General features: G+C 47.2%; 3 protein-coding genes, 2 long non-coding RNA genes and 1 pseudogene across 7 annotated transcripts; 2 read left to right on the top strand and 4 right to left on the bottom strand.

Moving 5' to 3' along the window:
- Positions 1-19,211: 19,211 nt before the first annotated feature.
- Positions 19,212-21,730, top strand: HAND1 (heart and neural crest derivatives expressed 1). Of its 2 annotated transcripts, none has more exons than XM_032851255.1 (2): positions 19,212-19,941; positions 21,551-21,730. In XM_032851255.1, exons 1-2 carry the CDS (start codon positions 19,399-19,401, stop codon positions 21,653-21,655), a joined length of 648 nt encoding a protein of 215 aa, XP_032707146.1. In that variant the 5' UTR covers positions 19,212-19,398; the 3' UTR covers positions 21,656-21,730. The 2 variants fall into 2 exon arrangements, with proteins under 2 accessions (XP_032707146.1, XP_032707145.1); XM_032851254.1 differs by having other exon boundaries at positions 19,294-19,941; positions 21,554-21,730.
- An 18,724-nt stretch (positions 21,731-40,454) lies between these two features.
- Positions 40,455-50,416, bottom strand: SAP30L (SAP30 like). Its single transcript, XM_032851628.1, has 4 exons — positions 49,623-50,416; positions 44,719-44,841; positions 42,455-42,553; positions 40,455-40,704 (listed from the first exon to the last, which is right to left on the bottom strand). Exons 1-4 carry the CDS (start codon positions 49,818-49,820, stop codon positions 40,576-40,578), a joined length of 549 nt encoding a protein of 182 aa, XP_032707519.1. The 5' UTR covers positions 49,821-50,416; the 3' UTR covers positions 40,455-40,575.
- LOC116864228 lies at positions 45,619-49,711 on the bottom strand (annotated as a pseudogene).
- A 2,011-nt stretch (positions 50,417-52,427) lies between the features above and the next one.
- On the top strand, positions 52,428-59,025 carry LOC116864229. Of its 2 annotated transcripts, none has more exons than XR_004381971.1 (3): positions 52,428-52,572; positions 55,045-55,135; positions 58,546-59,025. It is a non-coding gene; the product is annotated as an uncharacterized LOC116864229 (long non-coding RNA). The 2 variants fall into 2 exon arrangements; XR_004381970.1 differs by lacking the exon at positions 52,428-52,572 and adding an exon at positions 53,140-53,249.
- Positions 59,026-64,509: 5,484 nt separating this feature from the next.
- GALNT10 (polypeptide N-acetylgalactosaminyltransferase 10) lies at positions 64,510-273,471 on the bottom strand. The gene is made up of 12 exons (XM_032851627.1): positions 273,313-273,471; positions 179,973-180,075; positions 177,062-177,200; positions 150,545-150,711; positions 104,130-104,315; positions 99,953-100,136; positions 94,873-94,990; positions 80,531-80,638; positions 76,557-76,778; positions 73,588-73,704; positions 65,703-65,852; positions 64,510-65,192 (listed from the first exon to the last, which is right to left on the bottom strand). The coding sequence occupies exons 1-12, from the start codon at positions 273,469-273,471 to the stop codon at positions 65,034-65,036; spliced, it is 1,812 nt and encodes a 603-aa protein (XP_032707518.1). The 3' UTR covers positions 64,510-65,033.
- A 7,026-nt stretch (positions 273,472-280,497) lies between these two features.
- On the bottom strand, positions 280,498-284,219 carry LOC116864049. Its single transcript, XR_004381926.1, has 3 exons — positions 284,154-284,219; positions 283,509-283,702; positions 280,498-280,591 (listed from the first exon to the last, which is right to left on the bottom strand). It is a non-coding gene; the product is annotated as an uncharacterized LOC116864049 (long non-coding RNA).
- Between the last annotated feature and the right edge of the window lie 4,139 nt (positions 284,220-288,358).

The raw sequence follows: 288,358 nt of genomic DNA, 5'->3' as shown, positions 1-288,358 counted from the left end.
AAGTGTGTACACAGGACAGGTTGTGGTCCAGACCCTCCCTGCCCCTACCCCTGAGGTAACCAATATTAACAGCCCATTGGGGATCCTTCTACACTGTTCCTCTCACTGACACAGAGACGGACATCCTCATGTATGGTCCATTAGGGATTTGTTGTTGCCTTTACTGAAATCAGATCATCTTGTATTTCCCCCTGCTATTTATTTTTCTCTCTTGAAATATATCACAGACATCCCTGGAAGAGAAAACTAGCTCTATTTCATTTCGTTTTAGATTTGCTCAATAAATATTTAATTTTCTTTTTGCCTCTACAAACAGAAATAAATGAAAATAAAAGCTACATCTAAAACTTCAGGGTTCCAATTTTGAGCATAGAGCTGGACCATGCCATACCCATCCCCCTTCAACACACAGAGCTGCCCATGTATGCACACGCAGGTGTGTGCACATACACGGATACACACGTGGGTGCGTACACACACACACACACACACACACACACACACACACCTTCTTTCCTCTCCTGGTATGTTGGCGAACATGAAATCTCACCCTTTTGAGAGCCGGGAATGAGTCTTGGGCTGGACTCACCCTGGGAAGCCAGACCCCCTTCTAAATTAGCATTAAAAACTAGTAACAGCCAAAGCCAGAAGGAGCCCCAGACCCAGCTGGATCCTCAGGCTCTGGAAATGGAATCTGCTGGTTTACGAGGAGAGCAGCTCTTACTTTCACAAAACCATCCACCCAAACCTGTAACCCGGAGTTGCAAACTGAGGCCACATCTAGCTATAGATGGGGTTTAGTTTGGCCCAATCAGCATTAAAAACGTGTTTTAAGGGCGCCTGCGTGGCTCAGTCGGTGAGGCATCTGCCTTGGGCTCAGGTCATGATCTGCAGGTCCCACATCGAGCACCGTGTCGGGCTCCCTGCTCAGCGGGGAGCCTGCTTCTCCCTTTGCCCCTCTCCCCATACGGGCTCTCTCTCTCTCTCTTTCTCTAATACAAAATCTTAAAAAAAAAAGATGTGTTTTAAGTCAAAATATTTAAAAGATGGGAAATTTCATGTAATAGCCTCGATCCCTGCTTTTCTCGAAAATTCCAGGATTTGGTCGCGCTGGGCCCAAGCGGCCAAATGGCCACAGCCGCTGGCACTGAGCCCTGCGGCCCCTGAGGATGGGGCACCGCCCCCCAGCACCGGTCCACTTGGTCTGCGCACCTCAGGGGTGTTTTCTGCCTGGTCTCTGCCAGCCTGGAACACAGTGCAGGCCCGTGGAGGGAGCCCTCACAGGAGCGTCCGGGGTAAGAACACAACACCCACAAGGACACTGGGATCCCGAGAAACAGTTCTTGCCAGGGGCCTCCTTCGGCCCTGCATTGGCTGAAATACGTCCGGTCACCCCGTATGCTGGAAGCCACAGCACCATGACAGTAACAGTGACTATTTATTGAGCGCTCACTATGCTGAGAACCGAGCTCTAGGGACCTCCTTTGACACAACAAGCTCATCTAGGCATTATCATCTCTGCCAGCGACCTGATGAAGAAACCGAGGCTCAGGTAATTTGCCCAATTAATGCCATTAGCAAGCGGCGGAGTTTGGATGGCGACCTAGCTGCAGAGCAGGAATAAAGGACAGCCCTGCCAAGGACCCGCCACGGGGACGGAAAGCTTCCTACCTGGGCTACGTCAGGCTCTCTGGAAGGACAGCTCAGGACGAGGACTCCTGTGTGATTTGTTTGCTGAGAGGGTTTCGGGCGGAAGAGCCGGTAGGCAGCAGGCCTGGGGAGGGAAGAAGCCGGTCGGAGATGCGGCTTCAGGAGCCATCTGGTCCCGGTCAGATCCCGAGGGCAGGCTGGAGAACGGTTTGTACCACAGTCCGTCCGCACCTGAGGCCCAGGGGCTAGATTTATCCCCCATGCGTCAGTCACTGACCACGGGCCACCCGCAGCGGGAGAAGCACACCCTCTCAGGTAGCTCCAGGTGATTCACCTGCGGGTGATTGTCCAGAGAAGGGGCAGCTGAGAGCCGTTAGCATCCAGCATGTGCCTCCCGGAAGGGAGTCTGGGCAGGGCACCCAGAGCATTACTGAACGTCCCAACAGCCCACACAAAGTGAGGGAGAGGCCATTACCTGAAAAGAAATCGGGGCGCTGTGTGTGGAAGAAGGAGAACAGGATACACAAAACTGGGGGGGGGGATGGGAAGCAGATATTCACTACAAATGGTCAACCCTGAGCCTGCCTTTAGAAAGCATCAGATTAACGGTGGCTATAAGTGTAATGTGACATTAAAATGGAAGTGGCAGCAAGAGGCCAGCGTGTAACAGATGCCACGTTCCAGAGGAAGGTACAAGATCATGGTAGACAAGAGCTGGCTGTTCTCCACCCCTCACCGAGGGCAGTGTTAAAGGACTGGAAGAAGTTGAGGATGGGAAGGGGGTTTTGTAGAGATGTTGGTGATCCATGAGTCCCTTCTGCCCCCAAAAAAGTGATGGGGGGTTTCTCGCTCTTCATTTCCCATTAGGAGGATGGTACTCCTAGAGCTCAAAATATGTCTCCTCCATTTCAGGGGACACAACACCTGCGACCGGACCACTCTGCCCGTCCCACTGCCTGAGCCACCTCTGAGGGGGACAGTGGCTTCGACAAGGGATCAGAGGGGCCCAGGCTGCACCGCGTAGCTTTCCCTCAGAGCTGACAGGAGCAAGGGCTGTGTAGTTTGGTGTGCTCACATGGGACAGCTAGAGAGAGAGCCAGGAAGCTTATCTCAGGGTCTGTCCGAAGGGGGTTTCTGGAGGGCACGCCGAGAGGAGCTGGAGGGCCTGCTGGATGCTGAGGGGCTGAGGAAGGAGAAAGCCACCTCCAGGTACAGAGCTACCTATACCTGGCGAAGGACCTGCAGGTGAAGAGTGTCAGAGAGGGCAGAGTGAGACGGCCAACGGCCCCCTGCGGGAGACTACAGATGCCCGCCGGTCCAGAGCGCCCCCACAGGGCTACCACCCCAGGTATCCGCTCTCTCCCTCCACGGTTCCAGCCCTGGCAATCAAGCTCACCAAACTGTGCAGGAACGGGAGATGCACTCAGCAGGAGATAAAGTGAGAAGCCAAATATGCTTCCTTCTTGATTACAAGCTTCACTAGACCTTCCACACAGCCAAGCTGGGCATGGGGGCTGCAGGGAGAAGGCCCTGCTTCCAGCCCAGTATGGAGATGTGGTGCTCTGGGAGCACTGATCTGAGATGATACTTAGTGACTGGAAGTGGCTGTAGGACTTTCCTTTTCTTTCTTTTTTTTTTTCTTTTTAAATATTTTATTTATTTATTTGACAGACAGAGATCACAAGCAGGCAGCTCCCTGCTGAGCAGAGAGCCTGATCCCAGAATCCTGGGATCAAGACCTGAGCTGAAGGCGGAGGTTTTAACCCATTGAATCACCCAGGCGCCCCAACTGTAGGACTTTTCACTACCTAAAGGGACTAGAAAACGCATGGCTCTGTTCCAGTTTTCATACAGGGGCAGGAGAACTAGCCCCACAGAATAAACAAAAAGAGACGGAGGGAGCAAAACTCAAAGTTCCTTCTGCATCAAAGCCTGTGTGTTCCGAATGTTGTAATAAAGGCCACTTGAGGAAAGGCATTGGAAATGACATTTCAAACATGTGGCCTTCCCAGACCAGGGCCTGAATGTTAGGCCAGGTCTCGTTCTGGAACCAGTGAGATTTCCAGAGCTGAAAGGGCCTTAGGGACCATTCAGTACCCACAACACATTTTATAGACTGGGAAACTAAGGACCATGTATGAGCAGAGATTTCCAGGGGCTCATTCTGGCCCCGGGAATAAGTAGATTTGAGCCCTGGACCTTCTGCTGGAGGGCTTCTAGAAGGAGATGCATCAGGATGAAGGGAAAAACTCCAGCCGAGACCTAATGGTGGTGGTTGGGGGTGGAAATAGGACTTGTTCCATTTGGCTTTAACAACAGGGTTTGTGAGGGGACATGGGCAGAAAGGCTGCAAGGAAGGTTGTGGACAGGTGCTAGAGAAGGTTGGCTTTCCATGCAAAGGAGTCCTTACAAACACCCTGTGGGCCACGGAAAGTCCTCAGAGGGGGTTGGGTAAGCAAGAGATGTAATAAGAATAGCAAGTATTTGATGAGTGTTTCCTATATGCTAGGCTGTTCTAAGCATGTTAACGTGTATTAGCCCAATCAATCTTCACTAGACCATGTCAGGTAGGTACTGAAATTAAATACCCAGAGACTGTGGCATAGGGGTTAAGCCATTTACCCAAAGTTGCACCCTCGTTAGAGTCAGGATTCCAACCCTAAAAGTCTGACTCCGGAGCCCACTGAACCAGACCTTGTAGGCTATAGAGATTTTAGGAAAAGCACCCTGAGGGTCAGAGATGGACTGGGGTAGTGAGAACAGTTAGATGCATCTAGAGTCCACTCTTCGAGAAAAGGCAGAAGTACAGGGTCTGTGAAGACCACACAGAGTTTGCCAGAATTTCTAGGATTAAAAGAATCACAGAACAGAGTGGCAGATGTGGGGGGAGGGGGTGGTCAGCTAGTGTAACCTTGTGTTTGCAGATGGGAACGTAGCCTCAGAGAGGTGGGGCGAATTGGCATGGAGCTTGCCGCCTAGGCTGGAACCCAGACATCTTGACTCTAATGATGGAGATGGATTTTAAAAGATGTGAACTATCACATAAATAAATAGATTTAAAAGACATCAGCTATACTTTCTGGACCAATGTGATATCCTGTAAGAAAAGCTTTTTTAATGGGCATTTCCTTTGATACTTGTAGGACTTAGTTATAAGGAATATACATGCAAAGACATAGGTCACAGAATGTTTCATTAAAAATAATTCTAGTTACTATAAAAATTCCCAATAATAGGGGAATTTGTGAAGTGAATGATGATGGATATACCAGAATTCCCACCCAATCTTAAAGAACAATCCATGTTGTAATTCAGGAGTTCCCAATCAGGGATACATGATTGGGTTTTAGGGGACTGTGAACCTTCTAAAATTGTGGGTATGATATGGGAATATGGATTTTTCTGGGAACTGGGTCCATATGGGAATATGGATTTTTCTGGGAAGTGGGTCCATAACACAGATCCATATAAAGGGATCTGTGACCAAAATAGGCAAAAAACTGGTATTATGGAAAAACATTGATAAAACCTCTTATTTAAAATGGAGATAAGAGAGTGTCAACAATTACCAACTTATGGCCAGCCTTATTTTATTTCCACTGCCTCCCAAGCCCCACCCCTATATTATTCTGAAGGGAACCTCAGAGATCATTTGACTCAGAAACTGCTCAGAATGTCTCTCTAAAAGGACTGTTTAAAAAAAGAATGGGCACAAAGCACTGTCACACTTAAAAATCTAGAGACAATTGTTTATTATCATCAAATATCCAGGTCATATAAACAAAGAAATGATAATCACTGACCAGGAAATAAAAAATAAAAAGAAAATAAAACTCACAACCCATCGCTAAGAGAGAACAGCACAATAGGGTAGACTATGACCCCATTTTGAAAACCTTTCGTATCATAATGGCGACACTCATCCGGGGGAGGTAGGGTGGTGGGTGTTTTCCTCTCGTTCCCAAATTCTCTGTATTACTTTTTGAGTTAAAAAAAAAAAATACAAAAAGAAGAATAAGAAGGTAGATTTCCTTTAAAATTCTAAATCCTCTGATTCGTTCAGAATCTCAGTTTCAAGAGTCGATCCTGTTCCCTCTTGAGATGGAGAGGACCTAGGCCCTCAAGGAAGGTCAGGGTCTCAGCCACGGTCACCAGGGAAGGGAGCTATGAAGGGAAACGGGAGGGTCTGACTGACTTTCCCAGCCTCTTGAGAGGAAATGTAGAAGCAGAGGTTCTGGAACATCTCTCAAGCTCTAGTCCCTGATGTCCTGCCACGTCCACCCTCTTACCTCCCCACCTTTATCAAACCTCACACGTTTGGGGCACTTTGCTGCTGGAGTTGACAGACCAAACGAAACAGGGACGGGCAGCAGATAACCAGAGCCCTTTCTGGCCACACATAGGCCTGTTAGCTTGTCAGGCTTGGAAGAGAAGTCGTCTTGTTTCCCCAACACATTCCAGAGTCATGTCCCCTAGCCTGCTTGGCCTCCTGGCCAGATCCCCGTCCAGCCACTCAGGTCTTCCATGGTTGGGACAAAAAGTGAATGAAAGGCCTGACACCGTGAGCACCCCTTTATGCAAAGGCACAAGTCTCAGTTTTGCTGTGTGACCTTGGGCAAGTCCCTCCCCTCTCTGGGCCCACATTTCTGCAGCTGGACAGGAAGATAGTTCATTTCTGAGACATTTACCCCCGCTCCAGCCACCCAACCCTTTCGGCCAGAGTTCCTACATGTATCAGAAATGGGAAGTGGATCCACCACACCTCTGAATGTCAGCCTGGAATTTCATGGCCGCCTCCGACCACAACGTGAGGGCTGGTTGCTAAAACTTTTTTTGGCAAAGAATTCATAAGATAGTCACTGTAGCTCAGACCCGGTACACATGCATATACTTGATGTAAAAGTTCCAGGCAGGAACTCATACCCTTCCTTCACGAGACGCACTCTGGTATTTTCCATTCTATTTTGCCTTTTTTTTTTTTTTAAGTCTCTGATTGCAATCTATTCAGGTGTTTTCCCAATCAAGGAAACAGGCATCATTTTCATGTTGAAAAACCCTGATTCAGACAGCTATGCCCCTATTTCTGATAAGGCGGTATCAGCCCACACAAACTCTGTTTTTTTGTTTTTTTTGTTTTTTCCAAAGGGATTCATTATTAACTGTGCTTCCCAGATTTCACTGTGCCTATGAATCCCTTAAAATGTTTTTTAAGAAGTAGATTCTGACTCAGTGGGTCTAAGGTGCAGCAAAGAGTCTGCATTTCTTTTTTTTTTTTTTTTAGGACTTTAAAAAATTATTTATTTATTTATTTATTTGAGAGAGAGAGAGGAGAAGCAGTTTAAGGAGCAGAGGGAGAAACAGGCTCTCCACTGAGTATGGAACCTGCCATGGGACTCTATCCAGGGACCCCAGGGGTTGTGGGATCATGACCTGAACCCACAGAGCCCCCCAGGTGATTCCACGTGTGGAATAGCAGATGGGTGTCTCTTACATCGGTTCACTGGTTCTATTTCATTCTTGCCAATGGACCTTTTTTTCTCTCCTGGGAATAATTTTCCTTCCTCTCTCCTTCTTCTTTCTATCCTTTCATGAATGTGTTTGGAGAGGTCATGGGTTCAAATCACATCTCTGCCTCTTGCTAGCGGGGGAAGCTTGGACAAGTTACTTAAATTTTCTGTGCCTCAGTTTCTTTACCCGCAAAATGGGGATAATTACTGCACTTTTCTGATGAAGCACTCTGGAGATGAAAGAGATAATCCATGTAACGTTCTTAATACACTGCCCACCACATTATGAGTGCCAAATAAACGTCATGGCTGTGGTCTTTATTATTATTATTATTATTTAAAGATTTTATTTATTTATTTGACAGAGATAACAAGTAGGCAGAGAGGCAAACAGAAAGAGAGGAGGAAGCAGGCTCCCTGCTGAGCAGAGAGCCCGAAGCGGGGCTCAATCCCAGGACCTTGAGATCATGACCTAGGCTGAAGGCAGAGGCTTAACCCACTGAGCCACCCAGGCACCCTGTCATTTTTATTTTTATTGTCTAAGTTATCTTAGTATTTTGCTTATTGACTATCTCCTCTCACAGGAATTATGTTTCATGTTATATATTTAGTTTGGAGTATGAATTTTTTATGAATTTATTTTTTAATCGTAGAATTATAATTATACAACATTACAATAAGTTTGAAAAGTAAAGGAAAGGCAAAAAATATTATCCATAATTCCATAATTCTAAAGTTCCATCAACCGTGACTGTTTTTGGGAAATCTTCCTGCACATGCTTGTTTGATGATCCTGGTTTCTAGCTGATGCGTGAGTGCAACTTTCTCTTTTCTAAAACCCAGTGAAATCTCTCGCTTACATTTGGACGCGGATTCATGTCATTTGTTTTGTCTTAAAAATAAAGCCTTTCTTGTTTTTACTTTGAAGGGGGGGAGAAGCCTAGTACATTTAATTTTGTATCCTGCTTTTTTTAACTCAACATTAGATTATTTTCACTTTCTCCCTAGAAATTCATTCTAAAAGCATACATGGGAGTAGTGCGAAGTCTGACAAGTCTGACTTCTAGAATCAGATCATCCCAGCAAACTTGGTTGAGGTTTGACTCCAGGACAGGCTCCGGTGGTGGACACATGACTTAGGACCTTACGGACACCCAGACCTTTGGGACTTCATGGGCCCCAGGGAGGATCTGGGGCCTGGGGTCACAAAATGAGGGGGGCACAGAGCTGAGATCAGAAAACATGGCCTTTCTGACAAATGGTAGTAAGGGACTTAATTATGGTGCAGAATCTATTTTACTTCCATTTACTGATTTAAGTGAGACTTTATTTTAAAAATTTCCTGTCAGCTCTCCTCCTAAAGGATGATTCCTTCAGCCAATCTTGCTAAGTGTCCACTGAGTAATGAGCTGTAGTATATGATTAATTTCTAGATGATCATAGTGCCAGAGGCATTTCCTTAGCATTGTCTGTATTAAGCAAGTTACCATTCATTCGGTGTCCAATATTTAGTTAGTGATTTCTATGTCTAGGTGCTAAGTGTTGGGGATGCCTCGGTGAATACAACAGATCCGACTCCTCTCTTCACGGGTTTATAACCTTATTATCATGAGCAGCACGTGCCCCTATGAAAACTGATGAACATGACCTCTGTATCAGGAAAGATTCTTAGTATATGGTATTTAGGGGTGAGGGAGTGAAACAGCTTAGCTCAGGTGGCAAATTCATATTCTCTAATGAGAGGACATTACTGTTGTTAAAACATTGTTGGAGAAATAAAAATACTTCCAGGATATGAACGATCCTTTTTCCACCCCCAGCATACACATCACTACTGTGGTTAAAAGCAAGGACTTTGGGGTCCGTGGAGACTTGGACTTGAATCCTGCCTCTCCAAAGTCCTAGCAGAGCGGCCTTGGGCATATCTCCATATCTATAGAATGGCATTCTCGGCCTTGCTGCAAGGATGAAATGAGGGATGTGTGTAAAGCACGTGACCTACGGTAAGGGCTTCGTGCAGCTAGCCATGTTGGTCGGATGTGACAGAAGGGGAGGGGTCTGCCTCATGGTTTCAGGAAAGAACTGCACATTCGTGGACGGCAAACAGCCCACTATCCTGTTTCTTGGGCTGTCTGTGCAATTCTGCTGGAGTCTTCAAAAAGCTACTCTGATCTTTCTGTTTGGTACAAGGTGGGGACCGCCCAACTCCCTTGCAATCCACAGCGGTGGCGGGTTGCCTCAGGCAGGGACAGCCCTAAACTAATATCTGACAGAGCAAGCAGAAAGCTGTCAGATCAAGTGACAAGACATGGAGGAAAAGCATATACATGTTTAGATGTCAAGAATCCCCGTGACAAATACATCTGAGTTTATGCAATTACATTTCCCCCCTAGAGCAGAAAATGAAAAATAAAATGTTAGGGTTGGAAGTGACTTTAGAGACCCTCTCAGCCACAGCTTCATTTAACCGATTATTTCTTTCAGGGAATATTTTTTTTGGAGGTCACATGTGTGCTGGGTGCCGAGGGTAGGACAGGTGAAGACAAGAGCCTTGTCTCTTTTTGGAGTCTGTAGGATTCAGCAGAGAAAGCCACAACCCAGGGAATTGAAATCGCTTGCTAGGATCAAGGATTTTTCGTTTCTTCCCATATATTTTTCTATTTTCTAAATTTCTACAATAGACGTGTGTCACATTTAACTGTGCATATATACTGGCTTTGCTAGAGTCACACAGCTAACGGGAAAATATGTTTGTTGGAAATAGGTTACTCTGGAGCCCCTACCAGCTTCATACAGGTTGTCTTCTCAGAGCACGGTTCCTGCATCAGGATGAGCTTTACTGGAAATGGACATCCCACACCCGCCCCAATCCTACAAGGTTCCCTGCCTTGGAAACATGTTCAACAAGGGGACTGTGATATCCAGTCAACTTGGGGAACCAATGCCAATGGAAACCAATCACAGGGTGATCCCCAGGGAGCAAAGAATGCAGCAATGATTTTTTAAAAATTGGTCCCAGAAATTAAAATTAATGAACGAAATTCATGAAAACAAACCCATTTATCCTTTAGTGGAATAAAGTCAACTCCCTTTCTTTCTGCAGTGCCACAACTAATTGCATCCATTATGTGTATTTAACAGGTGCTATAAATCAGTGTGCCCCTGAGAGGGGGACACGGGGCAGTGGGGAGGAGGTGAAAAGGAGGGGGCAGCCTCCATCTGACAACAGGGAACACTAAACAAGTGGCACGGAAGGGCCTTAGAGTGAGCAGCCCAAGCTCTCATGGCCAAGGGCTTCCCTTCTGCACCCTCGCCCTGCTAGCCTCTGGTTGCATTATAGCTTTTTCTGGGCCCTACAAATCACAGTGCTGTCCCGGTTCTCCGGCAGGCGCCCTTTACACTGCCCAGCCCCACAGCCCTCGGCATTTGTAACCTCTTTCTTTTCCAGGTTATCATCATCTGTCAGATCTGAAGTTAAACAACAAGAAACATGTCAGGTGAGTGGCTGGGAGAGACACTTGGCTGTTTATGAGAAATATTCCATTACAATCTGACGCAAAATGTTAGGATGCTTCTGCCAGCCAGGCACCCAGGGTGAGAGAGTTCCCTTTCCCCGCAAGCAGGCTGATGAGTGTGGGCTTCCAACCCCTGTTTATGCTCCCCCGCTCTGTGGCAAAGGCCCTTGGAAAAACCTGGCTCGGCTGACTCCTGGTTGCCTGGTACAGTCAGATTATTCAATTAGGATAGCCAGTTCGAGACGTAATGGGTTTTGGCGAGCTTGAAAGACTGATTGGTTTTTATACACATGCACAGAAAGATTTGATTTCCTCTGTGGAATTTATGGCAGGGGAGAGGAGGTAATTAAATTAATTTCTCCTCTGGTTTCAAGGCTTTCCTTTCTGTTCTCTCTTCTCTTGCCACTTTTGTTGTTCTTTTTAGACTTTCTGAGGGCCTTGCTCGCATGGGTGAAAATGAGTACAGTAACTACCAGCAGTGGTTTTGAGTTTGGGGGTGGGTTCCTCTGTGACTTCTTGTGCTTTGCTCCATGCTCTAAGTGGTGTTGGGAAGATAACGGGGACCATCGTGTGCCAGGTGGCGTGTGCAGCTAAGGTGATGGGGTGTTCCTGTGGCTAAGGAGTGATGTTCACACCAGGAAGAGGGCTTTCTGAAAGGAGTCAGCTTTCAGTCTTCACAGTGAGAACCCAAAGTGTGCTCCCCCTTCCTCCAGTCACCAGGTGTGACTTTCAGATTTCTGCTGTTCCCACCAACAACTTGTCTTCTCAGCTACCATCTTGGAGCCCCATTCTGCTGCAGCAAGCGGAGCTGTGGGGCAGAAAGACCAGACTCAGGGAGAGGGGCTCCGCAGGCTGCGCCAGCCCACAGAGTTCTCGCCCCCCACCAGCTTCCTCCCGAAACAAGCCCTTTTATCCAACCCTGACTTTTTAAGTAAGGACTTCTCTGGTTAAACCAAAGAGACAAAGAAGACCCCTGAGAGACTTAAAATTTCAATGGAAAAAGCAAAAAAACACGAAGCACTTAACTTCTCTCCCAAAGGACAGGAGAGCCTGCCAATTCCCCAGCAATGCCAGAGCTAAGCATTTTCCCAGTGTCAACATTAAATCCCTTTTTTGTGTTTCTCTCTTAAAGTGTGTTTACAATTGACCATTATGTGAAAGATGACAGATGTAGCCTGGCCCCGTTTAAAATAATAAGACTAATAAGGATGCAGTTTCTTGCCCGCAGACTCAGTTTCCGAATGCCTCTCTGGAGAAGGAAAGAGTTGAGGAGGCCAGAAAAAATCACCAGTAAGTGTAGCCGACCAAGGACCCATCCCCCCCAACCCAGTTACAGATGTTTGGGCTCCTGTGGACTTCCTCAGACACAGAGTTCTCAAGATTAATACCTCAGCAAGCAATTTTAAAAGTCCGTCTCTTACTCCAGTCCTATCGGCAGCTGGAGAAAGTGTGGGTCCCCGTGGCCAGTTCCATTTTAGATTGGGAGAACTGAGACCTGAGGAAGGAGGAGACACCCCTCTACTACTCCCAGCCCCAAGTTTTAAGGCTGGATAATAGAAGAGCACCCCATTGCTGCCTTGAGGCTCCTGACCCCTTCTACCTACCACCAGTTCCTGATCTTCCAGAACGGATAGGTTTGAACCGACTGGGTTTTCTCCGCTGCAGTTTATTGCATTTCTTTGAACCAACGCTACTGTGTATGGATCTTTCCTGCCAGGTTGTGGCTGAGGGCTCAGGCTGGCGGTGGAACCCATTCGTCAGGCTGAGTTACCAATAACCTGAGATTCCTGCACTACCTTGCCACCATTCTTGAGCAGAGCTGCGTTGCTCCAGTGCGCACAGTTTGGAGTAAATCCCCCAACCCTTTCCCTGAGATAGCTGTGCTTAGACGAATAAGCCTAGAGCTGAGAGCTTGTCCCCCACTCTGGCCCATGTGGGGATGCTGTGGGACGCAGATGGAGAAATGGGTGATCCCTAGTAAAAAAGACGGAGAGATAAGGCTCAGCCTTGCCTTTCTGGGGGAAAAAAGCAGACTCCATGATTGCTCACGAAGGCCCTGTGCTTCCAGTTCTGTTTGGACTACAGGACTCCCCAGCCTATGGGGCTGGTGGCATCTGTTCTTGGGGACATGGTCCCAGCTCCAGCCTTTTCCTTCTGCCAGGGTAGGCTAGCAACAGGATCCAAAAGGTAGGGGGAGTGGATTGATTCCATCCTCCCAGGGCATTCACATTGGACCCATAAAGGAAAAAATTTCTCTGACCTGGGAAGCAGGTCAGGGGGTGAAACTGACCTTGAGGACACTGACCAGAGACAAACCTCTGGGCATAAAACAGCTTGGCCCACAACGGATCCGATCCAGGATCCGTTGTTTGCGGGGCAGCAACAAGCAACCTGCAACCTAGCAATATGAAACTAACCAGGGTGCACTTAAGGAAAAACCCAGTGTGTCTGAAACAGAGGGTGTACAACAGAGCCTGGTTAGCTGACCTCCCGAAACTGATCGCTGTGAGGCTCAAACAAATGAAATCGCCCTGAAAGCAACCGAACTGGGTGGGAAGGGAGCCAGAATGAAATCCACCTGCCTGCTAAGTTGCAACTGACCTCGCAGGGGACTGGAGCAGGGAGGGGCGCAGAGGGCCGCAGAATGGAACTGGGAGGGGGGGTCCCTGCCAGCGGACTGGAGTGGCTGCCCAGGCGCGGCAGGGGGAGGAGGGGGGTGTCGGTGCTTTTAAATTTACGACCGGACCGCCGCACCCCAAACGATCCCATAAATTTGGGGGCCGTTTTCACCAAAACTGTGAGTTACGATTTTTCAAATAAATACATTTTCCAATCAGACGGGGCTCTGTTTAGGTTGAACGCGTCCTGAAGCAGACATCTCTCTGCGCGGAAAATACACAGGAGGAAACGGAGCCGGGACGAAGCTCAGACGACATAAAAACTTGTGTAAACACGTTGTCATTTACGGACTCGGAAGGGAAAGGGAATGGGGGAGGAAGATGTTTAGTTCTCTCCAACTGCTCAGGTCCCAGCCCTGAGGGAAGACACAGAAAATTTAATATTCTTTTTCCATAAGCTTGATTTATGTTACTCATTAGACAATGGCCGCATCAGGTTTACCTTAAATAGATTTTGTATTTTTAAGGCTGCTACAAACTTAAGAATAGACAGGGTTGCCTCCCGCTACCCCCGCCCCCAACTTATGCTCTCTCCTAGTTTTTCTTTAGGAAGATAAACGGAAATGGATTAGCGGAGGATCTTCTATGTCTAGCAGTGCGCCCCATTCTCTGGGCCTGTTTTGCCACCTGTAAAGTAAGGGGACCACATTAGAAAGCAGAGTTCCCGTTGCACACAAGAACATTCACACATAACACTGTGCACAGTTGCAGGAAGCTCAACGATCCCCGAAACTAGAAGGTAGAGAATGGAATGTCAGCTTGCGACTTGGACCCTCACTGGCTGGACCACTCCTCATCTCAGGAAAGGGGGGCATAAGGGAAGAAAGAGGCTGCCATCCATCCCCGCCTCCCCTAGAAGTCTGGTCTCTAGCTGCGTCTCTCCCACTCACTGGCTGTTTGCCCTTAGGTAAGCTGCTCCCCCTTTCTGGGCCGGCTTCCCCGTGTGTCCTAACGCGATCAGATCTCTGGGCAGACTTGCTGCTTTCTCGTACCCACATAATCCAAGGAGGCTTCTCACGCCACGAACTTCAGGAGAAATCGACCCGCTTTCTCTCTCTCTCTCCCCTGCCCTGACTGTTCCCGGCCCGAGGAGCGGGTGGGGCCAGGTTGGAAATCCTAGGCACTCTTTAGATGCCGCAGAGAAATGTTTAAGGGATTTGCGCGCTCAAGCTGCGGGGTAAATGGCCCGCGGGCTGATTTATGGCGCGTTACCGCGCGACGCGATTCCCCAAGACAGCGAGAATATTTTACACCGCGCTAATATAAACAGGCGGCCGGCCGGGTCCTTTTTATGGAGTTCCTGTAATTACCCGGGCCCTGACAGGTCCTTGATTTACGGCCCTATTTAGATAAGGGGTTCGGTGCGGGGATTGCCGGTGGCGTCAAGGTCACGGGACACGGCGGGAGAAGGTTTTGCGGTAGGCGCCGCGGCGCGGGCTCTCAGGCCTTCCAGTCCCGGGGTGTGGGGTCCGGGTGGGAGTGAGGGGAGGAGTGGGGCAATGGCAGGAGAAGGACCCCAGAGCCCAGGCCGAAGTCACTCCAGAGCGTCTGAGTACAGCCAGTCAGTCCACTGCACAGATCGGGGAACTGAGTCTTAGAGGGGCCGGAACTATCCCAGATCAGATCAGCCAATGAAATGCGGGTGGGTGGGATAGGTGAGGAAGTCAGGTCTCTGGCAACATGACCCCCACACCTGGCAGTGCTTGGTCTCTCTCACCTCAAGCCTTAAGGCAGTGGGGTTCCGTAGGGGAGGTAGTTGGGGAAAGAGGAAAATTCCAATGTGGTCAGAAACAGGCTAGGTCAGATCCAGACACAGCACTTCAAGCAGAGACCAGTGGCCTGGACCCCCTGCCTATTCAGGGCTATGCAGTCCTGTGGACCCCGAAACTCCATTTCTTTCCCTGACAAATTAATCCCCAAGCCAGAGACATCGTTTATCCAGCTTTACCGTTATTTTGCTAAGAGTTTCACCTGTATCATTTCAATTAATCTTGAACTAGCACTCTGGGCGGGTGTTACTAGGCCCCAGTTTACAGAGGAGGAAACTGAGGATCCTAAGGTTTACAAAAGGAGGGGTGACAGGGCCGGATTTCAACCCAGGTGCACCAGCCTCTCTTAAACATTCCTGCACTACATTTTTTAAACCTCTCTGTGCTTAAGCTCCGAACCCTGTAAGATGGGAGAAAGTTCTTGCCCGACCTCACTAGCACAATCGGAGGAAAAGGCACGCCATTTGAAAACGCAGCGAGCGAGCGTCAGACCCTCAGCAGGCGCTGTCTGGGTGAGCACTGCGGGGTACTGGAAGGCAGGCGGGGCCGGGGGAGTGTGGACTGGCGCGTCAGCCCCTGGGAGTCCCCGGCTTCTGACTCTTGGTCTGTAGACGGTCCCACGGTCCCAGAGCGGAGAACTAGGTCCTCGGAGAGAGCAACCAGAGTGGGGTCACTATCAGAACCCAGGGCTGGGAATTAAAATTCCAGACGATCAGCCCTGTCCCTTTCTTCTGAAATTGGAGGAACTGAGGCTCAGAGAGGGAAAGGAACCCACCTCTTATATCTCACGGGACAGCAGTTTTGGCCAAACTGAGGGGTTGGACACCAGACAGCGTGGGGCGGAGAGAGACCTTCCTCACTGGGTCCCCAAGGTTGAGTTTCACCGTACTCCCAACGCACCTGAGCCAGGCTGGAGTTAAAAGTACTTTGGGGTCTCCCAGAAGGCCTTAGCTGGAGCGTAGGCGCCTTGCGGTCTACACAGGCGATCTCCGTGGCGTCCATTCCGCCGGAGGCCGCCAAACCCAAAGCTCCAGCTGGTCCCCTAGGGCTGCGTTCCCCCTGCGGGCGCCGCTGGGCTGACAACTCGAATCCTTCACCAGCAGGGGGTGGGGGTGGGGGTTGCGGGAGGAGAGTAGTCTTTTCTGCAGCCCAGATGACTAGCGGCACCCCGCTCTTTACCCACGAGAGGCTGCCGGGCATTCTCAGGGCCCTCGAGGGGCTCAAAACCCAGTACCGACAATGCATTTCCTACCACACTAAGCAAGCCAGATATTGGGAAGTTGGGGGGGTGTGTGGCTCTGAGGGATCTCAGAGGTGGAGAGGTGGAGGAATTGATTTGGGTGTGTGTGGATGGGTGCTGGGACTCTGCACTTGTACGGGTAATTGCCAGGATCCCTAAGAGTGCTCGCGCTTCTGCGGGTGCCGTGATAGCGGGTGTCCCTCGCTCAGCTTCACCGTCAGGGCTTCTGAATGCGGCTGCACCCGCAAGGCAGAATATACGTCGGAGTGTCTAAGGGTTTGCCGTTTGTGTGACTGCTTGTAGGGTGCAGACATGCGAAAATGTCTACGTCTGAGCACCCGTGTGTACACAGTCGTAGCTGTGGCTGTGTGCCTGGGTGTGTTTGTGGGACTGAAGACTTATGTTTCCACACTGAGAATACATGAAAAGTATGACAGGGTTTCCCGCAGTTTGTGCCACGGAGACGATTGTGGGGAATTTTAGGAAAATACGAACGGGTGTACCTGTGCACAGCTGTGGGCAGAAGTCCATGTGTAAAAGCCAGCAGCTGTGGGATACGTTTGTAGAATTCATGAGCCTCTGCTGCACGATGGTATCTCTGTGCATGCCTGCTCAGAGGGCGGGGAGTGGCTCATAGCTGTAACACATCTGAGTCGGGATGTGTGCCCTGTGGGCGACCGAGAGACAATGTGTACAATTCTAGGAATGCATGAATACCAAAACGCTGTGTGTCTCGTGGGTGTACATGTGTTGCTGTGAGAACACACATGCTTTGGGGCATCTGTATGAGTAGATGGACTTTTGGGTACGCCAGGGGTTTTGGGGAGCCCTTGTGCACCTATATGTGCACGTGTCTTGGTGAGCCCCCGAGCGCCGGCTGGGAGATGCTGCGGGTGGAGATTGCCTGGATTAGGGCAAACGCTGGGTGTGTGTTGAGGACTGAGGTCCCTCTCTACAGGTAATTACAGCTTTCTACCCGCACTCCCTCACTCGAGAGAGCCTCCAGGCCAGGGAGGCTCAGGACCCCATGGAGCCAGTGCGGAGCTGGGCGCCGGGAGCTCCCTCCCGGCGAGCCTCCGGCTCCGCGTTCGGCCCAGCCCCAGCGCTGCTGGCGCCAGGCGCCTGGGAGAGCGGCGGGTTTCCAGCCCGCCTCAGGCACCTCCCTTCCCCCCACCCGCACGCACCTCTAGGGCCCACAGCCCAGCCGAGCTCCCATAAGCGGAAGCTGCTCAGGACTGTTTGTCTGCTTCTGTCCCATAGCGTCCCCTCCCCTATCCATTGATTCCTTGGTACAGGAGAGGAAGACCACATCTCCACTTGCTACCAACCCCAGGGAACATGGCTCCTCTTCTGGGGCCTCAACTTTCCTATCCCTACGAGGAGAGCGTTGACCTTTTTCCCTCTGCCTCTATACTCCTAACTGTGCCTGGCACATTGTGGGCAATCAGTAAACAATGTTGAATGATCGCTTAAAGGGATGAATTTGCCCTCTAAAAAGAGCAATAACATATTTATCTTTTCCTCCCCCCACCCCCGGCTGGGCGTCACTTTGGAGAGAAGGGTACACTCCGCCTGCCCCACCTAGGGAAGGGAGGTGACTCGGAGGGGTTGGTGAGATGGAGGGACTCAGGTCGGAGGGCGTCAGCTGCGAAGCTACCTCACTGGGAGAAGCAGCAGCAGCCCGGGTTTCCAGGTCCCAGTGAGAGCCCTGGGAAAGGGACCTGAGGAGAGAAGCGCCCAGAGCTGGAGAGGCCCTAGCTGAGCGTGGGGGGTGGGGGGAGAGCGGAGGTCAGCCCAGCCAGGACTTCCCTCTGCTGCACTGGGTGGGAGACGCCAGCACGGCAGTTCTCTGGCTATGCCAGCCTTGGGAATACTGTGGAGGTTCTCGTCCCTTCTGTATGTGTTTACTGCCAAACACCGATTTCTCTTGCTGTGAGCCTTGGCGCTAGTGTCCTTAGACAAGTGAACATTCTCGAGCAGTGATGACCTGGGTGGAGTGGTTCGATGTAGCCCTGCTTCGGGCCCTCCATCTGGCCTTCGGGCTGGATCAGGCGCCCGGGAGGCAAGAACACTGACTCCGGGGCCCTGGAGCCCGGAACAAATCAGTAAATGCCTGTGGGCTTAGAGCTTGAGTTCCTCCCCCAACTTCCCCACCCAGTCTTCTTCCCTAGCCGGTGGCAGGCTGTGGGACCGTGTGGATGCCTTGGGCAGAGCTGGCCGGTGCACTGCTGGGTTGCACAGTACCATTCACAGGCCCTGCTGGATGGGCTTGATGACTAGGGGCTGGGGAGACCTTAGGAGTCTGTGCTGCCTCTGGCAGGACCCTCTCCTCTTCTGGCTCTGAGACTGAGGGGTGTAGATGGAACTCAGGACTGACAAGGGCTAGAATTCCTATTCTGAATTCTGTAGAGTCTAGAAACAAGAAACTTTCTCCCGGTCTCAGTTTCCCTATCTGGAAAATCAAGGGGTGGGCTTTAGGTGAAGGCCTTGTGTTCACTGGATGATTCTGGATTCCTTTCCTTGGGTCCACAGGGAGGAGGTGGCAGCCACCGTCTAGGGTGTTGACAGGCCTGTGCCTCAAATACGGAGCCCCCGCCTCCCCCCAGTCTCCCCCCAGCCGGGAACTGGGGGTGGGGAGGCAGAGGCGGATCCGCCTCCCTGTCCCCGCAGGCGGCCTGGAGTGGAGTGGTGCTGGCTAGCTGAACTTAAAACCAGGGACAGCCACCCCCTTCCTCCTCCCCGCCCCCCTGCCATTGGCTCCAGGGAGAGGTTGACATCAAAGCCGAGGCCTTATATAAGCCAGACCCTGAAGGGGAGGCCGCAGAAGGGTTAAATAGGTCTCCCGGCGTCGCCGTCCTAGCCCGCGGGAGGCCAGCGGGCTGTGTGCCTCTCTCTCTCTCATCAGCCTTGCCCCAGACTCTCCCAAAGCCGGCGTCCGGCAGAGCGCCGCCCCAGAGCCCACGGGTGGCCCCGGCAGTCTCTGGGGCGCATGGGGCGGCGCTAATCGGGCTGGCGGCGCAGGCCAGAGGCCGCTCCAACATGAACCTCGTGGGCAGCTACGCACACCATCACCACCATCACCACCCACACCCGACGCACCCCATGCTCCACGAACCCTTCCTCTTCGGCCCGGCCTCGCGCTGTCACCAGGAGCGGCCCTACTTCCAAAGCTGGCTGCTGAGCCCCGCTGACGCTGCCCCAGACTTCCCCGCCGGCGGGCCACCGCCCACAGCCGCGGCGGCCCCCGCAGCCTATGGTCCCGACGCCAGGCCGGGCCAGAGTCCCGGGCGGCTGGAGGCGCTCGGAGGCCGCCTGGGCCGGCGGAAAGGCTCAGGACCCAAGAAGGAGCGGAGGCGCACGGAGAGCATTAACAGCGCGTTCGCAGAGCTGCGAGAGTGCATCCCCAACGTGCCCGCGGACACCAAGCTCTCCAAGATCAAGACTCTGCGCCTGGCCACCAGCTACATCGCCTATCTGATGGACGTGCTGGCCAAGGACGCACAGGCCGGCGACCCCGAAGCCTTCAAGGCCGAACTCAAGAAGGCGGATGGCGGCCGCGAGAGCAAGAGGAAAAGGGAGCTGGTAAGTCGGGCGCCTGCGCTCCAGCCAAGGGTGCGGGCTTGGTGAGCACCCGCTGGTCCGGTACACAGTGCACGGAGTCTGCGTTGTCGTATGTGCGATTTTGAGAGGCTGCGGGGAATTCTGAGGCTATAGTGTGGGATCGTGTGCGTGGTGGGAGTCGGATTCATATTCGAGTTCATTCGTAATGTGGGACAATTTTTGTAATTGTGAATGAAAACCATCCTAAAAGGATCCCCTTTAAGGATCCTTTGGAAGATTCAGACCCAAGAAAATGCACACATCTTACATTTTGGTTCCCATTTCAAGGGGGTTCTGATCCATTCCTGGACTTTCCTGGAATCTACATTAAGAATGCTGTAGAAGTGTGTTACTTTAATTTGCTTTAGTGCATAAACTTGTGCATGTGGATTCAGTTACTTTTTTCAAAGGGTTTTTGCTGAAGAGGTTAGGCTACTTTCATTGTTGTAAGGATAGGGAAACTGAGGCTCAGAGTGGGACCAGGAGGTAAAGGCCACCTACCGGAGGAGTCAGAGGTGGAACTGGGGTCAGACAAGTCAGGTCTTTACACCCAGTCCAGAGCGGGTCCCACTGCTCTGCTGCCCACAAACTAGTTCTGAGGACGACCTTGATCATTTTGTGTGTAAACTCTGACAAGCAAGAGGCACAGATCTCACCCACTGCTTTTGGTTTTGGATGGAGATCGCAATCCCTACTCTACCTTTCTCGATCCTCTCCAGGGGGAGTCACACTTTCTGGAGGGCAGTGCTGCTAGCCCAGGGCTCTGGGACCTCTGAGGGCAGTGATTTCCAGGCTAGCAAACTCGTTTCTCTGAATTGGTGTGTTCAGGCCCCCAGCAGCAAGTTTGGAACCGGCCGGAATGCCCCACCAGGTTTACTTTGACCCGCAGGGGCTGTGGTAAACTAGTGAAAGCTCGTCTGGGGAGACTGGGAGAGATCGATAGGCATTGGGTCTGTAAACTGCCACCAGGGCAGAGGAGAGGCAGGCCAGGGCGACACCTGGTTGCAAGGAGTTTGGGGGCATTGATCACCATCCACTGTTCATCACCGCCTCTTTCAAATAGCACTGCTTGGTTCTTGCTAAGAGCCAGGAAGGAGGATAGTGGGCCCGACCGACTCGTTCCTCCTTCGCTTAGCTGTCTGAGGCTCCCAGAGCACTAGTGAGGACCCAACCCCCCGCAACCAAGCCTGGATGCTAAACCAGCTTGGAAAGCGGGTGGGACTTGTGGGGGGAGCAGGTTTGTGAGCTGGAAAACTGTTGGTTCCCACCCTTCCCATTCCAACCCCAGCGGTCATCCTTTGGCACCATAAAGCCCAAACTACTGGCACTAATTTCGCCAGGCACAGAAAATTCTCATTACCAAACTTCCAGAAGCTGCCCAGCCCATCCCGATCCCCAGAAACTCTGGTGCATGAAGGCAAATTTATAAGCCTGTTGGCCTATTTCGCAAACAGAAATCTATTACTTATTTAAAAGTGCCCGCTTACTGCTCCCAAAACCTTTTCCCCACCCCGACTCTATACCTGGGCGATAGGAGCAGAACAATTTAAACCTGTCTCTCGCCTCTTTTCTTGTGTGTATCCCCTGGCAGCAGCAACACGAAGGCTTTCCTCCTGCCCTGGGCCCAGGCGAGAAGAGGATTAAAGGGCGCACAGGCTGGCCACAGCAAGTCTGGGCGCTGGAGTTAAACCAGTGAGCCGAGGCCGCGCCGAGGACCCTGCCACGGCTGCCCGACCCCGGAGCCCCGGGAGGAGAGGAAGGCGGCGGCGGTGAGGGCCAGGCTCTGAGTGCCGGGGGCTTCTAGGGGCGCATCCCAAGGAGGCTCTGCTGTGTGCTGGCAGGTCGCCGGCTGCAACAACACTCTTGGATCGCACGTGCAATGTCATTTGAAATTGTTTTTAATACATTGAGAGAAAGAGAAATATATATATATATCCACCCCCCCCCAAGCCAGAGGGCGGCTCTTGGCTGCACAATGTGGGAGAGAGGGACTGCGGGACTCAAGCGCGCTAAAACGCACCCTTCCAACCCTTCTGGGGCGAATTTAGAACCCCCGATGCTTTCTCCTCTTGGCCTACTGGCTCTTTTTCTCGTCCTCCTGTCTGCTTTGCGGCAAATCCCCCAGGCACTCTTTTCTCAAATTAAAATGCAATAAGAGGAATCAATAGTTTTCTGCCAGGGAAAGAATCAAACCAGGAAGATGAAGGGCTGCCTTTTGTCATTCTCCCTCAAACAGTGGTGTTTTACTTTACTTTATTGTTGCTGTACTTCCTATTTAGTTCCAAGGGAAACGCTTTCTCTCCTTCCCTCCTTCTTTTCTTCCTTCCTCTCTTTCTCTTCCTTCTTCCTTCTTTCCTTCTCTCCTCCTGTCCTTCCTTCCTTCCTTCCTTCCTCTCTCTCTCTCCTTCCTTCCCTCCCCCTTTCCTTCTTCCTTCCTTCTTTCCTTCCTCAGTAAATAAAAACTTTTCTCTATGTTGAGAAGTTTTTATGTATTTAAACTACCTACCATGCCTGTAGCGCTCAGGTATTTGTTTATCTACCCCCCCACCCTTTTTCTACCTCAAATCTGTAAGACCACTCACTGTCCCCTTCCTCTGCCAAAGCGGTATCTATGCTCTTGACGAATAAAAGATTTTCTGAAATCAGAGGCAGCCTGTGTGATGTCTTGGTGGGTATATCCACTGGCCCCATCCTGTCTGCTAGGTGGAGAACCCTCAGTTCTGACTTCTTTTTGATGAATGTTCATAGCAAATGGCAAATCACGTCCAGAGAAGAGGGTAGATAAAGGATTTATTTGTGGGACAAAGAACAAAGTTCTTTGAGTATAATGCCTGGACAGGATAACTTTAGTGAACCCACAGACAGGAAAGCTGGAAAGGAATTAGACCCAGCGAGGACAGGCTAGGATTTATGCAGGTCTGCATTTGAGTTTGTGTGGGTTGGCATACCCCCCTCCCCCAGTCTGCAGGCGGTGTGTTGGGGTTATTGGGAAGCGGGCTTGTCACACAAACAAAGGGCATCCCAGGGCACTGCAACTCAGAAGAGGGGTTTGCGCTGGGGAATATGTTCTTGTACCTGAGACTCTGATCTTAGAGATGTGTATAGGAACTCACACGGAGCCCTGCAAACACAGGGTCTGCTTAGCACAGCCCCCTGCATGCAGTAAGAGCTGGACAGATCATAGCGGCTATTACTTTATCCTTGAGTAAAATAAGCTCCTGAGTGCTTACGGTTACACGGAGACAGTTAAGGTTTCTTTCCAGCAACAAAGCATTAAACAAATATTTGTGGGAGAGCATGTGGATTTGTGCAAAGCGGTGGAGTGTGTGTGCTTGCTAATTCGGGAACTCGTTGCAGGACAGCTGGTTTCTGTGCCCCACGGGTACACCCACGACTGCGTGTGCGAGTGAATAAAAACGGGTGCATTTGCCAAGGCATAGATGCGTGGAAGGCTGCAGTGGAGCAGGCAAACGCTGGCGCTTACGAATCCCGAAATAACAGTGTACAGACAACTAGCTTTGTGCGCGTGCAACTGTGTGCCAGGCTCGAGGCTAAGCGCTTTTACGTGTCCCGACAGCTCCTGCGGGTGCGCGAGGGAACGCACGGTCTGCGGTGCCTGCACTGGTCTCCGCGCTCATTGCGAGGGAGGCGAAAACGCACGCGCGGGTCTCGGGGCGCTTCCTTGCTCCGGAGCTGAGGCCCTCGGGTTGGGGCGTGCGCCAGAAAGGAGACCGCGGGCAGCTCCAGGATCAGGCGTGTCCAAGGCGCCTCGTCCCGGCATCGGGGTGAATATGGGGCCCCATTAGACTTGGCTGTAAACACCGTGGCAGGAGCTGAACGGCTACGCCAGCCCTTCCGGACGCGAAGGAGTTAATAAAAGGTGTTTTATGGGTGCGAGGAAACGGTGGGGGAGGTGTGAGCGTCTCTCTGCTCTGACCCCCCTACTTTTTCCTTTTTTCCTTCTCGCCACCCTCCGCCAGATCAAACAGACCCGCGACTTAACTAGGGCAACACCTCGCGGTAATGAGCCGCCCGGCACACACCTCCCCCGGCCTCAGTCCCCGCCCGAGGCCCCAAGGCCCTCAGGAAGGAGCAGAAAAGAAAAATCGAGGGTTTTTCTTTTCCTTTTTTTCCTTTTCTTTCCAAGAGCTGCGAAGCCCCTTAGAGATCGTGGCACGCATGGAGAAACTGAGGCTCAGGGAGCAAGCCCATCCGGGTTCCGCCGCACGGAGGGGGCCTTATCTGGATTCGAACCCGGGACTCCAGTGTATTTAATAGATGGTCCTCTCGCTTTACACAGAGCTCGGCTCCCTCGACTATTTTTAGCGCCGTGAAGTATCCTAGGCACGGGAGGAATGCACACCCGGGTCCTGCTTCCTCGGAGCCCTGGCCAGTGGGTGGAGAGAGGGTACCGCGCGGTACCGCCCGAGGCGGCCAGAGCCAAGCTTTCCATAACTGTGCCTCCCGGGGAAGCCCCAACCGGCCCGGCCCTAGCGGTGTTTGCGAAGACAGTGGTGGAGCCTCAAATTCAGACCCAACCATGTGTGGTCCCAATCTCAGGCCTCGGAAGGGTGGGGGTTCTGCCTATTGCGGGGGTCACGGGGATGTCCTCCCACTCTCCCCTGGAACGCCCGAGCCACACTTGCAGCCCTCCGTCGCGGGCTGGAAAAGCCCAGCACCACCCTCCACCCCCAGAGCAGCGGGGTCGCTCCGGGTTTCACCCGAGGGTCTCGGGACTCGAGCTCCCGCGCTTGTCTCCGCGGTGGGTTCTCCAGCCTCTCACCTTTTTTTAGCGCTCCCTGCTTGGAATGGCTTTAGAGGCCGACGGGTGCTTCCTCCTTCTCTCCCAGGGTTCCACGCGGTTGGTCGGAAACCTACCTGGACCCAGAAGAGGCAGAATCGCTGTCATTCGTATTTTTGAATTAAGAATATCACTTTTTTTTTTTTAAATCCAGGTGGGAAATGGAATGGTAGCTAACTTAAAAGTAAATTCCATGAATTTATTGTAAGTCAGTAGTCCCTGATGTTACAAAGCTTTAACGACAGGACTATTCTACTGAAGACTGAAAAATACAGAAGGGCCCGAGATGTTATAATTACGGAACTGGTTAAATGAATCCATCAGTACACTGGGTTACTACGCAGTCACTGGAAAGACTGACTTGGAGATTGTTCCTGATCTATTAAGTGGAGGGGGAAAAAAAACCCTCCCAGGTTGCTAAGACTGTTTATCGTCCTGCTTTATGTAAAACTAGGAGGAAAAACGGAAGAATATACATCAAAACATTTACACTTCTGCCTCTGACTTTGGGGAATAGGGAATTTTGACTTATCCTTCTGCTGAGCTCTATTTTTCTACATTTTAAAACAATGAAAAAGTATTGCTTTTGCAACCAAAACAATTACGCTGCAGTTTCCTCCTAATTTCTCCAGTGGCCAGCATACTTTTCGCATACTTTATTCAACATACGTGAACTGAGCGCCCGCCTGGTGCTAGGCACTGTGGATATTAATGTAACGAATAAGGAAGAATCCCAATAGTCACTACCCATTAACATACAATAATAAGTATTTGTTGGGGAGAGTTTTATTATTCCTTCTGCGCAGTAAATAGAATCTTTTCTTACATTTATTTTTTCCTTTTTTACATTTACAACCTATTATTGCATGAAATCATCCTAACAAAAACACCTAAAATTTGAAGAGGAAATGATTTAAACCCTTAGCATGCATTATTTCATATGAGCCTTACAGAGATTGCTGGGGGTTAATATTGAGGCAGGGAGAGGTGACAGACTTCGTTCAAGGTCACATAGATGGTAAAAGGTGGGTTGGGTCAGATTAAAGGGCAGTTCTGCCTGCCTCCCTAGACATGGCTTTTCCTCACATCTCAGCACCTCCGAGGTGTGTGTGTGTGTGTGTGTGTGTGTTCACACACACACAGCCACTTCAATCGGATCTTTCTTGGCCCCCAAAGTAAGGTGGAGAAAAGAAAGAAGGGGGTTTGGGAAGGAATCTGGATTCTAACCACAGCCTTCACCAGTCCCAGCTCAGAGCAGATCCCATCTATAACGTGAAGAAGGTGGTAGGTAGGCTTCTCGACCTTTGGGTTCTCTCCTGACTAACACTCTGACTCCAGGAATCTACTTTCTGCTGGTGTAAACAGCACGTTATTCTTTGTCCCGGCCTCTGAAATTTGTATAGTGCATTCATCTTTCTTGGAACTTCCACTTTTCTAAGCATGTTTTTCTCCCGGTATATTAGAAGGGTTCAGTGCAGGAGTACTGCTCGTCACTGCCAGGAGAGGGGAAGGTGAAATGACCAGCTCAGGGTCACACATCCAGTCGAAAATTGAGCTAGGATTAGGAAGAAGTCTGCAGACTTCAGGCCCGAGGCTCCTTTGGAAAAGACTCCCGATCCATTCTCTTCATGCAGCCAACAGTTAAGCTTATGGTCTTGCTAAATCCCCATAAAAGAAGCGAAACTAAGAAATCAGCCAGTCTCATTTTTAAATGAAAAGTGACTAGGAAGAAAAAATGTGCAGGGTCTGAAGTGTCTGAAACCAGCCTCCTGATTTAAACCTAATTTGTTTGAAAAAAAATTTTTTTTTTCAGCCAAGAGAGTTTTTACAGCTGAGCTCTCCCAAACCCATAAAAAACAAGGTTTATATGGGAAATAGTGAAAGACTCTTAACTATAATACACAGCGTCTAATGTAAGCAGACATAGACACTATATAAAGCTCCTACAAATGTTATTAAAACAAACAGAAATGCACATTTATCCCCACAGAATAGACAATAGAAGTCATCGGACTTTCGAAGAGTTCCAGAAGTCCTCTTTTCACTGAAATGTTCACAGCACCCCATAACACTGAGACCTCAAAGATCCTTACCCACCATTTCAACGTTTCCCTCATTTTACAGGAAGGGGAAACTGAGGCCCATGGAACAGAGGGATTTGCCCAAGGCGTGGAAGTGTATTCTTTCCCCCCTGTGTTTACTTTCACCTTCTAGTGCAGGATATAGAATGATACAGTGGTGGAGAGACTCTGGACAAGTTACTGAACATTTCTGAGCCTTGCATCCTCACCTACAAACTAGAAGAGATCATGGCTCTGATTTCCTGGGCTGTGTGAGGACTGAAGGAGATAAGGCACGTTAAGTAGCACATTGTCTGCGGTAGATCTATTTTTATGATTTTTTCCAACGCTCCCCCCAACAATAGCCTGTGAGGCGTTGAGGATTTATTTTGGTTGTGTTCTTGTTTTTGGAAAGGTGAGGGTATACAGGTGTCCCTGCCTTTCTGAAGTTCGACCTCTGCCACTTGACTTTATCAAAGACTTATGTGAGTACCTGTTTTCTGCTAACCCGAAGAAATTAGAAGAGGATTTTCACTTTTATAAAAAAAGGCAAAAAGCAAAAATAGCATTCAGTGTTTGTTGTTTAGTGAGGTGTTACGGAGGCCGCTCAGGCCTCCAGCAGCCAGAGTGGCCCCAGCAAACTCCTTCCCCGAGAACTACGCTCAGCGTCTCAGCATCAGACTACCAGAGCTTTGAGCTGTGCCTCTGAGCATCTGGGCTCCATCTCGATTTATTTTGTACATCCATTAGCTAGATGTGTCCTAAGGTATCAGAAAAGCCTAGGAAGTTCTTTTTTTGGCTTGGGAATACTCAGTTTTTTCCCCATATAGATTAATGGTAATTACTCCTTTGCTTTATGCCATTTTGGCTTACAAAAGGTGTTGTATGACGGCTCTGCTTTCTGATGGGGGGGTAGGGGAAGGACCTGTATTTCCAATTGGCACAGAAAGTTACAGTGACTTTCCCAGGGGCACCCGGCCAGTGAGTGGATTCCTGGGTCAAATCCCTTACATTCCACATCACTAAGGTAAACCAAGGCAGGCGGGCTGCGGTAGCAGAATTTCTGAAAGTAAGGCAACAGTATATAGGAAAAATACTATGCAAGTCACAAATGTGAGCTGTGTATGTAATTACAATTTTTCTAGGAGTCCCATTAAAACAGTAAAGAGAAACAGGTGAAATTAAGTGTAACAATATAGTTTATTATATTACTTATATGTTATGTATATATTAATTTAATTAATATAAATATAAATATATAATATATACTATAAATATAAATTAATTCAATATGTCTAAACTATAATTGCGACATGTAGTCAATAAAAATATTAATGAGGTATTTTACGTTCTTTTTTTCATATTAAGTCTTCAAGTTCAGGGGTATGTTTTATACTTAGAGCTCATCTCAGTTTGGATCACATTTCGAGTATTCAACAACCATACTTGTCTAATGGCCACCCTATGGAACAATGTACATCTTAGGGCTCGTGTAGCAGGAATATTAAGCCCAGAGCTTTAGTTAATCATATCAATAAGTAGCCACCATTGACTGAGCACTTGCTGTGTACCAGGCACCAGCGTGCAACATTTACATGGGCTCATTTATTCTTCCTGACAGCCATGGAGGGTAGGTAACTATTCACAGTCACATGACTAAGTGGCAGGGCTGGCATGCACACTCAAACTCTATTGTCTCCCAAACCTGCAATTTTAGCCACGAGGTCCATGAGTCTGGGAGAAATCGTCAGGGCTGTAGTTGGCAGTGAGGTGTGGAGGGTCTTTTGGAGTATTTCACACAGCGGGTAGAGCCTCCAGATCCAAGCCTACCAGGAGTCAGGTGACCTTGGGCCACCCATCTTCTTGGGTTCTAGTTTTCTAATCTTTAAGGTGGGTTAATGATGTTTTTTCTCAATTCACAGAACTCTTGTCAGGCTGAAATGGGAAAAGGTTTTCTGAAGTGTTTTGAAACAGAGAATATAGCCCAAGTAACAGGGCCAAGGTCAACAGGGAGGTCGGGACTGACACCCAGGCCCATATTCAACAACCACATGAGCTGGTTGGATAAGCTGTGTGGCACTGGGCACATGTCTTAAGCAGCCCCAGAGCCCTCTTCTGTAAAACGGGAAGCAGAATGACTCACGGAGATGTGATGGTCCAGTAATGATTAGATTGGAAAGCTCTTGGGCTGGCCCAGAGTAGGCAGTGGTAAACATGAGCTATCATGACTGCCTCTGTTGTAGCTGGGGTTGGGTTGCCGGGCTTGATCTGGAAGCAACAGGGAATGGCAGGGAGGAGGGAAGGAGCATGGCTTCTGAGATACAGCTCTTGGCCCAAGGTAGCTCCAGCAGTCCGTTGGTGGGGAGTGGGAGGTATTTGTAGGAGGTGTTTGTGAGAGTGTGAGAACACTTAGTGTGTAGGAAAAGCACCAGACCCCATGGTCTAACAAAAGGGGTTTTAGCCTGCTGTGTGACCCTGGTCATTTCCTTGCCCCCACTGGACCTCAGTGTCATCTGTAAAACGAGGGGGTCGGACCAGAGATCTAAGTCCCTTTCTGCCTTGACTGTTTCAATTTTTACAGTGGTGTGAAATCAAAGCAGTCACCAAACACAGCACCGGTGAGGGGACAGAAAATACCCCTGAACCTTCCCCTGTGGCCTGGGGCTGCCACTAGGGGGAGGGCGCCACCTGGTGGCTGTACTCCCTCCTCTGTGTTCAGTGAGGACAAACAAGTTAAAGACTCCAGAATCCCGTGAGCAGTGAACCCAGAGCCCCAGGCACACTTTTTATAACTTCTTTTGTTCAGCTCAGGGGAGCTGAGAAGGGACCCAGGCAGTTCCCAGAGCTAGGAGTCCTGGGCATGAGGCTAACTCCCGCGGGATGCTGGGGTTTTGCAATCCAAGATCTCCAAAACCTTCTTCCCTAAAGTCACCTTGGGACAGAAGTCTCTGTTTCCCTACTGTGTAGAGTCTAAGACACAACATACATTTTGTTCTCTTTCTTTGGACAGGAGCCACAGAACAAAACAATCTTCTCTTGGTAACTCAAGCTCCTTCTGTCACTATGGCGCTGGGCTCAGGGAATGCCGAGGGCTTTTCCCCTGCATGAAAACCCCCGACTGCTGGGATCCTGAGTTCTTCCGAGAGCTTTCCTGCCCCTCCACGTGCGCCACACTGTCAGTAGCCAACTTCTCTCTGGAGTAGGGGTTGCACAGTGCACAGAAGGGTCAGACTGACATGGGTTCAAACTCCAGCTCACCAGAAGACTCTTGGAAAGCTGTGGAACATCTCTGAGCTCAGTTTCCCCACTGGAAAAATAGGGATGATGACAGCCTTTGCAGGCTGGTCTGAGGATTACGACCCTAGCACCATGTCTAGCACTGAGTAGGTGTTTAACAAATAATAGCTCTTGTTTCTGCCAATATGGCGTCCTGACCACCTTTTCATATTCCAGGAAATATTTCTTGCTAGAAACATGAATAGGGCACCTTTGAGAATGATATGAGCAACCAGAAGTAAACATGCTTACTGTTAAAGGTGGTAGAGCCTCTTCAGAGCTATTTAAGTTGGCTCAGTGAAGTGCAGCTTGGTCTAGTCCCCATAAGCCCCAGTAGGCAGGCTGGGGTTTGGTCAGTAGTTGCTTTCCTCTGTCCTCGGGCTTTGGACTTCCGTAAGCTTCATTGGTTCGAGTTTCACCTTCTGGCTGTTGCTTACTGACATGACTGAGTCTGCCCCTGCCACAGCTAAGGGCACTGCTCGCCCTGAAGCCAGGTCCACTCCTGCGTTTCCCTCCCTACTCCATCCCCCCACCTTTCCCTAAGCAGGAGCCTCAGAGGGGTCTGGGCCCCGGGTCCTCCTGCGTCTCCCTTAGCACGGTTCCATCTTCCTGGTAGCCACGAGCCCTCAGAAAGTCTCATTAGCTGCCTTAGCTTAATTAAGCTCATTCCACTCCTCACTGGCTTCCCTAAGACAGCACGAGCCCGTTACGCGCAGCTCCTTCCTCCGAAGGCAGGCGGGTGCAGGGCTCCGAGGCTGCCCCACAGACCCTCGGGTGTCAACAGGGGAAGGACTACTTGCCATCCCTGTCGGACAGTGAACCCCTCTGAAATTCCCAGCTCCTGGAGGACAGAGTTGCTTTCCAGATTCCCTCAGACACCTGGCACACAGCTGGCACTCAAACATTTCCTGGGCCATATTGCATTGCTTGGTTTGGTGTTTTATTAATAGTAGGTTTGGTGACTCCGAAGTCCATGCTCCTCACTCTGGCCTCTGAGGTTCGTTGCTCCCAACAGGACTTCCCCTCACCGTAGCCTCCTGTGAAACCTTCCATTTTCTTCAAGGGTCTGTTAAGGAGCCTCTTCTTCCAGGAAGCTCCCTTGATTTTCAGAAAGCACTTTCCTTCCTATTTTGCCTTTACTCTGAATCATATAGATACAGATATAGTATGGCTACATAGAGAGCTGGTATATAGTTATTTTGATATGCCTACAGATACGGCCTTAGTCACAGATACAGATGTGTGTGTGTGCGCGTATGTGTGTATGCATAAGTGTGCATGTGTATATATTCATGTCCATGTAACATGCATACATATATACTTGTGTAGTATACCTATCTAGTATCTCTAAACTGATAAGAACACGCTTCCATGTCATTAGATATCATTTTACATGTAGATGTATTTATAATACTTTTTAAAAAAGATTTTATTAATTTACTTGTCAGAGAGAGACAACCCAAGCAGGGGGAGCAGCAGGTGGAGGGAGAAGCAGGCTCCCCACTGAGCAGGGAGTCCGACTGGGGGCTGCATCCCAAGACCCCAAGATCAGGACCTGAGCTGAAGGCAGGCATCCAATTGACTGAGCCACCCAGGCGCCCCCTATTTATATAATACTTCTAAATCTGGTTCCCTTTTATTTGACACACAGATTGTTTCCACTCCTTCACTGTTGAGAACAATGCTCCCACGAGATAACAGCTTATCTGGTGAGTGAGGAGAAGGGCACACTGGATTTTGGGGCCAGATAGGCCTGTGGTCACTCTTGTCCCCACCACTTCTTGGGGGCCTTGGACAAGCCATTTCACCTCTCTAAACCTACCTATAAAACGGAATAATAGTTCTCATCTCCTAGGATCCTAGGACATGTAATGTGCTTACTGCTGGGCCTGCCCCGGAGGAAGAGCTCAGTGAAGACACTGTGCCAAGCGGGGAGGCAGAAGAGAAGGTTTGCTTGGGCTCCCCCACTGCCCAGTGTGACTTGCATATGCCTATTTCATGGGGTGTGGCAAAACCCACCGAGACGATGGGGGGACAGCCTTTTGCAAGTAGAGTGCTGCCCAATTGAAGATTGTATTATTCTTGTTGTTTTTACCTGTTTTCTACAGGTTTGAGGAATATGTCACCTAAACACTACGTGTGTGGAGAAGGAGTGCTTTGAGGGCACTTTAAAAAATTGCTTTGCAATGTTATAGGTTTGGTGAAAATGATTCTTGCCTGTTATCAACGATTTAGATGACCCCAAAAAGGCACAAAGGAGAAAGTAAGACTCCAAATCCCAACCAGGAATAACCACAGCTGACATGTGGGTTGTGGCCTTCTTTGACTTGCTCCCCCTGTGGTGGCCAGGGCAGGACAGGGCAAGCTTCAGCTGTTTAATAAACGTCTCTTGACGTCAACCAGCTTGAGTCGGTAACAGCGGCGGCGCGCTCCGGCTCTGTCCCTCTCGGCCAACCTCTGACAGTTTCATTAACCCCATTAAATCATGCAGGTGCCTTCACACCTCCCGGGCTTGTTAATCTCCGCTCAGCTCTGGTAAGTTAAAACCTGGCTGCAAAGTTGGATGTACCTTGTTAACCTCCATTAAACCCTATTAAATTTCCTAACTAGAGTCTTAGTGACTTCTAGGAATCCCTCATTAAAGTTTAGTAAGTCCACTTACTCAATCCACTCTTGGACAAGGCTGCCTGTGGCTCTCCTGCTTCAAAGAGTGGCATTCCTGAGTTCCCTGACGTGTTCCCAGGATCAGATGACCCTTGGACCCCATCCGAAGAGTGCCTCCAGCTTTTTGACTCGGCAAAGTTCCTCCTCTCCACGCCTGCATTTACTCCTCTATAAACTGCAGTCAACAACGGTCCCAATTCTGTGTAATTGTAGTGAGTGTCAAGGAATCAGCGGGTGTAAAACCAGCAGCGTGTTGTCCAGCGTGCACGCCACACTCAGCAGCTATCCTTATTTCTAGATGGGGAATATCCTTATAAACTAGGAAACAGTTAAGTTAATGGAAGATTCCATTGCGGACATTTATAATGTTGCCTTCCATGCTGGGCAGAGTGCTCGCGACTGTGGATTTTCTTTCTGGTTTTATCCAGACGGGAGATGATCCCTTGCAAGCGTTCCTCTACATAGTGTCTTAGTGTCTCTGTGGCTGGGCATGTCACCGTATTTGTTCAGGCTCTGACACATCTGAGCTGTCAGGTCGAACACAGCTACTTTCTCTCCCTGCGCCTGGGTGGTGTCTGTTGAATTCGCTAGTTCCTAAACCTTGGTGTGCAGACAAGTGCTCCAGGAGATCTTGTAAAAATGGTTTCCCGGGCCCCAGGAGGACTGAGGAGCTACTCATTTACTAGGTCTCACTGGGAACTCTGAGCTAGTACTTCCGACGAGCCTGAAGCTGCTGGATGGGGAAACCTCTGGACCACATTCTTCTGAACTTTACTGAGCTTAAGTCTTATGTGGGGAAATGACAAAATGCACATTTCTTGGAATTCGGCCCCTGAGCTTTCTGTTCTGAGACTCCGGGATACAGCCTGGGAATTGGCATCATACACAGCATTCTTAGGGGATTCTGATCAGGGTGGGAGGTGGCGAGTGCCACACTTTCAGAAACGCTGGACTTCAGATGATCTGGAATTCAGCACTGTAAAGGTCTTTTTTTTTTTTTTTTTTAAGATTTTACTTATTTATTTGACAGAGATCACAAGTAGGCAGAGGGGCAGGTGAGGGTTAGGGGGGAGCAGGCTCCCTGGGGAGCAGAGTCCAATGTGGCGCTCCATCCCAGGACCCTGGGATCATGACCTGAGCCGAAGGCAGAGGCTTTAACCCACTGAGCCACCCAGGCGCCCCTGTAAAGGTCTATTTTGAAAAAGGGGTGTCAGGTTCCTAGGACAACTTTTGCACGTGAAGATGTGGATACATCCTTTCATCATAACCCGTCTATAGATCCTCACGGGAGGTCGACCCCAGCAGAGGTCAGCCTGCTTGGGGCCAAAGCACCTCCCTGAGGTTCAGTTCTTGTGGGGTTAGAGGAGGACAGCGGGGCAACCGGATGCTTCTCTGTGAAAGAAATGGAGGGCTGCAGGCAGAGGGGAGGGAAGGAACGGAGGGAGGGGACTATGTTACACTCACATGGGGAGACAACATGATGCGAACTAGAACTTCTTTGCTTTCTGAAGGAAATCAACTCAGGGATTATCTAAATGATGGCATCCCTCAGTGGTAAGCCATCAGGAATCCTGTGGGCTCCCAGGGACAGTCCCAGCTGCCCCCAAAACGGCCTCCTGAAGAGCAGCTTCCACACAAGAAGTGGACTGGGGGTGGGGGTGGGGTGGTGAGGGGGAGAAGCTGCACCATCCGTTGAGATGCCTTCAACATTTTAGAGCTGGCGTGTATTCCTTCTAGTTAACGAAGAAGATGAAGACAAAGATTTATTGCATTTCTTCCTTCCATTCTGCTGACAGAAGTGCACTAAAGGGGCACTAGTGACAGACGTGAAATGAAAGCCTGGAGTCTGAGGCGCAGCTGGGCAAGGGGGGCCCACCCCTGGGGCATCAGGGACCCCCACCCGTGAAGTGCAGTCAGGTGGCCCCAACTGTTGAGCACATGACTTGCCTGCGGACTTCGTTACAACACAGACCTGACTCAGTAGGCAGCTGGCAGGCGAGGGGGGGGAGAGGGTCTGCATTTCTAACAACCACTTAGATGACGCACCAAGTCTAACTAGCAAGCCTCTACCGTAGGTGAAGAAACGCTAGTCCACAACCTGTGAAAGAGGTTTTGGAGACATTTGAACATCAGGATGTTCATATAAAGATCTAGATGACCAGGTTCTCTTGGGAAATTTTGAGAAGTGGCCATGCAGGGCTGGAAGCCCCACAAGGCAACGACAGGCTGGAACCGCAGGAGTGGGTGCCCTCATGAGGGACCCGTGCTTCCCTGCTGCCCCCTGCAGGCGTTTCAGCCTGCAGTCCTCCAGCCAGGCTCCTGAGGTCCCCGCTTTATGGGTGGATAACTGCAGACCCAGAGCGAAGCTTTTTGCCCCGGGTCTCCGGGATGCTCCGCAGCCTTCAGACTCCAGCCTCTGGTTGTCGGACCTTTGGTCTCTTTCATTTGAGTGAGTGGGAGAGCAGGGAATCAACTTTTGAGACCTAAGCTCACTCGCTGTGCACTGGGGTTGGATGGGGGAACGCGGGAACCAGTACTCAGAGCTGGGAGGAAAGACCTCCGTCACCCATCGCCGCAGGACACAGTCAGAGGCCGCATACGGAAGTGAAGGCATCTGAGGCCCATGTGGATGGTCAAGGAGAACAACAGAATGTGTCTCTCGTTACTCATTCAGATCATTTATTAAGAGTGAAAGTCGGGCCATCCCATCTGTGTGATATTGCAACATGAAAAGTCACATACATACTAAGGAGACCCCACAGAATTGAGAGCCTTTCAACAGTACAGAGCCATAGATTACAAAATTAAAATACAAATGATCCCCCGAATTTGGCAGGAAACAAGTACAATATGAGGAGGCCTGGAATGGAAGGGCACTTGCTTTTTGATAAGGCAGTTACAAAATGGAACATGAACCCACACTGCGAAAACATTCCGATGGGCATCACGGACAGCAGATGCATACAACAGGGGTCCTGGAAGCCCTCCGTCCCTGGCGACGATGTGCTCGTGGAGTGAGAGCAACCGAAGGCTTCGTGGCTTAGTAGGACGCAAGCTAGATGAAATAACGGAGTGTAGACATTTCTACCTTAACAAGAGGTCCCACCTGGCCCCAGACTAGACTCCGCCTCAGAGTGTCAGATCCACCTCACCCTTCCTAACCTTGAACTTGGAAAACAGTCCATAATAAAATGAAGGGAACAGAAAGGCACCCCAAAGCACCCTGCTTCCTAGGCTGAGACCTTGAGTTCACTTGTCCTTTGGTTCAACCGTCTAACCCAGTAACCAGGACTGGGAAGCCGCGAGTCACCGGGCCTCAGAGTTACGTCTGTCTGAATCAGGGCCAACTGAATGACACAAACCCCAAGGACCACCTGACAGGCAGAGGACTGACCAACAGATCAGAGAGCAAGCCCATTTTGTGAGGATTCCGATTCCAGGACAACACTATAGCTCCCACCAGGACTTCCGAACTCGGGTCTTAAATCATCAGCTAGTTCTGTTCTCCCCAGACAGTCATTTGGCGAAACTCAGCTGACTGCTTTCCCGATCATGTCACACGGCCTCTGGGAGCCAGGCTGGCCTTGGGAACCTCTCTGCTCAGTGGCAAGGCCTCAAACATCTGAAAGCAGCTTACTTTCAACAGGACTTGAGTTATGTGCAAGTCAGAGAGTGAGAAGAGCTCTGCACGGGTCAGGAGGACAGAAGGTTAGTCCAGACCGCCCTATGACTCAGACAGGTCATTCTCAATGTCCGTCTCCTGTCTTTAAAATGAATGATGGGGCAAGAACAACCTTACAAGGCTTTTAAGCTTGAAAATATGGCACTTCTCAGACATGGAGACATGTGGTGTGCCCCTCCCCCAAGGTCCTAAGCTTTGTTTTTGCCATAAAAATAATGTGTGAAGTACTTGCAGAAATCTTAAAGTACAAGCTCTCAGCAGCCATGGAGCCCTTAAACTCCACACAGAGCAGTATTTTACAATCTCCTAGCTAAAAGTTTTCCCAAGTGACGTGAGCATCAGCTTTTGTGGGGCGAGCACAGAACTTGGGCCCCACCCCTTCTTAGGTTACTTTATCAGGCTGAGAGCATCCCCTCGTCCCTGACCCCCTCCATCCGTTTCCGCAAGAACACGGGAGAACCAGGCTGATGGGGTTTCTGCAACATCCTTCAACAAGGAACTAAATGGACCCATGCTGAAGGGGCAAGACAGCCAGGACACCAAAGTTATCTATCTGCTAGTTGCTCCTTCCCAAAAGACAACTGCTGTGCCCTGGGACAGTGCCAGCAATTAGGTGCTTGGCCAAGATGAGTAACTTGTTCCACATGCCCCCCCCCCCCGCCCACTGGGCAGAGACTGAGATAGAAATGACAGAGAACATAGAAAAGCCAGAGATTTATAGAGATTGAGCAGGCTTCCCCAGGAGGTAGTGAGTTCCCTGTCCTCAGAGGTGTTTAAGCCCAGACTGCCCAAACCCTTGGTGGGACAGTTGCAGGCAGAATGTCAGCACCTGTGGGGAGACTGGACTGATGACTTAAAGACCCTTTCCCAATTTTTGGATCTCAATATTATAATGACTGAGAGCCTTCAGGTGACTTCCATGAAGCAAGTTCTCTGGGACCCGTGGTCTGGACAGGCTGTTTCAGTAGACAAGGCCCCCCGAGTAAGTACCTGCTCCTACTTTCTCCCTTCCACCAGGGAGCTGTCCTGCAGAATAGTAACCAAAAACTTCCCAGAAAATAAGCAGTTGAAATGCCAAGGTTAGATGTAATATTCCAGCCACAAACAATTACTAGTATCTGTTCCCTGGAAGGCTAGTGGTATCAGCCACGACAGGAACTTCTACAACTTGGCTGCTCTAACGCATAGGTGCAATTCCTCGTCATTTTCCAATGCCAATCCTGAAGCGTTTGCTTTCAATCTCTCATGGGATTCAGCTATGAACTTCTTCACGTGATGTTGCCAACCCAAGAGTCTGTGAAAATAAAAAGTTTGTCCATTTGTCTTTTTAAAACCCTAAGTCGATGCAACACGAGTGGCAGGCTACAGGCACTTCCACGTGGACAACCTTCAGGGCATATGAAAGAACCAGACCAGGCTGGGCCGAGGCAAGAACTGTACTCTTTAAGCAGAGAAATGTCGGCTCTGGATTTCACATTCCAGTTTTGCCCAGGAGCACCAAGAGGAGAGAAGGCAATGTTGCAACATTACAGGTGGAGAGAAGCGCAAGAGTCCTTGGCAGGTGTAGAAAAATGTAGGCGGCCATGATGAACACTGCTTTCCCCAAACTCCACTGCTTCGGGGCCAATTCTAACAGGTAGGAGTTGCCTGCCCACAGATGAAGCCTTGGGAAACTGCAGAAGGGCTAAGGCAAGTGGCTTAGTGGTTGGATGAAAGAACAGATTTCTGCACACAAGAAAATTGTAAGTTCACGTAGTTTTGTCTTTCCTCTCATCTGACATGTTTTCAGAGGCTGAAAAGATACCCACAGCCTCCATTTTCCAAAACCACCTCTCTTTTGAGGGAAGGTGGCGGGTTGGGGGTGGGGGGACTCCAGTGTGCAGAGCATCTGGCTGAAGGTGAGCGTTTCCCCAGGCTTCACACCGGAACAAAAGCATCTCACAGAGACACGGGAACAGATGGATCCTAACACCACAGCTTCTTGTATACAAATGGACTGCTGTCTCTCTCAACTGGGAAACCGATTGCTGTTCAAGAAATAGTGACATGCCCTACACATCGGCAATTTTCGCTTCAACATCAGAAAGATGCATTTTCTCAGGAAGAGATGGACATTTCCAGAGAGCAGGTGACCAAGGCCTTCACCTGTAGGCGCTACCTGCCCTAAAACTGTGGCCTGATGAGAAAACATTCCCCTTAACAAAGGAGGGCCTGGTGTTTGATGCCTTCAAGACTTTCTAACTCAGTCTCTCAGGAGAAAGATCTATATAAGCATCAGAACTTTGGGCCTTCTTGATGTCTGCCCATCAACATCCTTCAGCTCTAAGCAGCAAGACAGTCTCTACATACTGAATCTGAATGACGAAAAACACTCAGAGAGCACCTTGATGTGCCATCCACAGCTGGGTGTATGAAAGCAAGATCCCCTCATAGCCTAGAGTATGTTCTATGTACATTCATTTATACATATGTAAAAAGGCTGCAATCTGCTAGACATGCATTTGGAACACTGGTGAATGCTTTGCTGCAATGGAACACACTGCATTTTAGCGAGGGGGTGGCCTGTCCCCGGTCCACAGACAGCATGGTCCTCTGCCCCACGAACCGAGCCTACAGACAGCAAACCACCCTGCTTGGCTGGAGGTCGTGTTCGGACTTCTCTGTGCTGATGCTCAGAGGAAGCCGTTTATGAGACATGAAAACTCTCTGCCGGGCTAGGCCATCCACGGCTTCTTTTATAATTTAAGGCTTAAGAAAGCACTCACGATTAAAACGGAGAAGGAAAATGATACTTTTGACCACAATATGCGTCAAGATGTTCAGAAATTCGAATCCAAGTCCTATTCTCCTCTTTTCTCCCACACCCATTCACATCCTTTGTCCCCCGACACACTGATTAGAAACTTTTGTAAAAGCATACTTTTGGATATAAAGCTTTGTTTTCAAAGGAGACTTTGGTTCTGATATAATAAGATATAGGAATCTGGGTTTCTGAACTTGAAAAAAAAGCCAGGTAATTATTCATACTTTAAAAAGTTGTTTTAGCCATCTTTCTACCCCCAAGAGGGAGGCAAACTGCTCACAATGAGTATCAGATGGCACTGACCTCTGTTGCTCAAATCTATGCTTTGCTGGTGACCCCGAGCCTAGGGAGTCAAGGCGTCAGACTTTTTATTCCCAGAAATGGACTTCTGAGGAGGAATCACATGATCCTTGGCAGCTTTCTTGGTGGTTGTGAAGTAAGGATTAGTATTTCTGAAAACACGAGCCCCAAATCACTAAACAGCTCCATTAAAGTCAAAGCATTTATGGCCTGGGAGGATGACTGAAGTCCTACTTCCTAACTTCACCCCAAAGAGTAAAGCACAGACTGCTGTGCAAAGAGCTGCGTCTCCTGTGAGGGCCCCTGCATCAGTGTTTCTGGAACCTCCACAAATATAGCTTGGTACCTGCGACTGCCCTCAAATCCTCTTCTGATGAGAAACCTCCTTTTGGTGCTTCCGATTTCCTCCACACTCTAGAAGTCAAGTGGTGAGCCACAGGAGTGGCAGCTGTCTCGGTAACTGCAGGTATGAAGCAGATGCTAAAAGGCAGAGTTAGGTGCCCCCCGACCCCCCCCCAGCACTGAGTGTGGGCCTACTGTGCGCCAGGCAGGGGCCAGTGCAGGGGGACCACTGTCACACTGACCCAATCAACGACAAAGCCAGCAACAAAGAGGGGCACGCCTGTCCCCAGGAGACGCAGGTCTGCTCACGCTCCTCTGGCTGGCTGTACCCCACTGCTCCTCTAGGCCTACACCTCCCACAAGGCAGAGTGGTCGTACAAGGTGAGTACCAACATATCTTTTGTCCCACATTTCCAGGAGAATTGACTTAATGCGCTGTTGAATGCTGCCGTACGTCATTTTTAAATCTCTTAGTGCTTTTGATTTTTCAGTCTGGTAGTTGCCTTAAAAGAAAGTCTTTGTATACACATGCTGAACATGAGAATATAATTCTCCTGACCAAAAAGATTTACAGTATTCATCATTCAACTTTTTTATTTACAATAAAATGTGACAGTCTTTACGGGCTTCCACGCAGATTTCACCTGTGCGCTCAGCATCGCACTCCATCCCGCGGCGCAGCCGGTCGTCACTCGAGCTGCTTGCCGCCCTCCGCCTTCTGGTCCAGTCGGCTCTTGTTGCTCTTCACCATGTAGATGAAGTAGGCGAGCGTCTCTTTCTCATTCACGGGTATGTTCCTGAAGTGTCGGCTGACGGTCTATGCGGGGGGAAACACCAGAGTCTGTTAAAGCATCGCCTACATCAGGGCCACAAATCCTGCACCATGCAACAAGAGGAAGCAGGGGTTGGCGTCTAGAACTAGGAAGGGGTTTGGATCGCTGCAGGACTCAGACGCCCTTCTCCCCCAGGGAGCAGGGTGATTCGGTTTCCAGGCCTCTTAAAGCAGTACTTGAACCCACAACATTGCCAATGTGCAGTTCTGTTTCAGTGGCGACCAACTATCCATCACGGGACAATCTCAAGAGCATCCATAAGGAGGATGAGGCAGGGATGGCTCTGCTTGGCCAGCTGCTGCCATCACCAGCTCTCAGGCCCTGGTACCACCAGGCAGAAAAGTGTTTTGTTTTTAAAGCGTTATTTATTTGAGAGAGAGAGAGAGAGAGAGAGAGAACGAGCAAGCATGAGAGGAGAGAAGGTCAGACGGAGAAGCAGACTCCCCACAGAGCTGGGAGCCCGATGTGGGACTCAATCCATGGGCTCTAGAACCATGACCCGAGCTGAATGAAGGCAGATGCTTAACCCAGTGAGACACCCAGGTGCCCCAAAAAGTGTCTTTTTAAAACTGTGTCAAATGAATTGCCAATTGGATAGATATAAGTATTTGACCCAAGAATTCATCTAAGTAGTACACAGCTGCCTCTTGAAAGACGTATCACATTTGAAAAATAATTCATTTACCGCGCACTCCTGACACCTGGCTTTGTTTTACAAGTCCTGAGAATGCAGGTCTGCGCCTGCCCCGCCTCACCCACCATTTTCAGCAGGGCGAATGCTGGCAAACGGGTAACGTGACCTTACGGTAGGGAGGAGTTGTGCACTTCTATCTATCTTTTGTCTAGACGCTGTGGAAGGAAATTTAAGAGAGAATGATGTATCGGCAAGAAATCCCTAAAGGAAAGACCAAAAACCAAAGGGGCTGTCACCCTTTAAGGAAATTTCTGAATGGACTGAGGGGGCTGGGACAGATCAAGAGTCCGAGAACTAGCGCTACAGAGTGGTGACCTCTGGATGGAAGCACTATATTTCTCTTTTTTCCACTTTCCCCATTTTCAACAGTAGGCAGAAAAGCACATTTTAAAAAGAGGGTAAGAGTAACCTGCACAAATGCCACCAGGACAGCAGTATCAAGCCAGGCTGTCAGTATGTTCCAACAAGGGCCAAGAGAGCATTTCTCCCCTTGCCTAACTGTCTTAAGAGCTCAGGGTAGGAGAAAAATTTCTTGGGTTCTATTCATTATAATAAATCTTCCATTACCAACATCAGAGAAGAAGAAATCAAAGGAAAAACTGAAGAAGAAGAAGAACAGTTCCTACAGAACTGGAGCAATTGTTTTGGGGTGATTAGTCTGACACACCTGATGGGCAGGAAGGACCGTATTTATGCAGAATCTTACAAAACGAGATTCAAACAAATGCACCAACAAAAGCATGCTCAGGACTTATAATCAGGAGCCTCAAGAGTCCAGGCTCAATTCTGCTACTAATTTGCCATCTGATTTTAAGCAAGTCTTTTCCTCTCTTGGTGCCATGGTTTCTTTCATAGAAAGAGGACCTTTCCAGGGCCTAGATTCTAGGGGATTCTAGACTGTAGGAGAGAGGGAACAGGGCATTACTTGCAGAGCTACAGAGGGCATTAGGATCAACATGCACAGCAGCAGGCAGAACCAAGATCACCATCAGAAGCATAGTGGTGGCTCTCTCTTTTTGCAGTGCAATTTGTCTACCTACTTCTGCTAACTGGGCCTTATTGAAGCCTGGTCTGGTCTGTAATTTGTAGTGTCGTTTATAACGCCGTAGAGTGTTCACCTGCAGCTGGAACAGATCAACCTGGAGAGAAGAGGAGAAACATGTTATCCATCACCTGACTAGCCACGGCTCACCGAGAGCACACTATGTGCCCAGCACTACACTAGGATGGACGGGGTGGGGAAGAGGACTACAGAGACGTCTTAGAAATGGTCCACTGAGGACTATTAACTGGCTGGGAGGACAAAAAAAAAAAAAAAAAAAAATCAAAACCCAAACAAAACAGTGGAAAAGAGTTCTAGCTGGGGAGGGGTGGTCCCAGGAGGCTCACGGAAGCCACAAAGCTTAAGCTAAGGAGAACAGGGCTAGACTATGGAATGAGAGAAGACCATGAGCGCAGGAAGCCAGGAGATGAAGAGACAGAATCAGGTGTCATTGGCAATCACGATGGGTTTAAAAGGTGAGACTGAAGGGCAGCATGTCTTGAAAAAGCAGAAGGAGCGACACAGGTGGTGGGGGGGACGTTCAGGAAGATGGATCTAGTGGTGGTTTGTAGGGAAGACTGATGGGCGGGCAGGCGACGCTGCTGTAGCGGCGATCAGAAATGAGATGCTTAAGTTGAGCTTTGGAGGCTGCTAATACCGGAGGGGCACACCAAGCACTGGGAACAAAGGTAAACCCAGACAGGCATCCTGGAGGAAGATAGGCCTGAGCTTGGTAGCGGACCGTATGGTGGGGCGTGAGGAAGGACTGCAGGAGGTACTGCTGTTCCCGGAGTTCTTCCCTAGGCTCAGCCTTCAGGTGCTGGAACCCTGAACAACTCTCCAGAGAAAACTCGAAAGCTACTGTGGCCAATGTACAAATCAGCAGGTTAGGTTGGGGATCTCTGCAGATGACTGGATAACAGAGGGAAAGGACCCCCCCTTCTTTTTCTAACACAGGAAGAGAGGAAAGCTGCACAGTCATGAAGTATTGAAGGCCCAGACATTGGGCTGCTTTTACCTGCCTCTAAAAGAGATGTTCTTGCTTCAGGCAGGTGGAGGGCACTTAAAAACAAAATGAATGATCAATATGAGGGACCAAAGTCCTTCATTCTTTTCAAAACATTCCTCAAACCCCCTTTTTTTTTTTTTGTAAAAAGCAATGAAATTGAATACATCCATTTCTTTATGAAATAATACTACTAATGCTGAAGGCAATAGAAAAAGGCTGTAAACCAATACTAAGAAAGGAACACAGGGAGGGGTGGAGGGAAAGGACCCTATTTTCAGGTTTTCTCCACATCCGCAGACAAAGGCCCGCCTACTCTTTCTATTCCTACGCAGTCATTTCCACTCTGAGCGCTAACAGGCGGTTGCCTTGTGAAATATTCACGTGTCAAATATTCAATGTACATTACAAACGGGTTTTCTTCTGCTGAGTCTTAAGTGAAAACAACTTAGACAGAAAGAAAATCCAATACTCCTTCCTGTAGCCTTGCTCAAGAGGCACCAGCACCTTGAAAGTTCGAGAAGCCTAGGTCTCATCGTCCAGTGCAACGGTTCTTAGCAAAGAAGGGTTTTGCCCCCAGAGCACATCTCTAATGTCTGGAGGCGTTTTCTGGAAGGTCACTACTGTGGTGACTGGCATCTAATGGGTAGAATCCAGGAATGCTGCTAACGATGCACAGGACAGCCCCCACCTCAAAGACTCTGGCCCCAAATATCAACAGTGCCAGGGTTCAGAAACCCTGGGCCCTTATAACTAACTGACTTTGGAGTGGCTCCTGGGGAACCAGCCTGGACCAGGGACCAGAGCTGGTATGAACTGACAATGTACACCTTTCTTTTGCAGATCAGAAAACAGAGGGCCAGGAACTCCTCCCAATCCTTACAAAGCTCAGTCTCCAACTCTAAAGGCAAAAAAAAAAAAAGTTTTAAGAAACTTGACATTGTGGTTATATTCCAGAATGTATCAGGGGCTTCTTGCCCTGGTGCACAGGGCAGTGGCTGGAAGACCCCGAACTCTATGTGTGACCTCGGGTCTCCATGCCTGTCTGTAAGATGGGGCAGTGAGACTGACTGATTTCTAAGTTTTCAGCTCTCAGATTCAGTATTACCATGATTCTATGATTTGCTTTTCAAATAAACCACAGCAAACAAAGGGGACTAAAATTATTTACTCCAAAAAGCAGACCAGGCCAGAGATAAGGATCACATTAGAACCCACTTTTCCAGCTTTCTCAAGCAGATTTCTTTGACTTTTACCTCAGGAATGTCAGTGTCATGCTCAGGAGAATCTCCGCCATCGTCGCTTGTCTTCCTCTTCCTTTTATTTCGTACACTCTGGATGAAATTTTTGTGGAAGTCGCAGATATACAGGTGCCGTACCTGATGGGAAGCAAATTAAAGTGAGACTTGCCAGTTCCACGGGAACAGCAACAGGCAGCTCTCGGGCCACGGGGCTTCTCTCCTTTGCAAGGCATTGAAGAGACAGAAGGAAGAGCAACGTGAAGACCCTAATTTCCAGGAGTTTACTGTTGAGTTGTAGAACGAGAAGCCCACAAAGGGACACAAATACTACCATCATACGGGGCAATAGCTCATAGAAGTCCCCCCTGAAGGCCAGAGACAGTAGGTGGCCGGGGTTCACCAAAGGGAGAGACGCTTGTGGCTGGGATAGTCAGTGTTTTGGTCCCTGACTAAAGAGGATTTATGGGTAGACAGGAAAGATTCTGAACTGGAAGAGGAGTCAAGACTTAAGAAGAGTTTCAAATACAGACTGCAAGGAGATTCGGCGGTAGGGGACACGAGAACAGCTTAGACTTTCCTTCAGACAAGAGAGAGTCCCCCAAAGTTTTAGAAGTGGGGAGTGATGTGACCTATAGGAGATGCGAATTTACAGCAGGCTGGAAGGCAATGTCCCAGGAAGGAGGAAAGAAGGGACAGTGGTAACGGGGAGACCGGACTTCCCACTCTGACACTGACAATAGCTACTACTGTAGGAGGACCTCTCTCTGAAAAATGTTATTCCTGTGTATCCCAGTTATACTTCTCGCACCACCACACATATGTTCCACAAAGAGAAGTGGAAAGAGATGCAGAAACTCTCCTTCTCCCAGAAACCACATGAAAGAAGCTGGATGTTCCTACCTACCTTTTTTCCCCTCACTTTAAAGCATTCATAATTTGAGGATTTTTATTTTATGTACAATGAGATGGCATTAAGGTAGGTATCTTGGATGACCCATTCAAGGAAGTTCACTTAATCCAACTTAATGAAGCCTATATCCTCCGCATACTGACGGAAACACTGGCGGCACATACTGAGGCCGTATTTCCGGATCAGAACACGCCGGTCTGAGCAGACGTGGCAAGAACGAGAACCCTGGCCAGAGTTTCCTTGGATGGCTCCAGTAGAGCTGCTGGTGACCCATCTTGCTCTCTTGGACGCAATGAGGTGAAAGGAAAGAGCGAGCGCACGCATGCCTCCTGCCAACTTTCTAATGCAGGCTGGAGGCAAACAGTCAAGTGAAGGCGGCAACTGCAGCTGAGAGGTGAACGTGTTTTTATTTAAGAATGTAAGCACCAGGGGAGCCTGGGGGAGTCACTCTAAACCCTACCAGAAACGAAATGCCTGTGTAAATGCCTTGGGGTTGTTGACACTGGAACAGATGCTAAACAAATGTTCTTGAGAGACTTCTGAATTTGTATTTATTCCCTAAATTCTTTTTTTTTTTTTTTTTTTTTTTTGACAGAGATCACAAGTAGGCAGAGAGGCAGGCAGAGAGAGAGGAGGAAGCAGGCTCCCTGCGGGGCAGAGAGCCCGACGCGGGGCTCGATCCCAGGACCCTAGGATCATGACCTGAGCTGAAGGCAGAGGCTTTAACCCACTGAGCCACCCAGGCGCCCCTATTCCCTAAATTCTTAAGACAAAAGTAAGCTGATTGGAAGCCAGCATTGATTCAGACCTCTGCATGGAGAAAATAATGAAAACTGCGTTTTAGTCGGATGAATCAGCACCTTCATTGGGTTGGATTGGTGGGTCCAGGGCATTTTCTGGTTTACTCTGTGGCCTTGACCTGCAGACAGCAGGCACTCTCTAAGTGCACCAGCGCCAGCACGCGCCGTCCCTCCTGTCTGAGAGCAGCGTGGGCCAGCAAAAGCCACCATTTACATATGGTCACAAATTTGAGTAGTTTGGCTGGAGTCCACTCTGTCAAAGGACTTTTGGACACAGCCTGTGTCACTGTCCCAATGAACCTCTCCTAGTCAATGCACAGACCACTGGCCATGCTGTCACCAGGGAAGAAAGCATACTACTCCTCCCTGATGGGAAGCTGGCCCTCATACTGGCTAGTTCCATATGGAAACTCTGAGATAAAGTAGCTGCTCAACTTTGTAGAGGGACACACGTGGTAGGAGAACAGGTGATTTCCTGAAGCTGTGGCTGGGAGGTTTTAGGTCAGGACACTAGAATAATGGAATTCTGGATGGAAGAGAACTTAGCAATCACCACTATAACCCCACTGGCCCCAATCTCATTTTCTACAGAGATAAACGGAAGCCACACAGATGCTGTTATGATTTGGCCAAGGTCACCCAGGCCTTCTGACCCCTCGTGCATGTCCTTTCCTGCTCCAGCATTTTCTTTTCTTTCTTTTTTAAGAATTTATTTATTTATTTGACAGACAGAGATCACAAGTAGGCAGAGAAGCAGGTGGGGGTGGGGAGAGCAGGCTCCCCACTGAGTAGAAAGCCCATGTGGGGCTCGATCTCAGCACTCTGGGATCATGACCTGAGCCAAAGGCAGAGGCTTTCACCCACTGAGCCACCCAGGTGCCCCATACCCCAGCATTTTCTTTATACTCTTCTCAACTTCTACTTTTCTCCAGAATAAAGCAGAAAATGTCAATTGGAGGAATGTTTGAAAGCATGTTATGTATCAATAGCTCATAGAGCACAGCCAATGTCTACATGAACTGAGTGTAAGCTGCCTGAGTCGGATTTCCGGTGCTATTATTTTAAAAGGTTCTCTGCTAGGCCCTTTTACAAGATAAACAGTCATTATTTCTCCTTCACCCTTTTCAAATATGTACTGGTTTTCAGAAATTTCAGAGCTCAGTGGCCTTTGGGGGCTGGAGGTAGAGGAAGGAGGGTGGCAGCAAAGACTCCAGTGTTTTTCTTTTCTCTTTCACTTTCTGCAACAGCTAAAAATTCTCATAACATGGCAGTTTCTTAGATTGAATTCCTGCCCAAGCCTGTGAGAATGAAGTAGAATCACCTTCAGAAATAATGATTCTGCACCACCACCTAGAAACAAATTGTGAGTAATTCCACCTTGAAACACTACTCCTCCAGAGCGTCACTTTTGGGGAACTCCAGTGCCAGGCTCATGCTGCTTCTGTCGTAGGCAGTGTGTGTGAAACCACCAACATAGCTCAACACAGGTTTCCCGGCGGGGTCACTGGGTAAATGGAGCCCCAGTGGCAGCAGCACAATTGCTCAGATGTCATGGCATCCAAGGATTTAAAAGAGCTGGAAATTAATTTCTTTCTTTTTCTTTCTTTCTTTCTTTCCTTCCTTCCTTCCTTTCTTTCTTTCTTTCTTTCTTTCTTTCTTTCTTTCTTTCTTTTTCTTTTTTTTTTGAGGACTGGAAAACATTATAAGCTGCTCAGGCAAAGGCTCCCAACCACCTACACAATAGGTAGGCAGCGTTTCCAAGAGGATGAACTCACTGCTGTCTTAGAATTAGGCACTTCATTTCAATATGTGTCCTAATCTGGACCTCCTTAGTGTCTAGCCAGTTGTTTGCTCTCCCGTGAATTCCTTTCATTCATTCATTGACAGAGATTTGTAGTAAGAAAGCCATTAACTCACCCCCAGCCATTTTAAAAAACAGCATCTTCCAAGAGTGGCAAATGTACTGCAATTGTTAACATAATACAAATAAATTGCGGGTAGGAGGGAAGAGCCTGGAAGAAGAGGCGAAGATTTTTTATTTATTAAGACTTCATCAATCAAGGCTTATGGCATGGGGCTTGGAAGTAAGTCAGATAATGGATTTAAGAAATTAACCAGCCTCTTAGTCACTGTGTGAGGTTGGCACTGTCACTTCTTATCTCTGGGCCTCAGTTTCAACTGTAAGATCCGAAGCAGAAAAGTGCATGTCTTTTCAGTTTAACAAGCAATCTCTAATTTCCCCCAACAGTGGAATTTTGGTCCTAAAAGAGAATGGATGTTAACCACCTGAGCTTTTAGCTGGGCTACCTGAATATTAAATATCCCCTTAACTCATTTCCAATTCCTAATCACAAGGCAGCCACTTAAAGCTTGCAGCAACAGATGTCAAACTAAAAAGTTCTTAATTGGTTGACAATAGGCACATCTTTAGAATTGTTAACTAGAAGTGGTGAAATCACACAGGGAAAGTTTTCCTATAATTAGGTACCAAACACAGGGCGATTCTATTCAAATTCAAAGCCCTCTCCCCAATGCCTGTCTAAAGAAGCTACCCCTAAGAAAACGGATTTTCTTCCTCCCTGTCACTCGGACTGCAAAAAGCTTCCTCCCAAGACTTGGTCTTGGCCTTATTTCTGCCACATCCTTGAAAATTCCACCTCCCCACAGCTGCATTCGAAGCAGCGAGCTCGGTGACCCTCTGCAGAAGCCGAGGCCGAGGCAGCGGGGTGGGGCGGGGGGAGTGGGAAGTAACTGCCACCTTTCCTCTTCTGAAGGAATAACAGGGTTCCGAGGAGAGAGAAGTTGAAGAAGAGCCGGGTCCCTTCATCACCCCCACCCCAACACTTGCTCCTTCGTGGGCCAACAGAATTAACCCAAGTCTCTCGGCCCCGATATCTAAACCACTACAATAAGCCCTAAACTGCTGTTAAGTCTTCCCAGGCAGGAAAGGTCCTCGGAAGCCCCCCTTCCTCCGCCCCCCCAACTCCCCGGATTTGGGCAGAATCCCAGTCCGATCCCGTCTGCGCTGAAGCGGCCTTTGAAATCCCGAGTGCAACTCCCCAGTTTGCAGATAAAGGGCGGCGAGGCCCAGGGCGGAGAGGGCCAGGGCGGAGAGGGCCCTGGGGTCCGGCCCGCAGCCAGGAACAGGGGCCGGAGGGTGGCGGCGCGCGGGGACCCAGCCGGGGGGCCAGGGGCGGGGGCGGACTCACGCTCTTGTCGATGTCCAGCTTGAGTTTCTTCTGCGAGATGCTCTTCTGGACCCTCTTGCTAAAGGAGGCGTTGCCCGCGGGCCGGACGCAGCGCTCGCCGTCCTCGATGAGGCAGCAGCTCTGGCCGTAGCCCGGGGCGGCGGCGGGGGCGGCGGGGGGCCCTTCGCGGCTGTCCTCCTCGGTGCTAAAGCCGTTCATCTCCCCGCCCCGGGCCGGCCCCTCTGCGGGAGGATCCCCTGTAGGCCACTCTGCGGCCGCGCACCCCGCGGGGCAGGTCGCCGAGGCCCCCGCACCCAAGGGTCCCGGAGTCCGTCTCCAGACCAGGCGCTGCTCTGCCCCGCGCCCGGGAGGCCCGGCTCTGCTCCGCCGCGCTCCGGCTCCTTCGGCCCCCGGCCCCGCGCCTCCGGAAAGCCCCTTGCTCCCCGCTCGAGGCCCCGGGGTCGGATCCCGCGGCTCGCAGGGCCCCGCCGGGGGTCACCCGGAGGCGCCTTCTGCCGGGGGCCCAGAACCGTTACCCTTCGGCGGGGGCGTCCGGGAGGGCGTCCCAGGAAGCAGCCGGTCCCCGGGGACTCTGGACCCGGCTTGCCAGGGGGTTTCGAGGGCCCCCGCCGGCTCCCGCCTTCTTTCGGCTGCGGGGCAAACTCGCCGCCGGGCAGCTCCCCCGGGGTGGCGCGGCCTCCCCGCGCGGGGCCCGGCCTCGAACCCGCGGCGCCCGGGCCCCGGGGCGCGTCTGGCTCGCCCCAGCCCTGCAGCCGCTCGGCTGCGCCCCGAGTCCCGCGGCAGCCCCTGGGCCGCCCGGCCGCCGCCCGCCCAACGCTCGGCACCACAACAGTTCGCTCCCCCGCCCTCCGCGGGACAGCGGAAGTCCCGCCTCAGCGCGACCATTGGCTGCGTTTGCTCTCTGGGCGGGGCCTCGGCCGCCGCTGGCATGCTCCATTGGGCACCTCCGCCGCCAGTCCTCGGCGCCTGGCTACTTCCTGGACTCTGCTGGGATGGGTTCAAAGTAGAGAAAGTGGAAGAGGGAAGAGTTACCCGGTGCGGGCGGGGAATGGGTCCGCACACTGTTCAGGCCGGGGGAGGGATGAGGAGCGGGGGTCTGGGTGGACAGAGGGCCAAACTCCGGGAACAGAGGAGCACATTCGGGGGCGTACAGAAGTGCAGACGTGGGCGGGGGTGCCGAGGGACAAACATAGGGAGGGGTATTTGAGGGGGGACCTTACGGGGATAGAGGTTCTGCCATGAGAAGGACAGACAGGGTAAAACCGAAGAACCAGGCTTCAGAGGACCCGCAGACCGGTGGGACGTAGGGTGGATGAAATAAGACAGAAAGCCAGACATGGCGGGAAAGACAGGGACAACCCGGTACAGATACGTGGAAAGACATGCAAAGGAGATGATGAGGGACTGATGGCGGGTATTGCAAGGTAGTCGGATGCTTGAGGGCGGCGGAGACTTCAGACTGTAGAGACTGGTACTGGCTTCGTGCGCGCGGAAAGAGGAGGAGAGGGAGGAAGAAAACCCCTAGGGGCCTTGGTTAACCCCTCGGCTGGGAAGAATCGGAAATCATTATAAGGGCTAGAGGGCGGACTCGGTGAACCGCGGGGAAGAGGAGGGGTTGCGGAGCACGCGGAGAAAAGGTTGGGGGTGGGGAGGATCAAGGGCCAATCTCCGCATAGGGAAGGGCTTGCGGTGTGCTGAGTCCCTCCCTGGAGCTCTGTAAGCCGTAGCTTCTATTTCAGCCTCCTGGTCTGCCTGCAAGGTGACCGTGCCCTACCAACACTCTGAGCTTGGGGTTCGGCGCCAGGGCATCACACACACTTAAAAAGGCCTTGGGGAAATCTAGTCTAGCACCCCATTAGGCCATCGCTGAGTGACAAATGAGGGCCTGTGGCCGGTCGTAGGGACTAGACCAGGGTCATGCTGTCATGCAATCATTTAGGGATGGGTAGCATTGACGGGGGTGGGGGGGGGGGGGGAGGGGGGAAGGGGGGAGAGGGGGTACGGAGGGGCGAATGTTAGGTGTGTTGGTGTACCTATTTTGGTAGTACTAGCTGGCTTGGCGTTGAAGAGGCTTCTGGTTTGCGTCCTGATGAAAGAGGGAAGCCACCAGTTTCCATGTTCAGAAGCAGATGCCCTGTGATCTTAAATTTTCTTCAATGACTTTAACCGTATTTGTATGCTCTAGCCTAGTAATTTCACATGTGGGATAGCCATTTTAGGAAATTGGCCTACCAGAGAAAAAATAAAACGATGATGTCCGTTGTAGGATTATAACAGGAAAATTGAAAAAGAACCTCAAGTTCCACAAGAGAAGTGGTTAAGTAAACTAACATCTTCAGAATGAGATATTTTGTGATGTTTTCCACATTTAAGGTAGTTTCAACATCAATGTAAATTTTTTCTATATATAATAATTCATCATTAACTCTTCAACAAAGAATTGATGAGTTGGAGAAGTGCTCTATTCATGTTAAGTTAAAAATGCAGGATATAAAATTGCATATGGGATATGATGTGTGTACATCTAAGTTAAAAAAAAAAAGGGAAAAAGCAAAGCAACTATTTGTGCATCAAATGTACACCAAAGTACTAATAGTAATTACTTGTGGGTAGCGGAAATATGGCTGATATTTTTCTCCTTTTGGTCTACTTTGCATTTTCCCCAACAAGCATTTATTGCTTTTGTAGTAGGAAGAATAGAGTGAAAAGTAATGTAAAAAAAGGCACGGTTTAATAAAATCCCTCACTCAGAGTTCATACATTCGGAAGTAAATTATCCAGCATATTATGTACACTCATTTCAGGGTTGGCCACAGGAGAAGGATAGAACATAATCGCTACCCTAAAAGAGAGTATCTTCTAGTAGGGGAGCTCAGATACATATACAAAAAACAGCTGGGTATCCGTACGAGTCAGCATGTGATGTTGGTTCCAAAGTTGACCCGTATGGGTGAGTGCTCTACAATTCCCACATATATTTCACCCTTACATTTTTTTTTTCAATACCCCACTTGCATCCAGCGCCAGGCTGCTACAATACACACAGCTTCCTCAGCACTAGCTTCCCCTGGCATTGCCCCTAGAGCAGGGGAGGACGACAGACAGGTGACTTTTCCTTGGGTGCTCTTTTCAGCCCTAGGGGTATTGGCTGCTCCTTATCTGTTATTTCTGTATTCTGTAGAGTTCTCTTTACTCTCTTTTACTACAGTACCCTGTTATAATTAATAACCACATTAATTTTCCTCCTTTCAAATTGCAGTGTGGTTTCTCTCTCCTAATTGGACCCAGGCTGATAACCCCAACCTCTGTGTAATTTTTTGAGCAGGGGGTGGGCATATGCTTTTAACTACCCCTATATACAATCCTAGAGGCTTCCTTCCAGGAATATTTTATCGTAAGTTCTCCCCCATGTTATTATGTAGTTTAGTTCCAAATAGCAATATTTGGAAAAAATTCTGATTCCTTTGCTAGGGGAGTAAATCCGTAACTCCAGAAAGGAAATATAAATATTCAGATAATGAAGAAATGAATAGAGAGAAGCTTCTGTGATTCTTGGTCTGCTTTGTCTAGGATTTGAGATTGTTGAAACGGCCAAGAGAATCTGCTTTGCTACATTTATAAATTTAGGTAATTAATTTACGACAGTTGCTTAAGTGCTTAGAAAGATCTTGCTTTTTAGATTTTCAAGTTGGCCCTGTTGGGCATTTAGAGTGTTTGAGAAAATTAGGCATATTAAATTTGTAATTGTAGTCTGAAATGTCTAAGGAAATTTGATTAATTAAAGCTGTAAGTCTTTGAAATGTTTAAGGAGGACTGAATGTACTAAAACTTCAGAATTAATTCAACAGTAATCAAAGAACAAGTAAAAGTGATCTTATCTTTATACAAAAATCACTAGATTTATAATGGAATAACAAGATTTGTCAATTGAACATAAGGCCTTTGACAAAAGCTAGGTTTTATAATGGGCAACTTGAGTCTGTAGCTGTAAGATTCTTTTCCATGCCCAAATCTACCTCCAGATATTTAAAATCACAGCTGTATAAACCCAACCTTATAGTTCTAGCTGAGGCCTCTCTTCTGAGCTGCAGAAAGCAACATCCAGTTCTTTGCTAAGACGCTCCAGAGGCATTGCAGACCCAGATGTTCAAGTTAGAAACTTTTCTGTTCCCTGAATCTTCTTAACTATGCAGCCTGTACCCCTTGATTCTCCCTTCCTTTCACCCCACTCAAAGCCCACCCATCATCGAAGCACATTCTTCTCCTTCCAAAAGGTATTTAGAAACTGTCCCCTTTGCTTCATACCCTATGGCCAGCAGCACTAGTGGAGGCCACCATCATCTTGTGCCTACAATGCATCACTGGCCTCTGAGCTGGTCCCTAAACCACTCTCTTCTGACAGAGCCTCCATACAAACCAGCCTTGCTGCACACTTCTTAAGGCCCTGTGCCAGCTTTCCAGTGCACTCTGACAGTTCCAGCTGCTATCTCTTGGCTCTGTTGCCCTGCCCCAGCTCTGTTATTCTGCCCCAAGTTCCTCAAATAAGCTGAACCCCACCCTACCCCAAGGTCTTTGCATTTGCATTTAGCTCTACCTGGAATGTGGTTCTGCTTGCTCCACCTGACCCACAGCTGGCTCCAGCTTTCAAGTCTTAGTGTATTTTTTTTTTTTTTTTTTTTTTTTAGAGAGAGGGAGAGAGATGGTGGAGGGGCAGAGGTGGAGAGGGAGAGAGAGAGAGAGAGAGAGAGGAGAGGGAATCTTAAGGAGGCTTAGTGCAGAGCCTGATGTGGGGCTCGATCTCACAACCCTGAGATCCTGACTGGAGCTAAAATCAAGAGTCAGATGCTTCACTGATGTACCCATTAAAGTGCCCCCTTCAAGTCTTAATTTAAATGTCACCTCTGCAGAGAGCCTTCCCTGATTAAAAGGAATTCCCTCCCCCATTGCCCATTGCTATTCTCCTTTCAGTGTCTTTTCTTATTAGCACTCACCACAATGTGCAATTGTCCCCATTTCGAATATTAAAACTCCATGAAGGCAAGGACCGGGTTTGTCCTGTTTGTTGTAGCTCCAGGGCACATGACACTAATTCTCCAGTTCTGGTGGCTAATAAGAATGGGACTCAGCAAGCATTTTTCAATGAATCACTTTATTTTTTCAAAAAAGATTTGTTTATTTATTTGACAGAGAGCGAGCACAAGCAGGGTGAGCGGCAGAGGGAGAGGGAGAAACAGACTCCCTGCAGAGCAGGGAGGGAGCCCAATGACCTGAGCCGAATGCAGACGCTCAACCCACTGAGCCACGCAGGCGCCCCTCAACAAATTACTTTAAATATATCCAACTATACCAAAAAATTTATTAAGTAACAAAAAAGATACAAAGCAGTATGCAGAGTATAAATTCCATTTGTTTTTCTGAAAAGGTTTATACACAAATACATATTTTATGGAAACACAAGAAACTAGTCATTGTGGCTGCCTCCACAGTGGGAACTGTAGGACAAGGGAAGAAAGGTAAGAAGAACTTAATTTTTATAACCTCTTTTCCTATTGCATATTTTACAATGTGCCTATATTTCTTTTGCAATAATAAAAAACCATCCTTTGGTATTATTTAGTAAGAAATATGGAATACCAAAGAAATTGGAAGAATCTCAGATAAAGGATAGTCATTTAATTTTAATTTTAATTAATTTATTTTTATTTATTTTTTTAAAAAGATTTTATTTATTTATTTGACAGAGAGAGACACAGCTAGAGAGGCAACACAAGCAGGGAGAGTGGAAGAGGGAGAAGCAGGCTTCCCGCCCGAGCAGGAAGCCAGATGCGAGGCTCCATCCCAGGACTCTGGAATCATGACCTGAGCCTAAGGCAGACCCTTAATGACTGAGCCACCCAGGTGCCCCTGTTTTTATTTTATTTTTTTAAAGATTTTTATTTATTTATTTATTTATTTATTTATTTTTAGATTTTATTTATTTGTCAGAGAGAGAGGGAGAGAGAGCGAGCACAGGCAGACAGATTTTTATTTATTTGACGGAGGTCACAAGTAGGCAGAGAGGCAGGCAGAGAGAGAGGAGGAAGCAGGCTCCCCGCAGAGCGGAGAGCCCAATGCTGGGCTGGATCCCACGACCCTGGGATCATGACCTGAGCCGAAGGCAGAGGCTTTAACCCACTGAGCCACCCAGGCGCCTCCCCCCTTTTTATTTTTTTAAAAAGATTTTATTTATTTACTTGAGAGAATGAGAGAGAGAGAGAGAGAAAGAGAGAGAGAGCATGAGCGGGGTGAAAGGGGACAGAGGGAGAAGCAGACTCCTCACTGAGCAGGGAACCTGACTCGGGGCTGGATCCCAGGACCTGAGCCATAGGCAGCCACGTAACCTACTGAGCCACCCAGGGGCCCCAAGTGCAGTCCTTTAAATGGAATAGATTTAGCTTTATGAAAAACCCACAATATTGTCCTTATTTCCTCATCTTGCTGAGGACCTGTGAAAGCTTCCCCTGACTCTGGCACTTGACAGGCATCGGCCATGGGCCAATGGTAGCCACTGACGTTGTGGGCAAGAGTAAAGACCCTGGTTTGAACTCTGGCTCTGCCACTTCACTAGCTGTAGGACCGCTGACAGCTCACATGAAGCCTATGAGTCTCCATTTTCTTCATCTGTAAAATGGTGTGATAATAGTACTTCTCTGATGGGGCGATTGTGAGCATCTAATGTGTTATTGTAAAGCACTTGGCACAGTGTTGTCTCGTACCCAGTAAATGTTCATCCATTACACGCTGATGCCCCTAAACTTCCCCTTATACCCAAGCTGAGATTTCTGCAGGTTAGGGAAGGAGACATCATCTTGCCGGATGGCAAGGCTGTGCTCAGTTTTCACTCAGGCAGTCACCATATCCATCAGCGCAGCAACAATTGGGAGACTACTTGATTATTTTATTGTATCTTAACCTCATCTTAAAAAATTTTGTAAGAGGAGGGACGCCTGGGTGGCTCAGTGGTTAAAGCCTCTGCCTTCAGCTCAGATCATGATCTCAGGGTCCTGGGATCGAGTCCCACATCGGGCTCTCTGCTCAGCAGGGAGCCTGCCTCCTCCTCCTCTCTCTCTCTGCCTGTCTCTCTGCCTACTGATCTCTCTCTATCAAAATAAAAAAATAAATAAAATTAAAAAAACAATTTTTATAAGAGGAAAAATCAAGTACCAATAGTAGTGATAAGAAGTGTGTGTATATCAAGAGAGTGAACAGGGGCGCCTGGGTGGCTCAGTCAATTAAATGTCTGCCTTCAGCTCAGGTCATGATCCCAGGATCCTGGGATGGAGCCCCGTGTCAGGCTCTCCGTTGAACCTGCTTCTTCTTCCCCTGCTCTCCCTGCTTGTGCTTTCTGTGTCAAATAAATAAATAAAAAATCTTTTAAAAAAAAGTGAAGAGACAACCAACAGAATGGGAGAAACTATTTGCAAGTCATACATACAATAAGGTACTTATATGAATATATAATGAACTCCTATAATTCAACAATAAAAAAGACAAGGCAATTAAAAAGTGGGTAAAGGTTTTTTTTTTTTTTTAAAGATTTTATTTATTTATTTGACAGACATAGAGAGACACAACTGAGACCACTCCGGCACCCGTTTATTTATTTTTAAGCACCAGCGTCCATTAAAGCATTTTATTTGCATGCATATATTACATTTGGGGCTCTATCTCACAACCCTGAGATGACGACCTGAACGAAGAAAATCAAGAGACGCTCAACCAACTGAGCCATCCAGATGCCCCAAGCATCTTTTTTTTTTTTTTTAAAGTAAGCTCTAGGCCCATTGTGGGACTTGAACTCATGATCCTGAGATCAGGAGTCACGTGCTCCACTGGCTGAGTCAGCCAGGCAACCCCTTATGCATGTTTTTTGATTAGTGAAGAAAAATAATCAAATTGGGGATATAGTAGGAAAAGCAGGAAATATATCATCAAAGATTGTATTAAAAAATACAGGTGTAATTGCAACTGATATATTCTTTTTATTCCGTAGGAATAAATGTGAACTGTTGACAAAATAAAGCCATTGTTTGACTCTTTACTTTGGACATTAGTCCCATTTTCAGAAACCAATTATGTATGGAAGTGGGGGTGTATGTGCCTTCAGGGGAAAGCAGAAGATCCCTTTCTGATTCTCCTTCCTTTAACGCTAGATCACCAAACAAACTTCTCCTAACAAAATTACTCCTAAGGAGTAATTCAGCTGATTCTAGGAGGTTGCACATAAATATTGATAAATTAATGACCTACATTAAATAATTTGTCTTTAAACCGAAATACACATAAAACAAGGTTATGCGGTTCTTGTTGTGGGCCGAGGCTCACGGGAGCCCACCTCTGTACTTGCCTTAGGGGTGTGGTTCAATATTTGCGAATTCAGTGTTTGCAGTGATGAGATAGAACACTGTTCTATCTTTGTTCACAGTGAACAAAGGGAATGAGTTGTGTATCAGGAGAAGTGCCATGAAGGAGGCTACACAGTTGCTCAGCATGACGAGAATGATGTGTGAGGAGGTATATTCTTGACAGGGTGGGCTGGAAGTTTCTTGGGAGAGGGGAAAGCTAAGATAGGACTCAAAGTATGGAAAGAAGCTGCCAGGTGGATAAGTATATCCTAAGTGGTGGGACCAGCAGGGGTCTGGAGGTGACAAAAGACTTGGCCTGCGGGGTCTGGAGTCCTGCTGAAGAGGTGGTGGAGAAGCAGACAAGGGCTGCTCTGGAAGGACTGTTAGGACCTAGCTAAAAAGTTTTCATTTTCTCCTAGAGGCCTAGGGTAAAGTTACAAGCAGTGCAGCAGTAATCAGGTGTCGCTGGGCCCTTGTTTGTTTCCACCACTAGGCTGAGGAGGTCACTGATTGTCCCTTATTCACCTCTGTATTTCCAGGGCTGAGGACAGAGCTGGGGCCAACTACTGTGGCACAGAGCGTGGACCACTGCGGGCCCACAGTGTGTATTTCAGTTTGCTTTTGTCGTCTGAAGGACCAAGCCTGGGGATTCTGCAGCTGTAGCTGTCAAGAAACTGTCCCAGGGACTTTCCTCACAATGTGGACAACCCCAGGATTCAGGCCTCGGCTTCCCAGGCTGAGAGGCCAATGGTGGGTGAGCTTAGCGCTCAGCTCCAGCAAAGGCAGACCCGTCATCCCCTTCCTCCCATCCTTAGGCAGGAGCTGGCAGGAGATCAGATGCTACTTCAGTTCCAAGGGGCTCATGAACAAAAGCTACCAAGTTGCTTAGAAACCTGCTTTTCTGAGGGTTCACCAGGTTTTCCTTTGTTTCTATGGCATTGTGTGTGTGAGTGTGCATGACCACGCTGAGGGCCATCACCCCGCCAGGTCTGCAGCAAGTGGGACCGGAACGTGAGAACGGTGGGATGCCCTGGGACACTGTCGCAGTCCCCAGGTATCGCCAAGCCAGGCAGCCCAGGCGTTTGAGGGGCAACAAAGGGGAGCCAGCTGCCTGCGGCCAGAGGTGTACGGAGCTGTGAGCAGCTGCAGGAAGGAAGCTTTGGATACTGAATCCTGCGCTCGCTCGCTTCAGCAACAGCCCAGAAGCCCTAGCATGGGAGATACCAACAACAGAACCGAGAGGGGACACCACTCTCATCCCGTCGTTGAGCTTGGAAAATAAATTCTTGAGATCAGGGTCACTGCAAAACACCAGATGTAAGATTTGTAGGACTACAGCAGTCCTAGCTGACCATGATCAGCTACTGATCTTCTTCCCACTGTCATGTGGGAAATCTGAGGCCTGGGGAGGGGAAGGGACTTTCTCAAGAACACATAGCGTATCACAGAGGTAGGAGCACTCTTTCTCAGAAGGTCTGTGGGCTGTGAGTGGAGGGAAAATAGCCCAAAGTATAAGCTGGCACTATATTATTCACCCATTTGTCCCTTCTTCAATTACTTATTGAGCCCTTACTCAGTGCCGGGAGCCCCAATAAGGAGCTAAAATGGATGAGAAATTTAATTTCCCCGTCTTCCCACCTGCTCCAGTGAGGAAGGGCCTTTCCTCCCAGTAATCAGTAATTTTGAGATTCCGGCTGCCCTGGATTTTCATGCCTACTATGCAGCCAGCACCTTGAGTCATTCCTGGCTATACATGGTCAGCCAACGGCACATCTGATGCTCTCACCCTGCCCGGTTAAAACCCTCTAAGAGTTCCCACTGCTTTAAAAATAAAGCTCAGAGACTCCTTAACATGGTCCACAAGGCCCTGCAGGGTGTGACTTCTGCCCTCCCCGCCTCCTTCTTTTCTCTTCTCTCCTACCCTGCTCCTGCCTCACTGACATGCTCCTCCCCCCCCTCAGGGTCTTTGCACATGCTGCCCGTACACATGGAATGTTCTTTCCTCTCTCTCTTCTTCTTGTAAAGGAATTTAATCTTTTTTTTTTAAATTTTTTTAAGATTTTATTTATTTACTTGACAGAGATCACAAGTAGGCAGAGAGGCAGGCAGAGAGAGGAGGAAGCAGACTCCCTGCCGAGCAAAGAGCCTGATGAGGGACTCGATTCCAGGACTCTGAGATCATGACCTGAGCCGAAGGCGGAGGCTTAACCCACTGAGCCACCCAGGCGCCCCAAGGAATTTAATCTTTATAAAAAGAAGCCATTACAATTTTAGAAGAAAATTAACTTAATATGGACCTTCTGGTTCCAGTGCTCAAAACCTGCCCCTCAAAACCTTCCCCGCTCCTGTTCATCAGCCTTCTCCAGGCCGTGGGTGGGTCCACAGCGCCCTCTGGTGGGCTCTGAGTGACAGCACCAGCAGGCAACTTCCGCCCTTGGTCATAGCAGTCCCACACCAAGTTTCAACCACAGAACCACAGTTGGAGCTGGAAGCATCATCCAAAACCTTCCCAGTTTATGGCAGAACACTGAGGCCTAGATAGGGGGCAGGATTTGCCCAAGACCTTAGAGTCCGTTGCAGAGCCAGGCCAGCCAGTGCTCTTTCTACCACGTGGCATTACATATATCTAATATGCAAAGTGTCACCATGTTTTGGTAGGTAAAAATTTGTGGCTGATAGGTGAGCATCAGAAATGAACTATTTCATGTTGTTCTGTCCATCCGAAATCTTCAAGTCCTGGCTGTCGTCTGTAGAACCCTGTGTGGGCTACCCACCTAACCTGGGAAGCTCACCTCCTTCTGTGCCTTCAACATGGGAACTCCTTTCTGCCTCAGGGCCTTTGTACTAGCTGTTCCCTTTGCCTGGAGCCCTCTCCCCCGAGCTGCATCTTGGATCCCACTCCCTCCTGTGTTCCAGCTCTCACAGAGAGGGACTCTCTCACCAGCCAACCTAATGTTGATCCCCGCTCCAGTCTCTCAAACATCTTGTCTCTTATCCTTCAACACCCTGTTCACATTTAGAATCATCTTCGTTAGTTGTCAGGGGGTCTGCCTTCTTCTCTAGAACGATGGCTGTTGGGAACTTGTTCATTATCCTGGGTACTGAGCAGACATTCACTGAACATGTGGGAAACGATGGGGTAGAAGATGGTGTGTGACAAGAACAAGGCAGATAGCATGTTACAGAAAGTCTGGAGGTTTATTCAACAACAGTCACAATCACAATTGTACGCGGTAAGTCAGTTCTTCACAAAGGCTCACTTTTCCGGCAGAAGAGGGGTTGGTGGCCTTGAGCTTTCTGTATGGAATACCCAGTCGGCCATCTCAATATTCCCTGTCTGTAGTCCCTTTGGGATCCCAGTCTTCAAGCCCAAAACAGAGCAGGAGCCCAACCCTGTTATCTGACAAGGCAGAATCAAAACCATGTGACCAGCAGGTGTTAGGGGGGCCTTGCCCCTGGGGATGTAGGTAAAACTCCCACCCCAGAGGTGGCAGTGGGCCTTGGCTCAAGATCAAATTTGGACTGAAATAGGACTTGGATTTTCACAAAGAGAAAGTAGAAAACAATTCCAGAGTAGGACTGCACGCTTTGCCCCTCTTCCACACTTAAAAATCTCCAGAAAACATTAAAAGTTCACAGCTTCCCAGGAATTAGAAAAGATCCCCCAACCTGTACAAGCTAAGATCACTGAAGCAAGAAATCCAGGTTTCTCAGTCACTACCATAAAGTGCTTTGCCACGCTTTTGAGACTCCAGAGACAGAAAAATGAAGATGCACGGAAAGAAACATGGAGTCATTTTGAAAGATATTATCTCTTTCTTCAGGAGAAAAAGAAATTCACCAGGTAGGTTTGCAAAGTGAAGACAATGGGGACTTTGGGGACCTGTCTGCCGCACCTACAGCAAGAAGTGCTCCTTCTCCCCTAGGCCTGTGGGAGGACCCCCCTCCGGCCTCCGAACTAGTTCTTCCTCAGGGGGTGGATGCCTAGTTCCTAGATGGCTTTCGAAGTCGAAACCTTCAGGCGGAGGCACGTCCTGTGCCTGCACACTTGGCCCCCTCCCAAGGCCTTGTATCTCCAGCAAAGATGCTCTCTGCATTGCAAAATGCTTCTGGAGGCCTCCTGTGGAAAGGCTGCTGGTGGGCCCCCTGGTCAAGATACTCTCCAGCCACACTGTTTTGTGACCTCCTGCTCAGAATAGAGAGAGGAAAAGGGGCCCCCATCCTCACCCATTACCCAGATGACAGCACCTCCGCGGACTCCTGGCTGCTTTCCGGAGCGACAGCTGGCAGTGCGAGCAGGAACCGGAATCTTTGAGGTTTTCAAAATTGAGGCCAAAATGAGGGGTCAGTATTTAGTATTCTGTCCATTGGTTGGCTAAGCCATGAATGTCTCTCTTTCCCTCCCCTATTACTCTGTCAAGTCCCAGGACCTCCGCATAAGACCCGTTCCCCTGACCTGTTCCCCTCAACAAGGGAGGGGGCCAAACCAGACTTGAAAGAGAACCAAAGGATGGCAAAGAGGAAGGCTGTGGCCTGCTGGCTGCTGCTCCTGCTGTCCAAGCAGTCCTGGTCTTGCCAGGGACAGTCACCCCCTTGGAATGGGACCACCTGGGAATCTAGCGAGTGCTCGGCACTCTGTCTGGGGGCTGGGATGGGGACTTCAGGCATGGCCTCTGAACAGGGGTCTCTCTCCGGGGCTGCTGAGGCCCTTCCAGGCTACAGACTAAAGGAGTTGTTCTACTGCCCTTTTAATTTGTAGTGTTCCTGGCACAAACAGGAACAACTCTGGCGTCTGGCCCTTGAGGGCTTCTTCGTCTCAGATCCTGCCTGCTCTGGGCCCAACGTCTCCTACTTGAAATTAGAAGTTCTGAAACACACACTCATCCAACAGAAAATACACACGCCACCACCAGTATTTCCCCTCCCCCCAACCCTGCCCCTGCAGGTTTGTCTAGCAAGGCACTAGGGAATTTTTCAAGTTTAGGGATTTGCTGTACATTTGCATTTTGTCTTCTTTTTAAAAGGCACAGTTTTTATTTTAATGATGCTGCATTGCTTTCTGAGGATGACCCTTAATTCAGCTCTCCGAACTGCAACACTCCTGTTCTCCTAGGTCCTGGAAGGGGCCTCCTTTTCGGACTCCTTCCTATGGAGGGCCACTTCGAAAGATAGAGGACTCATCTGGAAAAGACACGAGGGATCAACAAGGAAGCTTCTGCAAGCACAGGGGCCACCTCTCCTGTCGGCAGGTGGCCAGCGCAGGGCTTGTGTGGGGGGCAGAAGTGGAGGAAGTGGTGCTCTGCCAGCTCTTTGCATAATCGGGCGTGGTGGTGTTTGGGAGTTTATCCCTCCCCCCATCCCCCAGACAAAAATGGCCTTGAGATCAGCCAGCATCTCAAAGGCAGATTTGTGGCTCCGTTCCCAGATATATGTCTCATTTCATTGGTAAATGCCACATTCGAGAGATCCAACTCTAATTGGAATACGGACTTCAAGTATTTCCCGGACTAGCTGGTGGAAGCCATAGGTTGTGGAATGTGATTTCCATTTCTGAATCAGTGGGGGGCAGGCTGGTTGCAGAAATGATTCCTGTTAGTTTGGGAGCCCTCTGGGAGTCTGACACATAATTAACAAAGCAAAAGGTAAACACGAGGGACTGGCATGGACATAGGTGTCCATTTGCTCATGGGACACCAGGCGCTTTACGCCACCGCAGCTGGGAGGGTGGTGGAGGGTCACAGGGCTTCGGGACCGCGCTGAGGACCGTGTCATACCAAGGTCTCTGGTATGAGCTGACAGACACAGGTCACCCACCCCCCCCAACACCACCAACCTCAGATTTCAGAGATTGTCTGTAGGCAGGGGGGGCTGCCTTGACTGTACTACACTTGGCTGGCTCTTTCCAGTCACAGCATTCCTGAAGTGCATGCTGGATGCTAGGATACCAGAATCCTGGGTAGCATTCTAGGTTGGGATCTAATAATAGAGTTCTTGAAAAATTCTAGAGCTCTATATGAGAACTAGAGCCGCGATGAGGTCAGAGGCTGGGCACCTTGCCCATGGTCTGCCCTGGAGCCTCCAGATGTTGTGAGGGGAGCACCTCACATGTCTGCTCCTCTCTTGAGGCACATGACTGCCCAAGACAGAAAGAGGAAGACGGAAGCACTGATCAGGGAAATTCTGCCAGCCTATCTAGTTTGGAGGTCTTCTCACTAGGCCCTTTCCACCGGCCCACGGCCATGTGACACAGCTCTGAAAAGCTGGTGGCTGAGCTGTCCTGTGCCTGCCGGGCACTCATGTGGACATTTCAAGCGCCCAGAGAGCAAGGAGAGAGAGCCCATGTGTCCGCGGTGGCAAAGGAATGTCTGGGGGTCCCACTTCTGCCCCCAGGCCTGGCAGTCGGCCAGTGCTCAGTACTGAACACCGTGACAGTCCAGGTGAGGCCTTCGGATTGCATCACTTGGGGCTGTGATGAAGCCCTTAACTGCAGTGCCCGTGACAGGCAAGATACTGAATGTCTGGCACCGGCGGCCCCCAGAAAAACCTCCTCCCTCCCTTCCTGGGGCAGATGAGGGCACTGGTGCTACAAGCTGCCCAGACAGGCAGAAGCTGCCCCTTTTCTGGAGGACCATCCCGGATAAGCCATGCGAAGGCCAGGCAACCTTGTGGGACCCACTGTGGGGTGGCCTAGGGCTGCCCTGGCATTCCTCCCACATAAAGCTCAAGGGCCAGAGGTAACAAAGCCAAAAAGGCCCTCCGGGATTTCCATGATGCCATCCGGGGTTAAAGCAGGCACTGCTCTCTGTGGGGGCTCCTGTGGGGTCTGTTTTCCACCCCACCTCCACCCCTGGGCTTTAGGGACCAGGCGGACACCTTGCACCAGCTTTCAGAGCCCTCTGTGCCCTGGACCGGCTGGCCAGCACCTCTCACATCACGGTGCCCACGGAAGCCCTGCCTCCCTTGGGAGGGGAAGGCTGCGGCGGGGCCAGGGACGACTCCACCAGGCCTGCTGAGGAGACGTGAGGGCTCAGTTCCTGTTGAATTTTTCCAAGACTGTCGAGTTGGTGTGTTCAAACAGCCACTGCTGGGTGAGAGAAGAGGGGTTACAGGTGTTCATGAAGATCCGGCGGTCACTTTCACTGCAGTCCATGCAACTGCCGCTGGCAGGGTGGTACAGGGTCTTGTCCTAGCAAAGAGGGAGGCAATCAGCCAGGCAGCGCTGGGGACACCGAGCGGCCACAGCAGCCGTACCACAACGCAGACTCGAGCCCTGGCGCTGGCCTACAAATCGCCCACCTGGCAGGCTCGCCTGCCCCGCCCTCCCGTGCCTGGCCTGGGCCTGCTGCCTGAGCCCCGCCGGGAGGGATGCAGGTGGAAGTGAAGTGGCCCACTTTTGGCCTGGCCCTAAGTCTGCTTGTCTCTGGCCCAATTTCACTGGTTTTCATGGTGTCTTTGGTTTGTGTGTGTTTTTAAGTGGACTCGGTTGCCAACATTTAAGATCCTAAAGATTCCACATAAAAATCTGGATTTCTGGCTTCTCTCGAATGACTGAGAAGTCGGGCCTGGAGGGTTTGTGGCACAAATATGTGAGGGAGTGGGCTCTGTGGGGGGAAGGATGGAGGCATGGAGTGTTTATCTGCTCGTCTTTTTTTAAATCAAGCCGGTTGCCCTGTTCCGCCCCCACAGACTGCCTTACTTTGCGGTACTTCCACAGCTGGTTGCCCTTCATGCTGTGGCAGTCATAGAGGGTGACTGGGCTGGTGTTGGAGATGGCATCAAAGCAGAACTTCTTGGTGTGCTGAGGGTCTCCGGGCCGGATATCCTCTCTCCAGGTAAAGGTGAACACCTGTATATACAGGGCCATCATCACAGGGACAGCAAAACCAGGGGACTTTCTCTTTTTTGGAGTGATGGAAAACGTTAAACACAGAGATCCAGAAAACAGTATTGACCATGCCTGTTCCAATCACCCAGCTTCAACAGTTACCACTCAGGGCGGATCTTGCTACAGCTTTACCCGCTCTATGACCCCCCGCCCCCACACTGTTCTGAAGCAAATAACAGACCTCACATCATGTCCGGTGTAAAGATTTTACCAAAGTGCCATTATGGAAATAAAAAGTTACCAGAGTCCTCAATGTCATCAAGTAGCTAGAGGTCAAGTGCTCTTGCCTTGTAAGTTTCTTTTCACAGTTTGAATCAGGATCCAAACCAGGTTCACATATTGCATTTGGCTGAGAAGCACTTTCCGCCCCCAGCAGCTTTACTGAGGACTAGCAGGCATACTATAGATTGCACACACGGGAAGTGCACAATTTGATAAATCTGACTTGTTTACAGCTGTGAAACCACCACCATCATCAAGGTCATGAATTATCCATCACTCCTGAAGTATCCTCACTTCCTCTGTGGTCTCTTTCTCCTGTCCCTCCTCATTCCCCATACCTCTGGGCAACCACTCCTCTGTTTTCCATCAATAAAGATAAGTTTACAAGTTCTAGAATTTTAAATAAAAGGAATCCTAGGGTATATATATATTTTTAGATTAATATATAAGGTATTATTTGTTTCGGGGTACAGGTCTGTGATACATCAGTCTTACACAATTCATAGCATTCACCATAGCACATACCCTCCCCGGTGTCCACCACACAGCCACCCCGTCCCTCCTACCCCCCCTCCATTACAGCAACCCTCAGTTTGCTTCCTGAGATTAAAAGTCTCTTATGGTTTGTCTCCCTCTCTGGTTTTGTCTTGTTGGATTTTTCCTTCCCTTACCCTATGATCCTCTGTCTTGTTTCTCAAATTCCTCACGTCAGTGAGATCATATTATAAGTGTCTTTCTCTGATTGACTTCTTTCGCTTAGCATAATACCCTCCAGTTCCATCCACATTGCTGCAAAAGGCAAGATTTCAATTTTTGATGGCTGTATAATATTCAATTGTATATATATATACCACATTGTCTTTATCCATTCATCTGTTGATGGACATCTAGGCTCCTTCCATAGTTTGGCTATTGTGGACATTGCTGCTATAAACATTTGGGTGCATGTGTCCCTTCGGATCACTACATGTGCATCTTCAGGGTACATACCCAGTAGTGTGATTGCTGGGTTGTAGGGTAACTCCATTTTCAGCTTTTTGAGGAACCTCCATACTGTTTTCCAGAGAGGCTGCATCAGCTTGCATTCTCACCAACAGTATAGGAGTGTTCCCCTTTCTTCACACCCTCACCAACATCTGTTGTTTCCTGACTTGTTAATTTTAGCTGTTCTGACTGGTGTGAAGTGATATCTCATTGTGGTTTTGATTTGTATTTCCCTGATGCTGAGTGATGTGGAGCACTTTTTCGTGTGTCTGTTGGCCATCTGGATGTCTTCTTTGCAGAAATGTCTGTTCATCTCCTCTGCCCATTTCTTGATTGGATTATTATTTGTTCTTTGGGTGTTGAGTTTGATAAATTCTTCATAGATTTTGGATACTAGCCCTTTATCTGATATGTCATTTGCAAATATCTTCTCCCATTCTGTCAGTTGTATTTTGGTTTTGTTGACTGTTTCTTTTGCTGTACAAAAGCTTTTGATCTTGATGAAGTCCCAATAGTTCATTTTTGCCCTTGCTTTCCCTTGACTTTGGCAATGTTTCTAGGAAGAAGTTGCTGCAGCCGAGGTCGAAGAGGTTGCTGCCTGTGTTCTTCTCAAGGATTTTGATGGATTCCTTTCTCACATTTAGGTCTTTCATCTATTTTGAGTCTATTTTTGTGTGTGGTGTAAGGAAATGGTCCAGTTTTGTTCTTCTGCAAGTGGCTGTCCAATTTTCCCAACAAAACATTTGTTGAAGAGACTGTTTTTTCCATTGGACATTCTTTCCTGCTTTGTTGAAGAGGAGTTGACCATAGAGTTGAGGGTCCATTTCTGGGCTCTCTATTCTGTTCCACTGATCTATGTGTCTGTTTTTGTGCCAATACCATACTGTCTTGACTACAGCTTTATAATATAGAGCTTGGAGTCCAGAATTGTGATGCCACCATCTTTGGTTTTCAACATTCCTCTGGCTATTCAGGTTCTTTTCTGGTTCCGTACAAATTTTAGGATTATTTGTTCCATTTCTTTGAAAAAGGTTAATGGTATTTTGATAGGGATTGCATTAAATGTGTACATTGCTCTAGGTAGCATAGACATTTTCACAATATTTGTTCTTCCAATCCATAAGCATTGAATGCTTTTCCATTTCTTTGTGTCTTCCTCAATTTCTTTCATGAGTACTTTATAGTTTTCTGAGTACAGATTCTTGGCCTCTTTGGTTACATTTATTCCTAGGTATCTTACGGTTTTGGGTGCAATTATAAATGGGATAGACTCCTTAATTCTCTGTCTTCTGTCTTGTTGTAGGTATATAGAAAATGCAACTGATTTCTGTGCATTGACTTTATATCCCGACACTTTACTGAATTCCTATATGAGTTCTAGCAGTTTTGGGTGGATTCTTTTGGGTTTTCCACATAAAGTATATCATCTGCAAAGGGTGAGAGTTTGACTTATTCTTTGCCGATTTGGATGCCTTTCTTTTTGTTGTCTGATCCCCAAGACTAGGACTTCTATTATTATGTTGAATAGCAGTGGTGATAGTGGACATCCTTGCTGTGTTCCTGACCTTAGGGGAAAAGCTCTGTTTTTATCCATTGAGAATGATATTTGCTGTGGGTTTTTCATAGATGGCTTTGATGATATTGAGGTATCCCTACACTGGGAAGAGTTTTGATCAAGAAAGGATGCTGTACTTTGTCAAATGCTTTTTCAGCATCTACTGAGAGTATCTTATGGATCCTGTTCTTTCTTTTATTAATGTATTGTATCACATTAGTTGATTTGTGGATGTTAAACTGACCTTGCAGCCCAGGACTACAGTATCTATTTTTTGGTCTGATTTCTTCCACTCAACATCATTTTGTTATGACAGCATTTATGAATGGTCTGTTCCTTGCCATTGCTAAGTAGTATTTCACTGCAACACACACCTTTTACCTGTTAGACATCTAGGTGGCTCTCAGTTTTTGGTTATTACAAATAAAGCGGCTATGAACATTTGTATACAAGTCACTGTATAGACATATACCTTCTTTTCCCTTGGACAAATACCTCAGAGCAGTGTGGCTGGATCTTAAAATAGATGAATGTTTAACTAAGAAACTGCCAAATTGTTTTCCAAAGTGTTTGTACCATTTACATTCCAAGCAGTAGTGTATTCTTCCGGTTCCCCTACATTCTTGCCAACCCTTGGTATGGTCAGTCTTCTGAATTTTAATTTCCATTTTTCCAATGGAGTTAAGCATTTTTAATGTGTTTATTTGCCACTAATATACATTCTTTGCTAAAGTGTCTGTACAAATCTTTTACCTATTTTTCAATTGGATTGTTTTCTTATTGAGTTTTGAGAATTTTATGTATTTTGGGTCCCAGTCTTTTATCAGACACATGTTTTGTAAACATCTCCACCCAGTCTGTGCCTTGCCTATTTTCTCAACAGTGTCTTTTAAAGAACAGAAGTTCTTTGTTTTTATTTTATTTTATTTTTTTAAAGATTTTATTTATTTGACAGAGGGAAAGAGAGATCACAAGTAGGCAGAGAGGCAGGCAGAGAGAAAGTGGGAAGCAGGCTCCTTGCTGAGCAGAGAGCCCGATGTGGGGCTCGATCCCAGGACCCTGGGATCATGACCTGAGCCAAAGGCAGAGGCTTAACCACTGAGCCACCCAGGCACCCCTTGTTTTGTTTTTAAAGAAGTCCAATTTATCAGTGTTTCTCTTTTATGGATTGTGCTTTGGTGTTTTATCTAAGACAAAACTTTTTTATCCAAGGTCAAAACTTGTGAGTGCTTTAGCCAAGGTCACAAACACTTTTGTCTACATTTTCTTCTAAAAGGTTTTAAGTCAATGCACCATTGTGAGTTAATTTTTCTCATATAAGGTATGTGTTGAAGAATTTTGGGGGGCCTATGAATATCTACTTGTTCCAGCCCCATTTGTTGAAAAGACTATCTTTTCTCCACCGAACTGCCTTTAAACACTGGCAAAAATTGATTGTCCACGTACATGTGGGTCTATTTTTGGTCTCTTGATTCTGTTCTATTGATTTTTCTTTATGCCAATACTGCACTTTCTTGATTACTGACAGTTATATATCTTGAAATTAGGCAGTGTGCGTCTTTAACTTTGGGCTTTTTTTTTGCAAGTTGTTTTGGCTATGTAGGTCCTGTCCATTTCCATGGGAATTTTACAATTAGCTTTTCACTTCCCGTGAGAAAAGCCTGCTAAGATGTTAGGATTGTGATGAATTTACATAATGGTCTGGAAAGAACTCATGTCCAACCTCTGGACATGGCACGGATCTCCACTTACTTAGGACTTCTCTCATTTCTACCAAAAATGTTTTGTAGTTTTCAGTGTACAGGTCTTTTGTCAGTGACAGACCTGAGGATTTCATATATTTTTTTGTTCTAATAAGTGCTTGTTTTTAATTTTAATTTCTGATTCTTCATTATTCATATATACAGTAAGTTGACTTTTGTATCTTACAACTTTGATAAGTTCATTTACTAGTTCTGGTAGTTTCTCTGTAGATTCAATTGAATTTTCCACAAAGATGATCAGAGTCTGCAAATAATCATTGTTTTCCTTCTTTGCCCACCTGTAGGACTTTCCTTTTTCTAGCCACAGGGTAGAACCTTTAGTACAGTTCAAACAGAAATGGTAAGGTTGGAATCCCTTTCTTGTTCCTGATCTTAGGGGTAAAAAGCATTCAGATTTTCACCATTAAGTATGGTGTTAGCTGCAGGCTTTTTATAGACAATCTTGATTAAGTTGAGGGAGTTTCCTTTATTTCTGGTTTGCTGAGAGTTTTTATCTGGAATGAATGTTGGATTTTGTCAAATGTTTTTTCTGGGTAAAGGCGTAAAGGTGATTATATAGTTTTTCTTTTTTTTTTTCTTTAAGGATTTTATTTATTTACAGAGATCAAAAGTAGGCAGAGAGGCAGGAAGAGAGAGAGGAGAAAGCAGGCTCCCCGCTGAGCAGAAAGCCTGATGCGGGGCTCGATCCCAGGACCCCAAGATCATGACCTGAGCTGAAGCTAGAGGCTTAACCCACTGAGTCACCCAGGTGTCCCTGGTTTTTCTTTTTTACTTAACACGGTGAATCTATTGATTACTTACCTTTTTCTTTTCTTTTTTAAGATTTTACTCATTTACTTGTCATAGAGAGGGATCAAAAGCAGGGAGGGTGGCAAAGGGAGAAGCAGGCTCCCTCCAGAGCAAGGAGTCCAATGTAGGACTCGATCCGAGGGTCCTGGGATCATGACCTGAGCCCAACTGAGCCACCAAGGCGTCCCGATTTTCTAAAATCGGGATTTTTTTCTAATTTTCTAATTAAGCCCACCATGCATTCCAGGGATAAGTTACACTTAGTCATAGTGGATTATCCTTTCTATATACTGCTGGATAGGATTTTCAAAAATTTTGCTTAGAATTTTTGCATCTATGTGCACGAGGGATACTGATCTGCAATTTTCTTAACATGTCTTAGTCTGGTTATTGCTATTTAGGTAACGCTGGCCTCACCAAATAAGTTGGGAAGTATTCCTTCCTTTTCTGGAAAAATTTCTGTGGAATTGGTAACATATCTTCTTTAAGTGTTTTGTAGAAATCACCAGTGAATCCATGTGGGCCTGGATTTTTCTTTGAGGGACGGTTTTCTTTGAGGGACGGTTTTCAATTGCAATGTCAGTCTCTCGAATAGAATCCTGTTGTTTTCCAGCGGGGCTGGGGAGAGCGCTCATCATCTCTGGCCCTGTGTGAGCACTGGGCATGGCGCCCTCAGTACTCCAGCAAATGTCCAAGGGGAACTTGGTAAATCCCACAAGTTCCCTCTGTGTCTGGTGCTCTCCTCACCCAGGAAGGACTGGGACAGCCGTAGGGCTTATCTGCTTGCTATCCCTTGAGGATAACTGTCCTCCACTGGCTGATGTCTGCTCTCTTGAAAACAGTTTTCCACATATTCTGTCTGTTTTTCAGTCGTTTCTGGTAGGAGGGTAAGTCCAGTCCCTATTGCTCCACTCCACCCTGGCCAGCAGCGGACACAATGGTGGCAAAAGAGTGGTACTGGCAGCTCCTGACTCCTGATGTTTTGTCTCCCGGACCCCCTGTAACTTAGGGGCTGCATTTTAGATTCACGATTCTCCCTTCACAGGCTCACTACAGCTCTTCACTCAGGGTGGTTGAGAGCCCTGGGGGATACAGATCCCACTGGGGCAACCGGGCCACCATGCTTCGCATTTCAGAGTGGGTAGGCGGGCACAGCCACACCCCCAGGCGCCATTTTGTTGCTCTTTGCGGGAACCCCTCAGGCGTTTATGTGGACTCTGCCACACAGTGAGGCTCTTCTAGGCTGAGCAACTTGGGCACATTCTATCTAGGCTCTGGCTGTTCCTGGTCTCTTTTAGGGTCCTAGGGTGGGGTGGGTGTGGGGAGCAGTCACATGCTGCCTTGGCGAACTCAGGAGAATCCGTGAAGGGGAGACACTTCTAATAAGAATTGTTGTCAAGAAAGGAGGAGGGAGAGCAACAAGGACTTCCGAGGGAGGAGCAGACACTGTCAGGCTGGGCACTGTGCCCATCTGAGAGGCAGTGCTGTTTCTTCTCAGCACGCACGCCATGCACTCCACCTGAGCTCTGTTTTAGCAGAGGACCCACAATATAGGCTTCTATCCATGCGCTCTTCCAAAATGCCAGAAAACATAGGAAGGAGACTATAAGAATGTACCTTTGAACCAAGATTCAGTGGATGTGGTGTGATGTGGGGTTAGTTGCTTGGAGGAGGGAACCACGGAAAGCTAAATGCAGTTTCTTGAAAGTGGTGTCTTTTCCTGCACTGCTGGCTTGCCCTCTTCATTCTTCTGATAACACCCCCTGGGCATGATCGCCTGGGGAAGCCACCCTCTTCACTGTCCTCCCACCCTTCCGGTGAGGCTGACCGCACCCCGGGCTCCAGGAGCGGTTATGTGACCTGGGCCTAATCAATAAAAGGACTCATCACATCCCTATTGTAACTGGCTCAGGAAAGCCAATACGTGAGTGCCCCAGGGCTTTTCCAGGACTCTGGAAAGGGACATGCCTTTTCATGGAGGGACTGGAAGCCTTTGCTGCTGGCGGTCCCATCTGTCACCACCTGGGAAGAGCCAGGTGAAGGATAAAGCCCAGGGAGAGGAGGCAGAGTTGAGACCCTGGAAGGGTCTCCCTGAACATCATTTAAGCTTTTCAGTGATATGAGCCAGTATGTTCTCCTTTCTGTTGAAGGCGATGTGGGCTGAGAGTCTATGTGCAACTAACCAGATTGGCGATTTTATTGCACTGGGAAGGATTCTTCTTTCCAAGGTGTTCAGGAAGCTCTTATAACTCATCCCCTGGGCTGACTTTTGTCTGTCATCATTGAGCCGTCGGCTCTCCCCTGAGGCCCTGATCACATGAGCATTCCAGGCCACATACAGCACAGGGGAGCTGGCTGCTGGGCCCCGAGGAGTGGCCGTTACCTGCATGTTGTTCCAGGCAGCCTCCCCGCGGCCCCGGACACAGCTCTCCAGCCTCAGTGGGGAACCCAGGGCCCCGTGCTTCGTGTCAGCACACAGTCCTGTGCCCACATTGTGGATCTGATAGAGACAGAAAGAGGGGACCAGTGAGCACCTTGAGATAAACTTCTGGGACCATGCTGGGGTGGGACGAGGGAACCCAACAGACACACCAGATGGGGAAAGCTCTGCACAGTTTTAAAAAAGCCTGGCCTGGGCAGGGGAAGTGCCCTGTGCCTCTCAGTAACAGAATACTCAGCCCACAGAGAGGAACTCCTCTAGGCCTTTGTCCTAGAGCATGCAGTCGCAGGGTGGTGGGCTGGGGTGGGGGCCTAAAGGTGTGGGGGTGGTATTCAAAGGACTTCCTGGCTCCGCTCCCAGAGAATTTGATCCACTAAGTCCAGGAACTGAATTTGATTCCTGTTCCGGGAGATCCAGGGACCATGCCTTGAAAACCACTCTAGAAAAGGACATGACACCTTTGCTGTGGGGTCTCAGACTCTCTGTCTTTTAGAGCAGGTAAATGACAAAAGGTTCTCCTTCCCGAGAACACCAGAAGATGCAGTGAGCCACGTGTGGTGTGTGCCCAGAGGAGCCCCAGGCTAGGAGTAGAAGGCTGAGCAGCTCCCAGTTAGGAGCCAGGAGTGGCCTTGCTAGCGGACGGCCACTGTGCAGGTGCTGCATCCTGGAGTTCATGGCCCACAGAAGCACTCCGTTTTGACGGAGGGTTTGGAGGTGTGGTGGCCGTGAAAATGTGCCACTCAGTTATCCTGTTGCAGGGAGTCTGACTGCCCAGCGGCCGTGGTCGGAATCCATGTGTCTGAGTGGAGCCATGCTCCCCGTGGGCTGCTTCCAACCAGCATCGGAGGGGACAGGGGTATCTCAGCAGGCGTGTTTCTGGCGGACACCAGACTCCTCTGATCCGGCTCAGTTACTTGGCTCAAGCTTCTTCAGAGCATCCTTGCAAAGTGCGACTCCTCCTACCCCAGCCCTTCTTCCTCCCCGCTACCCCTCCCAGAGGGCGGACCAGCCCCACAGTCAATCTCCCAGCCTCTCCTGGCTCCCTTCTCATTTCTTCTCTCAGGTGTTGCCCCAACAAGTCTTTTGGTGTCTGTTTCTCAGAGGACTGACCTAATACAAGGGAGAAAGCCCAGAAACTGGCAAAGAAATGAAGAGCTTCATGAGGGAAGTCCCCATGACACGTCCCCTAGAATACCTGTGCAGGGGTTGGGTAGGGCTGGCCAGACGGCTTAGTCAGGAAAGGTCATGAACAAGTCATTTCTGCTGGCCCAAATGCATCTGCCCTGTCAGAGTATCTGTCCTATCCCTGGTTGTCCCCTTCCTCCAGTGGCCACAGGGATCACTGCAGACCAAAGTAAGAACTTAGCTGGCTTCACTGGGAAGGAGCCATATACTTTTTGCTGAATGGCCGAGGCTTGTCAGCTTTGAGCTTCTGGAAACCATCTTGCTACCCTCAGTGTGAAGCTGACACAAAAGGAAACAGAGGTAAATAGGAGAAAAAGAAACTGACATCATTTGAGCCCCTGGATCCAGGTGTGTCTGAAGCCATAGCTACCCAAAGTTTCTAAAAGAATTAATAAATTTCTCTTTTCACTTTAAATTGGACTTCCATCACCTACAATTGAAGGAGACCAAACTCTTATTATGCTCCTTGTCCCCAAGCCTTAATATATCCATCTATCAGGGAGCGGATCCTCTCAGTTCAGAGACCCAAGAGCCAGAATCTGGTGATGGAGTGCTTCTCCCCGTAGAAGACAGCATACCTTCCCCAGCAGGACTGGCTTCATCAGTGTGTGACATGGGCAACAGCCCAGGGCCCCTCAGTCAGAACGGCCTGCCCTTGGTTTAAAATTTGGCTATCATTGTCTTAATTTTTTTTTAAGATTTATTTATTTGTTTTAGAGGTGGGGAGGGGCAGAGAGAGAGAGAGAGAGAGCGCGAGTGAGTGCCTCAAGCAGACTCTGCAGTGAGCACAAAGCCCAACTCAGGGCTCCATCTCACAACCCCAAGATCACCACCTGAGCCGAAACCAAGAGTCAGGCACTCAACTGACTGAGCCACCCAGGCATCCCACTGTTGTCTTAAGATTTTTAGTACTTGATCTTTGAATCTGTGAGTGAGATCTGAGAGTATAATGGAGCCTGCATGTGAGCAGAGGTGCTGACACGTTACACGAGCATCCGATGTGCCTTCCTTCTGTGTTTGCATACAGCATCTGTGATGTCCCCCCAAGCACAGAATCTCAGAAGTCCCGCTCGCACAGCAGTTCGGCAAGACTCAAGTTACGGCTATGACTAAGTGGGGTGCTGGCAGGTCTGAAGGTCACACTTCCTTTCCAACCAGAAGTAGACTGCACAAAGGAGGGCCACAGCATTCTGGGCTGAGGAGCTCTATTGTATCCTCTTACTTGTGTGATTGCCCTGGAACCAGCCACCACTTCCCTCACCAGCAGCAGATAACGGCACAGAAGGGAGAAAAGGACAGCCCACAGTTTGCTTTCCTTCCACCCTTCCTCACTCATCAGCAAGCTGCGGGGAGAGCATCTTGGTAGAAAGCACGCATTATCAAGAAGTGAAATAAGATCGGCTGAGTCCGTTTTGTGCAGGGTTTGCACTGTTCTGGCAAGAAATACATATGCACGTACAAAGGCTGAAATACAGATAGTGAAATTTCACCCATCTGGCCTGTGAGTTAAATGCTCTTCTATTTGCATTTAAAACTGGCTCTGCAGAGTGGGAAGATGAGTGGTAAAATTTCTGCTAATAATTTAAGATTTTAATTTTTCCCTACTTAGAGCATTAAGTAGCAAATGAACCCCCCCCCCCACCACAAGGCTAGAGAGAATCGGGAGAGCTCTACCTTCTTGCACTGGGCCCCACTAATGCACCCGGCCCGGGCCCCTCCGGACTCACCTCCCCCCAAGCCGCGGCCGGGGGCTCCACGGGTGGGTAGAATTTGGGCAGGTCCCAGGCGATCTTGGTCATAAACCACTTGAAACTCTTGCAGTTAAGGGAGCTGCGCAGCTTCTTCTGGGCAGCGACATCCCCTGCCGAGAGGTGGCGGTACTCGGGCCGGCGCTGGTAAATGTGCTCCGCGTACTCATCCATCCACACTTCCGCCACTCGCTTCAGGTTCTGGAGGGCGACAGGCGGGCGGAAGGGTCAGGCCCTCTGAGGGGCTGAGGCTGGGGGGGGGCTGGGAGGCCTTGTGGACCACATGGTCTCAACTCTGAGGTGGCTATAAAGGAGCCGGGCATAGTACATAAATGAAGGGGGGTGGCTGTATGCCAATTAAACTTTATGGACATTGACATTTGATTTTCACATATCCCGAAATATTCTTCTTTCATATTTTCACCTTATTTGAAAGTGTAAAAATCATTCTTAGCTCATGGGCCACACAAAAACAGTTTGCTGACTCCTGAGCAACGAGGAAGGAAGCCAGCAAGAGGGGGGCCCCATGGCAAAGGCAAAATTTCACCAACTCCTCCGTTTTGCTGACTCTCGAGTTTGGGACTAGGAAGCCATGAAATCACCTCGCCAATGCCGCATTCTTTCTTAGTGCTGAAGAGACTGACAGTGGGTTAGAAACCCTTAACGAACAGTTATACCTGCTAGGCCCCCACATGGCCAAGGCTGGGTTTAATTTAAAACTGAGCACGATGCCTGGGTGGCTCAGTGGGTTAAGCCTCTGCCTTTGGCTCTAGTCATGATGCCAGGGTCCTGGGATTGAGCCCCACATCGGGCTCTCTGCTCGGAGGGGAGCCTGCTTCCCCCCGCCCCCTCTGCCTGCCTCTCTGCCTACTTGTGATCGCTGTCAAATAAATAAATAAACAAATCTTTAAAACAAAACAAAGCAAACAAACAACTGAGGCCTGAGGAAGCTGAAAAAGCTGGCACACCTGAAGACTCTCCTTTTCCAGTCTGCCTGCCCAGCTCCTTGGGCACACTCATCTGCTCATGCCACAGGGAGGATGAGGAACTGCTACAGATTTCTCTCCAACCACAGGCTGAAGTGGCTAATCTGACCAAGGAGAGGTGCCCAGATACACCACTGCAATTATAAAAGGATCAAATCTCATATTTTCATTTTAATTGCTCTTTAGATTACTATTTTAATGAATACTGTACTTTCTAGACCTGCCTCTCCCAGATCTTGAACTTTTATCCAGTTGACTGGACCAAAGTAAAGGACTCGGCACTGACTTCTGTTACTTCTCCCCTTGCTGAGTCACACGGAGGACTCTGGGATTTTAGGAGGCCGCGTGCTCCTCTCATCCTTCCCCCTGACACCTCCCTGGTTCTGGGTCCCAGTCCTGTTTGAAGCCCCTCTGCTCTTCTTGTGTTTGCATTACAGATTGCCCAGTCCTTGGAATAAGAAGCTTTTCTTTTTTTTTTTTTTTTTTGCAAGTTTGAGTGGGTTTCTGTTACAGCCTTCCCTAAGATCCCTTTCCCAGGGGCAGAGACAAGAAGGATTTTTGGTAAATTTAGTAAACAAACTAAGGCTGGCTACTTGTTCTTGAGGCAGGTGAGCTGCTGGTTAGCTCATCCTTCTTAAATTGCCACTTCACTGCTCTCTAGCTGTTTGTCCTTCTGGAATCTGACAACTTTAGGCAGGAAGAGATGCCTCTTCCTTTAGGCGGTTTCTCTCTTTATGGGGCTCTTTTAGGACTTTTAGATGACCTCCCCTCAAATCTATCAAAATGATCTAGGAGATAATGCTCTAGACAGATTTGGCTGTTAAAACAAGAAACAAACGTTTACAATACGATCTGCAACTCAATGAGGGTAGTTAGACGCAGTGATAAAAATTCAGGGGAGTTTGATTCAGGCATTTTGTGGTCCTGTAAACCGAGGTGGGGTGCCCCCTCTGATTGTTAACCGGTTTAAAGTCACCAGGAGACTGATGTGATCCAGTCGAAAAAGAAGTTAAAATGTTTAAACACAGAATTCAGAGAAGACATTGAAATAAACTTCCCAGTCTCGTTAACAGATGGAGACATTAACACTAACAACAGCAGCCACTGTTTAAGGGACGATTGCTCTGTGCCAGGCACCGGTCAGGCCTAAGTGGGTTTGAATTCTAGTTAGTTAAAGTCTCCACATTTCACTCTCCTCATCTCTCAAACAGGGATTAAAAGCACATGAGAATTAAGTTCTATAAATATGTAAGAAGCTTTGCATGATGTCTAGCTCACAGGAAGTTTTTATGCGCTACTATAGTTAGCTATTACCCACTGAATTCATCTATGGTTCAATAAACAGGAGATCGTGGTGCCTTTTAACCAGGTGGATCTTATAAATGACCAGGTAAGAAGAAAAAGCTGCTTCGGAAATGAGCCTGCTCAGGCTCAGAGATGTCCCGGCTGTCCCACTATTCCCAGTAGCTGCGAGTCGCGCACGCGCGCTCTTGGGCTTACTGAGTGACTTTGCACTGGTTTCCTGTCTGGCATCTTTCTCTGGGCTTGCCAGGGATCTCAGAGGAAACGTGATTCCTACCTTCTCGCTGAATCTAGAACCGGCCCGCCCCCGTGGGCTGTGCCCGATGGGCTCTGCAAAGTGCCGAGGCCCGGTGCGGCTCTCGTCGGAATCTTCTACCACTAGAGGGCACTGCTGGCTCTCTTTTTCTTCAACGCGGGTGCCAAACCAGACCCTGCCGCCTCCGCAGCTCAGCTCCCACCGGCGGATGGAGTCTGGGGGGTCCCGCTGCCGGATGGAGCCGCCCAGTCTTCCGCGTAACTCGCAGAACCGGGGCTCTTCCTGACCTGGCCTACAGTTTTGCATCGCATCGACTGTCAGGTGACACGGGACGGGGAGGTGGCAGCTGGGCCCAAGGAGGCTGTTGGGACTGATGCCAAACAGGCTCCCGCGGCAGGGGGGGCTCTCTGTCGGGAGGGGTCTCCACCAGGCACAGCTGTGCCGGTTACCTGGTTACCTTTCCAGCTTCCCACAAGCCTCTCTGCGGCCCTCTTTACCTTCTGGGGCCCTCCCCCACCCCATTTTTCTTTTGTGGTCACCTCCCCCCACCAAGACACTTAATATTTTAAAATGTTAAGGTATAGGGGAAGATCATTAATACAAAACAAAACAAAACAAAAAAAAACAAAAAACAAAACCACCCCCCCCAAACAAGCCTCTGGCTAACACAGTTCTATGTGTAGCCAGTGGCCTATTGAATTCTAGCAATGATTAATACAAACCATTTTAAGGTAATGAAATAGTTTGACACACAAGTTTTGGCAGCGAAAGTGGGGGAGGGGGCGGGGAGAAGAGAGAGACACTGACATTTATTCGTCACCCTCCTGCCGTGAACTTTTTTTAAGTGCCTTGCCTCAGGCTTTCCCCAACACACCAACACACCACCCCACCTGTATTAATATTTATCTAACAGGTTTCTTTAAATCACTCCTGGCCTAACTTTGCACCTACTTCAGCTTTATCCTAAGTAATCATATCTGAAAAAAATCACAAGTTTGCTACATGAATATATATTAATGTCTAATGCACATTAATTTAAACAACTGTAAATAAAAATGTTCCTATGTCTGGCACCTAAAATCATCTTGTCTGTCACAGTTGGGGAAACTGTGCCATCTCCTTAATTCTCTGGCAACGCTGAGAGTTGTGAAAAATTAGCTTCCTTTGAACAAAAGAGGAAACAGGCTCGGAGGAGTTAAGCAACCCTCTCAAGGTCACAGCAAAGGAGTGGTTAAGCAGGGCTTTAATAAATTATTTTAAATTGGGTTTCACCTACAGAGTTGGGGGCGGGGGAAGCATGCACAACCTCACACCCGAGTCACTTGGCTTGGAGTCCCAGGTGTCTCAGGAGGTTTCTTCTGTGCTGATGCACCCATCCCCCACCCCCTCGAAGGAAGTCACCTCCTTACCCGGGCCAGGCTGACTCCAGCCGGAACCTTGTAGGGGACGTACTTCCTGTAGATATGGCCCACCCTGGAGCAGGGGATATCTTCCATGCGACCCCCACACATCCACACCTGCAGGATGGGAAGGGACAGAGAAGACGTTATTTCTGCCTCTCATTCACCATTGCCCCCAAAGGCCACTGTCCCCTCCTCCCATGCATTCATTGAAAGGCTTGGACGGTCTACTAAGCCCCCATTCACAGACTGAGGAAAACACAGTAGTAACAACAGCAGTTTTAAATAGCTGACCGCGCTGACCGCTTACTCTTTGCCAAACGCTATGGTTCAAGCTCTCCATGCCCAACCGCATCAAAGCCTCATCAGAGACCCTACAAGGTGGGTAGTAATGACGCTCCACTTTACCGAGGCTCAGAGAAGCTAAGAGGCTTGTCTGAGGTCACAGGGTGAGTGAGTGGCGGAGCCAGAATTTAAACCCAGCTTCAGCTGACTCCAGAGCGTGAGCTCCGAGCAGGTGCAAGTGCGTGGAGAGCTGTGCTGAGAATTCTAAGGCAGCAATGGGGGCTCAGTGGGAAAGATTTTGGGGATCGCTTTGTGATGTCTGTCACAGGTATGAGAGGGAAGGGATGGCACACAGGTTCTGTATAATCACTGCCTGTGGCATCAGGTTCTGGGGTCTCCTCTGAGACCTGTAAGCCTCCTGCTGGGTCACCGTGAGCAGAGGCCGCAGGCTCCCTGGACGGACTTCTCTGCAGCCTGGGTTCCTAAGCCCCGCAGCTGGGAGCACGGCAGAGAGCAATCCTGAGTTTCTCCTTGGGGTTCCCTACCAGGCTGGCCTCATCCAGAGCTTCCTGCTGGTCTGAGGGCAATTTGGGAATTCATCAGTATCTTGACTCACACCCCCTGCGGGGCCTGGGCTAAATGGACCCTCCTCAGCAGTCCTCGGTTGAAATCCTAGCCCAGCCACTTACCGGGTTTGTGACTTTGATCAAGGTACTTAATTTCTCTGAGACTCAGTTTCCTCATGTGTAGAGGATGAAATGAAGCCGGCCTTGGGGATGAGATCTCGCACATGAAGGGCTTACTGAGCACAACGCTTGGCACACAATCCCGGCAGGGACATGCACCACAGTGATTCATCCAGACATCTGACTAGTATGTACGGAGTATCCACTACGTGCCAAGCATTGTGCTCGGCGCCTACAGGGGTGAATCCGCTCAGGGTGAGTATGGTGCCCAGCTCCAGGATGCCCCCAGTGAGCCTCACCTTCTGGTATTTGTACCTTTAGGGGGTTCCCTCCCAAATGTGTCCCATAAGGACAGACCCGTGTAGCCAACAGAAAAGTCTAGAAACAATGGTCATAGAAGACACCGTGGCTTCTGCCTTCCTCCCTGGGACCACTTGCTTGGGGGCCTCCAGCAGCCATGCTTTGAGGACACTCAGGCGGCTCTGTGAAGTCCTGGTGGTGAGCAGCTGAGGCCTCCTGCTCATTGTGCCAACATGCCAGCCACGTGGGCGAGCCTCTTAGAAAGGGAGTCTCCAGTCCCTGTCCAGCCTTCAGATGCCCGTGATCCTGGCTGACACCTTGACTACAGCCTTGTGACAGAACCTGAGCAGAGCTGTCCTGCTAAGCCACTGCCAACTCCCTGAGCCACACAAAGCTCACGGTACCGCTTACTGCTGCTCTGGGGGTTATTTTGGGGGTATTCTTTTCCTGCAGCAGTAGACAACTAATACAGGAAGGCAGTTTCAGACGGTGATGTGTGCTGTGAGGGAGCCAAAGCGAGGCCAGACTCACTGAGATCTATGAGAGGTTCTGTGACACAGATCAGGGAAATCTTTACTTCGAAAGGAATGTTAGATATGAGACTTAAATAATGAGAAGATAAAAGTAACAAAGATCTGAGGGGTGAGAGAACAGGTGGAGCAAGTGAAAAGGCCCAGGCTTGACTTCATCACTGAACAGAGAAAGCCAGAGGCCTGGATCAGGAGCAGAGACGGGAGCAGAGGTCAGAGAGGTGAGCAGGGACCATCATAAGGGTCTCACAGGGCAAAATGAGGAGTCTTCACCAAAAGCGTTCAGTGAGGGTGACAATATGATCCAATTTCTATTTTACTAAGATGACTCTGCCCGGCTGGAGAATGGGCTAGGATGCAGGGAGGGCCTGGGAGGCTCTTCCAGATAGAGGCAGTCATGCTTCGGTTTTGTGGATGCTGTAGTGATGGTAGGGCTCAGCTGTACTTGGGAATGAATATATATATTCATTCCCAATATATATATACTATATATATATATATATATAGTATATATATATATAGTATATATATATATATAAAATTTAAAATAGGCTCCATGCCCAGTGCAGAGCCCAATTTGGGGCTTGAACTCATGACCCTGAGTCAAGACCTGAGCCGAGATCAAGAGTTGGTTGCTCAACCGGCTGAGCCACCCAGGTGCCCACTCAGTATGTCATTATTAATGTTATTACCATGTTCCCTTGTTTATGAATGAAGAGCAGGAGTGGGAACATTTGCAACCCTGATTCTGTGCAAGAGTATTTTCCATGGGATATTGGGGATCTGGCTTCATGTCTTAATTAATTCACAGGCTCTAGAAGGGCTGCTTTTCCACCTCAGGTACCTGGGTGTCCTTAGTCCCTCATTGGCCTCCGCCAGCCACTGTCTCCAACGACCCCGGAGGTACTGTGGCCCAGGCTGCCTGCAAGGGGATCTGTATGTGTGGGGCTACAATTAGTGGAAGTGCTGCCTGGAGAAATGCAATTATAGTCTGATCTTGGGGGAGAAAAAAAAAAATTGAGCAAGTCAATAGAACAGAACATTGGTCTTGAGATAATGGGCTCCTGATGGTAGATTAATGTCAAGGCCAAGCCAAGAAGTTTATTTTCAAAGCAGGAGATATTGATCAGGCGCCAGCATCCCATAACAATAACTCTTCCTTTATACAAAATGACTGATGTAGAAGTGATGCTTTTGTCTGGCGGATATTGCCCAGCTCGTGGCTGGGCTAGCCCTGCCTTTTGGGAGGCAGAGTGGTGCGGAGCAGGTGGGGGACACCTTATCCCACTCTATTTTTGACTGTCTCCTGGAGAGTTGACTAGGCCGGCATCCAGCTCCCCGAACTCCGTATTAAACTCGCATTAGCTAGCCAGGATGCGTCTCCAGCTCTGCCTGGCAGGAAACCTTCCTTTGTGTAGAGAATGATCAATCTTCAAATCCTTCTCTTTGCTGTGACCTCTGGTTTCTTTGGCCCTGACCACGGTGGTCAACAGCCTGAAGGTTCCTGAAGGACCAGGATGCCCTTGATCTGCTGAGCGGTGTGAGTTGTCCCAAACACCCTCAGAATTCTGAGACGTCCGGAGCCCAGAAGGAGTCCTGGTTTGGGAGGAAGGGTTTACGCCTCAGCTTCCGTGCCTTGACCATGACGCACCGACAGCCGAAAGAGAATGGGAACTGCCTTTAGACACAGGTATCTGTTTGGCTGAAGCTGCTGTCAACCCCCAAGTCCTCTGGGAGCACCCCAACAGCCTGAAAGGGCCCAGTGTAGGGCACGCCCAACTCTTCACAAGTCCCTCTAGCATCTTCCACACTGATCAGCACCTCTGTGGTGTTTGCTGGTTATTTGGCAGGATCCCAAGACTGGAGGGGACTCTTCCTCCAGGAGCATGACAAAAGCTGCAGGCCCAGAACAGGGTTATGTCTCGCCCTGGGTGGGATGTGGTCACAGATGGTCTTGATCCCAGGTCCTGTGGTTCTGCTCATGGCCCTGGACCCCCACTGGTGTACCGTTAGGGCCCTCTCCTGCTTTCCTTCACAGCTGAGACAGCTGCCACCCAGACCCAGGACAGCCATGGCCCGGGGCTCTGAGCACACACCCCTCCCCATTCCCAAAGCTGCCTTGTGCCGCTGTGTGGTTGGTACCAGGCCTTCACCTGTGGCACTGCAGCTTCCCGGGAGCTGCAGTCTCCTGTGATCTGGGCATGACAGCTCACTACTACCTCACCAGGGTGCTCACGTGTAATGGGACAGTGATGAAAAGCACTTAGCTTGATGCCTGGCCGTGGCAGGCTTGACCATGTACATCATTTCTGTTTGCAAAAGAACGAGTAGTACCACCACCTTGAAATGATACAGCATTTGCCCCTTTGCCCAACACCATCATGGTTTCTAACCCGTGGCCTGATTTCCGAAATGGAGAAAATTGAGGCTCAGAGACATGAAGTGGTTTTTCTAACTTAGCGGCAGATCCTGTAGCTGATGAGCATGACGGGGCTGGCGGGGAGGGTGGCTGGTACAGCCATGGGGCACCTCTGGGGGCCTGGCTGCCCCAGGGTGCTTGTCTCTCCCCAAGGTAACACAATAGCAGAAGAAGACTTCAGCTGGTGGCAAAGGGGGTGGGGCACAGCCTGCAGCAGCCAGACCACATGTGGCTGGGACCCCACATATTTGGGTGCAGACACACATAGACCAACAAGATGACATATTTGCAGCCCCTTTCTTTTGTCGGCTTCCTTCCCTCCCTCCCTGTCCAGCCCCTCGCTGGCCTCCTCACCCACAGGGAACTGGCTGCCTGTTACGGGCGCCGGGCTCCTCGGCACAAGGAGTATGCAAACACCCCCCCACACACACCATCAGCCCGTTTCTTGGTGCCTTTCTCCCCTGCAGAACAAGTACAAACCTAATTGTAAAAGCTTGCTCCCCATTCATTTTCATTGCTGCTTTGATTTATTTTATTAGCAAACTTCTTTTGTGTGATGACAGGCTTCATTACAGTGTCTGTAAAAGACAATTACTTGCTCTTCTAAACTGAGGAGCAAAGAAACAAGTGGTGATATGCATCAGAAAGACTCTCTCCCAGAAAGCACAAGGCAGAAGGGCCCGTCCTGTCAGGGGGGACCTCCCTCTGTTGAGGACACGGCTGCCTGGATGCCACCAGGCCTGGGCGGCCGTCCTATCTGCTGATGGCTGGGAGAAGATGACAGCCAGCAACAGCTTCTACTCTTGGCATTTCAGCTGGGGACCTCTAGGGAGTCCAAACCCTATTTAGTTGTACATGGGGAAAATAATAATTACCCCCAGTTATTCTGCCATCTGTGTGCTCAGAAGGTGCTCAGAAGGTGCCCAGGGTTGCTGTTAGGAGCTTGGTTTTAGAGTAAGGACTGAAGTCTAATCCAGGCTCTTAAGTAAGCTTTGGGAGTCGGAAAGCCTCAGTTTCCCTGTCTGTGAAATGGGATGTAGTTTTGTGTTTGCCCCCTGGGGTTGTGATGAGGCTGAAATGAGGTAATCCCAAAGCAGAGGGCTATGAGCAATGTGTACGTGGGCGCACGGGAGCTGGCGGGCACTTCCCTCAGGAAGGAAGAAATGGTGTTACATCCGTCTTTTCTGAGGCTCTCGTTATTTTGAATATATTAGGGGATGCTGTTTCAGGGACTCTTGCCAGCATGAAAGGACCTCACTCATGGTAGTTTTAGATGGTTACTGGGCACAGCTGGTACAGAGTGGGAAAAAACCGGTTTTACTTGATTTTTAAAAACCATCTGAATTTACTTTTAAGTTAACATTTTATATAATATAGTTTTAAGCATATGTGTATCTAAATTAATAAATTATTTGACTAATTGAACCATATCCTTAGGTGTTTACAGACAAGTTGGCAAAAAAATGGGTGATAGTTGCCTTATATTAGGGTTTTGTTTCTTAAACTAATAAAGAAATTCAGTTAAGATGCAGGGTCCCTGAGGTTTGACTCGTACTTTGAATAGAGCGCTCACATAACCAGCCAGTGAGGAAGGTGCTGTTATACCTTCTACATGTGAGGAACCCAAGGCCTGGGGAGATGAAGCGCCTTCCCCAAGGTCCCTCCGCTCAAAAATGGCAGAGCCCAGAGTGGAATCCGGGGTTGGCTCCCCCAGAACCAGGCAGCTCTGAGACCTCCAGGGAGTCTGCACCTCTCCGGTTTAATCTTTCTAAAGCCTGGTCCTGACCCTGTTATGGTCTTCTGCCAAGCCTCCTATCAGCACCGGTCTTGTCTGTAGAACAAACCGTACCCTCCCTCGCCCCGGCTTGCAAACAAGGCTCTCTGCCACCTGTTCCTCTGTTCTCGGCCACCTCCGACCCTCTCCACGTGCCCTGTACTCAGGCTGTGGAAGCCACTGAGAACATGCCGTTCATTCACTTTTCTGCTCCGTGGGGCACCTTGCCTTTCTTTCCATCAGTAATACAGCCCATACTAACTAACTTCCTGCCTCCCTCCCTTCCTTTCCTTCTTTCATTCATTCATTTACACATGGCCTAGTCACTGGTCAGCCTTGCTCTAAAACCCTGTTGGAAAACCTGGAACAGAAACTCGCTGCCAAGTGTGGACGCAATGACCCAAGTCTATAGCTGGGAGAAGGTGCTGGGATGTGCTGGCCAACCCGCCAGCCTCCCTGTCTGCTCTGTCCTTCCACATCCAAGCCTGAGCGCTCTCTGTTCAAGACCCCATGTATTCATCACAGCCACAGTTTTCACCCTTGGGAACATCAGAATCACCTGGAAAGCTGGCTAAAATACAGACTGCCGGCCCCCACCCTTAGGGTGTCTAATGCAGCAGGTCTGGGGTGGAGCCCGAGAATTTGCATTTCTAACAAGTTCCCAGATGCTGCGGATACTGCTGGTCTGGGGCCCACACTCTGAGCAACAGTACATACTGGAATAGTGACAGCCTCCCTGAAGATAACGGTACTAGTGAGTTCACACAGACAGCCCTGTGAGCTTGCGGTTACTAGTGCCCTTACAGATGTGAATATACAGCTTCAGCAGAAAGGGCAACGGAGACGTCCAAGGGCTCACTGAGAGTTTGCTCCAGAGCTGGGCCTGGAGCCGAGGCTTTGGCCTGTGTCTCGTCAGCCTCCATGCTCTTTCCGCTCCTGTCTTTCCTGCCTTCCTGCACCTGTAGCCCCATCATATCATCTGCAACAATGCCAACATTAATAGCCACTGTTTATTGAGCATTTATTATGTGCCAAGCCCTGAGCTAAGTTTAACACCATTTGACTAACATGATGTTAACACCTACACTATGAAGTAAGGATTATTCTATCCCCATCTGATAGCTACGAAGCTACGTCCAGAGAGGTTAGGTCACTTCCCCAAGGCCACACAGTGACTAGCTGATCGCACCTGCACCAGAACCCAGAAGGCATGACTCTGCGGGCCAGGTACTTAATCCCGCGGTGGGGTAACACGAGGGTTCTGATGGGAACAGCTATCACTTACTGAATGCCTCCTTTCCGCCTGGCTCTAGGCCAGATAAATATTCCATGCCATTTAGTTCTTAAAGTAAAGCTCTGAAGAAGCTGCTCTTGCCATTTTTAGTGATGAAAGATGGAGGCGTGGAGAGACAGGTGTGTGCTGGTCGCTTAGCAGTGTACGACAGACGGCCTCGGGTCTCTGAGTCACCTCTCTGGAGGAATGGGGGAATTTGCAGGCCCCCACAGACAGAGATGTTCATGGAATTTCAAAGGGCTTGCTCAGAGTCATGAGCAGAATGCTCTCCCTGCTTCCAGGAGGTGGCTCTTAGGCTGGGCACCTGTGGCTGGCAGGGGGAATGTGTAGCCAGAATGCTCCTGGCATCCCTGGGTAACCCACTGAAGGAAAGAACTAGTGCCAGGGGCCCGGCAGCGACACCGCAGCTGGTCTGAGTCAGAGGGGCTGGAAGGGGGAGGGGAGAGAGATAGGGAAAGGTGTTGGCATGCAGGTGCTTGGATGGCGGTCCTGGCTTGCCTTCTGCCTCTTGGACTGGTCTCTGGAACTCATTTCTCCCTCCTGGGTGGCACCTTAACTCCCCTGGGGCCTGGACCTGACTTCCGGGCCATGCCTGTAACAGTGGCCTCTCTCTAGGCGGGCCGGCCTTTCCTCCACCTCTCCCACCACGGGGACTGACATGAGCCCGGGGCTCTTCAGGATCAGGACACCTAGGATCTAGCTGAGGGACCCTGGCCCAGTCACTGGACCACTAAAGATATTGGGTCACAACATCGACTGTAACCAGTTTCTGGGGGTGCTCCTACTTTCTTTCCACACTCTTCCATTTAATCCTCCTGATGCTGCTACGAGTTTTACAGAAGGAAAACCTGAGCATTTTCTTTTTGAAAATCTGCCCCAAATCTGCAGCCTGGGACTGGGTTGGGCTTTGACAGCGATATCTAACAAAGCAAAGCCAGGCCCCCTGACACTCCTGCCTCTACTCAAACGTGATACGTTTCCCTCTCCAACAAGGCTGTCCCCCGTCTCCTCCTGTGGCATTCCGCTACTCCCTTGCTAAGGTGAGCCTGCCCCAGGGGAGCCTCAAGATGTCCCTATCTCTCCCTCCTATGGGGTAGTGGCTGCTGCCTCTGCCTTCTTGAGCGCCCCCTCCTGAGCTCAGGGCGCTCAGTCCTTCCCTGGGGTCTCCTCTCTGTCACTGCCTTCCCTGGAATCCTGCCTCGGTGGGAACCCTCATCCCTGAACTTGCAAATGGCCCAGACACAGCAGTGGGATATATATGGTGAGAGGGTGCTGGGAGGGCTGAAAAACTAACATTTTTTTCCTTCTTAGTTAAAAAACAAAAACAAACAAACAAAAAAAACTTAATTTTTTCCTGATTATAGAAGTGATAAGTACTTATGATGAACATGTTCATTGTTACAGAATCACATCAGTAGAAGGGGATGGCCACATCTGGAGCTATCCTACCCCTGATGCCGCGAGAGACAGGAACCCTTCATGGTTCTGTGGGTCAGAGCCAGGCTCCATCTGAGTGCAACAAGCAGGGCTGGCATCCCCGTTCCAGCTGTGTGATTCTGTGGAAGTGATTTAACCCGAGCCTCGGTATCCTTGTCTACAAAAAGAAGAAAATCAGAGCAGCACCTTGGGTGTATCATGGAGGCTGAACGACAGTGTGTGAACAGTGCCGTACACAGAGCCCCACAGATTTCTGATGTGCGTGCCCAGGAAATATTACTTGGCATGAGGAGAGTCTCTGGGTTTTTGTTTGCTGGTTTGCCTTCCTCATATTTTTAAACACTAAACATGAGATCATATTACATATATACTATCTTTCACTTCTGTTTAAACTTAGTTTTGGAGGCATCTAACTTTTTCTAATATTCCATTGTTTAGGTGTATTCTAACTTACTTAAACCTGTAGGATGTACATTTGGGTCATTTTCCATCGTACCCTATTGTAAGTAAGGTCTCAATAAATAGCTTCTACCTAAATCTTTGCTCATCCTTGTAGCTGTCTCTCTTGTACAAACTCCTGGGTGTGGAATTTTAGGTCAAAGAATGTGCTTGCTTTGGCATGGAACAGATTTTGCCAAATTGCTATTCCCACGGGCTATCCACTTACCATGTTGCAAAGCCCTCCTCTCTCCTGCAGGCTCGTACATATTGTCCTGCGGATACTTCCTCTCTTCTGAATCTCAGAGTTGAAGACAGCCTAACCATGGCCTCCCAGAGATACTGGGCAGTCCTCCTTCTGGCTCATCCTACTGCTACTACCTCTACCAAGCCATCCTTGTACCTGTGTAAGTTCAAGGGCTTTCCCCACGGCATCTTATTTGATTCTATCTCGTGGGATAGGAAGCAAAGTTATAACAGCACTGTCTGGGATGTGAGGGCCAGAGAGGTCAAGCGATTGGTCTAGGGCCCCCAGATGGATGGATGGAGAGCCAAGATGAGAAGCCAGTGCCCTCCCTTCTTGCTGAGTACTCTTCCCACCACATCACTGTTACCCAAAGATGGTGATATAAGTCTGGGTGAAGGAAGTTTTGTCAGATATGAACTGATGCCACTAAGTTATTTAAAATACCTACTATGGGCCAGACACTGGGTCTAGAGATAGCCGCCAGGGAGCTCACAGTCCAGTGGGGAAGACAGGCCACCCCTTGGGTCATGTCAGAGTGAGGAATCCAGAGCCAAGCCAGGACTGACGTTGGGGTGGACCCTAGCCAGCACAGGGAGCTCAGGTAAGGCTGCATGTGGGCTGGCCAGACTAAGGAAAGGCGTTTCAAGAAGTGTGAAGAGTGTGTTTCCAAAGATGACTTGACATATGAGCATAGAGCTTGTGAGTAGTTCCATATGGCTGGGCACACACATCTGTGTGGACATCTGTGGTTTGCTCTGCCCCACATCCATTCTCCTTCTAGATAGAGTCCCTGGACTCTCCTCTGGGGAATCGGCCCAACCCCACTTTCCTGTCTCCAGGATGGGCAAGAAACCAGCAGGCCAGTGAGACTCAACTTGGGGACTTCTGCAGGAATGATGGGAAAGACAAACTCTCTTTCCAGTGGGATGCTGGGTATTTCCACAAGAGAAAGCCTGCCCGGATGAAAGCAGAGTCAAGGGACTGAGAGAGATGGAGACCAGAGGAGATGGATTAGTCCCCTGGATCCAGCCAAGCCTGAAAGGTCCATCCTGGAATTTCCACCGTGTGAGCCAACTGATTCCAGTTTTTCACTGAAATCAGATTGACTAGGATTTGGGTCATCTGTAACCAAGAGTGCAGACTAAGGCAATGGGGCAAGCGGACAGGGGGAGGGTGGACGGACAAGCAGGGGTCAGCTCACAGAGGCAGGTACAGGCAGGCTATGAAGTTAAACATTTAACCAGCCACTAGAACAGGGAAGATTCTAACTGCAAACCTGGAGAACTTTGATAGTCTGACTGTGCCTTTTGGAAACAAAATCTCTCCTGGCTGAGAGAGAGAGAGAAAGAGTGAGAAAAAAAGTCAATGACTCTTCCAGAAATTTCAGAGCCTTCAGAATACCTCTTCTAGGGTTTTCCCATCAGGATAGATGGCCTACTCTGGAATAGGAGCCAAAGTATTAATTCATCAGTCCCGATGGCGCATATCAATTTATCTTAATTTCTGAAAATACACTTGAGCCTTTCAGACCATTCTCTTTTCTTTGCACCAAGAAGAAAACGGGTCTCAGCAGAGATGAAGCAGAGGGAATACCGCCCTTTCAAAATGTTCCGCTCTGGCTGAAATGGAACACCTGGCATCACAGGGAGGTGTCTCTGGCACATGAATGGGCTTCCCTGTCCCCTCAGCACGGCGGGCAGGCCTTCGGCGGGGTCTTGGGAGACAATGTGCTGGAGAGGAGCCATCACAGGCTCTGGGAACCCACACTCTCCAAGCCAGGAGAGAGAAAACTGAGGGAGGCCAGTCTCCCTTCCAGACCTGGGCGCCTCCTCATTACACAGAACACTTTCCCCTCGAGAAGAGGGACATTAATTGGATCAAATGAAACAGGAGCCAGCCTCCTTCCCCCTCCCGGGTGAGAGACTTCCAATATGGCTTCATTACCAAGTCTTTTGTAAATAAACTGTGCGGAGAAAAATGCCATTTGTTCTGCTGTAATTGCCTGATGAGCATCATTAGACGGGTCTTTGAAACCCACAGAATGAAGTCTTTTTGGGTTTAGGAACTCCTTTGTGCAAAGCCTTCTCTGTTCACTCTTCTCCAGGGAGGGCGTTTCTGAACCGGGACTTCTTGACCATGGGGGTTGGTTTCTGGCCAGTGACACAATGGCTCTGTTTGACACACCGACACAAAGTTATTCAGTGCCTCGTCCGTGTCAGGCAATCCTTTAGGGACCTGGGATACAGCAGTGAGTAAAACACACACACACACGCCTATCCTATTGCCATTTCCTTTCTGGTGAGCACTCAGAACACAGGTGTGCCCATTTCTGGGCACACACTTGGTAGGAAACTTCGTAAGTCAAGATTGTTTGCCGGATTGAGGAACTGTGAGGTTACAACTCTTTGGATTCCCTGTGTGTGGTTTCACTGTACCCATAAAGATGTGACATTTGGAAAACGAGACTGCATGGCCTTGGGATATGAAATGAATGATATCTGTGCCATCACTTGCTAGGCCTGCACCCATGGCAGACATCACTAATCAATCACTGCCTTTCCTGATTAGCTCAGCTGCAGCTTTGGAATACACAGTGACACAGTGCTGGGTAGCCCCTATCCCTGAGCAGATCGGAGTTGGCTGTGAGAGGAAACCTCTTTGCTATTTCTTACTTAGACTGTCATTAATTCACTTCACTGAGAGGCTGTAGAATATCCCAGTAAATTAAGAATAACCCCAGGAGCGGGGCAAAAACAGATGAAAGGGGGAAAGACTGTGGTCAACTTCACAGGCTCGTTTTCCTCTCAAGTGTCCTTCTCTCCCTCTCCTGTCCCCACAGAGGCCTAGGAAACGTGGCAGGTCAGAGTGCAGGCTCTGCAGTCAGGCACACCTGGGGCCAAGTCCTGGTTCCATTACTCCACCTATGTGGGGCCTTGGTCTGAGCCCCACTTCCCTGCCTGTGAAATGGGCATAATGACGACATCACTCTGCTAGGGATGCTGGGAGGATGAAATAAGCCAACACGTGTGAAGGCCTTGGCACAGTGTCTTGTCAGCTCTGAGCAGGGCTGAAATCCAGCTGTTGCACATCAGAGGGGACACAGACCTGTTTGCAGCTGGCGTCCACTCTGACTGGTTGGTGCCTGGACCCTCATCACTGCTAAATACTTCGACTATCAGCCCTGGACATGAGTGTTAGTTTAGGGGCCGGGCCCCTTACGGGAGACAGCTCAGAACTCCGGAGGTAGAACAGACACAGATCGCCCTTCAAACCAAGATAATGTTGTGGCAGAATTCCAGGTTGTTTTCTTGCTAAGGAAGGGTTTATGTTCCCCGGTTCCGAACGGCTCAAGCAGCAGTGCGCGCAGTGACAGTAATGATGTCGAGAATGAAAACAGACTTTGGGATGTTGTTAAGGAGCACCCAACCAGCATGGTCACATTTAGTTCTCTGCTCGGCCCCGCGAGGATTCAAATATCATTAAGCTCATTTTGTGGAAGCAGAAACTGAAGCTCGGAGAGGTGAGCCTTCCTTATCCAAGATCACACAGCTGGTCAGAAGAGGCAGAGCTGGGATGTGACCCATCACCAAAGTCTTAGTCACTGAGACAATGGTCTCTTGCATAAAAAGTTGGTGCCCAAGCTGGGGGTGGGGGGCGAACTGGGGTTGCATTTTCCCAGCAATGCTGCTACTGGCCATCCCTTGTGGGCAGGGATATGCCTTCCCAGGGCTCCTGGGGATGTTAGCAGTAGGCCCTTGCAGGCCCCAAGGGCACAGAATAAGCTAACCCTTTCCTCAGAGGGGCCAAGCCTCTCTTCTTCACCTGACTCAATGTGGAATCCCACAAGTGAAGGAGAGAAAGTGGCCCTAGAAGTGTAGGTAGCTAACTAGTAACCACCATTTCCCTACTACCATTGTCCAAGCTTCTATAGCACATGGGCTGGTGTAGGGTAAATGTTTATTCGCTGGATCCTTTTTTTTTTTTTTTAACATTTTTTGTTGTTGTTTAATTATTTTAGACAGAATATGCGCGTGCACCCACCCATGTAAGGGACCAGGGGGAGGAGCAGAAGGGGAGGGGGGAAAGAATCTCGAGCAGATTCCCTGCTGAGTGCAGAGCCAGGTGTGGGGCTTGATTGCTTGGCCCAGGGATCATGACCTGAGCCCAAACCAAGGGTCGGACACTTAACCGACTGAGCCACCCAGGTGCCCCTCACTGGTTCTTTAAAAAATTCTACCAATTCTTGCTGGTTGTGTCCCCAGGTTGTATGTTAAGCACTTCTAAGATATTACCTCATTCAATCTTCACAACAGGTCTGTACGGTAGGTAGTATCATTACTCTCTTATTTCAGATGAGGAAAGAAAGCTAATGGAACTTGGCCCAAATCACCAAGCTCCTGAGAAGTGGAGTTGGGATTTGAAACCACACTTTTCTAAGTCCACAACTTGGGCTCTTGACCACGACTGGTCTCTACGACCCACTCCAGCAGTGGTGGATACAAAAAGGAAAACCTGAGAGGGGTGGCCAGGAAGCACTCAGGCCAACTCAGGATCTGGGAGGCCAGGGGACATCCTCGGAGCACAGTACTCCCTTAAACTGTGTATCCTGCTTGTCCTGGTTTCTGTTCCCTGCTGCTGGTTTGCTGCATGTCTCACTGGGAGACATGACACCATCCTCACCGGAAGTGAGACCTGTCTTATTTTAACGCTGCTGTCCTAAGAAGTGGCCAGTGTAAGAGCCGTGGTTAAGGCCGGTCTATGGCAACCTGAGAGGGCACCCCATGTCCACTATCACACACAACAAGGAGTGGCCCATGGCCCCTGACTTCTTCACTTGAGCAACAGGAGCTGCAGAACCCTGAGGGTCCAGGCTTTCCAGGCTCAGGACAGATGCCGAGCGGGTACGGCAGGGAGAAGGGGGCATCCAAGAAGGCCGCTTACCTTGAATGAGATTTCATACTGCTCCCCTCCCCAGATCTCCAGGCCTGGGTCATACCCGCCCAGTTCCCAGAACCATTTTCGATCCACAGCGAACAGTCCACCGGCCATCACGGGAGACCTGTCAGGGAAGAAGAATGTGGTGTGAAAACAAACGCCCCAGCTGCGTGCTCTGAGTGTGAGCGGACACTGCTGCTCCCCCAGGATGGTGTTGCACGCTGCCCTGTGAGCACAGCCCATATGTCTAGCGGGGAATCCAAGGCCCTTCCAAGGGAGGGCTCAGGCTGTCTTCTATCTTGGCCGTAACATCCCTTCTTAAATGCTACCTTTTAACTGAACCGATCCAAAGCTCCTTTCAGCCGTTACTTTCGAGAGGAAATCATAGGAACGTGGGCCTTGCAGCTTCATTGGCCACGCCTCTCTGGTCCTCCCATGCATTCAATTGTCTCAATCAGGTCCCTCCAAGCCTGTCTGGGTGTGGAATCTCTTAGAGAGAAGACAAAACACAGCTTGCTGGGCCCTTCCCCAGACCTATGAAGCAGTCCCTGGGGGATGAAGCCTAGGATTGTGTGTTTTCAGACAGGTTCCTTGGGTGATTCTCAGTCAGCCCAGCACTGGACATCTATTCTGCTGAGAGTCTGCAGAAGAAGACACAGTCTCTGTTCTCTCTGTTAAATTGGGATACAGTGAACTGCACACATTCACTGCCTCATTGCTCTAATCACTGAGTGCCAGCTGAGCTGTAGATGCTGGGGCAATTTGGAGGTAAATCAGAGTTGACCTGGGACTTCAGGGGATGCTAGTGTGGGTGGGCAGCCTCGTCAGGATAGTAGGATCCAGAAGACCGGTGTGGGGTAACAAGGGCCTCTGGCAGGTGCAGAGAGCACTATGGGAACACCAAAGGAGGGACTGTCTGCTTCCAGATCTCGGGAGGTGAGGAGGGAGGCTGGGGCAAGAGTCAAGGAAGGGTGCTTGCAGGGTGGCATTTGAGGTGGGTTTGGACAAGTGGGAAGTGAAGGGAGAAGAAGGAACCCTGGAGAGGAAAACCCCAGGAGCAGGAGCACAGGGATGATAAATTGGGGCACCATGGGCAATAAGACGTCAGCATGGCATCATGCCAAGCCCAAGGGGGATGCCACACTGTAGTCCGCCTACATTCCCCCCACAGTGTCTCACAGGCCTGGTCCTTGAGAGGGCTACCAGTATTTGCTGAGGGAAGATCTCTTAAGAGTTGCCATGTCCTTGTCAGGCTCCACCGAAAAACTCCAAACCCTCAGACCAGATAACATTCCAGCAGCAACTTCCCACCACCTCCTGGCCTTGGGAACTGCAAGCTCATGGAAATTGGGCTGATTGAAAAAGAAGGTAGCTAACCCACATGCCTCCCAAGCTTCCCTTAGCAGGAGAGCCTTGACAGCAGAGGAGGGACTCCTTTCAAAGAAGAGCCCCTTGAATATTCACTGAGGGCTCAAATGTGGCAGGTGCTTGCCTGAACTAATTTTTTAATAAGATGGCTACTCCTCACGTTGACCTCCTGAGATGGGCCTTGTCCTTCTCACCCTGCTGATGCATATAGAAACCAGAGCACAGACAGGTAACTTGCTCAAGGCTTCACAGCTACCAAGAAGGTTTTGAATCTCAAATCTTTGCCAGAGCTCACACCCCTCAGGGCCTCAAAACAATTCTTTCTGTCAGGCAGGAGCCATCAAGAGGCAGGTGATGCGTGACCAGGACAGGGGATCGGGGTGGGGAAGCCAGTCCTCCAGCTTCTTCTCTCCTTTACCTATGGCGGGATCTGAGACGAAGCGGTTAGCCACTTAACCCTGTGTCGCCTGGTACAGGCCACAGGCCACATGCAGCTGCCAAACACCTGGAATGTGGCTACTCTGAACTGAGATGTGTTGGAAGCGTAAGAAACACCCCGGATTTCCAAGACTTAGTGTGAAAAAAAGAATAGGGAAGGCCTCATTAATAAGTTCAGGGGTGCCCGGCTGGCTCAGTCAGTGGGACTTGCAACTCTTGACCTTGGGCTTGAGAGTTTGAGCTCCGTGCCAGGTGTGAGATGACTTAAAAAGAAAATCTTAAAAAAAAAAAAAAAAAAAAAAACACAATTTTGAAGTGTGGGTCACATGTTAAAATGAGACTATTCTAGGTATACTGGGTTACACAAGAGTATATTACAAAAATGAATCTTAGCTGCTTCTCTTTACCTTTTTTATGTGGTCACTAGGAAATCTGAAAGTACTTATGCGGCTCGCATTATATACGGGCGGTGCTGACTGCACACCTCTGGGCCGGTCTGCCCATCTACACAATGAATGTATAGCTGTGTTTCCAAGCTCGCATTGCCATTATATTTCTGAAAGTACCCAGTATTATGAAAAATAAGGTGTCTAGTATCAACTCTCCTTTGTCTCCCGCAGGTTGTGCGGTTTGGGGTTTTTTTGGCAGGAGCTGCAAATACTCCGCTTGGAGGGGCAGGGAATGTTTTGGAGTCTTGTGGTCCATGGGAAATCAAACCCAAGACTCTGTACAGGGAAATCAGCCTGGGTGGAAACCAGGGTCAGAGGCCAAGGAGCTGCTGTGTAACCGGGAGGATATTAGCCTTAAGGCATTTAGATACTGGAGGCTCACCTCCAGAGGGAGGCCTCCCCTCTGGCCCCGTCTGTTTTCTGCTGTGTTCAGCAATAATGACAACAATTCTCAGTGTCTAGTGCCTACCGCTCGCTTTCCCATCATCTCCGACTCTCACAAAGCTCTATTCCTAGCCTCCCTTTCAGATGGAGAAATCTGAAATTCAGAAATGCTACCTTCTCTGCTCAAGGGCAGGCACTAAGTGGACAAGGCTCGGTTCCAGCGGGGGCTGCCACCAAAGCCCGGGTCCTTTAAACATCACCCTACTGTCCTGTGCCTGCAGACTGCCCGCTGGCTGGCCCCGTGGAGGGGTATGCAGAAAATGACCGGGATTTTTCCAGTGGCCTCTCCCTGGGTTTTGTCCAAGTACAGTTACAGAAAAGACACTTCTGGAAAGAATCAGGATACAATAGGTGGAGAGTCACTCAGGAAGCATCTAGGCCAGTGGCTCTCAACTGTGGCTGCACACCAGCATCCCCTGGGGCTTTAAGGAGCATGGATACTGAATCCCAGCCCCAGAATCCAGTGTAACTGGGCTTGGGTGTGGCTGGTGGGTTTTGTTTGTTTGTTTTGACAAACTCTTCAGGTGACACCAGTATGCAACCAGGGTTGAGTGCCACTGACCTAGAGCAGGCCTGATGCCTACTGGGAGACACGGGGGAGAGGCCCCGGAGGAAACCAGAGGTGGCCTCTGCCACTAAGCAGCTGTGGGGACTGGACTTACCCTTTCCTCATTCTGCACTGAGAAGATGAACATGCGAGACCCATCTTTATGCACATTTCAAATGTAGGGCCTATAAGTCAGATTACAGTACCAGTTCAAGCCAAAAGGGGTTCTGGTTACCCCAAAAAATCTGTTTTCTGGAGTAGCCCATGTCACCTTGGGCATGTCTCATGTCCTCTGTGAGCAGCAGGGTCTGCATCAGGCAAAGGTGGAGAACCATACCCACCCCCTGCCAAGGGCACCTTGGTGAGGACTGTGTGTGGACAAGTAATGAACCCCTTCTCAGATGGGGAGCGTGAGGTGCAGGGAAGCTGGGGTTCACTGGGGTTAAACTGTGCTTAGGCAGGTGTGGTACACAGGAAAATGGTCCCCTACCTCCTGGAACCTGGGAATAGGTCATCTTTGCAAAGGGACTTCGCAAATATAATCAGGTGAAGGATCTGAGATGGGGAGATTGTCCTGGTGGTCCCAGTGCAATCACAGGGGTCCTCGGACGTGAAAGGAGGGCCAGAGTGAGAGAAGGGGACGTGATGATGAAAGATGGATAGAGGAGGGAGATGGAGTGGGAGGGGAGAGGGACTGAGAGGGACCGGTGGGGGGAAGGGGGAGAGAGGGAGACTTGGAGGTGTTATGCTGCTGACTTTGAAGATGGAGAAAGGAGCCAAGAGCCAAAGCCTCTAGAAACTAGAAAGTACAAGCAAATGGATTCCTCCTTAGAGCGTCCAAAGGGGACACACCCCTGCCAACACGGTGACTTTAGCTCAGGAAGACTCCTTTTCAGACATCTGAGCTCCAGAACTTTAAGAGAATAAATATGCGTTGTTTTAATAAGCCAGTAAATCTGTGATCATTTATAATTAGTAAACTAATACAGCCAGGAAACTGGGTATTGGCTTTCCACAGGTTTTTCCACACCTCCAGCAGGGGAGCCAGAGTGGCCCACAGGACAGCACAGGATGGGCGCCTGAGAGGCCCTGACTCTAATTCTGGTCTGGCCACTAACTTACTGTGTAAGTCAGCTGCACCCTCCCTTCCTGGGGCCTCAGTCTCCCCATCTGCAAGGGGCTGGAGTCCATTACCTAGAGGTCCCCCTGGCTTTCACATTCTAGGACATTACAGGTCCACTCCACACAGTCTCAAACTTCTACCATGGGACAAGCTGCGATTTCCCGAACACTTCCCTAATCTTTCCGAGACAGTGTAACTAAAGGATGGGACAATCGGCTCCAGAGGCAGACAGAACTGCGTGTGTATCTGGCCTTGACCCACTTGAGCTGGGAAAGCTGCCTCACCCCCTGGAGCCTTTGTGCCCCGGCTTGGACAAGATGGAGAATAACTCTGACTACCTATGGTTGTGGGGGGTTAAAGAGGACCTGCATGCAATGTGCTCAGCACTCAGCTGGCACTTAGCAAGGGTTCAGCCCGTGCTGCTGGTGCTGCTGATAGTGACTACGACTGCTCACTAGACTTAAGGGACAGAGCCACTGGGCTCACCCCCATGGGCCGTCTGGCCAACCACAGATGTGGACAAGGAAGAGGTGGCCAGCTGGGAGGTCCCTGAGCTGAGCTGTGTGACAGGCTGGGAGGGGCTGTGCTTCCGGTTGGGGATGTCGGCCCTGTCCCCATGCTCCACACTCTTGGGGGAGGGGGTGATCCTGAGTTGGGTGTGTTGGGTAGGGGTCACCGGGTCAGCCACTGGGACCAGCCTGGGTCACTTGTACTTACTCAAATGGGTCGCTGGGGTCAGCTTTCTGCAGTTCTGGAGGAATTGGGATCCGCTTATAGTACATCTCCCAGTCAAAAGCGCCCCGCATGGCATCCCCCGCCTGTGTTTCGTACCGGAAGTCATCGTGGTCAATCACGTCAATCATCGGGCAAACGATGGTCTTGCGGTTCCGAGCGATACGGTCTGAAGAAGCCAAGAGATCCCCGTTAGGGAGGCGGGACGGGGGAGCAGCTAAGAGCACGACCCCGCTCTGCAGCTTAATCTCATTTTTAATGTGCCCTGAGTGAATTCTCTGAACACTGGAATTTGAGAATCCCAAGAAGAAGGGAGAGTGCAGGCTTTAAGAAAGATGGGCCAGGCCTCCCATCCCAGCCCTGCTGCCTGTGAGCTACATAAATAATGTCTGTGAGCCCCAGTGTTCTTTGTGAAACAGGGAGAAGAGGCTCCGAGTCTCAGGTGGCTGAGTACCAAACACCGTGACAGCTAGAGGCGCTCAGCATGGTTGCCTGTAATGGTCAGCACTATGGTGGAGAGAGGCTCATTTTCTTCTGGGAGACCTCCTGTCCTGGCCTGTCAGGCTCTACCTTGCAGGTCCTAACCTTGACTTGTGGCCCAAAGTAGCCAGGCATCCCAGCACGTGCTCCTGACAGTTTCTCAGAACTTCCGAACTATGGTCGGTGGCTGAGTGGCCCTTCCTGTTAGAGTTCAGCTCAATTCTTCCAATGGTGGCAACTACTGAAGAGGGAATGGGCTATGTCATGAGTCCCTCATGACCTGACATGTGCAAGCAAGGCCTGGCAGATCTCTGCTCTGCAGGAATTCTCTGGGCTAGGTGATTCAAGATGGCGGGTGGGCTCCCTAACTGGATGGCCTTTCATGGTCCCCTTTCAGTCAGGAAGAAGCTGATTCTATAAAATTCACTCTGCTCAACCTACCAACCAGAATTTTAAGCTTTGGTTGGCTTTGTTCTTCAATGTTCCTTCTGCGAAGAAGCTGGGGTGTGCCAGCGATCAGGGAAGATGATCTGCCATAAGGGGCAAATGGGCTGTGCTTAGGGGTCCATCTGCTGGGGCCAGCAGTCAAGTTCAAGGCTTGGAGAGTGGAGCCTGGTAGGGCCAGTGGAAGCTGGCAGCGGCCTAGGGTTCAGGCTTCATCAAACAGAGTTTTCTTCCAGGAGAGAAAGCAGCATTTTTGCCTTTTTCTAAGCTACAAGACACGATCCACAGGTGGGTCATGAAACTGACTCAGTGTGTGTGTAAAATCAACCAAAAAAGAATACTGACTGTCAGGGTGCATTCCAAGTGATAAATACTTCTTTAGGAAGTGTTTTAGTCCTGTTGTATGGGTGTGTGTTTGAGTACCGGATTGAGATGTCCAGTGTATTTCTAACTGTGGCACATGATCAAAACAGATCGAGAAATGCTGCTTTCGGCAGTGTGTCCTCTGGCTGCCAGTGCCAGTGCACTCACGCTGTGTTTACAAGCCAACCAGGGCTGCCCCTGCCCCAGCTGCATTGAATCAGAATCTCTGGGGGTGGAGCCTGCGTCTGCCTGGTGAATGGGCTCGCTTAGTGAAGTCAAAGAAACTTCTCCAAGGAAAGATCTAAAGAAGTGCTTCCCTTCCCAGTTATTCAGGGCTGCGCAGGGGATTTCACCTCTACAGAGGCTCTGGGCCCAGGACACAGGGCTCTGCTGGAGGTTGGTTGATTGTGGGAGGTGGTAGGTCAAGGGTGGCATTGGACAGACAGCATTCCGGGGTGCTGCACTCGCTGGGGGACAGAATGCCCAGGTCCAGACCCTGGTGTCATCACCTACGCGCAGCAGTACCTTGATAAAGGTTATCTGATGCTTCTGAACCTTGGTTTCCATGCCGACAAAATGGAGAAAGACAACACCAGTCTCCTGGGGTCCCTGTGAAGACCGAGTGGGACAGTGGGGCCAACATGCTCAAGCCAGCCTCTCCCACATGCGCACATCCCATCAGCATGCCACAGACATGGTCTGTGACCAGGCTTGAGGAAAGAAGCTCAGAAGCTGGGCATCTCCCTCGTTCTCCTGGCGCTTTAGTTTTCTCATTTGTTGTATGTGGATAATAACGCCTGGCCTGTCTGCTTTACCCCATACCCATCAAATTCAAATGTGGCTGTGTCATAAAAAGCTAAGGGACTAGCAGAGCCATGTGGATGATGATGACAGACGACGACGACGACGAGAGTAGTGGTGGTGGAAATGAGGATCAACAGTGGTTTTCCTTTGGGGGGACTGAACCCTTCTCAGGCTCAGGAATGCCTCATCGACACAGAAGGCGGAGTGAGCTATGCAAGGAGGTGTTTGTTCCCGGTTTCGAGACAAAAGCCCTGATGCGCACTGTGGGCTGCCTGTCTGAACAGGGACAGACTTTTACATCTATACCACCCGTTCATGTATCTATCGGAAAAATAAAAAATAAAAAGACGGAGCATGTTTCTTCCATGTATTCTGCAGATTATGACAATTACCCTCATGTATTTCCATAGAAACAGAGTTAAGGGTTATTTAGGTTCCCAGCTCAGCTTCGCGCCCCACCACTTTCTTCTCTTTATGAGTCACTGGATAACCCAACAAATGGGTTGTTCTTCAGCACCGTCAATTAGGTGATTGATGGTGAGGCTTTTTTTCTTCCTCTTTCCCTTTTTCCCTTTCACTAACGAGAGGCAGATGCAGACACCTCTTGGCTTAATTAAATAAACAGTGTACCAGAAAATTTGTGTTATATCCTTTTCCTAACCCGGTGGGATCCTGGACCGTTGGGGTCGGGAGCATGAGGTTCCAAACTGATCAGTGTCAGAGAACAGATTTGCTGGATTATCCCATTGAACTGTGTGGGTTTTGCTTCCACTTCTCACCTCTGCTTGGTGGCCTAACCAGGGCTTCTCCAAGTGTGGTCCCTGGAGCAACAGTGTGGGCACTACCTGGGAGTTGGTTAGAAATGCAGCTTCTCAGGCCGTACCCTAGATCTCCTCAGTCAGAAACTCTGGGGTGGGTTCAGCACTCTGGGTTTTTTTTAAAGATTTTTATTAATTTATTTGACAGAGAGAGATCACAAGTAGGCAGAGAGGCAGGCAGAGAGAGAAGAGGAAGCAGGCTCCCTGCTGAGCAGGGAGCCTGAGTCGGGGATCATGACCTGAGCTGAAGGCAGAGGCTTTAACCCCTGAGCCACCCAGGTGCCCCTAGCACTCTGTTTTAATAAGTCTTTCAGGTGATTCTGATGCAGGCTCACGTTGACCCTAAACTTTAGTCCCCTTTGGTCCCCAGCTCTCTGTTGTGGACAGCATACCCACCCGTGTGTTAGGAGTTCAGCTTCTCTCTGACAACTCTTCTCTGACTTGCCTCTGTCCCCGTCCCTCACCTGATTCCCGGTCTCAATGGGTCATTTCCTTGATGCCCCCCTGTTAGCTCCAGCTCACTGCCGTCAGTGAATCTGAGCTCTGCAGAACTCAGACCTCTTCCTCAGCCAGCTATGAGGCACCTCACCGCCCAGAATCCAAACCTCATGCCTCCCTTCTGTCTGCAAGGCTGTAGTGGATGGCTGCTAGATCGTGCTACTCTGTCCACAGCCCTTCTCTGATAGCTGTCAGAAACTCTCCAGAGAGGAAAGGAGTTTAGGGAAGGCAGCGTGGTGTTGTGAGAGTGGACAGACTTTGGGGCCAGACAGATGGTGACTTTGACACTTACGACCCAAGGGAACAATACTGAGTAACCCAGTATCTCTGAAACTCAATTTCTTCTACAATTCTGACCTGGCATGGTTTTCTGAGGACTGGGGATAATGCTTACAAGTTTCCTGGCTCGGTAGCAGTGCAGTGAAGGTTAACTATTTTAAGTTGCTAGGATAATGTCCCCCACAGTTTGGCTCCTACCAATAGACAGCCTTAGCTTGCTTTCCAATAAAGCTTGAAGTGATCTGGGGGAAGTAATCATGTAAGTAGATGTTAGTGTGCTGTAGTCACTTCCCCTCTCAGCTTTCTTCTCTATAAAATGAAGGGACAGGGCCTGAGTGGATTTTTAAGGTTTCTTTGGGCATTCCTGCGTCCTCGGGGCACTTGAGCTGGCTGGCTGCATCTCAAGCAGCCAAGGGAAGCCACGTGGAGGATCCCTGCAGAAAGCTGGGGCTACCTAGCCTTGGGAAGCCACTTACCGAGCAAGGGGGGGAGCCAGTTGACATTGGCTTCACAGTGCGAGTCCAAGAATGTGATCACATTTCCCGTTGCTGCCGAGGCCCCCAGCATTCGGGTCCTTATCAGCCCTTCCCGTTTCTTGGTTCGAAGAATCCTCACACTGGGGAAAAGGGCCATGTAGTCTTCAAGTGGCTTCTTCAGGTGCTCTGTGAGAGGGACAGAAGGGGACAGACGGGTAAAAACAGCTGCTTAGTGGCCATTCTTGTCACCCCTCCCTTACGTGTGCGCTGTACTTTATAGTTTAGACGCAGCTTTCCCGCAGGGTGCCTCGTTGGCCCTTACAGGCGGGATCAACACCTGTAGGCCCTACACGGGAAAACTGAAGCTAAAAGTGGTCCAGGGACAGTGCTGGGCCTGGAACACACAGAGCTCGTCTGTAAGAGAGGGTGCGCAGCGCGGTTTAGGCATGACTGGGACCTAGTCCCTCTCTTTCCGGAAACAATACTCCGATGTTGCTTTGTGAAACTGCCACCCCGCCTTCTTAGTAGACGCTCACTCCAACCCCTGGAGCCAGGGGCAGGAGCACGTGGCACGGGCCCAACCAATCAGGGCCTTTCATTTCCTTGCCTACAGTGTGATTGGTTCAGGGATAGCCACGTGACTCCAGTAGCTTCAAATAATGAACACTTGAGAATTTTTTTTTTTTTTTGAACTATGGAAAAATGAGGCCCTTGAGTTTTACTAGAGTTGTTAAGTTGGTTGGCCATAAATCTGGAGGTGCTGGTGACAGCTTTGGCAAATGAGGTGATAAGAGGTGGGAAGCGGGGTTCCTGCTGGGACTGAAGTAAGTGTAAAAAGAGTAGAGATGGAAATGATCCTGATGGCGTTTTGATTCCCCAGATCCCCCTGTGCCCCCGGCAGGCAGACTCCTACATGATCTAACTACATGTGAAACAAATTCCTCTTTTTGCTTATTCTAATGTGGGCTGGGTTTCTGCCTTGTGCTTGGTAAAGTTGTTCTGAATATATCTCGAAGGTAGTTTCTTTTTACTAAAAGTCCCAGACTTAACACTGGTGTCTCTTGATTTTATTATTTTTTTAATTTTTTAATTTTTTATTAACATATAATGTATTATTAGCCCCAGGGGTACAGGGCTGTGAATCGCCAGGTTTACACACTTCACAGCACTCACCATAGCACATACCCTCCCCAATGTCCATAACCCAACCACTCTCTCCATAACCCCCGCTCCCCAGCAACCCTCAGTTTTAGTGAGAGTAAGAGTCTCTTATGGTTTGTCTCCCTCCTGATCCCATCTTGTTTCATTTTTTCCTTCCCTACCCCCCAAATCCCCCATGTTCATATGAGGGAGATCATATGATAATTGTCTTTCTCTGATTGACTTATTTTGCTCAGGATAATACCCTCTAGTTCCATCCACATCGTTGCAAGTGGTAAGATTTCATTTCTTTTGATGGCTGTATAGTATTCCTGTGTGTGTGTGTGTGTGTGTGTGTGTGTGTGTGTATGTGTGTGTGTGTATCCCACATCCATTCATCTGTTGATGGACATCTAGGCTCTTTCCATAGTTTGGCTATTGTGGACATTGCTGCTATAAACATACGGGTGCACATGCCCCTTCAGATCACTAATTTGTATCTTTAGGGTAAATACCCAGTAGTGCGATTGCTGGGTCGTAGGGTAGCTCTATTTTCAACTTTTTGAGGAACCTCCATGCTGTTCCAGAGTGGCTGCACCAGCTTGCTTTCCCATCAACAGTGTAGGAGGATTCTCCTTTCTCTGCATCCTCACCAGCATCTGTCATTTCCTGACTTGTTAATTTTAGCCATTCTGACTGGTGTGAGGTGTTACTTCAATGTGGTTTTGATTTATACTTCCCTAATGCCGAGAGATGTTGAGCACTTTTACATGTGTCTGTTGGCCATCTGGATGTCTTCTTTGCAGAAATGTCTGTTCTTGTCCTCTGCCCATTTCTTGATTGGATTCTTTGTTCTTGGGTATCACTCTTAATGATGAAATACTAAATGCTTTTTATCCTATGGTCAGGATAAAGACTGTATACTCTCTCACCACTTCCATTCAACACTGTACTAGAATTCCTAGCCAGTGGAACTGGAAAGACAAAGAAATAAAAGGCATAAAGATTGGGAAGAAAAAGGATACAGTATCTTTATTGTAGGTGACAGGACTGTTTACACAGGAAAATTCTAGGAAATCTACAAAGAAGCTAGAACTAATAGGTTCACTTAGCAGGATATCAGGATACAGGTCAACTCTTAAAAAATTGTGTTCCTATGTACTGGCAGATAAAAAAAGGAACTGGAAAATGCAATTAAAAATGAATACCATTTGCAATTTAATGAAAAGAAGTAAAAACTGTACACTTTGAAAACTGTAAAGCACTGTTGAAAGATATAAAAGACTAAAATAAATGGAAAGATAGTCCCTGCTCATGGATTGGATGACTTAATATTGTTAAGATGGCAATACCTCCCATATTGAGCTAAAGATTCAATGAGCTAAAAAAATCACAACTGAATGCTTTGCAAAAATTGGCAATTGACAAGCTGTATCCTAAAATTTATGGAACAGATCAAGGGATCCAGGATGGCTAAAGCAATCTTTCAATTATTTATACATGAACATCCATAGCAACACTATTCACAACAGTCAGATGGTGGAAAGAGCCCAAGCTTCCATCAACTCATGAATAGATAAACAACTATGAAATATATCCATGCAATGGAATATTACTCAACCATAAAAAAGGAATGAAGTACTGATACAGGGTACAATGCAGATGTACCTCAAAACAATACACCAAGTAACAGATGCCAGACACAAAAGGTCACATATTATATCATTCCACTCGTATGAAATTCCAGAATAGGTAAATCCATAGAGACAACAAGCAGATTAGTGATTACCAAAGACAGGGGCAGAGAGAGAAATGGGGAGTGACTACTTAATGGCTATGGGGTTTCCTTCTGATCAAACGTACTATAACTAGTTGATGGTTGCACAACGCTGTGAATGTACTAAATGCCAATGAATTGTATTCTTTAACATGGTTAATTTTATGTTATGTGAATTTTACGTCAATTTAAAAAAATGGGTAAGGGGCGCCTGGGTGGCTCAGTGGGTTAAGCTGCTGCCTTCGGCTCAGGTCATGATCTCAGGGTCCTGAGATCGAGTCCCGCGTCAGGCTCTCTGCTCAGCAGGGAGCCTGCTTCCCTCTCTCTATGTCTCTCTCTCTCTCTGCCTGCCTCTGTCTACTTGTGATCTCTCTCTGTCAAATAAATAAATAAAATCTTAAAAAAAAAATGGGTAAAAGATCTGAATAGGCACTTCTCCAAAGATGACATACAAATGACCAATAATCACACGAAAAGAAGTTCAGCATTCTTACTCATCAGGAAAATGAAAATCAAAACCACAATCAGATACTACTTCACATCCACTAGGATGGCTATCATGAAATAGTCAGATAATAAGTGTTGACTGAGAATAAGAATCTTCATATACTGTTGGAGAGAATGTAAAATGGTGCAGGCACTTTGGAAAAGAGTCTGGCAGTTCCTCAAGCAGTTAAGCAAAGTTACCATATTACCCAGAAATTCCACTCCTAGGTAAATACCCAAGAGAAATGGAAACACATGCCCACCCAAAAACTTGTACTCTGATGTTCACAGCAGCAATATTCAAAACAGCCTCAAAGTGGAAACCATCCAAACATCCATCAGCTGATGAATGGATAAATAAATATATCCATATAATGGAATACTATTCAGCAATAAAAAAGGAAAGAGCTGTTGCAATAATACAAATGATTGTGAATCTTAAAAACAGTATGCTGGGTTAAAGCAGTCAGACATATAAGTCTAGATATTATATGATTCTATTTATGTGAAATTTATAGAAAGGCAAAATTATAGGGACAGAAAGAAAGTCAGCAGTTGTCTGGGGCTGGGCAGGAAGTGGGGACTGATTGCAAACAGACACAAGGGAGCTTTCTGGAGTGATGGAAACATTTAAAACTGGATTATGGTGATAGTTTCACAACTGTGTAAGTTCACCTAAGAACACACTGAACTGCAGACTTAAAATGGGTGATTTTTACATTACGCAAATTGTATCTGTTAAGGCTGTTAAATAAAAAAAATGTATTTCTATGTACTGGCAAAGAACAATTGGGAAGCACAATAAAAATACCCTTTATAAAATAGTTTCCTATAGTTAAAGACCCAAATAAATGGAGACATAAATCATACATATAGATTGGAAGACTCCATATTGTTAAAGAGTCAATTCTCTTCCAATTTGTCTATAGATTGAATGCAATCCCAATAAAATCACTGCAGGTTTTGAAACGGACAACTTGCAAAGAACCTAGTATAATGAAAACAATCTTGAAAAAGAACAAAGTTGAAGGACTCATACTGATTTCAAAATGCATTATAAAGTCAAAATAACAACACAGTGTAGTACTGGCAAGGGATAAACAAAAGTATCAATAGAATAGAATAGAGAGGCCAGAAGTGTACCTACTACATATATATCGTTGACTGATTTTTGACAAGACCACCAAGGCAAATTCAATGAGATATTAAAGAACTTTCAAAAATGTGAAACGAAACAAATGAGCAAAGAAAAAAAAAGAGAAAGACAAACCAAGAAACAGACAGAACTGCAGAGAACAAACTGCTGGTTACCCGAGGGAAGGTGGGTGGGGGCGGGGGGGTAGGGACAGGGGAAACAGGTGATGGGGAGGAAGAGTTCACTTACAATGAGCAACGAGTCATGTATAGAATTGCTCATCACTGTATTGTATACCTGGAACTAACAGAATACTGTATGGTAACTATACTGGAATGGAAATAAAAAACTTAAAAAAATAAGACATGCGCTAGCATAACTGGATAGACACATGAAAAAAGACAAACCTCAATCCCTACCTCATACCATACACAAAAATAATTTTAGATGGATTGCCAGTTTAAACATAAAGGCTAAAGCTATAAAGCTTCTTGAAGAAAACATAGGAGAATATCGTGAACTTGGGGTAGGGAAAGATTTCTTAGGATATAAAAAGCACTAGCCCATAAAAGAAAAAAAAAACTGATAAATTGGACTTGATTAAGAACTTGATCTTCAAAAGATATCAGTAACAAAATGACAAGGCAGGCAACAGTCTGGGAGAAAATATTCACAAGACACGTATCTGACAAAGGACTTGTATCCGGAATTTGTAATGAATTCTGACAAAATCACTCATAAAAAGATGACCAGTGTAAAACTGGGCAAAAAACGTTGAAACATTTTCACAAAAATACATTTCACAAAAGAACTGACATACAAATGGCCTACAAGTATATGAAAAGCATGACCCAAATTAAAAGCCTGAGATGCCATTCCCTATACATTCCCTGGAATGACAAAAAGGAAAAATGGGAAAAATATCAGGTTCTGGGGAAGAGGTGAACCATTGGAACTCACTCCTTGCTTGAAGAAATATAAAGTGTGCAACCACTTTGAAGAGCTGTTTGATTCTTTCTCATAAAAGTAAATGGACAGGTGTCCTATAGCAGCCATTCTATTTACAGTTACTCACCCAAGAGAAACAAAACATACTCCCCCCCCCCTGCCAAAATGAGAGTGTTTCATAGTAGTTTTATTTATAGTAGCACCAACTAGAAACAACCTAAATGTCACGAACAGGTGAAGGGATAAATAGGTTGTGGTGGAGTCATACAATAGATTCTACACTCAGCAAAAAGAGAAGACTTTTGATATATCCAACCTCATGGATGAATTTCAGAATTATTATGTTGAACCAAAGAAGCCAGATACAAAAAAACTTCATGTATGATTCATTTGAAGTTCATCAACAGCCAAAATAATCTTTGAGGATGGAATTAAGAGCAGTGTTTGCCTTGGGGTATGGGGACTGGCTGGAAGGAGCATGGGGGAAATTTCTGGGGTGAGACAATTTCTGTACTTTGACTGGGGTGTTGGCTTCTTTGGTGTACATACCTGTTAAGCCTCACGGAATTGTGTACTTAACACAGCTGTGCATTTTTTCATTATTTGCAATTTTTACCTCAATTAAAAAAATATTGGTCTATCACACTTAACACCCAAAAAACAAATATTCCAGTTAAGAAATGGGCTGAAGACATGAATAGACATTTTGCCAGAGAGGACATCGAGATGGCCAATAGACACATGAAAAAAGACACTCAACATCACTCAACGTCAGGGAAGTACAAATCAAAACCACGGTAAGCTACCACCTCACGCCTGTCAGAATGGCTAAAATTAACAATACAAGAAAGGAGAGGTGTTGGCGGGGATGAGGAGAAAGGGGAACCCTCTTGCATTGCTGGTGGGAATGCAAATTGGTACAGTTCCTCTGGAAAACAGTATGGAGGGTCCTCATAAAGTTAAAAATAGAACTATCCTATGATCCAGCAATTGCACTACTAGGTATATTTATCCAAAGGATATAAAAATACAGATTCGAAGGGACACATGCACCCTGATGTTTACATCAGCGTTATCAACAACAGCTGAACTATGGAGAGAGCCCGAATGTCCACTGACTGATGAATGGATAAAGAAGACATGGTATATACACAATGGAATATTATGCAGCCATCAAAACGAATGTTGTCATTTGCAACGATGTGGATGGAACTAGACGGTATTATGTTAAGTGAAATAAGCTAGGGAAAGACAAATACCCTATGATTTCACTCGTGTGTGGAATTTAAGAAACAAAACAGATGAACATATGGAAGGGGGGAAAAGAGGAGAGAGGGAAACAAACCATAAGACTTAAAGATGGACAACAAACTGAGGGTTGATGGAGGGAGGTGGCTGGGGGATAGGCTGGATGGCTGATGGGCATTAAGGAGGACACTTGCTATGATGAGCACTGGGTGTTGTACGTTAAGTGCTGAATCACGGAGTTCTCCGCCTGAAACCAGTAGTGCACTGTGTGTTGACTAATTAGAATTTAAATGAAAATCTGAAGGAAAACAAATACTGGCCAAAACACATACTCGTTCTCTCTCTGCCTCGGCTGGGAAAGTTGGAGCTGACCGGGAATGAGGAGAACTGGGCTGCACTCCCATGATCCTTGATTTCCTCTGGGCCTGAATCAGGGTTTGGATCAGAAAGTCTTGCAGGGCCCTGGACCCAGACCTCACAGAAGCCCAGTTCACACGTGACCAGAGCTACTGGGTGATCCCCTTCCCTAACCCAGGCCCCAAATCCTGCTCTAAATTCACTCCATCCGGGGTTAGGGCTGGAAGGGCTTTCTAAACTCCGGGGTGCATCGAATCAGCTGGTGGGCTTGCTGCAAACACAGCTGTGCTGGGCACCATCCAAGGGCTGTGACTTGCTGAGCCTGGGGCAGTAAGTGATTCTGATGCACAGCCAGGCCTGGAAACTAAGAGTAGTTCCGTTTCTTTATTTTTTAAAAAAGATTTTATTTATTAACTTGAGAGAGAGAGAGAGAGAGCATGAGCAGGGGGAGGGGGGAGGGAGAGGGAGAAACCGACTCCCTGTTGAGCAGGCAGCCCAACTAGGGCTTGATCCCAGGACCCCAAGATCATGCCCTGAGTTGAAGGCAGACACTTAACCAACTGGACCACCCAGGAGCCCCTTGGTCTCTTCATTTTAGAGACAGAAAGCTGAGGTCCAGAGAAGGGAAGGAACCTTCCTCTGACATATACTTAACAACAGGCATGATTTCAAACCAGGATCCCCTGGCTGCCAGAACCCAATGACCCTTTTTTTTTCCCTAACCCCATACAGAAATGAATCACTTTCACTGTTATGTAAGGCAGATTATAATCTGCAAAGGAACTTCACACATTTGATCCCCTCTTGCTTCTTAAAATCATACTCTGGATCGTGCTTCTGTCCCCTTGACAGGGTGAGAAAACAGATGCTCAGAGAAGCTAAGAAACTTGCCTGAGGTTGTACAGCCAGTAAATCACTGGTTTTCTATAGAAACATGATGCTTTCCCCCTTCTCGTGTTTCCCCAAGCTCTCACAATCACATATTACAATTTTTGCCAATTCTACTACCCTACTACAATTTATTTAGTTTAAAAATCAACTCACCTTTATATTTCTTAGTTTTTTTTAAACTCTTATTTAGTTGAGAGTGAAAGTGAGCGAGAGAATGAGTTGGGGAAGGGGCAGAGGGAGAAGCAGACCCGCAGAGCAGGGAGCCCGACATGGGACTTGTCGAAGGCAGACACTTAACTGAGTCACCCGGGAGCCCTCAACTCACCTTTGTAAATTAAGCATTTTTATTGAATTGCATTTATTTTAAAAAGAAGCAAACACCATAAATGGGAAATTGGTACTATTTGTGAAAAAGAGCTAATAAATAAAAAGCCCAAATAAAAGCAAAACAGTGTGACTTGATTTTAGCCAGAACCTCCTGCTTCCCCACAACTAGGAGCTTACGGTCTATCCTCTCTCTTTGTTAAGAAGGGAGATACGGGCAACCAACCTTGACTCTCCATCTGAGGTAATCAGAAGAAATGGATGTGAGCTGAAAAGAGAAAATGTTCTCGCCACATGATTCAGCGTGGCCTAATGCAAAGTCTCTGAACCAATGGGGATCATCTCAGGTGCCACTTAAAACCATTTTTGCCATGGAACACGCAGGACGCTGCCCTGGTCCCTTGATGTAAGTCTCCAGAAACTTCCAAGACCTGAAGTGTGTCTTGTGTTGTAGCACCTGGCGCCTTGCAGGTCGGAGCAATTACACGATACACAGAGAAAAGATTATCTAAACGTACAGAAGTGCGCTGGAAGGCTGAAAAATACTCCAGGTCGCCTTCTCGCTTGCTCGCCAAGATTAATATGGCGCCTCCTGCCCTCTACCACTTCGCTTTGGAACAGCGACTCTGTAGAAAGCAGAAATCAATTTGCCCTAATTGAGGGACTAAATCTTTCCAAAAGAGACTTTCTTGGGCAGTGAAACAAGATAACAAGAGGCATGATCACGCTGCAGATATGCTGCTGTTCGGGCAGGAATACTAGCTTGGAAAACAAAAGGAAAAAAAAAATCCATAGTCATTGTCTGTCACCAGCGCTGCTTCTTGGCTGGTCATTAAAAGGAGGATGAGATAATCTCCTTCACCCACACACCACTACTCCCATCAGAGGGTGAACTACTACCTCGTCCGGCTCTAATCATCGAGGGCCTGGCTCGGGCAGAGCCCCGTCGCTAAATCACCCTGAACGCAGATGGCCGCAGTCATTACAGATCGACCAATTAGGGCCTTTTGACAGCTTGTGGCGAAATCGGAGCCATTATTTAGGGGCAGTTATGCTCCTCCTGTCCTTATCAGAACATACATTTACACAAAATCAGGGCTGTTGGCTTATTTTACCGCGCTGTCTTCTGGGATGAGCGCATTCCCTAAAGTCACAGAATTTCAGAGCTGGAAGGGACTTTGGACGAAGATGATGATGGTTATGATGATGACAATTATAGGGAACAATTACTGAGCCCTGGCTCACAAGTGGAGCTCCCTGCTTCATCTACATCTCTGATGCCTACAACAACACCACACATGGGGCATCACAGCCCCATTTTAGAGAAGACGCCACAAGTCTCAGAGTGGGTGATGTAACCCGCCCAAGGAACACAGACGGTCAATGACCAAGCTGAGGTGTAAAACCCAGCCCCACCTGACCATGCAAGAGCAGGCTCTTCCCACTGCACCAGTCCTGCCCTCCGCCTCATACCAGTTAGGTCCTTTGTTCCACCCAGAGAGGAATGGGGAGGGCCAGAGAAGTTAAACGTCTTCCTGCCCAGAATCCTACACTGACGCGGTGTTTTCCGCCCTGGGATTTCTCCTGGCTTCCTAAGCACTAGGACAAGAATGGGAAATAGGCTTTGCTGAAGTGCCTAAGCTAATGGTTGTAACGGATACCTAAAGCTGTGTTAAGAAAGGCTCTGAGGTTATATCCTGGCTCAGCATCAAAGTGCCAGGACTGAGGAGAGATGTCTGCCCTGAGGCAGCAGTCCTCGTGGCACATCTTCATTCCTCTTTCGGGGCCTGCTTGGATTGAAAAGCAATCCAGAATCGCTTTAGCTCTCACTGGCTTTATTTAATGATGAGCCAGGGCTGTCCAGAAGGAGTGAGGTTGATTTTGAGGGTGAGGGGTGTCATGGTAAGGCTTTAGGCAGACGTCAGAAGAGCACTTAAGGGTGCTCCCAGGTGGATGCTGTGTGCCCCGTCTACACCTCCTCAGCATCTGTTCTCACCTGCCTCTGCCGGGCGCTCTCTGCACCCACGGGTGGACCTGAGTCAAGGGCTGCGGTGTGGGTGGACGGCTGCCCAGCTCCCTCGCTCCTGGGGTGGGATAACTGGTAACCCAGGGCTACCATGGGAATCGCGCACAGCAGTGCCATCATGGGCCTTCCGTTCCATTCCCACCTCCTTACTCTCTTGCTGGTGTTTCTCGAAATCTCCTCCAGAGTAACTACTTGCACTCAAATCGTGTGTCGGTTTGCAGGAAACCCCAACTAAGACAAAACCCGGTAGCAGGTAGGATTTCCAGCAACTGCAAGGTCGGCTGTTTGGTTCTGTGAGGCTGTCAGTGAGGACTTCTGCTCAGAACTGCCCCCCCCCACCCCGCCGCGCCCCCCGCACCGCCCTGCGGCACCCGGGTTCTGTCAACAGCCGTTACCGTGTGTTCCGTACCAAACCCATTCACTCATGGAAGCTTCACACACACTCCCTGTGGCAGCTTGTGATTGGTAGCCCTGTTTGACTGATGAGGAGACTGGCACCAAGAGAGGCTGAGTAACCTCCCCCAGGGCCACACAGTTAGCAAGTGGCCGGTTTTGGATTTCAATCCAGGCAATCTGGCTCCAGGGACTGTTGCTGTCTTTGTTACACTTTTGAAAAAAAAGTTATAATTTCACATATTAATGAAGTAGAATAGAATAAAGGCCCCTTTGCCATCAGCCCATCACTCAGCTTCAGGAATTATCAACGTCAGGATGCTCCTGTTTCCTCTCTGCCCCCCCACCACTGGATGGTACTGGAGCTACGGAGTCTGCGCTCCGAACCATTCATGCCTTCAGAGGAGAAAAGCCTGGGGAATTACCGTTCGAGAGAGGACAGCTCCCACGGGAAGCGCACCAGCCCTTTCTTAAGAACGCTCCCTGTGAGTTACTTCGGTAACTGGTCGGGCACATGGTATCTTTTCGGGAAATATTTGCTGATTATTACCTTGTTGACTCCCCCAAAAGCCGCTACGAGGATGGTGGGACAGGTGTCAATTCTGGCACTCCTAGAGAGGAAACACACCCAGAGAGGAGAAGTCTTGCCCAAGTCTTTCAGCCAGTGGGGTCTGAGTGAGGACCAGACTTCAGGGCCTGTGCTTCCCAGGGTCCTCCCTGTATACCTGTCGACGTCATGCTGTGTGTGCACACACGCACACATGCACTCACACACAGGCTTCTCTGGGGTCTGCAGCTTCTCCTTCCTATCTGGTCTCCAGGAAAGCCAGGGCTGGGAGGATGGTTCTAGCTGGCAGGCTGTGGCACAGGAAGGAACTGCAGTCAGGGGAGCAGCGCTGGGTTGACTGTGTCCCCCCAAAGATAATTTGAAGTCCTAGTCCCTAGAATCTGGGAATGTGACTTCCTTGGAAACAGGGTCTTTGCAGATGTCATCAACTTAAGACAAGATCATACTGGCTTAGGGTGAGCTTGAATGCACCAACTGGTATCCTTTATAAGAAGAGGGAAATCTGGACACACAAGGAGAAGGACACACAACCGCAGAGGCAGAAACAAGCAGAGATACACCAAGGACTGCCAGCAACACCAGAGGTCTGGAAGAGGCAAGGAAGGATCCCTCTGTAGAGTCTTCTGAGGGAACATGGCCCAGCAGGCACCTTGATTTCAGACTTTCTGTCTCCAGAACTGTGAGAGAATCAAGTTCTATTGTTTTAGGCCCCCCGGTTTGTGGTATCTTGTTAAGACAGCCCTAGGACACTAAGACAGAAGGGTGAGGTTTTCACCCTGGGATTGTAACAGTCGGTGACAGAGCAAGAATATAGTCCCAGTCCAGCCACTGCTCTCCCTCGTCTGAAGCACCGCGATCTCTGGGCAAGCACGGTGGCCGTGATTGCTGTCCCTGTTCCACTCTGTCCCTCTTTTTCTAGTCTGCATGCAGCAGTTCACGTGGTCTCTAAAAGGAGAAGTAAATCGCATCTTGTCACTCTTCCACTGCCTTGGGTAAACCCTTCAGTGGCTTCCCATGGCTCTTGGAAGAAGGTCCAAAATCCTTACCAGGGATGACAAGGCTGTGTGTGCATGGTTAGTCCCCTCCCTTCCTTGCTGCCCCCATCTCCATGCCTTCTTCCTTCAGGCATCCAAAGGCCCCACAATGATCCCCTCTGCCTCCAGTTGTCTGTCCACGCCAGTCCTTCAGCCTGGGTTGCCAAGTTCGCAGGCCCCTCCTTACTCTCCCCGGTGACCTCCTGCTCATCCTTCAGCTTTGACTCAAGACTTCAGCTCCTCACTAAGGCCTTCCTGATGACCTCCTTGACCACAGCAGGTCTCTAGGGCAGATCGTCCCAGAGCCCTGGAACAGGTCCTTCCTGTCCCTGAGCTCAGGCCATCACCTATCGTTCTGCATTCATGGAATTACTTACTCTGTCTCCCTCCCACTTTGAGCTCCCGGAGGGCGAGCCCTGTGAACGCTCTGCTCGCCACGTGCCTTACGCAGAGCCAGGGGCTTCTGCCAATCCCTGCTGAACCCACACGCCTTCCTCCTCCATCCTTTCATTCAGTTTGATTTGATTTGATCTGATTTCCCTGTGAAGGAAGCAGGTCACAGTTCATCATCCTCATTCTGTGACAAGGGAAGTCAAGTTCAGGGGATGTGGCTTCTGGTCCAAGGTTACAGAGCCAGCAAGGTAAGTGGTCAAGCCAGGACTCAAATCCAGTTCAGTGCGTTTGGGAATCTTTACTCCAGTGCTGTGTGCAATCAAATCAATTCCCAGGTAGAATACTTGAGCGTTGATCCTGGTGCCACTGAACCTTGAACAGACACTTGCTGAGGGGCACCCGAAATTAAGGAGCTTTGTGTGTTCCACACTCTGACAGGGCCCACAGCATGTGGGAGAGGGGCCCCGGGACAGGCAGGAGGGAAGAGGAGGAGGAGGAGAAGGAAAGTAGGGATCAGGTACCAAACCAGACAGATCAGCATCATCCTTGTGTCACTTGGTTCTCCAGCCCCCAGGGTGTTGTTAATAAGGCAGAAGCTGCAGCGGGAGAGGCTGCCCTCCACACATCTGGGCTGACTTCTGGGAGCTGCAGGTGTTCTGGGTCTTGTCACATCTCAGCTCCACTGGGCTTCCGGCTATTACAGTGTCATAGCTCATCTGTTTCCAAGATTGACTTATTCACTTGCACATCTTAGTGTATTCCAAGGCACTGCCAATCCATTTGGAGGAAAGAGGGCTCACAGCAGTCAAAAGTGTCACCCTTTGCTCTGTTATGACACTTAGGTGTTTCTAGCCAAAGGAAAATTGTTAAGATGAGGTGGACCCTCATCTTTATTACCACTGTCATTGTCATGACTTCTGTCGTATGCTCACTGTGTGCCTGGGCCTGCTGTCTCATTTCTTTCCCGCAACACCTCTACTAGGTGGGCACTATTAACTATCTTAGATGGGGAAACTAAGGTTTAGAAAAGTTTTACGCTAATCTATGTCCAAACAGCGAGTAGGTGACAGCCAGAGTCACACCAGGTGTTCCTGATCCCCCAAGCTGGCATAATTAACTACAAAACTACACCACCCTGGTCTCTCCATTCTGCCTGGTGGGTATGTTTCCAATCCCACAACCTCTACCCTATCTCCCATCCCCTGGGATGCTCGGGGCTTTCACTTGCTTAGAAAACTTACAGACAGGTGACTACGAACAGCAGGAAAATTTTAAAAAGACAGGTCGGGAAGGAAAGCTATGATGGCACCAGGATGGGTTTTGGCAGGTGAAATGCACAGGCGCTTAAACATCCTTTACTGTTTGGAAAAGGCAAACAGACCAGTCCTTCAGGAAAGACACACTGTTCTGGCCCTGAGTTCCAGAAGAATTTCAGAGTTGCAGAGCTGGAAGGGGCCTTGGAGTTCAGCTCGAAGCTCTTTCTCATTCTCCTTTGATGTGCCTTCTCTCCTAAGACAGTTGAAGGTGTAAGAGATATTTTTGATGGCTGGTTCTGAAAACCCAGCCATTTCTTTTCCCCCTTTCTCCTCCCTGCTCTCCCCTTCTTGAAAACAGCTTTAGTGAGATATAATTCACATCCCATACAATTCACCCATTTCAAGCCTACAACTCAATGACCACCGGCCAGTCCTGCACTGTTCAAAGTAGCAAACCAGCTGTACCTTAGCGAAGGCATTTCTGTGGAGAGAACTTGGGTCCGTTTCATCAGGAAAGCATGTACTGTACTCCTGCTGGGTGCCAGGATCTATGCTGGGCACATTCCTTTCTGCTGATCTAATACTGCTGTTTTCAAAGTGCAGACCCCGGATCAGGTGCATTAGCATCCTCTAGGAACTTACGAGAAATGCCAATTCTGAGGCCTCTCCCCAAACCCCACTGAATCAGATCAGTGGGCCCACTGACGTGGATTTTAACAAATTCTCCAAGTGATGCTTGTGCATGTCAGTGTTCAAGAAAAACACCGATTTGACTTAATGCAGAAGGTGAGACCAGAGAAATGAATCTAGGTCAACATGATCGTATCAGGATTTCTAAATGATTAGAAATGGAACCTCAGTTTTCCTGCTAGAATAATAGAAAGCTGAAGTTCTTCAAGGAGTGCAAGACTATTTGCTGGCCTCCAGCAAAACTGTGAAGGGGTTAGATTCTGGCTTGGGTACCATACCTCCCTCCTTGTCCTTGGACTCACCTGGGCTCTCCTTCACCTCTGCAACCCTCCTCTTACCTTCAAGTGAGAGAAGATCTGATAAACGTATGCTCCTCCTGATAGGCTCAAAGCAAGGGTTCTCAAACCTTAGCCCTAAGAATCCCTGGGGGTACCAGTTTTCACAGATATTCCCTGTTGGGGAATAGTGACTTTCAAACGTTATGGCAGTGACCCATAAAAAATATGCTTTCCATCATGACCTGGTAAACAGACACATAACTGAAATACAAGGTGTGATGCATTCGGATATGTTTTTTTCTATTCTAGCCTCTTGTATTTCATTTTTGTTAAAAAGGTGGTCACGATCTCTGAAACTGGTGTCATGACCTTCCAATGAGTCTTCTACAATCCGAAAAACCCTGCCCCAGGGCACGATCTGGAGCCTACAGTGTTAAAAAAAGATGCCTCCCTTGATCCTTAGGTCCTCGGTCATGGCCCCTGACCAGAGGCCAGTGCTCCCTGGCCAAAGCCCATTGTTGTTACTGTTGTTATTGCCACGATTCTGAGAAAGTGTACCCAAGGTCCAATTCTATAGGCAGGACAGCCACTGCATGACCTCAGGAGGCTGTTACTAGAACGCCTGTATGTTGATTTGAGATCTAACTAACACCTGTATGCTGATTTGAGATCTCTGGAGTACCACATGGGTAGAGAAACTGATTATACCCAAGTGGTCAATTTTCTTCTGCCAGAGACTCTAAATGGCATATTTAGGTGTCCTTCCTCTCATCATAAGAGCTGCCAGGAAAGTGTGTGTCTTGGGGCTTTTGTATCTATGGGTCCTGCTGTCCCTGCGGCTGGAAAATATAAAGGACACAGCAGATCTGAGGGAACCAGGCCTAAGCTCTTTGTCAGAAGCCAACATAGCTCCGACACCTGGCTGGCTCACCTTCTGATTCAGGGGTTTCCCACCCTGCCCTACTCAATGTCCCTTTATGTTACAGTTAGCTTGTACGGTCCCCTTTAATACTTAAAATAAAATTCATAAATAATATGACCTGCTTAATACCCAATTTGAAACAACTCTAGATCATGCCTCAGCTGTGATGTAAAGGAGACATAATAAAAGAACATGTGTTCCAATAAGCAAATACTTGGGATGACTAGGAGAAGACAGAGAAGTAGCCATTGGGTTACATTTTAGTTCAGCTACCGGATCAGTGCAGGTAAGTAGGTTGGCAATCAAGTCCCAAGAGCAGCACCCAACTTCTGTTGATGATGTCATTTCCCAAAACAGAACAACTTCTAGAACAAGTACAATCTTCCCTTGATATACATGTATTCCTGGAAAACACAGCACATGCCTGGGGGGGAGGGGAGAGAGCTCCCCTGGGGGAGAACACTACATGTGTCTGTAAGCTGCTTTGAGTGGTAGTTGGCGACAGGAGAGGAGAGAGAGGGAGAGAAGGTTGGGTGAAATGCTCAGAGGCATGTTCCAGTAACAAAATACATTTCTGGGGGGAGACTGAGGGAGGAGGATGGAGGGCCAGTAAGGTTGGGCATTGTGTGGTCCAGGGGCCTTGGGAGAACAGGAATGTCTGGTGAAAGTTATAAGTGGGTTGCTATGGAGTATATGATATGAAACGTCTCCTCGGTCTTTTCCCATCAAGTGTTCAGTGAAATTGAAGTAGTCCCTGATACCTGTGAACACATGGATTCTTCCAGGGGGCTCTCGGTCCAGGGTGGAAACACAGTGAGTCCCCGGAGCAGAAGCCGGAAGCCAAGGCCAGCTGACTCAGGTGTACACCCACTGGGCGCCTGGCACTGTCCTGGGCTCTTGGCTGGCTCTAGCCACACACATCCTTCACCGCCACCCTGGGAGGGTCACCCCTACAGTGCAGACGTGGAAACAGACCCACAAACGGTCTGTCACTGCCCATGGTCACACAGCTGGTAGCGATTCTCCTGGAGCTCGAGCCCAAGTCTGTCTGTCTCCACCACCCCCTCTCAGTCCCTGGCCTGCCAGTTGGAGGGCTTAGACACACGCGTGAAGTCTACTGCTCTGGCTCGTTTCTGAGAATGAACAGGAAGTGGACCTCCAAGCTAAAGACAAATTGCACATCTTCCCCAAACATTTGCTTTGAAACCACAAGCCCCTCTGTTCGCTGGCATCACATTACAAATCACCCCGCTCCTCGGGACCCAGGTATGTGGCTTGAACATGCCTTTGGTGATTTTAAGAATGAATTATGCTCCTTCCTCAAGCAATCACATCCACCAGCTAGCTCCCAGAAATAGAAAGCACTTCATCACACAAATTAACTCCTCTCCCCGATTTCACAGAAGATGAGTAATCTACGAAAAAAGAGATGCTATTATCTAAACAGGCAGCCTTATCTGCACTTTTAATTTCAACTAAATGCCTTGGTTCCTTTTCAGCGGGTGGGCAGGGCCATAAATCTGTTTAATAATCAGATGACGAATAAAAACACTCCAGAAAACACCACGATCAAGTTAATTACAGCCTCCCCTGTTTTCTGAAAGCGACTCCCCACCAATCAGCTATAAATGGGAAGAGAAGGTCGGGGCCCTTGGACGAGGCCCACCCCCTTTTTCACCCAGTTGGAGCCCGTCCAGGGGAGTAGATTCATGGGCAGTCTGAGCCGTGGGCTCTTGGTAGCTGCTCTTAAATTATGTCAGGTTGTCAGGGGTTGGGAGAGCAACACGTGTTTCATTTAGGGCACCAGCTTCCGTGCCTATCCTTTAAGGTGTTATTAAAAAAGGGAAACAAAATTCCTCCACTTCAGCAACACTGTCAACCTGTCAGTTTTGTATTTGTTAAAGGGCAAAAGTATTCTCCTGGGGGAGATTTTCTTGCTCAGTACACAGGAAGAGAAAGTGGAACATATGTCAGAGCGTTTCCTTAGCACCCCTCTAACTACTGCCACCCCCTCTCCCCCCAGTTCCTTAACCCACCCGTGGCTCTCTGGAAACCTCTGCTCTCAGAGACCTGCAGAATGCTCATTCGGCCCGGCCCCTCCATGCTTCCTCGCTGCTCGGTGTCACAACAGACACCGTGGGATCTTCTGCTATCTACACAAACTCCTGTGCAGAAATTAATCTGGGTACACAGGTCTCCGGCCCCTCATCCTTCATCTCTCATCCCATCCACACTGTGACTACAGCACGGCCTACTGATGTTATCCGGCGACACGCCAGGCCTCTCAGCGGGTGTCCAACGCCCACCTTCCCAGGCCAACCTCCCATCTCAACCCTGTACCTGAGCCTCTCTGCAGATACCACTCGACCGCTTTCTTGCCTTCATTCCTTGACTCTTGCAAATCCCTCAGCTCAGAGCATCCCTCCCTGCTTCTTTATCCCGGAGGATCCTATTCTTCCCTCCAGGCTCAGCTCACAGTGCTCCTGGAGGACCAACTGTGTGAACGGCATTCTCTGATGATTCCCACTGACTGCAGCGTGTGCTCTGACCACAGCTCTGTTTGCATTCCATGCGTGCTCTGGTCAGGACTTGTGTCGACCTGCCTGGAAGCAGGCTTCTTGAAGGCAGGACCAAGGCTGATTTATTCCCTGCCCCTCATAGCATCTGTAATTCTGCAGGTGCTAACAGACAATCTGGGCAACGATCCCGACTTGGTTAGTTTTCCTGGTCATTTGCTGTTTTTGTTTTTTAAAATCTGTACACACAACATGCTTCCAAAGGACTCAATATGTCACCCAGGAGAAGAGGTCAAGCACATCTGGGGGGGTCCCTGTCATTCAGGTATTCACTTGTGAGTTTTTAAACATAGAAGGTAGCCAAGGGAGGCAAAAGTTATCTTCATAGCAGGATGTTTATCAAAGAACGGGCTGCTCACAAAGTTTCCACTCATACATCGCCCCCCACTTACCAAAAGGGTATCTCTGCCTAATACATCCGTATCTGTTTGTGAGATGGCTGAGTTCCAGATGTGACTACCGGCGACATAACCACAAACTGATTAAAGTTGCTGCAGAGAGAGCAGCAAATGCAAAGGCCCTGAGGCAGAGGGGGCAGGACCTAAGGCAGTCACTGACTTTCCTGGTTCATGTTTAAGACCACTTCTCATAGGCAGACACTTGCACTGAATCCTTTGAGGGCATGCCTCAAACATTCAGACAGCCTGCAGGGAGAGAGACACAACTGACCTGGAGGGACTCCATTTTCGGATAGGAGGCATTCTGGATATTTCATTTTCGTCTTTCAAAAACAGAAAAATCTTTACTATTTTCTGAGATTATAAATGGGATACATTTGTTGTAAAAAGAGATTTTTTTGACCATCAGGGAGGAAAGTCACATGTGAACAAGCCAGTCTAGTCTCATCCCCCAGTGACTGCCATTCAATAGTTTGGTGTACTTCTCTGCCAGTTTCCCGATGTTTTTGAGCTTATTTATTTATGTTTCCTGAAACCTGCTTTTTTTTTTTCCCCATTTACCAATACATTACAGTCATCCTTTTATATCAGCACATGCAGATCTAGCCTGTCCTTTTCCCCACAATCACTCTCGGTCCTCCAATGAACCCAAGTGAGGGAAGGAGCCCCATTCTGCCTGACACAGAGACGACAATGTTGGAGAGGTGGAGTGTTTTGTCCCAAAGTCAACAACTGGGAGATCAGCAGACAGGGCTCTCTGCTTCTATAGCTCACATCCTGTCTCTGACACCAGGCTGCGTGCCTTCAGAAGAAAGGACCAGGACCAGGACCAGGACCAGGAGACAAAATTTGCAGAGTTACAGTTCAGTTCGATACAAAGAACATTCTAACAGCGAGAGCTGCCCAGTAGGGAGTATCTCATCAGTGTGTTGTCCACCATGGGAAGAACTCGAGCAGAGGCTCCACTCATTACACACACCACAGAAAGGACTCAAATGTGGGGGAAGGACGACATGGCCTTGAAAGCCCCTGCAAGCCCTGGGATCGTGTGATTCTGTGGTTACAAGATGAGATGCCTGTCCATACCATGAGCTCCAAAATGGTGAAAATCCAGCTGAGGACCTAATTCTTTAACTGGAGGACTCCTTCTGAGATGCACTTAGCAATCTGCATATAGAACACGGTTTTCCTTTCATAAAGTCTGGCCTATTTTATCTACCTCTGTAATTTTCTCCCTGCCCAGCTGTGAGCAAATTTTACTTTCAAGGTTGTATTTGTTTTATTTGTCGAGGACCAGAAAGCACACGGATGCTGCCTCGGGCTGCACGCCACGGGGTGGGCCTGTGTCAGGCAATGTGAACACAGTTCCATGCATTCTGAACACAGAGCAGCACCACACAGAAGACTCTCCCCGTCCTCTGGTTGTGTGTGAGTCATTCGATGTCCTGTGGTCTGGTTTGTTAACCTGTGCTCAAACTTCCACAGCCCTCTAATGCCCATCGCCAAGGTGCCCTGAAGAGCCATCTCGTTCCCAAGCAGGGGCCCAGGGGGCTAGCTGAATGGCAGGGCCAGAGTGGACCGGCATCACCCAGAAACCAAGCAGAAAGACCTTGGCATGCCAGCGACGCCCCCTGCTCCTCGGTACCTGTCCTACTTGGGTCGGTCACAGTGACTTTTCCCCATTCGACCTGTTCCTGTGAGTTACCAATCTTCCCTCTGGGGAGTGGGGCATTTAAAAACTGAAGTCGTACGTGCTCATTTTGAAAATCAGATATACAAAAATCAGTGAAATATCCCCATTTAGTGCACTGTCGGGGTGGCCTCTCTTAATCCTTTGTGGTCTGTTGGGGCTTTGATGTCTCCTTAGTAGAAAATCCCCCTGATCCAGATGGTCACCCTTCCATAGTCCTTACTGCGGCAGAGCACTGAGCCGAGCCTCCCATCTAACAGGGACAGGGCAAGCTGTTCGGGAAACAGGACGGTCGCGCTCAGGCCCCAGGCATACCGAGGAAGATATTTCTGCTGCTGGAAGCCCAGGAAGAGCTGTCCCACAGTGACAGTGACACTGGGTCAGGCGTGGTGTTCCACCTCCTATGAGTTTTATCTCATTTCTTATCCCGGTGATCTAACGAGGTCGTACTGTCATCTCCATTTTAGGGATAAGAAAACTGAGGCCTAGGAGAGCTGGCACGTCTTCTCTTCCTCCAGGAAGTAGCTAGCAGAGCAGGGACCTGAAGTGGGGGAGGCTGGCTTCAGAGTGAATGCTCCGCATGCCAAAATGCACAGCAGGGCGCTGGGAACAGATGAAACTTGGGGAGCTAGGGTTCCCCAGGAGAGTTTCAGCGGACTCCTCAGCGGGGTCAGGTGGGAGGGACTTTTTAGGCACAAAGAGCCACCGGAGGAAAGAAAACACAGCCCTGAGGCAGTCGAGTTTCCAGGGAATTGGACTAAGTTCAATGTTTTCTCACCATGATAAATTTTAATAAATACTGAAAAAGTAATTCATGATTTCTTCTAATTAAAGAGGGGTATTTCCTAAGATTGTGTGAGTATCAAACAGAAACACAAATTTAGCCTATAGAGGATTAAGACACAAATCCTCCCCAACCCTCTAGAAAGGGAACATGCTAAATCTCTAAAACCTTGCAGGAAATAAATTAAATAAACCATCTCCTTTCCTACAAGACAGTATTATTTTTTAATTAAATGAGAAATAATACACATATTCTGCTTGTTAAAAAACAAACAAACAAACAAAAACCTACAAGTACGAGACAGGGTTAAGCCTTTTTCTGCCTGTACAGATCTTCAGTCCTGCCTTAGTCGGGGCTTACTCCTAAGTCAACAATGTCAGTGATTTGCAGGGTACGTGTCCACACCTTCTTCTATATGCCTGCACACACACACACATACATGTCGGAAACATACAGAACTGTTTCTGTTTGCGTGTGTTTACATAAACGGGTTCCACAGCTTGCTTTTTCGTTGTCGTTTCTTACTTTTTCATACATCTCAGAGCTCTGTTTGTGTCATTTAGATCCGGTCCCTTGTTTTCAATGGCTGCATCCTACTCCGTATTAGGGCTATGTCATCGTTTATGCCACATCCCTATGGATGGGCCCTCAGGGCGTCTCTAATTTGGTAACCATTAGAAACAGTGCTGCGGTGAGCAGGCTTCTATGTGCCTCATGGCACACACGCTGCACAGTTCTCTCACAATTTTTAGTCCCCGCCGGGCAGTTTCTATTTAGCATGGTGCGAATCTTGGGAAAGAAGGTGGGGCGGACTGAGGAGAGAGGTATTTTAAATGGGATATTTGATATCAGAATAAAATGATTATTTAGAAAAATAGCTACTTTTTTCATATTATACACTGGATAAAGTAGCACGGGACAAAATCTTGGCGTGGGGCGATACACAAAAGAAAGGCTCTCCAAGAGGGGGCCAGGCCCTGTCCTCCAAGAATCTCTGGTGGGGGCTGGAGATGGGATAGGATAGGCATACTTCTCAAAGAGAAGGAAATGGTGAAAATAGCAAGATGCGGAACCCTGTTAGGATTTGGGCGAGGGTCACTGACTAGGGTCTGGGAAGCAGGGGGATGGGTTGGGCAGACTATGCTCTCCTTCCCCAGGCCTGCCCCTGGCCTCTGGGGCCACCTGTTTAAGGAGGCAAATCTGGTAACCATCAAAACCACAGCATGAGGCATAAATTCTCTGGGGCTGAAGGGAGGGCTGCTCCTCTGAGTTCACAGATCGATCCCTGGGTCAAACACTCCCCCCTGGCCTGTCTGAATGAAGAAGGTCTGTCTAACCTGGATGGCCCAGAATTTCAGGGGAAAATGCGGTTCCTTAAGTAACTTAGTAAAGCTGCCTCTGTGGACAGTGGTGGTTAGAAAGGCACATTTCCTGCGGCTTTTAACGCGTTAATGGTATATGAAGGAGGAGACAACCCTTCAGAACACAGCCCTGCCTGCTCTGCTCCCAAGTGTGCACCAATTAAGATGATTACTGGTTTCCTTACAACACAAATACTAATGGCCTGTCACGCTCTGGCATATTTTTCTTGGTAACCTTCAACTTGGAATGATTAATATGGCTCCTGTGGCAAGGCTCATACACACAAAGGCAGAAAACGGGGGATGGAGGGGGGCACCCAACCCTGATGACGGCATATCCAGGGAGGCAAACATCTGTGAAAACAAGTTTTGAAGGGCTGTGCGACCATAGGAGGCCACGGTCATGATCAGTGAGGGAGAAGGTTCTGGGAATGCTCTGAGGAGTCAGGATCAGGGCAGGCTAGCTGTGTGACTCTGCCGGGGTCTCTGTCCCTCTCTGGGCCTCAGTTTCCCACTTTTAAAGATTTTTTCTTTTTTTCATTTGACAGAGAGAGAGGGAATGCAAGCGGGAGAGTGGGAGAGGGAGAAGCAGGCCTCCCCCAAAGCAGGGAGCCCGATGCGGGACTTGATCCCAGCACTCTGGGATCATGACCTGAGCCGAAGGCAGGTACTTAACAACTGAGCCACCCAGGTGCCCAGTTCCCCACTTTTAAATGGGGATCATAATCCCTTTCCTGCTTGCCAGGCAGGGTGTTTGTACAGGAGGGGGCTTAAAGATGCAGAGTGGATACTTCCTTGTAATGGGCACTAGTTAAAACGAAAGGGCCGGGGAGGATGCATGGCTCAGCTCAGCTGCTAAGACAACGCCTCCCCTTTCTACATTCCATCTCTGTAAGCCTCAGTTTGCTCATCTGAAAAATGGGGATAATATAGAAGCCCCCCCCCCTTTGGGTGCTGGGATGAAATGAGATGATAGGTGTCAAGTGGTCGGCAAGCCCGGTGACTGAGCCAGACTGAGGGTCGACACTGTGGCCACAGTTACTATTCCTGCTTGAAGCTTGAAGCTCCCGAGGAAACCCCACCTCCCCAATTTACACTGTCTAGAGACAGTTCCCTCCATCAAGAACACTTCAAATTCTCCTTCTATGTCATTGAGGCTGGGGAGGACACCCAACTGCCCTAGACAGAACTCCTTCCCAGTTCCATGCCTTTCATTCAGGGAGAAAAATGGTAAAGACCATCTCCTTCTGGTCTGTTCAGAAATACGAACTGCTAGGTAGAGGTACCAACCCCCCACTGAGGGTTTTGGTCTAACATTCAGTGATTAATGAGGATGTAATCACAGGAGGCTCCCCTAACCACCCCTCCCCCAGCCCATTCATCTTATGTAAAGCCAGTGCAAAGAGTCTCAAAGTCTTCTCTCTCAACTCGGTAATCACCCCTAAGTCCTACATTTTGGAGTACCGTGGGCATCGTATCATAGGGGAGCTCACAAGCTTCCAGGGCCAGGCAGCTGAGAGATGTATATGAAAGGGGCCAGATGGAAACCCACAAACCCAAGTGGGGTCACATGGGGGCTGTGGGCCCAGAGATGCTATCAGGAGAACCCGAGCTTTGGGTTTTTTATGGGAATCCTCCCAACTTCCAACTACTGACAGACAATTTAATCAGATTCTGAAATTATTTTGAAGGCCTAGTAAGCAGGTCTATGGGGATATATCCAGCACCTTGAAAGGAACATAAACTCTTCAAAGCCAGAAATTTATGACCTAGAGCAAAGAAGGAGTCATTTACCAAATGGTAAATGATGGTAAATGGTAAATGACAAAGGAGTTTAATGGATCAGAAAAGACAATAAAAACCACCTGTATTTCTGCCACCCAAACACTCCTAGCATTTTATGCTTCCAAGCACTTAAAAGTATATGTATGTTTGCAGATGTTTTGCCTGGTTTTTATATTTCATAGGATGGGCCCAAGTGTGCACGCAGACCAACGTGTTGAGGACTATCTTTGCCTGCGCTCACCTCTACCTTGCAATCATCTTCACATGCTGCCCTCTTTAGGCAGCTCCTTACAGCAAACCCTCTTCCTTCATTCTGGGCCCTTTCTCAGGAATGCACTGGGCCGAAGTCCCTCAAAGTCATGGATGGTGCCCATTAAAAGAAGCAAACTACTGTGGGCTCCTCACCCAGGGATCTACCTGAGAAATATTAGCCAAAGCAGCCAACTCTCTGACTTCCACGTGTGAATTTTCACTGCAAAGAGAAGCATCTTCATAGTTGCTAAAAGAATTTTTTTAAAGATTAAAACTCAAAATGAAAAGGCAAATTAAAAAACTCCCAGCTTACTCTTGGATCCACTGAACCCCCATGGAGAAATCCTGGTGTAAGGCACAGGGACCCAAGGTCCTTGTGAGCTGAGCCTCTGAAGCTTCTCTTTGTCTGGGAGTCTCCCTCCACCCCCGTCCTCCACCCCACCGGGTCTTCCTCCCTGCAAACCACAGGGCTTAGAAACCACAAAAGCCACTGGTTTTCACCCATGCACCCTGGGATGCTGGAGTTGAACTCAAGTGTTCCTCCCACCTCCTGAGGGCTGGGGCAGGGTAGGGGGCGCCATACTTGAAATTATCTTCTACATTGGACTCTTGGGCAAGATTTCTTTTTGAAAAAGTTTTCACTATTGAAAAATGGGAAAAAAAAGTTGGCAAAGCACAGACATAGGCCAGTCTCCTCATTTCACGGATGGGGAGATGATGATCCGGAGAGGGGCAGGGCTGGTGACAGATGGGCCTGAGGACGTGAGTTTTCTAATGGGCTGGTGCTCCCTCCCTCAGCCCTGCCACGGGTCTGCCTCGGATTCCTCCCCCAGATTTCTCTTGCCTTTTTCCTCTGAAACCCCTGAGGCCTCTCAGCTTTCCTGGTACACCCCGTGTCCTCCCTGATAGAAGCACCAGCTCCTTTAGTTTTCAAGGGTTCCCTACGTATTTCTGACATGTAGATGGGAAGACACAATGCACCAGGGGTGATCTATGCAACGTGGGGGAGCCTGTTGAACCTGTTATCATATCAGATGTGTGCAGCCGAAGGCCTCTAGCATATTCGAGGGAGGGGGTTGGCCCAGTTGGCAGGTCTGTAAACGGAGATATAATCTTAGCTGGAGATACCTTTGAGTCCACAGAAAGAAGAAACAAGTTCAACCTCAGAATCCGTTCCTGTTCTAAACATTAGCACAGAGGCTTTCAGGAAATGGAGTCTTGCAGCCAAGCATCTCACTGATGGTGGCACTAAGGTGCTAGGTCTGTGACCCAGAGGAAGAAGGGGCTGTGGGGTGGGGGTGGTCCTTGGTGGACCTGCGTTCTAGACCTGAGGCTGGCCTCTCTATGTGACCTTAAACCATTCATTTATCCTTTCTGGGCCTCAAGTTCCTCATCTCTGAAATGCGGCCACTGCCACAGAGCTGACTTCGCTGGGTTACACTAAGAATGGAAACACAAGAGGTATGGTGTCCGGAGTCAGTCTGACAGGTTTGCCACTTAATCCCTGCATTTCAGTCTCCTCATCTGCAAGATGGGAGGAAACCAACTTACTCAAACTGGGAGGCATAGAGAGGTATCAGAGAGTCTCACTAAAAAAGAAAGTTAGGATCCCAAAAAATCAATTCTTTGACACACAGTAGTGGTGTTTGCCTCAAACACACCATTCATAGCAAGGGGTCACATAGCCAGCAAGCTTTCGGCAGGCAGGCCCACTCCCTGTACCTCTGCCCTTCAACTGCTCACTCTACAGCAGGAGAGGCAGGTGCCGGGCCTGGAAGCACACAGACCAAACAGTGAGGGTCCACCTTCTAGGCTCAGCATCCAAGCCTCAGGGCCCCAGGAAGGGAGACCAGCATGGGCTGGAGCACCCAATATGACTTCTCAGAGGACCTGACCAACTGGGGCCTTGCAGGGTGACGAGGAGTGTGAGGAAGAAAGAGGGTGGTACTGGGGGCTGAGGTGGGCCAGGCCGACTGGACTCTGTGCCCTGTGAGGGCAGACACCTGACTTGGACCACTCATCTGTCCCATCTCAGCTCTGTGAGCACTGGCGAGGCCCTATGTGGCCAGAGCATCCTACATCTGACCACGACCAGTGCCAGAGCCTGACGATCTAGCTGCAGAGATGAGAACGAAGCAAGCAAGCAAAAAACAGCACCGGACTTGGAGTAGAGATGGCAATGCAAGTGACAGGCGGATGTTCATGAAGTGACAGGCTCACATGACCATAATGGGGTCTTGCGGCATCCCTGTGCCCGGAGTTCCAAGAGCCACAATGCCATCATGTGTTTGTACCATTCAGGGCACAGCAAATGTGTGTCATAGTGATAAGGACAGATAGACACACAGCTGTGGGTTTTCTCCCAGGTGGAGGCAGGGGGCACCCATCCCCATCTGGTCATGTGGACACTTGAGCTACCAGAAAACACCATACATTATGGCAGGAGATGGAATCTGGCTTTCTGAGTGGTCACCAAGGGTCTGGGAAGGAGTTTGAGCTTTGACCAACGGGGAAATCGATGAGAGAAATTCTCCTTCCTCTCTCCTGTCCATGCGCAGGGATGACGCCCAGATGCTGTTCCTTCTCACAATCTACGGAGGCAGCCCCCCCACCCAGCTGATTGCTCCTGCCTGCCCACACCGGACCTTACTGGACAGTGGGAGCCTCTGCTGCAATTGCCTCTGGTTTCTTGTTCCTTCTCCCTTTTTTACCCTCCGCCTCATTGTCTTGGGTTTGCTCCTTGCTAGCCGTGGCTTAGGGCCTGTTTTTGAGAGGATGGAGACTAAGTAAGACAAAGAAGAACCATACATTTGCTCTCATTTGTAAAATAAAAAGTAAGTCATTTACAAGCCCGGGTGCTTCAAGAGTTGTCAGTAACAACATGACTTGCCTGGGGCACCTGGATGGCTCTGCTGGTTAATGAGGGACTCTTGATTTCAGCTCAGATCCTGATCTCAGGATCCTGGGATCTGGACTCAGTGAGGCGTCTGCTTGAGGATTCTCTCCCCCTCCGTCCCATCCCCCTGGTCACGTGCACACACACACACACACACACACACACACACACACACAGATAAATCTTAAGTAAATGACCTGCATGCAACACACCTTATAACACATCCCACCCAGTGTCCTGACACTATGGAAGAGAGGGCGAGATGAGGAGACAGCCTCAGGTGGGCTTTGATTCAAGGCCTCCAAGGCGCTCTGGTATCTGTCCATTAATTGAACTGACACTTAATGATGCTGCTCTGTGCCTGGCATTGTGTGGGGTGCCAGGGATGCAGAGGTAACTAAGACATGGTCCACAGCCTCAGGGAACTTATGGTTGAGTAGGAAAGTGGACACGCCAATGCCGGGGTGGGCACCATACGTGAGCTATTTCAGGAGGAGGGCAAAAGGAGGGAAGGATCCTCGCTGTCCTGCTTGAGGATAAGAGGGGGGAGGAGATGGCTTCACTGAGCCTGGTCCAGAAAGGTGGAGCGGAGTTTGCCAAGAGACAAGGGCTTTGTTTCATTCCTCCGGGTGAGGTGGAGAGGGCTTCCCCTGTAAGCACCTTTGCTGGGGAGCTGGCAAACAATTAAATCAAATGTGGGGGGGGGATGATATTTAAATAAATACCAGGGTGCAGCGGTGGCAGCATCACTGCTGTCTGTTTCTGCTCGCCAACTAGTGCTTCACCCCATTTACTATCCCTCCCAGCACCCTGAAACCTACACAGAAACACCACAGCCCTGGAGATAGAAGCCATAACCAACGTCGGAAAACTGACACAAACAGCAGTTCCTGCAAAGCCAAGGTGCTGGCAGAAACAGTACCTTTGGAAGAACACCTCCTGCGTAAGCGTCCAGCCCTCACCAGGACTCAGAGCTCCGCAGAGCGGGGCTCAGGGAGTAGGCAGTAATCAGAGAAAGAGAGGGAGAGGTCAGAGCGGGTGAGGGGGCCTGGGTCCGAAGGCGACTTTCAGATGACAGAGTTTGAGGCAGGAAATCCCATTTTTTTAAAAAGTTGACAATTTTGCCTGCCTGAGTGAAATTTCTTCCTCGTCATACTTATAATCTGATGTAAGACTTTGGAGAGAGCAAAGCTTTCTTAAACCTGAAAACATGAATAAAATGTCCTCAGCAGCTGCTATGGGGAGTTTGGCCCCTTCAAATATGAAGAAAACAGTCAGTGGGAGCGCAGCTGTCATCTGGTGTCTGTGTTCAGGCTCGGGGCTGCCCATCACCTTACTGAAGTTGGTCAACCATTTACAAGGCTTTGCCCATTAAGTGCCAGCAAACAGGCTTCTGCATGAACAGACATGTAACTGGCATAATTTGAAAAATGGCAGGTGACAGTGTCAGATCCAAGGCCATTTCCCTTCTGCTGCCTGATAGGCAAGGTCTCTGGGGGCAGAGACCAGAGAAATGGTAGAAGGGAGTGGGATGGGCCTGGGGCCCACTCATCTCAGGGAAGCTCCCGGCCCCACAACTCACTAGTCATTTGACATTTGCCAAATCACTTCACCTCTCCAGCCTCAGGGTCTGCAAATGCAAAATGGGGGTCACAACTAATCCCACGTCACAAGGCGGCCATGGAGAAGTACCGAGACATGAGTACAAACCACTTTAGCATGGAGCCTGGTACACAGTAAGCACTCAGTCAAAGGCCAGGAGACCCTGATTAATAGGTGAGCTTTATGCCCACCCGGGGAAGGATGGTTACATTCACAGAGTCACTGCCATCACGGTGGGCTGTGTTGAATGTGCCAGGCATTTACGCCGCGGACTAAGCCATGTGGATGTGGTTAAAGTCGTCTGCAATGATGTCATGAGAGCCTGACTCACTGCTATGACCTGACAACAGCTGAGACCCTGCGTCCTGCATGCGTGCTTGAAGAGCTCAGACGACGGAGTAATATTCCTACAGATGTGTTCTCAGGTTCTGGCGTATTTTCTCCTCCCCTCGAAGGAGGTCCAGTCTCTCAGCTGATCTGTAACGCTGCCAGAAACTCTCTCAACAGAAGTCTGGAAGCCAGCGGTGGAGCTCCTGAGTAGCCCAGATTGCATCCAGCAGATGCTACCTTGCCCAGCTGGAGCACAGGGAACAGATGAATGAGCCTTGCAAGAGAGCCTACAGCTAGCTCCTTCTGAGGAGCTCCTCGAACTTGTTAGCAGCAGCCCTGATGCTGAGTTCTCCAAGCAACTAAGGTACTTGGTATTCAGTGATAGCATGAGTATAGCTACTAATGATGGTCCTCTGCCTAGTTAGGTAAAGAAAAATGTGTTTGTCTGGAAAGCAAAGATAAAAGAAGCCCGTACATCTTAAAAAAAAAAAAAAAAAAAAAAAAAGGAGGGGGCGCCTGGGTGGCTTAGTCAGTTAAATATCCAACTCTTGATTTCAGCTCAGGTCAGGAACTCAGGGCCATGGGACTGAGCCCCGTGTAGGGCTCTGTGCTGAGCGTGGAGCCTGCTTAAGATGATTCTCTCCCTCCCTCTCTCCCTCCCTCTGCCTGGCGTCCCCCTTCACTTGCACACCTCTCCTTCTCTTAAATAAATAAACACATTAATAAATAAATTAATTTTTTTAAAGGGCAGTAGAGGGAGGGAGCAGTTAATACCACAGAAATCAGCAATGTTTCAAATCAGGGCTCCCCACCTTCACTCCAGCTGTTGCTACTTTTTACCAGCACGTCATTGGCTATTTCCGTTGGTTTTGGCTGCTACAGATAACACTACAGCAAACATCCATGTCCAGACATCTATTTGCTCATCTTTGATGGTTTCCTCTAGAGATGGAATTGCTAGATCAAAGGCTATTTTTAGGGAGTTCTGATCCACATGCCATCACCTTACACTCCTGCGAGCAGGGCAGGCTGGGTTCATTACCCTGCATTGCTGAAAGCAGACGTTTGAGCAAACACTGCTCTGCAGAGCCAGGACCCCGCACCTGGCTCCCGTCATGCTGAAGATACAGGGCAAGCCCAGACATTCCACACCAAGCACCCCCTCCTGCTTTCCTCTCTGACACTTCCCGCTCCGTGGCGACCGCACATCACTGCTGTTTCACGCTTGGCCCTCTGGAGTAGCACCATCCAAGAGAATTTTCTGTGATGTTCTGTCTCTGTCCCATCCTACGGGATAGCCACTCCCCATGTGAGGCTACTGGACATGTGGAATATGTCTTGTGTGACGGAGAACCTGAATTTTTAACTTCACTGAGTTTCCATTTAAATTTCAATAGCCACACGTAGCTGGTGGCTACTGTATCAGACAATACAGCTCTAGGGGTTCCAGAAGGACTGTGGCTTATGGTTCTTCTGTAATTGATAATCATGGCCATAAGAAATCCTGCATTATTTGTACCAGCCATGATATTTTGTTTCCCACTGACCCATAAACATTGATATTCTGGAAATTTCTTAAATGTCTGGAAATTCTGATATTTCAGAATTTAAATTACACTCTCCCAGACTGCACTTCACACATAGAAACTTCTGTCACGTTATGTCTCCTTAAAGACTGGGAAATATTGGGCTCCTAGCTCAGCAGAGAAGCAGAGGTCTGTCACTCAAGGGGTATAGTCTCTCAACAATCACTACTATCAGTCTATTGCTGATATACCATCCTGCCTCTGTGCTTTTGCTTATGCTATTCCCTTAGGCCAGGGAAACCCCTTCCATCTTCTCTAGGAAGCCCTCCCTGATTACTCCCTTTTAGAATTAAAGGCTGCATCCTCTTTGTGACCACTAAACATGCCTCATGGCTCAGGTGAGAGCCTTGAGTCACCACTTGGGAACTATTTAACACTTATTTTATTGATTAATTGAACATTTAATTTATATATTTATTTATTTAACTAATTTATTTTACAGAGAGTGAGAGAGACAGTGATATCAAGGGAGGGACAGAGGGAAAGGAGAGAGAGAATCTCAGGCAGACGCCACAGCCAGCATGGAGCCCGACACGAGACTCGATCCCACGACCGAGATCATGACTGGAGCCGAAATCAAGAATCAGATGCATAATGAACTGAAGCCACCTAGGCGCCCCTAAGCCCTATTTTAGATAAAATTTGAGTAACTTTAGTACTGGATTTTTGACTCCAAAGCTTATTTGAAATAGCAAATGAGGCAGGAAAAAGGCTCAGAGGGACAGAGACACTGGAGGTTATAAGAAGTAAAAATCATCTAAGTGTCAGGCAGTAAGGGAGAAGAGTTAGATAAATATAAATACCAAACCTGGGCTCCTGAAAACTGAGGCACTGGGTCATCTTGTGCAAGAGCAAATACTTTTCCAGACCTCAGTATTTCTTGAGAGTAGGGTTATAGTGAAAACTGATGCTCATTAAGACAACTATAAGGCATCAAGTGCTAACTCTGAACACTGGGGAAGAGGAGAGGAAAGTCATCCTAAAGTTCTAGGATTGAAAAGCTTGGCAGGACTTTAGAAGTCATCCATACTTTCTAGATGCAGACACTGAAACCCAAGGAGATGATGTAATTTGTTCAAGGTCACAAAGCTATTTACTGGCAGGGCAGGAACCAAAGGTGGTCTACCAGTTCTCATACCAATACCTGGAAAAGTCACTTGATGAAGTTTTTTACTCCATGACGCCACTTAACTGATGAGGAATTAATGGAGGAAAAAATAATGTATCTTCTTGACCCCGCTACACAAAAATTCTCTTGTCACTAATGATAAACACTGGAAAAGGATATCTCTTTGTACAGAAATGGTGTCAAAAGGAAGAATGAAACAAGAGTTGGCATTTTTATCTTTATGATGAACATGGTGTGAATAGCATGACTTGGGGGTGATATAATACTCGAGAGAGCATTCTCTGATTGGGATGATTAATATCCAAATTGGTAATACACATGGGCAATACATTCAGTCTGTAGTGAAAATGGAATCCCCCAAACACACGACTGTCCATCATGATGCAAATGGCAGAAGAGAAGTAAGTGGCTGATGATACACAAATGATTTCAATGTCCTGTGTACCCCCAGCCATTTATTTTGGGGCACTGGCCATGGAGAAAGAATAATAGGATTGATCTAAGGCAGTTACAAGCCACCAATGATAGATAAATACATAGCTTCCCACTCTATGCCAGAGCAGGTATTCAGAACAAGGTGGTTCACAGAGACAGACAGCTCTTTAAATGATACCTTGCTATTACATTGCAGCCTTCCAGCAGATAATAAACCTTCAATGTCTTGAATAATTTAAAATTTTCCAGCGGCATGAAGGTTGAAAGGAAAGAAAATCACACTCTGCTTTGGAGGGAGAAAAAAAAAATCCTCAGCAGATCAACTGTGCGAATTCTGGCAGAAAAATGCTCAGTTTTTCATTAGTTTTCCTGATGGGTGGATATAATCATCCCAGCCCAACCTGGTCCCTGATTTCCAAAGTCAAAGAGCTGAGAGTAAATGGATCTATGAGAAATAAAATCAGAAAATATAAGGTGTTAAATCTTTACGTGTTATCACTAATGTCACAAAGATGGTAATACATAAGAGTGTATTATTCTGGATCCAAATAAACTTGAGTTTGGATCCCAACTCCACCACTCACTTGTGGTGTGAACTTGATCTTTCTGATTCTGTTTTATCACCTGTAATATTCAGGACAGTAATGCGAATCATAGCATTCAGTGAGCTTATGAATGAACAGCTCCAGGCATATATTAAATGTTAATAAACAATGGCATTAATTATTAGTTTTATAAATTATTATTGTTAATAATGGTAGTTTAAGCTTTGGGGGTCTCCGAGGTGTAGCTAGCTACAAGGGGGATGAGGTAAAAAAAATAGGGACAGAGGATTAGTTTCATATCAAGGAACATTACGGTGTCTACATCAATGCTTATGGTGTGGTTACTCTGAACCAGCTACTGCTCTGATCCCTCTACGAGCAATATCTCAGTTAATCTGCACAGCTCTTTATGGAAGTACCCCAATTTTACTAAATGAGACACAGAGAAATTAAGTGCTAGTTCAATGTCACCTATTGTCTGACTCTAGAGCAAGGGTCCTTAGAACCCAAGGATCCAAAGCCCAGACCACTTAAGGTTTAAGTTTTGTTTTTAACTTTTCAAAAAGATTTTATTTATTTATTTGACAGAGAATGAGTGAGAGAGGGAACACCAGCAGGGGGAGTAGAAGAGGGAGAAGCAGGCTCCCCGACGAGTGGGGAGCCTGATGTGGGACTTGATCCCAGGACCCTAGGATCATTACCTGAGCCGAAGGTAGATGCTTAATGACTGAGCCACCCAGGACCCCCTGCATTTAATTTTTTTAAAAACAATTTGCACAAGCACAATTTCATGCCGTTACAAAAACAACAGTATGGGGCACCTGGGTGGCTCAGTGGGTTAAAGCCTCTGCCTTCGGCTCAGGTCATGATCCTGGCGTCCTGGGATTGAGCCTCACATCAGGCTCTCTGCTAGGCTGGGAGCCTGCTTCCTCCTCTCTCTCTGCCTGACTCTCTTACTGTGATCTCTGTCAAGTAAATAAAACCTTAAAAAAAAACAACAACAACAGTATCTTTAGGGGAGTTGATGGTCATAAAAGTTGATCCCTGGTACTGTCAAGGTGGGCTTTTGTAATTACCGTCATGAGAGCACATGCCTTCGTGAGAGGACTAAGAATACTGTATGTGCTGCGTTAGCACCTAGCTCAAATGTTAAGATGGGGTGGACACTCGACAGCACTGGCTGGGAAATGTATTCGAGGCTGAGCTTTGGCACATATCTGGCTCACACAGTAAATCAGCGAAGGGGAAAATAAAAGGACATGACCTGGGTGTCTGTATGTGCTACTGTAGCCTTGCCCTTTGAGGCCAGTGGACAGTCGGGCCAGCAGCAGCAGCATACCCACTGGCAACAGCCGGACTGGGAGACAGGACTGTGGTCCTGATTTCTGCAGGTGCCTGTGCCCAGCCAGCAGCAGGTGCTCCTGAAGGAAAGCAGGACTTTGTCACGAACCTGCCCTATGACTGAAGGGCCCCTGGGGCCTGCACTTCTCATCTCAGAAATGTGCAGGCTGGCTAGAGATTCCTGAAAGTAGAGCAGAAATTCCCTAAACTCTGAAGTCGTGCTGCCTGCAAACATGAGGCTTCTTACCATCAGTGGAAAGCCTTGATTTCTTCCAGATTTAAAAATAGATTTTGCATGTGGGTAACTTGCAAATGCCTGAACTTGAGGTTTTGCATGTGGAGAGCTCGCTAAGAGATAGGATCCGTGGGAGTGTGGAAGAAATATTTAAAAATAAAGGTTGAAATGTGAATAGAACCAGAGTGTCTGTTCTTGAACTTACTCTACCACCACATTTTTAAGAAATTTATCTTGCAGTGGAAGGAACTTGGGGGTGGAGATACAAACAGGGGCTTCTGAAATGTGGAGGCAGCAGTGGGAAGATCAAGGCAGAAATAAACCCGGTTGACGGATGTTGCGGGGTGAAATGATTTTAATTCAAGGTGAGGAAACGCTTTCCCAAGAGCTGCTGGGTTCATCATGACGTGGCAGGACGGACCTGGCACCGGGGCGCAGAGGCGGCCATCAGCAGCACAGACCTAGCCTCATGGCAAACCTTGGTAGGTGAGTACGCTGAGCTCCAAGAACCAAAACTGGGGTGTTCTCTATTTCTGAAGTCATAAATGTGGTTAGAAGTGGGCTCACATGAAGGAAGCCCTTTGTGGGCAAAAATGTTTACAAGTGAGTTTTAAATGTCTCCGGAAAGGGCTGGAAATCCATGTGCTGGGGAAGAGGGCTTTGAAGTCAGGGGGCTCCCAGGCTGGAGGAGATGTGGCTCTACCCCAGAAAAGATGGGACCAAGAACAGAAAAGACAGGGAACTTTTGACAGAGGACTAGGCAGGGACCCAAGCACATTCTCACATCAAAAGAAATATTTTTTTCCTGGATGTATCAGGAGGAATTTCTTCCATGCCTGCTGCACTTAGAGTTATGAACTTGGCTGGGGCCTCAAACAGGTGATTATGGTAATTTAGGGAGAAAGTACTAAGCCATTTCTGTCACAAGGCCGTTCCAGCTTGAAAATAATAGTGCCTCCTTGTATTTATAGAGTGCTGAATACTTTCCAAAGCCCTTTCACATCTATTATCTCATTTGATCCTTACATCGGGGCCAGAGATGTGGGTTGTGGCTCTGCTGCAGGGCTTGGAATGATGGGTTTCCCCTGTCGGGACTTCCGTCTCCCCACGGTGGTCCTGGGACCACCTGCATCAAAATCTCCAGACAGAGGGGCAGGGTGGGGATTCCCAGGCTCCACTCAGACTGAGGACCTGGGTGTTGGCGGGTGTGGGGCCCGGGAATCTGCATGTTAAACACACCTCCCAGGACACTCCTATGCATACCACAGTTTGAAAACCCCTGCTCTAGGATTTCATCCCTCCTCAGCAGCGAGGTCTTGTCCTATGAAACACACACACTCAGCCATGGAAAAATCCCTGAAAAAGTATAAAATTCTGATGAGTGGGGAGAAAACAGTCTGGTGTTGGCTGAGTGTATGTGATCATCCAGATAATAACAGCTTCTCGAGGATATAATTAGTGCCCTCGAAATTGGACTATGACTGTTTAATAATTTAAGTGAGATCATCAGGATTAATGAATAGCAGTTGAAATTAAACGTGGGACTATAAATCCACATGGCCTGTTCCAGGCTGGCACTTATTTATGACAAGGCGTCCTGGAAAACAGGGGTCTGGCCGAGGCCGAACCTCTCTCTTCCCGCAAGGGCTGTGTGTGTGTGTGTGTGTGTGTGTGTGTGTGTGTGCGTGTGTGTGTTTGCACCTCAGGCAGCCCAGACTACGCACACGTTCAAAGAAATCACCATCCCGCTGTATGACATAGCATCTGTCTGTGACCTATGTCCTGCCATTGCCAGAATCCAGTGTTTTCCAAGTCCAAACACTGTTTCAACACCATCAAACTAGGATGAGATGCCGGTGAAAACTGCGGATCACCATGGACCCAGAACCTCCGTGGGTGGGCCCTGCCAGCCGGCGTTTTAACAAGCTCCTCGGCTGACGCTGCCACGGAAGAGTTACGACCCATGGCTTGAACCCTGCTGGAACTGGCGGCCACAGGGGACACACTCCAGGTGCTGACTGTCTGCTTTTGAGGTCACTTTCTCCTTGGCCAGCAGGCTGGTGATTCCTTGGGGTTCTTTCCTTCCATGGAAATGGCATCCTCTTCAATGTTCTTACGGAGTTTTTAGCTCTCACACTTTTCTGATTTCATCTGAGCCCTAGAACAGACCTTTGAGGCAGACGGGGTAGCTCAGCATCCATCACCCCACTTCCCAGTTACTAGTACTAACCACCACCATAGCATCATTAGCAAGGACCCTTTACTGAATGCCAACGTACGTCAGACCGTGCCGAATGCATCGGCTCATGCGACGGGAAAGGATGGGGGTCAAATGGGCTGGGCTCAGCTGGCACCACAGCCCAGCCCCTTGGATGAATCACCATGGCCACGGGGAAGGGACATCACTGGCCAGACGGGCCAGAGCCACCCCCATGGCTGGGTGCTGGTATTGTCCAGCTGTCCCTGCAGGAGCAGAGGAACAAACTGGGGGCGAGGAGCAGTTCACCAAATGGATTCTGGCCACCATCATCCCTCAGCAGGAAGGCAGGCAGGAAACCGGGTTTTGTGTCTACTATGAATAAGTAGAGTCGACTCTGCTCAGGAGCAAGGTCCACCTACAGGTCATTTTCATTCACTCACTGCTTCCCCTGTCTTACGGCAGCAGGGACGCGCTTTCTGGGGAAGGTCGGGCCTCATCTTTCCTCCCCCGCCGGCTGAAACGAATCTGCTGGTTGTAGTGGGGGTTTCTGGGAAGGTTAGGGTCGATTTGAATTTTACGTTAACAGACGCTGGAATGCAATTATTATTTAGAATATTCTAGAGCAGGTATTCTGGCAGCATACAGAACATAAAAACAACCCCTAACAGTTTCTGAGAAGACTGGGCACAAAGCAGGGGTCTATAACTCCCCCTGTATTCACCCTCACAGCAGATTGTCAGCAATGCCCAGTAAATCCCACGCATTACGAGCACAGGAACGGAGGGCACACAGCTGATGGGGGGAGTTACTGGTTATTTTGAGATTCCTGGATGCTCATAAATAATGTGGGCATCTCTGAAGAGGTCTGCATTTTTGAAGCAAACAAATAAAATTAATTTTTTTTAGTATTCTGGGAAGAATGAGTGCTTGGGTCTTTCAAGAGAAGGAAGTGAGTATGCACAAGGATCCAGAAAGTTTTAACCGAGTCTGAATCTGTTAATACTTTTTAGGAACCAACATCACTAAGCCGCGCAAGAGGAAGGGATGTTACGATGGCCTCCTACATGCCTATTTCTTTGTTCTAGAGGACGATGCAAAAATGACATTTTCAGAGTTTTCTATTTGAGATAGTAAATCTAGAGACTGAAGAGAGAGACAGGAGAGAAATTAAACTCTCAATGCCCATGAACACAAGATTGACTGGCAGGATGGCAATGCTCTCCTTTCAATTTTTGGAATAAATAAATGACGTGTAAGTGTGTAGATTGAGCCTGCTTCATCTTCAGAGCTGTCAAGTATTGCCTATTTTTGGCCATGAACACTGGTTACATTTTAAGTTGTCGTGTTGACAGCTCTGAAGCTGCCTCTGGATCCAGCTTAAACCGAAATCGGCTCTGGAGTTGGCGGTTGCCCAATAAAGATGCTATCGAGCCTTTTGGGGGCTGGAGATTCTGCAGAGAATCCCTGATGTATCTTTCCACAGTAATTCGCCAGTCGCCTGGGTGTCAGGTGTCCACCGGTAGGTCAGAGCTAATGCCTATTTTTCAGCCAGTGTGCTTTGTGAATGGGCTAGGAACTGTATTATTTAGAGAACTGGGCTGTTACTTATAGTGACTGAAAACAGCAGACCTATAGATTAGACATAAGCATTTCTTTACCCAAAAACTTTTTGTTGTTTTAACCTAGAAGTTGCTTTACTTAGGAGGTGGGGTAGGGAAAGGATGACAATTTCTTGTACTTTGGTTTGTACTTTCTACTAAACGTGAATTTTCCCTTTAGGCAAATGCTGGCAACTAAGAGGCTTGGTATGAAATCAAATACGCCGTGTTTGAATCACTTGCAGAAGTGTCTGGTTCACAGTAAGTGCTACACAGGTACCACACCGCATTCTTGTTCTTGCTGGTACGGCCTGGTCCTTGTTGGGATGCAGACGAAATCAGCCCCTTCAGTTCCCCACCTAATGAGCTAAGTGTGAGTGATGTAAAAAGACTTGGTTGGTTTGAGCCAAATCAAGTTAGGTACTAAGGAACCCCTTCCTTTCATTTCAGCCTCAAATTTCATTTCCCTCAAGACCTTAGTAAATAACAATTCATGTCAGCCCTAAGCTGAGGGCTTTTTGTGGTCCTGCTTCTGGGGGCCTTATTCCAAGGACCTCTAATAATAACCTGCTGTCTGGGGTGTTGCTTCCCCCCATTATGTTTTCAAGGAAACACTAAAACAGTGGAAAGGGTTGGTTTTTAATCCTCACAAGAAAATCAAGAGAATATTAGCAATTTAGCACAGCTGGGCTGCACCAAGTTTTTAAAATGTAGAAAGCTCACCCACCTCAACAGAAGCGTCACATTTCTGAAAATATAATGCAGCTCTTTTCCACTACAGAGATGATTCTTGCCCAAACATCAGAGTTTTTGATGCTTCAGATACAATCTGAGCAATTTATCTGATTTTTTTTTGCTATCTCAGTAAATCATTTATACATAGTGCTTGATTCACAAAATCCCATTTTTTTAAGATGCTCAAAATATCCCATAAAAATATTGACTCCTGCATCTAGTTGTTCCTGCCAGATACCCACCAAAAGGTTTATAGATTTCCCTCATTATAAACTAACTGATATTCTGTAACAGCTCTAATCTGCTTAGTAGTCCTCTCCTTTGGAGTCCAAGAGAGAAGCATTCCAGATGTCAAAGATATTACAGGAGAAGGGAATCAAGAAGCCTGTGGGTTTTCTTAGTGGTAAGATACCCTAGAGACGGATACTTAAGATGTGGGATTCTTAAGATTACGGAGCTCATCGTGGGGAAGATCAATCCTTCCTGTCAAGTGGGATTACCGCCCAGCAGGAGACGAGCTCAGTCCCTCCTTACCCGTGGTTTCACTTTCTCTGGTTTCACCAACCTGCCCTCATCAGTGGTTCTCCAGGCAGGTGACCCTCTTTCTGACATACGGTCAGAAGGTCAACAGCAGCCTAAGGGCACATCACAGTGCCTCCGTCATTCATCTCACCTCATCTTCTCGTGCAGGCATTTTATCATCTCACATCATCACAAGAAAAGTGAGGATGGCGCAAGGATGTATTTAGAGAGAGAGAGAGAGACCGCATTCACACATAGCTTTTATTATAGTCTATTGTTATAACTGTTCTATTTTGTTATTAGTTGTTCATCTTTTATTGTGTATAATTTATCAATTAAACTTATCACAGGTAGGTATGTATAGGAAGGACTACAGTAAATATGGAGCTTGGTACTATCTGTGGTTTCAGGCATCCACTGCGGTCCTTGGGACATATCCCCACCCAGAAAGGGGGACTCCTATACTGTAAGGGCAGGTAAGCAGTTTAGGCCACTTACCACCAAACTCTTTGAACCTTGGTTTTATCGTCTGTTAAGACAGCACTGCCTCTCCTGCCTCCTACTATAGAGGGAGCAATGTCTCACTTCTGGGGTGTCAGGGGAGGTCATGCTGGGCAGCTAAAATACAAACAGTCATTCTACCTGCATGCGCTGCTTCATGCTCTCCTGCCTGGGGTGTGCTCACCGGCACGGGCTCTGCCTTGCCAGGGAGGCTCACAGGTCCTTGGCCGCTAAGCTCGTCCTGGGGTCACTTAGTTCAGGAGGAAAGCGGTAGGAACAGATCAATGCTGTGTTCTCTGGATCAGCCTCTCCAACAATACAGCTTGTATTCTGGGGTCATCGGACTCCTGTCTCTATGGCACAGTTGCCTCAGAGGAGGAGAGGTGTGACAGTTTATAATGACAAAGGCAGCTCATGGTAGAAAATTAAGTAAGAGAAACCCGGATACAAAGTTAAATACAACTGGGTGTCCGTGACACAAAGTACAACGTAAAGGCACTAAACACAGGCTCATGGTGTGGAACATCATATAGCTATTAAAAAACAGATGAGTTAGCTCTCTATCTTTTGACTTAAGGGATGTCTCTGATACATTAACAGGAATAAAAAGAGTAATGGGTACAGGATGACCCCATTAAAAGGAAAAAAAAAACATGTAAAGATGAGGGATAAAGGCTTTAGCATCAGCATGCATGGTTTTAAATCAAAGTTCTGCTTCTCTGGGTTAAGTACATGCCGACTACTTTCTTAATCTCTCTATATCTCAGTTTTCTCATCTGTAAAATGGGGATAAAAATATGGCCATTTTCAAGCAGAAAAAAGTGGTTTGAGATCACTGAGTCCAGTGGTTTTCACACTGGGAATGACAGAACCCTCAAGAGAGGCAATGGTGACGAATGCATGAATTCGCTTAGCACAAAGCAAGTGCTCAGTAAGTACTACTTCCTGTTACTACGAGCTGTTACATGTTAGTATTACTGTGCAGGATAACGCGCACCAGACTATTAACATTGGTTACGCCCAGTGGGAGTGGAGCTAGAAGGGGACTGGGAGGGTATGAAAAAGGAAATGGAAATGAAAAGACAGTGGACACCAAACAAGACATACAATTTGCAGAGAAGCATCTGAAAAGATGCTCAACAGCAAAGATCATAGGGAAATGCAAATTACAGCAACAAAATCCTCCTACACACCTATCGGAAAGGCACAAATCCACAACACTGACAGGACCAAATGCCGATGAGGGTGAGGATCAACAACAACTCTCATTCACAGAGTCTCTTACACAACTAAACACACTCCTACTATGTAATCCAGCAACTGTGCTCCTTGCTATTTATCTACGAGGGTTGAAACATGTCCACACAAAAACCTGTGCATGGATGTTTGTAACAGGTTTATTCATAACTGCCCACACTCAGAAGCAACCAGGATGTCCTTCAGCAGAAGAGCAGACAGACAGACCACGATAGCCACAGATAATGGAGTATTAGTCTGCAGCGAGTGGAAATGAGCCACAAGCCATAAAGCAACAAGGAGAAACCTTAAATGCCTATTACTAAGGGAAAGAAGCCAATCTGAAAAGGCTACATACAGTATGATTCCAGTTACATCACACACTCTGGAAAAGGCAAAACTATGGGGACAGCAAGCAGGTCAGTTGCTGCCAGGGGCTAGGGGGAGGGGAGGATGAACAGGCACAGGGCAGAAGAGTTTTAAGGCAGAGAAACTATTCAATACGACCCCATAATGGTGGATATATGTCCTCACACATTTGTCCAAACCCACAGAATATATGACACCAAGAGCGAACCCCAATATAAAACTATATATTTGGGGTGATAATGATGTGACAACATAGGTCCATCGGTTGTCACCACTGGACCACTCTGACGGAGGTGCAGAGCACTGACGGGGTCTGGGGGCTAGCTACGTGTGGGGTGCGGGTGGAGGGGCATATGGGAACTGTCTGCACTTTCGGCTTGACTTTGCAGTGAACCTAAATTTGATCTACAAGATAAAGTGTATTAAGACAGACAAACCTGAGCGGGGGGGGGGGGGACCTAAATGCTAATAGTAATTGCCTGCAGATGATGAGGTTATCAGCTCTTTCTGCACTTTCAAAGTTTTCTCCTTCACTCCTATCCCGGGCTCATGCTGTTCTCTCTGCCTCTTCCCATGCCCTGGGGAGTATTATCTACTTACCCATTAGGATTGAGTTTAGCTGGAATTTTCTCTGTGAAGTGTTCCCTGACCTTCTCTGTGCTCCACAGAGCCTGGATCTCCACCGACAGGCAGACATTCCATGGTCTTATGATTGTCTCTTACCTCATCGGTCTGCCCTTCTAGATGTGAGTCTTTGGGGGGTATGTCTGTCTTGGTTCTGTTTTATCCCCAGCGTGCCTAGTACAGCATCGAGTACAATCAATTCATGAAATTTGTTGAATATATGAATTTGAATTAAATCGGGACAAGCGTAGAGAAAAAATACACAGTACAAATCTCAGGGTGAAAGAACGGACACAGTACGGTGCAGGTGGGGAATGGCCGCCCCAAGAGTTGTGGGGTTCCTGGCAGCAGACGGAGGCTGAGAGAGGAACAGACCTGTATGCAGTGTCAAGAGCGGTGTATTGAAATGCAGAGTAGGACAGGGCAAAAATGGATGTCCTTGACGGGTCCCCACGACTGGCAATGGTATGAGAGTGCAGGTCAGAATTAATAAGCCCATCATGGAAAGAGGACCCAACTCCAGCTTCATCAGTGAGGGCCTCTCCTCTGTGAGCCAGTGGGTCGGGCAATGTCCACGATCCTCCCAGCACCAATCACTGCTGATGAACCATCACGAGCTCTGCAAACACTTGAAACTCTTGCTTAAGGTTTCCTTCAAGGGCACCGTTCCCAGTGCACGTGCTTGTTTGTTTGCTCCCTGATGGGAGAACATTCCAGAGAGCCCATCGTCATTCAGCCAAGGACAATAACCCTTTCCATTACTTCATATCCTATTTTTCTGCAAAACCAACCCTATTTGAAAGTGCGGAGAAGAAGGAGAAAAGGAATAGAAAAAAAACCAGATGAACAAAGGCCTCTCTTGTTTCTTCTAATAAAACATCTCCCATCCGAGCAGCGTAATCTGGAGGCAGGTCTGCTCCTCTCTACCCTCATCTCTCTTTCCCACTGGTACAAAAACACCTCCATGTCCTCCTAATCCTCAAGCAAAGCTCACACATTTGAAGAGCTTTTGGACACCCCTGGAAAACTCGGCACGCTCTATTTGCAGGCAAGGCCATGACTGTTCTGGGGTCAGCACCAGCCTCCAGTCTACTCCCCAGCGCTCCCTGCACAGAGCCCTGGATCTTATTTCAAGCACTCATCTGCTCCAATTTTGTCTCCTACCCAAGGTCTCAACCCTTAGCTGAATTACAATTAGTTGCCCTGAGGAGCCTGGAGGAGACTCATTTCAGAGGAAAATGCCTTCTGCTGGGCAGCCCCAATCTAGCCCGTAGTTAGCATCTATGAATTTCAACTCTGAGAACTGCCTCTGCTCACAGGGCCCAGAGACATCTGTCTTTTATGATGGCCCGTATTTGCTGTACTTTGGACAGGCCTCTCCATAGTTCTGAAATTGCTTCTCCCAAATCTCATTTTTAAAACAATCACTGCTGAGTAAGTTTTCTTCCAAAGCTGCCTTAAGAATTCCTTCTTGAAACCAGAATAATGATTGCTTTTCTGAAAAATGCAGGTTGGGAAATCTGACAGCCACTGTGCAGGACTGAGGGGCATGAGGTAAGAGCTGGCCTCTGGGTTGCACGCCTGATTCACTGAGGAAAAGGGGCAACAATCGGGGCCTTAGTTTTCATTCTCATCTGGGAAATAGGGATAGTATCTTTTCTCTTCCCTATCCTATTAGGGTCTCACAATGGCACCACATTGGACCAGTATTTTTGCTCTCTGGAGAAAGAGATGCACTTGGAAAATGTCATTCTTATGAAATTTACCTCTTCTTTCTGAAGACTTTCACGTTCTTTTATTATTGGGGGGGTGGGTATATCATGTTATTTTTATCACTGAGGAAATTGGGATATTAGAGGTGCAAACCATTATAGCCCAGGATTGGATGTGTTTTATAATGAGCTCTTTCTAGAAAGAACCCTGCTCTTTAATACAATGGAAAAGTAATTTATTGAGAAGTGTCCTTGGGGATAGAGAAGAGTGCCACACTTCTGCCACGTTTCTCATAACCAGCTGAGGTGAGGAGGGACAGGCCGCCCTGGGAGCCCCGAGACAGGCTTCTTGTCCTTCCTCTGCAACCAGCCAGCTGTGAGCTCTAGTTAAGCCTGACCACAGTTCTAGGCCTTGGGTTTCCCACCTGTAAAAGGGGCAGGCTGAGTGGTATCTGTGATTATCATGCATTCATAAGCAGTGCAGCTCCTCTTAGTGAACACCTTTTCAGAAACCAAACACAGACCACGCCAGGAGAGGGAGCTGAACTCACCCGCCCCCCAATGCCCCACTGCCCAGTAAGGCTCACCCTACTGCTCACAGTGCTCCCTGAGGCACCCCTGGGCCTCTACTGCTCTGAGATGCACACCGAAAGCCAACAGCCTAGATGGTCTTAAAATTCTTTTCTAATTGAGCAGGGAGACACACTTGTTTCTAATCCAGTGGATGTGTGGTTTCTTCTACCTCTGGGGGACTCGTGCCCCACGACACTCAGACAGGGATCCTGCCAAGTGGTGTAGGGTCCACCCCCTGGACAGCTGCTGCTTCAGAACACAGGTGACGGGGATCTGCAGCTGAGCACAGAGACACCGGCTAGCACCAGCCATGGAAGGAACGTCTGTCTTCCCCAGCCACGGCTATCTCCGTGGCTGCAAATGACCCTGCTGCTGGTGTGGCTTTGTGTGCGTGTATGTATGTGCGTATGCATGTGTGTGTGCATGTATGCGCGTGCGCGTGCGTATGTGTGAGTGCGTGTATGGCTGGGACGTGCTTTCTCCCTCCTTGTCCATTCATTCACTCAGTCGCACACAGTCACGGATCCCCTGCTCTAGACCACGAATGATCTAGTGAGGAGGACCAACAACAAAGAGCCATGCAACTACGCAACGACACACGCAGTGGAGTGAGCAGTGCTGATGACACCCCTAACCGAAGATGGTGTGGGGAGCCAGCATGAGAAGAGCTGGCAGGAGGACATGCAGGTAGAGGGAGCAGCGGGGAAGATCCCGAGGCAGGATGGAACCTGGCCTGCTGGAGGAGAGGGCAGCTGTGGCTGGTACCCCTGGACAGTACCTAGTAGAGCCCTGACACTGGAGGCCGATAGGTTCAACCAGGCAGTGAGACTGCTTAGAGCAGGCGAACTGGAGCTCAGTCTTCTCAGCTGTAGAATTGTGTGGCAGAGCCCAGAGAAAGGCATGCTCAGCCCCTTTTCTAATGTACATCTCCCTTTCCTACCTCTCTTCAAGATGCCCCAAATCAAAACACTTTCATTTCCAGGCACCCTGGCAGATAGGGAGGCCTGGATGTCAGAGTTTTCTGGCCAGAAGTCTTTCCTGAATAAGAAGGCAAAATCTTGAAAAAGGGAGGCTTTGTTCTCTTTACCCTTCTTCCTTCTCCCTGCCTGGAAGGCAGACTTCCCAGAGGTACAGCAGCTATTTTGGGACCACGAGGATGAAGAAGAAGGAACAGAGAAGCCTGGTTCTTTGATGACAGCCTGAGGCAGCTATACCAGTCCTGGATCTTATGGTGAAATGAATGAATGAATGAGCCCTTACCTGTTTGAGCTATTGTTTATCGAGTTTTCTGTTATTTGCAGTTCAGCGCACATTGATACAAATAGGATAAAAACAGAATCTACTTCACGGGATGTTTTGAGGACTAAATGAGATACTGTGTATAGGGCCAGGGTCATTGCCAGGCACACAACAAGCATCAGTAAACGGTGGCCCATCTGCTGGTGCTGCTGAAGAAGAAAACCTGCCACCCCTTTGGCCAGTCACTGGATGGAGCGCAGGGGCAGGAAGCTGGGGTGAGGGGTGAGGGTCCTACCTCGATCACTGAAGTCATCAACCAGCACAATCTCGGCAATCAGCTCCGGGGGTGAGCGGTTCAGCACGCTGTGGACGGTGCGGAGAAGGGAGGACCAGCCCTCGTTGTGGAAGGGGATGATGATACTGGTGTTGGGGAGTGTCTCCAGGTAGCGTTTGCCGTTGCAGCTAGAGGGAGACACAGGGCATAGGAGACAACAGGTTCAGCTCTCATCTTGCCAAGAGAACTCCATAAGCACATGGTTTGGCGAACCACAAATGCCACTCCTTTCTAGCCTTCAGGGAATGAGTGACAGCCAGGGACAGCTCAGTCACTTTAGAACCTCCTTCCACTTAGCATCCCGAAGTCATGCTTCCAATTTCCTGCACACATGGTAGAGAGGGGTATGTCTACAAGAACCCCCGACTTGTATAGAAGCAGTTACAAACCCACGACAGTAGCACTAGGGTTTGGTGTCCTCCATGTGCTAACCTGTTTAAGCCTCAGGCGCGACAGGAGCATGGTTGCCCATCCTCGTGATTCCAGGTGGAAGACAACCCTTCAGTAACGCTCTGGCCTCTCTCCTCACCCCTCGCACACTCCTCACCAGTGGAGAAGTCATTTGCCCACGCATTTGGATGAACACACCGGGCTTCACAGGCTTAACCCCCTCCCCTCTCCCTCCCTGGGCTCTGCTGGCAGAGGGGACATTTACCCCTTTCTCTCCGGAGTCCCATCCCTCCCATGGGGATGGGAGGCCCGGCCCCATGGGCCTTTAATGTCATTGTAACACCCAAAGGGATTAACATAGTTCCTTAATATCATCAAATATCTAGTTGGTGTTCAAGTTTCCCTGATCTTCTATCTTTTCACAGTTGTTGAAATCAGGATCAAGACAAGGCCTACGGCTGTCTTTAGCTAATGCACCTTCTAAGTCTCTTTTCCTTATAGTTTGTTTGTTGAAGAAACTGGGTCAACTGTGCTATTGGATTTCCCACAGTCTGCATTTTGCTGCTCGCATTGCTGTGGTGTCTCTGAACATGTTCCTTTGTCCGCCCCCTTTGGCTCCTGTAAACTGGTAGCTACGTCTAGCGGCTTGACCTAAGTCAGTGAGACATTCTGGCGACCTCTTCATAGTGGTGTGAGCCTCCTACAGGAAGCACGTACTGCCCAGTTATCTTCCCTTTTGTGATGCTGGTGGCCACTGATGATCAGGGCCTAAATCCTTCAGTTCATCAGGGGCTTGCAAAATGGTGATACTTTTACTCTATCATTCTTCATTTACTGGCTGGGATATTATAATGAAGAAAAATGTTCACAACAACTATTTGGTTGAGGTACAGGAAAGTATAGGAAAAGTATAGGAAAGACATGACACATTCTTGATCATCAGTTTTCAGAATGACTTGGTTCTCTACTATGTTCCAAAGATGGCCAATTATTTGTTTTCATTATGAACTCATAAATCTTCACATAATTAATATATTTCAGTTCAGTGCAAATATTATTATTCTTAATGGTTCCCAAATAATACCATCTTGAGTCCAAGAAAGTATTCGCAAGTTGGCTCCTAGTCCTTTGGATATGACCACAGAGTACTGATAACGTCCTTGCTTCCTGATAAAAGATTACAAAAGATTCTCCAGGCTTAACTTGTACATTTTTTGCCCCAACCTGGATCAGCCATTCTGCCAAGGAACCCCAACTCCTGATTATCATCGAGATCACCACTTGGATACTGCAATATGGGTGCTAAGGGCATTTGTTACTACTGGGTTGGTTATGGTTTGTATGCCTTTACAGTGGTCAGGGCCAGAAATGCTTATTTTATTTCATTTGTTTTTTAAAGATTTTATTTATTTGAGAGAAAGAGACAGAGAAACAGAGAGAGAGCACAAGTGGGGGAGGGACTGGGAGATAAGCAGACTCCCTGCTGAGCAGAGAGCCTGATGCGGGGCTCAATTCCAGAACCCTGAGACCATGACCCAAGCTGAAGGCAGACCCTTAACTGACTGAGCCACCCAGGTGCCCCAGAGCTAGAAATATATTTTTAATACATGCACCATGAGTTCATGCTGAAGTTTTATATTTGATAGGACTACAGAGTTTTACTGAACCTTAATATTATACTACATGTCCTTTTTGAGATATAATTCACATGCCATAAAATTCAATATAAGATTCACCCCTTTAAAGTATATAATTCAGTAGTTTTTAATATACTCACAAAGTTGTACAACCATCACCACTATCTAATTCCAGAACATTTTCATTGCCCCTAAAATAAACTTCATATCCATTAGTAGTCACTACTTATTATCCCCTCCCCTCAGTTCTTAGTAACTACTAATTTGCTTTCTGTTTCCATTGGTTTTCTTATCCTGGACATTTTATGTGAATGGAATCATATAATATGTGGCCTTTTGTGTCTGGCTTCTTTTAATCAACATGTCTTCCAGGTTCATCCATGTTGTAGCATGTATCAAGACTTCATTCTTTTTATGGCTGAATAATATTCCAGTGTATGGACAGACCATATTTTATCTATGTATTCATCAACTGATTGACATTTTGGATACCTTTCGGCTATTTTGAATAATGCTGGTATAAACATTCATATATAAGTTTTTGTGTAGACATGTTTTCAGTTCTCTTGGGTAGATACCAAGTAGTAGAACTGCTGGACTATATAACTCCATGTTTAACTCTTCAAAGAACTGCTGAACTGTTTTCCAAAGTGGTAAGAACATTTTACATTCCCACTAGCAACCTATGAGGGCTCCAATTTCCCACATGTTGACCGACTCTCGTTATCATCCATACTTTTGATTATAGCCACCCTAGTGGGTGTGAAATGGTAACTCATTTGGTTTGATTTGCATTTTCCTAATGACTAATGATGTTGAGTATATTTTCAAGTACTTACTGACCATTTGTACATCTTTTCTGGAGAAATATCCAGTAAATATGTATTTCCTTTTTAGATCGTTCTCACTAACGTATAGAAATATGATTGATTTTGTATATTGAACTTGTATCCTGCAACTTTCTGAAATCCCTTATTAGTTCTACTAATTTTGTGTAGTTGTGTATTCCTCAGGTTTTTCTATATATACATAAGACAATGTCATGAGAAAATAGTTTCACTTCTTCCAAGCTAGATGCCTTTTATTTCTTTTTCTTGTCTAATTGCTTTGGCTAGAAACTCCAGCACAATGTTGAAAAGAAGTGGCAAAAGCAGACACCCTTATTTTGTTCCTGGTCTTAGGAGGAAAAGCTTGCAATCTTTCATCAATAAATATAATGTTAATGTGGGTTTTCCACAGATGTTCTTTACCAACTTGATGAAGTTCCCTTATATTCCTAGTTTGTTGAATGTTTTTGTAACAGAAAAATATCGGATTTTGTCAAATGCTTTTTCTGCATCTACTGAAATGATCACATGGGTTTTGTTCCTCTATTGTTTTAATAAAGTGTATTACATTGATTGATTTTCATATGTTGAACCAACCTTGTTCCTAGGATAAACCCTACTTGGTCATGGTGTATAATCCCTCTTATACATTGCTGAATTTGGTTTGCTAGCATTTTGTTGAGGATTTCTGCATCTACATTCAAAATGGATATTGGTCTACTGTTTTCTTGCGATGTCTTTATCTGGTGTTATATATTTTATCTCTTTTGCTAAAAATCTAGGTTCTTAACATTGTTACTTATTTGTTTTTTCCTATAATATATAACTGTTTCAGAAAAGCAATTTCAATATCATTGCTAACAATCTGATTATATAAAATTTGAGATTCCTTTTGTCTTTCATTTCTTTTTGTCTATGGGGTATATTTCATTAGTGATGTTAAGGATTTTCCCAGGGCCCAAAAGATGGGACCTGAGGACCAGGCAGGCCTAGAACTAATGTCAAAACTGTTTACTTCATCTTCAGTCAGAAGCCAGGTATGGTAGGCAGAGTATCAGCCTGAAGATGTCTAAGCCTTAATCCCCAGAAGCTATGACTATGTTACCTTATGTGGCAAAAGGGACTTGGCAGATGTGGTCAGGGTTAAGAACCTTGAGATGAGTTTGAAGAGTTTGGATTACCCAAGTAGGTCCAATGTAACCACAAGTGTCCTTTAAAGGTAGAGCACCTTTCTAGCTGGGTCAGAGAGATGAGAAGGAAGGAGTAGAGAAATGAAGTGTGAGAGGGACTCAACTCACCACTGCTGGCTTTAAAGATGGAGGAAGGAAGTCATAAGCCAAGGAAAGTGGGCAGCCTTTAGAATCCTCAGCTGATGGCCAGCAAGAAAACAGAGTTTCACTCTTCATAACCAGTCTGCCAACAACCCAGATAAGCAAGACTGCCCCAGGGCCCTCAAAAGGGAATGAAGCCTGGCCCACACCTTGATTTTAGCCCAGTGAGACCCATATTGGACTTCTGACTTACAGAACTGTTAACAATAACTTTGCGTTGTTTAAACTGCTAAATTTATGTTAAACTGCCAAGGCAGCTACAGAAAACTCGTACACAAAAGTCATCTTTAATACCCTTTACCCAGTCTGTAAACACTTCAAAAGTACAAGATTTCAAAAAAAAATCCTCATGAGTCTCACGTGGCGGCAGTGGGCTGGAGCTGACACCCCCCTCCATTGGGCAGGTGCTCTCTGGGTCCCCTCAGCTTTTACCACTCCCCACAGCCTTACACCAGAGCTGTTTCACTCCCTTACATTGTCTTCCGGGCCCCTAGAGACCTTTGGAGTTGAAAGTCCAGAAGTAAAAGACATTGTGGGAGGGAGCTAGCTCCACAAGACTGGTAAGAAGTTTTGGGGAGAAAATGTGGAACAACAGAAGTAACAACAAAATATCTCCTTTTGTATGCCACTGCAATCCACTGTTTAACTGTCAAAATGCATCAGGGGCGTGCTGCAATTTACTTTGAAACATCTCAAACAATAAAATAGATTGACAGATGGAGAGAAGGATGGACAGATACGTAAGAAAGCAGGGAGAGAAGTGCTAACTGCAGAATCCAGGCGGTGGGAACATGAGCGCTCAACATGCAGTTCTTTCAAAACTTCTCTGTATGTTTGATGATTTTCAGAAAGAAACATTAGGAGGAAATGGGTCAGGGTCCACAGTCTCCTTAGTTGCAAATTCTCTCTCTGCTAGAGGCACCAAGGGAAGCTGGGGGTGGGGAGCAGGGACAAGAATGAACCCTTGGTGTCCGACAGTGAGCTCCGTTCCAACTGTGTGGACAGGAACCCCCCCCTTAGAGCACATCCCCCACTCAGCAACCCCCCAACTCCCACCCCCCGCTCCCCTGCCAAATTCTGCCAGTCCAGTTCTTCTGGACAAGGCAGTCTCTTTCCTCTTGGGACCTTGGGACTTCTTTCAGGTCCCGTCTTGCTCCTCCATCTGGCTGGACGGTTTCTAGCCAGGCCTCGTGCTATGGCCCTCCTCTGGCCCTTCCCCCAGCTCTTCCCCCACCTCTAATCCCTTTGGTCACATCAGCCAGCTTTCTCAGGGAGAAACTGCATTATGTAGGTTTTTGCAAACAAACGAAAGCACCTCTTTTTTTAAAAAAAAAAAATCTCTTTCCCTTGACTCAGCTGGGTCCTCTGTGGCCAAGAAAGATGGCGATATCTAGTTTGCTACGGAAATTCCTGCCTCCCATCCAATTTCACAGGAGGCTCATTCGACTGAAGCAGGGTTGGGAGGGCAGTGCGGTTAGCAGTAATAAGTTGCCTGGAGTCCATGGGGCGAAATACAATAGAGCTATTACCCCGCAGAGAGGCCTGACTCTCTCAAACCCCAGCCTGGGCCCCACAGCCTGCCAACAAACACACAAACACCATCACGTATTAAGGGAAATAGGCAATGCCACAACAGACTAAATTCACTTCTAATTTGATTTAATCATGGAATTACAGATCATTCAGAACTCAAATGAAAGGCTCAGCTTGGATCATAGCCTCGAACATGTACCTTTTTTAGGGGGGCTGGGGACTAGTCCTTTTCTCCCTCCTCTATCCATCCACGCATTTATTTACTACATAAACACACAACAGCATTCTGACTTTTGCCATGGGCACTAGTCATTAGTTGGCTTCCAGCTTAGTAGAGGCTCTTTGTTTGAATAAAAAATTATCTGACTTGCTGAAATCAGTATCTCCAGAACCCAGAAGGAAGCATGGTGCCACAGACCTGCCCACAAGCTCCCTTCCCGTAGGGGAGCTCCTGCAAAAAGCCCCTTCTTTCCTCTCCCCAGATACCAGCAGGAAGAGGAGGCCTGGGGATGGGGGATGGAAACAGAAGGCCCCTGCCCCCACTGATGCCCCCATCTTAGCGGTCCTCTTTGAGACCCATCTGCATGTTGTGTCTTGAGATTTCACCACTGCAAGGTGGAGTTATGCCCAGTTCTTTGGTGTGTGATAACCACGAGGCATCCCTGCACCCGACGCCTTTAGAGAGTGGCCAGGAAGGGAAACTAGGGCACGATATTCCCAATGTAAGGAGGCTGGGTTCGGCCACGATCAGACAATAACAACTCTGCCTTCCCACGGGTCATCGTGCCTGATGGTTTCCAGAGCACTTGTCCTCTCTCTCCTCTAATCTGTACCAACCCCAGGGAGGCAGGAGAACTGGAGAGTGCCGATCCCATTTCCACAGAAGGAAAACAGGTCCCAAAGAGGTAAGGGACCTAGATCCAGGACTCAAATTTAGACAGTATTTATTTAAAATAATACTTCTTTTAGCCATTCTGACAGGTGTAAAATGATCTCTCATTGTGGTTTTAATTTCTATTCCCCTGATGATTACTGATGTTGAGCATTGTTTTACACCTGTTGGAATGGCTGAAATAGAAAACACAAGGAATAATAAGCGTTAGCAAGGATGTGGAGAAAAAGGAGCCCTCCTGCATTGTTGTTGGAAATGCATACTGGTGTGACCACTCTGGAAAATAGTAGGGAGGTCCTCCCACCAAAAAAGCTAAAAATAGAATTACCGTATGATTCAGTCATTCTACACTGAGTATTTACCCAAAGAAAACAAAACACTAATTCGAAAAGATATATGCCCCCCTATGTTTCCTGAAGCATCATTTACTATAGCTAAGACATGGAAGCAACCCAAATGTCCATTGATAGACAACGGATTATCATTCAGCCATAACAAAGAATGAAATCCTGCCATTTGCAACGACAGGGATGGACCTAAAAGGTATAATACTGAGTGAAACAAGTCAGAGAAAGATACCATACATTTTCATTCATATGTAGGATTTAAGAAACAAAACAAACCAACAAGAATAAAAAGAGAAACACAAAAGAATTATAGGGAACAATTATAGAGAACAAACGGATGGTTCCCAGAGGGGAGATGGATGGGGATGGGTGAGATAGCTGATAGGGATTAAGAGCACATGTATTGTGACGAGCACTCAGTAGTGGAAAGCGTTGTTCAATCACTACATTGTGCACCTGGAACTAATATGACACTGTATGCTAATTGTACTTGAATAATAAAATATCACAATGTTTTTCTTGAGGAGAAAACGGAGAACTGCTCAGGGATAAAAGTCTAAAAAGCACAGAAAGGCTAATCAACAATGGTAAAGGTAACAACGGCAACATCCTGACACTTGGGGCAGGCCACTGCTAAACATTTAGGGAATGTTCTCTTCTGCGTGCTTCCATAAACATGCATGTGGCAAACCCACTCGATGGTGCTGTCCTCTTGCCTCAGTATTTCTGGCCCCAGACAGCACCACAAAAGAAGCGCCTATGCCTGAGTGAAAAGCAGGCTGCCCCTTGCACAGGCATCTGTGCTCTGTCTTCTTTCTCCTTCTTTGCTAACAGCATCCTGCTTTTCCTTAAGGAATCTCCCACTCTTCAATTCTATAGGGTTCAGGGGTGGTCTCTGCCTTGCTTTGAGGGTGGGCAAGGAAACCTGGCTCAACCAGTCAGAACACTGACTTTCTCCAACCACGACGACAGTGCGGGAATGGGCACCTGTAAATGAGTACATTCTGGCTGAGAGAGATCGGCTCTTTTCTGCTGACACTGAACATGGGAGGATAGAAGTCTGGTCTGTCTGAGGCCACCATACATGTTCACTGCCTTCAAATGAATTTAACGGAGTAGAAAATAGAGCCAAGAGTTGGAGAGAGGTTCCTACTGGCATCATTCAGGGACTCGGATCCAGCTATAGCTGAAGCCAAGCTCTGCTCCTGGCCTTTTCAGTTACGTGAGTCAATACATTTTCTTAGGTCAGTCTGAGTTAGGTCTCTGTCACTCATCACTGAAAGAATCCTTGCTGTTATAACTGGATCACCTCTAAGCCCTCTCAATCACATCAATCTGTTTTGGAACCAAGGATGGCTTCTGAAGGACAGAAGCAGAAACGGTTCCCCAGGAGTCACCTCTGATCTGCAGAGGCAGCCTCTGTCTCCCGCTGAATTCTGCTCATCACTGCCTGGGAGAAATGCGCTGGGCTGAGGGCCCCTGTGAGGGTGGGAGGCAGAGGGGAGACTGGGAGATAACTGAACCCATCTGTGGCTGAGCAGCCCCCAATTTAATATTCCCTGCGGGATTCTGAGCTCTTGGGACCCAAAGACAAATCTAATACACTGGCCCTTGAGATGCCCCCTCAGGGCTTAATGCTAGAGCACTAGAATATGAAAGAAGGAAGTCAAAATCAAAGGGAAGCATTTCAAAACTCTTCTCTCTGGAGACAACTTTGAATAGAACAATCCAATCATTTTGAAGGGAATTATAAAAGACACTTAATTCCCTAGCATAGGACACCATCCACAGACCCAGCTGAAATGCAAGTCAACTGAACAAACCTGATGTTGTATGTGTCTAAGGGACCAAAAGGGCTCTCGACCTGGCTTCAAATCCTGACTCTGCCACTCTGCAGCCATGAGACCCAGGGGCAGGTTTCCATACTCACCAAGCTTCAGTTTCTTATCTGTGAAATGGGGATGGTAATGCCATCAGAGTGTCATGGTAACATTTAAAACAGCCACATGGACAGAGTGGCTAGCTCTGTCCTTGGAGAAGGGTAAATATGGAGAAGAACTAGGAGCAGAAGAATGCCCCAGATTTCAATTCTCTTGGAATCAGAGATGGAATTCCAGAGAAAGGCACAGGGCTTTTGTAAGGCCTAAATAAGAGTTTTGCTGCTGTAGACGTGCATCCATTCTTGGTACCCCAGGTTTAGCCAGCTAGTGGCTCAAAACATTTTCATTTGCTCGCTCCCTTAATCATGCATGCATTCAAGAAATGTTTACTGAGCACCTACTATGTGACAGATACTATGCTAAGCCCTGGGATTTACACTGATGAGGAACGAGTCATTGTCCCTAAGGGACACAGTTGAATGGAGGGAGGGAGATAAATAAATGAGCAGTAATAAAATCATGATAACTCTTCCCACTTCCCTGCCTGTGGCTGTAAGGGGAAGGCAGAATGAAAATGGCTGGAAAGACAAAGCGTGAAAGCATTACAAGCAGTGCATCCTCGCGCCCAGACCTGTGCCTTGCCAACAGGGAGTAGGTAGTTAATGGTTGCTGGGTTGAACTGGAGCTGGAAGGGCCTAGTCCAACCCTTTTGTTTTCCAAGTGTGGCGGGGAGGCCTACAGAGGCTGTGTGGAGATCCCAGCCCACATGGCCAGGGGCTACTGGACAAGGAGCTGGGGCTAGTTCTTCAGTTTAGCCGCAACATGAAGAGGAAAGCCTTTGGAATCTCTGGATGTAAAGAATAAATCTGAGTCATACGGAGTTTCAAGGACCTGGTGTCTGCTGTCATGTTCCAAGTGCTACCTGGGGGCTTTGGCAGGTCTGAGGACGGCTGGACCAGTGGGTGGGTCTCCAGGGGTTTTGATGAGCTTCAGCATAAAAACTACCATTAGTAGGAAGGTGGGTGCTTTCAATGTGCTTGCTGATGTCCATTCAGTGTTTGTTCACCTTTATTGGAAGGAGTTTGTATGGATGTGGAGCGGAAAACACCAACTACTAGTTGCCTAACCCTGGGTAAGTTACCAAACCTCTGCAAGCCTCAGTTTCCTCCTCTGTAAAATGGGCCTCAGTTTCCTCCTTTTTAAAAATGGATTTGCAGGGGCACCTGGGTGGCTCAGTCGGTGAAGCATCTGCCTTTGGCGCAGGTCATGATCTTGGGGTCCTGGGATCCCCGTGTTGGGCTCCCTGCTCAGTGGGGAGTCTGCTTCTCCCTCTGCCCCTCCCTCCCGCTCGTGCTTGCTCAAGGTCTCTCTCAAATAAATAAAATCTTTAAAAGAAAATGGACTTACTGTATGAGCTGAGAAGTGACTAGGACAGGAACTCTGCAAAGATAAGGGTGCATCAAAGGCCATCTTGGTTCAAAAAGAAACATCTGTGCTCATCATGTCAATCATGGTGCCTCCCTTGGCCATGCCTTCTCCTTGAACAGAAATGGCTATGCCCGAGGAAGGCTGAGGAACAAGTCCTGGGTGAGCCCTATAACCACACCTTCTCTGGCCATGATGGTGCCTGGGGCAGGGGTAGAGCTCTGACCTAAGAGCAGCCAATGCATCAACTTGCCCATGGTCAATAGCCTAGTAAGAAATGTGCCTAGATTGGGTGCACCAGGCCAATGAAACCTCTTTCTCTTTCTTGGAGATGCCCCTGATGTATGGAAAGGGAGTCCCAGAATTAACGAGGGAAGCAGACACACAGCCATACAGAGAAGAGCCAAGGCCTCTTGATGGATGGGATCCAGAAATTTCTGCTGTTGAGGGGGTCATAAGAGACTCTGGTAGCCAGACTTAGAAACATCTTCCCATTTCAGGAACCGGGAAGCCTGGTTTCACCTTGCTTTCACCTCTTGCTCCTCGAGAACCTCGATGGTTTTTTCCACATTCCAACTAGCTACATTCCCTTTTCCCTTTACTGCCCCTGCTTCCTTGCAGGGGACTGCCCCATCAGGTAAAGTGACCTTGTGGCCAAGGAGTCCATCATCCTATTCCCAAGTCCATTCCCAGAAGAGAAAAACAAAAACAAGCATCCGAAAGTTGTACTTGAGCTAGATGAAGTGTCCTTATTTTTTCTTTATTATTTTGAAAAGAATGGACCTTATAGAATTAAGCTTTCCAAACTCCAAAATAAGGCTGATATGGAAATTGGGACCCCCCAGGTCATGGACACTTGAGGCTGCTGGGGCAGACTGTATTGTTCCACGTGATTCCGGAGGCCTTACCAATACTGTGCCCACCGGGCCACCATGGCATCATGAGCGACTACCTGCTGTCCGTGGGGTTTTACCACCACTGTGCTCTGTACACTATAGAGTGAATTGTTCGTCAGTGAATATAAGGGCAACTTGTGTGTGTGCGCGTGTGTTTTTAAGGGCATGATCATCTGAAAAAATCCTTGCGGAGTGACTCTGTTGTTTAAAGCTCCCAGTGTTTATTGTCTTAGATAAACAGTTTTCTTCTAGGAACGGGTGCACCATTTTAGCACCTTCCCATGGGAGTCGAGTCAACACACCCTCCTCTGCCAAACAGGTGAAAGTTTTGGGTTTTCCGCTGACCAGATGGGTCTTTGGGAGTTGGTTTGTGTTCTTGGGGGTGGCAGAAGCCAGGATCTCTTTGGGTTGAGGAAGAAGGTCAACTACTGCATGGCTTCAACATGAAAAGCCAATGAGAATCGCTGACTAGGAAGGCTGGAAGGCCTGAAGTTCACCTTGTTTGCACTCCTTATTTTACAGATGAGGAAACCGAGGCCTGGAATGGGGAGGAACCTTCCCAGAGTCACAGAGTGAGATGATACATGGATTATCTCAAATAGTAGCCCACAACAAAGGGTACTTCCTGAAGTAGCAAGAGCAGGTGTGGTGAGGGAAGGGGCATGGGCTGGAGAGACCCTCAGATCTGGGTCCAAATCCCACAGCTGTCATTTAGCAGGGGGGCACCTTGGCAATGTCACAGCTGCCCTATGCCTCAGTTTCCACCTGGCTAAAATGGGAATATAATTCCTTCCTATTGAGGCTGTCACAAGGAATGAAAGAGATACTACAGGTGAATATAGCTGGTAGAGTATCTGGCTCAATAATGTGAGTTTCCACCTTCTACAGGCCACAGTGTAGGTCCTTTTCCAGTAAATGGTTTAAGCTCAGTATTCCAGTGTTTTTCCCTATCTATTTTACATAAAGAATAGTCCCTTATAATAAAACATTCGCAGTAAGACTATGTCCAATGGGCTCTGGAGTCACCAAGAAGCTAAGAGGAAGTTATAAATATCTCCAGGTTCTGGAACAAAAGGGAGAAACTGGGTGTTAGTGGGCAGAGTGTGAAAAGATCCTGCCCCCCCCCATCCTCTCTCCAGATGCAGCTCTGGGCCCTCTCCTGACACATCTTGACAGCAAGCCTTCCCTCCTCCGCTGGGGCTTGGCTCCCAGCCCTTCTCTACACCTCTCTGGGGGATGGGATAGATGCTGGCTTTTTCTTTAACAGTCTGGCTGCAATCAGAGGACCCAGAAGATTAGTGGGACAACATGTGCCAAGGCTGATGTCTTTATGAAGGTCCTTTTCCATTCAGGGAGGCTTTGCTAGAAGCCAGCGGCACCCACCTGCTCTTCCCTCTTCTCAACAGACAGCTCAGAGAATCGCGAAAGGTTATTATTACTAGCCGTGCACCCTGCACTGTCATCACCGGGGCTGCGCCCCTAACCCACATCAGACTTCAGATACAAGCAGTATTCAAGACATCTTGGTTTGTGTTACATTTTCCTTTCCCTTTGAACTCACATTTTGGAAAGCACTTCGTTCAGACCATATCTAGTTTTTAAGACAGTTATGACGACAACAAAAAAAAATTTTTTTAAAGCACACAGCAAAATCTAACAGTTTCTTTACACCGCTGTCCATGATAGGGTTGGTCCTCCCACAGAGGTAACACGTGATATAGTCCATGTGCTCCAACTTCCAACACAGGCTGACAGGGGGAAGAGCTCTGGTTTAATCGGTACGGAATGGGAGGTCAAGGTACCCAGAATTAGCAGCAGGAAATAACCATCAGAAGGACCACACTTCAGATTCTGAGTAAATGCCAACTGCTGGGCAAACATCATTAGGAGGAAATGGGCTTCAATAACAAGATTCTTGATGATTCATGAAAGAGGGAAAAGAAAAGTAACCTTGTTCAAGGATACTGCTGCTGCTCTGTGTCTAGAGACAGAGAACTGGAAGAAGCAACCTGTATGCCCATCAACAGGGTAATGACTGTGGTAGGTCAGATTCTTGTGGAATATTACATGGCTGTTTGAAATGTCTTGGAAACATGACTATAACATGCTAAGTTAAAAAACTACTTGTAGAATAAAATACATATGGTACAACCACATTTTTGTAAAAAGGGCCCCAAAACTCCCCAAACAACAACGACAACAACAAAAAACAAACCCCTTTATCTGTCTATATATGTTGCATGAATGAAGGGGGAGAAAAAAAAACCACAGAGAGCTCAACTGTTAGCATTCGCTACCTGGGCAGGTTTAGGATTGGAGGTGGATGCTGGTGGTAGAGATACTGCTGATTTCTTGCCCCCAGAAAGGTGGGAGCAGGAGGTTTACAATCAGGAGTGAATAATGTCCTATTCTATTTATTTATTTTTAAAGATCTATTTATTTATTTGACAGAGAGAGAGAGAGAACGAGATAGTGTACAAATAGGGTGGAGAGGGACGAGCAGACTCCCCACTGAGCAGGGAGCCTGATGCGGGACTCGATCCAGGACCTGGGATTATGACCCGAGCCGAAGGCAGATGCTTAACTGACTGAGCCACCCAGGCGCCCCTGTCCTATTCTACTTAACAGCACTTCTCTGCTGAGCTGCTCTGGATACCACCTTAACTCACAGTCATCATTCTCTTTTTTCCTTAAATTCCTTCAAGGCCAGCGCCACTTAGAAATCAAACCCATCTCTGTAACCGATTTTACTGAGTGTTATCTGTCTGCTCCTGGACAACCATATATTACCTTCAGCATCTGAGTGAAATGCAACCTGAGTCATCTGTCACTTGTGTCTGTTTATATATATCTCACTAATCCTGCTTGCCATGCCTGGTCCACTTGAACCTTCATGCACAAAGGATTAGAACCTAGAACGTCTCCCTCCTTCTCTGCAAGGAAGGGGTCTCGATCTGTGTGTGAGGCAGCAGGAAGAGTTTAAGCTTGGATCCAGGTTTGAGTCTTTCCTGCTCTCTGCTGGCTGAGCTCATCTGAGGTCCGGTTTATCCACCTGTAAAATGGAGCTAGTGGTCCCCGTGAGGTTCAAACAATTTCAGAGAGACTGGAATCACACGGAGCTATAATAGTGTTTTAGTGCATGAGAAGACAGTGTTGAAACAGAAAGGGAAAAAACATCACGCAAAACCTCAAAGTTGGAAGAAGTAAACCGGGGCTGGTAAAGGGCTCAACTCCACGCTTGGCACATAAGCGCGTGACAAACGGGAGACATCGTTATTATTCATGGAGAATACAGCCTCCATTTCTAGAAGATCCAGAAAATGCACTGGTCTGCAGAAAAGATAAAAGAACAGAACCATACATCAGCTCATGGCTGTCAAGTGCTTCCCACCTAGCATAAATTGTAGGGGATATGTGCCCATTTGATTTCTTAGTTGACAAGGCAGCCATTTTTGCTTACAACCCATCTATCTCTGTAATTTCAACGAAGGGCTGAATTCAATGAAATCTGTTTTTAAAATTACAGAAAAGAAGTCAACCTGAGGTTTTATTGGCTGCCATTTTATTTTAAGGCTTATGAGCAACTTTAAATCTCAATATTAGGTCTGAGGGATCAATAACTATCGTCTTGGAAGAAACACCACTGTTCAGAAGGGAGTCATGTAATTTCAGAGAACTGATTTAAGCCTCCTGAAAAATCAGTGATGCTCCAAAGAAATCTGGACTTTTTCCTTTCTCTGCTCACAAATCACTAGGGTACGGCCCTTCTTTCCAACCTCCTGCCCCTATTACACAACTGCCTTGCTACCAACCTGTCAAACCAGGGCATCCTCATCCCCCCCAGACTGAGCATCCCGGGGGTGCTAGGCTTATACTCAAGTTCTCCATTAGCAACTGTCAACCAAGCTTACTCCAGCACACGGATCAGGAGAAAAAGGGTAAGAACTGCAAAAATACATACTAAATATGTCTTCCAAGCCTGTCGCTGTTCCACGGAGGATCTGACACATCTCTCGGCACCGTGGCAGGTGGGACAGGGGGCAGGTGCACACTCAGGCCATCCAGTCCCATTGCGGAGGGAGAAAGGAGGTGTGCGTGTCCCTGCCATGACCTGCACAGGGCACCCAAAATCCATGACTCCGCACACCACGCCATAGCCCACAGCTGATCTTGGATCACTTCTAGATTTACTATCCATTATGCCTCAACCATTTCTTGCTATTCAAGGAAAGCAAGTTAATTAAAACCACAATAAAAACAGAGCAACACAGAAAAGGATACCGTCACCGTTTCCATTTTTCACAACATAAATGGCACCATTTACTAAACTGCCTACTTGACCTCGTCATTTGGATGCTCAATGACGTCTTAAACTTGACAGAAATAAAAATCTTCGTTTTCCCCAAGTCTGCTCTTCTCAAAGCCTTTGTTTCCGTAAATGGCAACTCCATCTTCCCAGCTGCTCTGGCCAAAAACCTTGGCATTATCTCCATCTCTTCTCTTCTTTCCATATCCATATTGTCTATAAGTAAATCCCGTCCTCTCCACCTTCAAAGTCTATCTAGAATGTGGCCACTGGTTCTCTGCTACTTCTCTGCCACTGTGGTCTGAGTCACTGTCGCTCTGCTTTGCTTGGCTGTAACAAACTCCTAACTGGTTTTCCCGCTTCCACCGTTGGCCGCCTACAGTCTGTTCTTAACATAGCAACTGAAGTGATCCTCTGAAAAGGAAAATCAGATTATGTCGCTCTCTGCTCAAAACTCTCCAGTACTGCCCATCTCACTTGCTTTGGTAAAAGCCAAAGCCCCATGTGGCCCTGACACCTCTCCAGCCTTGTTCCCATCACTTTCCTCCTGGCTCATTGGGCTCCACAGGCCAAACATGATGCCCCCGGTGGGCAATGGGGCTGACTTTCTTCAATCCAATAAAGGTCTAAGGAGATGAAGCAGACAGCAGTCCGGACACCCACAGGTTTGCCAAGTAGAAGAAAGGGAAGTGGTTTCCTTCTCTGCCCCATTGGGGATGGCGCTGGCCAGAACACCAGACACAGCCCACCACCCCCCAAAAGCTACTGCTGTCTCCGGCTATGCTTTCTCTGAACCCCTACAATAGCCACTACCTTCTGAGAAATACCTTCTCGAAGTCAGACCCTCTGGCCCTCTCACTCTCCAAAAAATTCTATAGAATATGGGAATTGACAGCCCTTTTGCCTTTAGTCATCTTTGTAGCTGTCTGTGCAGTATCATTAGTCACTATCAGTTCAGTTTTACATTTTCAAAGCTCACCATGATGGCCCCAGGGCCTTTGCTTGTTTCCTCTGCCTGCAGAGTTCTTCCCCCAGTTAACTGCCCTGCTAGACTCCTCATTTCTTCGTATCTCTGTTCATATGTCATCTTATTAGAGAGGCCTCTCTCCCACCGAAATAAAATCCATCCCATTCCCATCACTTTCTCTCTACTCTCCCTCTTTCCATTTCTTAAATCTATTTATCAACATCTGAAAAAAAAAATGTTTATGACCTCCTCCACCCAGGAGAATGTAAGCTCCAGGAAAAAAGGAAATTTTGCCTATTCTTTTCATTGCTGTTTCCCCAAGGACTAGCTCATATAATAAGCACACATGGTAGGCACATGATAAATATTTGCTGAATGAATGAGTGAATGAATGAATGAATGAAAAACTTGTAGAGGCAGGTTGAGGTGACTAATAGGCTTGCAATCTCTTTATGGCAGGAACTGACACTTGATCATTTTAGTATAAATGAGTAGGGGCTAGCTATATTTTAGGTAGGCTACAGATTTGGGGTGGAGGCATGGGAAAAAAGCCCCTGATACATAGTTACTTTAGATTAAATTCCTGATTTAATTAGCTGGGGGTACACCCATAGGTGGTCATGCAGGACAAGAGCCCAAGAGCACAGGTGGCAGTTCTGCCAACAGCTTCCTTTGACCCCCAGGGTCCCCAACATAAATGCAGAGCTGGCAACGTCTTCTGGGGTCAGGAAAACTCAATTCTTGTTACATCCCTGGCCTTTCTTGCTCAGGTTCACATCACCATTTCAGAAGATTCTGTTTCTGTTTCTGGGGATATTTATAAATATCAGGCTTTTCTAGTTCTCAAGTCCTCAGCGCTGCCAGCTCTCCTGGGCCCACTCATTTCCCCTCAGGTGTCTCCCTCGTCCCGATTCCTTACTCTTATCTGGGTGTTTTGGATACTGCAATGGCTGGCAAACCACCACAACAAATCTATTTCCAACTGGACTCCAGCTGTAACTCTGCCCAGGGTGTACCTGTGTGACTTTGGCCACAGGTCACTCTCCCTCCGCCATTTTGATTCTTCTATTTGCTCATCTGAAGAAAGTGAGTAATGATGATGATGATGACAATAACAGGACCTGTCCAACCTGCTCATAAGGGATGCTGGTTTATAATTTAATTTTCCTGCAAGATCTTTGTCTTGTTTTCATAGCAGGATAATGCTGAGTTCACAATGAGTTGGAAAGTACTCCACTCTCTTTCGTTTTTTGGAAACGTTTAGGTTTTTTGGGGGGGAATTCACCAGTGAACCCATCTGGACCTAGTGCTTTCTTTGTAGGGAGGTTCTTAACTATATTATCAATTTGACTATTCTGGTTAATAATCATTTCTTTTTGAGTGAGCTTTGATAGTTTGTGTCCTTCAAGGAGTTTATTATTTCATCTAAGTTGCTGAATTTACAGGCATGAAGTTGTTCAGAGTACTCCTTTCTTAGTCCCTTGATAGGTATAGTATCTATTGATATATCACAATATATCACCTTTCTCATTCCTGATATTGGTAATTTGTGTCTTCTTTTTCTCTGTGGTGGTCTGGTTAGAAGTTAATCCATTTAATTGACTATCTCGAAGAGTTAGCTTTTGGTTTTACTGATTTTTTTCATATTGTTTTTCTGTTTTTTTTTAATTTTTTAACTTTTTTAAAGATTTTATTCATTTATTTGACAGAGAGAGAAATTACAAGTAGGCAGAGGCAGGCAGAGAGAGAGGGAGAAGCTGGCTCCCCGCTGAGCAGAGAGGCTGATGTGGGACTCAATCCCAGAACCCTGAAATCATGATCTGAGCAGAAAGGCAGAGGTTTAACCAACTAAGCCATCCAGGCACCCCTGTTTTTCTGTTTTTTACTTTACTGATCTCTGCTTTGATCTTTTTTACTTCCTTTCTTCTGCTTATTTTGAATTAACTTGCTCTTATTTTTCTAGTATGTTAAAGGAGAAGCTGATGTCATCAATTTGAGACCATTTTTCTTTCCTAAAGTAAGCACTGAATGCTACAAACTTACCGGGAAGCATTGCTTTAGTGACACCCCGCAAATTCTGATATGCTGTTTTCATTACCATTTGGTTCAAAACATTTTCTAATTTTCCTTTTGATTTCTTCTCTGACCCATCTGTTATTCATACACGAATTACGTAGTTTCCAAACATTTGGAAATTTTAAGAGACTGTTCTGTTATTAGTTTCTAAATTTAATTCCACTGTGGTCAGAAAACATACTTTGTATCACTTGAATCCTTTTAAATTTGTGGAGACTTGTTTTCCAACCCAGAATATGATCTATCTTGGAAAATGTTCTGTATGCACTTTTAAAAAAATGGACATTCTGCTGTTATTGGTAGAGTGTTCTACAAATGTCAGTTGGGTCATGCTGGTGGATAATGCTGTTCAAGTCTACTATATCTTTGCTGATTTTCCAATCATTCTATCAATTTTTGAGAGAAGGGTGTTGAAATCTCATAATTGTGGTTATGTCTATTTCTCTTTGCCCTTCCTTGACTTTTTGTTTCGTGTATTTTGAAGCTCTCTTATGAGGTACATAAACATTTTAGGTTGCTATGTTCTCTTAATGAAGGACAGCTTTATTAAATTACAAAACCACCTTCTTTATCCGTGATACTCTTTGTTCTGAATTCTACTTTAACTGATATTCATTTGGCCACCAAAGCTTTCTTTTGATTGGTGTTAGCATGGCAGATCTTTCCTATCCTTTTGCTTTTATTTGTATCTTTGTGTTTCTTGCAGTCAGCATATTAACTGACTGAGCCACCCAGGCACCCCTCTATTTCTCTTTTCTGATCTCAGTTCCCTTTTCTCTCTTTTTCTGCATTCTTTTGGATTAACCGAATATTTTTCATTATTCCATTTTGTCTCCCTTGTTGACTTATTTGTTTACAAAACTCTTTTTATTATTTTAGTGCTTGTTTTATGATTTATAGGATATATTTTAAAGTTATAACAGTATACCTTTATATGATATATCACTTCACAAGTAGTATGAGAATCTAATAGTAGTATAAAATCATTTCTCCTCTCTGACCTTTATGTTGGCATACATTGTACTTTTATATAGGTTTAAACCCAACAACATGTTGTTATCATTTCTGGCTACACAGTCAGATACTTTAAAAAAAGATTTAAATAATAAGAAAGAAATAGTGTAGGGGATGGGGTGGGATGGAGTTAGGAGGGGGAGAAATAAATAATTTACCCACAGAGTTACTATTTCCAGTGATCTTCATTCTTTATAAATGAAATCCCTATTTCCATCTGTTATATTTTTTCTCCAAAGGACTTCCTTTAACATTTCTTATAGGACAAAACTGCTGTGGTAAGTTCTTTCAGCTTTTTTTATGTCTGACAAGTCTCTAATTTGCCTTTATTTTTGAAAGCTATTTTCTCTGGGTATAGAATTCTAGGTTGACAGAGTTTTTACTTTTAGTACCTTCAAGAAGTTTAGTTACACTGTATTCTTGCTTCTTTTGTTCCCGGTGAGAATTCTGTCATCCTTGCCTTTGGGCCTCTGTGTATAACATGTGTTATTTCTCTGCGTACTCTAAAACTTTGTCTTCATCACTGGCTTATAGTCATTTGATTATGATGTACAGTGGTGTCATTTTATTCATGTTTCTTGGATTGGGTTTCATTGAGCTTCTTGGATCTGTGATTTTATAGCTGTCACTCCCCATGAAAAATTTTGGCCACTGTTTTCCTCCTCCCGTTCACAGACTCCAATTACCTAGATATTTGACTGCTTAATGTTGTCCCACAGTTCATTAATGCTCTTTTAATTTTGAAAAATTCTTTTTCTGTATTTTATTTTGGAGTAGTTTATTTTCCTACTCTTCAGTTTCACTCCCCCCAACCCCCCTGCAATAGCTAAGCTGCCATTCATCCCATGCACTATTTTCCACTGCATTGTTAGCTTCATTTCTAGAAGTTCAGTTTGGGTCTTTTTATATCATTCATGTGTCTACTTAATTTTTGAAACATATGGAATAGTTATAATAACTGTTTTAGTGTCCTCTAATTCTAAAATGGTTGTCAAATCTGGGTTTATTTTAATTAGTATTTTCCTCATTATAGGCCATGTTTCTTGGCTTCCTTGCATGCCTGATAATTTTTGACTGGGTTTTACCTTGGTTCATGCTGAATATCTTTGTCTTTTTTTTTTTTTTTTTTTTTTAAATCCTTGTCTTTCTATAGTCTCATGCTTTGTTTTAGAATGTAGTTAAGTTACTTAGAAACAGTTTGGCCTTTCTGGGTCATAATATAAGATTTTTTTAGACTAGTCCAGAGCACTGTTCAGTCTAAGACTAATTATTAGTCTTTGTGAGGTAAAACTCTTTTAAGTACTCTACTCATTTCTCCAAAAGTTATGAATTATGAGGTTCCCAGTCTGAGTAGTATAGAGTCTCAGCTCTGTGTGAGAGCTAAGAACTGTTCCCTCTAACCCTTTCGGGTGACCCCTTTCCCAGTCTCAGGAAGCTTCTGCACAGGTAAGTACTCATCAGACATCTGCTGAGTAGTCGAGGTCTGCTCTGAAGATCTCCACAGCTCCATCTCCATACATATGGCTCTCTCTTCTCTGGGACCTGGTCCTATGAACTCTGACCTCTTTGGTCTCCCTGGACTCTACTTGGGCTCCCCTTCCTACACCATGGCATGGAAACTCTCTCAAGACAAAAGCTGGGGAACCTGTAAGGTTCACCTCAGTTGTCTCCCATCTCTTAAGAATTACTGTCTGATGTTCAGTATCATGTAAACCACTGCTTCACAGTTTGTCCTTTGTTGTTGTTATTTCAGGCAGGAAAATGTCCTTGTTACTCTGTTTTGACCCCCAAATAGCATTTTTGTATGTCTCTGTGTACATTCATATTGGGGGCACTATGATTACCATTACAACAAGTGCTATAAGTGTGGCTGATTTAAACTTGTGCTTACAAGCCATCTTTCTTTCCAGAGTATATATTTAATAAATGTTTATCAACACAAATAGGCCATAATTGCCTCTGTTATTGCTTTTGTAACCCACTGGAGATGTAAAGGCGATCAACAGAATACTGGCTTATTATAACAGTATGAACTTCTAAGTTCTTTTAAGGAAATTCAACATATACCATAAATCAACAGAGTTAATTTAGCAAAAAGCAACAAGCAAAAGGAAGCATGGAACCAAGAATTTGGTAGATTTGGGCCTTTAACTGCAACAAAGATTCCATTTGGGTTCACTCATTACTGAAAGCTAAGCCAATGGACTGGGGAAAACAGTTCAGGATTGTAGGTAGTTTTCATTCCTACCATGAATGCTGACTGCTTTCCGTCCCACCACGGACAGTCTTTGCATGGGAGAAAATCACCATTTTCTCAGAGGAGAAGTTTGCACAGGAACCTTCAGACCCCAGGCACTCCAGCAGTTGGGGCTGCTGCCATCAGCTCTGCGCCCTCATGGGGCCTTCATGCACAGCTGCTGAGCAACCTCCCAACCCCCCAGGGGAGGAGCAGGGAAAGCAGGCCAGTGCACCAGCCAGCTTCCATTCAGCTCCCTCAGCCGCGGGTTGTAGCGGACAGATCCCTGCAGAGTCAGGGGGCCGCCTCCCACTTGCAAGCCCAATGAGTCAGGCCTAACTGCCTGGTCTCCGTTCTCTGTGGCTCCATGGTCTCTGGTACAGCTTCTGGTGGGAGCAAATGCAGCTGGCACAAACAGCCCCTCAGTCCTGCTCTTGGCTATTGCCAAAACTCAGCTGAAGAAGTAAAAGGCAAACATTTGACTTATAAAACAGCTCCTGCTAGAAAAGTTGTTTCAGCTAAAAGAAACCACAGGGAGAGAGTGTCTCCACTGCTCTAATTTCCTCACACTTTTCTGCTGTCTGCAGGAAAGATCCACCAAACCCCTCCAGCCCGGGAAAAAAGTAAAAGCTCTTTAAGACATTTATCAACTCATTTCTGGAAAGTGAGCGTCCACACTGGGAATTCCAAAAAGTGTGTGTTGAGCAGGAGTTAGGGGGGGTCAGGAGCACGGGATTTAGGAACATCTTTCATGGTGACTTGGAGCGGAGCCTGAAGCGTCCTCAGGCTTCATTCCAACACCTAGAACAGGGGTTCCTCACCGTACTGATGCCCTGGACCCCTCTGCCAGGCTGCCAAAGCCTCTGGCCGCTTCTCAGAGTAGCTTTTATGATGCATAAAATAAAATAGGTCAGATGATAAAGGAAACCAATTAGACTGAGATACAGTTATCAAAATAATAAACAATTTGAAATACAGTAATAAAAGTATTTCCTTATGAACACAGTACACAACACAAGCCAGGGGCAGTTCTAAAAACTACCTTCCCTTCACAGCAGGGATGAGTGTTCAGGATGTTTCTAGACACTTGTAAAGTGATGTAAAGGTAAGTGATTTCTTTTGGTGACGACATCACAGGTGCTTTGTTGCCTTCAGTCATAACGGCAAGGAACACCACATTTCCGTGAGAGGTTACTGAAAAGAAAAATGCAGTGTTTTGCCTCATTCAGGTTTATGGTCCTATCTGTGGGCCCCAGGACTCCTAGATGAAGAAGACCTTTCTTTTCCAGAGCTGTTGTGGCCTCTCATCAGCTGGGAGCCTCAAACTTGTAGTCAGTAAGCCGGGAGAGCCTGCCTCTCATGCCTACTTCTCCACCTTCAGTGTCTTCTTGCAAAGGCTGGGGCTGGGTGGGGGGGTCTTCTGAGGTTCCGGGTGCTCTGTCTACTCTTATTAGCTCTCATTACTGGTCTTCTCATCTGGGATGTTAATGACCTGTTTGGCCTGTATGCCCCCATCTCTTGCACAAGGCAGCAATAATGGCTCATTTATCATTATGATCCTGGTGTCAAGCAAAAGGCCTGGCACATAGGAGACCATGCCTGTATATTTACAGACTGAACAGATGAATGGACAGATGAAAGCTGTGACCACACCTAGTTTCTCTCTCTTGTTGTAAAAAATCTTCCTTATTTCACACCAGCAGTTTCTCAACCCTAGTTATCTAAGTGAGCATTGCTTTACGAGGTTTTAGAAACTACCAAGACCCCGGAGGCACCCCCAGAGACTCAGATTCCAGTGTTCTGGGGTGGGGCCCTGGCCTTTGTCTATTTTTAAAGCCACCCCAGGTCCAGCCAGAGTTGAGACCCTGCAGTAGTGCAGAACAACAGCTGAGGTCAGAGGGCAGTGCTCCCAGATGAACTTCTTTTCCAGAGCCGGCAAGATGAAATTAGTGTAGAATTCTGAACTCTGCAAGGGGCTAAACACATAAATTGAGTTTCTGACCCTCAGAGTCAGGTCACAGTTCTGAATTGAGCAACATCAGTAATATCTGAACTACATGCTCAGACTTAGATGAAAAATCTGGGGCTTGAAGTGAAGACCATGAAACAAATTACTGCAAACGCCACAGACAAGCACTCCGAGGCCCCACGCTCCCTCCCCTCATGGCAAGAAGTCCTTATGAATAGGGCCCATCCTGGACAGGCAGCATATTTTCTGGGGGACGGAATCCTGGCTAGGCGGTTTTCTCATCTACAAAGTAGAGAGGATAATAATAATAAGGCCAACTTCAAGGTGTTGCTGCAGGAACTGAAAGATGGAATGGGACAGAAAGCATCTTGTAAGTAGCCCCAACATAGTATCAAGATTAATTCTTTACTATTGGGATTAGTATCTATTTATGGTCACTTCCCTTTACTGTTTTCCAGATACCATGTTTTTTTACAAAGTTAAGGTTTGTGTCAACCCCATGTTGGGCAAGTCTGTTGGTGTCCTTTTTCTAACAGTATTTGCTTGCTTCATGTGTGTCACATACTGGTAATCCTCACAGCATTTCTAACTTTCTCTTGATCATTGTTGTAGCTGAATTACTGCAATTTCATGATAAAACTTTAATGGATTAGAAGCTGTTTCTTATGGGTGAGCAAAAAAAGTGGCTTCTTGAGATGGAAACTACTTCTGGTAAAGACGCTGTGGAGATTGTTGAAATGTCAACAAAGCATTTAGAATATTACACAGACTGAGTTGATAAAGCAGTGGCAGGGTTTGAGAGGACTGGTTTCAATTTTGAAAGATCTCCTGTGGGTAAATGCTATCAAACAGCATCACATGCTATGGAGAAATCTTTCTGGAATGGATAAGTTGACTGATACAGCCTAGATCATTGTTGATTTATTTTAGGAAATTGGCAGAGTCACCCTTGCCTTTGGTAACCTCCACCCCTATCAGTCAGCAGGTGCCACGTTAAGGCAGAACCCTCCACCAGCAAAAAGATTACGACTCACTAAAAGCCCAGATGATGGTTAGCATTTTTTTTTTTAGCAATAATGTGCTTTTTTAATTAAGGTACGTACTTTTTTTAGACATAATGCTGTTGCACACTTAACTGATGACAGCATAGTGTAAACTTTTATGTGCACAGGGTAACCAAAGAACTCGTCTGATTCACTTTACCACAGTGTTCTGGAGTAGAACCTGTAGTACCTCCAAGCTGTGCCTGTCCTGCTTTCTACCAATGGAGTTCTTCTAGGTGGAGAGACCTCGTGTTATAAATGTCAAGTCACAGTCCCCAAATTCAAGTTCTGATTCCACTTACTCACTGCGCCATCTTATGTAAATCATCTAACCTTCTCATGCCTCGATTCCTTATCTGTAAAATGATGGTAATAAAGGTATGTACCTCGTTGGGTTTTTAGAAGGTTTGGCTAAGTGAGGTAAAGCACTTGAAGTATCTAGAACATCTTCTACAACTTAAGCTTTGCATTAAAATCACCAGGAGGGCTTATTCAAACACTGACTGCTGGGTCCCTCTCAAGAGCTTTTGATGCAGTAGATCTGGGCTGGAAACAGAGAATGTGCATGTCTAATATGCTCCTAGGTACCCATGGCATTGCTGGGCTGAGAGCCACACTTTGAGAACCACTGGCTGAGAATCAAGCCTGGCATACAATAAGTACCAACCGAGTGTTAGCTGATATTATCTTTTCCTGGGCTCTACTTCCTAAACCCCTGAGCAAAACACTGTGTGCTCCGGTGCCACCTGGTACTAGTCTTCCTGTAGCAGCCATTTTGAATTCAGCCTGCAGAGGTTCCCAAAGTGTGGATCCAAGATAAGCTGCACCAGCATCACATGGGAGCTTACTTATAACGCAAGTTCATGGGCCCTAACCCAGATCTATTACATCGAGATCTATGGGGGTGAGGCACAGTATCCTGGGCTCTTAACAACCATCCAGGCAACTCTACTGCAAACCAACTTTAAGAACTCCTGCTCTAGTAGGAAATCACTCTTAACCACCACAGTAAGCCTCCTGAAAATGGCGAGGGAGGCAGGACAGCTTAAGGTCCCAAGTACAGGTTTTGGTTGAGTTGGAGACCTGGTTCCGCTTCTTTGCAACCCCGGGGCCATGAGTTAGGATGCTCATTTAAGCCTCAGTTTCCCCGGCTGTAAAATGGGCACCATTGTAGGACCTACCTCACAGGAACCTCAGATGCTGCAAACAACGCATGATAACTGTTGAGGGAATGTTGGCTGCCACTCTTACGCTCTTTATCCCTGCTACAATGTGTCTAGTCTCAAAGTGATTTGAGTCAGCTTATTAAGAAAGGACATAAATATACAGGCACAAAGCCCTCTTTTAAGAAAAGGGAAAAAAAAAGTAGCACACAGAAAGTGGGGAGCATGAGGGTTGAAACTGTCATTGCAATTGTCTGAATGTGAGGTTTGCATGTACCCATAGGCCAGAGCAAAGGGGAAATGCAGAGGTCCGAAAGTTTCCACTGCTTGAAAAGTGAAGGGGAAGGAGACAGGTTCTTTTTCAACCCTCTGCCACCCCACCTCTAAATCTAGGGGAATCCCATCATATAAACCTCTGGACCATGGCCCTGTGTACCAAGGAGGGAATTTCCTCCAGCCCGCTTGATGTACCTGTTTCTTTAATTAATTCTTATCAAGAGCCACAGGCAAAATCCCTAGATCCCAGATGAGAGATGTCACACTCACTTTGGGTGCCGAATATCAGGGAGAGAGCGATTCAGGGAGATTTTATCGCTGACGTAAATGTTAAATCCATTTTCTCGGTACGCCTGATCCACTCTCTCTGCGTCGGTCATGGGGTAAGGTCTCCCTTGTTCTCCATTTCCTAGAAGCAAAAAGCAAAGTCAATGTTGCTAATCGAATGGAGTGGGGGAAGAAGGATGAAAGATATGATTAAACCACAGAGATAAAACTTTACAAATGGATACAGAGTGGACCTCTAGATTTTGCAGGGGGAGTCTACAGAGGGGAGGGAAATAAGAATTTTTTCAGCCACGCCCTTGTCACGCACTTCACAGACCTGTTCTCACGTCATCCCCACAGCAAGCTGTCAGGGCGGACGTGTGAGGCTTCATTCTATGGATGGATAAACTGGGACTCAAGAAAGTTTTAAGAGCAGGTTTGTGAGCTCCAAAGTCCATGCTCACCCTACTCTGCCAGGGGCCCCAGACATCCCTGACCATGGCATCCCATCAGCTGGACAGGAGGCCAGATCTACTTCATATGAGCTGACGAACCTTGGGCCAGTCACACCAACTCTCTGAACGGCAGCTTTGCTCCATCTGGTACCCACACCCCACTGAGAAAGTCAAAAGTGAGGGTGCATACATGGCAGAAATTATAAACTATATTAAGATTACTCTCGGCGAGGCAAACTTCATATGCAAAGAAAAAATGCTACAAGTGATAAAAGATGCTTTGATCTTTTAAGTCATCAAACGATTAAGATCTGCCTAGCCTAGGCCACGATTGCCCGAAAAGTCATGAATTTGGGTGGGTAAAGTGCTAGCTGTCCCTTCTCTGTACAATCTAAGTGGGGAGAGTTCCTGATGCTCCAGGAAATTATTCTCTGGGTTCCCAGGGTGCAGATAGTGAGTAGGAAAGTCCACACCCACCCCTGCAATAACAGTGCAGTAATCTGCAAGTGGACAGAGTCTTGAAGAAATGGCCATAAAATCAGCTCGTTAAAAATCACCTCGTCTTCTGGAGCTTGCAGTCTGAGCAATACCCTATTTACTTTGCAAAGTAAATGTTGACAACATCAGCTTGATGGGAAGGTGCAGGCTGACAGGTGGGGCCAAAGGCTGTGCCTACTCCACCCAACCAGATGAGAGAGGGGACGCTGCCATCTGTAACTCCAAAGGCTCCATGATAAGACGGTGCTGGCTAGGGCCCAGGACGGATTCTGCAAGGGACACAAATGCAGCCAGCAGAAAAAGGACAGCCAGAAGCATCTGCTTAGAGAGGGAAGTTTCAGGAAGGCAGTACAGGGGAGTGACTCAGAGTTCAGGCCCTAGAGTCTGGCAGAGTGCAGCTTGAAGCCCAAACCTGCTACTCGAAGCTTTGTTATCCTGGACGTGCTGTTAAGACTTTCTCTGATTGGGCTTTGCCCTTTGGATGAAAGGGGAAAAGAAGGTTCAATGTGATAACTAAGGAGGTAATGCAGGGCAAGATGCCTGGCACAGAGTTAGCACTCAACACAAGCTGGTTATTATTATTCTTAATAATGTCTGTACTGGGGCGCCTGGGTGACTCAGTGGGTTAACGCCTCTGCCTTTGGCTCAGGTCAAGATCCCAGGGTCCTGGGATGGAGCCTCACACTGGGCTCTCTGCTCAGCAGGGAGCCTGCTTCCTCCTCTCTCTCTGCCTCTCTGCCTACTTGTGATCTCTGTCAAATAAATAAATAAAATCTTAAAAAAAAAATAATGTCTCTACTGCTTACTCTTTTTCTTGCTAGTTAGCCCCATGTTCTAATAATTCTCGTATGATAACTGCCTGGAAAATCAGCTTGTTTCAAATGTTTCCTTTCTCAGTTTACCAGCACCCACCCCCACCTTCATTTTCAATCACTGCCCTACAGAAAAATGCATATTGTGTTTTTAGATTTCCCTGACCATCAGTTATTGTATCAGCTCTAATTAGAGCCTGCTGTAGTCTGGTTTTTTTCATAATGTAATAAAAAAAAAAAATCAATAGTGGTGGGTTCTTCTAACTAAGATAAAAATGAATAAAATACCAATCCCTATATTTCTACAGTGCTTTCCAGTATTGTAAAGTTGCTTCATACCCATCACTTTATTTGTGTCACCTTGACAACACCACCGAGGTTGTCTGAGCAGGAAGTGTGAGTCCCGCTGACACATGGGGAAACTGAGGCTCCAGGAATATGGGATCTGATGGTCACGTGCTGCCAGAGCTGATGCCAGTGGTGCCAGATCTGCCATCCTGACTCCGAGTCTAGGCTCTCTAGAGATGACTTTCCACATTATTTCTATAAACCCCACCCTTCCCCTCCCCTTCCCAACTCCCCAGTGTAACAGGAACTGCTCCAAAGACTAATCAGCCAAAGAAAACTTTAGCTGAAGCCTGCTAAATCCATTCAACCTTGTGGTTACATCCAGACCTGGGTTCGAGTCCCAAACCTGCCTCTTTCTCACTGCGTGACTGCAGGCAGATTACCCCACATCTCTGAGCTTCAGGTCCCTTCTCGTCAAATGGGCCACAAAGGGTAACTTGGGGTTTCCCTGAGAAAATGTGCCAAGTGTGGAGCCCGGGCCTCACTCACTGCAGGTATTTAATAAACGTTGGTTCTTATCATGACTGCTCCTCATTTTAGTGGTAAATTATCTCATAAAGGGTAGGGGGACATCATCTGTCACCCAGTAAAGGTGGTGGGGACAATTCCTGAAGGCAGTGGATCTGGCGATGTGAGTGGAGAACGGGATCAGCTAACAGGTGAAGAGGGAGCCTTTCCAGGAAGCAGGGGAAGGGATGGCGGCAAATGGAGAGGGAGTGAACAGGAGGTCCAGACACGCCTGCTAAACATGTGCACCTGCCCTTCACAGGACCCGCCAATGCACGATACTGCTCTCCATACCTACGCGCTGGGCGTCCCTTCTGATGGCTTCTTTGTCATGCCAATCCTTCAGCTTCTGCCCATCTCCCACGAAAAATATCTTCTTCTGCTGATTGTGGGAGCCCTTAAAAAAAAGATAAAAACAGTGAAAAAGAAGGAAAGGGGAAATAAATTCAATAACAGAGACCCAGAAATCGCACTCTCTATGGGAGCTTTTGGTACTGCTTGACGATCTGTCATCAACTGCTCATTTATGAATCCCCTCGATCTGCCTTTGTTAGTGCTGCCGTATGCCAGTCAGGTGGGCAAAGGTCAGGAGGATGACAGGTACACGGTGTCCAGCCTCCTGGAACTGTGAAAGCAGCAGGAGAGAAAACAGATGGACAGACAGTCCTTTCCCCCAAGGGAGAAAGCACAAGTGTAGCTCTGTCCAACAGAAATATGCGAGCCACAAATGTGAGCCACATGTGTAACTTTAAATTTTCTAGTATTCACACTAAAAAAAATTAAAAATAAAAAACAGATGAATCAGTTTTGATAATATATTTACAATATAGTCTATCTAAAGTATTATCGTTTCAACACACAGTGTAAAAAATCCCTGAGATATTTTATTGGTTTTTTTGTACTAAGCTTTTGAAATCCCTTTTTTTTTTTTTTAAAGATTTTATTAATTTATTTGTCAGAGGGAAGTGGGGTGGGGGAGAGAGAGAGAGAGAGAGCACGAGCAGGGGGAGTGGCAGGGAGAGGGAGAGGCAGAAGCAGGCTGGCCTCTGAGCAGGAAGCCTGAGTGGGGCTTGAACCCCGGACCCTGGGATCATGGACCTGAGCCACCCAGGCATCCACTAAGCCTTTGAAATCCAGTGTGTATTTTACACTTGTGTTCATCTCAATTCAGACCCTTCCAGGTGACTCATGGCCATATACTGGACAGGGCAGGTTAAGTGAACCTCAAATCAGAGGCCTGGAGAAAGGGCTATAGGAGGAATTGACTTCCACTAGGGAGAACAGGGGAAAATATTGCAGACTTGACGGTGTTTGGGCTAAGCTTCAGGTAAGCAGAAATGAGAGGCAGGGCAAAGACTTCCAGGGGCAGCAGAGGGTGGGAGAGCTGGGCTGGGCCTGAGGAGCTCTGCACCCAGAGCAGAAGTCGGGTCTTGGTCACTTCTACAGTCCCAAAGGCCCAGTCCCAAACAGCATGAACATTTGGCCATTGTGTGCAGAATGTATGAACAAGCAATTGGAGGGCTGAAAGAAAATGGGAATATATACAGCAGTCACAAGAGAGTGGCCCCTAGGGGCCCGGCTCTGCCAGCATTTATTGTGTCTGGGAGGTAAGTCCATCCTGGTGGGCCTATTAGAAGCAGTTTCCTAATTAAAGGAGTTGGATTCCAGTATGTGGGGTCATTAGAAGGCGCCAGATGCTTCCCCATGCCAACAGTCAAGGTTAAAGACTTGGCCCGGTGGCTCAGTTAGAGCCTTCCCCAGGGCTGTTTAAGGATCTTCCTGTGTTCACATAAATGAGAATGGCTTTCCACATCACCTTGCCCATTAAAAATCTTGCAGACTTGTTCTTGCCACTGTGGCATATGAGATCCAGTGGTCCTATTTCCTATGTAATTAGCTACGAAGGCCCTGAGCATGTGGCATGCTGCAACATTAGCACTAACAAGAAGCCACCAGAATAAAATCATCCCCAAGCCTGTTTATTAAGTCTCTGGCTGATCCTTGTTTTAGCAGATTTTCCACAACGGCTCAATATCCTTACATCAGCTCTAATGATAATAACAATCCTTTGTGCTCCCTCTCCTACAGACCTCTCTGAGCTGTAAGGAGAAGATCTGGAAAGTTAGCATGCCAGATGTGGTCAAAGAGTGAAAGAGAACTGTGAAAACAAAGCCCACGTGCCCACGAACAGTTCTCAGGGTTCTCAGAAATCACAGAAGTTGAGCTGGAAGTTTCTTCAGCAAATTTCAACTGCGCTCAGCTACATTTCTATAGGAGACACTTAGCACTGTCTTAGGAGGAGGGGTGCTGAGAGTGGGAGGTCGACCCCCTTTCAACCAGACCAGCAATCATCTGTCTGTTTTCTGAACTGGTTCCATGTGGATTTCATTTTAGAAAGCACCTGCTAAAAACAAATGGACAATCAAATCTCCAAACAAGTAAATAAAGCTACTTGGAAACTGACCAGGGCCACTTTCCCATTTCACACACAGAGCAGCCGAGTCTTGGGGTGGGTCAGGGACCTGTACAAGGTAAAACCCTTCATTGCTAAGAGGTCAAGAAGGATTGGTCAACGCCTGGTTAGCAATCTTTTCTCCAGCCCTCCCTCCCAATTCCTTTTCCCTCTTCTGCTACGCAAAAACTGGGAACTTCAGTTGACTGCTGAGGTCACTAGCAGGATGAAGAAGATCGGCCAAGTTGAGGCTATCTTAATGGAAGGAGCCTATACAAAGAGATTCCCAAAGTGTGAGCAGCACTGCCCCACCTGGGACATTAGAAATGTTCATTCCTGGGCTGCCTGGGTGGCTCAGTCAGTTAAGTGTCTGCCTTCGGCTCAGGTTGTGATCCCCTCTTCCTGGGACTGGGCCGCGTGCTCGGGCTCCCTGGCCACAGGGTCTGTTTCACCCTCTCTCCACTCATGTGCTCGCCTTCTCTCAAATAAATAAATAAATACAATCTTTAAAAAAAAAAAAGGAGAAAAGAAAGAAGAAGGAAAGAAGGAAGGAAGGAAGGAAGGAAGGAAGGAAGGAAGGAAGGAAGGAAGGAAGAAACATTAATTCCTGGGCCCTGCCCCAGTCCTGATGAGGCAGAAACTCTTGGATGTTTTAATATCCAAGATGAGGCCCTACGATCTGTGTTTTAACAAGACCTCCAAGAGATTCTGATGCACCCTCAGGTTTGAGAACTACTGGTCTAGAATGAAGAAGGCCATAATCCTGCCTGCTTGGGTGCTGGTCAGACCAAACCTGGGCTCCAGTATCTAAGTTAAACAGATATGTAGCATCAAAGGTCACAAAAAAAGTTATGATCGCTGGCAAAAACAAGCTGGTGGTTTTTGAGGTTTTATTTTGTTTTGCTTTGTTTTTTAAATTGCCAGTGTCGGGGGAAAAGGATATTTCCTATTGTTAAGGCTCAGGTAACCCTCAAAGGACAATTTCAAGAGTCTACACAATTCCATGAAGGGCTCTGTTTCCTCCATCTGCTCGTGAAAGTCTTCCCTTGATACTGGGAATGGGGCACGGGACTGAATCTCACCGTTGTGACCTCATGGAAGGAGACTCCATGAATCTTCTCAGGATGAACAGTGAATTGCTGAACTGACAGGGTAGAGAATAAAGGTTCCAAAATTCTGGAAGATTCACACCCTCAGCTTCTACCACCTGCACTGCTTTTGCTTTCATGATGGTTGCCCCTCTGGAATGTTCTACGCAGATTTATGTTGTTTAGGTGGACTCAATAACCTTTCCATCTCCCTAAACTAACAGGATATCAGAGCCTGCAGACACAGGGAGTTCTGCATGTCTAAGCACGTAGTTATAGAGGAACCTCAAACATCCAAGCTAAGCAGCTGCTCAGAATCAATTAGTCCACTCCTCTCCCATCTTACAGATGGGGAAGCTGAGGTCCAAAGACGACAACCTACCCAATCAAGGCCACATAAGCAGTCAAGAAGATAGGAGCCATGTTCTTTGATTCCCAGCCTAGTTTTCAGTGGAGAGCCCTTGCAGGGTGGAGAGACCTTGGATAAGCTACAGGAGTCACGAGTGCCCCGATTTTCCCACCTGGAAAATGGAGACAGCACTACCTACCCAACAGGTACTTGCAGAGGAAGTGAGAAAAACCACAAAAATAGAATGTATCCTGAGGACTTCCAGAAGCTACACATGAAAACTGGTCATCAACTCCTTTAGGATTTTAAGAATCTACTGTAAACTGACATCTCATCAAATCACCTTGATAAAGAATTCAGATTTTGTTACACGGACGAAAAAGCTTTCCAATTAATAGGTCTGAGCATTTGGTAGCAGAAAATTTAGATTTCAATGCTAAAATCACAGAGCTTTCAGTGCCTGAAGGACCCTTTGAACCCTACCCACAAACGTTAACAAAAACTGGTTTGTTTCAGGTGGTTCAGGACTCTGAGGTCCATCCACGGAAATCCCGTAGATGGACCATCCAAACTATCGCCAAATGTTTATCAAGACCTACCCCGTGCCAGACACTGTGCTAGGCAACGGAGATACAGGCCTGACAAGAAATAGATTCTGTGTAAGTGTTAATGGGGTTTACAGCCAGATCACTCTCTCTCAAAGGGTGGTTTTTGGTAGACCTGGGCCCTCATTATAGATGTAATTTCCTGGTGCCACCTTGAACTTACTAAATCAAAGTATCTGGGGGGTGAGAGGCCAAGTTGTGTTTTTAAACACATTCCCCAAGCAATTCTGATTCACAGTAACGCTGGAAAAACCACTTGTCTAAATCCAGCTGCCTCGATTTACAGATATGAAATCTGCCTCGATTTACAGAAATGAAATCTGAAGTTAAGAGAATAGAATAGATTTGCCCCAAATCCCATAGCTTGCCAGCCCCAAAGATCAAACCAGATCTGGCTGTTCTCTCCCTGGGATAGACTGTGAGCTTCTGAAGGCAGGGGGGCCTCTCTTATTTTGGTTCATCACCGTGTATTCCTAGGCCAATACCTGGCCCATGTTAGGCCCTCAGTAAATGTCAGCTGAATGAGTGAATGGCGGCTCATCAATGGGGCAGGCACTTTAGTTTAATGACTCAGAGCATTCTGGTTTCAGAGTTGAAAAAAACCTAGGTTTCACTTTCAGGGCAGGTGCACCCCAATCTCCTTGACTGAGAGATACGGAAAACTGACAGAATAACCATAACCCGTGGGTTGCTCGGAGAATGATCAGAGCTAATCAACACAAAGCATCTGGCTCAGTGTCTGGCATGAAGTTAGGCCTTCTCAGTAAAGGGGGCCTATTAGTACATTATTTTTAGAGTGCTAAATGATCCGGTGCTTGCGATGGGCACGTCTGGGGGAACAGAAGATGGATGGGAATCAAATAATAAAACCGTAAGCCCTTCAGAGGCAACCTAACACCTGAGCCGATTCAACTGGCCATCGCTGGTAACAGGATGTAGAGAGTCTCCTCACTGACAGAAGGGCATGTGCCCATGTGGAAATTCTTCAGACAAGAAAAAGTTCCTATGTAACAGTGGCATTCTGAGACAGAAACATCACAAGACCTTCAGCCACAAGAAAGGCACGGACGACACTTCTCAAAAGACAGCAATTCCTATGCAATGGTAATAACTTAATAGTGTGCAAGAAAGCACGTCTGGATTTTTCAGTCCAGAGGTAGCTGTAAGTTTCTTTAATACTGTAGGCTCAAATCTCCGTCTGTAAAAGCTGTGATTGTCTGCCCTTGGTTTCCAGGGGTCCTGTTGCTACAGGAAGCAAAAGGGTTGGGAGGGCAGGGCCAGAGAGGCGAGGGAGAGTCTTTGGAGGAGGCTGGCAGAGTCCACGCGGAAATCCCATTAAACTATAAACTGGAAATGGATTTTGACTGGCTGCTCCATATAACGGCTCCTGGTGTCTGTGAGCTTTTACTTAACATTCCACAGGAAGAACCGGTTAGTGTTCAAAGAGCTACACGCTCACACACACAGATGGAATTTTCATCTTTTGTTTAATCACTATTTAGTGTGCCCAGCACCCTTTGGAGGGAAGAAAGGAAGGTGGTGAAGCAAGCCAACGGTACGCTGCCCAAGGAGAAAGAGCTGTCAGAGGACATGCTCGAAGCCCAGTATGGCAGACGCGGTGACTCCCACTCAGAGGAACCCAGCACCTCCAGCTGAGCCAGCCAGTGTCTTCAAAATACGGGAAAAGGGCTATCCACTCTGAATCTGCGACGCTGGAAGTTACGCCCAGCAGGTCATCTGCTTCACCTAGGGTCCCAGGACATATTATGGACCAGATTCTGCTGCAAATTTTAGCATGGCTTCTCCCCCCAAACCCCCCTTACAACTAACCCTACAAAGGCGCTAGAATGATTTTGCTGTGAGGTTTAGTTGACTTTATATAATTCCGAAGTTCTGTCTATCAGCTAAGGAGATTATTCTAATAACCTTCACAGGCATACACACACATACCTACATACACACATACAGCAAAGCATTCTCTTCAAGGTTGCCTGCAAGGTTATATTTCAAAGACGGCTAGGTACAGCTTCATTTAGCTGAAAGCATAAAGTTACTTAAAGCGAGGGAATTTGGACAATTGGATAAAGGTACTTCCTTTATCAGTTTTGAGGACATAAGCTGGATTATCTTTATGTATTCATTCATCTAATAAATAAGGATGACTTTGTTGATAAATTGAGGACCTACTGTGTCCAAAGACCTGTGGGGGAGACAAAGATAAATAAGACAGTCCCTGGGCTCCCTTCTCAGGCTATGAGACAAGTACATAAGAAAGGGAAAAACAAAAAACCAAAATGAAACACAATTCCAACATAAGGGTCCTGAAAGTTGTGTGGATAAATTCCAGATATTTACAAGAGACAAAGATTAAATTCTGCCTAGGGCAATCAGGGAAGGATTCCTACAGAAGCAGAGTCTTTGAGAGCTGCCTGACAGAAAGAATAGGATTTTCATGGGTAGCAATGGGGGAGTCAGAATCTAGCTGGAGGAAAAGCATGTGTAAAGAAATGGACATCATGAAGTAATGGACAGATTTACTTAATGGCAAGGAGCCTGACTGGGCTGGAGTGAGTGGGTTGCAAAAGAGTCATGAGGGGTGTCCGACTGGTTCAGGAGGTGAAGTGTCCAACTCTTGATTTCAGCTCAGTTCATGATCTTAGGGTAGTGAGATCAAGCCCCCGCGTCAGGCTCCCCGATAGGCGGGGAGTCTCTGCTCTCTCTCTTTCTCTCCCTCTGCCTCTCCCCCCATTTTTGTGTGCGTTCTCTCTCCTTCTCTCTCTCTCCAAAATAAATACATCTTTAAAAAAGAAGTGAGACAGTCACAAGCCATGAGGCCAGGAAGTCTGGACCAGAATCTGAGGGCCTTACACTGGAGCTCTTCAGCAGGTGGGAGCCACAGAAGGTCTCCGAGCGAGGAAGAGACTGGAGTAGCAGCACTCCAGGAATAAACTGCTGCTACTCATCCACTTGCAGTCAATCTCAGAATCCTCCTCTCTCTGAGAGAGATGGCAGAAGAAAGATGATTTTGTTTTCATTCAGAGGAAATGTTCCCTCTTTGTGGGCTGAGGACCACTCTCATTCCGGCTTCCCACAGGTCAGATTTAAATGGGGCTGACCGAACCCCAACCCCAGTGGATAGGGTGGCTGTTCTGAGACCTACCGTTCACCACCACCATTACCGAGCTGTATGAGAAAACAATCAAACCTAAAGGGCACTGTTTATGGGGGGATGGAGACGCTACAACCCAGCAACCACAAGACTCCCCAAGTTTGCTGAGCCCAGGTTCCTCGAGTTGGCTCCTCTACCCATCAACTGGGCATGTCCATCTTCTCTCTAACTCACTCCATGGTCTCAACACCAGGATTTTAAAATCTGAAATCTAGAAGGGGCTCTACTTCCGAAGTGTCCAAGGTCATTTACAGACAGGAACCACTTTTTTAAAAGGCTGATCCTGTACTTCCAAGGGCAGAACCATACCACCTGTCCAATTCACCCTTTGTTTTGAATAGATGGCACTAGAAAAGGTCATTTGCTACTTAAGGTGTGAAAGCTCATTAAGAGGATTTTTCAACAGTGAAGAGAAAAATAGCCAAGATATTTTGTAATGTCTATTATCTAAAGGGCAAACGGAATCTTTAGTAACTTCTCTCTTGCATTCTAAAAGAATGATACCAACTTGTACCATTTTCTTCAGAGGAAGTTCCTGTGTTTTATCACTGGGGGTGTATGTGGGAAGGAACGATACTCTGGTCAGTGGTTTGATAATGTTCACTTCAGTCTCTCACCCATCCATCCACCCAACCATCCATCTGTCTGTCTGCCCCTTTGTCTATCCACTTAAATGTTTAATGGGTACAACCACATGCTAGGCTCTGTGCTATGTGTCCAGGATATTGGTGAGCAAGACAGACAAGGTCCCTGCTCTCGTAGAGCTTACAGTACCGTGTGTGGCAGCGGGGAGTACACACTTGATTCCGGAACCACAAATAAATTAAAAGAGCTACAGTGGCATGTGCATAAAAGAAAAGTACATGGCGCAAAGGGAGCCCCTTTCTTTCAGATTAGATCAGGAGAATCTGATCCAGTCAGCAAGGTCAGGAGAGGTGTCCTTGAAGAAAGACAAGAAGTATAATTGGAGTTAATTCAACAGAGAGAGAAGAACATTCCAGACAGAGGGAAAAGCAAGGCTGTGCAAAGGCCCTGAGGCTAGGCAAATATGAAACACAGGCAGGACTGAAAGAAAAGCAGTGTGTGTGGTGCACAGAAGAGAAGGGGAAGCCTAGTGGGGATGAGAAGTGGGAGGGTATAAGGACTTTGTCTATCCAAGTATTAAGGAGGTAGCAGGATCAGGCTGCATTTGGAAAGTTCTCTTGCAGCCAAGTGGAGAAGGGATTAGGAGACCAAGAAGGATGGAACTCAGGGAAGATGCTATCACAATGTATATGTATAGGCAGAGATGATGCTGGCATGGACAAGGAAGATAGAAGTGGGGATGGACACATACAGAATTTTTTTTTTTAAATAGAATAACGAGGGTTCTATAGGTCTGTAGTCAAGAAATGCAGCCTGAGAACTTTGACACTTGACACCATCTTTAAGGTCCATAAGCCCAAAGTCCTGTGGATGCAGGTAGGGCTGACCTGGGACCTCAGCCCAGACCTTCCCCCGCCTAACCTGCTGTTTGTTTCATCACGTTACTTCCAAGTCTGAGCCCTTGTTCACAGACAACCAGTCAGGAAATCAGACCTAATGAGAATTGTATCATAGGTCTATTAGCCTTCAGGAATTAAATGACATGTGGTCAAAAAAAAAGAAGCAAACAGTAACTGGGGAGGCCGGCGATCCTCCTATCCCCATGCTCGGCAAGCGTCTGCCACAGAAGGTGTCCCTAGAGGCCTTGGTATTCCCAGCCTCGGCAATGTGAGCACTTGGGTGCTAAGTGAACTTTCTCTTGGAAGGTAAGTATTTTCACTACCTCAGAAGGCGCTGTGATGCCTTCAACCAAAGAAATTGTCATCGGTTTTAACGCCAGAAAAAAAACTGCCTAAACTGAACTTTGAGAGATGGTTTGTCAATATATTTCATGGACAATTGTCAAGGGTGATTCTGATTTTATCTTATTTCCCCCTACAGTGGTGAGTTTATTATAACCTAACCCTTTCATAAGATGAGACTTTACTATGTTATTATTGTCATTATAGCCACTTTGAAGATGACAAAACTGAGGCCTGGAGTGAAAATCAATACGAAAGTGTTTTACAAACTGCCAACCACCCCACGAGTGTAATCATCACAACTAATGGTTCCTTACACACACACACACACACACACACACACACACATCTGCCCACATCTCAGAACACAGTCAGTTTTCAGGAAGGAAAAACCCGCTGGAGTGAACCATGCTTCTGCGCTTTATTCACAAGGGGTCTTGAAAATCTCAGTCCAGCTGGTAAGTGATCAACCACAGGAAAGTCTCCAAAAAGTGTTCCCAGGGGCTTGGCAGATCAAGCACAAGAGAGGGTCATTACACCACTCTACAGAACAGGTGTGGATACATAAAGAGGACAGCAGGCAAAACCAGCAAGCAGAAGACGAGGCAAGTTCCAAGTTCTCAGGGATTGAAAAATCTGCAGACACATCCTACTGGTCTCCTATCTGGAGAATTAGAACTGGAACACCAAGCAAGGTTGTAGTTGCTCTAGTAGTGGTAATAATTACAAACAAAGTACATAAGGGCACCTGCTTTGGAGTCAGAAACACCTAGGCTTGAGTCAGAGTTCTACTTTGCTTGCTAGCTGTGCGACCTGAGGCAAGTTACGTTGTTTTCCCAAGCCTTGGTCCCTCAGGTATGATGGGGGATATTAATAGTATCTGGCATAAAGGTTTTTGAGGATTAAATGAGATACAGCCAGTAAAGATCTTAGTGGTGTTTGGTATTTAGGAAGCACTAAAAATCATAGCTATCATGATTAGTTATTATTTGCATAGTACTTTGCAAGCTACAAAGCATTTATATATATATATATATATAATATATAAATATTTATATATGTGTATATATATATGTATATATACATATATATATATATAATCTTTTTTTTTTTCACTACAATCACACCAGGAAGAAGGGAGTTATCACCAGCCTACCTAATGCTCTTCCTTGGAGACCCCAAACTCTGAGAATTCTCTCAGTACTGTGCTCCACGTGGCCCTTCATAGTAAGCCAATGACGGCCAAAGGATAGGACCTCTCTGCCATGCTTGCCTCAAGCTGGAAGAATGAATTCCCAAGTACACCGGCTAGGCTGTGATCCACTGGTTGATTTCCACAATCTTAGATCTTCATTCAGGCTGGCTGACTACTGACCATTTGCTAAGGTCCCCCAAGGCAGTGGGGAGGGGAAAGTGGGGAAAAGCAGATGGTGACTAAGGCCGTCGCCTCTTCTGGTGCTGCCTTCCCCTCACCTACAACTGCCTGGGCCTTCCCATGTGTTGTGTCCCGAAGTCACAGAATCTAGATGCTGAATAGGAGCTGAGGTGCGGTCTCCTATGGTGGTTCACTGGGCCCAGTATCCCTTTGCTGCAGCACATGCATGGTCCCTGAGATTGACTTGGGCACTGAGGGGAGAGACTCCATACCATATAGATGGCACAGTTATTAGAAAATTCCTTCTGGTACTCAGCTCCCTGGGCTCCTTCTTGGCTCACAAGGAAAGTCTCTGACTGGACTATGATCCTGGCCCTGTCCATCTGCTATCTTGGGACCTCTAAACTTTTCTCCATTTCTCTTGAGGTGGGAGCCACATAGGGCTCTGAACCTCCTTGAGCAGCATCCCCACCACCTCTCCGCCCCCTCCCTTACTCTCACTCTGCCATTCTTGTTCTTCCACACTCATCCCTTAGACATACAGTGGCCCAGGCAGGACACGTAAGATGTGGCCACAACAGCACATAGGACGGTGTTGTTAGAACACACGACTTGGCTGTGAAAGTAAGTAGTCCCTGTAGAAACAAATCCCAACTGTTAGGTAGGCCTTCCCTGACCTCCCCCTAACTAGACCATAATCTCTAAGTGTGCCCTGATAGCATCCTTACCACTCCTTTGTGATTTCACATTCGAGTGATTACTTCATTATCGTCTGCCTCTCCCCAAACTGTGTACTCCATGATGGTAGAAGATAGCAATTTTTGTTGAATGAATGAGCGGAGACATCTTTTGTTTTATCTTTTCCAGAGAAGGAAGGTCATCCATGATTAGACATGTCTAATATAGTCACAAGGATTTAATACCATAAAGGGGTTCTGGGAATTAACTTTATCCTCTGACTAAAAGGCTTCAGGGCAACTTAATGGGCTACAAAACTAAAAAGAGCTACTTACCTAGATCCTAAAACAATTTCTGAAAGACACAACACACTGAACTCTTCTACCTTCTTCATGTTCCAACTCTTTCCTCTCTGGATGCTTAACATTCAGGTTCGTGCATAAATTGTATGTTTCCCAGGAGCTGTTCTCTTCTTCTACCGCAATAATGGGAATTTTAGCTGGAAAAGAACTTCTCAGAATAAATAAAGGTTTTATTTCCCAGACATCCTAGCAGCCAGCTGTGGCTTGACTAGGTCCTATCTGATGAGAAGTGAGTGGCAGTCCATGGAACCCACTGGAAGAAACTGATTCCTTCTATCTTGCTGCCTAGAATGCAAGTGCCTCCAGGCTGGATCCTGAGATAGAGGTCCACACTTTAGAGACTGTGAGGATTTTGGTGGGAAGGAACCCTAGATTCCTGAGGACTTTAGGGAGCAGAGCTGTCACATCAGTCCTGGACTGCAAACCCCCAGACCTTCTTTTCTTAAAGCTTGAAAACCTGAGAAATAACTTGGTGTGATGCAGAAGACCCTGAAGGACGATTCAGAAAACCTGGGTTTCAGATTTCTGGCTCTACATTTATGAAGAGTGGGATGGTAGGCAGGTCCCTTGTCTTTCTAGATCTCCATTCTTTGACTATAGAAGGGAGGTCAAAATAATATTATCTACAACATGATTCTGTAAAAAAAATGCTAAGGAATCTAAAAAAGGGAGTAGAACTAGTGAGTTTAGCAATATCACAGGATACGAGGTTGACAAATGAAAATCAACCATATTGCTAAATACCATCAATGAATCATTGGAAATTGAAATAAAATGTAGCATTTACAATGGCATCAAAAATATTAAATACTTGAGGGATTAATTTAACAAAAACATGCAAGACCTACACACTGAAAACTACAAAACACTAATGGAAGAAATCAAAGCTCTTTAAATAAATGGAGAAATAAATGGAGAGATATACCATATTTACAAATCAGAAGATCTGATACTGTTAAGATGTCAATCCTCTATCTGTAGACTCAATGCAATTTTTGCAGAAACTGACATGCAAGGGACATAGAAAACTAGTCAAAACAATTTAGAAAAAGAGGAACAAAGCTGGAGTGCTTAAAATCTACTAAGCCTCCTCTCTAGGGCTATAGTGACCAAGAGAGTGTGGTACTTGAGTAAGGAAAGACATGTGATTGATGGTAGCAAATGGAGAGTCCAGATATAAATTGTCCAGAGGTGCTAAGGAAATTCAATGGAAAAAGATGATTTTTTCAACAAATGGGGTTGGAATCACAAGATATCCATATGCCTAAATATAAACCTCAATCCTTACCTCACACCATACACAAAAATTAACTCAAAATGAACCACTTACTTAAATGTAAGAGCCAAAATTATAAAATTTGTACAAGGAAATATGTGAGTGAACATTAGTAATCTAGGTCTAGACAATGGTTTCTTCAGTAGGACACAGACAGCATAAAACACGGATAAACTGGAATTCATTACAATTTAAAAGCCTTCGTTCTTCAAAGGGCAAGGCATGGACTGAGAAGATTTATTTACAGAACACATTTAATGAAGGACTTATATTCAGAATTCATATAGCATGTTACAGCTCAACATCATTAGTCATTAGGGAAATGCAAATCAAAACCACCATGAGATGCCACCTCACACCAACTAGGATAACAGTATTTTTAAAAATGGAAGATTACTGGGGCACCTGGGTAGCTCAGTGGGTTAAAGTCTCTGCCTTCAGCTCAGGCCATGATCTTGGGGTCCTGGGATCAAGCCCCGCATTGGGCTCTCTGCTCGGCAGGGAGCCTGCTTCCTTCTCTCTCTCTGCCTGCCTCTCTGCCTACTTGTGATCTCTGTCTGTCAAATAAATAAATAAATAAGATCTTAAAAAAAATGGAAGATTACAAATGTTGGCAAGGATGTGGAAAAACTGGAACCCTTGTACACTGCTAGAGAGAATGTAAAATAATGCAGCCACTGTGGAAAGCAGTTTGGTGGTTTCTCAAAGTATCCAGATGACCCAGCAATAACCCCCTAGGTACATATCCCAAAAAACTAAAGGCATGGACTCACATAGGTTTTTTTATGCCAATGTCCACTGCAGCATTATACACAAGCCCAAAAAGTGGAAACGACTCAGGTGTCCTTCAACAGGTAAAGGGATAAACAAAACACGGCACATACACACAATGGAATATTATTCAGCCATCAAAAGGAATGAAATTTTGATACATGTCACAATGTGTATGGATCTTGAAAGTATAATGCTTAATGAAATAAGCCAGACACAAGATACACATTACATAATTCCACCTAAACGAGGCACTTAGAATAGGCAAATTCATAGAGACAGAAAGTAGAACAGAGCTTACCAGGGGAAGAGGGCAAATAGTGCTTAGAGGGAGTCATTATTGTTGGGGATGATGAAAAAGTTTGGAGTATAGTGTTAATGGTTACACAACTCTGTGATGTCTTTAATACCACCAAACTGTACTCTTACAAATGGTTAAAATGATAAATATTATATTATGTACCTTTTCCCACATTCAAAAGAAATACCTTCCTCATTCTCCCCCATGCCCCCAAGAAGCAAATTCTTCCAATTTTCAACTCTTATATATTCTAATAACTCTTGGAAATTCACAGTCGATGTTAACACATTTAGGCTCTGTAAAGTCTCACAGGAAAGAAAGCTGCCTAACTTTTGTTTAATCCAGCATTTCACAAATTTATTTGACAGGAAGTCCCCCTACCCTCCCTGCCTGCTTACAAATGATTAACACCCTGAGGAACTCAGGGACCCTGTTTTGAAATGCTATGCTAATGAAGGGGTTTATGAGGAAGAACACAACATGATTCCTCCCTCTGCAATGTGCAGTCAGGTTTTTTTGCTTTTACTTTGAAGCATGTAGAAATGGAACAATGACACAAAGATTTCAAGTTGACATACTGATGTGGAAGGAGGGAAATAAAGTTTATGATCATCTAAGATTTTCTGAAGGAAAGCTTTAGTCACCTGCTGAAGCCTCTGACATCCGTGTCTACTCACCCATCCATTCATCTCATCTGATAAACATTAATTGTGCAACTACTATCTGTTGGTCCAGGGCTATGTGCTTCCAGGACTATCATAAAAGACCCAGTTTCTATCTACAGTGTAGCCAGATTTGAGATAATTTCACTCTAGATTTTTTAAAAATTTGATAGAGAGAACATGATCAGAGAAGAAGCAGAGGGAGAGAGAAAGGGACAGACTCTCAGCTAAGCAGGGAGCCCAATCTGGGGCTCAATCCCGGGACCCTGGGATCATGACCTGAGCTAAAGTCAGATGGCATAACCAACTGAAACACCCAGGCGGCCCGACACCATTTCGTTCTAAAAATTGCTACTAGGACATGGAAGAACTATGAGTTATTCCAGAAAAACTGCTCTGGAAACAGTTCTGCAGAGGGCACTGGGAATGGGCACTGAAGGATGGGCACAATGCAGGCTGGGGAAGATGCCACAAAAGCAAAGGTGATAAGGTTACCCAGGAATGTCCCTCACACAGAGGAGTACAGACTATTTTAAAAGCTTGGATTCTTAGAACTCTGGTTAATGGATCACTTTACATTTTTGGAATGGTTTCTCATATGGAAATTTCTCCAAAACCCCTTGATTGGCTTGAGAAACAATGCCCTTGAAGTTGGAACAGAAGCTCTTATTTTTCCTCTAGAGAATTCAGGAAGATTTCTCAGGATGACTGTGGTAGACTGAAGAAGTGGCCCAGATCCTCCAACCCTCTCTGTGTCCATGTTCTCCGTAGTGGGATCCTGAGGCTCCTCTCATCAGCAGGTGGCGTCTATTGTCTCACCTTCTGAATCAGGGCAGGCTTCGTGACTTGCTTTGGCCAGAAGAATGAAGCAGAAGGGACAGCGTGTCAGTCGTGAGCCTAAGCCTCAAGAGACTTGCACTCTTTCCAGCCTGCGTTTTGTTCTTCTGCCTCCTCGAAGGGAAGCCCAGGCTAGTATGCTAGAGGGATGTGAGGGGCGAGTGGAAGATGACACACATGGAGAGGAACTGAGGTCAGCTTGGACAGAGAGCCAACCCCCAAAGATATGCAAGCCCGGCCAAGGCCAGCAGAGCTGCCCAGCCCACCCACAGCTAACCAGAGTTGCATGAGACAACACAGCCAAGACCAGAGACGCCACCCAAGTGAGGACCATAAGGGATAATATATGGTTGCTGTTCGAAGTCACTGCCTGAGCCTGGGGTAGGTTTCTATTTTTTTTTTTTTTTTTGGTGGTAATAGAGAAGCGATAAATGACCTTTGAGAGGCTTCAGTTCAGTTCTGTTTACATCCAAAGGTGCCAAAATAGAAACAAAACTGTAGGAATCCTGTCCTCCTGTCTTATTTTTTAAAGGATCCAAATCACACCTGTGTTCTCAAGCTCAATTCAAATACCAGATCCTCAAATACGATATCCTAATTCTATTCCCTTCCACTTAAATAATCATCTCCCCCCCCACGAACCTCTCAGTGCACTCTCTCTACCCCTCTCTTTTCGGAAGTTAGCCCTGAAGGTCTCCAATTATAACCATTTGTATATGTGTCACTCCTTTCCACTGGATTCTAAACCAGTGCTGTCAAACTCTCTGTGATGAAGAACCACTTTGTTTTAATTTCCAATTCATTGTGAACCAAGCCATCTGTGGTCGGCAGGAGTCTAAGAATGACTTCCAATGACCCTCATCCTGTTACACATCCTGTTATCCGCGTGAGTGTAGGTGGAACCTGTGAATACGATGAGAGGTTTCTTCTCTGATTACACTGTGGTACACAGGCCAAACTATCCAGGTTGACATAATCTAATCACACAATAAAGCGGAGCGTTTCCCCCATCTGGCTGTATGACAAGTCAGAAGGATGCAAAGAGTGAGAAGAATATGATGGGGGCATCGATGGCTTTGAAGCCTGAGGGACCACGTGTGGGTGGCCTCTAGGAGAAGAAAGCAACCCCTGGCTGACAACCGGGAAGGAAACACGGACCCCAATCCCACAACCACCTGCCGACAACCTGAACAAGCCTGGAAGTGGATTCTTCCTCACAGTCTCCAGAGAAGAGCCTGGACTGGCTGACACACTGTGAGATCCTGAACTGTTAAGTTGGCTTGGACTCACAACCTGTGAAACTACGAGCTAATAAATGTGTATTGTTTTAAGCCACTAAGTGTGTGGTAATTGTTGCAAAACAAAACTAATGCACCCCTGTATAGTGTGGCAGATTATAATTTTCAAAGCTAGCTGTAACAAACTCTTACAACCCATGTATATTTCTAAAACCTTTTTCCACAAGCCCATTAAAAGGTGGAATCTGTGTCTTCTCCCTCTGAAGTTGGGTAGGCCCTTGTGAATGCCTCAACCAACACTCTGGCAGAAGAGATGCAGTGTGACTCCTGAGACTAGACTATGAAAGTTCTGTGGGCTTCTGCCTGGCTCTCGTGGAAGCCAGGCACGGTGCGATGAAGAAACAACTCCCTCTTCCTGTAGAGAGGTCAACATGGGAAGGAGCTGCCAGATCAGTGAGTGAGCCACCAAGGAGGCGGGCCCTCCGACCCCCCTGCGGAGGCACCCCACCAGCGATGGTGTGGATCAGAGATGAGCTGCTCTGCCCAGTCGTGCTCAAACTGCAGATCTATGAGCAAATAAATGACTACTGTTTTAAGCCACTCGGTGTTGGGACAGTTTGTTACACAGCAACAGTAACCAGAATGAGTGTACAGCTTGTACCCCGTGTCATTCACCGTGTAAGTTCAAGAGCATGTGAACTGATCTATATCTGTTCAGTAAGACACACCCACTGAGGATGTATGGTGCGGTCAAATTGCCATAAAAGTTTCTAAATGCTTATCTTCCATTTCTGTGCATCTCTCAGGGTTAGCTGGTGCCATTCTGCAGACAACACTTGAGGAGGCATGGCCGTTCTTTATCTCCGGGCCAACCCCATTCTTATTCACCTCTGCATCCTCCCAAATGCCTGTTAGAATTCCTGGAAAGAGGAAGGATTCAGTAAGTGGTTATGGAGTGACTAGAACACCCAAAAAAAGGCATGGCTGAAAGCTCCACTCTCTCATGTTATAGATGGCAATGCGGCAGTCCGGAGAGGTGAAGGGATACACTGGGGATCATGGGATAAGCTAAATGTAGAGCCACGAAGCCTTCTAATCTAGGCTTTGCCAGCCCAACTGCCTACGTGTAAAGAGGGGTTAGCCAGGTCTGAAACACTATGGAAGGAAGGAGGCTGGTAAAAGGACAAGTGTATGCAAGCCCATGTAAGGGGAGGGGCAGCTGCCAGCAGACTGCCACCAAGTGAGGGCAAGTGAAGACAGATGTTCAGTTTTTAAAAAGAAGCTGGAGAATTCAAGTTTCTAGACAGTACTTCTTAATTTTTGATATGCTATCTAGGTAAATAGGTTTGCATGCTAAATTTTGTCCAGCAGCCCAACAATTTGCAATTCCTGAAGCACCTCCCATTTACAGGTAAAAGAACTAAGGTCCTGAGAGGTTACAGACTTAACCAAGAACATACAAGAAGAAGCGGTGAGCTTATTTCAGACTTGCCCAGGAATTCGGTGATGATGATGATTGGTGTTACGAACATTCACCAAGCACCTATTATAGGCAAGGCACTACACCAAGCTCTTGAATTTACAATCTCATTTAACCCTTTGGACAGTCTTAGAAAGTAGGCACCGGGATTTCCTCTTTTTACAGATACAACAAGAGACTCAGAAAAGCTAAGTAACTTGCCCAAAATATTGTGTAAACAAGCAGTGGGTCTGTGTTCAAACCAATATTTACAAGGGAAATGGGTCTTCTATCATCCTGCATCATTTCACTGTCCCTTTGGCATCCTAGCAAAGCTCCAGGTTCAGTTTTACCTGAAATGGCTACAAAATCCACCCTTCAACATCTATCATTTCAAGCCAGTAGCAGCAATCTGAGGGTGACCTCTTTCCTGTACCCCAGAGTCTGAGTGACACTGAGCGTGGGCACTGCTCCTCCTTCCCAACTGCTGATTCCCCAGAGGGGCAGGGTGTGTGTCTGCAGCCAGAGCAATGAAAGCAGCAGCTTGTGCTACAGGGCCAGGATGCCCCAGCATCCTTTGCTAAACAGAAGGGAAGCACAGGGCTGAAAGGTGGGAGGGGTCTGAGGGAAATTGGTTAAACCTGTCATTTTCAAACTATGTTAACAGATCCCTTGGAGATGCTGCACCTGGGAGCTGGGCCAGGGACATCCTGACAAGAGGGGCTTGGATTTCTTTATAGGAAATACATTCATTAGGCTTTCAAGTAAGATTATACGAGAAGTGTTCCACTGTTAAAAAAACAAATTTGAAACCCAATGATCTAAGCCAACCCCTTCACTGCATTTTTAAAAGACAGACTCTATAATTTGATCTGCAATTATAACAATAATAAGGCACATAGTGAAAGATTTAAAAAGTCAAAGGGTATACAATGAAAAATACAAATCTCTCCCCACTCCCAACCCCTAGTCCTACTCCCTAGAAAGAACCGCTATTAACATTTTCTTAGTACTCCTTCCAGAATTTTTAATAAGGAAACTGAACCCCTGAGGTTGTCTTATTTGAGATTATTCAGCCAAGCCTATGTACTGAATATTATGCTCCTAGCATTTCTCTCCCCCTTCCTAGCTTGCAGTTTCCATAGATTGCAAATTCCACAGTCCCACCTGTAGCTTCAGAAACCATACATTACACATCTTCCAGTCTCACTCACTGAACAGGAACGCTTTGTGTCTTTTTCATGGGACCCTATTTCCCCATGGTATTTGTTTCATGGTGGAAAAACAACCAGGATCATATTCTCAACTGGCTAGTGTTCAAGCCAGGAGCAGTGGCCGCAAAGTGCATGCTCAGCGAGAGGTCTGAGCTGCTGGGTGGGAACTCAAGCTTAACCCCAAATCCTAGAAGTCGTAGAAAAGCCAACATCTCTGTACCCTTGGCTCCTCTCTGGGGGCACTGCCAACCTCCTCACTGGTCGCCTGGCCCTCGGGCTGCAGCCCCCAATTCCCAACCTTCCTGCCGGTGCCCTGTGCCTCATTCTCCTGCATCCACCTGCAGCTTCTTTTCCTACATGCTTTCTCTTCTGGACCCATCTCCAGACTGAAGCCATTTTCTTCCTGGGAGTAAAGAGCACATAAGTGCACTCGGAGCTCTTTCTCCCTGAGGGAAGACCCAGAGGGCCGATATTTACTCAACTTTCCACCAGTACCAGGCTGTGCTAGGCAATTTACAGGTGTTAGCCTCACAATAAGCCTAGGTGGCACGGACTCTTCTTGTCCCATTTGACAGGTAAGGAAAGTGACTTGGAAGCTGGCCCAGGAACGCAGAGCTGGCTCAGGAGGGGCTTGTTCAAGTTCCTAAAGCTGGAGAGTTGCCTTTGGCCCTGAGGCTTCTGACATCAAGCCTGCCCAGTACACTGCCCACATCATGCTTTGCAAGGAGACAAAACATCCACCTTACCCCTGGCAGACTCTGGCTAATTCCCCTATTCCCTGCTCCCCCCTCTCCCCATTATCCAACAGCCCAGCCTTTTCTCAAGGCTCTTGAAGTGGACTCTGAGCAGAAGAGAAGGCCTTAGATCTGTGAAAAAATTAATCCCATGTTACTTGTCAGCAGAGGTTTGGGCTCCCTGCTGTTGCCTAGGTTACGTGCCTGGAGCTTAAGCCACTGCCGATCACTCCCCTATTTACCGTAATTAATCAGACCTGCGTGGCTCTCTCTGGAGCAGGGCTCAGCCCTCCCCAAGGCACCCGGATAAACAAGGAAGTTGGGGAGTCCTTCTCGGTGAAATCACTGAAGCCACTTCAGCCCCAGAGGCCCGTGTGGGTGGGAAGAGCACCCCAGAGGGGCCACCTGGAAACAAGGTGGGAAGAGAGGCTCCCTGTCAATGGCGTTCACGTGACTAGAAATTTCAGCTACACTTGGAAGGCAAAAATACGCCGCCAGGCCAGGCATAACTATAAGCTGTAATATTCAGGCGAACCAAAAGGAAGGCATGAGACCCGAGCAATCAGCTGTCTCCTCCGTGAAGGGCCCCATTTCATTTGCCATGCTTTTAAAAATTACACAGGAAGGAGGCAGAGGAGAGGGGGCACCACTCAGTCTTCATATCATGGAGGACTTATTTTCTAAGAAACACACTTTGTCGGCTGACCTGAATTGGCATGTGGACTCTCCCTGCGTTTCTGGCTTTCAACTCTTTCCTCTCCTGGTGTGCATTTTAGTTTCCTAAAGGAGTCACGGACCACTGGATACGTGGCACTGACTGGGTCACTGTCTGAAATACGTCAGGGCTCAAAGAACACAAAGTTGTAGACATATTAACTTCGGCCTCCTTGCTAGAGAGAAATGGACACATAAGACAGACAGACACACCCACATAAGCCCTTGGACTTGGAAGGCTTGAATGCAGCCAAATCATCTAAAGAAGCCCACGACTCTGCGGTTAAGCCCCCACACTGATCCCTATTTGCTCTGCATGTAACCTCATTTACAGGATTTAAATACAGTCCCAGGCCAGCATCTCCTCGGTCAAGGCGCCAGCCCGAGTTTTCACTCTCTCTTTACAGCACCGAAGTGAGCAACACAAGCTGCTCCCAGTAGGTGAATCCTGACTGGCCCTGTGACATCCCAGGAGCTGTGACTTCACGTGAGACCCTGAGCAGAGCACCTACTGACCAGGCCTCGGTTTCTTCATCTGAAGAAGGGAGAGGCTCACACCTGCCCTGGAGACGCCATCAGCTATAGGGAGGCTCAAAGGGGACCATATACGTATGTATGTTTGTGTATATACATGTATACACACACACGCGCGCGCGCATGCGCACACACATATATGAAAGCATTCAGTGATTATGAAGGGACAGACATGTGGAAGTGGTCACCGTCACCTTCTGAAGCCATGAAGCCAGCGGTCTCACGTTGTTGAGCTGAGGATGTGGAAATCACTCTGCCCATCTGCTTCCTGTCTGTAAAAAGCCTGCTGCATCCGTGGGCCCGGGCCATCTTCAGCCTGGCCCTGCCCTTGTTCTTAGGCAAAATGATGCTAAGCTTGGTTAACTCCGTCACTGGTTATCTAGGCACACAAGCAGACTGGAGCCAGATCAAAGCCTGGCAGGAGGAAGACACGCTATCCTGTTCCAACTTCAGGATTCCCCACGGGAGACTGATGGATGAGTGAGTGAAGGTGGAAATGTGGGGGAGACGGCTCTTGTTAGACGGGAGAACTCTCAGCATGGAGCCAGATGGCTGACAAGAGCAGCCCAGGTCAAATGCAGTCACACAGGGAGGAGCCGAGTATGTTCTGAGAGTGGGGATCCCTTGACCCTCACCAAAGAGTCATCCCAATCACCCAGCTTTGGGAATGAGTGCGGCCTCTAACAGGAGAAAGAGGAGGATCACTGGCCCCCAGATTTGGGAAGTCAGCATCCTCATGTGTGTCAGACACTTGGCCTTCCTACAGTAGCTTCAGTGCCCGAACTTCCTCCTTCCTTCGGACAAGGGTCACCTTCACCTGGGCGTCCCCTTTGGTCTCCTGGTCCAGAGCCCCACTCCTTCTGCCCTCTGCCAGTCTGGCCCTAAGTTCCTTGCCTGGATATATCCCAGTGTCCTGTCTCCTGGCCCATGCCAGCTCCCTCTTCTCCTCCTGTCCTGCATCCCCTGTCAGAGGCCTGCAGGTGGCCCAGCCCAGCTGGCTCAGCAAGCCTGTCGAGTGCCTGCCGCCTCCAGCTTGGCTCTGCTCCACTTCCCACAGTCTCACCTTTCTGTCCTGGGTCCAGGCTGCTTTTCGAGACCTTCCGATGCCACACAGAAGAGGAAGAACATCACAAGAGACCAAGTGGCTCTGGCACATTACAGATCCTTCCTTCAGACCACCAAATGCATCTACAGGGTTGTTGTTGTTTTTTAATTATGTATTCATGGAATCCAGTAAGAGAGCTAATATTGTTGGGATGTAATAAAAAGTTCTTGGAAAGGAAAAATAACAGCTAATATTTATTGAGCTTAATAATTTGTAAGCCCCTGCTTAAAAACCTGCCACGATTTCCTATTGCTCCTAAGATTAAACCAAACTCCTTAACATCCTCACAAGGTCCTACACGGCCTGGTCTCTGCTCAGATACCATTCCTCCAAGAAGCCCTCCCTGACTTCTCAGTCAAGGCCTCTGGCAGACCCAGGGATCCCATTCTTCAGAACAGGAAGTTAGTAAGCAGACCTTTATCTGGAGTGGTTGTTTAATTAATGCATACCCGTGCCTGCACTAGAAGCCCCAGAAGGGCAGGGCCAGCATGGTCCTAGGTCACCTAGCAGTGTAGCCAACACAAAGGCGCTCAGACACGGTTGGCTGAGTAAACCAAACAGATGAACGGGCGTGTATTATGTGCCAGGCCCTGGAACAAGTCCCTCTCAACGTATTACCGCATTTATCCTCGAAACAACCCTTTGAGGTGGGTACAATTATTATCCCCAAGTTGCAGACAGGAGCTAAAATTTTATAAGGGTTTGGTAACTTGCCCAGGGCCACAAATATAGTAAGTGGTAAAGCCAGGACTTGAACCCAGGTCTGCCTGACTTCAATGCTTGTGCTCTTTACTCTTTAAAACTCGATCCCAGCCAGGAAGCAGAGGACATCTCAAATAGGTCTCCTCTGCTTTAGAGTATAAATTTTGCTGGTGGGTGAGCACAGGGAAGGGAGAATGTCCTCCCTTCTATACAAATGGGTCTGAGCCACAAAAAGGTAAGGCATCTCAGATTCTTCACATTTCCCCAAATGAGTTGTAGCGAAGTTCCGTGGGAACCTCTCAATAATTCCATCTCCCACCTCTCCTTTCTGGAGGGCTCTAGAGACTAGGCCAGAGTGTAACTTGTGAGTGAGAGATAAATCTCTGTGGGTTACAATGCTGACATTTCAGGGTTGACCTGTTATACCACCTAACATTACCAGTAAGAAGGCAAATCCAAAATCACACACCAACACAATTCCTTGAGTAGATTTTCCTGGATGGAACTTCATATTCTTTGTCACCTTTGCGAACTTAAGGACGTCCTAAATTGCTACGGACATGTGTTAGCTGTTTGCCCCAATTTGTCTGCTCTATCGTCTCTTCCTCTTGGAGGCTGGCATCTGGTTTTCTCTAATCCACGTGTGCTGTCTTGTCTGAAGGGGAAGCTTGGACATTGTTTGGTGAACTTCTTCAGCCCCTCTGGGGGTGTAACCTTACAACTGGGCTTGTAGGAGTGTGAAGCTCCACGGGTGGGGTGGCCCTGCGACAGGGCGGTGCTCGGGGGACTGCGGTGTCGGTGGACTGCGCTGCTCCCGACATTTGAAATGACCTCATGGGTGAACACCTCAGGAACGCCTGTTCCCCTGCAAGATGCTCGGCCAAGTTCGCTTTGGTGATGGCATCTGATAAATGCACTACTGCACAAAGAACATGACCTTGCTAATAACTGCTCAGGCTACAAACTTTTTGAAAGTCACCATGTTTTAAGCAATTATCTGGCTCTGTGCAAAAATGTTAATTTCATGCTTTGCAATCACATCTTTTGTAAAAAACCAACCTTCCTATAAAAATTGCTTTTGACATCCCCAAGATAATCTTTAGGGGAAAGGAAAAGTTACCAAAAAGGGAGGTGGGGGGTCTTCACTTCATCAGTTTCTATGACCTTCTTTCACTTGAGACTTTTTTTTTTTTTTAATGACAAAAGAGAGGTGTTGACAGGAAGGGTCACCAGGAGGCAGAGGAAGACCCAAATCAGCTTCTAAGGATACTAAAGCCCTTACAGGCTCACTGTGCATTGTGCTTCCTTAATGGAGGAAGTCTGAGAAGCCTGGGAAAGTCACTTGCTTCGCGCTGAGTGCCCTAAGCATCTCAGCCCATAGGGATGCTCTGGTCCGAACAGTTCATTCTGCTATAGCAAGAGAAAGAAGGCCCAGAGACGAGACGTCCTGCCAGGTTCCCACAGAGGTCAATGCTGGGGTCAAGAATCCAACCCAGGGCCCCCAACCTTCCAAGCAGCATGCATTCCAGCAAGATGTGGCACGAGGACAAAGAGAAAATCTAAACCTTTTCTTCAGAAGTTAAGGAGAGTGACTCCAGTCATGCTCTTTCCCCGTGAGTTCCTATAGTGCTGTGTGTTCCCTGGTATCTACCAGGCGGCATAATTTCAATTCAAGAAGCATTTCTTTATGGTTCACTAGCAACGCTTCTCAATGACTTTGACCTTACTCATCGTAGCTCAAATCTTAACTTATCCACCATAACGTGGATGTCTTACTTTAACTTTGTTATAAAAGTAATGTGTTCCTTTCCTTTCTTCTCCAAATAGTTTGAGTAAACTTACTGATGGTTCTGGAAGGTATGCTTTGTTGTTCCAACAAGAACTCAATGCATGAAAGCCCATTCCTGGAAAAGACCTGATTAACTACCATATTAGCTGGTGCTAAGCAGGTGGACCAAAAAGCCAGGCAACAGGCTGTGGGGTCCAGGAAAAGGGGAAGATACATCAGTTACAGTCCAGAGTAAGGTACCCCAAAAGGACAGATAAATTTGTTGTTTTTAATGAGAGTCCTTCATTGCATTTTCCCTGACTGTAGATTTTTTTTTTTTTTTTTGAAAAGAGAAAAGCACTGAGAAGAAAATTTAAATACAGGAAACTGGGGAAAAGGCCGCACAGGACCTCTTTGTAATGTTTTTACAACTACATGTGAAATCTACAATTATCTCAAAATAAAAAATGTAAATTTAAAAATCCTCATAATCCCACCACCCAGTAATAACCACTGGTGATAATTCCGCGGTTACCCTTTTTGTCTTGTTTCAATGCATGTGTCTGAAATCTGAAATCTGAAGACCTAATTGGAGGTCTGGAACCAGCTTTCTTTACCTGTCATTGTGTAAAGAGCAATTTCCTATTATTAAAAGTTCTTTCAAAGTATTTTCAAAGGGTGCATTATATTCTATTACATGAGTGAATCATATCCCATACTGCTGGACATTTAATTGCTTCCAATTTTCCACTATTATGTTTTTTCATGTTATATATTTTACTACAATAAAAAAATTTTTTTTGTAAGTTTCAATAAACATCCTATCCATCTCACATTTCCGATTACCATCTCAGGCTGGACTCCCGGACAGCAAATTCCTGGCTCTTTTTCTAAGACTCTCATCACTTGTTAATAACAAAGTTCTTTCCTGGGACGCCTGGATGGCTCAGTTGGTTAAGCAGCTGCCTTCGGTTCAGGTCATGATCCCAGCGTCCTGGGATCGAGTCCCACATCGGGTCCCTTGCTCGGCAGGGAGCCTGCTTCTCCCTCTGACTCTGCCTGCCTCTCTGTCTGCCTGTGCTCACTCACTCTCTCTCTCTCTCTCTCTCTCTCTCTCTCTGACAAATTAAAAAAAATAAATAAATAAAAATTTAAAAAAAAAACAAAAAAAAACAAAGTTCTTTCCTGATGGGAATAGAGGGAGGTGGGCAACATATATTTTTTTTTTAAATGAGACTGAAAAATGTCTTAGTAGAAAAACTCCAGGTGACTGCAAAGTGCCTAATTGATGATTTTCAAATGTAGGGCCATCTGGGAGCCAGGTAGGAGAATCCAGGAAACCCACAAACCCACCTGCCTGCAAAGTGAGGTGGGTGCCTCATGCAGCTGTCATGCTCTCCTCACATCTCAATACGAAATGATCTTTTGAGAGAGACACACTAAACAGGACATATGGGACTGTCTTTTGTGAAAGGAGGCTGTTCACTCTTCTCCTAGGAGGGTAATAGCTTGGGAAATATGCATAAACCATTGCTGCTAGGATATAAACAGCACGAAATTATCCAAACTTGGAGCCATTAAAGATGCACATTGTGAATTTAGAATCAAAACACTCTATAAATTTATAGCAAATCTGCACACTGAAAAATCAGTCTGCAGACTATAAAAGCGGCTGTTGGTTTAAAGCTTTTGCAAATGTTCCTGACTACACTTCCAGGACGGGCACAAGGTGTGAGAGCAACGGGCTTTTCTCATGGAAGCAAAGCAGCTCTTGGACCTTCCAAGGAGGTCCCTTTCTTCTGCGGTCTGATGTTCTCCACTATTGGTTCTACCATTTATTCTGGAAGTGATGTGGTCAAGCTCTCCTTCATGAGCTCAAAAACTACCTGAGACCTTGCTGGTTCTTTCATATATTGGGGAGCAGGATAAGAAATAAGGGACTGGACAAGTTACCATAAGACTCCACACATCCCCCTTCCCAAAATATAAATACTGCCAACAAGGGAAGACATGTAAGGTTTGGAAAACTCACTGAGACCTCCCTGTCTTCAAAAATTATACTTGCTGACTATTTTTCAGTGTCTTCCTTAGAGAAGAGAGATAAAACTCTGCCCATCATGACTCCTCCCCACCCTGGAATAAGATCAGGGAGGGAGCTGTGAGCGGAGGAACCCCTGGCTGTCATTTCTGCCCATGGGAGGTCAGAAGAAAGTCCCCTCTTTGGCAGATGACATGTGAGTGAGTCTGCAGTGTTTGCCTGTGGTTTTGGGCACTCCCTAAAAGCTGAGAGGGGGTCTATACTGCTCAGAAATGGAATTAATTTCTTCCAGGGAACGCTGAAACAAGTGTTTGTTTAGCCTTGTCCTGGAAAGACTAAAGGGTCAAGGAGGACAGCCAAAAAGCCTTTTCACTTGTCTCTGTCCCTGGTATTCTAACATTTCCACCTCACTTTATAAAAAACGTTATTTGCTAACCTATCATTTTGAGCAATTGCAATGGAAAAGTTGTACAAATAATAAAAAGAACACCAGTATACCCTTCACTTAAGTTTACCAATTAATAGTATTTTATCACACTTGTTCACCAACCTCTCTATACATTTTCTGCTGAATCATGTGAGAGTAAACTGCAGACATCATGATGCTTGACCACTAAGTACTTCAGCATCCATTTCTCAAGCAGAAGAACCTTCCCCTATAGAACGACAACTGCATTATCACATTGATAAACTATTATCTAATATTCACTCCGTGTTCAAATTTCCTCCAAATTATTACTTTTAACATTTATTTATTTATTTATTTATTTGAGAGAGAATGAGAATGAGTAGAGGGGCAGAGGGAGAGGGAGAGAAATACTCAGGCAGACTCCATGCTGAGTGCAGAGCCGACTTGGGCCTCCGTCCTGGGACCCTGAGATCATGGCCTGAGACGAAATCAAGAGTCAGATGCCCAGTCGGCTGAGCCGCCCAGGCAGTCCCCAACCATGTTATTTTTATTAATTTCTTAACTAGTACATAATTCATACCACATAAAATCTGCCCTTTTAAATCGTACAATATAGTGGTTTTTAGTATTCTCCAAAATTGTGCAATCTTCACCGCTAATTCTAGATCATTCTCACCACCCCAAAAGGAAACTCTGTAACATTATCAATCACTCCCCATTTCTTCCCCTCCCCAGCCCTTGGAAACCACTAATCTATGTTCTGTCTCTATGGATTTGCCTCTTTTGGACATTTCATATAAATGGAATCATAAAAAAGGTAGCCTTTTGTGGCTGGTTTCTTTCACTTAGCATCATGTTTCCAAGGTTCATCCATGTTGTAGCATGGGTCAGCACTTCATTCCTTTCTAGAGCTGAGTAATATTCCACAGTATGGATAAGCCAAAATTTGTATGTCCATTCATCAGCTGACAGATATTTGAGTTGTTTCCCCATATCTACTATGAATAATGCTGCTACGAAAACCCCCATGCTAGCTTTCATGTGGATGTGTGTTTTCATTTCTCTTGGGTAGACAGCTAGGAGTGGAACTGCTAGGCCACATGCTAACTCTGTGTGTAACCTCTTGAGAAACTGGGGACTGTTCTCCAAAACGGCTGCATCATTTTATAATCTCGCCAGCAATACCTGAGGGTTCGAATTTCTCTACTTCCTTGTCAACACTTGTTACTGTCTGTCTCCAAAGCGCTTTTACAGTTACCTCTCCCCTGAACCACAATCCAATCAGGGATTCTGCACTGTATTTACTCTTTTGTTTTCTTTAATTTGGACCTGTTCCCCAACCCTCTTTTGTCTTTCCTGGTGTTGGCATTAAATGAATGAAAACACAGTCTAGTCCAGAGAAGGTATTCAGCCCTGATGCCGGCGGGCCCTAGAGCACCCTTCTCTTGCTCACTACATCAACACACTGGGAGCAGTCTCTGGGCTGAGGAGCTCATTAGCCTTGTGCAAGTTCCTGGTCAGAGCCAAGCAAAATGGTCTTGGGACTCTTAAGTGGGAAATGCTTTGCAATACCTTAAGGCTTCTGTCTGGCACGAGCAGGCATTTCAGGAGAAGGCAGCAGCAGGTTAGCTGAGGCGGAGGAAAGCGTGTCTGAGGGGCACTGCAGAATCTGGGCACCTGCCTTGAAGTGGCCCTCCACAACACTTGCTGGCCCGGCTGTCGTGAGCGCCGGAGCTAATTGGGGGCACTGAACTACAACAGGGATGGCACTGCGGAGTCATACCCACCAGCTCCACCACCGTAATGAGCTCTGACATGTATCACATCTTACACTGTAGCTAATTAAATTCGCCACAGCTTCTCCAACAGCAGTGAAGACTGGAAGCACTGAGCGGCGGGGGGGTACGGTCAGGGATCCTGGGACCTACTCCTGGCTTAGCCACGGATTCCCTGCAAGATGTGAGGCAGGGAAATCCACCTCTCTGGGCCCTCCATTGATCTCTACTGTGGGGGGAGAGGAACACAAGTGAGGTTTCTTTAATCGCTAGCAGTCTCTCATTCTAGGCACCACACTGTCAGTTCACGTGACCAGACAATAACTCAGATGTGCTCTTGTCAAAGGGTGGTCACGGCAAGAAGAGCTGATACAATCTGGCTACAGCCTACCTATAGCACGGCAACAGCACCAGTAACCCCTGGGGGTTAGCTCTTCCTGGTGCAGCACCTTCCAACTCTTCCACAAACGTCAGCTCACTTGTCCCCACAGCAGGTAGAAAGGGAATGAGGAATCGTGCCCAGTTTACAGGTGAAGGTTTGCAGATCAGAGCTGAACTCGCTCGTTGCTGAACCACCACGGAGCATCCACCGTGTGTCCGGTGCTGTGTGCTAGGCCCTGAGTGCACAACAGTGAGCGAGGTAGGTATATTTTTCCCTCCTGAGCTTTCAGCTGGGTGCAGAGGATGAGTAAATAAGCTACAAGAACAAAATGTGAGCAGGAAGTCCGAGCAGGGCATCTAACCTAGGCTCGTGGTTGGCCTCAAGTGGCCTCACGGACGCCGCGACACCTAGTCCTCACCCAAGGCTCTTCGAGGTCTTCTAGGGTGCAGCAGATCTGCTTCAGGTGGTAGGGATACAGCTCTCCCCGGGGACTACTTGGCTGATGCAGGAAGGGCAACAGAACGCTTTTCCCCTCAGGGCTCAGTGCAGACCTGCCGAATGAATGAGCTCCAGCACCCACTGGCCTCATCTCCTAAAGAGACAAGAAACCAGGGCCGGGCCGCTAAGGGACCTTCGGCTTTGAGTAAACTCCCTGAAGTCCTCGGCTTTAGCAGCATCACCGAGTGCCCTTGGGCAGTGCCGAAAGTCTGGCCCGTCTTGCTGGGGCTCAGTATCCCTGTCCCCCCATCCGCAAGGTGAACAGGTTGAACTAATGCTTGCTCGTTTGCTCAGATCTACTTAATGAGCTCTTAAAACTTTCTTCCTTTCTCCCTCAAAAGACAAAGACAGAGCATGAATTGATGCGTTTCAGTGTGTCTCATAAAATGAAATTAACAGTGTCAGGAATCTTTATTGACCTCTGAAGTCAAATTCTTCAAGGCTGATTGGCTGGACACAGCTGTTTAATAATGAGTGCCCCCCCCTTCACCCCACCTCATACTTCTTGGCAGTTAACAGGGCCATCCCATAACTCTTCCCAAGAGAAGGAGAGGAGAGAGAATGGCCGGTGTCTACACATTCTGCAGAGGCTGGTTCATAAAGCAATATTTATACATTCCCTTTAACCTGACATTGCATAAGATCTATTACCAGTTAATTAAATTGTAACCGTTTTATACATTGACTTCTGGTTGTGATCAGCATCTAAATTTACAGATCCACAAGTCCGCATTGACTTGCGTGAAGAAGCTAAATAATATCCACTTAAAAGAGCATTAAATTGTGCAGAACCATCATGAACAGTCAATAAAGGCTTCATGTTAAACAGAATTTAAAGAGATGGTATTTGCTACTTTACTCCCTTGAGAAACATATGCCTTTAAAAGTTATTTCCTACCCCTGAATTCCCTGTGACTACAGTGGTTTTGACAATTTCCTGATTTGTTTAAAATGAACGATTATAGAACTTTGTTAGAGGCATTTGCATTCATCTAAAAGGGGGTGCGTCCTCGATCCTGCCACTGTCATAAAGGGAAAAGAGACAGGAGACTAATTAAGTAACAAAGCCTCAGCCAGAAACCTCCTTTCTAGAGGCATAATCTCCTTTGCCAGGCGCAGGGCAGATGACTGGCTGTATGCTCCCTCCTTGGCCTAATCCTCCCTCCTCAGCAAGAAGCGTTCAGACAGTGTCTGGAATAATAATGTAATTACGGACAGCTCAAACACCTCAGCCATGAAGGACAAGAACTTGGAGTCTTTCAAATATGGGAAGGAGACTCAAAGGCACCAAAGGGTGGCTCCTTTTGGGGGGGCTAAGGGGGTTGGGGTTAGAACGGTCTTTCTCTCTCTCTCTTTTTTTTTTTTAATTTCCCCACTGAAGTAAACATGCTTCTCAGAAGGAAAGGAATTGCTTTCAGCCAAGTCATGATGGTGACCCAGGTCAAAGTGACCTCTTCACTCACTCAAATCACAACCCCTCAAACCTCAAGTATCTTTCCCCAACAAAGCCAAAGGTTTTTTGTTTGTTTTCTCCCATCACGGTTCTTCCTTCTCTAGATTACAAAGTTCTCACTGTTCTGGAAGACTAGATACGGGACTAATGGGCAGGGACTGTGTTTTATGAATTTTATATTCCCTGGATTTAGCGCAGTGATGGTACACAGAAGATGCTAAATAAATGATTGCTGACTGGCTTCAGTTATACAACATGTTGTTTAAGTTAAAGCTAATTTTGCTAATTTCAATTTGGAAGAACACCATCTCATGGAATACTTTGAGTACAGGGGCTCCTGCTGCACATATAAGTATCATAAAAGCCAAAAGCCAAAAACCACAGTCCAGAGCCATGATTTTCAAAGAGCATTCCACAGAGGTCTATCAGTTCAACAGAGGTGACTCAAGGGTTGTGTTAGGGAGGGAAGGGGCAGAGACTGCTGGGCTGTCAACCCCATCCCTTGTCCATTTCAATGGAAACAACTCACTTCTACCTGTTTTCTGCGCTAGGCCTTCTTTTCTTTCCTTCTCTTTCCTTTCCTTTCCTTCCTTCTTTTCTTTCTCTCTCTTTTTAAAAAGATTTTATTTATTTATTTGAGAGACAGCAAAGGTGGGGGGAGGAGCAGAGGGGTAGGGAGAAGCAGACTGCCCCTAAGCAGGGAGCCCAAAGCAGGGCTCGATCCCAGGACCCTGAGATCATGACCTGAGCTGAAGGCAGCCACTTAACTGACTGAGCCACCCAAGTGCCCCATCCTTTGAAGAAAAAAGTCCTACAACTGGACATTCACATTAGTCTCAAAGTATCTCCCTACCAGATAATTACTAACTGCACAGGGAAGAACAGTAACTTCACATTGGAGAAGCCTGGCATACATCACCTTAACACTGTGGTAATAACTCACCATGTACATCTGACGTTATGCCCTAAGAAGGACACATGTTATTTTTATGGTGTTCTTACCCACGTGCATGAGAAACATCAGACAAACCTGAATTGGGGGACATTCTACAAAATAACTGTTTATTCTTTTCCAAGTGTCAAGGTCATGAAACACAAAGGAGAGACTGAAGAAACATCACAAGTTGGAGGACACTAAGGAGATATGACAACTAAATGTAATATGGGATCCTGGGACAGAAAAAAGAATCCTAGTGGGAAAAAATGGCAAGGTTCAAGTAAGGTCTGTAAACTGATTAATAATATCATTTCATGGGGCACCTGGATGGCTCAGTTGGTTGAGTATCTGACTCTTGATTTCAGCTCAGGTCTGATCTCAGGGTTTTAAGACTGACCTCTGCATCGGGCTTCACGTTGAGCATGGAGTCTGCTTAAGATTCTCTCTCTCCCCCTCCATCCCCTTCTCTAAAAAAAAATATATATATATAATATTGTTTCAAGGTCTAGATAACTGTACTATGGTTGTATAAGATGTTAACATTAGGGAAAGTTGGGTGAAGGGTCCAAAGGAGTATTTTTACAGTATCTTTTATAAATCTAAAATTATCTCAAAATAAAAAGTAAAAAAAAAAAAGTTTCCAAACTAAGTGAACCTTTAAAAAAATCACCATCTGAGAGAAATATAATTGGAATTTTGGACTGATGATCTTCAAATATGAAAAATATATATAGAAAAATAACGGAACCCCTGTCATGCCAAGTCTGATTTAGGTCTATGTGTGAATTTTAATGTTATTCATTTTAAAAAGCTTGACTGTCTGGCTTTTCCTGGCAACGCTCCATTATTCCTAGAATAAAGTAAAGACCAAGTGGTGATAGAGAATAGCTCCAGACAATATACAATGAAGCACCGCAGCTTGGACACACTGGTGAAGAGGCAAAGGGGGATAGGCGGGGAGGGAAAGATGGAAACTGTCTGGTGATTGTATCAACTCAGGTTTCACCCATAAAATTCAAGAGAATTTTGCATTCAATTCCCTAATGTACTTATGATTATTTTTCATAGAAATGTTAGTCATTTATATAGTTGCCCACCCCCAAATCGTGTCCAGAAAAGAAGGGTCATGTTAATTCTGTGGGTTCTCACACCCACTGGTATACATTCTAACTTCCAGAAGCACAGTGTATCAATGGCTTAGGAAATGTTTATATTCATTTTATCAGTGTATTCTGCTAGTACAAAGATTTTTTAAGAAAGATTTTTTCTTAACAGACCTAAAGCTTAAGAACACAAACATATCTGTAAAATCTCACTCATCCAGAAAACCTTGCTGCCTAATGACGGCAGATAAAGGAAGCACTGCTCTAGCAGGAAGTTGTGTTAAGACCTCAGGAAACCGGCATTGCACATACATTAGCTATGCATGGGAAAATAAAGCCTGCCCTTTCTTTTTCTATTTTAAAAGTGTGGGTTTGGCCAATGTCCCCATGGTTCTTTTATTTTTTAAAAGAGAATATCTGAACTGCTGATAACAGATGACCTGTTTTTGAAGAGGTGTTAAAATTCTGCATTTGGCCCTTCTTTCTTGGAAAGCCAGGGTCCTTGTTGAGAGGTGTTTTTTTTTTTTTTTTTTGGTCCTCAAGAAACTCAATAAACATTAAAATATATGGGGGTTTTTTTTGTTTTTTTTTTGTTTTTTTTTTAATATAAAAGTAGGAATTACCTTCTTGGTCTTCATTCCTTTGTTTTTCTAGAACCTCTCCCAGTGTCCGGTTCACAGAGCTTAGGGGGACTGGCCTCTTTCTCAGTTCCACAAATGGAGACCTGACCCATACAAAGTGTATGGTATCTTCCTGACAACCATGAAAAGTTTAAAGACAACTGCATGGCCCAGAGTGGACACAGAGATTGGCTCAGCAACTTTCACTATGAAGATCAAAAAAGAGTCTTTCTCTTTCTGCTGGAGCTCCCAAGCTGAAGGAAGGAAGCCTGGAGCTGTGGGAGGCCTCCTGCCACCATGAAGGGGAGAGCTGGCCTGAGAAGAAACAACCAGCCCCCAGCAGAGATTACTGAAAACCTCCTAGCCCCAGGATGCAGCCATGCCTGAAGGCAGTATGTTCCACAGTCTTTCTACTTACATAATCCAGTAAAGTCCCTCTTTTGCTTAAGCCCATTTGGGAAGAATTTCCCAAAAGGGCCTTCATACAAACATTTTTTTTTTTTTTTAAATAGAGAATATTGGTAAGGCAGAGATGAAGTGGGGCTTTCTAACTTCTAAAATTCAAGTTTAGACCTACGTTCAGACAATTCTAAGCAGATAAAAGGATAGGGGCGCTTAGTGGCTCAGTCAGTTAAGCATCTGACTCTTGGTTTTGGCTCAGATTATGGTCTCGGCTCAGGTCATGGTCTCAGGGTCATGAGATTAAACCCTATATCAGGCTCCACACTCAGCGCCGAGTCTGCTTAGAGATTATCTCCCTCTCCCTCTGCCCCTCCCTCTGCTTGTGTGTGTGCTCTCTCTCTCTCTCAAATAAATAAAATCTTTAAAAAAACAAAAGTATAGTCATAAGGGCAAGAAAGCATAAAGAAGTCAAAAGAAATCTGTTTTGAAGTTCAGCAAATGGGATTCCAAACTGACTATGCAACTGACCAGGTAAACAGCCCTGGGCCACCGCTAACCCTCTCTGAGCTTCTGTTTCTACATGTCTCAGCTGCGCGTGGTAACTTCACAGTGTTGGTATAAAAACCAAAGAGATACTGGATGATCCAGAGAAGCACTGTCTGGTCTCACAGGTTCTTTCTTTCCTTTGCTAGGGCACAGAGAAGGTGGCAGGGGAGGAGGGCAGCCAATGGGTTCAGGAGACGGCGGCTGAAGCCCACGCGGAATTCTAACATCAAAAACATCTGTGGTGAACAATTAAACAAGGGGGAAGTCAAGCCATGCAGTCCAAACAGTGCGATGGCGCTTGAAGATAAACATATGAACAAGATACCTGGTGGTAGAGCGCGTCACAAACCCACTGTTGTCCACGGCTCTGTTTAGTCTTCACATGGAAGAACACAGTTACATTCCACTAATGGAACTTCTGGGGGCTGATCTGGCCCTTGGTTTCCCAAAGCTGGCTCCGGCTGCATACCAAGAAAACCTGCCCTACTTGGTAATATGAAATAATAATGAATACATGGAAGAAAGGAATGCAAAATAAATGGGAATACATGAAATAAAATGAGATAAATCAAAAGAATGAAAAGAAGTCTCGAACTAGAGGTCTAAGGTCACCTCCCAATCTACAAGGGACCACACACAGTGCCTGTTTAGAACAATGCAAACATATCTTGCCAACTACTAAAAAGCCAGAAAGTTCTTTTAAAGATCTAGATGTCCAGTTTCTCCTGGCAACCCAGCCCTGTGTCCTTACATGGCAGCAGCTGGCCGCTGCCGAGAGGCTAGTGGACGCCCCTCAAGGTGGGGCGGAGGGCATGTTCTCCGGCCATCTGCTCTCTCTTCCCAACCTGCCCCACTCGTACTTGGCAGGCATCGCTCATGCAACTGGCCTCCAGAGCCCCTCTAGGAATCTGTATTTGCTGCCCCTGAGAAGGGGTAGATCTAGGATCTTAGGACGCCGTCACCAGCCTCTTTCTCTGTCAGCTTCCCCACTCCAGAAGCAAAATTACAAGGGTTACTAGGAAGGGAAGACTTGTACATCTGCAGTTGGCTCAGGTCATGATCCCAGTGTTCTGGGATCGAGCCCCGCATGGAGCTCCCTGCTTCAAAGGGAGCCTGCTTCTTCTCCCTCTTCCTCTGCCTGCCACTTCCCCTGCTTGTGCACGCTTGCTCTCTCTCTGTCAAATAAATAAATTAAATGTTAAAAAAAAAAAAAAGGGAAGGAAGACTTTCAGTGGTAGTGGATGTACAACTCTGTGAACATACTAAAAATCACAGAAATATACACTTAAAAAGGGTAACCTTAATGGTATGTGAATTATGTTTCAATAAAGCCAGACGCGGAGGAGTCTGAAGAGGGGGAAAGGGTAAAACAGGGGGAGGAGGAGGAAGAAAGGCTCCCAGGAGGTCAAGGTCTCGACCAGACTATGATACTGACAAGATTTAGCCTTGGTAACCTCCCGGCTTCCTTTTTAGTGTCCCTCTCCTGGAAAAGAAATCAGGTTTTCAGCCAGATATCAGAGTTGTAAAGTATGGGAAAGTAGAAGGCACACGAGATCCACAGTCAGGAAAGCCTGCCTTGTCATCCTTAGCTGTGTGATCTCATGTGATTCCATCTGCCTCTCTGGGTCTCCATGTCACTACTATAAAAAAAAGATGAGAATCCCTGAATGGCTTAGATCAAGCCAAGACAGTTTTAAGTAACAGTAGAGACAAGAGATATGAAAGCATTTTTTTTTTTTTAAACCAAAGTGTTGCATGAGGTGCAACAGATACAGGATAAGACATCGTATCTCTGCCTTGTGTCTGTGAGAGACATGATTAACGAATTACAATACTCCTTATTATAGAAGCGCTGGAATTGCTTACCTAAGAGCTCTTTTCCCCATGTGCCATGCTGGCAGGGCCCCAATTTTCATATAGCTACCACATTTCCTTCACGTAATTAACCAATATATGTTGGTGAGTCTGTGCCAATCTTGGTGGTCTGATTTTCCTTTCCAGGCACTGGTGCAAGGATAGAACCAAATGGGCAGGTATTCATTATTTGGGGTTAGAGGCATGAGTTGGAGAAGGATTTCTTCATGGATTAAAAGATGACAGAGAGGGGCGCCTGGGTGGCTCAGTGGGTTAAAGACTCTGCCTTCGGCTCAGGTGATGATTCCAGGGTCCTGGGATTGAGCCCCACATCGGGTTCTCTGCTCATTAGAGAGCCTGCTTCCCCCTCTCTCTCTGCTTGCCTCTCTGCCTACTTGTGATCTCTGTCTCTCAAATAAATAAATAAAATCTTAAAAAAAAAAAAGATGACCGAGAGAAAGAGCACACTGCACAACTAAGAATATCAGTCTGGAACAACCAACCCTGAGGCATAGTCCAGCAAATGTACCGGGAAGGAAGGAAGGAGGGAGGGAGGGAAGAAGAAGGAAGGAAGGGAGGCAGGGAGGGAAGGAGTATCCTTTTGGGTATCTGAGAAACAAAACAGCAAGGTACTTAGAACGGGAGGAAAATTAGATCACCACCAGACTTTTTAACAGTTAATACCATATGCCAAAAGAAATGGGAGAAGTAACATATTCAAGAGACTCAAGGAAAGAAAATATGGAACAAGAATTTTATAAAGGACACAACTATTATCGACATTCAAGAACTCAAGAAATATCGTTCCCATGAGGTCTTTCCAAAGATGTCCCATGGAACAAGCTTCAGACAACCAAACTGACTGTAGAAATATGGTGAACATTAAATAAACTACTTACCTGGAACTAAGACTAAATGGGAGTTAGGAGGGAAACAGTAGTATGCATAATAAAAGACAACTATAAGACAAGTTGGGGGGAGGCGACGGGGAAAGGACATGCAAAAAAGATGTTTTACTATTTCAAGTAATCATATTTGTAGCAGTATTTGTCTACTGATGCCAACACCTGTTGTGTGTATACTATGGACTAAGACAAAAGAGTTCAATTCCATTATCTCCTGTGTTCTTAAAAACCAGGGTTCTTGATGTGAAGAAAGGAGATACACAGATGTAATAAAGAAAAAAACCTCCAGCCTTGAATTTCCATTAAATTCTTATTTATGAATTCATGAGCTATTTGCCCTTTTAATGTAAATCAAATATAAGCATAAATATATTTATATGTTTATTCTCTGTCCAGTGAGAAGTCTAGGAGTGAGTCCACTAGCAAAGACCATCTCGAGCTCCCCCATAAGTGTCTTCAAATACCATTTCCCGCTAAAAGAAACCAAAGGGTTCTGAGAGAGGTGACTGAGTGCAGGTTGAGGGCAGGATACGTACCGGAAGCATCTGAAATATCCGGACGTCTCAGAGAGCAAGGAAATGATCAAGATTACTGTGGTCATGCTGCAGAACTCAGGATGCATCGAAGAGACTCCTACCGAGTAAGTGAAGAAGAAATGATAGAATCAGGAGGCCAAGAGACGTCAGCGGCCTCCTGCTGAAGCACAGTGCCCCTGGATTCTTGCCAGAGGGGTCTACACCAGTCTGAGCAAGTCTCTGGATCCAGCCGCCAATTTGCAGGAAATCAAGAAAACGGAGGAACATGTTAATCTGAACCGTGAGTGCACAATCAGCAAAATCCAGACCTGACAGGCCTGGGTTCTTCAAAAGTCTTGTCTTCAAAACACAAATTATAAGGAAAAGAACTGGAGGGGGACTCTGTAGATTAAAAGGTTTAAACAACACCTTTTAAAATGGATAAGACTAAACGACTAGGGATGCACATTTGGGGGATAAATCTCTTTTTTTAAATGGAAGGACGTGATTGCTGTGGTCCTATTAGGGAAGAGAGGGGCAGTGGTTGGATAGGGCATACAAAAGGGTTTCTAGAGGGACTGCGGAATTTATTTCGTGGCTGGTGCTGGTTGCAAGGGGATTCATCTTAAAATAATTCTTCAAGGGGTGCCTGGGTGGCTCAGTGGGTTAAAGCCTCTGCCTTCAGCTCAGGTCATGATCCCAGGGTCCTTGGATTGAGCCCCGTATTGGTCTCTCTGCTCAGCAGGGAGCCTACTTTCCCCTCTCTCTCTGCCTGCCTCTCTGCCTACTTGTGATCTGTCAAATATATAAATAAAAATCTTAAAAAAAAAATTCTTCAAGTCTGCAGTTGTTTTGTATGGCTTTCTGTATCCTGTATCTTTTTTTACAATAAGAAGTTGCTCTTAAAAGATAGGAACAGGAGGGAGAGAAGAAAGGCGCTATTTCTATCCCTGTCCTTGACATGTCTTGTGTTGACAAGATACGATCACAGAGATACAGGGCACAGATACAGGGCACAGGCTAAAACAAAGGCAAGTGGGAAAGATGAGAGGTGTGGCACATTCCAGCAATACAAGTGGTCCTATTTGGCTACGCAAAGGCTCTGCGCAGAGAACAGTAGGAGATAAAACTAGAAAAGTAGTTGAGGTTATCCTGTGGTAGTCTCATTATGCCTCTATAAGATGTTAATGCCTAAGGAGAAAGAGAAAGAATGAATATTTCTTAACAAGATTGATACCAATACCCCAGTGGTCATTTCTCACCCCCACCCCTTCCTCCTTCTTAACAGAACTCTGATTTTGTCCAGTTACCCATCCTGCAGGTTTCTGTGTCTACATGAAATGTCTGGAGCTACAGCAGCTACTTAGGGATAATGAGGAACTTTAACCAGGGAGAACATGCTGAGTTTGGCAGAGCAGAAAGATGGTAGGAAAACAAATCTCAGATCATGTTGCTGAGCCAATGAATTAATTAACCCCACAGCTGCCCTTCTGCTAGGGTTCTGGTTATGTGAGATAATGAATCTCTGTATCATTTAAATGATTGGGTCTTCCATTACTTGCAGCCCAAAGTAGCCAAAATTATAAACACCTTTTAAGGGAAAATAATTAAAAAAGCTCAGCTAGACCCTTATAAATAAGACGCCAAAAAAAAAAAAAATGTCTTTAAAGAGGCTCATGCCCTGAGTGGTCCAGAGGACTTATGACTCAATTGGTTCCCCTAAACAATCTCCCAGTTCTGCAGAAACACACAGAAGGTTCTAGCAGCCAGCTTAAGTTTACCACTTAATCACACAACTGTAGCTGATGTCAAACTCTTAAAGGAGTTGATCCCAGGGAATGGGGAGAAAAATGAAAAGGAAATAAAATTGAACAGTTGCCTGCAGAGAACACCAGCTGCGCGTGATTAATTTCCATGTAATCTCCATTTGTCTCCCTGAAATTCTTTCATCAGATCTCTGGCACAGGGTCACAGAGAGGCACAAAGCTGCTCATGCCTGGAGTGCGGTCAGAGAAAAAAAAAAAAAAAGAATCCCCTTATGTGTCCCTGAAGGCCAAGGAAGCCAAGACAGGTGATCTGGGGGAAAGCAAGAGAGAGAAGCTTTTCCATTCCTTAGCCCATGGCAATAGTCAGGCCATGGGCCATTGTGACCAAGGTGGAAGGTCAGTCTGTTGGCTGCTCTATGAGAACTCTAACCCCTCAGGCTGGTGAGTCCTAAGATCTGCAGGGCCTGTGCCTGTCCTGAGTGTCTTCAATTCATCAACTGCTTAGGGCAGGTGTCTTGGCCTACAACAGCTGGTATGTGGGGTTCCTCCACTGACCCATCCATCCTAAAACCACACAGGGAAACAAATTATTCTGGGGAGGAATCTGAACTTGAGGTCACCAGTAGTGGGGAAAGGACGACAAGGAATAGAAGAGGATGGGAGGGCAGGGTGGACTGTATCCTGTTCTCATTTCAAAGTGCCACACCCATCACTTGTTTAATGCTCTTGGCCTCGGGCTAAATGTTCTCTGGTATTGTTACTGGAGCGCACATTTATTTGGTTGGGGTGTTTGTTCCTGCCCACGGGAATGGGACTCTAAGTGCAGAGGGAACAGTGAGAGCACCCATGCAGTGGGGCCTGAAGTGTAACATTAGCACCTCCCTGAAATGCAAATTCTCAGGCTTCACCCCAGGCTAACTGGATCACTACTCTGGGGGTGGGTCCCCGAAATCTGTTTTAACAAGCCCTCCAGGTGACTTCCACACACACGAAGACAAAACCAATGCCCTCATTATGCAGTGGCGGGATGGCCTAAAGTGACTTACTTTGGATCATGTGGCTGGGAACCAGCAGAGGCTAAACTAGAGCTGGGTCTGACAACCCCCCCCTCCGCCCCCCGCCGGTCTGGTGCCTCTTCCTTTGCATCAGAAAAGGAAGCAAAGTTGCAATGCCATAAACCTACAGTGAGCTATTTCAAAGCCATTTTTAACCATTTTTAGTATTTCTGCATACATCCTAGCAACTTATCTGAGCCCTGAGCACTTCCAGTCCTCAGGTGGGATGATCAGACCGGGACTGATCCCCCCTCAGACTCCTCTATATGGCCGGCAACAGAGGCAAGTGTCCACAATCATCTCATGACCAAACCAGAAACCCCAGCAACAGAGGGGTAGTGCTGTTCCAAGAAGGAGCTTAGCAGACTGCCTCGGTTCAAATCCCAGCTATGTGACTCGTGCTCTGTGTTACAGTGGGCAAGCTGGAACCTTTCTGAGCCAACTTTCCTCAGTTGTGACTTGAGGACAGCAAGTGTCCAGGGACAGCGGCCGTCAGGGAGGATGAAATGAAACAAACCCGGTCGGGTGCTGTGCACTGCGCCTGCGACACGGCTACGTGGCACTGCTAGCCTCCAACACCTTGCTCCTCCTCTCCCTGTGTCCAGCTGGGGACCAAGTCATGCTGACTCCACCTCTTTCACAGTTCCCACATCTGGCCTCTTGTCTTCGTTTGTGTGCCTGTCCCTACTGCCTCTGCAGTGGTTCTGCTTCTCAGCTCGTCCTCCTGCCCCTCCCCACAAGTCTTCCAACAGGTCCTCCAGCCCCCGGTACACTCTATAGGATGACAACTCAGTGAGCTTTAAAAATTGCAAAGCTCAGCCACTCATTCTGCTGCGTGAGCTTCCTGAATCCCTGCAGGGCCCCCCGCGGTCCGTGGGGTCGAGTTCCAGCTCCTGGACAGAATGCGCCAGTCCCCTGGTGATCAGCACCCCCACCTTGATCTTACTTCTGGGCCCCTGGCTTTATACTACTTACTCTGGGTACCCCAAGAACGGTGGCCTCTTCACAGCAGGAATGCCTGGTCCCCTTCTGCCTGGCACATCCACATTCATCTTTCCAGATGTATCCAGAGTTGGTGCCAGCTCCAAGTCCTGTTCTCAGGGAGCTGTGACTACCCCTGTCTGCGCCCTCTCTCGCTGCTGCACCTGCTTCTCTCCCAGCATCTGTTCTACCTTCCTGGGCTTATATGTGTTCACATCTGCCACCCTTGTTGACTGCTGGATTATCACCCAGCCTGGCACAGGGGAGGTACTCTAAACTTACTTAATAAATGGATAAACACTGAACTCCCCCAATTTTACCAGTCCCAGTGCTGCCCTCCAGGCTCACAGAACAAACCTGCTCTAGTATTTCTCAGGAAAGCCTTTCTGGGGTTGGAATCCCATCTCATTTTCACAGCAGGCTGGAATGATTCTCTGTACAAATGTAGCTGTGATTATGCAATGAGTAAAGCAGGCTGTGTGAATGATAGCTCACAATGTAATCCATCCATCACCAGGCGGTCATTCAGTTCCCAGCATGGGCAAAGCCCTGGGTTTAGGAGAAAACGAGCCTTCTCATCCCCAACTGGTGTGGAATGTGGCCATGAAGACTAAGAGCTTGCGACCGAAGTCTGAGCACTGGGCTGGAGGCTTGGCTTCTAGTTCCTGGCACCACCACTCACTTGCAGGGTGACCCTAGCAAGCCCTTTCCTGCTTGGGCCTCCGACCCTCATCTGTGAAACCAGAGTGATAAACCAGAAGCTTTCTAAACACCCTTTAGTGCTCAGAGCTCGAACATTTCATCAACTGAAGTGCCATTCCTGAGGACAGAACCGGGATGACTCTCCTGCTTTCTACCCCACTCCCTTCTGAGCACTTTGCAGTTCACATGGGAGTTCTCACAGATGAGAAATACAGCGTTCACTGAACATATGACGTGACTCTTCCTGTCTCTATCCAGGTGCTCTCTAACTTAGGACTGGGTGCCAGAACCTGGGTGTTCCTGGAGGCTTTCGCACCTTCCCCCATAAACAGCTTCCCCTCTCTTTGAGATTCATCCAAAGGAGGCAATATTGCATAACAGTTAATAACGCACAGCCGGAATCAGTCTGCCTGGCTTTGACTCCTGGCTCTCTTTCATTTAGTACTGTGTGACCTTGAGCAACAGTTTAACCACTTTGTATCTCATTTCCTCATCTGTAAAATAGGGACAATAGTAGTTCTACCTTACGGGGTCATCGTGAGGATTAAAATATTAATACAGTTAATTCCCTAAATAGTGACAGCCACAGAGTAAGCCCTGGACAGAAAATTATTATTATCTTTTCTCAAAGATCCTTTGGGAAAAGAGTACTGCTTGTCTAATGACATTTTAAGAAAGGCACTAACTCATTCAAGAGAGAGCAAACCTCATGACCTAATTACGTCCCAAAGGCCCCACCTCCGAATACCATCACACTGGCTCTTCTATTTGAGGAGAGATGAGAAATCAAAATTGGCAGTCTGCAACGTGAGAGAGGCCTTGACCAGAACCCGACCGTTCCGGCACCCTGGTCTCAGACTTTTGGCCTCCACAAGGCTGAGCGATACGATTCTGCTGTTTCTAAGCCACGTGGTCTGTGGTGTTTTGTCGCTGCAGCCCAAGCCAAGACACATGAGCAACAACAAAACATGAGCGGACAGGTACTACAAAGTGACCGGGGTGGTTATCTCTGGAAGGCCATAATCACTGGGGATTATCCCTTTGTGTTTGTGCTTATCTGTATTTTGTAGCATTATACAATATCCTCTATCTTCCGCCAAATGTCTTTTCCCACATTCTGGGGACTCTGGGTGGACGGATCCTGCAGCTTTGCTCACCAGCGGGGGCCCCCGCATTCCAAGGAATCGCCAAACTCCAAACCCATACTCCTCAGCCATGGGCTGGAGTGGGGCCTCCAAAGGGGCCTCATCTAACTGGCAAGAACACATTCTTTCCATGGGCATTTCCAGAAAGAACCTCGGTCAGAAGCGAGAATGACAGGTATCTGAAACAGACCATCCATCAGGCAGAAGGCTGTGCGGCTGAAAATCTTGGCAAGGAGCCCCTCAAAGTAACACCTCCAGCCATTTACTGAGTGTTTAAGCTCTGCCCTGCACCACAGAGCTGTGCAAAGTGCATTCCAAGCATTATCTTATTTGATCACCACCGCCTGGCAAGGCCAAGTATTTTTCTCCCAAATTATACATCAGGCCACTTGAGGCTCTGCCATCTCCTGCCCCAGGTTGCACAGCTAGGAAGGCGCTGACAGGGAGTCAGCCTCAGGTCTAACCCTCCTACCTGCCACAGTGACACAGCGTCTTCTCCTGGGTTTGGTAGACCTCAGTTTACCCAGCCTTGAATTTCCCTTTCCTCAGCCAAGGAGATGGGCTCTTGGTTACACTCGAGATTGCTAAATAAGGTACTCATAGCTGCCCCCATGTGATTTTTCCCAACTTCCCAGACTGCTCACAACACAGAACTGCGGTTACCTTCCTTGATAGCTAGTGTTGAGTATATACCTTGAGTGCTTGAGAGACGCACACTCAACCCAGGACACACGTACAAAAACCATGGGAAATGACCTATGTCCTTAAGCACCTAAACATCTCTTTGTAGATCTACAACCCACAGACTGAGAGGTTCCCCAAATGGAATCAAACTGACCCTTCCCAGGAACTCTGACCTGTGATGAGGGTCTCACTATCAGGTCTTGGTAAGCGTTACCATTTCGTGCACCCTCCACATACCAAGTACTTTACAAACTTTCTCTCTTCTAAGCCTTGTCCTAACCCTGTGAGATATCCCTCGCTGTTCTGTAGGGGAAGAAACTGCTGAGAGAGTCTAAGAGACGTGCCCATGGCCACCCAGAACCACCAAGTGCCCTGTGACACCTACCACAGCCGGTTGCATCTGAAGGTTAATTTTGTGTCTGTCACCCCATCAGACAGACAAGGATATCATCCTCTTCCGGACTGTGCCTTCACCAACCCAATTCCGGACCCAATAAGCGTAAGCTTACACACGCACAGAGGACATACTACAAGGGCAGGTTAACTCAGAAGGAGGCCTCTGGATTCAGACAGACCTGGGTTCGTGCAGCAGCTCTGCCTCATCCGAAGTGTCTCTCCTTTGAGCAATTCAGGCTTCTCTGACCTTCAGTTTCCTCACCTGTTAAATGGGGACTCCAGCTTACCTCCTAGGAGGGTATGAGGAATGAAGAGGAGTCAGGGATATCGATCTCTGAGCACAGATCAGGCATGTAGTAGCGGTTTATTAAAACACAGACCTGCATCACTGCAAGGCCAGAAAGAGAAGTGCCTGATTAACAGGACACGTGGAATGCCAGGCGTTCGGTCTCCCCACTGGAATGTGACCTCCTCGAGGGCAGAACTAGGACGTGTGCATCTGTGACCCCAGCCACGGCCAATAGACACTGTTCAACAAATGGCTGCCGCTGCTGGGGACCCTTTCTGCCCAGGGCGCTGACTCTGAGCTGTGCACAGATGGCAGCAAGGCGGGAGGGAGGAGAGAGAACCTCCTCCATTGCAGCAGAGGGCTCCTGGGCTAGCCTCACCTCTAACACAGGGATAAATAAATACATAAATAAAATGGGGATGAAAACAGTGGCTACCCTGCAGAGTTCTAACAAGGCGGAAAGGCAATACCATCAGAAAGCCTTTTGCCCACCAGAGACCGAGGACAAGGGGCGTGTGTGACGGCACAGGGCAGAGTGGGCAGCGAGGCTGTGACTGAAGACAGGCATTAGAGGGAGGGCTCTGGAACCCTACAGTTACAGGTTCAAATCCCAGCTCCGACATTTATCAGCCTTGTACCCTCACCTCCCTGAGCCTCCGCCACCTCATCTCTACAAGGAGGAAAAGAACAGAACCTCCCCCAGGAGGCTGCTGTGAATCAAAGAGAAGGTGTGCTGAGCCACCGGTACATAGTACGACCTCAATAAATGGTAGTTTTATTATGGAGGATACATTTTTTTCAGAAGGTAAAAGCCAAACTCCTCAGACAATAACAGAGCCAAGGAGGAATTCAGCTTAGAGCAACTAAAATAAAAACAGGAGAGCCAAACCGTTTCCCGAGGATGACTATTTATGAGGCCAATTTCAGTTTCCGAGTGCTAATGAATCCCCCACGGCAGGCTGTGTGCAGCTCTGAGCCCAGAGAGCAGGGACGCGCCCTCCACTGAGTTCCTGGAGGCGCCGTGCACACTTGCGGCGCTCAATCAGCGTTTACTAATCACAGCAATAATCCTAATAATGATCGGGGTAAAGTGCGGGGTACGGGGGGGAGACACAGAGGGTGCAGGTGGGGAGGAAGAACACTTAAGCTACTTTGTTTCTTCAAGACAAACTTCTGCCTGAAATAGATTAATTCAATCTGCATATTAATGTGGATTACTAATTAATGACTAAAAATGCTTTCAACATGGAAAGTGCTATGCAAATGCTTAAGACAATAATAACATCCAGGAGTCACAGGGTAAGTATGGAAAGGAAATAAGCTAGGCTCTTTTTTGTTAAGATTTAAAATTTTATGGTTGAAGGAAATGGAGGGCATTAGGAAAATTCACTTAAAGCACAAAAAACATAAAAGAGGAAAGCCTGGTGTGAGGGAGGGGACTTCCTTTGTGCTCCTGTGGAACCTTCTCACAGCACTAACCACAGGTCTTTGTGGCTGCAAGCCTCCTCTTTGGCCTTGCGTTCTGGACCCCGAATTCCCTGAGGGCAGTCGCCACATCTGACATGTCTCTCTATCCCTGGTGGCCAACCCTGTGCCAGGCACGTAGGCAGTAGTGAATACCATGTAATGAAATAAACGAATGACCCTCAAAGGGTAGGGTGAGGGAGTGCCTGATGACTTTCCTTTAGAGAGTACAGTGTAAAAAGGAGTAACTTCACAGTGGAAAAACATCGGACAAATACTATCTCGGCTAGGTGATCAAGGTCAATGTCAAAGTGCTAAGTCATGTTCATGGTATGTGCCCTTGACTGCGGCAATGCGAATGGTATTGATACAGGGTCTTCTTCCCCAAAGCCTGTAACTCCTGTCTATGGACAGCAGAAAAACATCAGGCAAATCCCAGTGGATTCAAAATACCCAACCAGGACTCCTCAGAACTGTCAAGGTCATCAGAAACAGGGAAAGTATAAGAAACCTTCCTGGCCAAGAGGCACAATTTAGTGTAATGTGGCATCCTGGAGGGCTGTCACAGAGGGTGAAGTGGGTCTAGGAGGAGAAGGGACCCATCTAAGTTCTCACAGGCTCTCCTGGTAGATAGGCTCTCGTAACATGTATCACGGAATGATGGAAGCGATGCTCCTTTTCATACATAGTGAATACCTTGATTTTTTTTTTTTTTAATTGCAACTTAGATGCAGTTTCCTTCCTCCTCTGAAAACCCTCAACCTCCATGGGCCAAAAATCCTGTATAATTTGCCAGCCAAGCATCTCACGGGAACCCAGGAATTCAAAGGACTGGAAGTATGATCCTCAGAGTTCACCAACACCAAATCCTCCCATATCACAAAAGAAAGACTGAGGCCTAAAGCAGGGGACGGTGTCTCGCCTACTCCCAGTTTAGCATGCTTAGTTATACTTCACTCACGCGTCTTCACTTGCAATATCCAAAAGTCACCCTGCTACCTGGGACACAAAGAACCAGTGTAGGGCCATGGAGGAATTCCTGCCAAATTCCAGCTCTATCTTTGCCAACTCATGTCTGTAAAGAGCATCCATGTGGAAAACAGTGTGGTATTTAGCTACACGTCTTTTTGCCCCAGGCCCCTGGCCATTGCCAAGCAGAAAGCCCAGGCCTGGCAGGCTGAGGCCGAGACACAAAAACGGTTTCCCGGAGGGGTGTAGGGAAAGGGCACAGCTCCGCCTGGCTGGCAGGCCACACTTCCCTGTGAGGCCCCATCCATCAGCCACCCTGGGGGATCTCATTTTCCAGCTCAGCGTAGGGTACATTTTCTAAATGTGACCCTGTTTCTGTTATGAGAATCAAAGTGCTTCAACCGCAAGATCATAAATACTCAAAAGTGATGGCTAATGGCAGTGGCAGTTTGCAAAATGCCAAATGGCAGCGAGAAGTGGACGCTGTAAATTACAGTCCGACTCCTCCATTCTCACTGAGGTGTTTTGTGGGTTTTTAGTGATGAGATCCGCTTTCAAGTGGATTTACAGGGGCTCCCTGTGAATTCAGATGGAGCTTTTAAAAATACTTCTAACAGATGCTGAAAAGAAAACCAGAAGAGCCTACCATTTCAAGCCTAAAACGAGTTTATTAAAAATGCGTTTAATGCATAATGGCCATTATGGAAAATATGGAAAGTGGCTCATTTGAGGATGGATCCGTTTAGTGTGAAAATGCTAACGATTATAATAATAGTAACAATGACTGTGAAGACGGATTGGGTCGGGCACGGGGCTGAGCATTTTACGTGGATTATCTCACTGACTTCTCTCAGACATTCCAGTGGTCAGTGCTCCGACTGTCCTTACTTCATACATGTGATAATGCAGGTTCCAAGAGGTCAAATCACTTGTCCCAGGTCACGTAGCTAGCTGGGGAGGGGCAGATTGGAGCTTTCGCGCTCAGGCGGTGGATGACCCTCTGGGTGTCTCTCTCCATGGAGCACACCAGGGGTTCCCTGACCTCAGCAGAGCAGCACTGTGTGCTCAGGGAGGACTGTGGATGATGCAAATGCCAGGCTTCAGGAACCTGTCACCAGGATACCAAACAAAGGGACAAACTTTTAGAAAGTACAAGGGTCCCTATTATGATGGAACTGTCAACTTCCAAGTCCTGACTTTTGAGTCTCAGTTCCTGCATCAAGGAAATGAGGGCGATACCATATCATCTGGCCAGTCGGACAATTTGGTGCGATCACGTATGTGCAAAGCACCGTGGAAAGCCTGAGGCACTGTACAAGTTGTTATTAATGAAGATACTGGATCGACTTGAGCAGGAAGGGTGCTAACACACATTCCCTCAGGTCCCCTTCACAGAGGCAGAGACTGAGGGTGAGCAGAGATTAAGTAACTTGCTCAGGGTCCCAGAACAGAGAGTCAATGACACAGCCACGATAGGGTTTGGAAGGCCATGTGTTCCTCCTGCTCCCAATTCCATTCTCAATCCCCAACATACACACACACACACACACCCAGGGCTGCAGAAAACACGGCTGAGAACTCCTGGGGAGAACTCCCAAAGATCCCCCTAGCACTGAAGCCGCAAGCAGTGTTTCCGTCTGCAGGTGGCAAGGAAAGACTGCAGAGAGGCTGGCCTCAGAAGACAAGTGACCTCAAGGTCTCAGAGGGAGCCCCATCTGTGCTGCCCTGAGCACAGAGTTTACAGTCGTTGCTGTGGCCAGGGACCCGCGGGCGGAACCTGTAGGCCCATGAACACCACAAGGCTTCCCCCTCTGATGCTCTTATCTGCAGCTGGTGGGGACATATCCGATACAAGTGAGGAAGAGCAGCAGGTCTGTGCTAGCCTGCAAAGCCACCACTGCCAGTTGCCAAAGGAAACGTCTCCAGGTTCTGTGTCCTTCCACAGAGTTCCTTTGGGAACTGTCCCACTTTTTCACAAAATGCTATGCATCAGACCATTTCCTTCAGGCCCTGTTTCCTCTATCGTTGACTCTTGCAAAGCCGTCAAAGGGGAAGTTACAGAATCATAGACCGTCCAGGCTCGGAGGCTCTCAGAGACTAAAGGTTGTCTCCTCCACCCTCCTACCCTGTACCCCTTCCTCCCTGCTGCCACTTAGGTCCCTTCTAAAGTATTCCTGCCAAAGGACTGGCCAGCCTCTGTTTAAATACCTCTAAGGATGGGGATCTCACTACCTCCTGAGGCAGCCTGTTCCATATTTTATCATCAGAATAAGGTAGAGAGAGGTTAAGAGAATGGGTCCCTGACCAGAACTGATGATATATCTTTGTAAAGCCCCATGCAAAATGAAAATGCAGGGATCCTTGATCAAAAATTATTAAGGATCTTAAAATGGCAACAGCAGAGCCATTAACCTAATGCGAGGTCTTTCTAAACACGGAACCCTGAGCAACTGCACTGGTCACAGCCCATGTGGTCTGATTCCGACAGTGAACTCCATGGGTTTGGATTCCACTTACTGACCAGTACTAGCCTCATGTATAAAATGGAGGTAATAATCCCTAGTTCATAAACTTGTTTCTGAGGATTAAATGTGTCACTACGTGAAATGCTTAGAACAATACCTGGCACAGAGTAAACAAATCATTTTTCTGCCCACGTTGCATAGAGAGAAAAAGAAGTATACATAGCAATCTCCACACCAGTCCTGCAGCTGGCTCTTACAGCCTCATACACCTTCCGTCCACCTAGAGCGAAGTGGCTGGGCTCCTGCCACCATTGCCAGCCACTAAGGCCACAGGTAGGAAAGATTAGAGCCTCCACAAAAGGCAGAGCCAGTTCTGTGGGACCTGCAGTTTATGTTTTGGGGGTGAGGGTAAGAAGATCTTTAAGAAAAGGAAGATTAAATTAAGGCATGCACACTATGTATTTTTAACAAGCTACCAGATATACTCCTAGCTCAACTTTTCCACTGGAGGACCCTAAAATACCTGAGGCTACCCCAACATCAGCCGACATGAAGAGAAATCAGAATTGAGAGAGAAAGAGGTCTTAACTGAGGATGGTTAAACCATCTTGTTTTTGCAAATCTTAAGAGAACATACCTTGGCTGTGTCTACTTCTCTCCAGCATCCCTGCCTGGGCTCCACACTCCCAGATAGATGACTGTCCTCCTGGCACTCCGTCCCCTCCTGACCCGTCTCTACAGAGCAGCTGCAGTGACTCTGGAGGAATGCAAACCTGACCATGTAAATCCTCCAGCTTCCCGCTGCCATTGGGATAAAAGCTCCTTAACATGAAGCATTTCTTCCTTCCAAGACCAGCCCGTCTCTCATCCCCAACCTCACTGTGCGGCCCCTCAAGGGCCAAGCCTACATCAGACAAGCCACACCTCTGCAGGACACTCTGCCTGGAATCTACTCCTTCCCCACTCTAACCTGGTGAATTCATCCTTTGATACTTGCTTCAAGGGCGCATCTCCCAAGCAGGTTTCCCTGGACCCTGAAGAACGAAAACAAACCTGGGTTCGGTACCTGCTGTGTGCTCCCACTGCACCTTGGACATGGCCCCTGAAAACGCTTCTGTCACCTCTGGCCATTACAGCACTGTCTCCCAGCTAGGCTGTGATGCCACGCAGGAGGGCCCTATCTGGCCCGGATCCCCACAGCTAGCGCGGTATCAGAAGCCTGCTAGGTGCGCAACACCACTGAGCACTGGGGTGGCCCTCCAAAGAGCCCCAGTCTCATCCCAGGGTTGCCACTAACCCGCCGGGTAACCCCAGCTGAGGCTTCCAGCCCTTGGGGTCCGTCGGAGACCACAACCTGTGCCCTGCTAGTGTCGCCAGGGGCACACCCACCTCGCCCTGCAGACATAGGGTGGAGAGGCCATTTCATTCTGCTGAGTTTCCTGCGCACAGAAATCTTGCAGAGCAGCCAGACTTTGGAGCCCTTCATTTATTATTCATTTATTTCCTTGTAAGACCACTGCTGCTGCACTCTAAGGACATGGCCCCGGCACAGACCTCCCCCACTGCAAGCGAGCATCAATTCAACCCAGCCACAGCAAATCTTGTCTGAAGGTCTCCAATCATGGACAGCCAAATTAGCCCGGGATGCAAAGAGGCAATCTGGAGTCGAGACGTCCTCTTTCCCATCAACCACACTCTCTAAACATCCCAAGCATGTTTGCATTTATCACTGCCTTTTAAAAAAAATCTTATTTTCCTAACAATCCTCCGAGGGACAAAGCTCGGGGTTTATTATTCATTTTCCAGATACGGAGACTGAGGCTCAGGAAGGCAGAGGACCTTGTCCCAGGTGGGAGAGCTCCTAAGTGACAGAGCTGATGAGAACTCAGGGGACAACCGGTTCCCTAGCCCCCACCCTGTTATACCGTATCCTCCCTTCTAGATGCTAAAGGTATTTTTAAGAATGATTATAAAATCTTGAACATATCTGTAAATTAATTTTTATTCCCCAAGACAAACGAGTTTGAAAAGCAGGAAGAAAAGCATGAAACAAAGGGGAAGCTACTCCACACCTTCCAAAGTCAAGCGTCAGTCTGTTACAAGTCCTAGCACTCAGGCCACAAGGCAATCCTGTCTCATCTTCAAGCACACCAGCTCTTGGTGGCCTCAGAGCCCCTGTACTTGCCATTCCTTCTGCCTGGACACTCTTGCCCTGGTTCATTCTTTGCCTTCAGGTCACAGCCTGACCATTATCTCTTCACAGAGACTTTCTGAACTCCCTCCCCGACCCTCTTACACCAGCCTCTTCATTTCTGGATGGCGCTCATCATCCCTGTCTTATTCATGTCTTTTCTCGTCTGTTTCTTCCACTAGAAGGTAAGCTTCCTGAAGGCAGGGTCTGGTTTTCTCACCAGCATACCCATTCCACAGAACTATGCCTAGCACGTATCAGGCACTTAATAATAAGTACGCTGAATAAATAAATAAAGCTTATTTGCATTTGACCATTGTCAAAGCCCACAGCAACCCATTTATAGTAACCAAATCATATCTATTAGCCAAATAACCTTACAATAATCAAATAAATGTGGGACAGATAACAGCCTTCCATTTTTATTAAGGATGAAAATAAGGGGCCCAGAGAAATGAAGGGGCTTGCCTGAAGCCACAAAGCAATCAGAGATGGGGCTGGGCCTTGAGTTCACTCATGATTTGGCTTTCTAATACTGTCAAATTTTAGAAAACTCTGCTTAAAATAGTTTTCCTTCAGTTTCTTCCCATTGCCTTGAAGATTCTCATAGGCACTGTGTTGTGCGCTGAGCCCTCTGGCTCGCCCGAAGAGGGCAGGGGGTGCCCATGTCTGCAGCATTTCTTTGCGCTGACATACTGCCAGGAATGTGAATTAACAGAGTCTCTGGGGTAAAGCTAATCCACAACCCGATGTACCCAGGATCTTGTGCAGAAAAGCTGAGGGCCACAAAACTCAGGTTTTCTAGGATTCAGCAAAGGCAACCACGCAAGTGTCAAAGGACTCATCTGTATCCCAGAGAGCCAAAAAGGTTACAAAAGGAGACATGCCAGAAATAAGGCTCCTACCAAACCCATGACCTAGAAACCATGGGCATGACCTTGACACAATGCACCAAGATGCTGCCCCACAATGACCTCATTCCTCCCCAGGAGGGGGCTTCACTGTCATTTTAATATACTCATGGTAAAATATTAAACCAAAAACGAAATTAATCAAAACCCAAACTTCACAGCTGATAAGAAAGGGAAAGTCATCTCTCCCCATCCCCATTCCACACACTGGAAAAGCTAAAGCTGTTCAATTTCAAAGTCGGCTAAGCTGGCAGTCTTCTGACTTCTGAATTCAATGAACTTGAAGAGATTCCCCCTTGACCCCCTTCAAAAGCTGTTGGGAAGAGACAGTGTTGTCAGCATTGTGTTCTGTTCAAGGGACTACATTCAAAACAACAAAGAAGACAACGTACTGATTGCTATCATTTCATAAAATAAAGCCTATATAAGGACATAATTTCAAAAAATAAAGGACATATGATACTGAGTTGGAAAGACGTCCACTCAGGATCAGTATCCCACTGAGCTTTTTGACAAAACTCATTGCTCTCCCCTCATTTTCTCTTCATTTTACCTTGGACGGGTGAGCAATTCAACACCTGGAACAGGTCTGTGGACCAGTGAGTGGGAAGCACAGGTCCGGCCCAGCCCCTTCATCTATAAATAAGGACAAGACGACCCCGAGCTCCACGAGTCTGGTTAGCGGCGGACCCTCAGGAGCCCCGGCCTCACCTGGTCTGGGACCACACGTGCGTCAGAGAGATGTCACATGAGCCTGACTTCCCTTTAGTCAGCAGATGTTGCACCTATTCTTCCCAGGCTACACCGAACCCCGGGGATGGTCTAGGTTGCAGAAAGAGTGAGAACCACAGTTTGGATTAACTTCAGTCACTGAACTCTGGTTTAGTCTGGCAGCAGCTCCTAAGCAGTGCCGAGGAGGCACACAGCAGGATGAGACGCAGGGGGCACGTGCCACAGCTCCCCAGGGCCTTGTGTCTTCTCGGAGGGATCCACACAGCCCCATGAAGACACGTCTGCAGGTCTGCGAGGCACGGAATTGTGGATTTGTTACCTATTACATTTCTAGCCTCTTTGATCCTAGGAAGCAACTTCTAAGACTGTAAACCTGCATCCCAGCAAGCTAGACACAGAGGCCTAAGGTCTGTGCCCTACGCTGCAAGGCCTAGGGAATTTTCTATCTATGTCCACTCAGGACTTCAATGGGTAGATCCAGTCCTGATCTCCACATTCCCAAACTCCTTGAGGAAAAGAACCAATGTTTTATGTTAAACTCACAATTCCCCAAGCTCTCTGACACAGTGAACCACACGATACTCAACTGGACTAAAAAGAGGGCTGAGACAGGTGTCTCCCCATCTCAGCAGGGTGTGCCCACCTGGGCTGTCGCGGGGACACACAGTTTTGTGTACACAGGATTACAGTATTTAAGCCCTGGGTAGTTCACACCCAACAGAGTCTACTCAGCAGGTGAGGAACTTATCCTTTGAATGGGGAAAGGCTAACAATGTAAACAGGCCTTTTCTCCACTGGACTGTGGGTTCCTTGAGGGTGGGACCCCTGCTTTGTCCATCTTTGCATCCTCCAAATATGTCTGGCATGAAGAATGACAGAGTAGGGGCTCCATCGAAGGGTGCTGGGCTAAAACTGAGTTATTGCAAAGTTCTGCTTCCTCTGTGTATTCTGACAAACCCTGTCATGTTCTTTGCGTGCCAGGCACTGTGCTAGAAAAACAGGGATAAAAGGGTCGTAAGGCTGTCCCAGTCCCTGCTCTCAAAGAACTTGTGTTTTTAGTGGGGGGGGGGATTTTAATCCAACATGAATACAAATAATCATATAGCTTTAATTTAATAGATAATAATCTAAAGGAGAGAGAGACTGTGGAATACAGACATTTTAACAGTATTGCAACAAAACCTCAGCTCTGTTGGCACAGATGATTTAGTAAAAGGAAAAGATGTAAAGCCCAAGGGCTCATTAAGTGGTTGTAACATCACAGGGTACAGATCACCAATGCAGGAAAAGTAAACTCCTTCTTCCCCTGGTTCTCTAGTGTGTACCAAAGGAAATAAAAACTAACACAAATGCAATCAATCCCACAGAAGAAACAATCTTTAAAAGCACAACATAAAAAGTTGGAGGCCCTGCTTCCATCTCCAGTGGTATGGTGGACTGGATACCCCAACAGAACCACTAGCTGAAAGCAACTACAAAGGGAGAATAAAGACCAACAACAAAAACAAAATCACGTATTTTAAATCAATCGATAAACTTGCAAGAAAGCCCGCCCCCCAAAAAAAATCAGAAATGAAAACAGAAACCCAGATGTAAGTGGACACCTGAGACCAGCTTTTTTTTTTTTTTTTTGTCTGAGAGTATTTACAAAACCAGATTAATACAAGCATTGATTCTCGTACCATCTTAGAATACGGGACATAGAGGACAAAGCCAAAGTCCACACAGGGTGGGGAGTTTGAAAGGCGTCTACTCTACACCAGCACACATAGATAGCTGGGACTCCCTACATACTTCATGGAAGAATCAGCTAGAAATAGGGGCGCCTGGGTGGCTCAGCGGATTGAAGCCTTTGCCTTCAGCTCAGGTCATGGTCTCAGGGTCCTGGGATCGAGCCTCACATTGGGCTCTCTGCTCAACAGGGAGCCTGCTTCCTCCTCTCTCTCTGCCTGCTGCTCTGCCTACTTGTGATCTCTGTCAGTCAAATAAATAAATAAAATCTTAAAAAAAAAAAAAAAAAGAATCAGCTAGAAATAAACCCAGCTCACCAGAAAACTAGCTTAACTTTTGAAAATGAGTAAACTAGGTGGGAGGGAATCTCTCCTGAGAATTTGCTACCTCAAGCCAGCTTATACAGGTTAGTGTAATAATCAGAATACCCAGGCATCTAAAAATGTGAAGCTGAGAATTTAGTATAAAGAGACCCCACTGGATATATAGCAGAACCAAATGCCAATCTTTTCCAGCAGAACACACCTTCATCAGGCCTCAAAGAACCCCTAAAGAAAAAAGTGTCAAGAAATGTAAGTAAAACCAAACAAATATACAAAATATATAAAGAAAAAAGGAACCAGAAAAGCAGTGAAAAAAACAAACAAACAAACAAACAAAAAACAGCAAAACCGGACCCACAAAAAAACCTTAAATTACCAGACATGGGATGTGTTTAATTATGCTCTCATAAATAAAAAGATTTTAAAATATGAAAAATAATGGGACTATTAAAAAGAATGAGCAGATTTTAAAAAGATCAAAATACAACACAACTTTTACAACTATAATAATAATAAGAAAAAAAATCCAAGCTCTATGGGAGGGTATAACAGTACCTAACTTGATCTCAAATAAAACTGATGAACTGGAGGGGTGCCTCAGTGGCTTAGTGGGTTAAAGCCTCTGCCTTCGGCTCAGATCATGATCCCAGGGTCCTGGGATTGAGCCCCGCATCGGGCTCTCTGCTTGGTGGGGAGCCTGCCTCCCCCGCCACCTCTGCCTGCCTCTCTGCCTATATATGATTTCTGTCTGTCAAATAAATAAATAAAATCTTAAAAAAAACCAAAACTGATGAACTGGAAAAGAATTCTGAGGTAATTATTCAGAAAGCAGCATTGACAGAAAGAATAAGGAAGGTATGAAAGATGTTGAGAGACACAGAAAATAGACGGTAAAGGTCTAAAAAATGATAAAGTAGAAAAGGAAAGAGAAAATGCAGCAATGGAAATACTGAAGAGATCATGGCTGAGAAATTCCTGAACTGATAAAAGACAATAACCAAGATTAATATATTTTTGAAATTAATCCAAGCAGGACTTTTAAAAATATATTAATACCCAAATCAGACAAAGATATTAAAAGAAAATTATACACAAATTCCCTCTTCAACAGATATAAAAATTCTAAATAAAATTTTGGTAAATCAAATCCAACAACATAAAAGATAATCATGACCAGTGGAGTTTATCTCAGGAATGCACAGCTGATTAACATTCAAAATCTATCACTATAATCCAGTATATTAATAAAGCAAACAAGAAATACCAAATAATCATCCCAATAAATACAGAAAAAGTTTAACAAAATTTGACATCAATCTATTCTGAATAAAGACTTTCAAGAAATAGAAGGGATTAGAAATAGAAGGGATCTTCCTCAATCTGATTTAAAAAAAAAAAAACAAACACAAAAAAACCTTACAGCTAGCATCATCTATACCATCACCATTAAGACTGGACGCCTTCACCCTAGCATCAGAAACAACACAAAGATGTCCACTCTTGCCACTTCTATTCAACACTATATTAGAGGTACTAGCCAGTGTTATAAGGCAAGAAAAAAAGAAAAAAGCCACCTAGAATGGAAAGAAATACGTAAAACTGTCTTAATTTGGAAAGGACATGATTGCCTGTGTAGAAAATCTGATGGAACCTACAAAGAAAAGCTACTAGAACTTACTAAATGAGTTTGGCAAGATTACAGGAGACAAGATCAATATATTAAAAAAAACTAATTGGATTTCAATATATGACCAATTAACAACCCCAAACTGAATTTTTTTGAGAGAGAAAGACCAAGAGCACATAGGCATATGTGGGTACAGGGAGAAAGAGGGAGAGGGAGAGAGAGAATCTTAAGCAGGCTCCATGTCCAGGACGGAGTCCAACAAGAAGGTCAATCTCATGACCCTGAGATGATCAGGACCGAACTGATACCAAGAGTCAGACACTTAACCGACTGAGCCACCCCAGGCCCCACAAACTGAAATTTTTAAAACACCATTTATGAAAGCATCAAAATTTATCAAATCCTATGGTCAAATCTGGCAAAGATGTAAAGACTGAAAACTATAAAACATTGCTAAGGTAAACAAAAAATCAAATCAATGAACTACACAATGTAGCTGTGTCAAAAGACTATCAATAAAATTAATTAAAAATTAAAAATTCCAGCAGGCACTTTTACAGAAATATATAAAACTCATCTGGAAATGCAAAGCACATAGAATTGCCAAAACAACTTTGGAAAAGAAGAAAGTTGGATAACACCTGATTTCAAGACAGTATAAAGTGAGAGTAATCATGATGGTGTGGTATCAGCTTAAAGAAAAATAATCCATCAATGAGACAGAATACAGGGTACAGACACAGACACACATATATAAGGGCAACTTATCTTTGACAAAAGTGCAAAGGTACTCAAGTGAAGAAATGATAGTCTACTCAACTAATGATAATGAAACAAATGGGTATCAATATGCAAAAAATAGAAGAAGAGGAGAAAGGGGAGGGGATATCCACATTTTATACATTTACACTACATACAAAAATTAAACCAATATGGATAATAGGTCTAAATGTAAAACCTAACTTTATAAAAATTATAGAAGACAACAAAACAACAACAAAAATGTTGTGAGACTGAGTTAAGCCCAGATTTCTTAGATACGACACTGAAAGCATGATCAATGAAAAAACAAATTGATAAATCAAACTGCAATAAAATAACTTCTGCTCTTCAAAAGACACTGTTAAGAGAATAAAAAGATATGCCGTAGAGTGGAATAAATACTGTAAAGCATATATCTCATAAGGGACTTCTACCCAAAATACAAAGAACTCTCAAAATTCAACAATGAGAAGCCAAACAACCCAATTTTAAAAGAATGGACGGAAGATATGAACAGAGACATCACAAAAAGAAGATATACAAAGGGCAGATAAGTACCTTAAAAGATGCTCAACATCACTGGTCACCAGAGAAATACATATTAAAACCACAGTGAGATACCAGCACACACCAATTAGAACGGCTAAAATGGAAAAGACTGATCATACTAAACGTTGATGGTACTGAGGAAGGAAGTGAAACTCTCATACACTGATGCTGGGAACGAGAATGGTACCACCACAGTTTTTAAAGTTAAGTATACGCCTAACATACAATCCAGCCATTCCATTCCTATGTATTTGCCCAAGAGAAATTCAAGCATATGCCCACAAAAGACTTGTATGTTAAAACTCACAAAAACTTTGCACTAGCCCCAGACTGGAAACGGCCCAAATATCTACCAAAAGGTAAACGGATAAACAGACAGCGGTATACCCATACAAAAGAATACTACTGGCTAAAGGAATAAACTACTGATAATATTACAGCAAGAATGAATCTCAAGATATTCGAGCTCCATGCAAGAAGCTAGATTTTAAAAAGGGTACACACTATAATGACTCCATTTGTGTAAAATTCTAGAAAATACAAACTGGTCTACCGTGACAGAAAACAGAGCAGAGGTTGTCTGGGGAATGGAGGAGGGCAGGAGGGACAGAGAGAGGGGTTATAAATACAATGGCACACAAGGAAATATTGGCAGAAGACAGGTATGTTCCTTATCTTGATGTGATGGTTTCACAGATATACACACATGTCAGAAGTTACCAAATTACATATACACTTTAAACATGTGCAATTTACTAGACACCAACTGTACCTCAATAAAGCTGTCTTTAAAAATCTACATTATAGTGAAACTGCAGAACAGAACCTCAAAAACAGATGAAATCTTTTTTTTTTCTTTTTTTGGTAAAATCTTAAAAGTAGCCAGAGAAAAGTCAGATTTAGTATAAAAGAAAAATCATTACATTTCCCCTGACTTCTCAACAGTTATATTAAATCCAGACGGCAGCAGAATAATGCATTGAATATATGAAGGTAAAAACTGTCAAACTGGAATTGTATACCCAGCAAGAACAGGAGCAAAATAAAGACATTCTCAAGCAAAACCTAGAGTTTGCTATTAAGAAACCCTCAAAGGAATTTAAAAGGATATGCTTCAGGCAGAAGGAAAGTGATTCCATTTGGAAGTCCTACATAAAATAGTAAGAATACAGTCTTAAGGAATTAAAAATGATAACGAAACATAAAGAATACAGTCACTGATATTGTAATAGCGATGTAAGGGGACGGATGGGAGCCACACTTTTGGTTATATACAGCATAATACATAAACTTGTCAAATCACTAAGTCGTACACCTACAAGTAACATAACATCGTGTCTCACCTATACCCAAGAATAAGAACTAGAATACATGACAAAAGTAGCGTGTTAAATCAGGAGAAGGGGAGATCAAAGGTCAGGTGTTCACTAAGTTCCCTGCATTGGCTGGGAGGAGGGTAAGCATACTGACTAATTTTAGACTCAAGAATACATGTTAAAATTTCCTAGTTAACTATTCAAAGTAGAGAAACAGAATACTGAACTTTCATAGTAGAATATAGGGAAAAAGGCAAAATGAGGGGGAAAAACCCCAAAAGAAGTCAAGGAAGGAGAGGGAAAAAAAAACATAAAAAGGTGAGATAAAAAGAAATGCTTGAAGACGACAGAAATAAGCCTCCACTAAAAATGTGAACTTGCTGTAGACAGAGGCCGTATGATGCCATCCACAGGACCTTCGGAGCCTACCATGGCGCCTGGCACATATCACCAGCTTTGATAAAGATCACTGAGTTTGCTAAGTGAATAAATAAATGCTTCACTGAATGGACAGTAGGATAAAACATATATTTGGTCTTTGCCCCAGGTTCCTGGCACTAATGTGCTAAAACCTTTGGAAGTTCCAAAGCTGGAGGAGTGCCCTTTGTCATTCCTAAGTTGTCCGGGCCTTTCTGAGCACACTAGAGTTTATCCTAATGAGGGGATTTAAGGTGGAGCCTCTGGCTAGTCTGAGGATGGGGCCAGTCACCAGAAAGGCTGCCCACGCACCTCAGAAAGGGGGATGGGGGAGGGAGCGCAGCAGATTAATTTTTATAAAAACACCTGAATAAAAAGATTTGATGAGCCTCTGGATTGGTAAACGTAAAAGGAGAGTAGAGCGCCCCAGTTCCACCAGGACAGAAGCTCCTATGCTCAGGACCCTTCTGGACCTCACCCTACGTACCTCTTCCATCTGGCTGTTCCCTTGTATCCTTCATAACATCCTTTATGATCAACTGGTAAACATAAGTAAACATTCCTCTGCATTCTATGCGGTGCTCTAGCAAAATTAATCACACCTGAAGAGGAAGTGGTGGGAACCTCTGATTTATAGCTGGACGTGTAACTGGCATTTGAAATGGGGGCAGTTTTATGGGACTAAGCCCTGAGCCTGTGGGATCTGGGGCTAACTCCAAGTTGATAGTGTCAGAATTGAGTTAAATTTGTAGGACACCCAGTCCGTGTCCACTGAGAACTGGAGAACTGCTTGTTGGTACTGAGAAAAAACCCACTGGGATGGTAAATGAATGAATCTGATTAGTTGAATGAATAAATGTAGGACTAATGCAAAACTTCATTTTGCCCAAAAGTTTCAACCTTCTCCAGGTACCACTTCATTTATCAGAATTAGCCAACAAATTACAGGCAGGACCAATCGAGTTGCTCTCTTCTCCCTGGCCACCATCTGAGGGCAATGAAGTATGAGAAATGCAGATGGACGAGAAAAGCAGCAGCAGAAAGGGATGGGGTCAAATTGGTCCCAGCTTACAGAAAAGTTGGTAGAATAAAAAATTACGGACAGAAGGTAGCTTCTAGTTTTGAATTATATTATTTATTCCCTCCTCTCCATTTCCATAGCTAATATCCTAGTTGAAGCCCTATGGACCTACAGTAGGGGCCACAAGGTCCTCCACTGCCCTCGGTCCTTCTTCTATTGTCTTGTCCATCCAGAATTTATGTCATCATGGATACAGAACCATCAGGATATCACTCCCTCCCGCCCTCCGGGCTTAGATGTTTCAGTGGGTCACAACTGTCTCCTGGAATCAAGTTCAAACCTTTTAGCCTGATTTTCAAGGTCCTTTGAGAGTTGATTTTCATTACCTTTTCTCGTAACTTTCCCTCTAAAGAATACTAGGCTTTAGTCAATAGATCCCATGACGCTTCCAACCTCTGCATCCTTGCTTATGCTCTTCCCTTCAAGTGTCATTGCCCTTCTGCCATCTTTGTTACTGAGGTTGTGAACATCCTCAAGGCCCAGCTCAGATGTTAACTCCTCCATGGTGCTTTCTGGGCACAGAACCAAAAATAAATTTTTTTACTTCTTGTTCCATAACACTCTGTTTATAATTCTCCTATGATTCTCCACACACATCCTAGCTTATGCTCTACCTGGGAGGCAATTTGGCCTAAGGGTTAAGGACATGGACTTTAAAGTCAGACAGAAGTGGGATTGAATCCAGATTGCCATGTCCTAGCTATATGAAGCTTCTCTAAGCCTCAGTTTCCTCATCTGCAAAATGGGGAAAATCTATACCAGAGGATCATTCTGAACATTAAATGAAATCATGCCAATCAAGCACATAGCATATACAAAAATTATTATATCAGAATATTTGCCTTATACCCACTCTTCCATGGATATAAGTATATCCACATCTGATGATGTTTCTACCTTTCTTTCTATCTCCTCTAATACCCAATGTGGTACCCCCATGCAATGGTTTTCTCAAATTATGTAAAATAATTTCTAAACCAAGAGGTAATATGTTATTAAATATGCTCCCATTCACGTTGGTACCATGTTTAGGTTCTACAGGATTCTTAAGATATATGGCATGTGTTCAATATTCAATGTCTTTGTTATCCCTGGAAACCCCCTATGTTCCAGATTTTACTAGACAATAATGACAACCTATTAGGAAAACAAAAAGGCACAGCCATCGACTAGAAGAATACACTCGCAAAACATGTATCAGACAAAAGACCTGTATTACAGAATGTATTTTAAAAACTCTTAAAATTCAATAATAAGACAAACAACCCAATTAAAGGCTGGCAAGAAATTTTAACAGATACTTCACAAAAGATACAAAATAGCCAATAATCCCATGAGGAGATGCTCTTCATGAGAGCATCTAAATGCCATGTCAGAGGTATAAATATTTCACAGCCAGCAGAATAGCTAAAATTAAAGACTGATCATTCCAAGTGTCATCAAGGATGCTGAGCAACTATAACTCATATACTGATGGTGGGAGTTTGAAATGATACAACCCCTTTGGAAAACAATTAGGCAGTTTCTTTAAAAAGTTAACATACGGGGTGCCTGGGTGGCTCAGTGGGTTAAAGCCTCTGCCTTCGGCTCAGGTCATGATCTCAGGGTCCTGGGATCGAGCCCCACGTCAGGCTCTCTGCTCGGCGGGGAGCCTGCTTCCTCCTCTCTCTCTCTGTCTGCCTCTCTGCTTACTTGTGATCTCTGTCAAATAAATAAATAAAATCTTAAAAAAAAAAAAAAAAGTAAACATACGCCCACTATACCATCTAGCCAATACATTGTTTTCATAGGTATCTATCAAAAACAAAAAACCCACATCCACACCCAGACCTGTACACAAAATGTTCATAGCAGCCTTATTTACAATAGCTAAAAGCTAGAAATAACTCTAGTGTCCACCAACACATGAACGGATAAACAAAGGGCAGTATGGTAATGTAATGGGAAACTACTCAGCAATAAAAAGAAACAAGCTATCGATACACAGGACATGGATGTATCTCAATTATCATCCTGTTCAGTGAAAAAAGCAAAGAGGAACCCAAAGTGTATGAGTCCTATACAATTTCTAGAAAACCCAAGCTCATCTTGGGAGACAAAGCAGGTCAGTGGCTGCGTGGAAAGAGGCAAGGCTGGGTTACGGAAAGGCACAAAGAACCTTCCAGGATGATAGAAATGTTTATTATGATTGTGATGGCCGGCTCACAGGTTTATACATATGTTAAAATTGATCAAGTTATATACTTTCAAAAGTATGCAATTTACTATACTTCAAATATACCTCAATGAAGTCTTATGGGAAAAATGTACTTAAAAACTTTTTTTTTTTCCTTAAAAAAACGAACAACAAAATGAAGCAAGCAGGATGTTCACTGGCAAAGTAAGCAAAACCCAAAGTTGGTCTGCAGGCTGCTCCTGAAAGCCTCTCTCAGCACAAAGAGTGGGGGGAAGGCCAAGAGGCAGGAAGCTAGGCAGACAGGCCTCAAATCGCAGCAGGGAGTGCCATAAATGTGGCTTGGATATGACTGGCTTTTTGAGGTTGCCTTCGTGGCAAAGCTAATTTATTCAGTGCCCAAGTCTCCGGCGGTCCAGTATTTCGAGCCTGAAACAGTTGTCAGGTTGCATTCCTGTGGCCTTTTTTCTTTTCCTGTGTGCATTTTGAAAGAGATTCTTGGGTGCCAGTGAAGGCTTCACTCAAAAGGCGAATTATAATGGGAGATTTCAGGCATGGCCTGAGGACTCAAGACACAGAACCCTGGGGGAAAGGAGAAGCAGAGTTTTGCCTGGCTCCGGGCATGGATGTGCAAACTGAGTGAGCACAACCCCAGGGGGCGCCAATCACAGTGGCGCAAGTGGTGCGCCTGAGTACAGGGAAGGGAAGGGAAGGGAAAGTGCCCCTGGGAGGCCGAATTCCCGGTTCCAGCCCTCCCTCAACATAGTACTGAGTTCTCCCAGTGCCCCCTTCACCAAACATTATTTTAAGAAAAAATCTCAAAAGTGAAACATCAACGGAATGAAAGACGAAACCGCACTCTTCCCCTTGCTGTAGCCCTTGTCTGCCATTACCTTGGCTTCCAGGCATCCTGGTTTCCTCCTCTGCTGATTGGAGGGGTCAAAATGGTAGGCCATGGCCAAGACCCAGTGGGCACAGATGGCTTTATTTAGCTCGCACAATTTTTAAAACTCAGCAGAGTCCATATTAAAAAAAAAAAAAAAAAATCAGAAATCTAACTTTTCTTAAAAAACCCAAAGACCTGGCCTGACTGGACCCACGTTCCCAAGCAACAGCTGGAGCTGAGGAAGGAAGCCCTTCTCACTTGTCCAGAGAGCTGCTGCTCTGCCCTCCAGAGAACCCTTCGCGCCCCTAGGTCGCCCGCTTGGCCCTGTGGGCTTTGAGTCTGTTCTCAGATCAGTGAGAAGGGCACGTGGACTTCACCTAATCCAGACGACTCACCCAGGACACTGTGTGACAGGCCCCAAGATGGCCCCTACATTAGAAAACACGTCTCTTGATGAGAAACTCATCCGCCCCCTTGGAGGACGCTCAGGGACAGGATTCCATTCGTTTACACCTTCGAGTGGCAGGTCTCTCCCATCCTCACATAAGGTTTCTGCTTTCCTTTCATGCTCTCTCCCTGCCATTCCTATGTGCTTTAGACATTTACGGCCACTGGTTCTTCTGTGAAAACCCAACCCGCCCAGTGTCTTTAGCCCTTCCCTTCAGACACATGTCCTCATCCCTTGGCATTCCAGCACTTTCCTCTGAGTATGCTCCACTTTCTCTCTGCCGCATGTGGAGCTGGTGGATTCTTCCTCCCCGTTTTGTCCTAGTGAGCAGGTCAAATTCACTATGAACACATGTTCCCACACGGCTTCTCTCTGGCAAGCTTTGAAGACAGGCAACATCACCGAGTACTATAAGCAACAGTAAATATGTTCTGTCGGGTTTAGTCTCAACATCCTCATATGGATAAAAATAGACCTCATGGCATCAGGCAGGATAATTCTTACTCTCTACAAATCATTTCTGAACCAGAAAAATGAAACATCAGGGATTTCCCACACTTGGAAAAATCACCTAAGTCTTGGAGTAAGAGTAATTGTCTCAAATTTTAAAATAAGTACCCCGTATTCTGAGGTTACATACCTTTTATGAACAGAAATTTTAAAAAAAAAAAGTAAAAATTCCCTAATTCAGACCTGAGGGTAGAACAACGACAAAAACAAAACATAACAAAAAATTCTCTCCTGTGCTTCCGTGGGTTTCTTGAAGATCAGCACTGTAGGAGTAGAAGAAATGTTGGGCCTTTATTTTGTCTTACAGAAGTATGTGTGTGTGTGTGTGTGTGTGTGTGAGAGAGAGAGAGAGAGAGAGACTGAGACCTTGCAGAAATCACTTACTGTCTGTCTCTGCATCTCGCTTTCTGGTTTTGTGAAATGCATGGCTTGAATGAGATCACTGAGAGGTCTTCAGATCTGCATTAGAACCACTGGGGGTGCCCCTGCAGATTTCCTCACATACCCACAGAAATCCTGCATGTTGGAGAGTGGGATACGGCCAGAAAGCTGGTATCTGACAAGTGCCCAGGTGACTCTGATCTCTCCAGACTTGTCATCTAGTGGTGAGATCCTAAGTCGTTCCTTCATTCCATTATCTGGCATGCACTCTGTGGCAGGAGGGATGACAGGGCCACGGGGCTATGACAGGAAACAAGTCACACAGGCATAGTTCTCAAGGTGTTCATGCAGGAATGCAGGTGGTAGGCAAGGAGAGGCTTCCAAGGAAATGGATGTGGGCCCTGGGATGTGGTCGGGGCCATAATACCCACAAGCACAGAGCGCCACAGGAAGCCATCCAGACTGAGGAAGGCAGCGTGGTCAGAGAAGGTTTACTAGGGGAGGTGATGTCTCAGCAGAGCCCTGTAGCACACGGAGGACCTGGCCAGGGAAAGCCTAGATTGGTAGCATGCTCAAGGCCTGAAAACCAGGTAGAGAACAGGTGTCTGCGAAGTGGATGGGCTCTGGCTAGATGCAAGGCGGCCAGAGGGAGAACAGGAGATGGACACAGGAGAAGGTGGCAGGGACCAGGTCATGAGGGCCTAGACAGCTGCACCAAGAATTCTTCATTTTATCTTAAAGGCTCCAGGCAGCCATGTAAGGGTTCCATGCAAGGCAGGATAGGACACGACCAGACTTGTGTTCTAGAAAGATCACCTGGGCTGCTGCGTGCAGAATACATTGCAAGAAGGAGGAAGCAGGAAGCAGGAAGCAGAGGCTGGAACAAACAACACTTTCTTGGCTGTACGGGCTCAGTGCTAGAGGGAGCCAGCGGAGTGAGTGTCAGAACCGCTAGGGACTCTGACGCTCAGGCTTGTGGCTTCTCATCCCAGGTCCCACTGGTATGATCATCTTCCCTTGTTGGAGAAGGAACCTGGACCCCACCCACATGCCCACCTGCCTAATTCTCTCAGGCTCAGAAAGGGGGATGAAACCTGCTAGTTGGTTGTAAGGTATCAAGGAACAAAAGCAAGGATGGCTTCCCTCATGCCTGCCCCTTGGGAATATACATACGCGCACATTAACATCTTACTGGTGGCCAGCACACGACAGTTTACAACACTTGTGATCACCATACTTTTTGGAGGCTCCGAGCACTTCCAGGGAGCCACTCCCATTTCAGAGAGCAGGTAACTGAGGCCCAGAGGGCTTGAGCACCTGGTGCGAGCTGACAGGAAGAGCGGCAAACAGGGCAGAGGCTGGGAATTCATTCCATGGCTCTTCCCTGCTATTGATCCCAGAGCCCGCGGGGACTGTAATTAATTAAAATGTCTCTCCTCAGCCCTAGAGACAGCGATCTGGAGAATTCAATGAAAATGATCTACCCAGTGTGGAAGTGTTTCATCTTGAAGTCCTGGGAGGGCTTCTAAAATGAGAGGGACTAGGGGGTGGGAAGGGAAAGAAGGTGCCAGCCTGTGAGCAAACGTCACCTGGGCTGAAAACTCCACTTGGAGGAGACTCAGGCCTCGCAGCTCTCGGGAGGAGGGAATAATCCTGCCCCGATGGACCAGGAGAGGCCTGGCTGGAGTAGCAAAGGGAGCCAGAGGAGGAGCTGGACAAATCCCATAGAACGCTTCCCTTTCTTCTCCCCGCACCCCCGGTAGCGCTCTCTGGGGCGTCAGGTCAGTCACACGGTACACTTTACTTGTAGAAGGGAAAACATGCTCTAAACACCACTATCACCAAAAAATTAATAGCAATTGTGAAGCCTTAACAAAGTGCCAGGCACACGCCCGGTCTACACAGTCTCAGGATGAATCGCTAGTGTAAATCTACGCAGGTGATGACTATTATCTCCATTTCCCACATGGGGAAAATAAGGCCCAGAAGGGTTAAGCATCTTGCTTAAGGTTCATTCACACAACTATGTCAAATGACATGGCCTTTTTTTTTTTTTTTCCTTTTTTGGGCGGGAAGAGGGAGAGAGAGAAAGAGAGCATGGGCAAGCAAGTAGGGGGTGGTCAGTAAAGGGAGAGGGAGAGAGAGAATCTTAAACAGTTTCCATGCCAAGCACTCAGCCCGATACAGGGCTCAATCTCACAACCCTGAGAGCATGACCTGAGCTGAAACCAAGAGTTGGATGCTTGACCGACTAAGCCACCCAGGTGCCCTAAATCTAGGCGTTTCTGATTGCCAAGTCTCTGTTCCGCTTGAGGAGGAGGTGGCATCTGAGGGAGATGCCCCCTCCCCAGGTTGATTTTGATGACAGGGAAAGGAGGGATGAGCTCACTCTGTGTGTGGGGGGAACCTTCACTGATTTTCCTTCATTCAGAAAGCAAGCTGGAACTCCTGCCATCTCCTTTACTACCTGCTGTCCTGGGAGGAGAGAGAAGGGAACATACTTCCCAGCAGCCAGGGCTGGGGCAGTGCACAGATACCAACTCCATGGGAAGACACAGCAGAACCTGGGGTTCCCATGGCAACAAGCACCCCAGTGAGCAGGGAGGGTGAAGCAATATCCTCATTTTCCACAAGGGGGGGGACCTGACCTGCCGGAGGTCCCAGAACATATAAATTCTAGGATCCTCTAGCATTGCATCACTGGGATGAAAAACAGGGCTATAGGCTGAAGCCCTGTAGTTCACAAAAACTTGGAAGAATGGGAGTGGGGTCTGAAAGGTCCACCAGACAGACTGAGAGGGTAAAAGAGAGATCCGGTGAGACAACAGGAAGGAAATGGGGGCTGCTTCGCCTCAAGAAAGCTTAGGGGTGATCTTTTGGATCATTCTAGGTGTTCCACAGCAGCTGGAAAAATTGCCCAATAGGCCTCTAAGCACATGAGAAAAAAACGGGGACAGGAGGTAGAATGTTATGGGCTTATAATAAAAGCATGACCATCTGGGATTGGGCAGAAGGAAGAATTTCTCACTCATGAGCACGGAGAGGGGAATTTCTTTCTTCCATGTGTCAACAAAATCTAGAAGGGAAAAATCTGCCAGGGTCCACTCACAAGTAAAAAGCAGGTGCTTGGGACATACATATGAAAATAAAAATGCCAGCTGGAAGGCCTTCTAATGCAAATATCATGTTGTTATCCAAACTACGTGGGGCATAATTTAATAGGTAAGCCAGAATGATTAATGATTAATGAGGTCCAGAAGAGGGTCCCAGCTACTCTGAAGGATGCCAGTTCTATGTTCTATGAAAGGGTGGTATGTTTTCATTGAGTGAAGTCTTTGATTACTAAGTTGCATTTTATTATTATAAATTTTAACTTTTTGAATCAATAACATGTCCTTAGTATAAAGTCAACTAATGAGAACAATGCAGCTGTTCTGATCAACATAATTTGACCTCAGGAGAGAGACAAAACATCTTACAGCTCACCTCTGCCTCAAAGTACAGTTTCCCCGTTCTACTTTAGTTACTCGGTGTTGAGAAAACATTTGTGATGTAATGAATAGTAAATATATTTGATGAATAAGCAGATGTATTTTTTTTTTTTTAAACACAGCCTACTCTGCAATGTTGGGATGCTCTTCAATTAAACAGATACTGGAAGAGTAAGTTGGTGACCTCGGACATGTAAAAACGTTGTCCATAACACATATAAGTGATTTAAAAATTTTATGACAGCTCAACAAGAGTCCACACAACGTGAACAAATGTTTCCAGAATCCCTGAAGCACCCAGGCAGACCTCCACAGGCGGTCTGTAAAGTGTTCCCGGCACGGCGTCTGAGGTCCTCCCGCCCTGGGCCCCCCTCCTCACCCCCAGTGTTCCATCTCGAACAGGAAGGAATGAACTCCCCAGCAGGCCTAAAGGAAACAGGCTTTCCACCAAGGGATTCCCCCAGCCCCCTCTTTCAGAAGGGAGAGTGAGGAGGGGAAGGAGAGTGGTAACACTGCTGTCAGACTACCTTCTGAGAGAAATCCGCATCTACCTACAGCTAAAAAAGACCCCACCGGCTGAAAAAGAGAAAGGTGTTCAGATGCACAGAGCTAAGAGGGCCCTGCCAGGTCGTCTTCCTGCTCTGGGGCTCAGGCAGGCTTAGTCCTGATAACTCAGTAGCTTCTGGTAGAGAGAATACCAGATCCCCCAAACAAGTAATTCAAATACTTCGGAGACCGGCTAACATACCTCCAGCAGCAATGTGTACAGACGGCAGATCTGCATAATGCATGCCGCGGCACGCTTATTCTTTTTTAACCGTGACATTATTCTTCTGCTGTCTATCTTACGGAAAAAGAAAATCACTGGTATGTCCTATATCTGCAATCACTAAAGGGCTGGGATGAGGAGAAAAAAGAAGAGGGAGAGGTAGTGACCTCCCCATCTCTGGAGCTATTCAAGCCAAAGGCTGCCACAGGGAGGATTCCACCCCACGGTGAGCCAGTGTACTGAAAGATTCCTAATATTCCCTTCCAACTCAAACTCTGTTTCTAAAAATATTAGCAACCCTTTTAAAACTAATTTTTAGAAAATCCCGTAAGTTATACATACACGCAATCATCTCTCAGTACCAGTACCAGTATAATGGCATTTACAAAAGCATTCTTCCAGCATGTACTTTCTCAGCTCATCATCGCCACAGCCCCACAACACAGCAATTACTGTCATTATCCCCATTTTAAAGGTGGGACAAGGCTCTGGATTTAAGTAATTGTTCTGAGGTCAGACAGCTAGAGAGCAGGAATCGCTGACAGCTCCAGCCTCCTCTCTGACATTCCTCCTCCTCCTCCTCTTCCCCCAACCTCTCCCCTCTCTGTCTTCCGTTAAGTACAGTTTAACAATGGGAAAATGGAGGAGAGACACTGAGAACGAGCCTCCTATACAGACAACTGACTGAACTCCCTCCCGTCACTCTGTGCCACCAGATGATCCAGGGAGGACTTACGCGTAACCTCCATGGGTAACGAAGATACAGAGATGCGCAGTGATTTTGTAAAAAAAAAAAAAAAAAAAAAGGTTCATGCATATCCGAATTTTAAAAAGAAAAAAATTAGTCCCTTTTTTAAGTTTAAAAAAGGAAGTGCTCTAGTCTAAAGTGAGGAAATGAAAGGAGGAAGATTTTTTTTTCTTTTTCAAAGTGGGTTCTGTCATTCCCACGGGCGGTGAGTGAGCGCACACTGCTTCTGAGATTACAGTGAATGAAACATTCGGATGAATCCCATAATGAACTGGTGCAGAAGACAAATGCCAATTCATTAAGAGAAGAAAAAAAGATTAATTTTAAAAGATAAGTCCCCCAAGTTGCTTGTCGGGTTTGAATTTTCAAAAAGAGGACCACCTGGTTCTTGATTTTGTTTAGAGGCTGTTTTGATCCTCAGAATTCAGATCAAAACTGATTTTTCTTAAAAATGTTTTAGCAAAGAGGGTGTGGGTTGCAACGGGTAGGGAGGAGTGACTCCCATCACATGGCCTTTCTGTATTCCAACTGCTTAAGGAACCATCGTTTCTCAAATGGTTAGAAAGAAATGAAGAGGGGCGTCTGGGTGGCTCAGTCAGTTAAGTGGCTGCATTTGACTCAGGTCGTGATTCCAGGGTCCTGGGACTGAGCCCCGCATCGGGCTCCCTGCTCAGCAGAGAGCCTGCTTCTCCCTCTGCCTGCTGCTCTGCTTACTTGTGCTCTCTCTGTCATACAAATAAATGAAATTTAAAAAAAAAATCAATAAAAAAGAAAGAAATGAAGAGGTCCAAAGCCTTGAGGCTGAGTTTCACGGTTTTCAAAACACTTTTTCTCCATCTTCTTTTTGATGGAGAACCCTGGAGGGGAGGCCCTTGGAGCCCAGAAAGGTCTAGTAGCTGGCTTGAGGACACACAGCACAGGCTTACATCCTGACTGATACTCAGTCTGGTGCTCCTTGCTTCCCAACAGGAAAGCATTTCCAAAGAAAGCTGCCAACTCCAGTTTGGCTTCCTAAAACCCAGTCTGGCCATCGCCTAGGCCCATGCAGAGGAGGGAACGAGCATGTGTCTCCCGAAGCATTCACACCCTCATGGAATAAAGTAGAAACTGAAAACAGCAGCATCAGTCACTGAAGACCCACTGGCATGTTCAGCCTGGTCAAATTATTTTTCTTTGCAAATCTGTAATACCTACACACGAAGCGGGGGCAGCTGAGTTACCACTTGCTTCTTGCCCTTTATAACAAAGCAACGCAAAGAACTTGAGGCCAGCACGCTGTGTGTTTGACTCTGCGCTGATGACAACAGCAGTAGGAGCTAATGCTTACCGCCTGCCAGGCACTGCACTGGGGACATGAAACAGTGTCATCTGCACATTACAGATGAGGTAAGCGACACAGTGAGGTTCGAGTCACTTGCTCACGGCTCTAGAGCTCTGAAGCACAGCGCCAAATTTAGACCTACGGGCCCTGCAGTCTTCAGCTCTCTGCCACTTTCTAGCTGTGTGATCTTGCATAAGTTCTTCACGGTCCCTAAACTTTACCTTTGTAATCTGTAAAATGGGGATACTGATAGCAAGCTCATAAGGTAGTTCAAAGCAATAAATGAGATGACATAAGGCATCGGGACTGTCCTACTACACTAATTCCAAGGAATGCTATTCACAGATGGAGCTGCTCTATGAGGCAGTCCTCCTTGGCACCGCACCCATCACGGTGCAAATGCTCCAAGGCTACCAGCAGTATTCATCAGCATTGTACGACAGTGCCAGGAATCAGGGTCAAGAGCCAAGAGGAGCTGCTCATCTGTGAAGGCCCAGCTCAGGTGTTCCAAAGAGCTCTTTTTTGCTATCCATTCTGCCTTAGCTTGCCATGGAGTATCTTGGTTCTTATGACCAATTTCAGAGCGTGTCTTACATCCCTAAGCAGATGTAAACTTCTAGAGGGCACTAGTTGATCCATGCCTTGGATCCCTGGAACCACGTCTAGTGCCAAACGCGCAGTAGGCCCTCATGAACTGTGGTGGTTTAAAATGCCCACAAGTGGGGTGCCTGGGTGGCTCAGTGGGTTGGGCCTCTGCCTTTGGCTCAGGTCATGATCTCGGGGATGGAGCCCCGCATAGGGCTCTCTGCTCATCGGGAGCCTGCTTCCCCCCCTCTCTCTGCCTGCCTCTCTGCCTTACTTGTGATCTCTCGCTCTCTGTCAAAGAAATAAATAAAAATCTTAAAAAAAAAAAAAAATTCCCACAAGTTCTTTCACATTCCTCCCTTCAAGAGGTGGGGTCTAAGTCTCTTCTCCGCGCAGGTAGGCTGAACGTAATGGCTCACTTCTAACTAAAAAACAAAGTGTCCATGACAACGTGCAACTTCTGAGACTAGGTCACAGAAGGAACTGTGACTTCTTGCTCACTCTCTCAGATCCCTCGCTCTGAGGTGAGCTAGCTGCCATGCAATAGCCTCACTCAAGCCTCCCTATGGAGATGTCGTGGCATTGGGAAACTGAGGCCTCTGACAACAGCCACATCAATGAGCCTTCTTCGAAGCAAATCTCCCTGCCCCAGTCAAGACTTTGGATGACTGTGGTGCTGGTCAACACCTTAACTGCAGTCTCATGAGAGACCCACCAAAAGCCACAGCCTTCCGGCTGAGCCTGGATTCCTAACCCACAGAAACTGAGAGAATAAATGCTGTGTTAAGCTACCACAGATTTCAGGATAATCTGTTACACAGCAAAACATACCCCAAACGGAAGCCTTGTGGTGAGTTAAACAGACAGACAGACAACAGGAAAGTTGCAGTTTTGGGGTAGAAGGAGTAATCCTCATATCTGGATGAGAGCTTCCCTAATATTAGCCACAAGAGAAATGAGACGGAAGACCCAAGATGGGCTGGCTTCACCCATTGAGGCTTCAGCTCAGTAACCACCACAGGGAAAAAGAGGAGGAATGTGGACGACTGTAGCTAAGGCTGGCGAAACCCCCTCAAAACATGTGCAGGCCAGCAGCCCAGATGAGGGACCCAGCTCCGGCTGACCCTTCCCCAGTCCCAGCTGACCCTACCCCCAGCCCCAGGACCACACACCAGCTACACAGCCCCCTCAAAGTTCCCCAGAGAAGCCAAGCCCTTTCCTGCCCCTTTGCCTTTCACTTGGGAGGGTCTTCCTCCTAGCATCCCTTTTCTCTTTTGTTCATTTATTTCTATTCACTGAATTCTTTAAAATGTTGTGTTGTGGGGGTGTCTGGGTGGCTCAGTCAATTGGGCATCTCGTTTTTGATTGGGGCTCAGGTCATGATCTTGGGTTCGTGAGATCAAGCCCCGTGTCAGGCTCCAGGCTCAGCAGGGAGTCTGCTTGAGAGTCTCTCTCCCTCTCCCTCTACCCCTCCAAGCATGTGTGCTCAATTCTCTCTCTCTTTCTAAAATAAATGAATAAATAAATCTTTAAAAAAAAATTAAAATGTCATGTTGTGAAGTAACTTTGAACTTACAGAAAAGGTGCAAGAACAGCGTAATGGATGTCTACATATCTTCTACCCATGTCTGCTATTACTGTCTCCCACATGGTTTAGTATTCTCTCTCCCTCTCCCCCCCATCTATCTAAACTCTAATTTTTTTCCTGAAACATTTGAGAGAAAGCTGGAGCCATGATAACCCCTTACTCCTAAATTCTTTAGGATGCATTTCCTAGAAATAAGGATACCAAAGTCAGGAAATTTACCACTGATACAATACTGCTTTCTCACCGACAGTTCATAATCAAATTCTCCCGATTGTTTCCATAACGCCCTCTACAGCAAATTCCTTTTTTCCTGGTTCAGGATCCAATCCAAGCCTGTCCATTCATTTTCTCCTTGCTCAAATATGCTGTATGCCAGGCATTGTGTAAAGCCTTGGGGATAAAATCATGAGGGGCAAACACAGACACAGCCACTATCCCCACGGTATTTAGCATTTCGTAGGGTGACATATGAATCAAGTAATCACACTAAGTTTGTGTGATCACAAACTAAGACATGTGCTTTAAAGAAAAAAAGGACTCAAAAAAAAAAAAAAAAAAAGAAAAGAAAGAAAGGCCTCATTGAGGATGAGGGCTGGGGGATGGGGGCAAAGATGGGGCAAAGGCTCTCATGAGGTTGACCCCTGAGCTGAGATCTGAAGGGTGAGGCAGTGTTAACTGAGTCATTTGTGCACACGTGTGTGTGTGTGTGTGTGTGTGTGTGTGTGTATCTGGAGGAGCAGGGCAACTAAAGAATGCTCCATGCAGCAAGATGGTTTGTTCAAGGTCAGCATGAATGGTGGGCAGTGGGGGCGGGGACGGTAGTGTAGGGAGGGAGGGGGCCTAGAGTACAGTTGAGTCTTTATCTTAGCCAGTGGCATAATGTACATTTTCCAAAAAGACCACTCTGACAGCTGTGCGGAGAAAGGTGATGGAAAGAACACGAGGAAACAATCCTTTAGCCTTGAGTTCAGAATCTAAAAGCTTTTTTTTTTTTTTCTTTTTTAATATTTATCTATTGGGGCAGAGTGCACAAACAGGGGGAGGGCCAGAAGGCAGAGAGGAGGAGACCAGCAAACTCCCTGCCAAGTGGGAAGCCCAACACGGGGCCCAATCCCAGGACCCTGAGATCATGACATGAGCTAAAACCAAGAGTCATATGCTCAACCAACTAAGCCACCCAGGTGCCCCCAAAAGCTCTGTTTTATAACTTTTTTTTTATAACTCAGTGACAAAACCTGGCCTGAATGCACATGAAGCCACTTATAGTCTTTACTTATCGCTTAGTGTGAATATCCTTATATTTTTGCCACAGGAAAAAGTGTGTTATGATTATGGGGACCTACAAGAGGTCCTACTGGGGCTATCAACAATACAGTGTATGCGCTGTATCAACTTTCCTAAATCAGAAAGACTCTTGTGCCACTGAGCAGTTCATTGCCTCTAAACCACAAATCCCCCTTCACCGACTGCTGTGTGAAAAGGGATCTGGGCCCTTTACACCTTTTTCCCTTGCCAGATAACATGTTATTAATAGTAATGACAGTGACCAGTAGAAGATGCTGGAGAGATACTGCAGGAGGAAGGGTTCTCCTGTTTCTCTGTTTTTCATCCTGGTTCTGATGTATTTGCCAGGCAGGCAGCATGATGACTCTGTCACCAGCTGGACCCCAGGACCTGACCTTGCCGCTCACATGTTTGTACCCACCAGCCTTTGTCCTACATTTTTCCTTAAGCTCTTTTTTTCCAGCTTATCTCCTATTTCAGGCAAAAGACCCAAGGGGTTACCATCTCGTGATGGAAACCGAAACACGCTGCAAGCAGTGATGACCATCCAACAGAGCTCTGGAGGCCCACACCACCCAGACCCATTTTAGCTCCCCTTCTGACTCATGCCTGAGTGGATGGACCACGGAGTGACCCATGGAGGGACTGACCACTGCCTTCACCTCATTATACTAAAATCTTCCCCAAGAAGGAGCACAAGCCTCATTTCCATAACATACAGTGTATATAAAGCCTGTTTCCTTAAGGTGTATCTGCAACCTTGCGCCCACCTCTACGTATGATGAATATTCATCCTAACCCTAAATGAAAGGAACCCATTCGTCCATGTTCACGGAGTCACAGCTTTGGAAGTTATTCCTCAGGATCTCCTTATCTGCCACAAATAAAGTTTCCTTTATGCGACAACTCCCCCTGGTACAGTTTCCCATCTGTGACTCACCAGGGAGCAGACTCACATTCAGTTACAACTTCTCTAGCACGGGACTAGAGCAGCAGGCCCAACCTGCCCATTGTCCCACTGCAGGGACCGACAGCACCAAGCAGCTCCCCCTCCACACCCGCTCCCGTGTGCCATGCTGCAGCATCCCCAGCACAGCTCACTGATGTGGCACCACGACTGCTTCTCTGCCACTCGGTCAGCACACCTGTGCCCTTCCCAGCAAAGCCAAGATCACAGCCTGGGGGACTCTTCTGGGAGTGCTCTATCTCAGCCCCAAGCTGGGGGGATCTTCCTTAGACACTCTGTCTCAACAGGAGTGGGGGGGAGCCCTACCTGTAGAGGCTGCCCCTCTCTCTGCTACTCTCACGTTCTTTAGAATATACTTAGAGCACTCTTTACTTCATGATAGCCAATCCTTCATTATTGCAATTTCTTGTCATAGGTGATGATTTTTATATGAAATTTTCTGTATTTAGATTACTGGGTGGTTTCTCTCTCCTGACTGGACCCTGATTAACATAATTCCAAAACCTAAACTGTGCCTCATATAGAGGGTCTGGGCGAAGGGATTCTGGGCCTAAAAGAACATCAGCATCCATGGACCACTTCTAATACACCAGGCATTATTCCGTGTGCTTTGTGTACGTGAACTGGTAATTATCTCCTGAGGTAGTGACTATTATGGTGATCATTTTAGATTTTAGTTTTTAGTTTTTTAGATTTTTATTTATTTATTTGACAGACAGAGATTACAAGCAGGCAGAGAAGCAGGCAGAGAGAGACGAGGAAGCAGGCTCCCTGCTGAGCAGAGAGCCCAATGCAGGGCTCGATTCCAGGACCCTGGGATCATGACCTGAGCTGAAGGCAGAGGCTTTAACCCACTGAGCCACCCAGGCGCCCCTATGGTGATCATTTTAAAACAGAGGACACCAAAGGATTCAGTAAGTTCTGAAGTCACAAAACTAGTGAAAGGGCAGAGCTGGGATTCAAGTCCATGCAAACCTGCAGCCTTATAAGCCTGGAAGTGAGCTAGGTCGGGGGCAAGGAGAGCGGGGGCAGCCGGGAGATCCCCCTAAAGCCTACTGTGCATCCTCTGCCATGCTCTCGGGGCCCCATGGCCACTTCGCCGGCTGCTTGCATCCCACTGCTCGGGAACTATCTGCCTAGTGGTCCACCAGGTCCTCAAAGACAGACCCCAAGTCTTTTCCTCCTGGACTGTCAAGTGCTCAGCAGAAAGCCAGTCTGGGCACGTTCAGTATTCAGTCAAAATCTGCTGGATAAATGACATGTTGAATGAAGCAGAACCACAGACCCAAACACTGGCTAAACAACAGGCTGAGCCTTCTGAGTCACGTCCCATGGCTGAAGTGCACTGGCCTCATGAATCCTGTCCTGGAAGCTCCTCTATGTCATCTGGCCTCACATGCAGCCATCTGACAGTGATTGACAAAATGACCTCCTGGATCTTCTCCAACTCCTGGACCCGTCAGAAAGCAAATCTGGTCATAAGATTTCTCTGCCCAATACCCTTCAGGTCCCTGGGAACCACAAGGCAGAGTCCAGTCTGTGAACTTGGCCCTACCTACATTCCAGCTTCTCCCAAGTCCCCTCCTGGCTTTATTCTCTAGCGGCCAGCAACACTGAACTTGGAAGGCCCTGCATATGCCATGCTGTTTTCCCCACTCTGGGCTTTTGACTGTGCTGTCCCTTCTGCTGAAAATGCCTGCACTCCCCACTACACAGCTAATCCTTTCCCTGCCTGGCTAAGTCATCCCACTCACCTTCAAAGGCCTAGGTGATGATTCCCTCCTTTAAGAAACCTTTCCTTGCTCCACCCACCCAGCCCACCTGGGTTTACCTGCTCTCCTGTGTGCTCATGTAGAACCCACACCTGCAGTCACCAGAAGGAGATCCTACTATTCTGAATGACCTGCTGGGTGTATGGAGTCAAGGTTAGTGGTAAGGCTCAGGACCCTGCAGGCCAATCCCATTTCCATCAGTGACCAACCTGTGACCTTGGGTGCAACATTTCCTCTTGCTGGTGCTTAGTGCCCTCATCTATAACATGGGGCTATTACAGTGTGTACCTTTGGGTTGCTATGAAGATTAAGAACAGCCATTTATATAAAGTGCTTCACACTGTGCCTGGCAAAAGTAGCCTGCATGGTATAGTTCATAATATGAGTATCTGATGCTCAGAGCTGCAGGTTACACCTCTTCATGTCCTCACTACCTGGCATGGTGTCTGGACCACTGCAGGGTATAATGCACAAATGAACGGACTCATTCTGCCTCCACTTGTATATCCCCCAAACTGGCCTGCAGCCCCCAGTGCTTCCCACACTGCCATATTCACCCTTCTGATCTGGCCCCTCTGCTCAGACCGACTTTTGTGTAAAAACTATCCGTGGCGGGGGGTTTGGGGAGCCTGGGTGGCTCAGATGTTAAGTCTATGCCTTTGGCTCAGGTCATGATCCCAGGGTCCTGGGATTGAGCCCTACATTGGGATCCCTGCTCAGCAGGAAGCCTGCTTCTCCCTCTCCCCCTGCTTGTGTTCCCTCTCTCGCTGTCTGTCTGTCTCTCTCTCTCTCTGTCAAATAAATAAATAAATAATCTTTTAAAAAGAAAAAAAAAAAGAAACTGTCCATGGCTTCCCTACTTCCAGAAGTCCAGCCTGCCCAGCCTCCCAGCCTCCCACCAGAGCACTTGGCCCTACCTCCCTCCAGCTACTTAACAGACATCTGAAAGTTTAGTGACTGGCTTACTCCTATTCTTAGAATGGGCTCCCTGCTTTCTGCTACCTGAGAGGCCTCAATCATTCCCCAGGGCCACCTTAAAAGTCACCACTTTCCAGATGTCCTCAACCCATGCGATCTGCTCCCCCACCCACGGTATCTCACAACACCGGGCTGACCCCTCCTTCAGTATTTCAGTATGCCCTGCCTTGTACATACATCACTGAGAACCTGTCCAGGCCCCTTGTAGACCAAAAGCCCTCTGAAGGCAGGGGCTGTTTTCTATACTTAACACAAAGTAGGCCCCCAAATCAATTAAGCTGGGACCCAAAACAAAAAGAAATGACTGAAATCATTATACCTGAAACTCAGAAAAAGAAAGATAATACAGTTAAATGAAAGGCAGTATGCACCAAGTATTTACTCATTGGTATTCCAGGCTAATAGCTAAGTTAAAGAATTTTTTAAAAAGAGGCTGATCTGTTAATAAGGAGAGTGGCATTAAAGAATACATACATGCAGGGTAATATGCTAATCCTCCATAGGAAAAGAGGATTTTTCCACGAATTAAAAAGGAATCCAAGTAGCTGGAAGAGATTATGACAATTATGCCTGCCTTACAGAGTGTTTTATCCACCTCTACCCGAACACAACACACCAACACACTCACGCACATCCATGAAACAATCTGATGAGAAAATGGGAAATGGTCCAAGCATGTGTGTCTTAGGGCTACCATAAAAAAATCACCACCAAGCAGGCGGCTTAAAACAACAGAAACATATTGTTCCGGTGTTCTGGAGGGTACAAGTTCAAAATCAAGGTGATGGCAGGGCCAATGCTCCCTCCAAAGCCTCTGGAGGACACGCCTGTGCCTCTCTTAGCTGCTGGGGGCACCAGGCGTTCCTGGGTTTGCAGGCAGTATCACCCTGGTCTCCGCCTCAGTCTCCCCACGGTCCTGTCCCTCGAAGTGTCTCCTCTCTTGTAAGGACCCCGGTCAGTCGTATGAGATTGAGGCCCCACCTAGTTGAGCATGACCTCATCTGAACTAATTACATCTGCAACGACCCTATTTCCATATAAGGCCACATTCTGAGGTACGGGGGTTAGGACTGCAACGTATCTTTTTAGGGGATATGATTCAACCCATAACATTGCATTCATCCATTTAATGGTAGATGGGGGTCCTGGGAGAAGGACCTCACCACCCCTAGGGTCACATAGCATCGAAACACATTTGTTCCACTGGGAAGAGACTAGAACATGGGTCAGCAAACCATGATGTGCCAAATCCAGTCTGCAGCCTGTTTTTGCAAATAAAGTTTTATTGGAACCCAGCAGAGTTGTTCATTAATGTATTATCTCTGGCTGCTTTCACACTACAACGACAGAGTTGAGAAGTCGCCGCAGAGACCATATGGCCCACGAAGCCTAACATATTCTCTGGACTGAAAGAATACATAACATACACTGGCCAAGTTTGGAGATGGACTTTCTAGAAACAGGAGGAAGCCCAGGCCCACATGGCAGCTCTCTGCGATCCCTTCTCTCCAGCTGGAACCTCACCCAATAGGCTGTCCTACTGGGAAAGCTCCTTCAACATTACTTTCCTCTGCCTAGAGAAACAGCAAAACATAGCACTATAACATTCGTGTCGCTAAAGCTAGACAAATTAAATTCTATAAGCATTTCCAAGAGATAGATATTAATTCTAACTGGAAAGATCAGGGAAGACTTTCTGGGAAAGGAAAGATTTGAGAAGAGCCTGAAAAGAAAGATAGTGGGCACTCAAGAAATCCTCTAAGCCTCCCTGAGCCATAGCAGATTACCTAAGACTCTGCTGAGCTAAGAGACTGAGTTTCCTCTCACTGAAGGTGTTCAAACCAAAGACGGCTGACCTCTTGGCAAGGATGAGGTTGGGAGGGAGATGGGGCAAGATGAAAGATAGCCCCCTGGAATTATGGATTCTTCAGTCTCATCTCTTATCACTTGCTGAGCGAGACACACACAGCATAGTAACAGCAGGAGACGGAGGGAGAGACAGACAGACACAGAGCAGAGAGGGTTGAGGACAGGAGGGGGTGGAAGAGGCATACTCACTCCCAAAGCAGGAGAGCCCACTGAACCACACAGATAGGAAAGCCATCCCAGCTTCCTTCCCCTTTAACTGCTACAAAGAAGGAGCAAAAGCCTGACAATTAGGGTTAAAACTAATCAAATGTCCCTTCAATACCTCTGGCTTGGCACCTGGCAGCCTTCTTAATGTGCCCCATTGTTCCCTGGCCAGGCCTCCCACTGCCAGGGGAGAGGAAGGGCAGCAGCCCAGCCAGGATCCCAGCTGGGGAGGGAGGCACACTCGGCATATACCCTGCGGACTCCTCAGGGAAACCCTGGCGCTCCAGAACAGAGGAGACCGGCCTACCCCAGCAGGAAAGAGAACAGAGCAGAAAGCACTGTCTGACAAGTGCCCAGAGCAAGGGGCACAAGCAAGTCTGAACACCGACCAGTCCTCTTAGCTGGACTCGTCTGGCATGCCAGGAACACAATCCCCACTTTACAAAGGAGGAAATGGAGGTCAAGAGAGGTTCCATGACTTGCCATGGTGTCACTAAAGCATGGTAGTTAAGAGCACAGGTTTTAGAGTCAGAAATCTGAGTCACAGTCCCACCACTTGTTTCCCCTGCAGGTCTGGGAAGCTGCTTCAGCTTCCTGGGCATCAGCCTTCCTACCTGCGAAAGGAAAACAGTAAGAGCACATACCGTGCTGAAGAACTGAGAAGGGCCCAGTACATGGCATGCACCAAGAACTCAATAAATTAATGATCATTATTGTCACTGCTGTGGAGCCAGGGCTCAGAGAGCAAACTCTCAGCTCTGGACTGGCTGCCGCACCTTCTGTGCCCAACACCCCATGCCCTACTGCCACACCAGCAGCCACCTGGAACCTCTAAAGGAGGTTCCTGAAGCAGGTGGGGGGAGGGGAGCTGCAGCCACCCAGGCCCCTGGCAAAGGGTCCCGTACTCATAGACACAGGTGGCTGTGTTCAGCTAAACTGCCTCACCCAGCTAGCTCAGAGCCCTCACACAAGCCCTCTCTTTTCCAGAAATGTCCCCAGAGGCCTTTGAGGCCTCCTCAGACAAGGGAAGGCAGCATGTGCCATTCCTGCTGGAAAGCTGTCTTTCCTCTCCTTTTAGACTCCCAACACTCCGGCAGTAACAAGAATGCACGTTCTGAGGTTTCCTGACATGCCAGGAAGTCCAAGGCAGAAAACAAAGTGGGCTTTGTGCTCTCATCATTTCTAACAAACCTACAGCAGCCCCTGACACAGCTGGAGCAAACTTCATCAGACAGGGTAGCCCTCAAATTCAGAATACCTAAAAACACAGAGAAACAAGGTGAATGGTTCTTGGGCTCAGAGCTGGAATATAAATCATCTGGATATAAACTTAAGTGACTTTGTTCAAAAGCCTAAGGTTTATATGTTTCTATTTCCAAGTAACTATCTTCTCCCCCACACCAAAAAGTGCATCAGGCTTAGAGTCAAAAGGACGAGCCTCCACTTACTGGCTCTGTGACTAGTCACGCACGTCCCCTATGCCCTTCGAATCTCAGTTTTCTCTTCTGTAAAGCGGGGTCATAAGCCCTGTTGTGCCTCCCCGGGGACATCAACAGAACAAAGTAGACAAAGGTTAGAAAGGAGGGCTCCCAAACTCACAAACCTCCAGAGGTCAGGCTGGTTATGTGAAAGGAAGAAGAACCCAGGTTTGAGCTGAGGCCTGTCTAGAGCAGGCAACTGTGGCCTAGCTCCAGACACGTTCTGTGACACCAGGCCCAGCAGCAAGACTTTCACATTTTTTCTCAGAAGCCAGAAGTGAGAATTTTTTTTAAATGCGAAATATCCCAGTGTTAAGTAGGGACAACTTTCCAGCACTTAAAAATAAAGATGCCCTTGGGGCACCTGGGTGGCTCCACCGGTTAAACTGGCTGACTCTTGGTTTCCACTCAACTCACCATCTCAAGGTCATGAGATCAAGCACCTCTTAGGGCTCTGTGCTCAGTGTGGAGCCTGCTTGAGTCTTTCCCTGCCCTTCCCCCCCTCCCCGGCTCCTCTACCTGCTCTCTCTCTCTCTCAAATAAATAAACAAAATTAAAAAAAAAAAAATTTTTTTTTTAAATAAAGATGCCCATCCATCTGTGGGCCAACCCTGGGTGAACCATGGGAGACACATGGCTGCATCTGGCCACAGGCCCCAGTCTGCACCTCCATTAAAGCATACAGGTAAGGCTTAAAAAAAAAAAAAAAAAAATTGTACAAAGGTCAAATGAAGTTCTCTGAAGGAGAGAGTCATTAAGGATTATTGTCAATAAAATGACCAGGAATCCTACTACAGATCCCAACACCCCCAAAATATGATCACAAACTTTTCCCTAGTTAGATGCCAGATTTAGAAACTTATTATATCACAAATAGACATGCATATATATTTTCTCACTGTCAGCCCCTGCCGCGGATCAATACTCAGGAGGAAACACACTAAAATAACAGTGTTCAGTTGAGCACATACAATGTGCTTCAGCAGCAGGAAGTAATTCTCATATACATTCCCCCACCAGATGTTTCCAACCTGTTCCTTTTAAGAAACCCCCTTCCTCCAGAAGCCCCCGCCAGCACCCTCTGCCTCACAGCCGGCCCCTCGGCCCCTCGGAGGAAGCTGGCATCCGTAACTCACGGGAGAGATTCGTACACACACACAACCCCAGTTAACTGGGCTCTTGGGAGGCTGCCCGAGGGAGCAAGTGTGGTCCTGGGGAAGAAGGTAAAGGGAGATTCCCCCATGGTCATAGGGCCAGCAGGTGGCAAGGCAGCAGAAGAAGCCTGGGGCCAGGCGCTCTGCTGGAGCGAGACACCTGGCTGGAATCCTGTTTCCATCTCTTCCTAGCTGTGTGGCCCTGGATATGTCCGTGACCCCTCTGCACCTCAGCTTTCTCATCGTTACTGTAATCCTCACGACACTGTGGAGCAGTGACCACTGTGCTCATTTTAGAATCAGGCTGGAGCTGAAGTCCCGAGTGGGAAACCGAGCAAGCGAGCAAATGCCAGTGGTGGGCCTGGGATCAGAGAAGCTTGTGCCCAGTCCCACACTCCTTCCGGCTCAATGGAGAGATGCATAGGCCTTCCTAATGCCACACCTTCCCAGGGAGGCCCTGGTTCAGTACTCCCCCCCAACCCCTACTTCCAGGCACCTCCTCCTTGCCCCCAAGGCAGAAGGGCAGAGCACCCATCCCAGAAGGGCAACAGGCCACAGGCATCAGGGAAAACACAACATGAGACACCCAGAGAGTCCTCCTAGCCTAAGGCAGAGGAATTTTCAAAGTGCACCGCCCATCCAGCCCATCCCGGATGCCGGATCCTGGATCCCGGTTCCCCAACCCCAGGCACCTGATAGAGTGCCACGAATAGCAGGCACCACAGAACCCTCTGGGAGCACTGCTTGCCAACCTGGAAAACTGCAAATAAACACACTCCTCAGGAATACAAGTTCAAAGGCAGTCCCAGAGCGCTCCTCGGGAGAATGGAGTTGGCCCCTAGGGAAGGTGAGCTCTGCCTCCCAGGGGTACTGATGAGTTGAGGATGTGGGCAGAAAGGCGAGAGTTCCAGGATGGACTCTCAACAGAATTTGTTAAATACGCGGATCCTTGGCCCACCCCAGACTGGCCCCATCATGCTCCCTGAGCATGAGCCCTGGAGTCCCCACTAACAGGCTCCCCAGGGACTGCGAAGCACCCGCAAAGAACCGTTCTTCAAGGCTAAGCTTCCTGCTCTCAGCCAGAAAGTTACTGGGTACCGGCCATAACATCCACTCCCTCACTTCTTCAGTCACTCAGCAAATATTTTGGGCAAACAAGAGTGGGTGACTGAGACAGAGTTTAGTCCCTGCCTTCCGGAGCCGACACTCTGGACAGATTAAATAAAAACAATTACACTGCATGATACATTTATGTAAGGGGCTCTGGGCCCTTTTAGGAGACCACCTAACTGCAGGCTGCCCCTGCAGCGGTGAGTGAGGCTTAGGGGCCAGGTGGCAAGAAAGGAGATATGAGAGGCAAGGGAGCAGCGTGGGTGGAGGCTGAGAGACAAGGAACAGCCTGACGGGTGCCAGGAGTGAGCCACAGGAAATAGCACAAGGCGGTGCATTTCTGGAAAGTCCTCTAATCTAAGCGGGCAGATGATAAGATCAGTGCTCAGGGGACCTAAGACCAGTGAGCAACTCCTGGGGGCTGGAGTGACCACAAAAGACTTCCTGGGGAAGCCTGGGTGGCTCAGTCAGTTAAGCATTCGACTCTCGATTTCAGCTTGGGTCGTGATCTCAAGGGTCCTGAGAGCCAGCCCCACAATGGGTGTGGAGCCTGCTTAGGATTCTCCCACTCCCTCTCTCCCTCCCCTCCCCCTTGCATGCAAGCTCTCTCTAAAAAAAAAACCAAAAACTTCCTGGAGGTGGCAAAGAATACTTCCTAGAAGGACGCAGAGGGGCTGGGCTCTTTCCTAGGGTAGGAAGTGGGAAGGTGCCCTCAATAATTGCTTCAGATTTCGAAGAGTGGGAGGGAGTGGGGTACAAAGAGCAGCCTGTGCAGACACACCTTCCTTCCCACCCCTGATCAGCAGCAAGACTGCTCAGCTTCCAGCAACAATTCATTCAACCACCGAAAGAACCCCCGCCCCAACACATACATACAGAACACTGTTTCCATTTTCCAGATCAAGAAAGAATCAAGCAGTATAGCTCCCAAACTAGAGCCCTATCCGCTGCCCCAGAGCGGCTCAATCTAGGAGGACTGGGGAGTCCCTCTGCCAATGGGGCTTCAGTGGGGGTTGGGCGAGGGTTCCTCGAAAGGTCGCGCCACCACCAACTGACTTCGTGGGTTGCTCCTCAGCTACGGCAGAGGTTCAGTCTTAGAACAGTGGTCTTTCCCATCTGCTCAGACGTCAGGGCTCCCCTAGCAGCCTTGTAGGAACACATAGAAGGGCAGGGTGGGAAACGGGTCCTTTGTCCTGCTTAGGCCCTGGGTCAGAGACCTGTAGGCTCAAACACCAGCTCCACAACCACAGGCTGCATAGGCTATGCATCCTCAGCCAGCAGTCACACCTCTGTGAGCCCTGGTTCCCTCGTTCATTCCTGTTTATAATTGGGAGTATTTAACAAGATGTACAGGTAAAGGGCCTCGTAGTCCACTGCCTAGCAGAGTAAGTGCCAAACACATGGTAGCTGCTATGATGACGATTATTAACCTCATCATTCTCCCTGTCATCTGTACCATCACCATCCTTATTAGTGTCATTTAATGCTGGGGCTTTTATGACCCGAGCAAACAGAAGAAAATCCAGCATCCGAAGCTCAGAATTCTCTCAAAACCAAAGGGAAGGAAAACGTGGGCCTGCTTTTTTCCCTTCCTTCTCCTATCTACACTCAGCAGAGGGCAGCAAACAGGAACCATCCAAAGATAAGAGAGAGAGAGGAAAGAGACACATGGAGAGAAAGCTACACACTCATAAATACACACCCACCCACCACAGCAAACTGAATTGTTTAGCTTCCTCTAGCTTCCAAAGTATGAACACTCCGCCTCCTCCAGCTAAGAGGGCCAGGCAGAAAAAAAGTCGAAGCTGAAGAGACAGAAGTTCTTTTTCAGCTTGAGAGAAATTTTCAATGAACTGACTTTGAACGTGTGTGTGTGCGCGCGCACACACACAGGGAGGGTGGGCAGCAGCTCTCTGGACGTCTGGGAGGGGAAGGAAAACAGCAGCAGAACTCACAGGCAAGACTGAATAAAGACAGCTTCCAACCACACTTTATCTCAGCCCTCTACTCCTCACTGGCGAGCCTCCACTTTCCAGCTTTCCTCAGGAGGACAGTGAGGCTCCCAGAGTGAAACATCCCAGCCAAAGGATGGCAGAGCTGGGATGAGAACACAGACCTCCAGACTAAAGGTACAGTGATCAACGCTGAGTCCACAAAGGCCGAGAGGTTTTTACCTCAGGGACCAAGCCTGATTCCCCCAGTAGTGACAGCTTGAGACACTAGGTCAGTAGAGGTTCTGGAATGGATACCTGTTGTCTTCATCCCTAGACTGCATTTCCCCTCCTCCCCACAAAAGCACTCGGATTCTTCTCTGGGAACTGTTCTTCCTACAATTGGGATGGCCCGAGCCTCACCCTAGCTCCAGGATGGGTTAAGTCAATCAGCGAAGCTCATTCTCTTGACAAGTGTGAATGGTTCAGAGAGCATATTAGATCTAGATTGGGCAGTTAATACCTAAAGAGATCTTGCTAGCACTTCGAGGAGAAAAAAGTTTCCTCTCTCCTAAAGAAGCTACCAGAGGAGACAGACTCTCTCCTCCAGGATCTGGGTATGGATATGAGATCGGAAAGAGCTACAACCACTTTTTGCTACCATAAGGGCTCAGTCTAGGCCATGAACCTCTAGATCAGACCATACCTGAAGCCATCATGATTACAGGAGCTAATATATCCCCTTACTCATTTCAGTCCATTCTGTTACTTACAAGTGACAGAGAATCTGAAGTGGATCCTCAGCTCACATGAGCGCCATTTGCCACAGGTGGCAGTAATGATGCCGCATGCGATGCACCCATTTACTTCCTCAATTTCCCTGTCGGATCCCTTTGCCACCTTAAAATCTGATTCATTTTACTTGCTTTAATGCTATAAAAACTTGGGAAGAAATGTATAAAAATGGATCTGCAAAAAAGCCAGATAAGTTCCAGTCAATAACTGGGCAATAAGTATCACCCTCCAAAACCAGGACAGATGATCTTGACTAATGTGGGATAATGGTAGAGAAGGATCAATTATTAGGATGTGGGAGGAAACAGAGCAGGAATGTGGAGAAGAACCAGGTTCTGATCTGCACTACCCGCTCTGAGAACAGATTTCCCCTCTTCTGGGCTTCAGTTTCCACACCTACAAAACGAGGAGGCTGACGAGATGACTTCTGAAGCTCCGACACATCTCAGTCATTCATCAAACACGTTCTGACCGTCTTCCAAGTACCAAGCCTTGTGCTACATTCTAGAAGAGGATGTGTTTCCTCCTTCAAGACTTTTCTGGAAGGGGAGGCCATGATGCACTTGCTGGCCAAAGGAATTCGGGCAGGTACAGGGAACCTCCTCTCCCCACTGCACTGGGTGGGAAGACAGAGGTTCTCTGAGAAGCAAGACTTATTTCAGTCTTCCTGGAAGCCAGGATATCTAGATGGGATGCTGAGGGTCAGATATATACAAAATACAGAACCCAGTGCAAACACCATCATGAGCCGCCAGTTTGCCTCGGGGTGTTTTTCAGTGATGGGCTCCTGATGCCATCCTTGTGTAACAATCAACTGTGTACAAAGTACGATCAGCAAGCTAGATGGTTATCTTTGAAACGGGTCTTTGCGTTTTCATTCCTGATTCCCTTATTTGTTACTGTGCCCCTGGTGCCAACAGATTAAAGACTGACCATCCTCAGAGAGTATAAACACATCCCTAAGTAGTAGTGGCTGTGTCACAACCTAGGTACAGGGAGGCCTGTTTTAACATACTTCTACTGTTTGGACCTTTGCAGTATGTGCTTCCAAACAAACTCATGGAGCCCCACGAAGTTCAAGTTGGAAACATCCTAACAGAAGATCTATTCCCTATGTCGCAAATACATTTCAACATGCCATTAACTTCACTTGGGTAGCAATGTGAAGAAACAGTCTGAAGCCAAGTCCAGGCTTAGTGGGAAAGAGACTAGTGAGCGAGTCTCTTTGGCCAGGGGAGGGGAGCACCGTTATGATACACATCTACCTTCCCTCTCCTGAATATAAACCTTTACTTCACAGTTGAGAGATCCAAGGCCCAAAGAGGTTAAACCACTTTCCTAAGATCCCATGGGGAGTTCAGGGGCAGGAGAGAGGAACTAGAACCCCAGCGTCTGTTCCCAGGCCTTCCTTAGCTGGGCTCCTGAGGAGTGTACAAACCTAGGATGACAGAAGAAATGCAGGGAGCCAGATTTGCTCAGGGAAACCAACCCAAACCAACCCAGCCCCACTGGCATCAGATTTCAGCTGGGCATGCAGACAGACAAGAGATTAGCAGGATAAAGGGTCCCAGCCCCTCTGTGGAAAATTAAAGAAACCATTCCAAGGCTACATTTCTATGGTGCTTAACCTTCTGATGGGTAAGGCTCTGCCACCAGGAAGACTAAAAAGGGGTGGGGTGAGAGGCAAGGTATTGATTTCTGGATGTTCTAAGAATAAGGTTCAGCTCTGACACAATGAGAAAAACTCTTAATACTTGAAAATTAAAGTCACTGGTATTCTATTATGCTACCAATTTCCATTCCACAGTCGCTATTATCCAATGAAGTCATTTCTCACAAGAGATTATGGCTCTGAAATGGGGGAGGAGACTACATCACATTTCCTAACATGGGTGTTTGACAGCTAGTTCCCAGGTCTGGAATGGGAAACAGACTGCAGGATCAAACCAAGGCATTAAACAGACTGGGGCTAGGAATGAGCGGGACCCCTAAATTAAAATGAAGATGGCTCTAGTTAAATTTTAAATAAATCAATAAATAGAGTGAAGATGGCTTCAGGACTGGCTTTTCTTGCTCAGTTTTGCAACTCTCTGAGAAGCCAGCTGTCTGACCAGCTGAATGTTGAAATCCTAAAAGCATTGTGTGTCCTTTATAAATCAGCTGCCCTACCCGGCTCCAGAGCTATACCTAGGATGAGCCAGCAGGACAGTTCTATAGGCTTACTTTCTAGCAGACGATAAATGCTCACAACTTGAAACTCTTTATTCTTCAATCCAGGGGAGAAGTCAAGGAGTTAAAGGACTGCTCTAACAGTGGGTATGTTAACCCTCAAGCCCACAGGGAACATATTTTGCATGTGGATAAAGTCCTGTCAGACTTTCCTCCAGAGCCTCTGCAGTCATTTCTCCCCAAAAGAGCAACAAGGTGCTCTGGGATGATGCTCAACAATCACAAGAGTGACAAGATGAGCTCCGAACTGGTCAGCCCTGTCGAAAGGAGCCCTGTGTGCTCAAGATGCCAGATTTCCCAGAGAGCAGGCTGACGCGTTCGGCGCATGATCCAGCACCCTGGGATGAGGGACAGAACACCACCACTCTGAGAACTCAGCCTCCTCCCTCAAGGCCAGCTGACATTCAGACAGGGCACTGGGGGCCAAGCCCGGTGCTGTGCATCTGCAGGAGAGTGACACAAAAAGTGGCTGTGTGGAAATTTGGCAGAGTATTCCTGAAAGACAGCAGATGAATGCTGAATCCTACAGCACCTAGCAGAGCTTCTCACTGGGGAAACAGCTCCTTTCTGCTACTCCCAGGAAGCAAGGCGAGTTTCTTTAAAGGAAGGATAAGCCATCCATAGCCCCCATACCCACCACCACACCCTTTCACGTCTTCTTCCTCCTCCTCGTGATATTCCAGGGCAAAAGAAATGAACGAGAACTAGACCCTCGCAGATGAGCCTGTCTGTCCATTCCAGTTAAGGGCTCTAAGCAGTGCCCAGCTGTTGCTTCCTGATCTGTTTGCCCAAAAGGCTGCCTTACTCCATCAATTCCCTCTTACACAAGTGAGTAATTTACTTTGAAAGCTCAAGCCAAACTGGCAGTTAACCTTGACCTTCTCTCTGCACATCTGGGTCTATAGAAAATGAAAATCAGGACGTCTCTGGCATCCACCGCAAATGAAATACGAGGGCTTTCTTCAGGCAGAGGCAGAATGTCAGGAGCTATTTCAGAACTGGCTACAGCTATTCTAAAGGAGAACTAGTGCTCAGGCAGGACACTCCCCACCTTGACCTGGGGCTGTGTCCAGTATGGAGCCCCCACTGCTAGGGATGCTACAAGGGACCCCAGTCCTCAGGAAAGGCACAAGTGGCCACTGTACTCCTCATTGATTCACTGATGGTATCATAATGCTGGACCTGGACCAATAACCACATTTTACGGATGGAGAAAGGGAGGTTCAGAGAGGGGGATGAGAGATGATCAAGGACAAACACATCAAGTTACAGAACCCTGACCTCTGGCCCCTGATGCTGGGACAGGGTAAGAACAGAAGGAAAATTTCATGAAGGAAAAACTCATATGTATACAGAATTTAAGGGAAAGAGGTCTAATATGTCTCTCAGGGTTTAGTGAAGGAGTTGAAGGAGCTTAATATCCAAACAATGAGATCTACCAAAAAGATCACCAAGGCCCTCCAGGACGGTTTACAACAATTCCCAGAGTGACAGGCCGTACTCATCTTGGTCAGCCCTGTGGCAAACAGCCTTCCCTCTGTGCTCAAGATGCCAGGCTGCCCAGGCAGCAGCCTGATACCAGGAAGAGAGAGAAAACCATCAACCTCAAAAGTCAGTTTCTTCCCTCATCCTGCCAACAATCAGTCAAGTTTGACCCCGACGGACAAATTATCCACTTCCCATGGGACCAAGAAATGCCCTAAGAAAACCTGAAATGTCCCACTGCGTGAAACAGTTCGACTGAGCCAGGAGCTGGGAAGGCAGGAGTGCTCTGACAGAGCTTTCTGCTATGAGTCTATATCTATGTGTGACACAACACACACACACACACACACACACACACACACACACACACGTGGGGGAGTTCAGAAGCAGGAACGATTAAGATCCTAGTCTTGGCTGCAAGAAACAACGCACCTAATCAAACTGGACAAGTTCAAAAGGGATCATGGGTACTCTGCAAAGGGACACGGAAGGCACCTGATGTTCCATCCTCAGGTCACACGGCGCACAAATAGCCTCTGGGAAATTTTGGGGGTCCCTCCACCAGAACTCCCACTTCTGGACTCCCAGAAGGTCAAAGGCAGGAGGTCCCTCAAGAACAAAGAGTTTCCTCCCTCCCCCTAGACCTGAAGCTCCAAGGGGAGCATGATCTCTGTACTCTCCAAGGCACCCACAGGTCTGGGAAAGAGGGAGGGAGAGGGAGAGGAGAGGGGAGGGTAAACAAATGGGGAGAGGAGGGAGGCCAGGTGTCCCATTGCGCAGATGGGAAAATAGGAAAGGGGCTGAACTGAGGAGGCAATCTTGGATCAGCAGGTGGGGGCAAAAGCATTAAAGACCTGGACACTAAATAGAAGGACCGGCAGCTCCTGAAGGAGTCACCCTGGGGTACAGGAATGCAGACAGGACTCTACAAAAGCAAGAGATGCTGGGAGGAAAGGGGATACCAGACAGGGACAGAAAGGAGGATGGTAACCTAAGGTAAGAAACAGACCTTCCAGACTGAGCAACAGGAGTGTCGGTTTCTAGTTCTGATTCTGCCTCTGGCTGACGCAGGGGCCCTGGACAAATCCCTGTCCTTCTCTGAGCCTCAATGTTCCCAATCCCCAAAATGGGAAGAACCGAAGAACCGAAGAGTCTCAGGGGCTGACACTAAGGAGGCAGAAAAGGAAAGGTGGAGGAAGGAACCGAAGGCTCCAGGTGAATACGGGGAGAGAGTATTACCACCCCCCACAGCAACGGGGGGCTCACCAGTCCGGCCGCCGGGACCACCGCCGCCCCCGATCCCCCGGGGGTGCCGTCGGGCTGCCGCTCGCGGTACAGCGCCCAGAGCCCCACGTTGGGCAGAAGGACCAGGGCCGCCAGCACCAGCGCCACCGCCTGCAGAAGCCGCTTCTCCTTCCGCCTCATGAGGGCCGGTCAGCCCCGCCGCGCCCCGCCGGCCCCGCCGCACAGCCCCCGGCTCCGCGCGTCCGCCCGTCCGCCCGTCCGCCCGGCGGCGGCAGCAGCTCCGGCGAGGAGAAGCTGCCGCGGCGCCGGCCCCGCTCCAACTCCGCGGCACTTCCGCCGCTCGCCGGCCGGGGAGCCGGCCTCTGCCACCGCGCCGCCGCCACGGGGGAGGATGTCGCCGCCGCCGCCGCCGCCGCCCCTGAACCGGCCGAGCCGCTCGCCCCGCACCGCCCCCCTCCAGCTCGGCGGCTGAACTTTGGGTGCCGCGGGCCCCGGCCTCGTCACGGCTCTTCCCCGCCCACCCCGGAGCGGCGGGGGCCCGGGAGCCGAGCGCTTCCCCCTCTCGGGCCACGATGGTGCGGTCCGCTCCTCCGCGGCTACCCCGCCCGCGGCAGCTTTGCGAAAGTCCGGGAGTTGGCGAGTTGGACGCTAACTGGTATGGGCTGAGCGAAGGTGCAGGTTGGCGCGCTCGGACGCGCGGGGGACTGCCCCGCCCCCCCCCAAGCTCCCCCAACCGCCACCACCACCAAGCTCTGCCCGCAGGCTCTGCTCGGGACTACCCCCGACAGTTTGCGAGCTCCACGGGGGTGTGCAGATAGTGTTGGAGCCCAGCGGGACGCTCGGGGCTGTGGCTGCCCAACCCTCGGAGTGCCTCAGCTCTGGGGACCAACTTTGTCCCGGGGACTCGGTAGTCCCGGGCGTGCAATGGAGCCGTAGCTGTGCTCCACGCGCACGGGTCTGGGGCGGGCCCCTAGTTTTCCTCCTCTCAGAGTTCCTGGCGTTAGTTGTGAACGCCCTTTGCAAACTGTGGAGTGCTTCGCCTGCCTGTCCCCGTCTGTTGTGCCTGCAAAGCAGCTGGAGGGGACCGGAGCCTCCCTGCAGGAGATTTGCTGGAGCTTTTCGCACGCAAGCCCAGTCTCCTTGGCGTTGGAATGCCCTCCACCCCCATAAATATTTCTAGGTGCTTAGCTCATGGAGCCCTTTCTCAAAAACTCTTGTCGGTTTCTGTCTCCTGTTCAGCTATTCAGCAAACCACTAGTGAATGTCTTATGTGGGCCAGACACTGTGCCGGGCACCGGGATATGAAAACAGATTCGAGCCCTGTCATCTGGGTGCTGAAACATTAAATGCATAATTGCGTTAGGCGAGGGAGTGTGTCTGTAACCACGATGAGGGCTCTGGGGAAGTCAAGCTGCCTGGGCTCTGTGAACCGCTGCGGAGCGGTCTCAGACGGTGATGCCTGTGGCTCCTCAGTGCTCTCCCTTAATTGCTTCCTCTCTGATGGCGAGGGATGACGCACCCTCTAGGATGCCTTTGTCTTTGCCACCTCCACCTGTGTCCTTTGGATTCTCTGCATCCCCCACCCAACCACTGACCCCCATGCCTAGTCCCTCAGCCTCGAACCGCCATCCTGCCGTCCTCGCAGTTGTTCCAGCTCCAGGCTGAGCCATGGGGGTTCTATTTTGCTGAAATTACAGCTCGGATCTGGGCATCTCCAAAACCTTAAGAACTCCCGTCACCTAGGCTCCAGAGTTCACACTCCTTGCTTTATCTCCTCTGCCCTGCCATGTTGCTGGTTGCTTTCCTTTATGTGCTGTTGTCCAGGAAGTTCCTTCCACCCTGAAAGCCTGCTCCTCTTCCACATCTATACTGATGGAAATCTTTGTTCATCCTTCCACATCTAGTTGAACTGCTACCCCTCCATGGACTCCTCCAAAACTTCTCCTCAGAGGGCTGCTGTCTTTCTTTCAATTTCTGTCACAGTAACGCTGACCTTTTATTGAAGGCTTACTCTGTGCCAGACACCATGTTAAACCCTTGACACACATTATCTCTTTTAATGCCCACAGTTAGCTACCCTGTGGAGTAAGTGCTTTTCTTACCCTGGTTTGCAAAGGAGACTCATTAAAGAAAGCCACTAGCAGGGTTTTAACAACGGGTAGTTAGTATCACCCCTCTGCTCAGATCTGTCCAGTGCTTTCCCATCTCCTGGATTTCTGTAAGGAGCTGCAAGATCCTGAAAGGCCATATATGAAGAGCCCTCACCTTTTCTTTCTTCATTGTGCCCCAGCTCACTTGCCTTCTTGCTATCATCAGAGGTCCTTTCCTGCCTCTGCCTAGAAGGCTCACTCTTCTATCCCTAGATTTTAGCTCTATACCTTAAAAATTTTTTTAATTATTTTAGTAGTAAAATATACATAACATAAAACTTACAATTTAAACCATTCATTGGCATTAGTATATTCCCATTATGCATCATCACTGTCCATCTCCAGAACTTTCTCATCATCTCTAACTGAAACTACCCGTTAAACAATAACGCCTCATTTCCTTCCCTTTCAACCCCCAATAACAACCACCATTCTACTTTCTGTCTTTATGAGTTTACATACTTCATATAAGTGGAATTGTACGATACATGTCCTTTTGTGTTTGGCTTACTTCACTCAGCATAATGTTTCTGAGGTCTATCCATTTGTGGCTGGTATCAGATTTTCATCCCTTTTGAAGATTTAGTAATATTCCATTGTATGTAAATATCGCACTTTGTCTAGCCATTCATCCGTGCGTGGACATTTGGATCGTTTCCACCTTTTGGCTAGCATTATTAATCCTGCTAGGAAGAGCCCTATGCTTTTTACACTGCAGTTGATAACACAGTATTTACGGAATTGAATTTCCATCTGTCTCTGACAAAAAGGAAGTTCCTAGAGGTGAAGATAATATTGCAAAATTCTCGTATGTGCCTTCACAGCAAAAGCACAATGCTAGAAACAGAGTAGCTAGAGTGGTCCTTTTAGAAACATAAGGCTCACTCTGCTCCAGGGAACTTGCCTGGGACTTCCCTGTGTGTTAGAAAATCTATGAGAATCCTTACCATATAGCTCATGGGGCCCTACATGATCTGACCCAATTTCTAGACTTTGTTCTCTCTCCTTCCCTTCTAGTTACACTGGTCTTCTTGCTGCATGCCTCAAATGCACCAAGCTGATGATACCGCCTCAGAGCCTTTGCACATTTGCTGTGCCATTGTCTAGCAATCTTGTCCTCTAAACCTCTCCCCCACATCTCTCGGGAACCAGACCAAATTTTCTGCCTAGGAGAAAGCCTCCTTGACCAGCGGATCCAAAATATCAAAGAGCACCCCATTTCCATTTGCTGCATTTTTCTTTAGAACAGGTATCCTTTACAGTATGTTCTACTGCTGCTAGCCCATACTTCTCTTTTTTTGGAAATCAGAAAACTGGTGTTCCTTCCAAGCAGAGGAATCTGCAAAAAAGTCCCCCTTCTCCCTGAGCCAAAGCAACAGGAGTTGAGGCAGGGCACATGGATTTCAGCTCATACTCTTGCTCAGACCCCACAAAGCTAACCTATGGCCCCTCCCAGGCCTGAAACACAATAGGTGCTCAATAATTACAGGATGAGTAAAGCATAGCAGCTGAAGTCATGTACTGTAAAATCTTCAGTGTCTCTCTCCTCTTCATCTCTTCTTCCAGCTCCCTAGAGGAGTCTGTACGAAATTGGATTTGAGCTTTTTCTTGTGTCTTACCCAGTGACTTGTTGATCAAAGCTACATACCAGCTCTGTCAGCCTTCAATGGAAACTCTAACCCATGAACCCAGCTTTAATCCCAGGGCTCTTTGATCACCTTCTACAGTGTGGGGATGCTGGGGGGAGCTCCTAGGGCTTTATCCCACTCAGACCATACCATTTGAGACATGTAGGCAGCCTATTAGCTCTGGCTGTTTTTCTGGGAAAACTGATCTGGTCACTAGCTAAAATAGGACAATATTGGTTACTTTTGGACTGACCTGTCCTAAGCCTATTGTGGGCATTAAATGAGATGATGTGCATAAAGGGCTTACTGCAGACACCCATCCGAAGATATTAGAAACTTTGGCTGAAATAAAAGCCCAGCACAGAGAGGAACACTGAAGACAGGGATTAATAGGATTTCAGCTAGATCTTTACCAGTGGCCTGGGCCTCTCCAATCTCATCTCCTATCACTCTCTTGTCACTCCAAACTAGCCGCCACACCTTCTTCCTGGTTCTGACCCTACTCTCCGCCCAATCCAGCCCCAGGGCCTTTGAATTAGCCCTTATCTCTGTCAGAAATGCTGGTTCCCTAATCTTCCTCCACTACTCCTCCCTCTCATTCTTCAGATATTAGCTTAAATGTGACCTCCTCACAGAGACCCTCCCTGATGGCCCACCTGAAGTTGCCTACCTTACATCTTTTTTTTTTTTTTAAGATTTTTCTTTCTTTATTTTACATAGACATACAGAGATCACAAGTAGGCAGAGAGGCAGTGTTGGGGGGAGGGGAAGCAGGCTCCCTGCTGTGCGGAGAGCCCAATGCGGGGCTCGAACCCAGGACCCTGAGATCATGACCTGAGCCGAAAGCAGAGGCTTTAACCCACTGAGCCACCTAGGCGCCCGCCGACCTTAAGTCTTGCTATGTTTTCTTCACAGTGCACATCCCTCTAGGCCATAATTTATTTATTTGTGTATTTGCTTGTTTGTTATTGAGCTCCTCCAGATCACACATCAGCTGCATGGAGCAGAGGCCTTGGCTGCTCCTTTCCTGCTCTATCCCCAAACCCTGCATCATACATGCCTGACACATGGAAAGGATTTCATACCAATGTTTGCTGAATGGTGAGTATCTCCTCTCTTCCCCCATCTTCCCATCTTTGCTTCCTTTTCTTCTTTCTTTCTTCTTCCTTTTTTTTTTTTTAAAGATTTTATTTATTTGACAGAGATCACAAGTAGGCAGAGAGGCAGGCAGAGAGAGAGGAAGGGAAACAGGCTCCCTGCTGAGCAGAGAGCCCGATTCGGGGCTCGATCCCAGGACCCTGGGATCATGACCTGAGCCGAAGGCAGAGGCTTTAACCCACTGAGCCACCCAGGCGCCCCTCTTCTTTTTTTTCAATGAGCTGCTTATGCTCTTGCTTCCTTTTCAGTGTGCCATCCTGTCATCAGTAACAGGCAGATCCTTTGGGATCCCCGAGACCCACTTCAGCAAGAAGGGTCAACCAGAAGAGAAGTGATAGGGGCAGGCCCTCGCCCTCCCTGATGACGATATGAAAAGCTTTTTAACGAGATGTCTTCACCTTGGCTTTCTTAGGGTCCTTTGTTGCTGGCCCCATTTGTCCAGGGCTATCCCCTCAGGCTGGTCTGGCCTAGGCCTGAGCTGACCGGGTATGAAAATGGAACAGAGCAGCAAGCCAGGGGGTGTGGGTCTGCAACTCAGTCCACCTCAAACACTCTTTAACCTTGGTCAAGTCAGTTAGCTGTGCTGAGCCTCAGTCTCCTCATTCGTGAAATGGGGATAATCATGACCCTTTAATGATATAATTTCCAAGATGGTAAGACAGAGGTCTGCTTGACCCTAAGCAAAACCCAAGATGCTCTGGGTGTTGGACTTCTATGCCTGATGCAAACCCAAAGCCTTCTTGCTCTTCTACTCCTTGGAGATCATCAAGATCCACATACATTCTCGAGGAAGCCCACCTAGCTTTCTCAACGGACTAAGTTCCCCAGTTGTGTGACCTCTTAGCAATGCCTTTCCTCAGCAGTCACAGTGTTTATGGGTCCTGGACAAGTGCTATCTGTCTCCTCCACTGGACTGTAAGCCCAATGAGGACAGGGATCGTGTTGTTTGTTTGTGTTTATCTGTTTTGCTCCCCAGGATACTCTCACTGTTAGTACAGGACCCCGTCCAAAATGGATTCTCAGAAAACACTTGGGAAATGAATGAATGAGTCAATTAATCAATCAAGTACTCACCTCTTTAAAACCTGCACTCAGGAAACTCATTAACACTGGTGTCAATGACCCATATTGCTATCTCTACCAGGTTGGTCATTTAACAAGGCTCCAACTTCTTATATAGAGGAAGAGAACAAAGTCCTGGAGCTGACATTTCTACAGCTGGCTCTCAGCCTGGATCGGTCCAGACTTTGCTCTTAACTTCCTGTGTGGCTCAGATAGGCTGCCCCAATTCTCTGAGCATCAGGTTTATCATGTATGGGTCCATGAGTGTATGTGATAGCAGGAATTAGAGAGGTCTAGATAAATATAGAATATAGTTGCATTAAATAAAACTGTCAAACCAGATGCTCTTTGAGGTCTTTTTAAATTCTAAAATTCAGAGACTTAATCTTGCAAGGTAGGGAGGGAAAAGGGGAGCCAGACATGGAACACTACTCAGGTGGTTCAGCCCAGATTGTGCATTTAGTGGCATTTCAGCTCTAGTTTGAATAAAAAGAAAGGGTTTGCAGGATGCCTATTTGAAATGACCTCTAGACAGAAAATTGTCTGTCTCTCTCTCGGAGTCTACTTTGTCATTTCCACAATGAGATGCCAATTAAACCAGTCCTGCCAACTATAAAGAAATGCTGCTGAATCAAAGCGGCAGATGTGGAAGGTGCTTCAAGTAGGATACGTTTTGAAAGAGCAAACAGAGAATGCCATAAATCTCAAAAAGTAAATAGACTACGTCATTAGTTGGGCACATCTCAAACAGAGTATTCGTCGGGAGCGTCAGAAGCAAATATCAGGTGTTTAGGGAGCCATCCTTCTCCTGGCACTGCCACTCAACTCAGTATCTCGGTGTGGGAAATGAGAGTGCTTCCCCTTTAATTATTTTTCATTTGTCCATGAAGGGAAAAAGTTGTACAAAAACACAAATGGAGAGGTGGTGGGGTGCAGGAGAAAGGGGCTTCTTTGGAGTCTGAGACCTGTGGAGAAGTGGCTCGAATCTGTGGACACCTCTGCAAGATAAAGGGTTGGATGCTCTATGACCTAATGGTCTCAACCTTGGCGGTGCATAGAATCACCGGGGAGTGCCTGCCCTGGACCCCACACAAATGAAGTCAGAACTTCTGCGGGTAGGACCTGGCCATCCCCAGGCGATTGCCATCTGCAGTCTAGTTCGAGAGAACTGTGGCTCAGTGGCTTTCAGGCCTCTAGAGCCCTCCTAAGGGTTCTTTTGGTCTAAGCAGCAGGTCATCTGATGTTCCACTAGGTGGCACCTTCCAGCAAACTTCAGTGGGTCCGGAGAGATCTGTTCCAGGTCTAAAGGAAGGGAGAGAATTCAGAAAACAATCCTTGGAGGTCTTTACTGGCTACAGGGGTTTGCACTGTTGATGAGAGGGCTTAATTTGTTGGTTAACAACTCTCTGGTAAGTGTTGGAAACAGAATATTAAGACGCATCCATGCTAGGAAACTGAGGCCTGGGGAGGGGGCCCCTCCATCCTTTAGGGCTGGGCTCACCCATTCACCCATTGTGTCTTACCTCCAATCTGTCCAGCAAGAACAAAACAACAACAACAAAAAACCCTGCTCCAAAGTCCTCAATGAGCCCCGTTATGGGCAGTAGCGGACCTCTGTTCTTTTTATCTGATTAGCTAGACAGCACCCTGATTTTCCTTGGGGATTTACCTTCCTCCGACTCAGCTAGGAGCTTAGATCAGCGCTGACCCCAGCCTTAGCTTCTGGCTCAGCCATTCAGAGCATGCTATCCCTTTCCCCTATAATGACTGGTCCAAGGATGGATCCCTGATTTACCTAAGGCAAATTAGAACAGTCACATTTCTGTTCTGTGGTTATGATGTAGAGGCTATTAGGAAGCCATGGGCACTTCCAGCCCCCGGGGAAGGGGCTTGGCTCCCAGCCCTACCAAGAGGAAGGAATGTAGTGAGTATCTTACCTTTGCTCCTCCCAGCTCCCCGACCCAGAGTGGCTCTATACCACACATCAGCGGGCTTCCTTCCTGGATGTGTCCGCAGTAAAGGCCACACAGCTGTGGTCAGGGGGCCTCCCTCTCTGCATTCACGTAAGAAGGGCTCCCCTCACCACCTCCCTCTGGACAGCACAGCCCAGTTCCCTGCCCCAAGGTCCTGCATGCTCCCTTGTCGTTCTCCTTTCCTGTTGCCCTCTTACTAAACTCTCCTCACGTTTCCCGGGGTGAGAGAGCCAGAGACCCTGACTGAATCAAATGTAGAAGCTTCCCGAGAAGCTGAGAACAGCATGGACATAGAGGAGAGGGGAGCCGAGATATCACCCAGTGACCCAAGCCGGCCCCTGACATCATCTTTGCCTCCACTCCGGCTCACCTCCCACATTCAAACAATTACCTAATAATGCTGATTTTATTGCCTAATAAATTGGAAATGTATCCCTTCCTCTCCGGGCCTCCTGTGTGGGACATACTTCAGGGGCCTGCGAGAAGCCTCCCTGATCAGAACCCTGCTACCCCAATGGCCGAGTCCCCTGGCTTGGGAACCAGCCCCTCGCCTCACCTCTGGGCTGTCGCTGGGCCGAAGATGTGCCTAACCTGGATATAAAGCACGAACGGAGCCCCTCAGATTCTGTCTCAGAAATTGGAATCAAGGGGAACCTGGGTGGCTCCGTCAGGTAAGCATCTGCCTCCTGCTCAGGTCATGGTCCCAGGCTCCTGGGATGGAGCCCAGAGTTCAGATCCCTACTCAGTGGGAAGTCTGCTTCTCCTTCTCCCACTGCCTCTCCCCCATTCATCCCCTGTGTGTGTGTGTGTGTGTGTGTGTGTGTGTCTTTCTGTCTCAAATGAATAAATTTTTTAAAAAAGAAAAGAAATTGGACTCAAGGGCCACCGAGGGAAGAAGACAGCTGCTGGCGCTCCTTGAAGGTACAAGTTCAGGTAACATCAGGGTGGAGATGACTCTTGGGCCACACACAAGGAGAAGGTTCAGGAAAGCAGAAAGCCAGGAGTAACACAGGGAGTGCATCAGTCAGAAGAAGACAATGAAGCAGAAGTAAGAGGAACAGAGGTGCCCAGAGAGAAAACTATGTAAGAGAACCACCTTGGCTCCTGGTTTTCTAGCTCCAGTGATGGTTTCTAGGGTCCTGCCTGGATCCCTGCCCTGGGGCTTCTTTTCTGGTGGAGTGGGGTGGGGTGTAAGTGGTGGGAGGGGTCGGGGTGGGGGGTGGTGATGGTGGTGGTGGCAGTGGTGGTTTCTGCTGTATTCCCTTTCCCTGAAGGTGTGAGTGATCTTCTGTCCCTTCTGATCAAAAGAGCCCTGGCCTTGGCACTCTCATCTCAAAGTCCAGGTTAAAGCGTGTATCATGTCCCACGTGCATTGTTGGAAGAGTCTCTAACAACACGTCACTGTGGTCCTGCATCCTTTAAACATCACCCTGCCCACGGACAGTGTGCAAACTTGCCATGTGGTTTCCCTCATTGTCTTCTCCCTGAGGTCAGGGTGCTGGCCTTGCCCTTTGTGCGAAACTACCAGTAGCTCCATAATCTTGCTTAACCGTGTTGCCTCCCAGCGCCATACCCTGGCTCACGCTGATTCCCCTTCAGGTCTACTCAGCACTGCCTTTTGTGGGTGAATTCCTAGCTTAGATATCAGCTCCCCCGGCCTCATTTACTCATTGGCTCCTTCTGCCTCCTACCCATTGGAGCTCTTTTTCCCATACAACTTGTGTAATTTCTGCTTTAGTATTTACATATTCATAAAGATGATGATGGTGATGTTAGCTAATATTTATGGAGATCTTATTACATACCAAACTCTAAGCTAGTACTTTACAAACATTATTTCTCTTTTGTTGTTGTTTAAGATTTATTTATTTATTTGAGAGAGAGAGAGAGAGGGGAGGGGCAGAGGGAGAAGGAGAATCCCAAAGCAGACTCCCTGCTGAGTGTGGAGCCTGTCGCAAGTCTCCACCCCAGGACCCCCAGATCATGACCTGAGCAGAAATCAGGAGTTGGCCGCTTATCTAAGCCACCCAGGCGCCCCCAAATTTTATTTCTTTCAATCCACACCAAAAGCCTATGAGGTAGGTTCTGTTATTATTCCTATTTTCCAGAAGAGAAAACCTTAGCAGAGAAATCACACAGCTAGGAAGTAGTAGACTCAGGTCTATTGTTCATTTCTTCCTTTTTTTTGTTTTGTTTTGTTTTGTTTTTAAGAGCAGCATTATTGAGATAGAACTCACGTGTCCTACCTTCACTCATCCACTTAGAGTGTACAGTTCAGTGGTTTTGAGTATATTCACACACTTGTGTGCACCCACCACCACAATTGTAGAACGTGTTCATCACCCCTGCAAGAAACTCGGGGTCATTAATTGCTTGTTTCTCGAGGCTGCACTTAGCAGCTGGCCTGGTACCCAGCGTGTAGTGTCTGCTCAGCCAGCACCTGTTGAAGAATGGACAGGGCTACCCTAAGTTAGAGGACAGTGGAAGGTGCAAGACAGCCTCTTCTTGCAATGCTCTTGACCCTTCCCATTGAACAAGGGTTTGCCCGATTTTTCTGTTTATTTTACACTGTTTTTCTAATCATAGCCACCACTTAGTATCTCTTATATGCCAAGCCATACACTGAGTGACTGGTATATGTTATCTTATCAATGCTCATATCGACACCTAGAAGGAGGTATTATTGGGTCTATGATATAGATGAGGAAACTGAGCCTCAGGGATTTCATTCATCTAAAGTCACACACCTTGTCATCACCTTCATCCTAACATTAAGTGAACTGCTACTCCCTGTAATAGAACATTTCACCATCTCTATGCGTTCTGCTAAGTTCTTTATGTACATCACCCATTCATTTTAGTCATTCATTCCACTGATATTAAGAACCTACCCCATACGAGGCAGTATGGCAAGTGCTAGAGATTCCATGATGGGCAAACAGATAAATCCACAGTCTCGCAGCGCTCACGGTCTAGTGGCATAAAAGACATTATAAGCATGAACACACAAATAACAACTGTATTAGGTGGGAGGAAGGAGAAAGGTCCTCATGGCGGTAAGATGCAGAGCTGGTATTAGAACCTAATACTATGGAAATCCAAGTCGAGGAAAAAGTCCAAGATTCTTTCTGGCAAGTTACACCAGTGTGACTCCTTTTGGGTGATCAAATAAGACATTGGTTTTGCCAATGGCTCTCTGGGCAGTCCTTGTCCCTGTAGGAAGTCTACCACTTACTATGGGAGACCTAAATAAACTACACAACAAAAGCTCAAAGACACACAGGCACACACGCACATAGTTGACCCATACCTCCAGCTGCAGAGAGAGCTAGGAAGGAAGCAGTGCAGTGCATTTTGCAAATGCGTTCTTTCAGCTGGGGGACTCAAGTTTGAAGAGCATTTTTCTATTCACTGTGTTGCACTTTGCTTTTATCATGTAAATGATTCTGGAGATCACTCCATTTAAATACATAGAGATTGTCCCATTCTGCTTTCCACTTGCAAAGTACTGCTTGGTGTGAATAAAGCAGGGTTCAAACTGTCCCTTATGGGTGGACATTTGGAGTTGTTTGCATCAGAGGCTAGTAAAGTAATGCCTTCGTGAATAACCTGGTGTAGGTCTCCTTTGTTAACAGGGAGGTGAATTTTGAGAGGAAATTCTTAGAGGAAGGATTGGCTGGATCAAACGTAACCACTCCTTTCATTCAAAAGATAAACCCTAGTTCCCTCCCATAAGGGCTGAATCCTTTTGCACTCATACCAACAATGTAGGAGGGCGCCTGACTCTTCACATACCAGACCCATGCGATATATTTTTTTAAATCACGCATTCTGTATAGAAATCGACCCTCCCAGTTTCTCTTAAAGATCACAAGATCTGGCAAACCATGGGCCTGTTTTCCTGCATGGCCATAACAAGCTGGGGGCTGAGGGGTCACTGAGCCAAGTTGTCACTATGACCCTTGTGGGTCTTGGAATTTTCAACTCCTGATCTGCTCTAGCCCCTTCAATAATTTTTTTTTAAAGATTTATTTATTTATTTATTTATTTGACACAGAGAGAGATCGCTAGCAGGCAGAGAGGCAGGCAGAGAGAGGGGAAAGCAGGCCTCTGCGGAGCCAGGCCGACCCAGGGCTCCATCCCAGAACCCCGAGATCATGACCCGAGCCTAAGGCAGAGGCCCCACCCACTGAGCCACCAGGAGCCCCTGGCCCAGCCCCTTCATTATGAATGTGAGGAGACTCCACAAATCCATAGAGGAAAGTGAGTGGGGACTAGAACCCAGATCTCCTACTGGCGTGGGAAATAAATGCAAAAGAAAAATTAAATTTCCTTACTGCCTACAGCCCATGGACAAGTCCTTGATACAGGCAGAGTGACATTCCTCTAGGAACTCAACTCTCTCGATGTTAATACTTGGCTAAGAGCAAAACTCCCAGGATCCAGTAAGTCTACTTTAACATATCAAAATTGCTTTGGAAATTTCCTTTACCTCTAACCCCCAAGATATATGTTGGCAAACATCCCGGAAGCCTATGACCCACTGATACACATCTGAAGGGTCTCATGACTAAGGTTTTATTAAACAGTCATAAATGGCCAGCTGGCCCCCTCAAGGTCCTGGAAACCCTGCTTCCAAAATTGCTCACAGACTTACCCTATTCCTAACCCCCTCCCAACTTAAAATATATAATCGGCCTCTCCTCGTGACTTCCTCGAGAGTGCTCAGCTCTTTCTGCCCACAGGTCCTGTTCCCATGCTTTACCTTTTGGTTCCCATGCTTTACCTTTTGGTGCCAAAGTTGTCTCAAGAATTCCTTCTTGGCCATTGTCTCTGGACCACAACGTCTTTCCTACATCACTATCTCAGTCCAGTGCATCAGTTAGCCTCCGGAGTAAGCCCAAGAATTGAGGCAGGGTAAGTGTGTGAAAGCACTGACAATTTAGCATTAAAATTGGAATTGTTTTTTAGCATTCACTTTGCTCAGTAAATAGATCACACTACCCTGTAGTTGATTAAACTGTGACTAATCCGCATAGAGCAGAGTGACAAATTGGTTTCTATTCCTTCTGAGCAACCAAAAAAAAGGGGCTGATGCCATAGCAGAAAAGATTCAGTTATTCATTCATTCCCTTATTCATTGAACACAAATTGTGGGCCAGGCCCTGCTCCAAGCACTGAAGGTTCAAAGATGACTAACAAGCTTTTAAACGCCCCATAGACAAGTATGCAAAACCTTGATAGAACACTAGACGTGTTTTATTGGGAACGCACAGGCTGCCGTGAGAGCACAGAAGAGGGATGGTAATCCTGCTGAGGGGTATATAGGAAAGGTCACAGAGGAGGGGATGTTTGGGTGGATCCTGAAGGATGTGTAGGAGTTTGCTAAGGAAATGAAGGGACACGGGAAAGAATTTCAGAACGTGACTGTATTTGAAGATAGGGTCTTTAAGGAGGTAATTCAGTTAGAATGAGGCCTTTGGGGTATGCCCTAATCCAGTCTGACTGGTGCCCTTATACAAAGAAGTTTGGACACAGTGAGACATCAGAAATGCACTCACAGAGGAAAGACCACGTGAAGATACAGCAAGAAGGTGGCCCTCTACAGGCCAAGGAGAGAGGCCTCAGAAGAAGCCAAGCCTACAGACAACTGATCTTGGACTTCTAGCTTCCAGAAAATCATTTTCTATGTTCAAACTACTGAATCCATGGTATTTGGTTATGACAGCCCTAACAATTTAATACAGATGCCAAACCCTACTGAGAGCAGTTAAGAGCCAGTGACAGTCAAAACAAACTAAAAGAAAAGGAAAAGGAGGGGTAGGGAAACGGAGGATGAAAACAGGGCCGGAAAGAGGAGGAGTTTGAATGTGGCAAAAACAGAGATACTCAAGCCAGAAAAGTTCAGTAAGCCTTCAGTTTTCTACTGTCATTACCCAGTGTGTAGATATACTTTAAAATTTTATTTTTAGCAATGCGATGTGCGCATATGGCTACAAAATTAAGTAATTCAGAGAACTGATAATAAAAAGCAACCGTCCCACCCCTACCATGTCCTATTCCCCCAGACTAATATTGTTTAACTATTTCTCTTGTTAGCTTTGGCTAAAACAGAGGCTTGTCATGTGCTAAGCCCTGTGCTAAACCTTTTCTGCACACTGTTTCCATGAGTGCTTACCACAAGCCCATGAGGTAGCCACCATTATTATGCCCACTGTACAGATGGGGAAACTAAGGCATGGAGAAAATAAGTGACCTGTCCAGGGTCCTACACAGCTGGTAAGCAATAGATATGGGATTTCAACTCAAGTCTGGATTCCAGACACCTAAATGCTCTTAATCACCATACTCTGGTGGTTCCTGTCAAAGACTTATAACCTATATTCCTTGATTTATCAACTCTGGACATTATCCATTGACTTCTTAGTATGATTGATGAGGATTTATCTCACTTAATCCTCCTGCCTTCTGCCTTCTAATTTTAGATACTCTGCAATATTTAGTTCTGTTGTGGGTACCTTTGAGGTTTTAAATAATACACACCTCAATTCCTTGCTTGTACTCTACAAACATTTGTTAATTGGTTGTGAGGGATCACGTGTGAGTGGGTGATGGCAAGGCCATCCCAAGTGGCTCTTCTTATCCATCCCCAGGCTCCGTAACACCCAGCTCTGTGACGGGCACGCAGCAGCTGCTTGATAGATATCTGGGCAACTAATCAATGTAGAGAAACTTAACAGCACCAACGGTGGGAGATGACCAAGAAATCTCAGCCAGGCGGAGGGCATGGTAATCACAGCCCGCAATGTCAGACTGACTTCTTCGGAGACACAGCCTCCTGCTGAGGAGGGAACAAGGAGCCATAAAATGGAAATTGAAGGAGAATTGCTTCAGAGCAGCTGTCAGGAAGCACTTCCCCCAGCGGAGACAGCAGATGACCCGGCTGCAAGGTTGTCTGGGCTTGCGCACCTGGGTCTGTCCTGTCAACCAAAGGGAGGCCACCGGGGAACCCCACACAGGCCCCTGGCCATCTCCCCATCGTGGGAAACGGTGGGGGTTGTCTTCTGCCAGCAGCAATTCCACATTTCCTGAATGA

Source organism: Lontra canadensis, unplaced genomic scaffold, assembly GCF_010015895.1.
Source record: "Lontra canadensis isolate GAN:19392208 unplaced genomic scaffold, GSC_riverotter_1.0 scaffold5, whole genome shotgun sequence".
Classification (NCBI taxonomy): Eukaryota; Metazoa; Chordata; class Mammalia; order Carnivora; family Mustelidae; genus Lontra; species Lontra canadensis.
The sequence above is the reverse complement of the archived record's forward strand: the minus strand, read 5'-3'. Positions and strand labels throughout refer to the sequence as shown.

Coding starts and splice junctions, on each gene's coding strand:
- HAND1 (XM_032851255.1), top strand. CDS start 19,399: ATGAACCTCGTGGGCAGCTACGCACACCATCACCACCATCACCACCCA. Junction 19,942..21,550: donor GCAAGAGGAAAAGGGAGCTG/GTAAGTCGGGCG, acceptor ATCCCCTGGCAG/CAGCAACACGAAGGCTTTCC.
- SAP30L (XM_032851628.1), bottom strand. CDS start 49,820: ATGAACGGCTTTAGCACCGAGGAGGACAGCCGCGAAGGGCCCCCCGCC. Junction 44,842..49,622: donor AGCTGGACATCGACAAGAGC/GTGAGTCCGCCC, acceptor GCTTCCCATCAG/GTACGGCACCTGTATATCTG. Junction 40,705..42,454: donor ATAAGGCCCAGTTAGCAGAA/GTAGGTAGACAA, acceptor CCCCCCGCATAG/ACCGTCAGCCGACACTTCAG.
- GALNT10 (XM_032851627.1), bottom strand. CDS start 273,471: ATGAGGCGGAAGGAGAAGCGGCTTCTGCAGGCGGTGGCGCTGGTGCTG. Junction 100,137..104,129: donor CTGGCTCCCCCCCTTGCTCG/GTAAGTGGCTTC, acceptor TGGCTTCTTCAG/ACCGTATCGCTCGGAACCGC. Junction 80,639..94,872: donor AGTATGAAATCTCATTCAAG/GTAAGCGGCCTT, acceptor CCCATCCTGCAG/GTGTGGATGTGTGGGGGTCG.